This window comes from Ovis aries, chromosome 4 (assembly GCF_016772045.2).
Source record: "Ovis aries strain OAR_USU_Benz2616 breed Rambouillet chromosome 4, ARS-UI_Ramb_v3.0, whole genome shotgun sequence".
Taxonomy (NCBI): Eukaryota; Metazoa; Chordata; class Mammalia; order Artiodactyla; family Bovidae; genus Ovis; species Ovis aries.
This window is the reverse complement of record NC_056057.1, coordinates 16128403-16371116: the sequence shown is the minus strand read 5'-3', so window position 1 is coordinate 16371116 and position 242714 is coordinate 16128403. Positions and strand designations below refer to the sequence as shown.

General features: G+C 41.6%; 1 protein-coding gene and 1 non-coding gene across 3 annotated transcripts; one reads left to right on the top strand and one right to left on the bottom strand.

Moving 5' to 3' along the window:
* The first annotated feature begins 1099 nt into the window (after positions 1-1099).
* COL28A1 (collagen type XXVIII alpha 1 chain) lies at positions 1100-183494 on the top strand. Of its 2 annotated transcripts, XM_027968477.3 has the most exons (35): positions 1100-1249; positions 4727-4884; positions 5706-6262; positions 12686-12706; positions 14325-14381; positions 16794-16847; positions 18843-18884; positions 22942-22968; positions 28277-28321; positions 30848-30892; positions 31891-31944; positions 48151-48219; positions 49644-49712; positions 56380-56448; positions 59216-59284; positions 63715-63783; positions 67971-68039; positions 70824-70892; positions 81064-81135; positions 81887-81955; positions 84861-84932; positions 90397-90465; positions 91081-91149; positions 94900-94968; positions 95176-95244; positions 107138-107206; positions 109606-109674; positions 154985-155053; positions 155857-155937; positions 156027-156062; positions 161352-161388; positions 163231-163785; positions 165528-165685; positions 178859-179060; positions 183035-183494. In XM_027968477.3, the coding sequence occupies exons 2-35, from the start codon at positions 4764-4766 to the stop codon at positions 183205-183207; spliced, it is 3444 nt and encodes a 1147-aa protein (XP_027824278.2). In that variant the 5' UTR covers positions 1100-1249; positions 4727-4763; the 3' UTR covers positions 183208-183494. The 2 variants fall into 2 exon arrangements, with proteins under 2 accessions (XP_027824278.2, XP_042104332.1); XM_042248398.2 differs by lacking the exon at positions 155857-155937.
* Positions 137832-137903, bottom strand: TRNAC-GCA (transfer RNA cysteine (anticodon GCA)). The gene has a single exon. It is a non-coding gene; the product is annotated as a tRNA-Cys (tRNA).
* Positions 183495-242714: the final 59220 nt, after the last annotated feature.

Genomic DNA, 242714 nt, shown 5'->3' with positions numbered 1-242714 from the left:
GGGTCGAGCGGCTTCTTGGCAATATGTTTTGCAGTGACAAATATTGATTTATTAATAATATAGGCTGTAACCACAGGTAGAAAATAGGACAAAAGGAGAATGGAATGACTACAGTAATCATCTTTCCTGGACAGAGACCTCAGAATATTGACCTTGTCATGTAACTCTCCTCGTCATGTTACAGTTTAACAGAATCTTGATAAATAATCAAATTCCCTCCTTCACTTCATAAGTAGGAAACTGAGGTCCCCATGTGAGAGACAGAACCAGGACTAAATTCTATATAATAGTCTATATATTTGATTATGAAACTTTTAAAAAATCACAAATGTAGAAAGACTAGAATCACAAATTTTTATGCTCATCACCTATCTTCAATAATTATCAACCCATTGCCTCTGTTGAAAAGCCAGATTTCCATCTGAGTCTGGGTTGGGAAGATCCCCTGGACAAAGAAATGGAAACTCACTGCAGTATTCTTGCCTGGGAAATCCCATGGACAGAGGAGCTTGGCGGGCTACAGTCCATGGGGTCACAAACATTTGGGACAACTTAATGACTAAACATCAACAACAAGACCTTATTTTCTTTGGAATCCTAACTCTATAATTATAGTCACTAAAATCCCCCTGCAACGCAGGAGATGCAGGTTTGACCCCTGGATTGGGAAGATCCCCTGGAGAAGTAAGTGGGAACCCACTTCAGTGCTCTTGCCTGGAAATCCCATGGACAGAGGAGCATGGTGGGCTACAGTCCACGGGGTCACAATGAGTCAGACACGATTGACATGACTTAGCATGCACACTCAAGCTGGTATGATTTATCCTCCTTCACAGAGCTCTTCAGCAACAGTATCTTACCGAGCAACTCCCGGGCAAAGGACCAGAAAGAGGACATGGCCTGACAGACAAAGGCAGGCTGTCAATAAATGTCTAAACTGTAGAAAATCTGCCCAGGTTATTTTCACAACAGCCTGGAAAACACAGACTTATTATGAAAGGCACTGCTCCTTTAAATTACTCACTGATCCCACCCAGATCTTGCACCCTGGCTAAGTGCCTAGCCACTCTTGCTTTAATTTAGTCTAAAAAACATGAGTAAAGAATTACAAAAGATCTAAAGGGAAAGACAATTCTTATTTCCCACCGAACAGAACAATATCAAATAGTCAGCTCCATCCTCAGCAATGGTCCTTGCTGTTGGCACTTGCTTAACCAGTCTCTAATTCCTGGTTGATAAACTTTATAAGGTAAGACATGACTGTTTTGTTTTAATCACTCGAAACGAGTTCAGACATCTAAGAACTGTGGAAGACTAAACAGTTAACGTATTTTTTATGTGAAGAAAGCTTATCAGATTTTTTTATCCTTTGTTATTACTTTAATTATATTATCAGGGAAATAATAATTGTTAACATGTAGAAAAATGTAAATTTTAAAGCTATTTTAAAATTGATTTTTAATTTATAGCCTACTGTGTAGCATTGTTATACTGTTAATATCTTTTGGGACATCTTTTTCTTAATTTGGACACGTTTTTATAATTCAGTCGTCATTGCAGAATGCTTTATAACATGGTAAGTTTAGCGATTTGGATAAAGTATCCGATCACTTTATCTTCATGGCAAAACAAATGAGATGCAAACATTGTGAATAAAATTAGTAAACTTTGCTGAAAGATAATGTTATTTCCAAAAAGTCATAAAATATAAGTTCTCTTGGGTTTATTGATCCTGATATTTACCCCAAATAAATTTCACACAAAAAAGCCAAAACTATGGCATTTGATTAAAGGTAACAGTTGTTTCTGCATTTATGAAATGCAAACTGTAGTAAGCACAGAGGTTTATATTTCCTTTATTTAACTAATGACTCTTTTCCCCTGAAACCTATTTTGCTTGTATATAACATCTAAATGAAAGAAAGGTGGGAAGTATTAAAAACCGAGGCAAAATAAAGCATGACAAAAGGGATCCAAAATGAGTGGGCTCTTAAGATATTAAACTAATAAGAGATTTCAGGATGATAGCAGAACTGAGAAACTAGAGAAAGTGTAAGGGTGTCCTCTGGCTAATATCGGAAAGAAACAGCATGACTTTGGTTTCAGAGAACTAGATAAAAAATGTTAGAACAAATAGTAGTAAAGTATGAGATATTGTGATTATTGCTAACGAATCAGGTGTGTTAGGGAACATTATATATATAAGGCTTCAGTTATGAATTCATAATTACACGTCAACAAACTGTCTGAGCAAGTGCCTAGTGTAGGGGAAAGATATCTATTTAAAGCCAGCATTTCCGAAGCCCAAAATGAGGCCTGCAAATAAGAGAAATAGTGGTTTTCATCTCAGGATCCTGCATGGGAATCTCCTTCTTTAGGTTTTTGAAGAGCTGTCTTGATCTATAAGCTACAAGCTTGTAAAATCTCTCTTGTTCTCAATGAAATTAAATTTTCAGTCTCTTGTTTCCAGAACTTCTGAGAACTTCTTTAAGTACAAGGGTCAACAAAAGAAAGAAGTCATATGTGATACCAGGGACATGATGTTATACATCTTCCCCCTCTGAAAATTTAACAGCAGCTGCGTTTTGCTACACAGCTTTGAATGTGAAAATGTGAAAGTGTTAGTCGCTCAGTCATGTCTGACTCTGCGATCCCATGGACTGTAGCTCACCAGGCTCCGCTGTCTGTGGGATTCTCCGGGCAAGAATGCAGACGTGGGTAGCCATTCTCTTCTCCAGGTGATCTTCCCGATGCACGGATTGAACCGGGGTCTCCTGCATTGCAGGCAGATTCTTTACCATTTGAGCTGCCAGGGAAGTCCCTTTTAATACCTGCTACTGCCAAGTCACTTCAGTCGTGTCCGACTCTGTGCAACTCCATAAAAGGCAGCCCACCAGGCTCCCCCGTCCCTGGGATTCTCCAGGCAAGAACACTGGAGTGGGTTGCCATTTCCTTCTCCAATGCATGAAAGTGAAAAGTGAAAGTGAAGTCGCTGAGTCGTATCCAACTCTTAGCGACTCCATGGACTGCAGCCTTCCAGGCTCCTCTGTCCATAGGATTTTCCAGGCAAGAGTACTGGAGTGGGGTGCCATTAGTACCTAGTTGTCTCCAAATCTTAGCATACCGGGTCTGAAGAGCAGTTAACATTTAGTCAATTGCATTTGAGGCAAATGCCAAGAGATATGGGGCTTCCCTGGTGGCTCAGACAGTACAGAATCTGCCTGCAATACAGGACACATGATTTTGACCCCTGGGTTAGGAAGATCCCCTGGAGAAGGGAATGTCGACCCACTCCAATATTCTTGCCTGGAGAATTCCATGGGCAGAGGAGCCTGGTGGGCTACAGTCCATGAGGTCACAAAGAGCTGGACATGACTGAGCGACTCAGCACACACAGCACACACACTTGGTCATACTGATACAAAGTCAGCTTAGGAAGCTTCCTGCTAATCGAGGCTATTTGAGAAGCAGACTATGGCATGGAGCTCTCCACTGATTCATCCCCAGTCCGATAGCTTTGCTTCTCACTGGGGCTTCTCCATCTGGCATGTATGAAGAAATCAGTCTCCCATCTCATTCCTTACTGCCTTAGCATGTATTTCTGACTCCCCCCCCCCCCAACACCCCCACCCCGTTGAGAGTCTGGAAAAAATCATGCTCATGGTTTCCCAGATTATCATTCCCTGAAGGCAAGGTGCCAAAGAAGGAAAGCATGATTCTTTTCCCAGAACTTCTAAAGTCTATACACTTCAAGCTGGCAAGCATTTCCAAACCATGCAAAAGATGGGGTTCAAAATAAGCTTTCTTACTTCCATTCTCAGGTACATTGAGCTAGCCACATGTGAGTCTTCTTTTGCCAGGGAAGTCTGTGGCTTTTAAAGGCATTTGGTACATAGCTGGGCTTACTGAGCACTGAAAATTGCTGAGGATTTAAATACAGGATCATATTTTAATCTACCCAGGAAAATAGTTTTACAGGGCCTTTCAGAGGGGATTGCTTCCTGATTTCAAGTCCTATATCTGTCCACTAGTTCTTCCAGCTAACACTTGGCAAATTTGTTTCCCTTTTTTTTTTTTTTTTTCGCTCTTATACTCTTTTGACTGACTGGATATGCAGCTGTAGGACAGCTTGAAACTCCAGCGGAGATGAAGTTAACAAAGTAAATGTAGAAAATGGGGTTCTGTGGAAACAGAAGGGCAATTCAATTTTTGACGACCTCCGAACTCACTGAAATCGTGCATGTAATATTAAGACTGAAATCGTGGTGGCTCTCTGCAACCCTGCAAAAATATTGGCATGGTCGGGAGTTATGATGAAAATGGGTAAAACAACCTTGCAGCAATCTGATACTACCTTGGAGAATGTGGATATGTCAAACAGACCCTGTGATTGAAACACAGTCATCATATAGAGTGGGACTGAAATGTTTTTAAATAGCTCTCCCTATAATAAAGCTGCTCCCCATAATATAATGGGAAATTCAGACTACTTGGATGTAATTCTTTGAATATACAAAAATATTCATTGCTAGAAATTTGGTTGTGTCGCCATGGTTTATTTCGATTAGAAACTTTAAAAATCTCCATGTGGATAATTCTCCATAAATACGAACGAAAAACCCTTTTCTCTTTCCACATGCTAGCTTTCAATTTTACGGGCTTGAAATTAAAAATAGCAAACTCTATATCTTATTAAAGTATTTATAACTGATTTTTTAAATTAAAGGTGCTACACGGCGGATGAATTTTCACCATCTATCATAATGTGGAACAAACATTTTGTCCTCTGTCTCCTGCTTTTGCCAGCTTTTATGAGTCAAACGATATATGGACAAAGAAAGAAAGGCTCAAAGGCCAATTTACTTGCAAGGAAAAATCTCCAGGGTAAAAAAAATGTTTTATCTTTGTTAGTTTTAGTTTCTTAAAACCCTAATATGAATTTTTCCAAATAGCACTTGGTATAAACACCAAACCACATATTTATGTATATGTGTGATATTCTATTTTGATATGATCATAAGGCACCTTACATACTTACAGAGCATACTTCTATGGGTACTTACAGAGCATACTTGAATGGGCACAACAGAGAATGCCACTCGCATAGATAAAGAAACTGAGCCCCAGAAGGCGAAGTGGCATGCTTGAGGCTGCAGGCAAATTAACTGGCAAGTCACAGAGCTAGGATTCAACCTTCAGTTCTATTAGGTTTCTTTGTCCCTCAGCACTGCTGCAATGCGATGCGTCCAGTCATTTTCTCCCTTGATTTAAAAAATATCAAAAAAAAAAAAAAATTTGTACCCAAACAAGATGAGGCCTCACCAATATGTTACACAATCTGACAGTGAGGCAGAGTATTATTTACTTCTAGACAACCTTGCCTAGTGTTTGTTGAATTTTTAACTACCATGTACTTTCTTTTCCTCTCACTTTAAGTAAGTTTTACCCTGGGAAGATGCTCAGAATATATGGTATTTTCTTTGCTTTTGATTTGCATTATTTTAGAAGAGGAAAAGAATTTGAAGACTTGGAAAAAGATTTAGTTATTTACTATGTCAGCCCAATCTCTAAGGTGCCTCTCTTTTTCACTTCCTTCTCCTCTTGGAAATCAGCTATTCAGACCACATGCCTCAGGGCTTTCTTTATGCAAAGCTGTTTTACAAGTGGTGACAAGGACGCTGCCTAACCTATTTCCTCTATTTCAGACTCCATGTGCTTCATAGATCTTGTCTTTATCGTGGACAGCTCTGAAAGTTCCAAAATTTTTCTCTTTGACAAACAAAAAGATTTTGTGGGTAGCTTGAGTGACAAGATATTTCAGTTGACCCCAGTTGGCTCCTTGAAATATGACATCAAATTGGCAGCCCTTCAGTTCAGCAGCTCTGTCCAAACTGATCCACCTTTTTCCTCCTGGAAGGATCTACAGACTTTTAAACAGAGGGTTAAGTCTATGAATTTCATTGGGCAAGGTACTTTCTCTTATTACGCCATTGCCAATGCAACGAGGCTACTTAAGAGAGAAGGGCGTAAGGATGGCGTGAAAGTGGCTGTGCTAATGACTGATGGCATTGACCATCCAAAGAATCCAGATGTTCAAAGTATTTCTGAAGATGCCAGAACTGCAGGAATATTATTTATCACCATTGGACTTTCTACTGTAGTCAACGAAACCAAACTGCGCTTGATATCTGGGGATTTACCCAGTGTACCCATCCTCCTGTTGAATGATTCAACCCTTGTCGACAAAATTCAGGATCGCCTGGTAGGTACCTAATGTGTTGATTTTATATATATTTCTTATTATAATGCTGATAATTTGTTCACAAATTCTGAAAGGATAATAGGTCAAAAAGATGAAAGGGAAAAAAATCTACCTTTGAAATGGAAAGAAGAATCTTTCTGATGTGTCTCTATATTCTTGACAGTTTGCACCACGTAAACTGGGGAGGTACCAGGCTAATTTTCTGTAAATGCATTCCTAACTTTTCTATCAGCCGATGCTGAAGATTTTGGAAGGATTCACTTCCCGTCATCCATCTGGGACTCCTGTTTGTGCATCGTGGGCTCAGGGAACACTGCTGACTTGCATTCGACTTGTGGTCAAATTGCAATCTGCCATATTTGTCTTAAGTTCTTTTTTTCCTGTTCCACTTGTGCAGATATTTTTTGACCCTTTGTCTCACCATTTGCCATATTATGCTCAAGTGCTTCCATTTTGAAAATTTATCTCCTTGCTTCTTAGGTGTTAACAAGGTCATCTAATTTTAAGTCACAATTGGCGGTATCACTGCGTTTCTTTATTGGTTGTAAGAACCCTTCCTCGATGCTAGGGAAAACATAAGCCAAAGCAATCAAAACAAAATTCCTCTTCACCACATTTCTCAAGGAGGAACTCCTGGAGATGAGGCCATTGCTTTGTTAAGAGTCAAAAATTAATTTTCTTAAAAATGCTGATTTAAAAAAAATTCTTGATAGGAGGGCTAGGCTCATGCGTCCTTTAGGTCCTGAGTACTTCATATGGCTCTTTGCTATCGGTTGAAAAAACCTCAGGCCCTCTTTCAGAGATTGTCTTGCTCCTTTTGTCCCTTCTCTCAATTCTTTTTCCCAACATTACTTTGATTTTGTTACTCTCAGGTGCTTTTAGCACGAGAAGCTGAGTTTTTCGTGCCTAAATCACAGTGATTATGTCTTGAGTGCTGTGTATTAGGCATTGCTCTGAGTGCTTTATAGATTTTATTTTATTCAATGTTTACAACAACCTTATGATGTAGGTACTTTTATTATCTCCATTTTATAGTTGAAAATTTAAGGCCAGGCAAAGACCCCAGAGTCTGCGTGCTTGACCCTTTAAAGTTACACTGGGAGAGAAGAGAGTAATTTTTTTTTAAGGTTTTCTCAAGCAAAAATTCCTTGAAACAGTTAAGAAACATCCCTCCTCCAAAATCTACTGCTGTTTTTGGCCTTTTGAAACTCGGGCATTAAGGGAAGACGAGGGGGCAGTTCTGCCTAGACCTCGGACTATGGGCTCAGTCCCAGGTACCTGGGGTGAATGCTTACGTGAGCATCTCTTCTGCAGGAAAATGAACGTGCAGGGGGGTCAGGCTAACTGCCTAGCCCTGCCTCCACCTAATTTGAGTCCTCACCACTGAATGGGACAGAAGTTCCCAGCATGTGCAGGAAAGAACCCTGGGGTTGTGATAATGAGTCACCTGCTGCTGCCTGGGGAAGACCCAGGACAGGCAGCTCCTTGTTTGGCCAGCTGTGACAGCTCAGGAGGTTCCTACTCCCTCCAGACATGCCCTGGCTAAGAACTCCTGCCCAGCTGAGAGCGCAGGCTCTTGGCAGTACATCCTAAGCCAAACTGTTTCTGGGGAAACCGAAAAATGACCAGCCATCCTAACGACTCTGCTCTTCCGTAGCATCCTCTGGTTTCGGCTTGTTTGTTCAGATGGAAGCTCTGAGAACAAGCCATTTCTTAGAAGGAGGTGCTGCTTTCCAAACAAATTGCAGGATCCAAACAGCTCATGGGGGTTTTTAAAGAGATATATACTAAGTATCAATGTTTCAAATGGCCACTGTCTAGGAAGCAAAACTGGACTTTTGCTCAGACTATTCGAAAAAGTCCTTACCTAATCTGTTTCTATTACATCTGTAGTTCAATTTTTTAAACTTTATATTTTGAAATAATCATGAACTTGACTTAAAAAAATGTTACTTATATATTAAGTGCAAAACTTCATCTACTTTAAGTGCAAAATTCCGTGAGTTTTTCTAGATGTATTCGCCCATGAAACCACCAACACAAATAGGATACGGAACGTTTCCATCATCTCTAAAAGTTTCCTTATGCCTCTGCAATACATGCATCCCTTGTTCCTGGGGTACTACTGACCTGACTTGTCAACCCAAATTAGTGTCCATCTTCTAGAATCTTATATAAACAAGCTCACATCATGTGTCAGGTTCATACTCCCAGTGTAATGATTCTGAAATTCATCTGGGTGGTTTTTTGTATTGTCAGTTTATTCTTTCCATTGCAGAGTAGACTTTAGCTGAATTTATGGGCAGGAGTATACACAGTGAATAGATTTTGCAGGAGCCCAGACAAATCAAGGAATCACTGCATGTTCCTTGGCGCCTCTATCAGGGAGTACCATGTAAGAACCCCTGAAAACAATGGTTCTAAATTACCCAAGAGAGACCTGATGACTCCAAGAAGAAAATATTCATGTTTCTGTTTTATTATGATTTACAGAACAGTACTGAACCCTAGAGAAACACATTCAAACCAACCTTCTGGATATATTACTTGGTTCTTTAAAACAGCATGAGGGAGTATGTGGATATTAAAAAAATTGTTTATTACCTCTGACATTAAACTTTTAAAAAAGTCTTTATGGGAATAACAGTTGTAACAAATTGGTCTCTTTATTTGGAGAGTACTAAGAAAAACATTAATTTAGTGCATCTTCTCCCTCACAGAGCAAGAAGGGATCAACTTCAGCATTTCTGTATCATCTTTAGAATCCTAGGCTTCACTGATTTATTAGGATGGTCCACTTCCTGGTTTTCCAAGGCCTCCTCTGTTTAGAGCCTTATTTCTGTTCTCCGAGATTTGATAATGGCTCTTCTTCTGCTATATCAAGTTGCAAATATTACTTTTGCTGTGGGATTTGTAATCATTGCCTACTAAGTTCTGTATTCTCACCCCACTTGCTGTCATGCTGGTAACTTTGGCAGCTTCCTCACATTTCCTCTGTTCCCTTCTGAGAGCATTGACCTCATGGTCACTCACAAAATTGGCAATTCCAGTCTAGATTTCTTTTTCCCCAAGTATCTACCATCATAAAACTCTGACTCTGTTAGTAAAATGCCCCTCCTTCTTGCTCGGATGAGGTCCTTTCTCTATTTATACTATTTCATTTAAAGCACAGTATCCACCTAGACTTTCACTGAACACGCCCTTCCCTCTGGCTTTGACCACGTTTTCCCAACTGTTCTCCACATGGCCTGCCTCTCTGCTTAAGCAAAATGCCTTACTACTCTCCAAGCCTCCAGCTCTGTCCACTTTTTAAAAATGTCCCTCCTCAGTGCTTCCTTTGTCTGATTGCCCACATTGGTCTTTATGCCTTTTATCCTTATCAACTTTGACATATAGAACAACATTCCACTAATGAGTTGGTCCTTTGCATTCCTTTATTCAAAATCATCCAGAAGGCCAACCATTTCCAAACAACCATCCTATTCCTCTTTCTCTGCCCGCCAAGTCTAGGCTCTCCTTCCCACGCAGCTTGCTGTGCGGTATTCTCTATCACTGGGGTTTATGGACTACAAGTGTCCTTAGGCAATGCAGCTTTGTTCTTGCTTGAAACAGTCTTATTTATTGTGCGGTTTGGATCCATTTTTGTTTCCACGGAAATATAAATTCAAGCAAACAGAAAAGCCAGTGGGTTCCAAAAATAATTCGTTGCATTGTTATGGCTTTTAAGGCTCATGGCACATACATTTAAAGGTAATGTGGCAAAACAGAAATTGAATTTTCAAAGGAAAAGCTAAAAAAGTGTAAAATTACACATCTGCCGCACTAACGGCTAAATTCATGAGTTGAAAATCTATAAGGACATTGCTTAGTATAAAAAGGTGATAAAGGGACACAACTTTGAATTTTTCTTTATTTCAGTAGCTATTTTACAATCTGACTGGAATTATTACTTGCTTTACTGCCTCTCTTTCAGAATTCTTTTCCTTCTCTTCCTCTCAGAGAAAACCAAGTTTCTGGTGTATATTTTCAATATTTTCACAATTTGGATCCTGTTCTAGGCATTCATCTTCAACCAACTTTTTAGGAAATTTATCTGTTAAAATATATAAATTCAATACATTGATTTTCCATTATTGATGGATATTTTATTTCAAATTTTTCACTATTAAAAAACAATGAGTGCTGAACTATATAAGAATTTCTCTAGGGTGTGTCTGGAAAGTATGTCAGGATCACAGGTGGAAGCCAGGACTTGTCCTGGGCAGCCTAGAGATAAAGTATATAAATTTCAACTTTTTAGGCACAGCCAAATATTCTGGAGAGGGTAATGCTGTTTTACACTAAAATTGTCAGTTTAGCTGAGTTTCCATTGTCCACATCACCTACTAGTTCTGAAAGACACAAGTATCCCATCTGCTTTTAGCCTGGGTTTACTTTGCCTAGTAATTTAAAATCACTGGGGTAGGGCAAGAGAACAAGAGCATAGTTGAGATGCTGATTTTGGTAGATACGGAATGTGGCCAGAGTTGGACCGCTCCCGAGACCACGGGGTCAAGCGTCTTAGTTTTACAGGCATGGAAAATGAACTGCAGGGATTATATGACTTGCCCACGGTCAGGGGCCTAGACAATGGTGGAAACAGGATGAAAATCCTAGATGACACTTAATTCCTAGTCTAAATTTTTCTCTGATTAAATCACCAGAACTACTTAAAGCATGTTGCTATATCTTCTCTAAACAATTCATCTGTATCAAAACAAACATAGAGTAAAAACAAAACTAAAAGGATGCAGAGTCTTCTGTAAGGGTACAGCTCTGACTTATCTTTAGCTTCCTCATTACATTCTTTATTTTTAACAACTTACAACAAATATTCTAATGCTTTTTGCTTCCATTTTCTATTTTATCATGTGTGATCTACCCCTCAGATTCAGTCATAAGGCGTTAATTTGACACATAAATTCTACCTTCAGAGAGTAATAATTCTATCTGCAAACATAGCTTGTGTCCACTGACTCAGACATGATCTTCAGTATACTTTTCGGGTAATAATACCCCGCTGAACTGGAGTGGAGTAGTGAGGCCTAAAGGTCTGACAAAAACCACGTTGCGAATTTCTCTAAACTTATGAATTGAAAGTAGTTTTGAAAAATATTCTGGCTAATTCAACTCTGTGTGGTTAAGTAGGAAATAGTGCTGAGCTTGGTCGGGTAGCTCAGCCCAAGAGTGTGACCTTGGGCAAGTCACAGCACTGTGTCTCAAATTTCTTTATGACAGAAGGAGCCACTGGACGACACTGACTTCTAAGGTTCATTAATAGTTCATGAAGTTATCACCCTAAAATTAATGTTCTAATGCTAAACAAGAAATGCACATCTGTATAGGGATAAAATAGCTTCCCTGATAGCTCAGATGGTAAAGAATCCACCTGCAATGCAGGACAACCCCATTCAACTCCTGGGTCGGGAAGATCCCTGGAGAAGGGATAGGCTACACACTCCAGTATTCTCAGTCTTCCCTCGTGGCTTAGATGTTAAAGAATCCTATCCGCTTGCAATGCGGGAGACCTGGATTCGATCCCTGGGTTGGGAAGATCCCCTGGAGGAGGGCATGGCAACCTACTCCAGTATTCTTACCTGGAGAAACCCCATGTACAGAGGAGCCTGGTGGGCTACAGTCCTTGGGGGTTGTAAGGAGTTGGACACGACTAAACGACTAAGCATAGCACAGCACATAGGGATAGAAAAATAGAGAAGAGAAAATACACAATTACATGCTGCTGCTGCTGCTGCTAAGTCGATCAGTCGTGTCCAACTCTGTGCAACCCCATAGACGACAGCCCACCAGGCTCCGCCGTCCCTGGGATTCTCCAGGCAAGAACATTGGAGTGGGTTGCCATTTCTTTCTCCAATGCATGAAAATGAAAAGTGAAAGTGAGGTCGCTCAGTCGTGTCTGACTCTTCTCGACCCCATGGACTGTAGCCTACCAGGCTTTTCCGTCGATGGGATATTCCAGGCAAGAGTACTGGAGTGGGATGCCATTGCCTTCTCCAACACAATTACATAAGTCTTTGTAAATAAAAGAAAGAAAATTCTCATTATGGCTGATTGAGCTTGTAGCCAAACTATGGAGATTTTAGAGCTGATAAAAAGGAACAAGAGAGAAAACATGGGATGCAATAGGATGAAGTTTCCAGAAAAAAATATTTTTAATGTTAGTATCTTTCATGTCTTCTATTAGTATATGGCTCAGAGTGCTCCTTGGGTGGTTGGCTGGGACTTTACTGCTTTTATAAGATTAAAAAGGCTGACTTGCTATTCTTCTTGGAAATTGCATATCCCATTGGGAATAATTAAGGCTAATAAGAAGCTGGAAGCAGAATCATGAATTGAGTTAATGTTTCATTCTTTTTTCCCTCCTAGGATATCTTATTTGAAAAGAAGGTAAGCACCACATGCTTTGATTACTATGAATTACTCTAAAACGCTCACATAATCAAATCAGCATTATCATTCACATTAGAAGGTAAGGTGTGACTAAATAAAAACCCTTACTTTTAAAAAATGAGCTGCTCTATTTTGAGGCAGCCACTTAATTTCTTTTATGTTGCCATATTCATTGCAGGTTGGAAATTTTAGAAAAAGTAGGAAATATTTAAATGATTTTAGAGAGTGGTTTTAGGAATCAGTGATAATGCACATGAAACAGTTTTGCTTCCTTTGATATTGCTTCCTTCATCCTAACTGGGTCTCAATACCCACTGCTCATGTGGGTCCTCCACTCTAGTATGCCTTGAGTTGGCCAGGATGAAGTAGTGTTCCTGGCTAATGGACAGGGCTCAGAGTCACCCCTGCTGCCTGATGACTGACTAAGCTCATTCTCCTCCCTGATGGTGCCCACCAGATCAATTGGTGAAGGAAGCTGGCCAATATTGGTTGGACAGTACTCAGCACAATTGATGACCATCAGCTTGCTGAGGACTGCTGTACTGGACGTATGTTTCTGGGTAGAGGGTTTAGAACATCTGAACTTCGTTCAAGAAATTGCTTCTTTAACATGAGGACACTTATAAGTAGTATCACATAAAATACTTCGGAGCCAACCAAAGCTTGTAGAGAACCATGCTTCACTGAATCATACATGGTCAGATACATCACTATTTTATGTGCCATTTAGAGAGATTTTTAAAAAGCTCTCTGCCACTTAAAATATGATACAGTGCCTTCTTGTGAGTCACAACTTTTAATTTTGTACTTGAGGCAAGAGTCCTTTTAGATATACTTAGATATAGATTTTTAAACCCTGTATCACTTTTGTGCATACTTAAGAGAGAAAATATAAGCAAACAAAATTGGTTATTTCTGCAACTTCTTTGCATTCAAAGTCGAAATCTTCTGAATCACTTTCTGTCTCAGAGTCATTGCTGCCCTGGCTTTTGCACACAATACCGGCCCCTGCGCCACACAAAGTATAGACGACACAGCATTTCTTCAAGTGCTCTGGTTGTGCCTTTGGAGTTTTCTTCCATCTCATTCTGGAAGAGTGGGAGGGCATGTGCAGAAAACACCCGTTTCATCCTGGTCAAGCCTGACTCATAGAATACTTCTTCTGATTTCAAAGATGTGAAAATAAGAAAAAAGATGCATTTCAGAATTGATAAACTATGGTTTAAATAAAAAAATTTCCTTTGTTGAGTAAAGCAGTATTTAATATTTGTATATTACTGAACCTGGATGTGTTATATAGAAGAAAAACAGCAGAAATTCCAAGTCCACCGAAAATGTTTGTTTTCTCGTTTTAACTGACAAGTAGATGTTATATTAATACACCCATTTTTAATGGAGGTCTATTTTATTTAACCATGCCAACATTTAATACTTTATTAGCTGGCTCATCCTAGCTCAGAGTTTTCTTAGAAGAATTTAACAGAGAGAGCAAAAGCTCCATAAATTTTCAAGGTAAAGTTTCTTCAAGGGAGTGCTCCATTTCGTTATATGTTGAATGAGATTTAATATGCTGTATTTCACTGTATGTTAACGTTGTGTTTCATTGTTGATTTAGTGTGAACGCAAGATTTGTGAATGTGAGAAGGGGGATCCCGGCGATCCAGGGCCTCCTGTGAGTATATTTCTGCTTTGAACTTAGGGTCAGCTCAGGAAGTCCTAGCCATGATACTCTATCCTGAAAACACTGGGCTACTTTGTGCTGTTGAAAAGCAAATTGCAGCAAAAACGGAAATGTTGTGTCTTTCTATTATTCCTAAAGGGATACATTCTGTCCTAAGAAATAAGCTTGGGATTTTACTGACCTGAACTGAGGGCAGATTTGCCTTAAAATCAGATGTTCTTCCCACAAAGGATATTTCAGCACCTCTTCTGATGCGACAATTTGAGCCAGAGTTTCTCAATACTGAAGCAAAAATATAGAGAAAGGCTTCATATAGGTCCTTAGTGAGCTAGGCAAAGCTTCATCCTACTTCTAACTACAAGCAAGTGACTGCTCCAGAAGTTAACTGTGTCTTCACAGTTAACCAAGAGCAACCCCAAAAATGCCTAGTGGGGAGGAAGCTTCTTAGGGAGCTCTAGATGTTAGTGAATTGTGTGAAATGGAAGACACCACTTGGCAACTGGAGATAAATGGCAGGATTTGCTAACATGGTTCAGTACTTGAAATGATAATCCCCAAAGACATGCGCGCTTCCCTTATATTCTGCCCTAATACCTGGTAGGTGCCATGTCTATTCTGGGTAGGTGTTGGAAACGACATCACAATGACTGGAGATGCTAGATATTCCTCTAATACATGCTTTTAGACACGAGAGTGAAAAAGTTGGCTTAAAGCTCAACATTCAGAAAACAAAGATCATGGCATCTGGTCCCATCACTTCATGGCAAATAGATGGGGAAACAGTGGAAACAGTGTCAGACTTTGTTTTTTTGGGGGCTCCAAAATCGCTGCAGATGGTGACTGCAGCCATGAAATTAAAAGACGCTTACTCCTTGGAAGAAAAGTTATGACCAACCTAGATAGTACATTCAAAAGCTGAGACATTACTTTGCCGACTAAGGTCTGTCTATTCAAGGCTATGGTTTTTCCTGTGTTCATGTACGGATGTGAGAGTTGGACTGTGAAGAAGTCTGAGCGCCGAAGAATTGATGCTTTTGAACTGTGGTGTTGGAGAAGACTCTTGAGGGTCCCTTGGACTGCAAGGAGATCCAACCAGTCCATTCTGAAGGAGATACAGCCCTGGGATTTCTTTGGAGGGAATGATGCTGAAGCTGAAGCTCCAGTACTTTGGCCACCTCATGGGAAGAGTTGACTCATTGGAAAAGACTCTGATGCTGGGAGGGATTGGGGGCAGGAGGAGAAGGGGACGACCGAGGATGAGATGGCTGGATGGCATCACGGACTCGATGGACGTGAGTCTGAGTGACCTCCGGGAGATGGTGATGGACAGGGAGGCCTGGCGTGCTGTGATTCATGGGGTCGCAAAGAGTCAGACATGACTGAGAGACGGAACTGAACTGATGATGCTCCTTCAGTTTTTCATTTTCTTCTGTGATTTCAAACCTTAGCGGTCAAGAGCCCAGAGGAGACATTTCACAAAAATGCATGAATCATGGTTTTGAACTGATGCTTGCATTTGGGGGCAAGGAGGGAAATGTGCACAGCGAATTTCTTAGACTCGGACACATTTTCTTCTGAGTCTTGGGTCTAAAACCTATACGTTTTCAAATCATTCTACCAATCAAGGCATCAGAAAGAGAGAATGTTTGTCTTAATTTTTTTCTTCAAAATACACACTAGATACATCACATGAAAATGTGGCAGTCAGTAGAATCTGATTTTGGTCAGAGTAGAGGTTTAACTTCTTCCTATGCAGTCTTAGTTTATACTTGTTACACCAAGAAATGGGCAGGAAACGTTTGCTTGGGATATTCAATCATGTTTTAGAATAAACAGAAAACTTACGATTGCTAAGCTAATCTGACAATTTCAGTCACTCAATATTGTTAGAAGAGATTACTGTACCATGTTTTTATAGGGATAGCCATATGTGTACATGTGTGCATAGTCACTCAGCTGTGTCTGACTCTTTGGAACCCTCTAGACTGTGGCCTGTCAGTCCACAGTCATAGAACTATGTCATTTGGCATTTATTGAGTGTTCCCAAAACCGGTTCACAGAAGAGTGAGATTTTTGGTGATTTGAGAACAGGAAAATAAAATGCCTTTCTGGAACAAATCTGAAGGACTCTCTTATCCTATCTTTCGAAACCCTCCCTTGGATATCAGGGAGAGAGAGACATTATCTTTTTTAGAGCAAATCTAGAGAATCTGCCTGTTCAAGACTGCCATCTTCCTGGTGTGTAGTAAGGGAAAGCAGAGTTGAATCTTTGCTTGGTAGGCAATGTTTTGTTTTCATAATCATCTCTCATTTTATGGAATGAAGCTGATAAGAAATTACTGTAAGGTGTAGGAAACGAATAGAATGGCGGTTCCATATAATCTTTTTCCCCTTTGCCTTCAGGGTACACATGGAAACCCAGGTATCAAAGGTGAGCGAGGACCAAAAGGAAACACGGTAAATGACTAAACAGCTTTTCTTTAAAGCAATGTACTCCTTCTAGTTCTACTTAAAGAACAAAAATTAAGAAAACAAAGCATTGTACTTTATGCCAATGCCAAAAAAAATCTGATGATTCCTGTGAAGAATACAGGCTGTTTGCCTCCTGCATTATCTGTCTGGCTTGTATAAGCTTATATTTACAAATTCAGAGAAGCATATGGCCATTTCAGTCAATAGATTCAGGAAACCTAGGGAGCTGAATAAAGAGAAACTCATTCTTAAATAATGGTGGCCTAAACTCAGTACTACAACGTTTCATGAATCATTAATACATATTCCAAAACACACTGTGGTTGGCACTTGAGTTTTAAGAATTAAAACTCCTTTATGAATTCCTTAATTCTTTTCTTTGTGTGCCATCCAAAAAAGCAAATCTTTGATTTAAAAAATTATATCAAATTATATATCCCAGGAGACAGATTAACAAGTGTAACCATGTGAAAATTTAAAGAAAAATTGTATTCAATGAAAAACAATAATTAAAATAAAGAGGAAGACATATATGGAAATGTTTATGTAAAATACAATGGACATTGAGGTAATTGCTATAACGCATCCGTCTGATGTCCTAAGTCACTTCAGGTGTGTCTGACTCTTTGTGACCCTATGAACTGTAGCCTACCAGGCTCCTCTGTTCATGGGATTCTCCAGGCAAGAATACTGGAGTGGGTTGCCATTTCCTTCTCTAGGGGATCTTCCTGACCCAGGAATTGAACCCGTGTCTCTTAGTCTCCTGCATTGGCAGGAGGATTCTTTACCACAAGCATCACCTGGGAAGCCCTGCCATAATGCATAACAACTTTATAAAAATAGGTGAGAAATGAATAATTAAATGGTCAAAAGACACAAACAGTTTTCAAGAGAGGAAAAAACTCCAGTGAATAAAGAAATAGAAAAATGTCTAATTTCACTGGATAATGGATGAAATTTAAAGACTGACAATGAGGTGCCCTTTAATACTAATTATTCACATTTTAGAAACTTTGGACTCCAAGGCTCCTGGGGCGTTTTGGAGGGGGCGGTGGAGGGAAGTTCACATAGTTCATATCTAGTTCACACTGTTTTTTCTGTATTTTAAATTTTAAAAAGTTTCTTAAAGTAACTAACATAGCAATATTAAAACAATAATAACTAGCAATATGGTGGTGAAACTTTCTTTTTCATTGCAAGGGTAACTTGGCACAAACACAAACATTTTGGGAAGCAATTAGGCACTACATAAGAAGCATTCAAATATTCAAATTTTTAATCCCAATAACTCCATTCCTGAGAATAGGTTTAGGGAGTTAATGAAAAATATAAGTTAGAAGCATGAAAGCATTTTGCAAATTGCCTGCTTGCCAAAGAGAGGGAACGTAAAGTATTCTTGGGTGGCTTTACAACACACACAAAGTCACACTCACACCCCTACACTCACCCACTTTCTACGGATCTGAACTAATGCCATCACGTCTTCTTTTTGCTTTGTTAAATACCTGTTGTAAGTCTTTGTGACCATTTCATTTATTTGGCTTGTAATTGTGTGCCACATAATATATTTTCCTAAGTCTTGCTGAAATCAAGCAATCACTCTTAAGGACATTTTGGAAAACATTCCAAAGCCCCTTGGAGAAAAGCCAGAGTGGCTGGCTCTGAGAGAGGCCACAATGGTCTATTTGAGAACAACGGCCGTGTTGTTAAACTAGCACGCAAGTCTCGGCCTGAGCTGTGAAAACATACCTGTATTCTGCACCCTATACATCTGGCTTCACTTCAAAGGGCAAAGGCTATCTGAACTGCTGGCTTCGTCCTTAGACTGCATGGTGAGAATTGTCAGTCAGTGGTCAAGGTCAAAGATACTTTTCCCATCGGGTTGACCTATTAATCTGGGAATTCTGAGGAGTGCATTTTATTGAGCAATCACTTGCTCTGCAGGGCTGTGGAATTTTGACTGAATTTTTCTTGTCACAGGGTGATGCTCAAAAAGGGGAACCTGGAGAAAGAGGCCCAGGGGTATGTACTTGACTGAAATGCCTTCCTAAGAAAGTAATCCCAGGATGCTAAGATTCGGTAATGGATCATTTTGACCCCTGCAGTGCAAGTGCAAAAATGATTTATGTCTACCTGTGCTCTGGACGGCTCAGACAGGCAATCAGACAGATTATGATCTCAGAAGCTGAAATGTGAGGAGAAAATACTCTGTCCAAAAGGAGTGAGGACGCCCCTTGATGCTCAAGTTGAGATTTGTGAAAGGCTCAAGTGAGAAAAATATTTTGCTCTGCTTCTTGTGCTTTTTATAAAAAATAAAAAGATTAATTTAAAGATCTGGGGCGCCTAAGAATGACATCATCTCAACTATAGTTTTGTAAATCCAATTCTACAGGCAAAAGAAGAGATCATTCTGGTTGATTTACCATACCTAAAATTAGATGATGTCAGAGACTGAACGACTGAGAAATAATTGCAATACATTTCTTCTTTTGCATTTTCCTGGAGAACTGCAGTGGTGTAGCAAATAGCAGAGAGGTATACAGGAACTTAAAAGGAAGCTGTATTATGTTTCTCTCTCAGCTTATCCCCTTGGATGAAAAAGCCCAGGACTCAGACCCAGAGGCTTAAAAAACACTTCTCTTGGCGTTTGTAATCAATGTCATGGAAAATCTGATAGAAAGCTTGATAAGCTCAATGGAAATTCCTTCAGAAATTTGTGTTATTCATTCAGGAAAGACTTCATTTTAGGTATGTTCTATGTATAAAGCATACTGTTAGTGAAAATAAAATTAAGACAAAGTACTTATTTTCAGGAACATCCATTATCTCAGAGGAGAGCTAAAACAGCTATAATATGAGGCAGAATGTCAAAACAGTATAAAAATTTCATGCATCAAATATTATGTATAAAGGGCATTCAGAGAAGACTAGAGCTGTCAGAGTGGGTTCTATGGGATGAGCCCTCACGAGTGAAGAGTGAAGGGGCAGGTCAGATCAAGACGGACTGGAAGGTGGAGGGGCAGGCATTGCGGCTGGAGAGCGCTGTGAGCAGCAACCAGGGGGAGGACAGAGAGTGAGGAATCGTGAAATGGGGCCTCGGGAGGAGTGCTGGCAGACACAGCCTGAGGGGCCGAGTGGCTGGCCCCTGATGCCTGGAAGGCTGGGCTTTGCTGGGTGATGGACTCCCCTTGAGATTTTAGATGAGGCGCATGGCCCCAGAGCTGTGGTTTTGGATTAATTGGGCCTGGCTCTGAAAGCAAAACCGAAGTGGGGATAAGCAGAGAGTGTACTTTGAAGAGGTCTGTTGCTACAGGCTGCATGAGAAGTAACAGGGACATTAATTAGCCAGAGCTGCTCTGGCCAATGTGAGCCTCTGGCCACGTCTGCTCAACCGGCGGTCAGGACAGGCAGGCCGGAGGGGCAGCGTGCTGGCGGAACGGACTGCACACTGGATTTTGATGAAGTGAAACGAAGTGAAGTTGCTCAGTTGTGTCCGACTCTTTGCAACCCCATGGACTGCAGATGACTCAGTATCAAAAAAAAAAAAAGAAAATATCTCACTGATAATTTTTTAATATTGATCATGTGTTAAAATGACAGAATTTTGACCTGTTAGGAGACATAAAACATATCATTAAAAATTAATTTCACCTGTTAATTCTTACATTTTTTAAGTGGCTATGAAGGAATTGAAAATGACATACGTGGCTCACGTTATATTGGACAGAACTGAGCTACGGTGATGACAAAACAGAAAGGAGGGGAACACTGTGAGAACCACAAAGGTGCAGAAATGCAGGGATGTGGTGACTCACTCTGCCTCAGCTGGTCAGCAGGATTTACTGAGCACTTGCTATGTGCTGGGCCCTATATTGCGTGCCGGGGAAATGGAGGTGAGCAAGGTAGAGAGACCATGTTTCACGAAGTGTTCACGCAGCAGGAGGCAATCAGTAGGTGAATCAGTGAATAAGAATTCCAGTCAGTGAGAAGGTTCCGTTCAGTCACTTAGTCACGTCTGACTCTTTGTGACCGCATGGACTGCAGCACACCAGGCCTCCCTGTCCATCACCAACTCCTGCAGCGTGCTCAAACTCATGTCCATTGAGTTGGTGATGAAAATACAAAACAAGGTCACATGGGCTCCTAGGCAGAAAGAGCAGTAGGTACAAAGGCACCAAGGCAGAAGAAGCTTGGTGGGCCCAGGAAATGGGAAGAGAGCCAGAGCTTGAGGAAGAGTGGGGGTAGGAGATGAGGCTGGGAGGTAGGCAGGGGCTGGATCGCATGGGCCTTGATTTGTAACTAAGGGCCCTGGGACCTACATGCAGGTCCCGTGGTGGAGACTCTGTGCTTCCATTGCATGAGGCATGCGTTCGATCCCTGGCCAAGAAAAGTTCCTGTGGTGTGGCCAAAAAAAAAAAACCAACATTGATTATACACATAGGTGTAATTACCAAAAAACAAGCAGCTCTGTATGAAACCAAGTGCCCTGGAAGCTGTTGGAGAATTTTAATTCGTTGGATTAAAAGAATGGAAGGGGTAAGTAGAGAGAAAAGATGATTATAAACTTCTGATTTCTGTATGATTTGAAATATGATGGTACCGTTAATAGAAATAGGAAAGTCAGAAACAAATTTTGCAGAGACCAATGAGCACACTGTTGACTGTCTTAAATCTGAGTATTTTAAAACTAGTAAGTAAAACCAGAGATCTCAGGGAAAAAACTAAAAAGAAAACAAACAAACAAACAAGCAAGAAAATAAAACAGGAAAAAATTATGCTATAAAAAATAACATTCCTTTATTTTTGTAAACTGTATTGGCTCCTTCCTAAATATAATCTCACATCTCTGAACATAAAATAATGACAGGATTTTAAATATGATGGTGGGTTACAGGGAATGCAGATCACCCAAGATTCCTGAGATAGGAAGTCCAGCTTTTTTTTTAGTGCTGAAAACATGAATTGTTTTTATAAAGAACACCAGTTTACCTATGGCCTTCAACTTTAAGCACTATACTAAACCTTAAACCATTCACGTGGATAAGTGTTTCCAACATGGATTAAATTGTACCGTAACATTTCCTTCTTTTCACTAGTTTCACTCTTCAATTTCTCAGTGACTGCACATTTGGAGAGAAGTGTTATTTGTTTCCTAAAGTTTTCCTTTTTATCTTTTGTAAAAAAAGTCCTACACAACAAAATTTTGTACTCTGATTCACACGTAACTACACTCACTTCTTGTTTATTCCACTGGTTTCTCCAGCTCACTTAGAAATATATCTTACAATTCTATTTTTACACTTGGAAACTATAGTTGTATGAAAAAGACACTCGATCCAGTTAAAGACTTGGTGTTGCTTAAAGCTGGTAATTTCCCAATCAGGTTAAAATTCAGTATCGTGCTACTTAAAGGACTGTGGGCAGTGACACAGGGGAGAAGGCTGTGCAGCATTCCAAAGAGTGACACACAAGAGCTGCAGAATCGCCGGCCCCTTATTTAGCGTGGGATAAAATATAGTAACTTAAAGGTCACTGTCTTACCAGGGTTGACAAAGGAACCATTCATTTCCTTGATGCTCTATATTCGAGACCGAATTTGAAAGGAGGACCTGAATGGATATAAGTATTTACGGGCATTTTAAAGGTCATTCTCTCAGCTCGTTTTCAAAGCCACTTTCTCTAACAGTCTCCATGGAACATCCTCAGCTGTGAGAGTTCATAGTTTAAAAGTCAATATAACAATTTTGAAAGGAGTGTTATAGGTTGTCACTGCTACAGTGAGTTTCAGTGTATATAGTCTCTCCTTTAGCTTTGGGCCAAAGGGTAAGAAATTGGGTTTGAAAAAAAAATATGTGGAACTAAGAATAGAATATAATAAAAGGGAACATGGGTTCTTTTCTTCCCTCTACTATATGCACATTCTCTAAGAGCAAAGATAAGTGAACGAGCTTATCTTTACATGGTCTTACTTTCCAAGACTGTACAAATGTGCTTTGTTATACTTTGTAAATGAAAAACATCAGATACTTCCTCCAACTATGCCTTCTAATATCGTATTCTACTTTTCTTTTTTAATTAGGGAATCCCTGGGTACAAGGGTGAGAAGGTAAGTTGGTAACAACACACAGAATTTTATAAAGAAAAATAGAAATGTAACTATTTATATACTCATGTAAATGTGTTAGTCACTTAGTCATGTTGGACTCTTTGTAACTCCATGAACTGTAGCCCACCAGGCTCCTCCATCCATGGGATTCTCCAGGCAAGAATACTGGAGTGGGTTGCCATTTCCTTCTCCAGGGGATCTTCCAAACCCAGGGAGTGAACCCAGGACTCCTGTATTGCAGGCAGATACTGTCTGTGCTACTAGGGAAGCCCGTTTATATACTTAATAAAAGTTATTTTACCTTATTTTTGGAAGTCTGGATTCTCAAATTCCTAAGTACATTTTAAACTGTTAACATAAAATAATAATAGAACTTAAGATATGGGTATGTGCTATAAAGAATAGAAGGTGACCCAAGATTCCTGAGATCAGAATTTAGTCTCTCTTAGTCCTGCAAATATGAATTGTTTTTAATACAGAATCCTGACTTTTATAGCCATGCATCACAAGGATCCAGCCCAAAAGTTTCTATATACAAAAGAATACAGCAATACTGCAATTAGGCTAGTCCCCTGGCACTTAGCTTCCCATGAAATGTAGACATAAGACCGTCTACTGGGGGAAAGAGGATGGGTCATCCTGCTTAAGCAGTAAAGAACTACTTATTTCATTTAGTCAATCATCTAGGTAGAACTTGCAGGAGAAGTGAATTTGACAAACAAAGGTTATGAGTTGTTATTTTATGATTATTTGAAAATTACAAATTATGACATCAAACTGATTCAAAAGAAATAATGTGTTAGACTGGAGTTCAGGAATCTTTGAGAGTGTTCAGTTGTTCATTCCTAAGTTTATGCTGCTATTATTATCTGCTCTCTATGGTCAGATAAGCTATTTAAAATCAGAACATGTCGCTATCATTCATTCTGTCCTAAAACCCTCAGACCTGGGCAAGTAAAAGTGTTAGTTGCTCAGTCGTGTCTGACTCTCTGCGACCCCATGACTATTGCCCAGCAGGCTCCTTTGTTCAAGGAATTCTCCAGGCAAGGATACTAGAGTGGGTAGCCAGGGGATGTTCTGTAGCCAGGGGATCTTGCCGATCCAAGGATTGAACCTGGGTTGCCCACATTGCAGGTAGGTTCTTGACCATCTGAGTCACCAGGGAAGTCCAAGGCTTGCGTTACAGGGTCCTGTTCTGGGTCCCCTCCGACCTCCTCACTCATGATGGAGCCAGGAGTCTGCAGGGTGAGAGGCCCATGGCCCCTTCTCCCGGATCATCCTTTGGGTACTAACACCCTAGAAGCCCCTGCCAAATGGCCTGAGCCCGCGTCAAAGGCTCACACAAACCTCTTTCCCATGTCCATCGTCTTCCTAGCCCTGAGGGAAACCAAATGGAAGCTTTGCTGGGGCAGGAGGTGCCATGGAGGGGGCTTTGTTATGCTGCTTGGGGCACCTTCACAGACACACACCCATAGCTTCTTTTGCTGTGGAAGGAGCTGGAGATGGGAAGTGAGGTGGGAGCTGGGCTGTAGGTCGGTTGCAAAGGTCCGCCACAGGACCTCTGAGGAATTCCAAAACTCCTTTAACTTTTTACTCCTTTTGTAGGTTCATTTGTCAAGAAAGGAAGTTAGAACAGTACTAGTTTATTAGCTTGACTTGTAACTTTCAGCTACTTAGATATATGGTATGTGGGCCTCTGCTTGCACTCTTGCCCCAGGGCTCTTGTAAACATTAGAGTTAAACCTACATACAAGCAAATAAATATATTCCTAAACTGGAAATGTTAGGTCTTAAAGGGGAAGAGTGCAAGAAATGCCATGATTCTGTACTTGGCCATAAGAACATGGACAACTCAATATCTTAGAATGTCTGTTTTTTCATCTGTATAGAACTGGATCAATGCAGGCCTCCTTAATTTATCAGGCTTTCTCCGTGGTTCAGTGGTAAAAAAAAATCCACCTGCCAATGCAGGGGATGTGGGTTCAATTCCTGAGTCAGGAAGAACTCCTGGAGAAGGACATGGCAAGCCGCTCCACTATTATTGCCTGGGAAATCCCATGGACAGAGGAGTCTGGTCGGCTACAGTCCATGGGGTCTCAAAAGAGTCAGGCATGGCTTATGACTAAACAAACAATTTACAGGGTGGTTGGAAAGTGAGATAGAATAATGGATGTGAAAATGTACTGTAAATTATTAGCTGGTCTATAAATATATGGTTCTATTATAAAGAGACAGGGAACAGATGAAAGTATGGGAAAGTTAAGAAAGTTTCATGATTGTAAATAATTGTGCTAAATGGGCTTCCCTGGTGGCTCAGATGATAAAGAACCTGTCTGCCAATGCAGGAGGTGCAAGAAATGTGGGTTGGATACCTAGGTTGGGAAGAGCCCCTGGAAGAGGAACTGGCAACCCACTCCAGTATTCTCGCCTGGAGAATCCCAAGGACAGAGGAACCTGGCAGGTGACAGTTCATGGGGTCAGAAAGAGTCAGATATGACTGAGTGAGCAACACTATCTAAATTGTCCCAAATACATAGAGCCGAAGAAAATTCTCCATGGTGCCATTTTGATTTATACAATATGTTAATTATCAACACCAGGAAACTCTCTGTATATATATATTTAAGAGATTCACTTAAACTTCTGGAGAATAATAAGTTTACTGGAGGGGCCCTTGTTTGGAAAACACAAGATATCAGAGTGAAAGGACCCTGAACTATCCACATTCAAGCCAGAATTTCACCAGAAGTGGCATCAGAAATTGGAGGCTGGGAACAGAGCTAATCTGTTCAGAGTTTTCTGAAGTGCTTGCTCTCAGGAACTTTGTAACTGTGACCATTCCACAGGGATTACTGAGCCCACCAAAGAAGAAAATGCCTTTGCAGAGGCAAATAACACGAGTACAGCATTTTCATTGACGGCAATCACCCTCAAACCAATGCTGCCTCTCAGGACCCTATAGCTAACAAATCTGTCTGGACAAATGGAAAGTGAGTTTTTAGCCAAAAGAATTTGGAGCATATTTACAGTACTTTTCTGTTTTATATTTTGGTGGTTGGCTCATTTTATTTCCACTCATATTTATTTCCATTCATTTTACTCCACAACAATAAATTAATTGCTTTCTAATTGATTCTTCAAGAGTGATTTTCCATTTGCATTGAGAAATAAAGGTTCAGCTTGTTTTCAGGGAAAGCTCAGTTTTTCCTGGGTCAGGCTGACTCACAATATGATGGGGAGGGAGGACAGATTGCTTCTGAATAGAGGCATAGTTGGATCTAAAAATTGTACCTCCCTCTTGCCTGCTGCAGATGCCAGCAATATCCCAGGCAGGGCCCCAGGCAGAATGTCAGGTTAGTGAAGAGTAACTTGCAGACCATGCCCTGTTCAGCTCCGGGTGGTTAAGGAAGAACACAGACTTGGCGTCTAACAGACTCAAGATTGTGGTCATGAACAAGCTGCTTAATCGGTCTGAGCCTCATTTTCCTTGTGATGAATGGAGACATATATGCCTTGCAAGGCTGTTGTGGGGATCAGCAATAACATCAAGACGTTTTGGCACACACTCTGCATCCATAATTGGTGGTCACAATGATCATTTCCCTTCTTAGAGCAAAGTGTGGTCGGCAGGTTGGCTGTCAGTCTGCAAACTGTTGCTATTTTGTGTGGAGCTGAAGCTTGCAGCAGAGTATAAATCCACTGTATCATTGAACGTCCTGTTTAGCTTAGCTGACATTTTTCATAGCAAGATTTCCTTAATGAAGGAAGCAGGGCAGTGACGTTCGTGCTAGCATAAGTTACTTACGTCATTGTGTATTAGTGGTTCAAGACGCACGGTCTAGAGCAGCACAGAGATAATAAAACAGCAGCAGAAATAGAAACTCATAGTGACGGCACTGGATTAAGAGTCACTGGCTGGCATGGACATTGATGTAAATCATCTACCCTCCCCAACAGAACTGCCTTCTCTTAAAAATATGAATTGCTTGGAGGCTCAGAACAAACAAATATATATGTGAACACACTTTGAAAATTCGAACTTTAGTTGTTTTTCTAATTGACTTTGTTACTTTGAAATTCTAATTATTAAAAGTCTTAGAAGTCTGATAAAATGGATTAGTATTCAGAGGCCCCAGTTCTCATTCTATCTGAGCAAGTCACATTTAAATCACAAATTTTCATTCTGTGAGACTGAGCTAATACTATCTACCTCAGACGTGATTTACATTATTAAATGATTAAAGATTTACATCAGTGACTTAAATGATTTACATCGATGTCAGATTAACTGAGATAATGTCTATAAAATAACACTAATAATAAACAGTAAAGCATCATTTAAATGTTAATTTTTTCCCCATTAATATTCCAGGAGAGGCAGGACCATAGGCTGAGGTGATGGAAAATACACAGCACGCTTGCCGCCACGCCTGACCCTCTCTCTCACTGCAGACCTTGCTCATTCATCGTGGCTCCCTTCTCTGTCAAGTCAGAACATGCTCTTAGAACCTTTTCCTCACGGATTTCTAGGCAAACGCTACTAACTGATCAAAGTTGGTGCTCAGGCCAGAGCATGCGGTGTTGTGGAAAGAACAAGGTCTCTGACTCTGAGTAGATCTGGTTTCAGACCTTGACTGCTCTTTACTAGCTCAATGATGGAGTGAAGTTATCTTATTGAGCTTCAGTTTCCTCATGTATAAAATAAGATGAAAGTGAAGGGGATTAGGAGGTACAAACTGCCAGTTATAAAATAAATAAGTCACATGGATGTAATATCCAGCACAGGGAATATAGTCAATATTTTAGAATAACTTTGGATGGTGTGTAATCTATAAAAATGTTGAGTCACTATCTTGTACACTTGAAACTAATCTAATATTGCAAGTCTACTATATGTCAATAAAAAAAGACATCTAAGGACCAAACTGCAAAAAAAAAAAAAAAAAAGGAATGGCAAAACTGATCTCACTGGGCTGTAATGTGGATTCAATTAAATCACATATACGCGAAGGGCATATAATATATCGTAGATGCTTATTAAGCCTTAGTTTCTTCCCTCTTAATTTCATCCATGTCTCAAAAATGGGAAGCCTCATTAGGTGGTATTACTAATTTGATTCTGTTAAGTTAGGAATGACTCAAGGATAAAATTTTTCAGAGTTCCATGTGCAAACAACCCACAGTATTGAGGATAAAATTGTGTTTAATTCATCAGACTGCTAATGTCATAAGATTCTGCTGGGAATCTTATAAAAAGAATCCTAACACTGAATGACCGTCTTCTTTATCTTGTGTATTTATTTTTCAGGGTGAACGTGGAGAATGTGGTAAACCCGGCATAAAGGGTGACAAAGTAAGGAACATGCTTTTTAAAATGCTAACAGCTGTGATCTCTTTGGGGCTGAGTTTCCTTAAGAGGAAATCCTGGGAAGCATAATGTTGCTCTCACTACTGGAATTAGAGAGTCACCGTTTAATTTTCACATCCGTGAAACATGAAGCCGAAAACAAAGCCACCCCTAACTTTAGTTAATGGAGCCCTCACACGCTTCTGCAGCCCCCTAACCTTTGGGACCAGGCCCACTAAATGTTAATGGTGAAAGAGTAACTTAACTGGCAAAGTCAGTTTAAGATCCAACTGGATCAAAGCGGAATAGTTTTCCAGATGTAAATTAAACCCTGAGAACAAGCACCTTCCAAAACAGAATGAAGAACTCTATGAAATACGTTAATGAGCTACTTGTCAATAATAGGGAAGAACTAGACATAGATAGGGGTTTGAAACTGAAAATGCAGCCAACCACAGATAACTGAGTAGTTATTTACCTTTCATTAGAAAATAAATATGAATAAAATATGTAAACTGGAGTCATATTAAAATGTTAAGGAGTTCCTTAATGGACCAGAAATACACAGAGAGTGTATTTGAAACACGATAAAGGATCCAAAATAGTACAGAGTGAAAGTAGATAGTTTTGTTAACTGTTAACAGCATGCCACCAACATAATAAAGTGTTTCAGTGTCCATCTTTTAATTATGGGAAGAGTCCAGGAGAGAAAATGAGGCAGAAGGTAAGAAGAAAAGGAGAAAATAGTGACCCTGGCCTGTTAGCTAAACGCTTTAAATAGCTTGAGACTTTCTGAACGCTTTTAAACTACTGTAGAGTTAAAGGACAGGTGACTCTGAAAAATGTAGGCTTGGTAATTATCTCTGGGAAAAACGAAAGGTGTGATAATGAATGGGTTCTTCCCAGAGAATAATTGAAAACGGGAGATGGACATGGACTTGAAAACAACTGAAGAAGGGACACACAGAACAGAAATGAAAGTCAAACAATAACTGGAAAAACTGTGAAATAAAAATGGCTGACAAAGATTTAAAGTAGCTCATTGACTAAGATGCCAGGGATTGCTAAGTGCCCTATTATTTTCAGTGCTAGAAAGAAAGAAAAGAACTGACCATTATAAATGTAAGATGGGGTTGATTGTGTAATGTATTCCGATATCAGAGATGTAAAAATCTGAAAAAAGGCATGTCTAAAGTCAAAGAAATGTAGTGTCCTTGACATGATGAGTTCAGGTAAGTTTACATGTAAAATGTACAAAGAACAGGAAAATACATAAAACAGAAAATATAAATGGATAATAAATGAACATATAAGCAGTCAGAGAAGTAAAATTTAAAACATTAAAGTATTTTAGCAATAAAATATTAAAAATATAAAGCAATACATAATACTCAGTATTGATGGGGGTTCAAAAAAAAATGAAGATGTATTCTCTCTGCTTAGGTAGTGAGAATGGAGATCGGAGCACATTTATGGAGGAGATGTTCCTTTATCTTTCCATATGGAAGGATAAGAGAGACAAGAGAGAGTGAGAGAGAGCCTTAAATGTGCTGACAGGCTCTTTGCCAATCATCATCTTCTAGGAAATTATCCTTAGGGATCAATAAGAAGTTGAACAAAGATTTATACACACAGATATTCACTATAATATCGCTAACAATAGAAATCATAGCAAACAACTTAAACGTCAAAACTAGGGAAATGAGTAATTATAATTATGATAGATTCTCATTCTTACATATTATTCCATGTACTAAGAGTTTTTAATGACATGCAAAATATTTTTGATCAAATGGAAGACCAGATAAGTAGGACATAAAATTGGATATACATTTTGATCAAATTATTTAAAGAAAAAAATCTACTGGGAACAATATTGCATGAAAATATGCCTAAAATGTTAACAGCAGTTGCCTCTGTGTGATTGTTGTCCATTAATTTAGTTTTTTCTATAATTGTCACAGTATAAATATTATAAATAGGTTACATTTTGGTAATAAAAAAAGTAGAAATTTGAGAAAAGAGAGACTAGATTATACTCTTATAAAAAGAAACTTTAAAGGGCTTCCTAGTTAACAGACATATTGAAATATTTTGTTAGAAGAGTATTGAGTATAACCTGTGTTTTGCCAAGTTCCATGTCCTGAAGATAGGGAAAAGAGTGATGTATACATTGTGGAAACTCACTTAATTTAACTGATATTACTTTGTTGGAAGAATACAGTATTCCACAAAGTATACTGCTTTCTAAGAATTCTTAAGAAATACATTTTTAAAATTCTGATCAAAATGTCAAATATATATAGGCAAAGAATTAATCAAAAATTGTAGTTTCATGGATTTTCTTACTAAAGAAAAGTTGGAACCCAAGGTGGCTTGTTAATAAGGGTCATTTTGTTAACAATGAATCTGATGTTTGGATGAGCTGGGAAGACTGGCCATTACTGAGAATAAAGTCCCTTCTGTGCCACCTAAGATCACTGCAAACTAAATCGATATTTAGAGTATCTTACTACTAATTTTATTTCACAGGGATCCCCAGGGCCAAATGGACCAAAGGGACCCAGAGGAATTCAGGTAAGGGAGTGAAAACCAAATCTAAGTCTGTATTAGAATCATCTAGGAAGCTTTTTAAATCCCTTTGCCCACTTGTACCCTCTACCAATTCAGTCAGAAGATTCCCAGGTAATTACAGTGTGAAACAAAGCTTGAAAACTGATGCTCTAATATTTTGAATAACGAATCCAGGCTCCCTCAAGATAGTTACCAGCAGGTGAGTCTACTTAGAGAGTAGCTAAAGAGTAAAAGTTAGGAAAAAAAAATAGAGTCTAGGAAGATAAAAGCATAATGTCAAAGCAATTGAAAACAAAATGTACCTATGTTTGCACTGCTGCTGGGAAAGCTATGCATTTTATCTAAATTACAGCATTTGTATTGTTCCATCATAAGTAGTCACTGCTCAATAACATGCAATGATTCTTCCGGAAGATGATTTGAATCAGTTTTTTCCAGTCTGGGGACTTGCCTTGTCTAAACTTGTACTGGGAGGAGTGTGTGTATGCGTGAAGTGCTAATTTCAGCATTTCAAAAAGTCTGCTGAAAATTATACCTTTACCCCAATTTCCTAGATGGCATCTTGTCAACCATCATCTTCTTTGTTCTGGTCTGGAATTGTGTCAGGGCAGGGCAGTAACTGATTATTATCAAAGGGTCATTGGACACTCCAATTTTCAGTTATATGCCTTAGATATTAATACATATTTTTAAAAGCTGTTTAATCAAAATCTTTCCAGAAAGTGGTCCTGCACAGGAATAATGGTGGAAGCACAGGTTTAGGAAATAAACAGCTCATCAATAAATATTCGCTCCCAGCTTTAGGTACTATTTTAGAAGCTGTGTGTTTGACACAGGGAATTTTGTCTCATCCCATTTCTCCATGTGTGTAACCTTCACTTAACTCTGAGTCAGACAGTCTTGACTTCCAACTCCAGGATCTCTAGGGACCCTTATGAATGATTCATTCCTCATTGGCCTTTTGTACGCAGAACTAATTCTTTGTTTTCATCCTGGAGCAGGGCATTGCTGGACCTCCTGGGGATCCAGGCCCGAAGGGATTTCAAGGCAATAAGGTAATCATACTCACCAGTTATAGACAGGCAGAGTGCCTTTCCCCTATTGACCTATGGTGATACATGTTTTTATTAAGCAGGAGTCCGTGGATTCTTTGGGGATGAATCTTTGGGAAAACGTAATAATCTCCAGGTGTCACACACAGAATCATGTTTAAGTCTATGTAGGAAGCTAGTATCATAGTTTTTCATTTATTATTATTATATTACTCAAAGGGGCATTATTAAATGTAACCATTATCCAGAATTTCTGCAGAGTTTCCGTCTTACTCCTGTGAGTTAGTCATTTTGTGACTCACTAGAAATTGAAAAGCAGTAATAAATAACACAACTGAAATCACTCTATTGCCCACAGGTAATGTCAGCTCAGTATACAATTGATAAGTGAAAGGGATTTATAACTTTCATATTGACAAAAATTAAGCTTTTTAATTGAAAGAGTGTAACCCTGTGGCTCAGATAGTAAAGAATCTGCCTGCAGTGTAGGAGACCAGGGTTTAATCCCTGGGTTGGGATTGAAGGGAATGACTACCCACTCCTTCATGGACAGAGGAGCCTGGTGGGCTCCATGGGGTTGCAAAGAGTCGGACATGGCTGAGCAACTAACACTTTCAATCTCAACTCTCAGTATCAGCCTTGTAATGTCATTCCACAGATAATCAGGCAAGACAGCCAGGGTGCAGTTGAATAAGTCAGACAGAACCAAAAGATGAGATAGAAGGGATCTTTAAAAGACCAGTTTATAAGATCCTGTTTTCCAATGAGAGTTACCATTAATTTGCAGAAAACAGGTGTTTTAGCGCCTTTTTTAACTCTTCTAAATGCTTAGAAAATTTCAGATACAGTAAATACCCAGTAAACATTTTGAGTTAGTGATTGGAGTTCCATAGAATTTATGGTAGTAATAAGAGGAGACGATGCTGTCCCCAGAGGACCCTAGGTAAAGCCAGTCTTTTAAGGGTGCTTTAAATTTAAGTTGTGGGGAGCCGGTGGGCTATTTGAATGTTCTTTTTTCAGAGAGAGGTAAGGGAAGGACACACATAGCATTTTTAATGAGATAATGACAATGTGTGATTTCCCAGGGCAGTTTTAATTGGCAAATTAAAACAGAATGAGCTTCTCAGCAGGTATGTGCTTAAGCTTCCTCTGGGGAAACTGTCTTTTCCAGTCCTTGCTGCTGCTGCTAAGTCGCTTCAGTCGTGTCCGACTCTGTGCGACCCCATAGATGGCAGCCCACCAGGCTCCCCCGTCCCTGGGATTTGCCAGGCAAGAGTACTGGAGTGGGGTGCCATTAGGGAAAGAAATGGCTCTTTTGAATACTGAGTAGACGTTTTTTACAAAATTGCTTTAGCCATAGGTAAAAATCCTGCAGCCAGAAAAAAAAATATATATATTTTTTGACATCCATAATTATTTCTTGGATTCTATAGTCACCTAAGATGATAATTTTCACCTGTTCATGAAAAAGAGGCTTAAAATCGGGTATCAGATTTGAAGTTTGCAACAGTGATATAATTATAGATATTTTGAGTCACGAGGCATATTAGAAATCATACCAGCCCAAAGTTGTCATTTTGGAAAATGAGAAATGAAGTCTGGAAGTCAGGGCATCTGTGGAGATGCTGGGCTGGGAGCTGGACATGCAGCTTCAGGAGATGGCTGATGGCAGCTCATGTAAGAACGTGATTGCTTGATCATGTCTCTTCATGTCTCATACAATTACTACTTAGAGTTTTCTTTTAAAATGAGTTTATTTCCACAGAATTTAGCTTTTAATTCTAACAAGGCATTAATTCTTAGAAAGAAAATATAATGAGTCAATTATTTTGAGGCAGGCTGTAGTTTTCTAACATAATAACACTTCATTCTTGACTTTCACAACTTTGCCATAAGAGGAGTCATTTTTCCAAAAGTAGCTGAGGACTTCAACTTTTCAAGAGCCCCTCTTTTAAAAATGTCCTTTCCCCCCCCCAAAAAAAACTGTGGTGAAGACATTTAATGTAAAATTATCACAGGTTTAAAATCACAAACTTCACTGCCAATTGAAAAGATGTCAATATCTAGAGAACACTGAGGGTTGTTGGAAGACAGAGAGATGGGAGTGAGTTTCTCGTTTTTCTCCTAGTTATATTTTTGGCTTAGGGTCACAGATATAATGGTTTCTTGACTATTACTTGGAGACTATTAGTAATTTGTACTCCTCTTTCGATCTGCCAACCAGAGATGCATGCATATTCATTAACTGTCTTAGGTTTTATACATTTATTCTTGCCTTAAAAGTCAGATTTCAGGGAGTGATTTCATCTTGCATCCCAGAATGTACTTCTAAATCTTAAAAACTTGATAAACTATGTTTTCCCCAATTTGGAAACAAAGGTTTATAGTGACATTTCTTTTCATTCATTACCATTTTATTACAAAATGGTTTTATGAAATTGCTATTGCAATTTGTGCCCCCACAAAATCTCTAAAATGCAGTAAATCTGTATCTTCCAGTGGACACAGGGATGACCATTACTGTGAAGTTTCTATAATTATAGCATTATGGAGTATATATTTACTATGTGCAGATGCCGTTCTAAATATCCATTTAACACCACCTTCTGAGGCATGACCTAGTCTTACCCCTATAGTACAGAGTAGGGCTACTATGGCACAGAGAGTAAGCAGTGAATTCAAGCCTGCACAGCAATGAAGGGACAGAACCAGGATAGCAACCCAGTCAATCTGCTCTTTACCCCCATATTTTATATTTATTATATCTCCTTAGGAAAACTGCTGAATTTCCTAGATAGCCAACCTGAGATAAATCTTTCTTTTGGACAGCATGGAAACTGCATGTCTCCCCTTCTAGCATACTCTGGCTAGAAACAATCCTCTGTTGGGGCTTCCCTAGTAGCTCAGTCAGTAAAGAATCTGCCTGCAGTCCAGGTGACCTGGGTTTGACCCCTGGGTCGGGAAGATCCCCTGGAGCCGGAAATGGCAACCCACTCCAGTATACTTGCCTGAAAAATCCCATGGACAGAGGAGCCTGGCGGGCTACAGTCGGACATGACTTGGTGACTAAACCACCACACCACAATAGTCTGTTGAGTTATAGTCTACTTGGTTATAATGTTCATCTGAAAATGCAAGGAAAGAAGGAGAGGACTCTCATGGGAAAAAGAAGGCAGTAATGTGCGTCTTCAAATATTTTGTCTCCTATGAGACCTTAAAATAGAAACCTCTGGACTTGTAACATTGCAAATATTCCATGGGAGTTTCTAGACGAGGCCTGTCTATGAATGTAAAATTATGAATAGTCTCTCTCATGAATGACAATCCCGTTCTGTTGCTCCAGTGGGTGGGTTTCTTCATCAAAGGCTCTGCAGAAAAGGTGGCCAAAGAATAAAAGGAAAAAATAGCATGTGTGAAATCAAAGAAAAATGTGATTCTTGCCCTGTTTCATACATCATTTCTGTCACTAATAGTTTCCATATGTAAAGTACCTCCTATTCTGCCCTAAATGACCTTGTTACCTTAGAAACAAAACATAGATCTTTCTCAGAATGAAGCCTTTGAGGCCACCTCAGCCTCTCCCAGACATGAGATGAGGGTCAAGAGTGGTATTCATAAGAAGATCATCCCATTGGTCTCTAAAATCAATTAGAACTATCATCACACAAGAGTCTGAGAAGCCATAGCCTTAGGCCCAAACACACCACGTTCTTTCTCTGTAAAAACTGAAGGCCTCCAAACCCTACGCCACCTCTCAAGGGCTGTTGTGGGTCAGCCAGCCACTCCATCTGGTCATAGAGTGGGCCTTCCAATAACTAGAAAGAATGGCTCAAGACTGGCAGGCCTTTCAAATCACAGGGAACAAGTAACCAAAATTAGTTTGGAACAAATAAACATAGTAGAATGCTGGGTGTGCCAAGCCCACACTGGGTAATTTTTGCCATTTCTTGATGTCCTTCTGAGGTTATTTCTGAAGGATGTTTTCATCTCCAGTCTCACCCAAATCTGCTCCTTCCAAGAAGACCCTCTTTGTGCTCTGGGAGGAGGGACTGCTCACTGTGGTCTGAGCAGGAAATAGCCTGTGACTTGCTGAAATATCCTAGCATGAGAGCTCAGTGCTAGGGCCAAAAGGGCTTTAGGAATTATCCCTGATGTATTCCCTTGTGTCAAAGTAGCACAGGCTAATCCTCAAACAATATAAAACTGCTGTGATATTTATATTATATATTGATTTCTTTCAATAGATGAATTGCCTCCCTTCTTTTAACTTCTTCCATTGTTCTACTTGAGGCTGTTCATACATTTTTCTTTATGGATCCACTCCCCCGCCCCGCCCCTCACCACACTCCCACACAAGTGTCTTCTTGTGTGGTACTCAAGTGTAAGAAACTCAAAGTTCTCTTACTTTATGTTCAGTTTAGCTTCTGAGATGTTACAAAAACTCAGAGGCAGCGCCAGTCTGCTCCAGTTTAATAAATGGATATGGTCAGAGTAAATAATCTCTGGTGAATCACACATCCATCACGCACCCAAAATAAACAACGGACCTAGTATTAATGAATAAGTGAGACTTAGGTTTTAGTGGGATTGGGGGCAAATGAAGCATTTAGCCCACTGTACATGATTCTTGGACAGCCTGCTCCTCCTTATTTACCTCTGTCATGGTTCCATCTCATTTTTTTGAGGTTCCCAAGCACAACAGATACTTCTTTAAGTCGCTGATGTTCTTATAAGGAAATTAAGTAAATGAAAGCTAAATGTACAGATCTTGAAATTAAAATTGTAAGGCTAGTAAACATCCCTACACAACAACCCGTTTTCTGCAAAATGCTCTATGAAAAGAGGTTAGTTTTTAAAACAGGAGTGGTTATCTTGACACAGCTACTAGGAATGCGTATGCACGTTGTAGCTGGAAGTTTAGTTAAAGACACTAATCAAGTTTCTTTATAGCTTTCATGCACTATACCTTTAAACATGGTCAGTCCTCTTTCAGATATGAACCACTGGCAGAAGAATTTGACAGATGTGTACAGGTCCACTACGGTTTTGAAAAAATCCAAAGCAGAAAATCTAGAGACAACAGTTCAGGAGTACCACTATCATATTTGAGAGAGAAAAAAATTATGATATCTACACTCATGTTTAAGATAAGCAGAAAATAAGCATTTGTTGAATGAGAGAATGAGGAAGTGGTCTTACATGGAATGAGCCGTCAACAGTATCGTACTGCAGACAGGTCAAACAGGTAGGACCTATGGAATCACTTGGACTGTCAAGTGGTCAATCGACAACTAAAGGTCGAGGGTTTTGGAGGGTTTTGGAAATGTTTGGGAGATTGGGGGAAGGGCGGTGACAAGGGATTGTAGAGGAATCAGAGAGAAGGGTGCAAAACTCAGGAATTCTGACCATTCTTCAGGATATTAGGATAATATATAGAAACCGGACAGTGTTAACATAACCCATCAAAAGCTTCTTGTGCATTCAATGACCTGATATCTTATTTATAATTCCACTTACTTCTGAGTCAGGCATGGAACTTAATTGTTTTTTTCCCCACAGTTTCAGATATATAAACTTAGAATCTTATGTTTTTTATGTCACTATTTTCACTAGAATATATATATCATAAATGATGATTTGTTGTTGTTGTTTAGTTGTTAAGTAGTGTCCGACTCTTTGTGACCCCATGGACTGCAGCATACCAGGCTCCTCTGTCCATGGGATTTCCCAGGCAAGAGTACCAGAATGGGTTGCCATTTCATTCTCTAGGGGATCTTGCCAACCTAGGGACTGAACTCGTGTCTCCTGCATTAGCAGGTGGATTCTTTACCACTGAGCCGCCAGGGAAGCCCTGTGAAGATTTAGTAATTTTAAAAATACATTCTGGGACTTCCCTGGGGGATCCAGTGGTTAAGACTCTACACTCCCACTGCAGGGGTGAAGGTCTGATTCCTAGTCAGGGAAGTAGGATCCCTCATGCCCTGTGGCAAGACCAAAACTAAAAATTCTTAGTTTTGCTGCTGGAGAGGGTGTGGAGAAAAGGGAACCCTCTTACACTGTTGTTGGGAATGCAAACTAGTACAGCCACTATGGAGAACAGTGTGGAGATTCCTTAAAAAACTGGAAATAGAACTGCCATATGACCCAGCAATCCCACTGCTGGGTATACACACCAAGGAACCAGAATTGAAAGAGACACGTGTACCCCAGTGTTCATCACAGCACTGTTTATAATAGCCAGGACATGGAAGCAACCTAGATGTCCATCAGCAGATGAATGGATAAGAAAGCTGTGGTAATATACACAATGGAGTATTACTCAACCATTAAAAAGAATACATTTGAATCAGTTCTAATGAGGTGGATGAAACTGGAGCAGATTATACAGAGTGAAATAAGCCAGAAAGAAAAACACCAATACAGTATACTAATGCATATATATAGAATTTAGAAAGATGGTAATGATAACCCTGTATGCGAGACAGCAAAAGAGACACAGATGTATAGAACAGTCTTTTGGACTCTGTGGGAGAGGGCATGGGTGGGATGATTTGGGAGAATGGCATTGAAACATGTATAATATCATATAAGAAATGAATCACCAGTCTAGGTTCGATGCAGGGTGCAGGATGCTTGGGGCTGGTGCACTCGGATGACCCAGAGGGATGGTGTTGGCAGGGAGGTGGGAAGGGAGTTTGGGATTGGGAACACGTGTACACCCGTGGCGGATTCATGTTGATGTGTGGCAAAACCAATATAATATTGTAAAATAAAATAATAATAATAAATTAAAATATTAAAAATATTAAATAAATAAATGTATAGTATTAATATTTAAATACTTGTTTTGACTTAAAGTTAGCTTAATAGCTTTAGTAGATCGACCTACTGAACATCACTAATATTTCAGCTATGGTTTGGAAATAGTTCAAATACCACATATATGTACAACTATGAAGAAAGCTGAAACTTTCCCCTTAAACTAGAACTTTGGATAGTTTTATTTCAGCTCTCACACAACTCAAAGGCCTAAAAATACCCTAACATCATGATATTGCTTTCAACCACTGAAAAATGCTGATTTCTAATAGGATATAATTCTTTATAACTTGATGGGAAGGAAATCAGGTGAAACATGTAGACCTCAACAGTTGCCAGTACAGAATAATTAACCGAACAGAAAATGTTTTTTTAAGTCCACAGATCTCTTAATAACAGAATGACTACATTTTTGGCTTCATGTAAATAAAGTATTTTAGGTCCAAGGTACTCAAACATGTCAGCTTTTCCAGTTGTCCAAAACCAATAATAGGCCTTCTGGTTCTCCTGGCAGGCTCACACCTTTGAACAAAGTTGTGACTGCTTGGTGCACAGCAGTGTAAAGAGAAGAATCACTTTACAATTTTAATGACAAGTATCTGTCTAATGGATAATCAGAGCCGAGCTGCCAAACTGTGTGACTGTCTTTTTCTTCAGGGATGTCAAACTCTAAATACTATTGCTGTCCGGGCCTGGGAAAGAATCCTTAGTAATCCAGCGATACTTGTGGAAAGGGCTTTGACCTCCATGCCTATGTGCCCACCAGGATTCTAAATGAACATGTTAACTCATTTGATGTGAGACAACTGATATTGACAACTTCAAGTGGCTGCCAGAACATGCGGTGTGTCAGCCATTGGCTTCAAGACATGATTTTCCTCCCCAAATATCTGACGCATATGGTCCTCAGCAGATGGGGCGTGCCGTGTGCACGTGTGAATGAACGCATGCGTGTGCCGAGGCTGCCAAGATGAAAGCTCTGATGGGTCAGGGAAGCCAAATGCTGCCCGTGTTTCCCATAAAAGGGTGCTGAGTCTAACCCACATGCCCAGTCAGGTGGGGCACTAATGTGGGACAGAGTCAGTTACTGCAATGTCTTCAGAAGGATGTCAGAGGTTTTTATTTTTATTTTTTAATTGTATCAGTGTTCTTAATTAATTCAAGTAAGTTTGAATTACCAGCAACATTGCAGCAGGGAAAATCAAGTTTATTCTAAGAGTGAGTTTTTTTTAAAATTATGGTAAAATATATATACTATTTATCATTTTAACCATTCGTAAGCATACAATTCAGCGGTATGAAATACATTTACAGTCTTGTGTAATCGTCATCACTTTACAACACTTTTTCATCATTTTAATATAAACTTTGTACTCTTTCAACAATAACTCTTGTCACTTTCCTCTGCCCCCAGTCTCCAAGAGTAAGTTTTTAGGAAACATATCACACTGTTATGAACCTGTCATCTCTCTGTAAATGGACGTCCTTCTCGGATTTATGGAGAGGGTTCACCCTGAGTAGTTTCTAGCAACTCCTTTTGTGCTGGAGGAGTCCTAAGAGTGTCCACCAAAGCTGAGTTTCTCAAAAGCTCTACTGATGGACTGTGGAGCAGTCCCTCCTTTTAGGGAAAATGACACACAATCCCTTAGATTTTACCATATATAATGAAATATGACTTTCCTAATAGATTGAAACATATGAATCATCCTTTGGTAAGTCAAACATAGTTGAATATTGACAGTGCCATGTGATTTAACCTAGTAGCAATTAAGAAAAGGAGCTGAGTTACTAAAATCTGCTACAGCGCTACAGTTTTCATCACATTCTCCACCATTTCTTCATTGCTATGGGTTTTTTGCTTGTTTGAAAAGCATAAGTAGGTGGAGAATATGGACAGTGGTCTTTTTTCTTATCCAACTAGATATTATTCAAAAAAGATTGCAACTGGAGATTTTAAATAATCATGGTCCAAATTCAGTGCAGTTGGTTAACAATTGCTTTATATGTAGAGTTACACTGTGTGATCATAGTATTGCCAAATATAATTTAGATGGACTTTACCACTGACTCAGTGACAACACTAATCCAAGTCAACTTTATGTGCCTGAAGTGGCATATATGTTAGCTTGCAAAACTATACTTTCTCTTGGCTTATTTTTATGTTAGATTCTTTGTCTTCATATGATGACTCTTCAGCTATGGGGAGATTGTCACTATCTGACTTGTGTGTTTTTCATACTAAAATAAAGATATAAATTTAGTCTGCAAGCAAATGATTTTTTAATTACTTTAAGAACTGAGAAGCCCTAAGAGGCACTTTTGCATGGTGGTTATTAGCACTGGCTCTAAAGCTAGACTGCTGGGGTTCAGATCCAGCCTTATACTGTGTTAGCTCTGTGATCTGGGGAACTTACTTTTCCTTCTCATGCCTTAGTTTTGTCATCCACGTAATGGGTCAATAGTAGAGTTGTTCTGAGTATCACATGAGTTAATACATGAAAAGCACTTAGAACAGCACCTGTTACATAGTAAGTGCCATATGTGTTGGCAATAATTAGGCAGCTAAGTATTTTGACAACCTTTTTTTTCATTAATGTAGAACAGAGCTGGCCTGATACATTTTCTAAAAATAAGCCCCTTATTAAATAACACTTCTCTGAAAGAAAAATTAGGAACTAAAAATAGAGCTTGACTTAACAAGAGCTGATAAATGTTAGTTTCCTGTCTCCACCATTCCCCTGCTTTTTTCATTCCTTTCTAAAAAAGGGCTTTTTTTTTTTTTTCCCAAGCCTTTTAATATAGTAATCACATCATTGAGTTTCAGGTAAGACTGAATTTTGTGTATGCGTGCATGCTAAGTGCCTCAGTCGTATCCAACTCTTTGTGATCCTATGGACTGTAGCCTGCCAGGCTCCTCTGTCCATGGGATTCTCCAGGCAAGAATACTGGAGTAGGTTGCCATGCCCTCCTCCAGGGATCTTCCTGACCCAGGGATCGAATCCACGTCTCTTACATTTCCTCCATTAGCAAGCAGGTTCTTTACCACCAGCGCCACTGGGAAGCCCATTCTGTGCATACTTGAGCTATTTTTGCACCTTACAAAATACTCATTCATCGTTTCCTTCCACTGGGAAAGTATGAGCATACTTGTCACAAGACTTAAAGTATTAAAGTTGGTGTTATCCATATCTGGGAAATGATAAAAGGAAGTTGCTAAATATCTGCCTAATGTTAAGAGTTCAAGGTATGACTAAATGATCCATAATTGTATTGTTTTAGAAAAGGTAAAGTTCTGCTCTCAAACAATCCAGTCTTGGACAACCACTCATTATTTATTATTTTAGGGATACGAAAGATATTGACTTTGGTTAGAGCCAGTTCCAGGAATGAGGAGTGCTGGGATTTCTGAACTGAACTTTCCATACAGTGTAACCTTATACCATCTATTTGGGTTTCATTATGACTTCAACTGAAAAAAATGATTAACTGTGTCTGGGTAAGTTTGCAGGAGAAAATGTGATAAGGACTTGATATCACTATGTAATGTATGCACAGTTGCTCTCAGCTGAAAATCTAAGTAAACCAGTGGGAATGCCAGAGGAACAATTCCAACCCCCGAACTCCCCCTGCCTAGACCACATTTCTTGTTTTGTTCACCCCTAGCAGCTGGCACAATACCTGCTCTTTAGTTGCTGTTCAGTAAATGTTTGAGGCCTGGATGGTTGAGTAGATAATATCAATTAGGCAAATACTGAGAATGGAAAGCTGAGCAGAATCATGACACCCTCCTCACAGTCTATGGGAAGACATATTAACACATGTAAAAATGCAAAGCTGCAACTGTAACAAATGCTCAGAAAACGGAGAAATGCTGCTATCGGTGTCTCTAGAAGAGGGATTTCACCTGACCAGAGAGGGCCTCCCTGAAGCCAAGCTGCTTAAAATGATATCTGAGGGATTAATAAAGACTAACTAGGAAAAGAGAGAGGTAACCACATCCCAGAAGAGACCATAGCACATGCAGAGGTCCTGGGGCGGGGGAGGGGAGCATGGCAAGTACAGGGACCTGAACAAAGGCCAGTGATGCTAGGGTGGCTAGTGAAGAGTTTTGCACACCACAGCGCCACACCATGCAGGGGCTCACAAGCCTTGGAAGGAACTCTGTCCTTACCCTAAGAGCAAAGGGAAAGGACCTGAAGGGTTTTACTCAGATTACTAGCAGAAGATTGCTCTGGCAGCAATGGGTGGGTGGGAGAATAAATTAGAGTGTGCTAGAATGGATGCATGTAGAGTATTAACGTTGTTGTAATCTGAGCAGGAGATGGTATTACTTTGGAGTAGACTACGGAGGCATGGTAAAGGACACAGAGGTGGAGGACTTGAGAGTTAGGAGAATATTGCTAGGTGTTGATGATGCATTGCATTCGATGGGTAAGGAAGTGAGAGATGTTAAGAATGACTTGTAGGCTCTCACTTGGCATATGGGAGGGGCCCTTCCCTGAGATAATGCTGAAAGATGATCAGCTTTGCAAGTGGAAGATTATCATTTTATCTTTGGAAACAATGAGTGCCTTTTGGAATTCTCTTTTCCCTGACTTCTTTTAGACTGGCTTTGTCAGCAAACACAGCCCCCACCCAATTTTTCTTGACCTCTGTCTTCCGCAGATCCCAAGACACTGTCTTCTTTCACTCCCACCTGACTTAAGTGTCGGTACTCTCCATGGTTCTGACCTGAGCCTCCAGCCTCTTTAATCACTCTAAATCTGTGCTGTTCAGGAAAGGAGAGGTGGGATGAATAGAGAGAGTAGTACTGAAACATATATATTGCCACATGTAAAACTGATAGCTGGTACAAATCTTCTGTATGATGTAGGGAGCTCAAACCCGATGCTCTGTGAATACCTAGAGGGGTGGGATGAGGTGCGAGGTGGGAGGAAGTTTCAAGAGGGAGGGGACACATATATGCCTATGGCTGATTCGTGTTGATGTATGGCAGAAACCAACACAATACTGTAAAGCAATTATCCTCCAGGCAGGCAGGCTAAGTCACTTCAATTGTGTCTGACTCTGTGAGACCCTATGGACTGTAGTTCTCTGTCCATGGGATTCTCCAGGCAAGAATACTGGAGGGGGGTGCCATGCCCCCTCCTCCAGGGGAATCTTCCTCCAATTAAAAATAAATTAAAAATATAGAGTAGCCACACATGACTTCTGAGCACTTGAAATGTCGCTAGTCCGAACTGAGATGTGCCATAAGTATTAAATACGCATAGGATTTTGAAGACGTCACATTAAAAATAATGAAAAATAAAATTATTATTAAGAGTTTTATATTGCTTATGCTGAAATGATAACATTTTAGATACACTGGGTTAAGTAAAATCTATTATTACTTTCTGGAAAATTAAAAGTTTTAAATGTGTTTCTTCATATATTTCTCATGGGCAGTGCGGCTCCACACAGTGACCCTACCGTCACCTTCATTCCTGTCTGTGTGAGCCCACAGAGCTGCTCACTGTGCCCAGAACATTTCACATCATACTCGCTCCTTTTCCTGGAACTTTGTCCCCTTTTCCTACCAGATGAGATATGATTCATACTTTTTTTTGTTGTTGTTCAGAGCAAATATCTTCACTACTGTATAAAACTTTCCCAATTCCTTAAGGTAGAATTAAATATTTCTGCCTTAGAGTCTTGTGCGCTGCGCTAATGCCTTTGTTATAGCTAATTCACATGCTTGTATTTTGTTTTATATTCATTTATCTCTCCAGCCAGATTGTAAGTGTCTGCAAAGTACAGGTGCAACCTGATTCACGTCTATAATTATGTAAGGAGGTTCTGGGTACCAGGCTGGTGCTCAGTGAAAGTCTAGTGAGCAAAAATTGCTCTACAAATGTTATACAGCCAACCACGTGACTGGTTACGACTCAGACATTTTAAGATGGTATTTAGAATCCTTTCAACAATGCTGCAGGGTAAATATAATGACCCTCATTTTGCATATGGGGATCTTGCAAAAGCTCAAACTGGTTATAAATTATAGAACCAGAATTCAGCTAGACTGACTGAAAGAAAAAGCCATGTTTTTCCCCCTGTGATACCATGCATACTTAAAAATGAATTTAAAAATAGAGATGATATGCCTACAGCATAAAATGGGAAAAAAATACCAATTTCCTAAGATGGTTAGAAGATTAAGTGAGATAATCTATATAAAGTTAGGGCAGTTCTACTTGAAAATAGTAGGTTTTATTAAACACTGACTTTCTTCCATCTTGAGGCCCACGGTATCAGTGCAGTTCATTTCAGTCGCTCAGTCATGTCCAGCTCTTTGTGATCTCATGGACTGCAGCACGCCAGGCCTCCCTGTCCATCACCAACTCCCGGAGCTTACTCAGATTCATGTCCATTGAGTCGGTGATGCCATCCAGCCATCTCATCCTCTATTGTCCCCTTCTCCCCATCCTCAATCTTGCCCAGAATCACGGTCTTTTCCAGTGAGTCAGCTCTTCACATCAGGTGGCCAAAGTATTGGAGTTTCAGCTTCAGCATCAGTCTTTCCAATGAATATCAGGACTGATTTCCTTTAGAATGGACTGGTTGGATCTCCTTACAGTCCAAGGGACTCTCAAGAGTCTTCTCCAACACCACAGTTCAAAAGCATCAATTCTTCGGTGCTCAGCTTTGTTTATGGTCCAGCTCTCACATCCATACATGACTACTGGAAAAACCATAGCTTTGACTAGATGGACCTTTGCTGGTAAAGTAATGTCTCTGCTTTTTAACCAGACTATGCTGTCTAGGTTGGTTATAATTTTTCTTCCAAGAAGCAAGCGTCTTTAATTTCATGGCTACAGTCACCATCTGCAGTGATTTTGGAGCCCCCCAAAATAAAGTTTCTCACTGTTTTTATTGTTTTTATTGAAGTGATGGGACCTGATGCCATGATCTTAATTTCATGAATGTTGAGTTTTAAGTCAACTTTTTCATTCTCCTCTTTCACTTTCATCAAGCGGCTCTTTAGTTCTTTGCTTTCTGTAATAATTGTGGTATTATCTGCATATCTGAGGTTATTGATATTTCTCTTGGCAATCTTGATTCCAGCTTGTGCTTCATCCAGCCCAGCATTTCACATGATGTACTCTGCATATCCTGGAGAAGGAAATGGCAACCCACTCCAGTACTCATGCCTGGAAAATTCCATGGATGGAGAAGCCTGGTGGGCTACAGTCCATGGGGTCTCAAAGAGTCAGATACGACTGAGCAACTTCACTCTGCATATAAGTTAAATAAGCAGGGTGACAATATACAGCCTTGACTCTACTCCTTTTCCTATTTGGAACCAGTCTGTTGTTCCATGTCCAGTTCTAACTGTTGCTTCCTGACCTGCATACAGATTTGTCAGGAGACAGGTCAGGTGGTTTGGTATTCCCAACTCTTTAAGAATTTTCCACAGTTTGTTGGGATCCACATGGGGATTACAGGCTTTGGTCAAAGGCTTTGGCATAGTTAAGAAAGCAAAAGTAGATGTTTGGTTTTTTTTTAAACTCTTTTGCTTTTTCAACGATCCACTGGATGTTGGCAATTTGATCTCTGGTTCCTCTACCTTTTCTAAATCCAGCTTGAACATCTGGAAGTTCACGGTTCACGTACTATTGAAGCCTGGCTTGGAGAATTTTGAGCATTACTTTGCTATAGTGTGAGATGAGTGCAATTGTGCAGTAGTTTGAGCATTCTTTGGCATTGCCTTATTTTGGGATTGGAATGAAAACTGACCTTTTCCAGTCTTCTGGCCACTGCTAAGTTTTCCAAAATTTGCTGGCATATTGAGTGCAGCACTTTCACAGCATAATCTTTTAGGATTTGATATAGCTCAGCTGGAATTCCATCATCTCCACTAGCTTTGTTTGTAGTGATGCTTCCTAAGGTCCACTTGACTTTGCGTTCCAGGATGTCTGGTTCTAGGTGAGGTATCACACCATGATGGTTATCTGGGTCATGAAGATCTTTTTGTATAGTTCTTCTATGTATTCTTGCTACCTCTTCTTAATATCTTCAGCTTATTTTGACAGCAAGATCAAGTATTGTGAATTTTGAGTATCAGTTGACCACCTTGTTTCTTGCAGCTGGTATAAAATTTAAAATTGATCTCATGAAATGTCTAGGAGTCAGATTTTCATAAGCGACCACAGATCTCCCCACTGTGCTCTCTGGCTGGCATCTGAACATATGAACTCCCTGAGTGTGAGAATAAGACTTGTGGGTGATACCGAGGTGTGAGTTTGTGCAGGCCAGATAATCCCTCCGGGACTCTGCTTCCTCACCGGTGAAACGCAGGAGTTTGAGTGCCGTGGTCACGTTCAGTTGTATAGCGCCCGAGCTCCATGATGGGCCTGCCACCTCGTAGACTGTATTTACTGAACTGCTTCTGCTATCTAGTAACAAATATCTTGACTAACAGCAGCTCAAATTGTAAGAATGCTTCTTGTTGAGTGAACTGAGTGTTTGAAGGTGGGTAGTCAGGACCGGATCAGGAGCTCAGAGAGGCTGTCCAGCAGCAAGGCTCTTCTAAACTTTTTCTGCCTCACCCTCATCAACTGTTGACATTCATCTGGGAGACTGGTGCCTCATGGTTATAAGATGAGCTATTACCTCTCCAAGGAACAAAAGCAGCAGAAGCAAAATTCCCCTTTGCATCCCATAAGATCCCCACATCTCATCTCTCGGAACTGAGCCAAAGGATTAACGTAGACTCATCAGTGGCAATGAGAAAGAAGAGTCTCCCCTTATTTTAGACTGATTTTCATTCATCTTATGCCTCCAAGGGTGAAGAATACCTGCCCACTGACCTGAACAGATCAGATTCATAACAGCAGGGAAGAGAGAAGGGAGAGGATGATCACTGGGTAGGAAACAAATGTGTCTGCCAGAAGCACTTAATAAAGATGTTCTGAACAAATGAATGAAGGCCGAATTATGACTTTTCATGGATCCTAAAAACTTTTGTGCTTCTGGGGAATTTTCCTCCATAAAAATGTTTAAAATTACAGATTTTAACTGAGTTGGTATGGAGAAAATGTGGTCCAGACTGGATTCACTATTATAATCAATATTCAGGTTTTTTTAAAAAAAAAATTCTGATTTTAAAAATTTAAATGGAGACATTTTTATGAACCCTAGAATCTGGGTCTGCTGTGTCTCATGGCTAATTCCACCCTGGGTCTGTGTTGTCTGTCCAATTGGATGGTAAACACTTGAGGGTGGAGACCGTGAGACTGTGTGTTAGGTTGTATTGATGCCCTCAAAGCCCCTATCACAGCACTGTACATCTAAGAACTGCCCAACAAATATGGTGGAGTTGACTTAACATCTCACTGTTTCTTCCTCCAGGGTGAACCTGGCCCTCCTGGTCCCTATGGTCCTCCAGGAGCCCCTGGTATTGGACAGCAAGGTGTTAAGGTAACGATACTTGCCTCTCTGCCCACTGATGATTTCTGAATTTATTGTAAGGCTGGGAGGACTGTGACTTGTGCTCAGTCTTACCCTCAGAGACACAAGGAGTCTGCCTGTAGATGAGTTACTTACAGTCTGGATGCTTGAACACTCACAATGTCCTAGTTGGGGCCAGTTACCCCAAGAATAATCTATGTATTTTTTGATTGTTTGGAATGAAAATTACTCTTGGCTCCAAATACCCACCCTCTCGCCAGTGTACATCTGGTTCTATTGAGTCTTCATGGACTCTAAATGTTATCACGCAAAAATGTCATTAGGGTGTGAAATACCTTAACACATCAACTATCACCTGCTCACATCAAATAAGCATACGGGGCAGAAGTTGGAAGAACCCTGACAGTGAATAAGTAAAAGCTGACAGGTTTGCTGGAAACTAGGAAGGGCTGAATCTTCCCAATCCAAGGATTGAATCCGTGTCTCTTACGCTTCCTGCATTGGCAGGTGGGTTCTTTACCACTAGCACCACCTGGGAAGCCCAGAAAGGACTGGAACACCCTATACTTGGATGCTCTGCATCAGGCAGGGTGTACTAGAGCAGTGCTCATTTTAAATGGCTTTTCTATGTCACTGGGACAATAAGACTTCAACGTGGGGCTTAAACAGAGAGCAGTACAGAAAAGTGCACTTCGAACGTAACCAGGTGTCCCCATGGATGGCATTTAGACAATAAGCACATTGAGACTCCAGGGAATGTGGAGTTTATACTGGCGGAGTTACTGGAGAAGGGTTCTGAGGGAGATGAAAGGTGAAGCACGAATGGCGAGCTGAAATGGAACAGGACAGGGCGGGGAGGGGAGGGGACGGGCGGCGTCCCAGGACAGTGGCGGCCGGCAGGGAACAGCACAAGCACTGTCGGGTGGTCTCCTCAGTAATCAGGACGAGTTGCACACAGTCTGTTCTGCCAATTGCTAATCATTTCTGAAAACTAAAATTGTATTTACATAGGAAGGAATGAGGAACATTTGGGAGTAATTTGTTCACTTAAATTCACGGCGTTTTTCAGGCTCTGTTGTTTAGTCACTGAGTCGTGTCTGACTCTGCGACCCCATGGATGGTAGCCCACCAGGTTCTTCTGTCCATGGAATTCTCCAGGCAAGAATATTGGAGTGGGTTGCCATTTCCTTCTCCAGGGGATCTTCCTGACTCAGGGATCTAACCCATGTCTCCTGTATTGGCAGGTGGATTCTTTACCTCTGAGCCACCAGGGAAGCCCTTTCCTCCTTTAGATTTTTTTTTTTAATCTTTAGGAATTTGAAAAGTTTGACATTTTTGCTATCTATCTTTGTTGAAATCTCCAGAGTACTTTGTGCTACGTGTGTTCTGTATTTAAAATCTCAAGCTTGCATTCAATTATTTCTTCCTCATAGGGGCAAAGAGGCCAGGAAGGAAGAACTGGGCCTCCAGGACCTACTGGTGTTGGTGAACCAGGCCAGACAGTGAGTAGCAAAAAATTTTAGGTGGAATTAAAAGGATAAATTCTTATGTGCTCCTTTGGATTAGACTATGGTTAAACTAAGCTATCTCTATCTTTTTAAACAACAAAAGTCAATAAATATATAAAGGTCAGATCCAAGTCTTAGTCTTCATAATATCTGAAAAATGGATAATTATATATAGGATATATACATAGTCTCTCTCTTAGTATAATCCCTTATGAAATTAATCAGCTTGTCCATGAAGAAAAGCGTTCTCATATGTCAAAATTTCTTAGGAGATAGGAGATCTAGGTTCAGACTTAATATCTATAATTTGTACTTGACTTTCCTTTAGTCATAAGAAAAATCACTAAGAATAATCTCCCAATCCTGAGTATACTCTAAAGTTAGAATTAATAATGGTAGATGGGTAATACATGTGCTATTTGCAGCTTCTACCTTATGTAGCTTTGATATTCACTGTTGTTGGAAAGGAAAAAAAAGAGAGCTGGAGAGGAAATGAATAAAACATGACTTCTGGAATAAGAAGGTTTTAAACTTTTCAAGTAATCATTATCCTTCTAGAAAAGAACAGTAGCTGACTTGCTGGGCTACAAATAAAAACAACCGACTGAATAGTTGGTCTCTCAATTGGGTTTTGTAGTTTCTCACACGTAAATATTAAGACAAATGTGTGCTTCCTTGCTATACTCTGGGAATGAAATGGCAGCATGCTATTTGAGGGTTAGACTTTTCACCAATGTCTGAATACACAGATTAAAAAAACAGAACATCAAATAGAGGGAAAATATACTGGTTTACAGAGAAGGCAATGGCAACCCACTCCAGTACTCTTGCCTGGAAAATTCCATGGGCAGAGGAGCCTGATAAGGCTACAGTCCATGGGGTCGCGAAGAGTTGGACATGACTGAGCGACTCCACTTTCACGTTTCACTTTCTTGCACTGGAGAAGGAAATGGCAACCCACTGCAGTGTTCTTGCCTGGAGAATCCCAGGGATGGGGGAGCCTGGGGGGCTGCCATCTATGGGGTCGCACAGAGTCAGACACGACTGAAGTGACTTAGCAGCAGCAGCAGCAGCAGCAGCAGCATACTGGTTTAATTATCTGCTGTTTCCACTAACTAGATAGTACTCTTAAAACTTAACTACTGAGAAAGAATATGAGTTCTCTGCAGACACTGCTCATTCTACACTTCAGCTAGAAGGACGCAGGCCCACACATGCTGCCATGTGTAGAGGGAGTACAGCAGAGAACTTGGGAAGTTTTTGACAGAAATGAAAAAATCTTCTCACAATGTTCTGAATAAGTGGGAATAAAAATGAGGTTCGTGTTTCAACGTCATATCTTTATGAGCTGTCCAAAAGAAACCTAGATTTTTGAAACAAACATAAGACTTCTTCTTTTTCTCCCACATGCCTACTTTTAAAAAATTAATTTATTTTTAACTGAAGGATAATTGATTTACAGTATTGTGTTGGTTTCTACCAAACATCAACATGAATCAGCCATAGGCTTACCACCTACTTTTAACTTAATAAACAGCTCTGCCTTGCCGTGCTGAATCCTAAAAGAGACTGCATGGCTAACCAAGGGACAATCCGTGACCATACATGTTGAATTACTCATCATGAACTGGGTGTTACGTAAGACGTCTAGGCTGCATGCAGTGGAAGTCCAGCGTCAATTCTTGAAGATGCAAATAGTTTCATGAGTAATTGACTTGGAGACTCTGATGGCATCTTCTCCATTGTTACTCTTCCCACAAGCTATACCTATAGCCTCATATGAACAGACAAGGAGAACAAAACTGAGCATGTTAGGCTGGCCTAGCTGGAAGTGGACTCCTGTTCTCTTCATGAGCACAGAGTATGAAAATATTTGTGTCCTAGGTGAATGCTCCCCAAACCACATCCATTTCAAAGACGGTTCTAAATAAGCAAATAGACAGAATGTCAATCAGTCTCATTTCCTAGCTCTACTACTATCCACGCAGTTTTACTGAGTGGCTGGGAGGGAGACTATATCCAGGAGCAACATCAACTTCCTTTTAACAAAGCTAACTTGGATGTTGCCACTGCTGACTATGCCCAATCTGCAAAAGGTACATGGAAGCCTGATGTCACCTTTCTCTGGAAAGGGACAGTTACATTTCTGATAGTATGTTGACTGCCATGGAGCTCTTTCATAATGGAGGGGGCCATGATGATGGCCATAATTGGTGGGGGGTAGGGGCAAGCAATTAATCAATAATCAAGTGAGGATTTGCCATTACTATCCACCATTAAAGGTCTTACTGTCTCCATAGATTTACTATGATGCAAACACATAAGGATATATTTTCATTTATATTGCTTCAAATTCATGAGTTTCCTATCTCTGAGAAATCAACAATTTTGCAAGTTATTAGTTATGATCTCTTCAGATATTTTCTTTTTTACATTCTTTATTTAAGAATTCTATTATTTAGTTGCATTTTGCGGTGGTTTCCTAAAATCTAACATAATGCACAAATTTATTTTTCTCTACTTAGAAAATGTCCTTAAATCATCCCTTGTGTTTTTAACTTAATAAGTATTTTTTAAAGTTCTTGAAGTTATTTTTAAAAATCTACCTCTTTTTATTAATATATTTTTGCTACACTGTCCTCTTTGCTTCTTGTATTTCTATTCTTAGGACCATTAATCATTTAAAGTCTATCTTCCCTTTTTTTGGTATCTATTGGTTCACTTTTACTCACTGAGAATTCATTTCTTGTATGTTTTGTACCCTGGCATCTGAATTTATTGTCAGCCAGGTTTAACTGTGAAATCCCAAGTGTTCTATGTCGGAGCATGTTTGAGAGAATGTGCATTTATTTGCATCTCTTATGTATTCCAGGCACATACTTGATGTTAATGCCTTGACTAAGGTGCCCCAGGACCACCAACGTGGTGTCGCTTGAAACTACAAACCCGTAGGCAGCGTAAGACCCGGTTAGGAGTTGTCAGGTCCATTTAGAGCCCAAGTGAAGTAGACACAATTCTTGTCATTCATAACACTGTGTTGATGGGAACATTGTGTTCACCCCGCCCTTTCATTGAAGATACATAACTTAGAAGGTCCTAGTTTTATGGGGGGATTTCAGTTCTAATTTCCTCCTCGTCTTCCACTGATTGAGCCTGTCTTTGTTCCCATTTCTTCCTCCTAGACTCCTAGACTTTGCCCTAGTATACAGCCACACTTTTCACCCAGAGCAGTTACAGTGTTAGCTTATAGGCATACCTCTAGTGTTCAGCTCTCTTTTTGTTTTGAAACCCTGTAACTTCCCTTAATTATTGATTTTGGGGGGCCTTCATTTTCAAGAAAATTTTGTATTATTTGCTTTTCTCTTTGTAGCTAGAGGGTTTTCACAGTATTGGCAGAACATGAAATTCTTGTTTGTTTTCTTGAGATCTAAGCCACAATTACACAAATTAGAGTGACACCGTGTAGTCTGTGAAATAATTGGGAACTGAAATCATAACAAAGAGAGGATAAATCTCAAGAAATACATGAAAATACTGTCTCAAAATATCATAATAAAAATCAATAATGAGCTTTTGAATTATTTCAAAGTAACATAAGGGCTTAGGACTGACAAAGCTTCTGCTGAAAGTTCTTTACATTTGTTTCTTTGCCTGAATCATTTCAAGCGGTTTCTAGTTTAGTACTAACTACTCTTTTTACACAATAATAATATAAATCTGATCAAATGAATTAATATTCCAGCACCGTGACTGAACTATTAACTGACAGCTACCATCTTTAATTATATGATTATCACTAGTTGTGTGTTGGTCTGACAGATGACTGATTGAAGAATAATAAATTGGTTCTATACTCTTAGGGTGCTTAGTTTGGTTTTTTGGGAACACTTTCAGTAAGAAAAATCCCCTGAAGTAAAACTAATTATTTTGAAGTTAAAAATAAATTTCACTGAATATTAAGGATAATTTTTAATATTATTTAGCATATTTATCTTTAATGTTTACAATGTATATTGAAACCACTTTTATTGATTATCCACAGTATTGAGATTATTAAGGAAGATAATGATAATGGACAATTATACTTTATCTTGTTAATGTCTCATATAAAGCATTTCTGGTCAGACTCTGTTAATTGATAATTAGTTTCTCCCACTAGATATTTGGACACCTTAATTAAAGGTGTTCATTAGAAGCCAAATAAGAATGTCAGAGTTATAACTAGATCTGATAGCCTTTGAAAAAGATACTTTTTTACTGAGCATTTTTGTCTTTTAAAAAATAATCTGTTGGTACCATCTTAATAAATTGAAAGTATAGTTCATCTAATCCAAGTACCTGCTCTTTCTCTTCTCTGGTTAGCAGCCATCATTCACCTTGACTGTTTAACTAGAAAACTTGAGAATATACTGATGGAGCAGAATATTACTCTGACAGTTTCCAGGTTTCCAGTAATTAAACCTTGAATCACTGTTTTTTTCTTAATGCCCCCTAAGTGATTGTTCACAAGCATTAACTCTCTATTCTCAGCAGCTTGGAAAATGTGACTCCTCAAAGTCTTCCTTATTCTCACTTTCACCTTGGCTAATGCCTTCCAGAAATACAGAGATGGACGCAAGTGTCAGTGCTTACTCTATGTGGCATGCGTCTCTCCACATTGCTTAACATAGACCATACTCTGGGACTACTTCATTTGTAAAAACTTCATAAAAGGGCTTTCTTAGCAATTGAAGGATCCAGGGAAAACACTTTTGATAGTGATAGCAAGCAGATATTTATGGAGTGCTTAATATGTAAGAGCTTTACATCTCTCTGAGCTAGTCCTTATATTAACACATGTGGTTGAGGTAGGTACTATTGTTACCACTATTCTGATGAGAATGCTGAACTTAGAGAGATGGAATTATTTAAGATCACACTCCTGATATGTAGCGAGAGGTGGCTTGACCATCAGTCCAAATGACTCCCAAACATGCTTTTAGTGTATCATGCAAGACTGTAAACTCTATGAGACAAGGAGTGGGGCTGTCTGCTGTGTTCAGATGCTAGCACAGTGACTTGCACCTACCAGGCATTTGGTAAACATTTGTTGAATGAATGGGGAAAAAAAATTGAATGTGCTAGAAAAAGACTCCTTTGCATTCCAAGAAAATTGAGTTATTTTCATTTGAGGAAGAGGAATGACTTGTTAATATTTTTTTGTACAGTGTGTAATATTAGCTAGGGCTTCTCTGTCTAGTTTGCAATCTAGTTTTCACACCATATTTCTTTTGCTCCTAGTTAATTGCTCTAACATTAGATTATACTCTGTCATGGATATGAGGAATTTGATTAAGCCCTTGGATGGTTAAAAGCTAGTTTTCCCATAGGCACAGCAATTTAAATTGAATTAAATGCTAGTTTTTTACTTTAATTAAAGCCTTTACTAAATTGGCTATGCATAAATACTAAAGAAGGCTGTCTTTTAAAATATACGATTTTAAGGAAAGCCCCCCAAAATTAGATATGGGGTACAATTAGCTTTCTCTCTCACAAATCTGTGGTTGTGATCGGCCACTGATGCGCATAATGCTGTATCCTAGTTCTGCTCCCAGGCTTGAGTAGAAAACATCTCTTAAATCACCCTAGATTACTACAGACTAAGCTCCAAGATCACTAGGAGTGTCTACAGCGGGGGACTTCCTTTGGGGCTCTGGGCAACTCAGTCTTGTTCCATCATAGATTTACTTCCCTGCTGAGAGAGTCCTAATTATCTTTCTATGTCCACTAGAGGAAAAGCTCCAGTTCATGCATCTACCATTCTTGTTATTAGTCCCCTTTCTACCTTTTTTTTTTTTTTTGGCTTCTGGTCAAGAAGAAAGAGAGAACAAATTTATAACCTTTAAAAATTCCTGGTTTAAGTGAATATTTTGTTGTTGTCTTTTTCAACTAGCATGCTGCCTATTCATCCATTTCAAAACCTGAGACTGTACTGTTTTTCTTTCCTTAGGTGAGAAGTCCTCACCTTACTGAGAGCCTTTCTGAGCAAGAGTCACGCGGACTTCTTAATTTTAATCATTGAGATCAAAAGTCTTGTTACCTCTTAAAAGATTCTAGCAGGATTTCTATTTGCACATAAACCTCCAGGGGATTAAACCAGTTCCAGAAAGAATTCAAGTCTGAATCCAAATTTATCAGGATGGAAATTAAAACAGCATGTAAACAGAATTCAGTGCTTTAAAACAGCTGTGTGGTGATTTCTTCCCCTGGTGCCTAATTAAATTATTTCATCACTTTGCATCCTTTTTCGGGCCACACAGTCCTAGATTTTTAGCCTTTCCTCATAGGATTGATTTCCTCCTCCTTATTCCGAAGTATCACTTCACTTCCATTTTCTGCCAATTTGAGAACATCAGAATAGAACACCTCATGCTAATCAAATAGAACAAGTATTTAATACAATGAGAATATTATTCTTCACAACCATATGATTCTACTTATCAGCATGGTATGTACTAGGAGGATCGATTCTCATTAATCATGTGAATAGGACTATATCATTGCATGCCCCTGTGAACTGAAACGTGACCGTTATCTTTCTTCCTCTCTCCTCCCTTCCCTCTCCTGTCTCCTATTTTCTCTCTCCCTTCTTTTGCTCCTCACTCTCTTGTATCCTAACCAGGGTCCCCGTGGGCCTGAGGGGCCACCAGGAGAGAGAGGCTTACCAGGAGAAGGACTTCCAGGACCAAAGGTAACAGCACCTTCTACATGGAAGAGAAATGCATTCTATTGCATGATCATGAATTATAAATTCAAAAACTGTGTCCTAGCCAATTATCCCAGGTCAAGTATTTTCCTGATCATCTTCACCCTATTAAATGAATTTGTATGTAAATTTTCCCTTAACATGAAGCTGTAGTGACATTTGCAATTATAAATAAGTAATTGCAAGGCTGCAGCTTCATACAATTACTGCATATGAAATTAGAAAATCTCTTAAAGTCATTCATAGTCATTAAAACCACAGGGATAAATAGCATCTTTATGCCCCAAAATTAAGTTATTGAGCATAGATATATACCAAGTTTTGGAGAAGGAAATGGCAACCCACTGCAGTATTCTTGCCTCGAGAATTTCATGGACAGAGGAGCCTGGTGGGCTGTGGTCCATGGGGTCTCAAAGAGTCGGACACGACTGAGTGACTAACACACGCACACAAGACATACCAAGTTTTACCCACAGCTTTGTTCTGTGAAACAGACAAGAAACAATCTAATAAACCAATTTATCATACTATTGCCATTACTATAAGAAAGGTAACATGGGTGGATGGAGGGAATCGAATTTGCCTTACTTCCAGAAGGAGCAAAATGTTACGCAAGACCTACCTCTCACCTGGCAGTTGAGATGTTAAATGTTTCCACCACCTCCCACATGTAATTCTTATAGTTCAAGTTCCTCTAGACCAGGGCTTGGCAAACTTTCTGTAAAGAACCAGACAGTAACTATTTCAGAGTTTGTGAGCCATGTGGTTTCTGTTGCAACTACTTAAATTCTGTTGCTAAAGCATGAAGGCAACCCTAAACAATGGGTGATCTTGGCTGGGCCTCAGTAAAGCTGTATTTACAAAAAGCATGCAGTGGGCTGGGATTGGCCAGTGGGTTGCTGATCCCTGGTCTAGACTCTTGACCCATAATACATGGCTCACTTGATAAAGGCCACACAGGAAATGATTTTCTGAGACACTGTGCAGCAACAACAGAATTTCAGGGTAGGTAAGTTCCCTGGGTTGGGAAGATCCCCCAGAGAAGGGAACGGCTACCCACTCCAGTATTCTGGCCTGGAGAATTCCATACAATCCATGGGGGTCACAAAGAGTCAGACACGACTGGGCGACTTTCAACAGACTGAAAGTGAACGTTCACAAGGATAAATTGGGGGTCCTTTTTCCTTCTTTCCTAAAATGTTTCCCCCAGACATACACGCATGCACACATACTACCCAGAGAAGCATGTGCTGTTTTCTAAGTGTTGAAGACCTTCCACTTCATTCAGCTGAGTCACTGAGATCTGACCTTCTCAGTACGGCCTTACACTCTAAAATTGCTTCTCATTTTCAGCCTCTTCCACCATGATCAATATTCAATTATCTATGAGAAACCTAAATCTCAACTGAAGGGAAATCACTTAGGTAAAACAAATATATCACACCAAGTTGTGAGTGACTGCTGGGTTAAATTTTAAAAGAAGCCCTTGTTAACCAACAAATTTTAATTTGTTATAGTAAATGGAAATAATATGTTGGAAAAGGGGATATTACTAATGCCCTCGCCTAACTGAAATATCATCACAAGAAGGCAGAGGTCAGCAATTTGGCACATTTCAGAAAGTTTTATCATACATAATTTAATTTTTTTGGCACATAGTAAATTTCTAATTATGTACAGCCCAAACAACCTGGAAAATTCAAACAGCCAGAATTATTTCTCCTTATAATCTGTGGGGTTTAAAGAAATAAATAAATGAGAACAGAGTAAATAAAACACTGAGAAGCATATTTCAGGGCACGTTTTACTGGCAGTTTCAACGGCATGGTATAACGTTACATTCCTTCATAATAACCCATAGCATTGCATTGCCCTCTGACTCATCAAAGAAAGAACTCTTTGTATTCAGTGTTGTTTTAGGATTGACTATACACAGATGTACTCTGTGGTAGCAATCAGAACCCATTAGACAGAATTCTTCACTCCTCAACTAGCAAGACCAATGGGAGTTCTCTGTATGTACTTCTTGGGGCTACTCTGCAATGACGTGGGGCTTAAGTGGATAAATAATGACTACAGAAAGACATAAAGGTATATTTTCCTAGGTTTCTTGCAAATGTTCTTTGATTTTACTCTTGGTTCGAATGAATTTATGAAATATGTGCTATTTCTGGTCAATTCTGTGGTTTGTTTTTCATACAAATGAAAAAAGTGTTACGACTTCATTGACATGACCTTACAACCAGAGTGATTCACAGAGGCCGAGTGACTCTAGAAGCATACCCCAAAAGATTTTCCATAAATTCTTTCAAAACTAAGTTTTCCATAAATGTTTATAAATTTTGGTATAAAACACTTACTAAATAATTCCATCTTAGCAAATGTTATTCCACATACTGAGAGACAGATTTTCATTATGTAATGGATACAGTTACAGAAATGGTGAGGAAACAGAAGACTGATTCAGTCGGTTGTAGTACATGATTGATTAGCTCTCCCACTCTCAGATATTTCTGATTATATTAGGAATGGGGCTCTTTTCCCACTTCAGTGATGCTGTGTAAATTTTCTGCTTGAACAGATTCCTTTATATTTATGAAATGTTGATGCTATTTTTTTTTTCAATTCACAAATCTTAGAGTTAGAATTACCCATTTGTAGTTAGCAGTGAATTTTGATGTTTTGAATGCTTTACCTGTTTTAAAATCCTGAGTTTTATTACTGCATTGATAGCTCTCCCATATACTTTCAGGGTGAAAAAGGTTCTCAAGGACCAACTGGCCCACAAGGAGAAGCGGGCCCATCAATAAAAGGGGACAAGGTACTGCATGTAGGGTGGATAACAGAAAATATGCCAATAAAATGACTTTTCATTGTTCTTTATGTATGCACATTTATGAACTATGTACAACCTGACAACCATACCACACAGGTATCCAGTTAACTATAAACGTTTTAAAGACCAGTAGGAAGGGAAAGCTGCCAGAGAGGGAAGGGATATAAGAAATGTGTGAAAAACCCAGATGCCAATTAGTTTGGAGTCATACATATATGTCAATATCTAAACACATCATTATATTAGAATAACAATTGACATGGATGCTTATCTTGGGTGTTCTATATCCACTTGAATTACTTATTTCTTTTGTTTACTATTCACTGGTAGCTGTCTCTTCTGGGTGTCTGTATTTAAGTAGCAGAGACAGTAGTAAATGGTGAACTATACAAATTTCAGACATCATACAATTCTTGGTTCAAATAGCTGAGCTCTGTGGTGTAACTCCAGTTCCAAAACACTCTAAAAATGCATAAGATGCTCCTTCTTCCTTTGGAGTAGTGACTACTGAGTACCACACAAATGCTGTGTTATAAGTTCAGTGAATTAACTTTTCCAGGTGTTGTTGACATGGCATTTGTGGTTTCATATCTGGAGCTCATGCAGAGAAGTCACTGAAATATCAGGACAAAGCTTTTATCTGATTTTCATTCCCTTTCCTGTCTCCTTTCTTCTTTCCCTGCTCTTTTATATTCTTGGATTCAAGTGATTAAACATTTCTGTGATAAAGACTCTCAAAAATACACTATTTTACAGAACAAGGAAGTAGCTTTAATACAGATATTTAAATGTAATGTAATTCCCCAAAGAGGTCTGTTATATGAGTTGTTGAATATTTGCAGAACAGTGATTATGATTTGGGTTTAGAGTTGGAGGGAGAGGACTTGAATCTATCTTGTGTGACTGGGATTTGAAAGTAGTAAAGCGTTATTAGCTGCTCAGTCACGTCTGACTCTTTGTGACCCCAGAGACTGCAGCCAGGCTCCTCTGTCCACGGAATTCTCCAGACAAGACTACCGCAGTGGGTAGCCATTTCCTTCTCCACGGGGGCCTTCCTAACTTAACTTCATCTGGAAAATGGGGGTGCTTACTTTCAGAGGGTTTCTGTGAGGATTAAATGAGATAAAGCATGAAAAGCATTTGGCACAATGAATGCCTCATGATAAGCAATCAAGTTCTGAATCCGAATAACCCAGCTTTGAATTAGAACTTGAGTCCATTACCTGTTTCCTTCTATGGACATTTATTTAGACTTGCGGGTGACACATAGTGAACCACCAAGAGGCATATGCCAGGTTCAGGTTTTTAATATTATATAAACTATGATCTAATCATGCGCTTTTGTTCACAAAAGCATATTTATTTAGCCCTGCTGCTGCTAAGTCGCTTCAGTCGTGTCCAACTCTGTGCGACGCCATAGATGGCAGCCCACCAGGCTCGTCCGTCCCTGGGATTCTCCAGACACCCCAGGCATTGGCAAACTATAGGGTGGGCTGCCTGTTCTTGTAAATAAAGTATTAAACAGACACACCTATTGATTTAACTACTGTCTGGTTGCTTTCATACTACTGAAGCAGCATTCACTGGTTTTGCAAGAGACCTTATTATGACTCTCAGGCATCAAATATTTCCTATCCAACTGTTCAAGAACAAGTTTGCAGATCCTGATGTAGTCTAAATACAACTGGCATTAAAATAAGTGTATTGGGCTTCCCTGGTGGCTCAGTGGTAAAGAATTCACCTGTCAATGCGGGAGACACAGGTTCGATTCCTGAGCTGGGAAGATCCCACGTGCTGCAGAGCAACTAAGCCTGTGTGCCACAACTATTGAGCCTGTGCTCTAGGCCCAGGAACTGCAACCACAAGAGAAGCCACTGCGGTGAGAAGCCCATGCTCCGCAGCGAAGAGTAGCCCCTGCCTGTGGCAACTAGAGAAAACCCATACAAAGCAATGAAGACCCAGCACAGTATAGATAAATAAACAAAGCATATTTACCCATACCCACCACGTAGTCCAGTGGTCAACTCTTGGTTGTCAATTTACTGGGCCTATCAGTAGCATCATCTGCTAGGATCCTCAGCTTCTTGAAAGAATATCTTCACCTGATCTCTCTGGCTGTATACTTTTCGGCCTCCACTGCTGGTTCTTCTTTATCTCTCTGACCTCTAATACTTGCAGCACCCAAAGGGCTCAATACTTGAACCTTCTCTCTTCTCTTCCTACTTGAAAACTCACCGAGTCTCGGCTTCAAATACCATCTATATCATGAGAGCTCCCAAATTGACATCTCCAGCTCACACCCCTTTCATCTACTTGATATCTCTGTTTGGATGTTTATTTTAGGTATCTCAAACTTAACATATCCAAAACTGAGCTACTGGTGTTACACCCTTCCCCAGCCTTGCTTCATCTCAGTCTTTTCCCTGTCAATAAGTGACAAGTATGTTTTCCCAAGTATGTTATCTGGTCCCATCACTTCATGGGAAATAGATGGGGAAACAGTGAGAGACTTTATTTTGGGGGGCTCCAAAAATCACTGCGGATGGTGATTGCAGCCATGAAATTAAAAGACGCTTACTCCTTGGAAGAAAAGTTATGACCAACCTAGATAGCATATTGAAAAGCAGAGACATTACTTTGTCAACAAAGGTCCATCTAGTCAGGGCTATGGTTTTTTCAGTGGTCATGTACGGATGTGAGAGTTGGACTGTGAAGAAAGCTGAGTGCCGAAGAATTGATGCTTTTGAACTGTGGTGTTGGAGAAGATTCTTGAGAGTCCCTTGGACTGCAAGGAAATCCAACCAGTCCATTCTAAAGGAGATCAGTCCTGGGTGTTCATTGGAAGGAATGATGCTAAAGGTGAAAACCCAATACTCTGGCCACCTCAAGGGAAGAGCTGACTCATTTGAAGAGACCCTGATGTTGGGAAAGATTGAAGGCAGGAGGAGAAGGGGACGACAGAGGATGAGATGGTTAGATGGCATCACTGACTCAATGGACATGAGTTTGGGTGAACTCTGGGATTTGGTGATGGACAGGGAGGCCTGGCGTGCGGCAGTTCATGGGGTCACAGAGTCAGACATGACTGAGTGACTGAACTGAACTGTTGTTTTCCCACAAACCTCAAAGATATCCTCAATCTGTAGCAAATCCTGATGGCTTTACTTGCAAAATCTATCTAGGATTGAGCACTCCCCACCACCTTCACTCAACAGCCTGGTCCAGGCCACAATCATTGCTCATACGAACATCTCTTTCATTTGTTCTTAATGTGGCTTGCAGAGTGAACATCTGAAGACTAAGCCAGATGTTTTACTTCTCCGCTCAAAATCCTCTAGTGGCTTCTCAGCTCACTTAGAGAACAGGCAAAGCCCTCACAATGGCCTAAAAGGCCTTATCAATTGCTCTGCCTGAGCCCACTGACACACATCCCTGACTACATCTTCCAGCACTTTCCCTCATGCTCACTAGCTCCAGCCACATTGTCTCCCTGCTGTTTCTGGAATGTTCTAGGAATCTTCCTTGCATGGATGGTTGCTTTGCCTGGAATGCTTTTTCTCCAAGTTTCTACTTGGTTTATCCCTCTCATCCATGAGACCATCCTGAATCACCTTTCCCCAGATTGCAGCTATCTCTCCATTCCTCCATTTATTTTTCTCCTTAGCACTTATCATCATTCAGCATACTATTATTTATTCCATCTTGTTTATTATCTTCTGTGTTCCCCAAGAAAATGAAAGATCTATGAGGAAAGAGAGTTTTGTCTGTTTTGGTCACTGCTATTTCCCCATGTTTGGAGCAATTCCTGGCACATAATAAACACTCAACAAATATTTGTGGAAATACACAGAGAAAGGATGAATGATATTGTTCTCACTGATAACTCTCACTTTATTTCTCAAAATTATTCATGGAATAAGAAGGTGAAGTTCTTTCATTTTGCTGCACTTAACTTAGATAATTTCTTAAGTTTTAAAATGCATTTTCATTAAGATTTGGAGGAAAAAGGTATTTAGAAATTAAAAAAATATTATTCTTTAATTTCCTTCTCAAATACTGATCTTCTTGCATCCTATGAATATTATGTTTTTACATATTTCTATGATCCTAACAAGAAGTATTTGAGTCATTATAAAAACCATTAAAAATTTTTTGGTTTCTCTATGGAAAAATGATTGATGAATATAAGCTGGTGCAAACATACACCATTTTTGACCAAATAGTGAAAACATTATTTGCTGTTTTGGCAAATTTGAACCACACACTATTTAAAAGCAATGGTGTTTTGTAACTTTCCATGTTGAACTTCTTCATGGTTTAAAAGATAGATTTTAATCCATCATATTGCAAGATTAGCAAAGTGTGAAAGAATGAGGTTAGCTGTATTGTTATATTTCTGACTTATTTCTACACAGGGGGATATGGGACCTGTGGGACCCCAAGGACTGATGGGCATCCCTGGAATTGGGAGTCAAGGGGAACAGGTAATTGATGCTTTCTCTCTTTCCCTTTCATACAGAACATTCTGGCCTAAACTTGGTGTTCACTGAAGGCCAGTCCTGCAAACAGCTATGAGTACATTTGATAGTGGAACTGCAATGGTATATCCAAATGGGTATGTAGGAAGGGATAAGATGGTTCCACAAGATTCTAGTTTTGAGAACTTACAGACTTAAAAAATAAATCGTGTGTTTCTTGGTGCTGTGACTGTTAACATTAAAGCCTAATTTACAGGATAAGGGTTTTGCAGTTTTTAGTTTCCCAAAGGAAACTAAATATTTTATTTACCTGGTGGGTTGTGTTTGTTTTTCCCCTTGAATCTTTATGACTGATGAAATCCCATTCTGTTCTGATACCAGGAAGTAGTGCTTCCCATTTTCTAGTCACATAGCAATCTAGGAAAAAAAAAAAAAAAACCTAAACAAGGACCAGCATTAGAGGCACTCACTTTACTGAAGGGGCACCGTTCCTGAATAGAAGCAAACTACAGAGCAGGTTTATAAATGACTCTTGGTCCCTCTTGGTCAGAAGAAAGGAAAGATCTGTAAGGCTGTCTCTACATTCATGGCTGGAACTTCTTCCAAATTCTTCTCATCATAACTTTTCAAAGAGCGAAGCAATTTTGTTTAACTGAAGGAATATGAATTAACATTACTGTCTACCTATATAATCTCATTTAATCAAAGTGACCAACAAATCCAAATTTATTTTGAATGTCCTCTTGTGTAGAAAGTGGCAAAGAGTTTAAAATTTATGATTATGGTTTGAATTATTCCATTGCCTCGTGAACAAATAGTACTTCCTTTATCTAGAATGGGTGGCTCAAACGGTAAAGAATCCGCCTGCAATGTGGGAGACCTGGGTTTTATCCCTGGATTGGGAAGATCTGGAGAACAGAATGGCTACCCACTCCAGTATTCTTGCCTGGAGAATTTCATGGATAGAGGAACCTGGTGGGCTATAGTCCATGGGGTCGCTGAGTTGGACACAACTGAACAACTAACACTTATCTAGAATAGGGAGAGAAGGATAAAACAAACAGATAATTGAGAATCTCATTGTTGACATAAACTCTTGAGTTTATTTTTAATTATATGCTAATTAATCAGTATTTTTTGTTGTTAATTCAAGCAACAGCCAAGTTGGATATTACTCCTTTTTCTATTTCCTTCCCCTTGGTACCGGTCCTAGTAATCAGGAGGATTAAGGTGCAGGAGAAGCCAAGATAAATCTGTGTATAAATATTTAGATAATAATTAAGAGCTGTTGTTTTTGGACTACACAAGGATCATGGTTTGACTATGCCACCAGGCATTCTCCAGCTTTGTAGTTTTCTTCGCTAGTTTCAGCAAAGTAGTTTCAGCTAGTTCCTGATCTTGGAAGTGACAGTGCTGTCAAATCCTGGGTTTTGTGCTGTTCCTGGCGCTGAGTCACCATTGTGGGGCTGAAAATGAGGTTCAAAGAAAGCCAAGCCTTTTCAGATGCTGTTTCTCAGGGAAGTTGTTCTACAGCTTGAAAAGAAAAAAAAAAACAAAAACAAAAACCCAACACACCTCTTTGACTTCTTTTGCTTTCTCACCCTCTTTTTTTTTTCAAGAGTAAAAACCTTTCAAGGTGTATGTGACCATGTGGAGCTGACTCCTACTGGGTAGGAAATTGAATGCAATATGTCATTTGCAAACTGAACAAGAAAAAAACTTGTTTACCCTTTTAATACAAAGGATTTATATTCTATTTAAATGTAACCTCTGCACAGGCAGTTACCCATTTTTCTTCTTATCCCTACTATAACATGCTTACCCGTTGAGTTACTGCTATTGTTAAATCTTCTCATTTCTCTTATAGACATTAATTTTCCCATTCATCTGTTTCTGGGGGAACTTCTGTTTCCAGCAACATGTTTACAATCTCTCTCAAGTGGCCTCTGCAGATATTCATTAAATATCTGGAGTCTTGACTACTTCAAATATCTTATAAAATAAAGTGAAATATAAGTAACCACATATACATGTGTACACGCCTATATGTGCATATCTTTTTAATTTCTTGGATCCTCACGTGGTACTTGTAGACTGTTGTAAAAGTCAGGAAGGATTCCCTTCTTATAATGGTTCAATAGAAATACTGAACCTTAGCTTCCTTAAATTGTTCAAAATGCTTCATCTTCATCAACCTGAGAAAAAGGGAATGGTATCTGCACTTTAAAAATGAACAAGCAGCTGTATCATCTAGCTGGAGAAAATAGTATCACATTTGTAATAAAATTATCATGTATTTGCAACCATTATTTGCATAATCATGACCTGTGGGGGATAAATAAAACAAAGTCTTAGTTTTTCTTTCATCATCCCTTTAAATTTTTTATCAGTGGGGAAAGCTTTTTCTTTTTCCTACCACAGAAAAAAAATTACCATCAGGCTACAGACTTTCCTATCACTTTTAGGTAACAGTAAGTTATAGGATCACCTCCAGGGGCTTCCATGGTGGTTCAGGGGTAAAAGAATCCGCCTCCAGTGAAGGAGACGTGGCAGGAGCTGTGGGTTTGACCCCTGGGTCGGGAAGATTCCCTGAAGCAGGAAATGACTAACCAGTATTCTTGCCTGGAAAATCCCATGGACAGAGGAGCCTGGTGGGCTACAGTCCTTGGGGTCCCAAAAGAGTCAGACACGACTGAGTGACTGAACATACATAGGATTACCTCTAAATTTCAAGTCACTTTTAATTGTGTAATACAAACTATTTAGTCAATGTAGGAATTTTCCTTTTAATCTTCATTCATTTCGTGTGAGCTTGTGGTCCATGGGGTAGAATGTACTTCTGATCCCTCCCTGGCTGAATCAAGGATGGGAGGATGGGAGCAGGCGGGAAGGGCATGGAGGTTCTTTCTTGGCTGGTCTATTGTCAAACGGCTTTGGGTCTTCTGGTCTTGACAGATGTTTGATGCTGACATTCTTGCTGGTGGGGTTCCTGCACTGCCCCTCCTGGGACACTGACAAAGGACTCTCTTCCTCCAGCTGTTTCTCCCCAACAGCCTCTGCTTTTCCAGGAATATACTTACTCTATATGGACTCTCTCAGCGGGAGTTCCATTATTCTTCCAGGTCCTCTTGGACAGAAATCAAAGCAGTTCCAGGCCAACTCCAGGAATCTAGAGTACATCTGGTCCACAGGGAAAAAAAACTTGCACGGCCTTTCCCCTGACAAACTCTGGATGCACAGGCTTACCCCAGCCCAGCCCTCTCTTGGCTTATCACAGCATGGTTTAGCTTTCTTCAGAATGAGTCAGACACTGGTCCATTGTGTTCCCAAAACAAAAATCAAGGTCTCCCAGTGGTTTTACTGATGTTCCCTTTCTATAACGTGGCAAACTTCTCCCCATTTGCTTCAGAGAAAACACTTTAGGAGATTGTGTTCTCTGGAGAAGACCTCAGTAAATCCCGTATCTTCTCCTTTTTTATACCCACAGTGTGAATGAGAGGCAAGTATTAGAACATTCTTCAGTTTGGTGTTTGCAGGCTTTTGCTTCTTAGAGCCTAGGTCAAATTCTCAATTTCGCATCCTGACAGATATCCCTTGGTAAAGCTAGGATACAGGTTTGCCTGTATGTGACTGAGAGGTGAAACAGGTTGATAAGATGAAACTGTATTTCTCCTGTTTAAAACTCCAAGCTGGTGTGTTGCCTTGTTCATTAGGGTCTTCAGAGATTCTGGCTTCTTCATTCTTGTTAGTCTGACATTCCAAAAGTGCTTTCCCCATCCACCTGATCCAGAATAGGCAGGCTCCGTGTCTTCACTTCAGCAAGGGGGAGGCGAACAGGGATGGAGCGATATACCCTTCCTTTAGCGTGAACCAGAAATCGCACAAATCCCCTCATTCACATCCCAATGGACAGAATCCAAGCAATACCCGCTGCAACAGGGATTAGGAAAGGTGGTTTTTACTCTAAGCAGAAATGCAGGCCTGTTAAAATTACTCTTACTATGGAAAAATGGTAGAATTGCACATTATGGTTCCACTAGCAGCCTCGGCCACCCATTCAATAAGTATTAATTGAGTACAAGTAATCAACTATGGGATGCAAACTGAACTTTTACTTTAGAGGATTTGAAACTTCTCTTGTTTAAATTCCTTCTTAATTTTGCTAATATTATTCTTCAAATTTTATTTTAAAGGGAATCCAGGGTCCCATTGGCCCACCTGGTCCACAAGGGCCCCCAGGACAAGGCTTACCTGGTCCCAAGGTAACTTTCTAAATGAGAGAAGAGTTTAATCTATTTTCTAACTGTTGTTTTCTGGTCAGCGGCCAATGCATTTGGAAGGCAGCAGAGGGGATGAACTTCAAAATCAGAGCTCTCTATTTAATGCAAAATGCTACTGATATTCCTGATGGTTTAGAAAATGTAATGCGCATTCTCTATGCCCTTAGCAGCTTCCGCATCCGTCCCTTGGCATCTGCTGGAAGGTTGACGCTAGGATTCCCACTCCCTTCTCCATACCAGAATCTTAGGATGCTCTAGTTCCTTAATTTAGTTCTGCTGCTGCTGCTGCTGCTGAGTCGTTTCAGTCGTGTCCAACTCTGTGCGACCCCAGAGACGGCAGCCCACCAGGCTCCCCCATCCCCAGGATTCTCCAGGCAAGAACATTGGAGTGGGTTGCCATTTCCTTCTCCAATGTATGCAAGTGAAAAGTGAAAGTGAAGTCACTCAGTCGTGTCCAACTCCTAGTGACCCCATGGACTGCAGCCTACCAGGCTCCTCCGTCCATGGGATTCTCCAGGCAAGAGTACTGGAGTGGGGTGCCATTGCCTTCACCAATTTAGTCCTATCTCCCTGTATTTTAAAAATCATCTCTAGATAACTTCTAATACCAAATACATTGTAAACGTTACAAAGCATTTAGTTGGTGGCACGTGGCAAATTCAGGTTTTGCTTTTGGAAATTTTTGGAATTTCTTTCCTGAGTATTTTCCAACCAAGGTTGGTTAAACTGTAGCAGAGTCCAAGCTCATACCACTTGCTGCATGAAGGGGCAGTAAGTTGAGATGCATGGTGTTGGGGAGAGGAAAACCAACTTTTTTCAGAAAGCCAACAAACTGAGAAGATGGTGTGCTAATACTCTAAAGAACCATCCTAATTTGGGATAGAATTCAAGCTTCTTTATTGCTAGGGAAGGAGGAAGCTGGAAGGGGTTAAGATCAAGAAGAGAGGGACGACCACAGTGAGGGTCCGAGGAGGGTTGTGATAACATTTTGTTCTTGGTCAGTTGACCTGAGTCTAGTCCTGATGTTTCAATAAATCTTGACAAGACAATCATTATTTTTGTTCAAACTTTCTTATCTCCTCATGTGAGGTAAGTTTGCATAACCTGTAATCTGCAAGCAGAACCCCTTTAGTGATTAACAAGTCTATATGCAGACCTAAGCAGAGGCTCATGACTCAGCAGTTAAAGCAGCAGAACGGATAAGTACAATATGGAGTCAGAGATGCTAAGCTTCTACAAACAAGAGGCAGGCGGTGGAGGGGGATCTTAGTTCTTAAAGAACAACTCAGAGATATCCATCAGCTTGTTATGTAGGTCCCTAAGACCTAAAGTTCCTAAAGAGAAGGAACTGCTTTGTCACTGAACTTTCGTCCCTACTTTTCTTGTTTCACTGGTTTTGCTTTGTTTCTGCATTCCTTCACTTCCCTAATTAGTAACTGCCTGTGGCTACTCTTTGGAACTCCGGCCCAGGAGACTCAAGTCTTTATCTACAAACAAGAAGTAGGGGAAATGGAGGAGCTTTTGAACCCAGGCGGGGTCCACAGGGTCCTGCTCAGTTTCAATCCCCCCTTTTCTTAGATACTTCTTAATCCTAATGGGAACAGGGCAGACAAGAAAGGGAATAATAAAGTTTTGAATGGAGAGGTTAATCACAAACTCAGCAGAGGGACTTAATTTTATGGGGACTCTTTCAAATCCACAAATGTGGAACCGGTGGCTACCAAGGAGGCAGATTATACTTACACATCTTAATTTATTGTTTTTATTACTTTTACTTGTGAGACCCTATTCGAGCAACTCAAGCAGTAATATCAGTAGAGGTTACTGTGGGTTGGCTAGTTTTTATTTTCACCAATGATCCCACAGTAGGTCCAACAGCCAAAATGTTTAAAGATACAGAGTCGGAAATAACCTAGCCAATAAAAGTTTTCTATGAACTTGGAGGTAATTTATGTTCTAATTTAGAAGATAAATTATTTATCCTTATTTATCCTTTGGGGAGAAGCATGACACTGTTTAACCAGCTGTCCTCAATGTTGCTCCAAAGAATCACTAAGCATTATTAAATAAACTGAGTGTTTCCCTTGTGGCTTCCCTGTGGCTCAGCTGGTAAAGAATCTGCCTGCAATGCAGACCCGAGTTCAATCCCTGGGTTGGGAAGATCCCCTGGAGAAGGGAAAGGCTACCCACTCCAGTATTCTGGCCTGGAGAACCCATGGACTGTATAGTCCATGGAGTCGCCAACAGTCGGACACGACTGAGCGACTTTCACTTCACTTCTCTGAGAGTACCTTCCTTTCAGTAGATTCCTTTGAGAGTCGCCTGTGAGAAGTAGCTCAATAGAATACAGTTACTGTCCTTGAAATTTCTGCTTTGAGCTCAATGGTGAAAGCTCAGGTTGTTCTCTCTGGTTACGATACTGCTTTGGATCAGCTGTAATCTTGGTGTCTCATGTGTCAATTATAGTTGCTGTGGATTGTAACTGCTGATCTTTTCCACGTGCCCTTCTTGGGGACTCAAAGTCAATTCTGAGTATTACACACAGCCTTTCTTTTAAATCAGCCCATATATACATAGATTTGCCTGAAATATATCTATATTTGAATAGATAAATGCATAGACACACATATGTGAATGGAGCATGTGAAACTCAGTTTTATCTTATTTTGCTGATATGTTTTGCTCTTAGGAGATCAAAGGTAGGTATATGTTATTTTTATTTTGGTGCTAGAGTCAAATACTCTTCAAATACTCTTTCCTCACTAGGGAGAAGTTGGCCAGATGGGCCCTACAGGCCCTAGAGGACCAGTGGGACTCGGAGTACAAGGTCCAAAGGTGAGTTGTCTAAGCTGCTGCTGCTGCTGGTAAGTCGCTTCAGTTGTGTCCAACTCTGTGCGACCCCATAGACAGCAGCCTGCCAGGCTCCCCCGTCCCTGGGATTCTCCAGGCAAGAACACTGGAGTGGGCTGCCATTTCCTTCTCCAATGCATGAAAGCGAAAAGTGAAAGTGAAGGCGCTCAGTTGTGTCCGACTCTTAGCGACTCCATGGACTGTAGCCTATCAGGCTCCTCCACCCATGGGATTTTCCAGACAAGAGTACTGGAGTGGGGTGCCATTGCCTTCTCCTGTCTAAGCTCGTTGGAGGCATTTATGTCATATTATGTAAAGCTTCATTTATATCCAGAGGAGAATGTTTATTCAGAGGAGAGTCTGATGCTTAACTGATATGGTTTAAGAAGAACCAAAATACTAGTTTATTTTAATGATGCCTGTGTTTCTGTTATTGATTTATTAGCATTAGAGGTCCTCTTTCACCTCTTTCCGAGTGATTCTTTAAGAACATTGTTGCCTGCCATATTATAAAAGTTTAGTAGAATTTCAGTAAAGCTTACTTCCCTTTTATTATTTTGCGGCTGGCTCCTTCTCATCCTTAGGTCTCAGCTCAAAAGATACTTCCTCAAAATTCATTTACTAAACCTAAAATATGTCCACCCCAGTATTGCTACCCAGTTATTTAAAAGCACACTGTTTGTTCCCCTTGATTTTACCACTTAACTTGCCTGTTTTTTGAATTACTCTTCATTGTACTACACCCTCTAGAAATGCACTGCCCTCTAGAAACGGCAGGCACTGGCCACATGGCGTTACTGAATACTTGACATGTGGCTGGTATGAACTAAGGGGTGCTATAAAGGTACTATACACTCTGAATTACAAAGCTTGGTACAAAAAATGAGTGTAAACTACATGATTAATATATTTGTATATGGTGTGCATGTTGAAATGACAAAGTTTCAGATGTATTAAGTAAAATATATTATTAGAATTGTCTTTATCTGTTTCTTTTAAAGTTGTAAGCGTGGCTATTAATAAAATTATAATCGCACATATGGCTTGCTTTATATCTCCACTGAACAGTGCTACTCCACTGGGGCAGGCAGAATAACAGAGAACACCCATGTATTCCACAGCCCAGCTTCATCAGATGTCAACATTTTTTCACATGTGTTCTAAAATGTTTTAAAGAAGTATTGCGGATATAGCTGAAGGTCTCTGTCTGTGCTCCCCAATTCTGCTGTCTCCCCTTCCCTTCCCAGACATAATCATGAATTTAGTGTTTATCATTCTTTCAAAGTTTATGTGATTTTCCCACAATTTTACTCATAAGCCATATATTGCTTGTTTGTATTCTTGAACTTTACATAATATATCATTCAGCAATATATTTATACTCAGCCTTAGGTCTTGTGTTTTTATATGCCTTTGACTCAGTTTAATTGCTTTATGATACTACACTGTATGAGAATACTTCATTACTGATGGACATTTAAATTGCTTTCTATTTTGTGCATTTGCCGATAACACTGCCATAAACATTCTCTGGGTTTCGTCTTGTGTAAGGATATAAATTTCTCCTATCAGTAGATGACAGATTGCTGTGAATTGGAAGATCACAGAGTATACAAGTTTTCAATTTTCATATTGTGAAAATTCTGCCCCAAATAATCAATGGGTACAGTGTTTGGACCAGTTTACCCTCCTTCCAGCAACAGATAGCAATGCCCTTTTCACTATATTCTTGCCAGTGTGAAATGTGTAAAAAAAAGACATCTCATTGGTTCAGTTCTTATTCCCTGATAACTAACTGAACAGTTTTTGACTGCTTAATGGACCTCGGTTTTTTCTTTTTTATAAATTCCTGTGCTGCTAAGTCGCTTCAGTCGTGTCCGACTCTATGTGACCCCATAGACAGCAGCCCACCAGGCTCCCCCGTCCCTGGGATTCCCCAGGCAAGAACACTGGAGTGGGTTGCCATTTCCTTCTCTAATGCATGAAAGTGAAAAGAGAAAGTGAAGTCGCTCAGTCGTATCTGACTCTTAGTGACCCCATGGACTGCAGCCTACCAGGCTCCTCCATCCATGGGATTTTCCAGGCAAGAGTGCTGGAGTGGGGTGCCATTGCCTTCTCCATAAATTCCTGTAGATACTCATTTTTTTTGATACTGAGTATTCCTCTCCAAGCTTAAGATACAGCTTGTCTTTTTCACTTAGAGTGCTTTTCAGTGCATAGAAGTTTTCGATTTTGAGGTATTTCTATCCCTTTATGGTTTGAGTTTTTGGAATATTATTTTAAAACATTTCTTGACCCCAAAGTCATAATATATTTTTACATATTTTCTTTTGAAAATGGTGGTGTTTTACTTTTAAAAAATTTACATCTTTAATACACTTGGAATTTATTTTTGTGGCTGGGGCAAGGTAGGGAATCTATTTTTCCCTATATGATAATCAAATATCCTCGCGTTAATTATTAAATTGTCACACTGACTCGTAATACCTCCAGTGTTATGTATCAAGTTTCTGTATGTGTGAATATCAGTGCCTGAGCTCTTTATGCCACTCCATTTGCCTATTAATATCTCTCAGTGCTACTATCTTTCTGTCTGGATTAGGATAGATTTATAATGTTTTATCATCCATAGGGAAAATACTATCATCTTCTTCCCTGGCTATTCTTGGTTCTAACATATACATTTTAGAAATGGCTTACCAAATTTGACAAAATATTCCATTGGAGTTTTTGAAATTGCACTGAATCTTTAGATTTAACATTGAGTCTTTCAAACCACAGAGTAAAACTCTCTACTTTTTCACAAAAATAGTTTTCATTTTATCCATAAACATCTACTTTTTTTAGTTAAAAAGGTCCCTTGGGTACATTTTTATGATTGTGAATTGTTTCCTTTTTTTTTGTGCTTTTCAATTAACTATAATGTGTCTATAGGGAAAGTACTGTCTTATTATTATTGTCTTATTTTGCTATATTGATTTTGGTATCCACCCACCTGATATAACCTTTTATTTCTAATTGTAAAGTCTCTTGCGTCTTTAATTCTTGTGAACATAGGCATATTGTCTAAAAATAAAAACAATTATGCCTATTTCTTTTCAGTTCTTTTTCTTATTCACTTTTTACCATTTTATGCTGCTAGGATCCCCAGAGCAATATTTAAAGGAAGTGGATGTGCTCCTAAAATTTCACTTTTAAATGTGACATTTGCATAGCTTTTTGACAGATACTATTAGGTTAAGGCGATTCTCTATTTCAATTATACCAAAATTTGCTTATTAATCATAAGTGAGTATTGGATTTTACCAGATTTTACATCTACTAAGATAATCATATTACTTTTCTCTTTTAATTTGTTAATACTACATTTCCAGATATTTGAGATGTTGAAACATCCTGACATTCTTTGAGATAAACTCAACTGATTGTGATATATATTTTTAATAACAATAATTCAATTAATTAATCTTTTATTCAGGATTTGTGCATCCACTTTAAATAATTCTATTTATTGCATGACTGACATACAATAAAAGCACACGACTAAAGTGTACAATTTGGTAAGTTTTGACGTGTGTGTGTGTGTGTGTGTGTGTATACACATGTTCTTGAGAATTATAAAAGTATCTATTGCCCTCCAAATTATCATGTATTTCTTTGTAATATCATCCTTTCATCTCTCCCTAATTTCTCCTATCTTTATTGATCTGTTTTCTGTAGATTTGCTTTCCTATCATCTGGTAATCACTGATTTCTGCTTTTTGTTATCAGAGATTAGTTTACATTTCCTAGAATTTCCTATAAGTAGCATAATTTACTATATACTTTTTTCCAATCTTTTTTCACTCAGGAAGTTATTTTGAAATCTATGTTTAACAATTTAATAATTTGTTGTTATTTATTGCTGAATAGAACTCCAGTGTATTCATATAGTGAAGTTTGGTCATCCATTCACCTCTTAGTGGCAATTTGGTTTTCTCCAGCTTTTTAATATTATAGATAAAGCTCTTATGAATATTATGTACATGTCTTTGTATAGACATATGTTTTCCTTTTTTAGGGGTACAAACCTAGGAGTGAAATAGCTGGGTCATATGATAAGTATCTGTTTAGCTTTTCAAGCAATTGTTAAATTGGTTTCCAAAAGAGTCTGCATTCTGTCTATATTTTCACTGGGTAAAGACTTTTATATTGATGACTTTTACTTCTTAAAAAAAATTATATATTGATTTATTTTATTTGGCTTTACCAGGTCTTAGTTGCAGCGTGTGGGATCTAGTTTCCTGACCAGGAGTTAAGCCCAGGTCTTTGCCACTGGACCACCAGGAAAGTCTCTCTTTCCTTCCCCTCAGTACTTTCATAATGTTGGTCCACTGTCTTCTCACTCACAGTATTTCTGATGAGAAATCTGTTGTATACATCTTTTTCACTACATACTGTCTATTTTCTCTGGTTACTTTTGGGATTTTCTCTGTATCACTGGCTTTGAGCCATGCGATTCTAATGTGCCTTAATTCAATTTTCTTTATATTTCTTCTGTTTGAATTCCATTGTTCTTCTTGGATCTATGAGTTATTGACTTCATCAAATTTGGAAAATATTAGGTTAACATTTCTTGAAATATTTCCCACCATCAGCCTTTAGCCAGGAAACTCCCACTTAATTTAAAGGCTTGAAGTTTTCTCACAGTTCTCTGATGTTCTGCTTATTCTTATTGAGTCCATTTTCTTTGTATTTCTTCTTGTCTTTGTTTTTCTAATTAATTAATTTATTTTACTTGGAGGCTAATTACAGTATTGTGGTGGTTTTTATTGTACGTTGACAGGAATCAGCCGTGGGTGTACATGTGTCCCCCTGCCCCGTACCTGCTGGCCACCATTTCATTTTGAGTAGAGTTTATTGCTATATCTTTCTATCTGTTAATCTTTTCTTCTGAGATGTCTAATCTGGTTTTAATTCTATCCAGTGTATATTTATCTCATGTGTGCAATTTTCAACTCTAGAAGTTCAAGATGTATCCTTCAATATCTTTCATGTCTATTCAGTTCAGTTGCTCAGTCGCGTCCGACTGTTTGTGACCCCATGAATCGCAACACGCCAAGCCTCCCTGTCCATCACCAACTCCTGTACTTTACACAAACTCATGTCCATCGAGTCAGTGATGCCATCCAGCCATCTCATTCTGTTGTCCCCTTCTCCTCCATCCCCAATCCCTCCCAACATCAGAGTCTTTCCAATGAGTCAACTCTTCACATAAGGTGGGCAAAGTATTGGAGTTTCAGCTTCAGCAACAATCCTTCCAATGAATATTCAGGACTGATTTCCTTTAGGATGGAATGGTTGGATCTCCTTGCAATCCAAGGGACTCTCAAGAGTCTTCTCCAGAACCACAGTTCAAAAGCATCAATTCTTCAGTGCTCAGCCTTCTTCACAGTCCAACTCTCACATCCATACATGACCACTGGAAAAACCATAGCCTTGACTAGATGGACCTTAGTCGTCAAAGTAATGTCTCTGTTTTTGAATATGCTATCTAGGTTGGCCACAACTTTTCCTCCAAGGAGTAACCATCTTTTAATTTCATAGCTGCAATTACCATCTGCAGTGATTTTGGAGCCCCAAAAAATAAAGTCTGACACTGTTTCCACTATTTCCCCATCTATTTCCCATGAACTGATGGGACCAGATGCCATGATCTTTGTTTTCTGAATGTTGAGCTTTAACCCAACTTTTTCACTCTCCTCTTTCACTTTCATCAGGAGGCTTTTTAGTTCCTCTTCACTTTCTGCCAGAAGGGTGGTGTCATCTGCATATGAGGTTATTGATATTTCTCCCTGCAATCTTGATTCCAGCTTGTGCTTCTTCCAGCCTAGCGTTTCTCATGATGTACTCTGCATATAAGTAAAATAAGCAGGGTGACAATATACAGCCTTGACGTACTCCTTTTCCTATTTGGAACCAGTCTGTTGTTCCACATCCAGTTCTAACTGTTGCTTCCTAACCTGCATATAGGTTTCTCAAAAGGCAGGTCAGGTGGTCTGGTATGCCCATCTCTTTCAGAATTTTCCACAGTTTATTGTGATCCACACAGTCAAAGGCTTTGGCATAGTCAATAAAGCAGAAATAGACGTTTTTTCTGGAACTCTCTTGCCTTTTCCATGATCCAGTAGTTGTTGGCAATTTGATCTCTGGTTCCTCTGCCTTTTCTTAAAACCAGCTTGAACATCGGGAAGTTAACGGTTCACGTATTGCTGAAGCCTGGCTTGGAGAATTTTGAGCATTACTTTACTAGCATGAGAGATGAGTGCAATTGTGCAGTAATTTGAGCATTCTTTGGCATTGCCTTTCTTTGGGATTGGAATGAAAACTGACCTTTTCCAGTCCTGTGGCCACTGCTGAGTTTTTCAAATTTGCTGGCATATTGAGTGCAGCACTTTCACAGCACCATCTTTCAGGATTTGAAATAGCTCAATTGGAATTCCATTACCTCCACTAGCTTTGTTCATAGTGATGCTTTCTAAGCATCAGATTGATTATATTCTTTGCAGCCAAAGATGGAGAAGCTCTAGACAGTCAGCAAAAACAAGACCAGGAGCTGACTGTGGCTCATATCATGAACTCCTTATTGCCAAATTCAGACTTAAATTGAAGAAAGTAGGGGAAACCACTAGACCATTCAGGTATGACCTAAATCAATCTCTTATGATTATACAGTAGAAGTGAGAAATAGATTTAAGGGACTAGATCTGATAGACAGAGTGCCCAATGAACTATGGACGAAGGTTCATGACATTGTACAGAAGACAGGTATCAAGACCATTCCCATGGAAAAGAAATGCAAAAAGGCAAAATGGCTGTCTGAGGAGGCCTTACAAATAGCTGTGAAAAGAAGAGAAGTGAAAAGCAAAGGAGAAAAGGAAAGATATAAGCATCTGAATGCAGAGTTTCAAAGAATAGCAAGGAGAAATAAGAAAGCCTTCTTCAGTGATCAATGCAAAGAAATAGAGGAAAAGAATGGAATGGGAAAGACTAGAGATCTCTTCAAGAAAATGAGAGACACCAAGGGAACATTTCATGCAAAGATGGGCTCGATAAAGGACAGAAATGGTATGGACCTAACAGAAGCAGAAGATATTAAGAAGAGATGGCAAGAATACATGGAAGAACTGTACAAAAACGATCTTCACGACCCAGATAATCATGATGGTGTGATCACTCACCTAGAGCCAGACATCCTGGAATGTGAAGGCAAGTGGGCCTTAGAAAGCATCATGTCTGTTAACAAGTTTTAATTTTCCTTTGGTTTCTTGAACATACGGAGCGCAGTGTAATAACTGTCCTAATGTTATTCATAAATTCTATCCCCTGTGTCACGTTTCTGCAGCTTTTCTGAATCCTCAATAGCTTTTGATTAGCTGCCAAACATTGTGAATTTTACCTTTCTAGGTGCTAGATATTTTTTGTATTTCTATAAATATTTTTGAGTTTTTTTTCTTAGATGCTTCTACATTACTTGAAAACAGTTTGAGCATTCTGATCTTGCTTTTAAGATTTGTTAGGTAGGACAGGAACAGTATCCAGTCTGGCGCTATTTTCCCCCCACTACTAAGGCAATACTCTTTTAAGCTCTCATCTATGCCCTTAGCACTGTGAAGTTTTTTCCTGCCACTGGGAGCAGGCACCGTACCTCTCCTGCCTCAGTTCTCTGATCCTTTCAAGGCGTTGTTTTCATGGCCTGGGGTAATTTCTTCACTCTGTGCTGAACAGTATTCACCTAAATACTCAAGGGGGATGCTCAGTAGGTCTTCATAGTTCTCTTCACGTTGCGCCTTCCTCTCTGGTAATCTATTTTGTGAATTTTTGATATCTTGGCTTACCCAGACTCTCACCTTTGTCACCTTAAATTAGAGAGACTTCTGGACTTGCCCTGGATTCTCTCTCCCTGAACAATGGCCTGGAAGCTTTATCCAGATAGTAAACTTGGGAACCTGTAGCATGAAAGTCATTGTTTCCTATATTTTGTCTGCTTTTTTCGTTGCATCAGGTGGGAAGTTAAATCTAGTTCCTATTCCTCCAAGGCTTCCCTGGTGGCTTAGATGGTAAAGTATACGCCGGCAATGCAGGAGACCTGGGTTCAACCCCTGAGTCGGAAAGATTCCCTGGAGAAGAGAATGGCAACCCACTCCAGTGTTCTTGCCTGGAGAATCCATGGACAGAGGAGCCTGGGAGGCTACCATCCATGGGGTCACAAACAGATGGACATGACTGAGCAACTAAAACACACACACACACACACACATACACACACACACATTCTTCCTTTAACGTGAGAACTTTGAGTTGGAATCTTTTTCTTAGGTAGGGTCTATAATTTAGTTTTTTTTAACTTGTATGGTTTTTAAAATCAAAGTTTTACTAGCCTCATAAAATAAATTGGATAGAGTTCCCTCTTTTTCTATGTTTTAGAAACAAGAGAGGGGGTATCTGTTGTTCAGATGTTTAAAAATTTGTTAAGGTTTGACTGGAAAGTCAACTAAGCCTGTGATCCTGGAGGGAGAGGAAGTTCCAGACTTGCAGTTACTGCCTGAATTTATTTAATTGCATTGGTTTAATTACTTTTCCATTCCTTCTTATGTCATTTATGTAATTTATATTTTTCTTGAAGATTATCCATGTATTAATGTTTCCAATATATTTGTTTGAGATTATCACAGAAATTGTCTATAATCAAAAATTTTTACTATGTATATAGATTTACCTTTCATTCCTAATACAGTTTTTTTAATGCCTTTTATTTTATAAATATTTATCATTACAGTTAGATGTTTATTTATTTTCTTAGTATTTTTAAGTTTTTATTACCTTTTAATTTTGTTATTCTTGATTTTTGCTAGCAAGTTTATGATTTTCTCTCATTTTTATTATATCCTACTATTTACTTTCGGAGAAGGAAATGGCCACCCACTTCAGTATCCTTGCCTGAAGAACTCCATGGCAGACGGGCCTGGTAGGCTACAAGGAGTTGCAAAGAGCTGGAGATGACTGAGCGACTAATACTACTATCACTACTACTTACTTTTAGGTTCACTGTGCTTTTGTCACTAGTTTTTAAAGTTGAGTTTAGTTGAAATGATTTTCCATTTTTTCAATATTTTTTGCTGTTAATAAATGCAGTAAGGACACATTTCCCTGGAGGAGGAAATGGCAACCCACTCCAATGTTCTTGCCTGGAGAATCCCATGGACAGAGGAGCCTGGTGGGCTAAAGTCCACGGGGTCGCTAAGAACAGAACACGACTGAGTGATTAGCACATACATAAACTCCAGTTGCAAAAGAGTCAGACACGACTAAACAACAACAAAGGACAGCGTTATACTGCTTGCTAATAGCGTGCGTTTTCTCGGAACATTTTAAAGGACTTAAATTACAAATTGACTTCAAAGAGGGTATAATACTGGAATTTTACAATTGGAAGCAATGTTTAGGTCCCAATTGTTCTATCTCATTTTTATATTAGTTTTTTTAGGGTTGCTGTCACAAATTACCGCAAACTCTGTGGCTTAACATAACAGAAATTTATTTTCTCACAGTTCTAAAGGCTAAAAGTAAAAAATCAAGGTGTCTGCAGGGCCACACTTCCTCCAAAACCTATCAGGGACAGTTTTCCTCTGCCTCTTAGCTTCCGGTGGTGGCCAATCCCTGGCATTCCTTGGCTTGTAGCCACGTTACTCTAATCTTGGTTCTCTTGCCTCATGGGGTTCTCCCTACGTGTCTGTCTTCACATTATATTTTCCTCTTATAAGGACACCAGTCACACTGGATTAGGACCCACAACAATGACTTCATCTCAACTTTGTTACCAAATAAGGTTCATTCACTGGTGCCAAGGTTTAGGACTTCAACACATCTTTTGTGGGAGGGAGCTGGTCACAGTTCAACCGATAATAAACAACATAATCCAAAACTGAGATCCAGAGATGTTAAGTAACTCGCCCAAGGTCAAGCAGCTTAATGACTGTTAATTACTATTCAGATTTCCCTGCTCCTAGACTTTTCTCAGATATTATAATAAGATGCATCCCACTGAAGTACCTTAAAGTGAAGTTCAGGATAAATGTGAGCTTCTGGGAAATAAAAATTTCTCCTCATCCACCAGGGGGAGCCAGGCTCAATAGGCCTCCCAGGACAGCCAGGAGTACCAGGAGAAGACGGAGCTGCAGGGAAGAAGGTAACACTGTTTTCCATATTATTGGAATAAAACTATTAAACCACATATATCTTGGTCCTGCAAGAGCTCAAATGAAACCATTCAAGACAAACTTAGTCTGTTTAAGAAAATAAAATCCCACAACTCTAAATTTCCTTTTTCACTTAGTCCGGATAAAGAGCACCAATTCAAAGTCCAAGTATCTTACGAACTCTGCCTTCTCTCTGGTGTTTTGGCCACAGTGTTCCAGTGACCTACTCCCTTTGGGATTCCTAGAAAGCACTGTTGTTTAAACTTTGAGAAAAAGGCTTTCTTCCTCCCCTCCAAAAAGGAAAAGTCTGTAAATGTATTCAGGAAGTAAGGCCATTATAAAGATTTCCTGAAATATTTTGAGTTGACATTTGAAATACTCATTTTTCAATATAAGTAGAGAAAAACAGCAGATGGTAAGGCTGAAGGTCTTTCTTGTTTTTTCAAAAAACAAACCACCAAATGTGAATGAAGAGCCAAAAGAAAGTGAGCTTATTGCTTTGGCAACTGGCTGGGAAATTGGGCTTTTTCACGATATTTCAGCTGCTCTGAGCTAAACTGAAGTTTGATATTAATTTATTCATGTTGGTGAACTTCCAAATGAATTTTGAGACTAGAGTGAAGGTCTTTTCTGTACTGGAGGATCCAAGCAGAGACTCTGTTGGCTGTAAGATGAGACAAGGTGGGTGTATTCGTATTGGCTATGCAGGGTCAACTAAGACCTTGGTGTCATTTTCTCTAGGGAGAAGCAGGGCTTCCGGGGGCAAGAGGCCCTGAAGGACCACCTGGGAAAGGACAGCCTGGCCTCAAGGTATGGAATCCACAGTGGTAGGGCAAGGGAAGCAGACTGCTGAGTTCTGGTCTTGATAATAAGAAGCCAACTTAGAAGAAACTTGATGTTACTCTTGCTATGTCAAAGATGTTTACTTCTAGCTTAAAATTATGGACTCTAGCTTTTGAGCTTTGGTAGACAGCAAGCATGTATTATTTATTTCCATTTTCCTAACATCTGTCACAAAACCAAGCTTATAGGAAGAGTTCAACACATGTTTTCTTAATAAACAGCCAAGTTGACATTTAAAAAACAAATACACAGTGAGGGAAAAGAAGACTTGAGATACATCCTGAGACATCAAAGTCCATAATTTTTTTTCAAATATTTATACAATCTCATAGAGTAGTAAGAAATATAGCCTTATGAAGTGGCACTTTTACAACATGGCATAGATTTATTCAACACATTTTAGAAACGCTTGTTGAATAATATATTTATATGTCAAGAGGAAAATACCCAAATTCATCAATAAGACCATAACCTACAACCTCTAAGGTGTCAGATATTACTACAGTTCTTAGGTGCAGTCATCAATGCCTATATAAATATTCTGAAGAATTATATATGAGCAAAGTAAAAATAAAATCCATATACTTACTAGTGTTCTATTTTTAATTCTATTAAAATAGTAATTGATAGCTTACATGTCTATGTATTATAAAAAACATTGGCTAAAATTGAGTCATCAGCCTTAAATGTGAGAAGTTGAAATATAAATGTATTTGTAGCATTTAAAACATTTTAAATGTTTAAAATTTAAAACTGACTAACCAGACTATGAGATCTGGTTGGTTTTTTTTTTTTTGCAGGGGGGTGGTGGGGGGGCACGGTGGGCAGCAGGGAGTAGAAACATGTACAGAGAATTCCTTTTTAACATCAGGCAAAAAGTACTTTTAGAGATGATTGCCTATTAACATTCAGGAGAACTAATGTTTCCCTGAATATCCTTTTGGAAAATAGCCCCTCTGAGTTAATAATTGAAGCTGTGGGGATGAAAGACAGCTCTGAGAAAGAGAGCTAAGGTTGGAGTCCTGCATTTTACAGCAGCTGGAGAGAGAGAGCATTCCGTACAGCAGGAAGACAGGCTGAATACAGAGTACCATGTTAGAGGAACCAAGGAGAAAGGGCTTCAAGGAGAAAGCAATGGGTGGTGTCAAATACACCAGCAGAGCAAGGAAAATGTGCGCGAACTGGATTTCTGGCGTCGAGGGGATATGGGGCTTGCAGAAGAGTGGTAGGTAGGAATAAGTTATATATCAAAGTAGTCAGTGTGCGGTGCTGGCACTTTACTACATTTAGGTGGATCTGGGCTTCCCTGGTGGCTAAGATGGTCAAGAATCCGCCTGCAATGTGGGAGACCTGGGTTTGATCCCTGGGTTGGGAAGATCCCCTGGAGGAGGGCATGGTAACCCACTCCAGGATCCTGGCCTGGAGAATCTGCATGGACGGAGGAGCCTGGCTATATAGTCCATGAGGTCGCAAAGAGTCAGACATGACTGAGTGACTAAACACACACATACTGCTGTTGGTTTCTGGGATCATTTAGGTCAGTAAGTTAAACATGGTCCTGAAGAGGAGAACACAAACAGTTGGGGTAGATTTCGATGCTACTGGCAGATGATAATGACATGGTAAGTGATATCTGGATATTCAACGGTTTTTTAAATTAGCTGCCAACACTGCCCTCCATTAGTACGGGTACTAGGGAGTTGTCTGCATGTCTGTGGATTCTATAAGTCTCTCTTCTTTTTAGTGGAGTGTCTGCACTGCTGATGACCTCGGTATAGGCCAGTGGTTCTCAGGGCACAGTCCCTGGAACAGCAGTGTCAGCGTCCGCTGGGAATGTGTCAGAATGTAAATTATTGGGCTCTACTACAGACCTAGTAAATAAGAAACTCTGGATGGGGGGCCCAGAAATCTCCAGGTGATTTTTATGCATGTTTAGGTTTGAAAACGGTGGTTTAGTCACTTATGTCATAAATATTGGACAGCCTCATGGTAAAGAATCTGCCGGCAATGCAGAAGACCCAGTTCAATTCCTGTGTCCAGAAGATTCCTTGGAGATGGGAATAGCTACCCGCTCCAGTATTCTTGCCTGAAAAATCCCTTGGATAGAGGAACCTGGTGGGCTACAGCCCATGGGTTCACAAAGAGTCAGACACAATTGAGTGACTAACACTTTCAGCTACACACCCCAAGAATTCTTTTGTTGAGCTGGGCACATGCTTAGCTATGGTGCCTTGGAGTTGAACCCTAGGATAAGGATAGTTCTGGGATGGTCTGAGGCTTCTGGTTGAAGGTAACAAAGTTCTTCAGTGGGGAGCACTGGTGTACACAACCCTGCTGGGGAACACGAGGCAATTTGCAGCTCTGCGCCAGGTTAATGCTCACTCATCTTTCTACCAATTGAATTACTGGCCTCCCTGGGGAGAAAGAATTAAACTCCACGGAGGAAGAACCAGGGCTGATTTTTAAAATGTCTCGTTTTATGTTTCAAAACTGAAATAGCACAGAACCTGAAAAACAGCATGGAAAAGCATAGATGGCTTTCTTCTTTGAAACTGTGACTGTCTCAGAGCCACTACTTAAATAGACCAAGAGGGCAAAAGAACTGTAAACTCAAATCAAAGCATCCAAGGAAAGATGCTGAACACAGAGTTTAGGAAGTGTTAAATCATACTGAGTAAACGGTGTAGTCTGGACGGTTTTGAAGTCATGTAATCTGCTCAAGAACATTGACAGACCCTGTGCAACTGAGCTGGGCTTGGGGAACATGACTGTGAAGTTGGTATGCACTGAGAGTCTGGCCATGATGTAGTTGCTATAAGATGCAGGTGGATATATTATAAAACAACTGTATTTTTATAATTCTTTTTGTCAGGGAGATGAAGGAAAGAAAGGCAGCAAAGGAAATCAAGGGCAGAAGGGGTCTCAGGGGCCCGGAGGGCCAAAGGTATGTACCTTAAGTTCTCATTTATGCTTTGGGGAGATTGTTCTTGTGTCGAGTTTTAATGGAATCTTAGATCTCCACTGTTTCCTTCTTAAGAAATACAAAACCAAAGTCTCCAAAATGAAAAAGGCTTTAGAAAACATACTACTCCAGACCATTACAAAATGGGATAGAGATTGCATAAAATGTGTGATCTGCATTGGAATATTGATGCTGCTAGGAGAGAATCTGTGTGTTAGTGCTCTTTATTAACAAAGAAATATTCCATAGTTGGGATACATTGAGACTATCAGTTCAGTTCAGTTCAGTCGCTCAGTCGTGCTCGACTCTTTGCAACCCCATGAATCGCAGCACGCCAGGCCTCCCTGTCCATCACCAACTCCCGGAGTTCACTCAGACTCATGTCCATCGAGTCAGTGATGCCATCCAGCCATCTCATCCTCGGTCGTCCCCTTCTCCTCCTGCCCCCAATCCCTCCCACCATCAGAGTCTTTTCCAAAAAGTCAACTCTTCGCATCAGGTGACCAAAGTACTGGAGTTTCAGCTTTAGCATCAGTCCTTCCAAAGAAATCCCAGGGCTGATCTCCTTCAGATTGGCCTGGTTGGATCTCTTTTTGCAGTCCAAGGGACTCTCAAGAGTCTTCTCCAACACCACAGTTCAAAAGCATCAATTCTTTGGCACTCAGCCTTCTTCACAGTCCAACTCTCACATCCATACATGACCACTGGAAAAACCATAGCCCTGACTAGATGCACATAGGAATTGATATTTCCTATGACTAGAAGGGCATAGGAGATATCAATTCTCTATCATCTTGCTTTGCTGAACAAGAACAAAAAAGTCCCAGACTGAGAGGCAATACGGGGAGGATGTAGAGTGGGGCTTCAGAACACATGAGAGGGGGATTCTCACCCTGCTGCACCCCAAAACTTTTGGAGGTCAGTCACTTTAATCATGGAAATAATCATGGTAATAGTGTCTATTTCACAGGGTTGTTGTGATGACTTTAACGAGTGACTAAAGCACTTATCATGGCTCCAGGTACATTGTTGGTGTTCAACGCATGGAGTTATTCAGAGAGGAAAAACATCAGTACAATGAAATGGAAAGTAGGCCATATATTTCCTGATAAACTGCCTGAGACAGGGTGCTGAGGGAAAAGGAAGGAAAATGCGAAGCAAGCAAATAGGCACGTGTCCTGACTTAGCAGGAGAGAATATTGAGGTCATCTGGATGTGTCAGGAAACAAAAATCGCACACCTGAGCGAGTTCAGGGCTCCAGGAAGATGCTAATTGTAGGAAAGAAACAAGGACCAGAGGATTAAAGATCAACTTTAAAACAAACAGGCCCCCAAAAAGATACATGCAGATACAAAGCAAAGGATCGCCCACCTGCCAGTGATTCTTAAACTTCCATGTCATCATTATTGCCTGGGAGCTTGTTACAAAGTCATATTTCATGGAACCATGACAAGAAATCTGGATTGAGTATGTAGGTGGGACCCAAGAATCTGCATTTCCTAAATAACTACCTCCTGCTGCAGGAAGTTCAAGGAGCACACAATGAGAAAAGCCATTACATAGGAAATGTATTGTATTAACAACAGTGATTAATTCTTCATATCTTAGTTATACTGATTCAACATGAATATTTTCTTGCATTTTGAAATAAGGCTTTGCCGGATAAAGAATTGCCATATTGTAAAACATACTCACACTTTAATAAGGGTCTTTTAAAAAATTTGTATACTTCCTATGTATACAATTTTATATTTAAAAGTACTTGGCTTCTTTAGACATATTAGATGACTAGCAGGCACTTGAAAAGATGCTCAACATTACTAATTATTAGAGATATGCAAATCAAAACTATACTGAGGTACCACATCACACCAGTCAGAATGGTCATCATAAAAAGTCTACAAATAACAAATGCTGGAGAGGGTGAAGAAAAGGGAACCTCCATACACTCTCAGTGGAAACAGAAGTTGCTGTAGTCACTACGGAAAACAGGGCGGAAGTTCCTCAGAAAACTAAAAACAGAACTGCCATATGATCCAGCAATCCCATTTCTGGGCATATACCTGAACAAAACTATGATTCAAAAAGATACAGGCACCCCTCTGTTCATAGCGCCACTATTCACAATAGACCAGACATGGAAATAGTCTAAATGTCCATCAACAGACTGATGGAAGAAGAAGAAGTGGTATAAATATACAATGGAATACTACTCAGCCATAAAAAACAATGAAATAATGCCATTTGCAGCAACATGGATGGATCTATAGATTATCATACTAAAGGAAGTAACTCAGAACGATAAATACCATATATCACTTATATGCTAAATCTAAAATATGGCACAAATGAACCTATCTATAAAACAGAAACAGACTCACAGACTAGAGGACAGGCATGGTTGCTAAGGGGGAGAGGGGTGGTGAGGGATAGACTGAGAGTTTGGGATTAGCAGATGAAAACTATTACATATACAATGGATAAACAACAAGGTCCTACTTTATAGTTCAGGGAGCTATTAATATATTCAATATCCTGTGATAAACCACAATGGAAAAGAATATAAGAAAAGAACATCTATATGGGTGTAAGTGAGTCACTTTGCTGTATGGCAGAGATTGGCACAACGTTGTAAATCAAGTATACTTCAATAAAAAATTAAACAAATTTAAAAGTAATTGGCTTTTTATTAAAAAAAATAGAATAAATTAAATCTAGACACATAATTTCACTTAACCTGGTTTCAGCAAAAATTTTAACAGGTTAATGCTTTATCCCTTTGCTACGGGACTGAATAGGGTGGTTATCTGTTGCCAGAATCCTGGCCATGTCCTGTGCCACTGACATACAGGTTTGGATTAGGGACTGGCCTTGGCATCATCTGGCCCCAGCAGACCAGTGTGTTCAGCCCATTGGTCATATGGGTAACCAGAACACCAGGAGGCCTCAGCTGTGAAGATGGACCTGGCTCAGGGCAGGAGTCCCTACCAGTGAGTCCAAGTGATGGGGTCCTTCCTGGAGGCAGGAGGATTACATAGTTCATTCTCTAAGACATGCTATGGACTATAGCCTGCCAGGCCCCTCTGTCCATGGGATTCTCCAGGCATGAATACTGGAGTGGCTTGCCATGCCCTCCTCCAGGGGACCTGCCCAACCCAGGGGTCAAATCCATGTCTCTTATGTCTTCTGCATTGGCGGGTGAGTTCTTTACCACTAGCACCACCTAGGCGGAGAAGGCAGTGGCACCCTACTCCAGTACTCTTGCCTGGAAAATCCCATGGACGGAGGAGCCTGGTGGGCTGCAGTCCACGGGGTCGCGAAGAGTCAGACATGACTGAGCGACTTCACTTTCACTTTTCACTTTCATGCATTGGAGCAGGAAATGGCAACCCACTCCAGTGTTCTTGCCTGGAGAATCCCAGGGACGGGGGAGCCTGGTGGGCTGCCGACTATGGGGTCGCACAGAGTGGGACATGACTGAAGCGACTTAGCAGCAGCAGCACCACCACCACGTAGGAAGCCCTCTCTAAAGGAAAGAGGAGGCGAATTTTTTGGTAAAGGTACAGGGAGTAAATCTTTTAGGCTTTTTGGTTCAAGAAGCAAATTGAGGATATTATGGAGGCACCTATATAGCAATCATTTAAAAACATGAAAGCTATTTTTAGTCCTGCGGGTACAAAAGCAGGCAACAGGCAGGATCTGGCACCTACTCTAGATCAGTAGTTTCTAAACTGCTTGATTACAAATCCTTACTAATTAAAAAAAATTTGAACATGTTGCAATCTATGTTTGCTTATTGGGTTTTCAATAGTAATTTTTATTCAAAAACTATTATATGAACATACATTATGAGATTTACACAAATGATTGAAATTTTCAAAGATGAAATAAAAGTACAGAGTGTAGCCCTGATAAATTTTTCTAATATCCCAAATGTGTTATTTTGAACACCTCACGGGGTGTGTGACCCTCTTTTAAAGATAATCGCTTTACCAGAGATTATCAGACTAAGAGAAGCCAGAAAGGGAAAGACAAATACCGCGTGATATCACTTACATGTGAAAGTGAAAGTGAAAGTGAAGGCGCTCAGTCGTGTCCGACTCTTTGCGGCCCCATGGACTGCAGCCTACCAGGCTCCTCCGTCCATGGGATTCTCCAGGCAAGAGTGCTGGACTGGATTGCCATTTCCTTCTCCAGGGGATCTTCCCGACCCAGGAATCGAACCCGGGTCTCCCACATTGCAGGCAGACGCTTTACCATCTGAGCCACCAGGACTCTCTGTCGAATCTAAAATATGACACAGATGAACCTCTCTACAAAAAGAAACAGACTGACAGACATAAACAGACTTGTAGCTGCCAGTGGGGAGTGAGCTAGAGGAGGAGTGGTCTGGGAGTTGGGGATTAGCCGATGCAAACCGTTATCTTTAGAATGGATAAACAGCAAGGTCCTACTATAAAGTGAAAGTCAAAGTCGCTCAGTCGTGTCTAACTCTTTGAGACCCCATGGACTGTAGCCTGCCAGGCTCCTCTGTCCATGGCATTCTCCAGGCCAGAATACTGGAGTGGGTAGCCATTCCCTTCTCCAGGGGATCTTCCCAACCCAGGGACTGAACCCAGGTCTCCCACATTGCAGGCGGATTCTTAACCCTCTGAGCCACCAAAGCACAGGGAACTATATCCAATATCCTGTGATAAACCATAATGGAAAAGAACATGAACATTTATATATGGTATACATGAATCATATATACATGTTATACATGGTTCAGCTATACATGAATCACTTCTCTGTATAGTAAAAATTAACACATTAAAATATACCTCAATAAAATAAGTTAAAAAGACAGACAATTGCTTTGCATAGTGTTTCAAAGTACAGTAGTAGTACCTATATCAGAATCACCAGAGGTGCCTTATAAAAATTCATATTACATTTTTTTTAACCATAAACTAATTACTTCTAAAAAGGGACATGAGATACCATACAATGGAAGACTGATATACTGTGGAACATAAAATAACAAAGGAAAAGGTTGTAAACTAGAAAGAACATTATTTGCCTATCACATGTACCTTAAAACTTACACTAAAGGTATTTGCTATAACTGAATAAATATTTCCCTCTGAGCTTCCTGGCATACAAACACAAAACTGAATCACCATGCATTGCATGATTTTTGTTACCTAATAAAAGGATGCACAAGAGAGAGAAATTTCCTATTACTAAGGAATTAATTTAATTTATGTATTATAGGGAGTGAAATCTTAATTATTAATAACTTTAGTAGTGGTTTAATAAAGATGCTCAAATGTTTTCATGTGGTTTGTGAAACAGGTTACAATACTTTAAAATGCTGGAAATATATTTCTATATTTTTCATAATATAATTCCATATATCATTTCCTTGTTTGAAATGTAATGAGTATTTTGTTCTGTTTTTAGGGTGATCCGGGAATTATGGGCCCTGTTGGGATGCCTGGAATATCAATTCCTGGACCACCTGGACCAAAAGTATGCATTCCTGGGAATATTTTTTTCTTTTACTTGGATTTTTTGGAAGTTGGAGTGGGGAAAAGATTCATAAAATCAGTGAAAGAATTTTAGCTTTGGAAAAACCTAAAGATATTATATAGCTCAACTCTGCCATTTCATGATTAAGCAGATGGAGGGCCAGCAGCAAATTTAAAACTAGAAACCAGGTTTTCTGCTCCTGGTCTTGACCTTATCACTCTACTTTGAACTACCTTCCTTAAATGCTAGCCTTAATGCATGTAAGAATTTATTGCATTTGTTCAGAATAATCTGCTAATCAGAAAGTCTGGCAGAAAAGAAATCTACTCAGATGTAAGAGCATTCCCAGACATTTTCACAGTCTAAATATTTGTGTCTAGAGAGCCACTTATTATTTCAGCTATTCTCCGAAAAGCTTAGTAGTCTTTACTGACAGTTTTTATTTGCTTAAGATTTGAAACTCTTCTCAAATATATTAGAAGGATGTACTCTCTCTGAATCTGATTCTAAGAGATTAAGCTCTTTATAATTGGCCAATGGCTTTTTATGCCCTGTGCCGTGATGGTTTCTCATAAAATCTAAAGCCTGAAACTGAAAATTATTTAACATGTGCAGGGAGACAGAGGGGGACCTGGGATGCCTGGATTTAAAGGAGAACCTGGAATTGCTATTCGAGGGCCAAAGGTATTCTTTATTCATCTTCTTTAATTTATTGAAATAAAAAATGAAAGTAGATTTAATGCATCATAAGTTATGACTGAGATTGTTCTACTTAGAGTCTCTACACTGATGAACGGAGATATAAGAATATATTATTCCCCTTTTAAAAAATCAAGCCAGCAGATCATTTATTTTTCATAAATGTGGAGGATGATAGCTCCTCTGGTAAAATGTTTGCTGACTAAACAGCTGATTGAAAATGCTGTTTTTCTTTTTGTAATGTCTGTAATATGATATTATATGGCCTCTGGCCTCCTTCATTTACATATTAATGGCCAATGCATCTCTTCTGCGAAACACTGTCCAAAGAGTTCATGTTTAGAAACTTTATTGAATTAGATTTCCCTGCTTGTTGTCCATCTTTCAGAGTTATTTTAAATGAAAATGCAAATAATGATGGGAGAAGACAGTTTTAAGTAATCATCACTATTTTTCCCATGACAACATAGTACCATTTCCCTCCTCACATAAAACTAGCCTTACAGAGAAATGCTACTTTCCAAATGTCGACAAGCACATCCCTGTTTATGAGGACAGGCTTCAGGGCTCCATAATCAGCGCTCATTAAATTAGTAGCATGTTGTTATGTAGCTTTGAAGCTGGCTTATTTTATCAAATTGTCTGTGCTCAATGAAAGGGTTCAAGTACTGACACCAGTGACTTTCAAACTTCAAAAAAGATAACTTAGAACCGTCTTTGCGTATAATTCAAAGCCTATTATATACTAACATAACTTGCAGTGATTCCTCTTAAAGCAAGAGGTAGGATCCTGACCTCTGCTGTTCTTAATCACTTTGAGAGTTGTCCTTGCTAGAGTGCTATCTTCTGGCTTACTGGGGACAGAAGACGTTTCTGGGCTATTTCCAAGCTAAAACTGAGAATGTCCTGGGAAAATCATAACAAGATGGTCACCCTACTGCCCAGACTCTGAGGCACATAGGAACCCAAGCTATGTAAAAGACTCTACAGAAATCCAAGTTATGCATGACTCAAGGAGAAAATTCCAAACTTCCGAATGCTAAAACTACAGGCATGGCCTTAGTCAAGAACATTTGGGTGACAATTTTCGTATTGTTTGATAGCTTCCTGAATCTATGCATCCCTAGGTCCATGATGCAAGGTTATTTCTCTCTACTTACACTGTTCTTTACAAGAGAACCACCATCTAAATGTATAGTTGATGTTTATAAGCTGACTGTTTTCTACTGATTGTTATTGGTGATGGTATTTAGAGTTATTTGCCTTTTCACTCCAGTCATTTTTCTAATCCCTTGGTCTCTGATGATTACTCGTTTTGCCATTTTTCCCTAAAGGATTGTTTTTAAGTTCATGGAGTGTTAGTTGATAAACATTTTGGCACATTAATTCAGTTTTATGCATTTCTTCAGGGACCTCCCAGATTTTTTTTTTTTAAAGCTCATTTTGAAACACCTGATTAAGATTTCTACCCTAATTTCTGTTGAATGAGAGAGACACTTCAAAGAGAATCACTCTGCAAAAGATTTTCTTGAATCCAGTGCAGAAAAGCCAAGTTGCAGAATTCCATCCATGAAACTATCAAGAGGCATCCAAAATTAAAATCTGAGCAAGAACACTAGCCTTTCCCTACCCCCTATTAGCATAAGAAGTAACAAGTTAACTGAAATTTCTGCAGGAGACAGGACACAGATCTCTAGGAAAAAAATGTTCCTAAACTATGGATGTTTCAATGGCTTTTCCTGCAGTGTGGGGGCCAGAAGATAAACAATAACAGCTGCTGATAATTTGTTACAGGCTTGGAATTTAGGAATGAAAATGGAAAGTGAATTTTGATTCCAATTTCTTTTTAAATTTCAACTTAACCAGGGGGGAGTTACTGCTTTGTTTTGTGGCTGGCCTGCTCCTTGTGTAAGCACGCAGAGAAATAGGCATCTTACTTGGGGACCTGTCCCCATAGGAAATGCTTAGCACTTCAACCTTGCACATAATTGGAATAGTATAATAAACTACTTCTCAGACATGACCAGTTCCTTAGTGGGGGATCCACCAGAATTCAGTGCTCCAGAATAATTTGTTTTTTGCTTTGTCATACATCTTTAAGAGATCATCTTGGATTTCTGTTGATGTATATTAAGTACATAGTGCATTCTAAATAGTGCATTAATAGTGCATTTTTATAAGTGGCCACATGTTTTCTGAAGACCATTCTTAAGATGGTTAACCATACAAGGCCAGTCTCTTTGTCTTAATAGGAAATGACAGCTGTTGTATTCATGATTTTCAAAATCAATTTAATTTTCTTATGGCATAAAAAGTTTTTTCCCCAGTTATTTATTTATAGGAGTAAAATCAGAAACCGTTTTTGGGAATTAGGTTCAGGGCAACACTTTGGCTTGGAATAACGCAGCTTGATTTCAGCGTTTGCTTACATATAAGACAAATATTAAGAATCTGGCTACTTTTTCCAATCTTGGAAAACACATGTCTATTATTAGCGTTTCTTCTAATGATGTAGAAAACATAAATATTTTATTTTTATTTTTTAAAATTATTTTTTAAAATTTATTTATTGTAATTGGAGGCTATTACTTTACAATATTGTAGTGGTTTTTGCCACACATTGGCGTGAATCAGCCATGGGTATACATGTGTTCCCCATCCTGAACCCCCTTCCCACCTCCCTCCTGGTCCCATCCCTCAGGGTCATCCCAGTGCACCAGCCCTGAGCACCCTGTCTCATGCATCGAACCTGGACTGGTGATCTATTTCACATATGACAATATACAAAACATAAATATTTTAAATCATGAACAGCTCTTTATCAAAATAATTGATGTGTATTGACAAAGGCCACTGTAAGAGTTATCACAGCAACAGAATGGGATGTGGGATGTAAAGAAATGTTTTAAATATAAGTGCAATAGGCTTACAATGAGTAAATCTTCTTTGGTAAGAGTCTTCTTCATTTTTCCTTCTTTCCATTTTATTCTGGCCAGAAATTTCTCTGAGTTTCACTGGTACAGAGAGCTCTTGTTTGAAGGGCATATTTCCTCCTTGATTCCTTATCCTCTATATAAGAGGCCAGTATTACTACTAAGTTTCTGATGCCCAAAGTCATCATGGTAAAGCAATGCCTATCACTTTTTCCTAGTTCTCAGGATATGAACCACTAACTCTGTGTCCTATTCTTTTATAAAGTGTTTTTAAAAAATTAATGTTTTTAATTTTTATTTGAGCTTTTTTTCCTCACTTAATTTGGGCCTCACTGAGGAAGATAATAGATGTAACATAATAATACATAACACACACTATCTTATTTTATACATAAAATTTTGTTCATATTCTTCTCTACTCTTCTCACATGGTGCTTACTAAATTTTCTCATTTTATACTTCCCCTTATTTTAAGATGCACTAAAGTTTTGTAATTTTTAAAATTAAAATATCAGCAACTAGCTCTTTTCTAACCCCCATGAAGTGTTTCCTGTGGAGGACTTTGCAGTAGTTCATATATACTCCTTACACTCATTCCACTCATCATTTGCTTCCCATAACAGAAATGGGAAAGACTTACAAGGAGACAAGAAGTTTCCATATTTCCTCCTAAAAATTCTCAGACCATTTCTCTGCCCTTATCAAATCTGCCTTTGGTGTGCTGAGTTGGTACTGATCTTAAGTTTTGCCAGCTGTTTCATAGTTTAGGCTTATGAGATCTCCTGTGTTGGAATTCACCCAGGGTGCCCAAGGCCCTCAGGGACCAGTGGGCGCTCCAGGACTCAAAGGTGACGGCTATCCTGGTGTGCCCGTAAGTGTGGATGCTGCTGTTATCTCCTCCCTCCCTCCCTCTCTTCCTCCGGTCTCTTTCCTTTCCTTCCTCTCATCCCTCCCTCCTTTTCTTCCTTTCTCCTCCCTCCCTTCCCTTCTTTTCCTTTCTCTTTTCTCCTCCCTGTCTCTCTTCTCGCTTCCCTTCCTGAACCCTGCACACAGCAAGGTTGCTCCCTCTCCTTTTCAGGGCCCTCGAGGAATCCCAGGACCTCCTGGATCAAGGGGATTACCTGGAGTTGGAGACACTGGAGCAAAGGTAGGCGACAGTAGCTTTTAAAAATGTACCTGTAATTAAGAGGTTTGGTAAAAGTGAACATCTTTACCGGACCTGAGAGAAGAGAAGAAGTGTCTAAAGAACTGATTAAGTTATTTATCCTCATCTATGGACTCTCCAGAGCCTTGCACTCACTTGAACATGCAGATCAACCTTATGGTTTTTGTCTTCTGTTTCCTTGCTAGCAACCCTTGCATTCGTTTGCTGCTTTGTCTTCTGGTCGCAAGAATAGACTTCGGTTCAGGCCCCTGCCCTCTCTGGTCACGCTCCTGCCTAGGTGCTCTCATACCAACCCATGGCACTAACCAGCGTCCACGCACTGATGGCCTCCAAATGTCTATCTTTCCTCCTGGAAGCCCTGGTCTCACACACCTAATTTCTTACCAGACGTCTCCTCTTAGGTCTCTCACAGACATCTCTAACCTAATATCCCAAATAAAGCCTTTGATTTTCCCTCCATCAGCCTGGAAGTGGTGCTACCCGCACTCCTTGCTAATGCCACGATACCTAAATAGTTCTTGGTCCTCCTTCCCCTCCCTTCTCTCCACATCTAGTCCTGTGGCAGACCTGCCAGTTCTACCTTCAAAATTATCTCGCCTCTGGCTACTTGTCTCCTGCTGCATCTCCCAAGGAGATCACCACTATCTCTCACCCGGGCTGTGAAAACAACTTCTCCATTGGCCTTCTCTCCTCCACCTCTGCCCTTCTATTACCTAGCAGGCAAGTTGATCTTTTAGAGCCAGAGATCAGATCACACCCTTTTCCTTCTGAAGAAAATGCTCTGCTGGCTTCTCTTTGTACAGAGAGCAAGCTGCACCCACTTCCCACGTTATCTGGGACCCTTTGTAACCTGGGCCGCAGCTCCTGTCCTTTGCGCCCTTGCTGCCTGCCTCCCGCCACACTGACCTGGCCTCCTTCAGCTCACTCCTGCTTCCAGACCTTGACTTTATCAGGCTGGCTCATTCTTAAGGTCTCAAGTCTGACTTCCTTCTCCACCTATACAAAAGGCAATTCTCTCCTCTCCCTCCCTCCCCTACCACTATCATATCCCCTGGTGTATTTCCTCCAAGGCAGGCATCATTCCTGAAATCAACTTCCTTATCTCCTGCTCTGCATATTTTCACAAGGGTTTCAATTTTCCTGAAGGCCGGCTCTTTGTTGTACTAAATTCTTGATTCCAGAACTAGGCTTGCCACCCAAAAGGAACTCTTTAATGTGTTGAATGAATGAAAAAATGAGTGAATGATCAATATTATCCCACAGAGAGAAATTCTCCTTAGAAATAGATCTACACGTTTAGTTTTTCAGATGCTGCCAGGTCATTAAAGAAAGAGGTTTTAAGTGCCTAATGTCAACTTTTTGTCTTGAGTTTTTGGTCTCTGCCATGGTGCCTGTGAGTGCCGCCACCTTGATGCTGTTTCTGTACTGTGGGGCAAGTGCCCTTTCATCCTCTCCCTTGTAGAATGAAAGACTGGAGGCCCAAGGCATTCAATTCACCCCTAAAGGAGCTCTTGAGTCCTGCCCGTCCCTGTCTCTCAGGGTAATTAGGAAAGTCAGGGAGATGTGTCTGAAAGCGCTCAGGAGACTGTGCAGGGAAGAGACACCCTAGGTGCTTTTGTCAAGGTTCTGACTCAGCACTGAATCTGATCTTTATTTGAACTGGGGCATTGAAATATTCTTTTTTTCTTTAAGACAAAGTACCTGTTAAAATTTAAAAATACAGGAACTTTAATATGTAAACCTTGTTATTTTCTGCTGAGTGAAACATTGGTAAGAACTTTTGTTTTTACACTGAATATTCCTTTAGTTAGGGAACTAGGAGCTTATTCCTATTTAAAATATGGTATGTGTGAAATAAAATGTGTTAAATATACTAGACTGTTTGTATTCCAATGGAAACACATAACCATTTACATTTCCATAGAGTAGATTATTATAAATATTTTATATAAGTATACATTGTGTTATATTGAATTATACTATTGTATTACTGCTTCACATTTAGCAGTAATAATAAAGGTGGACACTTATGCACAGATAGCACTTAAAAATTTTTATTCTTGTGAATGTTCCACCATGTCAGATTATTTAACATATAGACTAAAACATTCACTAATTGGTTTCATTGATCATTTCTCTCTCAAAGTCCCTTGTGTTTTTTCATATACATTTTAAGGGGGGAAAAAAGGTGTTCTTTCAAAAGTTTATCCTGCCTATTTTTGGTTGTTATTAATAGTCAGCATGTTGCCGAAAGATGTGTCTCAAGTGAAACTCATATTCATTTATGTGTGTGCATGCTCAGTCATGTCCAACTCTGTGCGACCCCAAGGACTGTAGCCCGCCAGGCTCCTCTGTCCATGAGATTCTCCAGGCAAGAATACTGGAATGGGTTGCCGTTTCCTTCTCCAGGGGATCTTCCTACCTCAGGGACTGAACCCAGGTCTCCTGTGTCTTCTACACTGCAGGCGAATGCTCTACTGCTGAGCCACCAGGGAAGCCCAAAACTCATATTGTGTCTATTAATTCACACAGGAAGCCGAACAGAGGCGGTATCCTCCAGCTCACTTCTACCGAGGGGAGGAGGGAATGTTGGTCAGGACCTGCCTCTGTCCACACCTCCCTCCCAGCTGCGTTTTCCTTCTTCCTGTCTCCACAAAAGAGACACATCTTTTGTGGATGTTGGGGAGGTGTATTATCCTGCCCACCTTTAGCCCTGGAAGGAAATATCAGGAGTGCACGCTCTTCTTAGAATCAAAGAACTTGGATCATGAATTTCAAAATCAAGGACATTCAAAAAGCAAATAGCAGCTTCTAATAACTTCCAAAATTACCTCTCTTCTTTTATAGATGCCTTAGAGTCTTTATGTGTCTTTTTTATTTCCTAAAGAAAACTTTTGGCTACCCACACAGCCCAACAGAAGCTGGTAAAGAAAAGGACATTTTTTGAAAGGTCTAATTCCACTTAATTTTGCCCTTTTGGTTTAGTAAGGTGGAGTTGAGACTCTCAAAACACCTAAGGTTGCCAATGGTAGCAAAAGCACAGGACTCAAATGTCTGCAAAATTCCTCTCCTTCTATTTTGTCTTAAAATGGCAGAGAAATTGTGTGTGGAAATGTGTGGGTTTGTGTGCATGGACGCACAAGTGTATATAATTGTATAGACATATATATTGGATATGTTTTTTACTTAAATTCTGTGTTGTCACCTTAAAATATTGGCCTTAGGGCATTAACTTACAAAAGAAATGTGTTTTGAAATGAGGAAGCCATTAAGGTTGACGATTAATTTATGGTGGGCTTTGCGATATTTAGTTAAGGTCACATGTGTTTAGCATATGACACAGACATTAGAATCAAAGTGCCTATGTTTCAAAACGTATAAAAAGCAGTCCCTGACATCTTGCAGCCTTGTGGTGCTCCGTGGCTTTTTCCCAAGTGAAGGAATTCCATCTGACATCAGTGGTTATAGTACTTCTCCATACACTTCCCTTGAAGGTACTCCAAATTTTGACAAGGGCTTCTGAGAGATTTCTAAAATTCTTATAAAAACTACAAGTTTCCTAGGAGATAGTAGATATGGTTTTAAAATCTACTTTGGAACATGCCATAAAGAGGAACTGACAATTGGATTTTGCCCAGTAGGAAGCGCTCATCCAGTGCCCTGGTCCCTGGACCCAAACTGTCAGCTCACTGATAGGGAGGGCAAATGCAAAGATCCTGCATGACACTGCTTGAATTTCTTGACTGGACCCCAAGAGACTAGGCTTCCCTCGTGGCTCAGTGGTAAAGAATGTGCCTGCCAATCCAAGAGATGTGGGTTCAAACTCTGGGTCAGGAAGACCCCCTGGAGAAGGGAATGGCAACCTACTCCAGTATTCTTGCCTGGAAAATCCCATGGATGGGCTACAGTCAATGGGGTCATAAAGAGTTGGACATGACTAAGCATGCACACAGGGCTTCCCTTGTAGCTCAGCTAGTAAAGAATCCGCCTGCAATACAGGAGACCCTGGTTTGATTCCTGGGTGGGGAAGATCCACTGGAGAAGGGATAGGCTACCCATTCCAGTATTCCTGGGCTTTCCTGGTGGCTTAACCGGTAAAGAATCCACCTGCAATGTGGGAGACCTGGGTTCGATCCCTGGGTTGAGAAGATCCCCTGGAGAAGGGAAAGGCTACCCACTCCAGTATTCTGGCCTGGAGAATTCCATGAACTGTATAATCATGGGGTCACAAAGAGTCAGACACCACTGAGTGACTTTTCACTCACTCCTCAAGCATGCACACCAGAGACAAAGAGGACCCTTTGTGATTTGGGGACTATCAGTCTATAAACTGTATTACCTTTTGAGAAGCCCAGATAATTCTTTGCTTTTGTATGTTTCACCCCCGTAGGCTGGTGAATCACCCAGGGCTGAGGCTGAGGCTTCAGATGTCAATCTCTGAGAGTGGGAGTTTGTTCTTGGCCACCTGGAAGAAAACCATGAGGAGTGGCTCTCCGGGGGTCAGAAGGGCAGGGACATCCCACCAGGCACCTCTCTCAGCCCCCATCACTATGCCAGTTCATCACAGAGAAAGCCGTGGCCTTCCCCAAAGCTTCAGGGGCCGTGGAACTGAGGCCACTTCTTGCAAAGAGAACCTTTAACCTGGTTTGGGGGGTTCTTAAGGATTCCCTGGTAGCTCAGATGGTAAAGTGTCTGCCTGCAATGCGGGAGACCCGGGTTCAATCCCTGGGTTGGGAAGATCCCCTGGAGAAGGAAATGGCAATCCACTCCAGTACTCATGCCTGGAAAATTCCATGGATGGAGAAGCCTGGTGGGCTATGGTTCATGGGGTCGCAAAGAGTCGGACACGACTGAGTGACTTCACTTTCACTTTAAGGAACCTTTTAACCATTAAGTGGTTGGAATCAAGTCTGGGCAGAAAAAACTTGTTGGGTGGTTGTTGTTATAACTGTATACTACCTAAATATTATGTGTGACCTAAATATTTCCAGACTATCACGGAATTTGAAAGAACTCTCTCATTTTATAGGAAAGGAAATCAAGAGCCAAAGAGGTTGGATGACTTGCCCCTTTACAATCTGAACAGTGTTGATGCTATCTTGTTTGAGTGTCAGAGGGAGACTATAAATATGGATGAATGAATGGAGAACTAGGTGAATTAATAAGTCAGAGCCGGTGGAATGACTTGTCCCAATCTACAGATGCTCAGTCTTCAATACTGTCCATTTTCCGACGACCTCAGCACTGTTTAGGGTACAGTTAGGTGGTCTCTCTTTCCATTCTAGCTTTTCCATGGTCAAAACATAAATCATGTAAACATTCAGCAGAGGCATAAGCCCAAACCCCAGAGTTCAACGTTTTCCAGAGCTTTAAATGTTTGAATATTGTAAACACATGCTTTCTTTGACAAAAGTGACCCATACTCATAAATTAAAGTGCAAGTCTATGTGGAATCCCTCTGAGTATCATTATTCTGAAAACGCTCCCAGCATCTGAATCGCCTCTCTGTTCTCTGCAATGGCTCACATATGCGCATGCCAGCAGTAGGCAGAGGTGGAACAGAGGAGTGATTTACAGAGATGCATGAGGAATTTGCGGATTCTGTCAGTGGACGTGGGCTGGACAAGGAGCTCCACGTTGAACCTTGTCTGTCAAGGAGGACTGACCTGGGATACAGACTTAATGATAGTGATATTAAGGGTCCATGATTCCAAATTGGAGTGGAAGACACCCACCGTTTTTAATATGACTGCAAAATTGCTACAGGCAGGGCAATCAGCTTAAAAACGGGACTAATTAAAGCCAGAGCCATATCAAGTTTAAATACTAGGCAGTTTGACCTCTAGATGTCAGAAAAGGTCGCTTGACTAGGTGACTTTTGAAGGTTACTCCTCGATGCAGTTCTATGCATGATCTCTGCAATCAGAGCCATAATCGCGTCTACCTTATCATTTTCAGTATAACTTTCATTTTCCCTCACTCTTTCCCTCACTCTCCATCTCTCTTCCCAGGAGTGCATACATACTTTCCCTTCAGCCTCAAGGACGCACATTTTATCCTCTTAACATTCAACACCCATGTCACCATCAACACATTTTTTATTTTGAATCATGCGGGGATTTCCCCCCAGTGGAAAATTATATTGAATATCAACATGAGACAGCCTTCTCTCTGACATTAAAGGCACCGTCAACATTTCTATTTTTAAGGTTTCGAACTTAACTAAATCAGAAGGCTCTCCCTCTCCAGTGAGATTCTTGGCACAGGGAAATAATTTGCTCATCTTTGATGAGTTGATTTTGAGAAAACGAAGAAACCATCAACAACAAATCCCCACTAAATCCTACAGCAAGTTTTTAAGTTATCACGGACTTTACAATGCTGTTGCTTTGTGGGGAATACTGAAATTCTAGGGGTGGGGGAGTGGGAGGAAGGCTGGAGAGGGAGGGGTGTGTGTATACATACAGTTGATTCACTTTGTTGTACAGCAGAAACTGACATAACATTGTAAACCAATTATACCGTAATGAAAGAAAGTTCTAGGAGAGAAACTGATTTGAGAGAATTGAAATTATTTTAAATGCTTTGAAACGTAAAGCTGGGAAAGGACACTAAAGGAAACGTTATAGTGACTTGAATCTCGTTTTCTAACACCTTCTTGTTTCCCCATCCACTTGAGAATTGTGCCGGTCATTGTTACTGTCTCCCTTTTCATCACTAAAGGGTGTCAGGGAAAAGTGATTGAGTTGTATGACAATGGCCCAGTCAATAATCAATATACATTATCAATAACTGGGTTGTCTGTCCATAAACTTAGAAGAACGCCTCTAAAACTTCCATTGACATCCTGGCCGCCGTAAGTGAGGTACTTAGGAGTCACAAACTCATTACGTAATTCGTTCCAGAGTGTTGCTTATGTTTGTGGTAATTGGAGCCTTAGTAGGTATATCTTGATTTTCTTTAAAAGCCGTACAAAAAGAAACAGTAAGCCACTGCTAATCATCACTTTGATTCCTGCCTTATTTTAAAACTCAATCATTCCTTGTTTTCATCATATAGTGGACTCTTCAGAGGATCACTTTGGCGGGAAAAATCCTTGAGAGGCTAATTCTTTTCATAGTGAATTCAATTTTCTTTTTATTGCCCCCAAAGTAAAAAAGCATGAAATCACTTTAAGAACAACCTTAATCTACTTCCACAGCCTCTCAAAGAGTGACAGAGAATTAAATCGGCACAAACAATTTAGATTAGAGCTTTATTAATATGTGAAGGTGGAGACAGTCTAATGGACTGTTTTGTCTCTAAGATTGTCTCTAAGTCTCAGATATTGTACTTAAATCCTATGGAACATAAAAGATAAAGCCGATGTCTCCTTATCACTCTTCCACATGAAATCCTTGACACTTATGAACTCTGTGACCTCAGCAAGTCATTTAATCTCCCTCAGACTTAGCTTCCTCATCTATCACTTGGGAATATAAGCCTACTTCACAGGGTTATTCTGCAAAGTGAATGGAATCATGTCTATAAGATGTTTTTATGAATTCTAACACACTAAAGTATTCATAGAAATAGTAGTCGTCAGAGTACACATTACTCTGCCAAATGAAGTGTATTGCAGTATAGATAAACAGAGAGTAAGCGTTTGTGTAAGTAGGGGATCTGGAAAGAGACCAACTGAAATACTGAGGAAAACCACAAAACTAAGGAATGGCAAAGAGGGCGAAGGAAAGGGAAGCCTGAGACAACAGGGTGCTTGTGTGGCCTGTAATCTTAAAATCAAGATTTTTTTTTTCTTCTTTTTGAGAGAGTATGATTGACTCAGTATAGGCAAAGCACTTTCACAGCCACACAGCCATGACCTTTGCACTAAATGCCAGCTGGAAACAAGTCTGGGGAGAAGTCAGCACCTTGCCTCTGGCTCTAGTCACCATCGTTTAGGAGATGGACTCTGGAGTCAGACCTGGGTTGGAATTGCTTCCAGCTGCATGGTTTTTAGCAAATCTATATTCTCTTTAGCCTCAGTTTCCTTATGTGTAAAATACAGCAATGATGTTCAGATAAGATTGAATAAAAAGTACATGACACATGAGAAAAACTAAACTTTAATTATTATTGATTTTATTTAAAAGTAATTATAATTGTTTGAATATTAACCAAAGAAAATATTTGCCAAAGAGAAAATGCATGTGATAGTGCCTTCGCTTTCTTTTTCTTCTTTTTCTTTCTTTTAAAATGTAAAAGGTTTAATGAATGACTACTAGGACCATCATAAAATTATGCATGATTTTAAAGAGGCTGAAATTAACCACTCTGCAAGGTTATGGTCTAGGTGAAACCTTTACTAAATCATTTGCTAAGTTCACACTTGGAAGCACCGCAGAAAGTCCTAAATTTGACCATTTTCTATGAAATTGAAAGGAGTATCTCCCATCTAGAATCCTTTTGTGGGCCAAGATGAAGCTGAAGACATTCTAAATAGTTATTCTTCTTTGAGGGAATGGAGATGAAAGGGGAGGGGTAGGACTTGTAAGACTTATGAAATTGATGGCTGTAGTCACAAATGGCAACTCCAGGATTAGCTTTCAGGTCTGTTCATTATCTCCTAATGCAAGGGCTCCCTCTGCAGGCTCCAATAACCTCTGCTCCCACGTGGGAAGCTAAATCTGGCTCTGCAAGTACCTGTTGTTAAGTCTTCTTACTTGTGGATATCAGCCTATCCACTGACAATAAAACTGCATATCTAAAAACATCATAGTAAATGCACCTCTTGGGTACCTCTGGGGCTCTCCAGGAGTGAAATGGGTCCTGACCACAGTCCTCTTAGGCCCTTTCACCTGGTGTTGTAGGCTAGCATGGACAGATGCTGTGGAACAAAAGACAGGATACATTTTTAAGACCCCACCAGAGTGGAGAGACATGGTCTATGTGGATTTACACAGCTCGTTAAGGGCTTGTTATTCCCATCTACTGAAAAGTTTGGTCCATGAACATCAAGGAACTACCCTAAAACATGTTATTGACCAACGCTAATACCTGCAGAATGTGTTAAGACTTGATTTAAAGTCTATCACATTCATAAAGACATAGATCAAGTATACTTACATAGATTGAGAGATTACAAAAGACTACTTTGATAGATAAAACATAGCTATATGTAAACAGCTATACAGAAAAGAAGACTGACAGCTTGTTTGAGGTAAACACTGGAGCGCCACAGATGACATGGGTCCCACTGTTACAGTTCACTGGCTAAGGCTCAGACATACAGAGGGCAGGAAGGTGTCCTCAGGGCAGCTGTCCTATTGCATTTCACCCTCAGACATTTCTAAAGGGTGAAGGTCATGGGAACTGAATAAAAGAGAACATGGAGCAAGTGTGTGAATTGGTCAGGTATAACTGGAGACCCTTATGGGTGAATTTACAGATATCCCTTTTAAAGGTATTTCAGAGGTACACAAGAAAAAAGATAATAGAAGTGTGTATAATACAGGACAGGGTCATGTTCTCTACTTGGAGCTCTTGATGACAGGCACGATCATTTAAGTTGGGAGAAACTCCAGGTCATTAAAAGCTGGGAATCAGAAGTAGAGAGGTGTCAAAGACAGAATTAGTATCTGTGGTCTCAAAAGCAGCTAAGGACTAAGTGGAAGAGATGGAGGTAGAAGACAAGAATCACAAAAGTTGCCGGCAAGCAAAAGGGAAATATGTAATTAAGAAGTAGGGAATAAAAGAACGAACTCAGTAATAAAGTTTAAAGGTTTTCCCCATTTTTTAGGCCTTGTTTTCTATAGAAGTATTTTAAGGTTTGTAAGTCGAAAGTGAAGCTAAATAAAAGATGGGATGTTTTTCTAGATAAACAATGTAATCATTTCTTATAATCTATGATTTTTGAATTGTTGAAAAGCTAGTTATTTAGCTCCTAATTAGGATGTGGACAAAACAGAACCTAGGGCAAAGAGCTTGGGAGTCTAGGTTCAAAGATTGGTTCTAGGCTTTCTTTCTTTATAACTTTATTGATGCATATTTTATATGTCATAGGATTCACCTACTTTAAGTGTATGATTTAGTGATTTTTTTAAGTATATTTACCAAGTTATATAGACATCATCACAAATCAGTTTTAGGACATCTTCATCCCCCAATAAGATCTCTCATGTCCATTTATAGTTAATCCTCCTTACGTGCTCCTATTCTTGGCCCCAGGAAACCACTGACTCACTTTCTGTCTCTATAGATATGCCTTTTCTGGACATTTCATATACATGGACTCAAACAATATGTAGTCTCACGTATTTGATTTCTTTCATTAGGAATAGTTTTTGAGGCTCATCTACTGTTGTGTGCAGCTAGCGTTCACTCCTTTTAACTGCCGATTCTATCACATTTTGTCTATCCATTTACCAGTTGATGGACATTCTGGTTGTTCCCAGTTTGGGGCTATTATGAATAATTCTGCTAAGAGCATTCATATGTTAAGCCTCTGTGTAGACATATGTTTTCACTTTCTTTGGGTATATACCCTATACCTAGGAGTGAGATTACTAGATCAAATGGTACAATTATGTTGAACTTTTAAAGAAACTGCCAAACTATTTTCCAAAGCAGCTGTACCAGCAACAAACACGGAATCTGTTTCTCCACATCCTCCCAGCCCTGCCTCTCAATAGCTGTGCAGCTTTGGGCAACCTTTAGTTTCTTCTTCTTCAAAAAAACAGGTGGGGTGGGGAGTTATCAATTACCAAGTGCCTGCTGTGTGCTAGACAAGATGATAGAAGCACGGCATTCTGTGTCTGCCTTCACCGTCATTTCCATGAAAGGTAGACACGATTTTCTATGTGTCTGATGGATTTACAAAGGTTCAGAGACGTGAGGGAAGTTAGTCGTCAAAAAGATTTTTGTGAATACGAAGTTATACCAAGTATCATATAAAAACGTGCAGAACATACTACTGGGGACACTGACAGTGATTAACGAAGAGATTTTAATTTCTCCTCTTCTTCCATTGTTCAAGTCTCAAATAGACCTAACCACAGGGCCTGCCCACCCCAATCAGACCCCACCACCTTTCTGGTGATTGTTGTTGCTGTTTAGTCACTCAGCTGTGTCTGACTCTTTGTGAACCCCATGGACTGTAGCCCGCCAGGCTCCTCTCTCTATGGGATTTCCCAGGCAAGAATACTGGAGTGGGTTGCCATGCCCTCCTCCAGGGCATCTTCCCGACCCAGAGACTGAACCCAGGTCTGCTGCACTGGTGGGCAGATTCTTTACCACTGAGCCACCAGGGAAGCCTGTTTTTGGTGGTGGTTGCCTATTATGAAACTGTGATGCTTTGATGAATCTGTAACCTTGAGAGAACCCACTGTACACTCACAATCCCTCTAGAGGCAGGAGTAGCCTAAATCCAATCTCGAGCCCAAGTAGCATAATCACTGTCGCATAAAAATGTAAGAGCAGCTCATTCAGAAAGGTTATATCTTTTAATGCTTTTTTAAAAAATTATTATTCTTGTCTCTTCTTTCTCCCTGTCTTCACAATGGCAGTAATTACTTCTCCAAAGTCCCAAGAAGTGAGCTCCATAAAGTATATATTAAGGTTTCCAAGAAGCTAATTAACTTGATTGCTTTGAAATGAACCCATATCAGTTGGTTTGATAAATGGCAATAAGAAATGAAAACAGAGATAATACTGTTGATCAAATATAGAAAAATGATCTGGAAAAAAAGATTATCTTAGTCAAATTCAAGGGCTTGGGATTTTAAAGTATATTTCTGAATATGAAAATTCATAGGAAATATTATATGAAATTTTATGTAAAATATGATACACAGCACTTTCTTAAATCAACAACTTGCCATTCATTGTGTTTCTGCAGGGAGATCCTGGCATCAGAGGCCCTCCAGGCCCCCCTGGGCCTCGGGGTGTCGGAACCCCAGGGCCAAAGGTGAGTTCTCAGGTCCGTGCTCTGGGTGAGGGTCAGGTGGCATCCAGACGACCAGGGGAACATTCAATGCACAGGAAGTGCTCATATCACGTTGACTTATTTTTTCTTGATACGGATGAAGAGCCTTTCATTTTCATTATCATGTGAACTTTCAGTAAAATAGACCATTTAAGTGTATAAAGTCATTTGCTTCCTCCCAAAGAAATTAGAAAGTAAACGCCTCTTTGAAAAGTGATTGCAGAGTGCTCAAAATATTCCCAGGTTCCTTAGAGGCTGCGCTCACATCAAGAAGCCCGTGCTTACTCTGCCCAGAGGTGCCTCAGGCCACCTGGCAACAGGTGATGGGTCTGCTGTGTCCCGGTGCACAGTCTACTCTGTCAGGGCCCCAGTGCGAGAGTCTAGTTTATCGTCCCCGTAGAAGCCGAGAGGAACTTCCTTTGGCTCCCTTTGCTCTCATTCTACTTCTCTTCCTTTTGTCACCTCCAATTTGGTGATCATTTATCCTTCTATTCTTTCAATCCACTGTTTTTCAATGCAGGAGATTTTGTCCTCCCCTCTCCACCCAGGGGGACCTTTGGCAGTGCCCGGAATCATTCTGGGCATCAAGTCCCACTGGGGAAGGAGGGCTACTGGCATCTAGTGGGTTGATGGCTGGGAGGCACAGGACATCCATCCGTAGTGAAGAATCATCGCAGCTCAAAATGTTAATTATGCTAGGGCCAACTGCTCATTCATTTGCTCAATAAATATTCCTTTGATTTGTTCAAAGAGGCGGGTAAGGAAATACCACTTCCCAGGTGGCTCAGCAGTAAAGAATCCGCCTGCCAATGCAGGAGACACGGGTTTGATCCCTCAGTCAGAAAGATCCCCTGGAGAAGAGAATGGCAACCCACTCTAGTATTCTTGCCTGGGAAATCCCATGGACAGAGGAGCCTGGCAGGCTACAGTCCACGGGGTTGCAAGGAGTTGGATATGACTTAATAACTTAACAACAACAAAGAAATATCAGGCATATTCATAGGGAAAACAGGTTTCAGTGAACCACCCATCACAAATTCAAACTACAGACAGGTATATTCATAGCCCAAATGCACAGAAGTGAATTAGAATCCTATTATCAGAGAGGAAAGAGAGAGAGCTTTGTGAATCAAAGATTTCACTAAGGATCCTACAATTACCAAGGTTCTTCGTTTATCCTTTTTTTGTCCATCAACTCCATTGTGACGGGGGGCTATTTCTTAACCATACAGATCCCTTTAAATGGATGGAGATCCCTCTGAGATGTTAGTAGTTGTTATCACTGGGTGATGGAATGATGGGTTGATTTTTTTTTCATTGTAATTTTCACTTCTATTTTTACTTTTTTTCCAATAAATTCTTCTTGTAATCAGAAAAAAGTAAAGTTTTTCCCCATAGTGGAAAGGAAAAGACTGACCTACACAGTAACTTTGATTAACTCAGGATTCCTGAAAGTTTGTTTCATCAAAATGTTAATTAGAGAACTTCTGGGATAAGCAAAATTAAACTAACCTTTCTATTGTGGGATTTCTTAGAGGCTTTAATATATTCACCTGCCCCAGGGATCTATAAGGAGAGGCATATCCATGGTGTAAACATTTCCCAATCTTACTTGACCACAGAAGTCTTTCCTCAAGAAACACGGGGTCACATTATGCTGTAGGAACATATACTGGGAACTACATACTTTTTGCTTCATTGACATATTTTCTTAACAATTCAACTCTGATCCATGTCAATAGGTGCTGAGTCTTTAACTGCAAACTCTGTGAATTAAGGTGCTATATTGAAATTGTGTGACATAGTAAAGTGAAAGTGATAGTCAGTCAGTCGTGTCCAACCTTTTGTGACCTCATGGACTGTATAGCCCGCCAGGCTCCTCTGTCCATGGGATTCTCCAGGCAAGAATACTGGAGGGGGTTGCCATCCCCTTTTCCAGGGGTTCTTCCTGACCCAGGGATCTTCCTGCATTGGCAGGCAGACTCCACCCCTGAGCCAGCAAGGAAACCTGCTGACTCTTTAACTTCAACCCCCATGAATTAATATGCTGTATTAAAATGGTGCAACATAGTAAAGGCTACCTAGACTTATGTGTGAGCTGTGTTTGAACGCCTGGTGTTTAGGGCATCAAGAGGAGCCCAAGCGGGCAAGGCTATGGGGCCAACACTTCTGCTTACATCCAGCAGTTCCCCCTTATCGCTTTACAGCTGGATTACATGCAAAAATGTTTGAAAGGATTGTGTGGTTTAAAACTTTTGGAAAAACCCTGCTTTATATCACTATGGAAAGACTGAAGTGAGAATGCAGCTAAGAGCAGTAATCTGTTGCTCATTTCTAAATCTCCTTACCCTTCTCTCCGACTTCTCTGTGTCTTCTAATAGGGTGACATCGGGCAGAAAGGCTTGCCTGGCCCTCCTGGCTCCCCTGGCTATGGATTACAAGGCATCAAAGTAAGTGAATGGAATTGTGCTTAGGGTCGCCTCTCAACGCACTAGGGCGAGGGGGAGAAGAGGCTGTGGATAATACAAAATACGGCTATTAAGAAATGGACTTAATGTAAGCTTAGCAGTTAAAATCGCCTCTGGTATTCAGAGGCATCGTCCAAAAGTGGAAACATGCTCTAAGTATACTTGCTTCACAAATGCTTGACGTTCCGTAAGTAGCTTGGAGAGCAACTGAACGGTTACGGCGGTTGGCAGTTCTGTCGGTTTCTGAGCTAAACAGGGAGTCTGTGCCCCCAACTGCATGCGCTCCCTTCACCTTCCTCACCTGCAGCCTCCATTCTTAGCCCAGGGATGCCCGAGTTTCCAGTTTTAGCTCACAGTGGCATCACCCGGGGAAGCTTTTGAATAATGCTGCTGTCTTACCCCAGAAGAAGGACATCTGAATCTCTGGGGGGCAGAGTTTGAGTCCTGTGGGTTTAAGAGCCGCCCATGTGATTCTCCTGAGCATCCAGGTGAGAAGCCCGACTCTGTGCAACTAGAAGCAACCACTGCATTCTGCTTGATTTCTGTCTCAGCCACAACAGGCCTATCTCGTGAGATGGGACTCCCAGGGTCTCCCTGCCTCAGTAGACAGAGTTTGGCATCCACAGGCTACTGTGTAATTTAAACAGTTCCCTCTTCTAATGTGATGATTTATGTATTTATTTTTTACTGGCTCACTCTCATTCTATTTGTTTTCCCCCAAATAAACTACAGTGGTTATGCTTCAAAACAGAGTAATTCCCTCGTGGGTAACTGACATTGACTCTAAAAAAGTGGAAGCATTCAAAATAAACTCATTTTCAGATGGCAGAATTTCTTAGTAAGTGGGAGACAGTAGGAGATGAAGATAATACATGTGAAAAATCCTGTGTTGAAATTAAGCCACCTACTCCTGTGTTAAGAGTGAGTTCTGTCAAGAGCAAAACTCATTTGAATCTGTGTTAAACCTTCCAATCTATCAGGCAACATCTAGGGCTTCCACTGAAGGTCTTTTAAGTAATAGTTGTTCATCTGTAGGGCTGAGTACCCAAGCAAAGGCCAGCTAACATCAGCGTGGCCAGCTAACATCAGCGTGGCCAGCTAACATCAGCGTGCAAGCACTGGGAAACCCAGCAGAAACCTACTTCCTTGTAAATAGCTTCTCTCACACTTTATCTTTTAAGCTCTACAGTTAAAAGATGGTTTTGAATTTATGAGTTTGCTTGAGCAATGAACCCATGATTGGCTCAGTTCACGTGTGCTATTAATTCGCTATCACTGCCGTGTTAAATTCTCTGCCAGCTTTTCCCTTTTGTTATCTGGGAATTATTTCCTTATTAACAAAGGGGCCTCTTGAGTTGTGCTTAACTAATCCTCATCAGTTCTGAGTCACCTGGTATCCTGCCCGTCCTTGCACCCTCCCGGTTAGGCCATGGTCAAAGTCCCTCCTGAGTGAAACTATGGTGGGAAAACTACCATCATAAGGAAAGAACCAAAATGAACACTGCCACGCATCTGGTCCTATCAGAAGCGAGGGAAGTTTTTCCTCCACTGAGGGTTGGGGCCTGATGCTGTTGGCAGTGAGCCTGGACCAAGGCTGCCTCACAAGCCTCCTCTAGACATACTGCAGTCCTGCTGGCAGCAGGGCAGACATTTCTCTCAGGATGCCCACCCCATTTTTCTGACCCTGGCTCACCATCCCTCCAAAAGGGAGAGAACTAAGAAATCAAATTGGTGGTCATTTAAAATGACTTCCTCCAAGTCATTTTAAAGCTTAGCGAAATTTCATTTCTTATGTTCATTTGTTGAATCTATTTTATACCCCTTTCTAAAAAACTATTTGAATCAGTAAAATCTGCTTTAGCCTGTCTGTTCATGAGACTCTGATGGAAGCCCTTGTTTTTATTTTATTTATTATTATTATTTTTTTAGTTTTTTATTTTTTAAATTTTAAAATCTTTAATTCTTACATGCGTTCCCAAACATGAACCCCCCTCCCACCTCCCTCCCCATAACATCTCTCTGGGTCATCCCCATGCACCAGCCCCAAGCATGCTGTATCCTGCGTCAGACATAGACTGGCGATTCAATTCTTACACGATAGTATACATGTTAGAATGCCATTCTCCCAAATCATCCCACCCTCTCCCTCTCCCTCTGAGTCGAAAAGTCCATTATACACATCTGTGTCTTTTTTCCTGTCTTGCATACAGGGTCGTCATTGCCATCTTCCTAAATTCCATATATATGTGTTAGTATACTGTATTGGTGTTTTTCTTTCTGGTTTACTTCACTCTGTATAATCGGCTCCAGTTTCATCCATCTCATCAGAACTGATTCAAATGAATTCTTTTTAACAGCTGAGTAATACTCCATTGTGTATATGTACCACAGCTTTCTTATCCATTCATCTGCTGATGGACATCTAGGTTGTTTCCATGTCCTGGCTATTATAAACAGTGCTGGAAGCCCTTGTTTTTAAATTTTCATGTCAGGGCCCAATTTGTACCCTGTCTCTCGATGTCATCCCAACCATGGGGAAAATAGGGGCTCAGGCTGCAATCATAGGAGTGATTTGCTCCACCTTAGTTCCTAGGATATTGGATTTACATTCAATTATTCAACCAATCTGAGGCTCCCCGCTGCCGTGAGTGGCAAAGAACTCATCTGCCAGTGAAGGAGACGTAGGAGACGTGGGTTTGATCCCTGGGTTGGGAAGATCCCTTGGAGGAGGACGCGCACGGCAACCGACTCCAGTATTGTTGCCTGGAGAATCCCATGGACAGAGGAGTCTGGCTGGCTGCAGTCCATGGGGAAACACAGAGTTGGACACAACTGAGCAACTGAGTGCACTTGCACCAACCAACCAACACTGCTTGAGCACCATCTATGTCACGCCAGTAGGCTAAATGCAGTATAAAACGATGAGTGAAAAGATGTGAACTTTGTCCTCATGGGGTTTAGAGACATCAGACGATCACTTTTTGAGCTGCAGAGAGTCTAGAGGGGATGGCACAGTGAAGTGAAGGGGTTTACAGGTTAGGCAAGAGTCCTGGAGGCCACAGTAATGAGTCTGGTCAGTCAAGTCTGACATGATCACGTATGAATCTACAGAGAATGACGAGTTCCTCAGTGGCCTCTGGGCCTGTCAGGTAGGCCTTCATTCTGCACTGGCATGAGGTGTGCTGTCCCACCGTGAGCCCCCAGCACTGATCATTTTTTCCCATTATGTCAGTAGCAGTAGTAGTCCTCAGATTAAGTCAGGAGGGAGAAAGGATGGGGCTTGATCTTGAGGAACGGCTTGATGTGTTAACCAGCCCTGGAGGGACCGAGAGAGAGATTGAGAGGGTGGGTCATCAAGGTTAAAACACCAAGTATGAGGACACACAGAAATGACCGACTTCCACTCTGCATTTCTACATAGGAGTCATGCCCTCTCTCCACCTTTGTTCAAGTCAGTTCTTGTGTCCCAATCAGCCTTGACATTCCCAGAGTATTCTTTTCTCAGAAGATCAGGAGGTCTTTGTAAAAATAGGATTCCTGGTGGCCCTCTATGACTTTAGGAATTTCCAAGACAGAGGTGTGGACTAGACTATGACTCCAGCTGTGCATAAACCCTTTATTCATTAAATGAATGGGCCTCCATCCCACCAGTTTCCATTTTCTGCTGAGGCCTGAACATGACTGATCTCTCACTGACTGAGGAAATACTCCCTGTAGTTAGGCTGTGGCCAAGGATGGGCTGACTAATATTTCAGGCCTCGCCAGTTTGTTATCAGTGTGAGCAAACAGTCTTGATGACGTGCTGGGGGAATCTGGTGAACACTACGGGATGGAAATCCCAGTATCTCCAAAGCGGACAACGCGTGATGACTTGGTCACAGAGCTAACAGATCTGAAGTGGAGGGAAACTGAGTCCCAGTGACCTCACCACTCTATCTAGATTCTGACCTTAAGGGTCTGACAGAAAGAGAATGAGCTTGAGAGCCAAATAAGACCTTGGCCTGAATCTGTCTAGTTGTATAAGGTATTTATGTTTGAGGAACTTTAAAGCTTCCTCATCTTTAAAATGGGGATAATAAAGCTATTTTGCAAGGTGTTGTGAAGAAAAAATTATACTAAATGCCTAGTATGCAGTAGTGGTTACTCAATCAGAGCCTGGGCTATGGAATCTACTGATCTGAATCGTGGTTTCCTAAGTACTACACCTCTTGCCTCAGTTTCCACATCTGAATAATGGGGATAATAATAGTACTGTTTTCTAAAGTTGTTACAGGAAATAAATGAGACAGTATGTGTAATGTGTTTAAAACAAGGTTCAATGCATGGTTACATATGCAGTAAATGGTTGGAGTTATTCACATTATCACAGAAAATTAGTCAATCTAATCACACTAGGACCACAGCTAGGTCTAACTCAATGAAACTAAGCCATGCCCATGGAGCCACCCAAGATGGGTGGGTCATGGTGGAGAGGTCTGACAGAATGTGGTCCACTGGAGAAGGGAATGGCAAGCCACTTCAGTATTCTTGCCTTGAGAACCCCATGAACAGTATGAAAAGGCAAAATGATAGGATACTGAAAGAGGAACTCCCCAGGTCAGTGGGTGCCCAATATGCTACTGGAGATCAGTGGAGAAATAACTCCAGAAAGAATGACGGGATGGAGCCAAAGCAAAAACAATACCCAGTTGTGGATGTGACTGGTGATAGAAGCAAGGTCCAATGCTGTAAAGAGCAATATTGCATAGAAACCTGGAATGTCAGGTCCATGAATCAAGGCAAATTGGAAGTGGTCAAACAAGAGATGGCAAGAGTGAATGTCGACATTCTAGGAATCAGCGAACTAAAATGGACTGGAATGGGTGAATTTAACTCATATGACCATTATATCTACTACTGTGGGCAGGAATCCCTTAGAAGAAATGGAGTAGCCATCATGGTCAACAAAAGAGTCCAAAATGCAGTACTTGGATGCAATCTCAAAAAGGACAGAATGAACTCTGTTCGTTTCCAAGGCAAACTCTGTGCGTTTCCAAGGCATTCAATATCACAGTAATCCAAGTCTATGCCCCAACCAGTAACTCTGAAGAAGCTGAAGTTGAACGGTTCTATGAAGACCTATAAGACCTTTTAGAACTAACACCCAAAAAAGATGTCCTTTTCATTATAGGAGACTGGAATGCAAAAGTAGGACGTCAAGAAACACCTGGAGTAACAGGCAAGTTTGGCAGTGGAATACGGAATGAAGCAGGGCAAAGACTAAAAGAGTTTTGCCAAGAGAACGCACTGGTCATAGCAAACACCCTCTTCCAACAACACAAGAGAAGACTCTACACATGGACATCACCAGATGGTCAACACTGAAATCAGATTGATTATATTCTTTGCAGTCAAAGATGGAGAAGCTCTATACAGTCAACAAAAACAAGACCAGGAGCTGACTGTGGCTCAGATCATGAACTCCTTATTGCCAAATTCAGACTTAAATTGAAGAAAGTAGGGAAAACCACTAAACCATTCAGGTATGACCTAAATCAAATCTCTGACTATAGAGTGGAAGTGAGAAATAGATTTAAGGGACAGATCTGACAGAGTGCCTGATGAACTATGGATGGAGGTTTGTGACATTGTTCAGGAGACAGGGATCAAGACCATCCCCATGGAAAAGAAATGCAAAAAAAGCAAAATGGCTGTCTGGGGAGGCCTTACAAATAGCTGTGAAAAGAAGAGAAGTGAAAAGCAAAGGAGAAAAGGAAAGATATAAGCATCTGAATGCAGAGTTCCAAAGAATAGCAAGAAGAGATAAGAAAGCCTTCCTCAGCAATCAATGCAAAGAAATAGAGGAAAACAACAGAATGGGAAAGACTAGAGATCTCTTCAAGAAAGTTAGAGATACCAAGGGAACATCTCATGCAAAGATGATCTTGATAAAGGACAGAAATGGTATGGACCTAACAGAAACAGAAGATATTAAGAAGAGGTGGCAAGAATACACAGAGGAACTGTACAAAATAGATCTTCACCAACAAGATAATCACAATGGTGTGATCACTCACCTAGAGCCAGACATCCTGGAATGTGAAGTCAAGTGGGCCTTAGAAAGCATCACTATAAACAAAGCCAGTGGAGGTGATGGAATTCCAGCTGAGCTATTTCAAATCCTAAAAGATGATGCTGTGAAAGTTCTGCACTCAATATGCCAGCAAATTTGGAAAACTCAGCAGTGGCCACAGGACTGGAAAAGGTCAGTTTTCATTCCAATCCCAAAGAAAGGCAATGCCAAGGAATGCTCAAAGTACTGCACAATTGCACTCATCTCACATGCTAGTAAAGTAACGCTCAAAATTCTCCAAGCCAGGCTTCAGCAGTACGTGAACCATGAACTTCCAGATGTTCAAGCTGATTTTAGAAAAGGCAGAGGAACCAAGATCAAATTGCCAACATCCACTGGATCATGGAAAAAGCAAGAGAGTGCCAGTAAAACATCTATTTCTGCTTTATGGACTATGCCAAAGCCTTTGACTGTGTGGATCACAAGAAACTGTGGAAAATTCTGAAAGAGATGGGAATACCAGACCACCTGACCTGCCTCTTGAGAAATCTGTATGCAGGTCAGGAAGCAACAGTTAGAACTGGACATGGAACAACAGACTGCTTCCAAATAGGAAAAGGAGTAGGTCAAGGCTGTATATTGTCACCCTGCTTATTTAACTTCTATGCAGAGTACATCATGAGAAACGCTGGGCTCAAAGGAGCACAAGCTGGAATCAAGATTGCTGGGAGAAATATCAATAACCTCAGAGATGCAGATGACACCACCCTTATGGGCAGAAAGTGAAGAGGAACTAAAAGCCTCTTGATGAAAGTGAAAGTGGAGAGTGAAAAATTGGGGTTAAAGCTCAACATTCAGAAAACGAAGATCATGGCATCTGGTCCCATCACTTCATGGGAAATAGATGGGAAACAGTGGAAACAGTGTCAGACTTTATTTTCTTGGGTTCCAAAATCACTGCAGATGGTGACTGCAGCCATGAAATAAAAAGACACTTACTCCTTGGAAGGAAAGTTATGACCAACCTAGATAGCATATTCAAAGGCAGAGACATTACTTTGCCAAAAAGGTTCATCAAGTCAAGGCTATGGTTTTTCCATTGGTCATGTATGGATGTGAGAGTTGGACTGTGAAGAAAGCTGAGCGCTGAAGAATTAATGCTTTTGAACTGTGGTGTTGGAGAAGACTCTTGAGAGTCCCTTGGACTGCAAGAAGATCCAACCAGTCCATTCTGAAGGAGATCAGCCCTAGGATTTCTTTGGAAGGAATGATGCTAAAGCTGAAACTCCAGTACTTTGGCCACCTCATGGGAAGTGTTGACTCATTGGAAAAGACTCTGATGCTGGGAGGGCTTGGGGGCAGGAGAAGGGGATGACAGAGGATGAGATGGCTGGATGGCATCACTGACTTGATGGACGCAAGTCTGAGTGAACTCCGGGAGTTGGTGATGGACAGGGAGGCCTGGCGTGCTGCGATTCATGGGGTCGCAAAGAGTCGGACATGACTGAGCGACTGAACTGAACTGAACTGAATTCACATTGTAATTTCTTCTTGCTTTCCCTCCCTTTCGACCAGTCCTTCTTGTATTTTCCAGGATGAAGGCCCAGAGTCTGACATTCATATGATTTAATATTCTTAAACCTGAAATATTGATTGCATTAATTAGTGTAGGCCTGACATGTGTAACAAAAAGACTGCCACAAACATATAATGGCTGAATCACAACAGAGGTTTTCATTCACGTGGCACGCCAGAGGGAGTCTTCCTCGTTGGTGGACAATTTCCTTCCGCATAGAATTTCAGAGAATCTCCACTTCCATGTATGTTTTCTCCATCGTAGGGGTCTCTTTATCACTTACACTCAGCAAGCAGAAAGGGGAGGGTATGGAAGAGGCACACCCGCTTCCTGAAAGTCTGGGCCAAGAGGCGACACACAGCACCTCTGCCCACGTTTCATCAGCAAGAGCTAATCTCATGAAGAGGTGGTGTAAACTGTGTGCCCAGGAAGAAGAGGAACCCAGGGTTCATTAAAGAGCTGGCAACTGCTGCCAGGCAAAATGTAACCAGCTTCTAGGAAAGATGGAAAATGTAAAGTTACACGTTATTCTGAAGTATGCTGGTGCTTCAGGAAGAAAACAGAAAGCAAGCACGGTCTCCATGGCAACTTCCAGAATGCCTGTCACTCTCCTGATACTGTGGGGCGCAGTCACCTGGCTTACAAGGACTGGGTTCAGCTTTATCATTCCTTTTATCCTATGTTCCCCCCGCCCTCTCGCACATAAAAACCAAAGCAAAACCCTCAGAGTCTTGCTGTCTTCTCACTCATTTCAAGCAGCAGCAGAAGTACATGTGGATAGTTTAGAAACTGCCTTGAGTAGACGTGCTGAGAACTAGCCAAAGAGCTGGAGGAGGCTCGGGGGTGTAGTGGGACCAGGGAACAAACAGGAAATGCTCGTTCCCATCTTTGGCAGAGCCAGGGACAAAGTATGAGGGCTGCCTGAAACCCGGCAGGAGAGCTGTGGTTCCAAGGCTGGAGAGAGATGGGGATGGCAACAGAGGCAGGAAGCAGAGCTGGTGCAATGAGCCCCACGCTGGGAGATGGAGGAGCCGGTGGGTGATCAGGCTCGCGTGGAGAATAAGGGAAGGGCTAGAGTCCCAGGGCATTAAATGGGAAGCCAGCAGTGATGGAAATCAGCAGGGGTGTGATGGTGGGTGAGTCAGCCCAGCTTGCACAGGAACAGCCAGAAAGAAAACAGCCTTCTCCCACCAAAGCTTTCTGATTAGCAATTCAAAGTAGAACCCAGAACTTTGTAAGGTTCTTGGCTTAGTGTTTAAGCTTAATGTCATTTCTCAGGTAGATTTTTTTTTGGTTAGTCTTTCCAACTATATTGAAGCAACTGTGGTTCTGTAAATTCCATGCATCAGGTATGTGGGCCACCTTCTGGTGTCCATTCACCAGAAAGGCTAAAGCTCGACAGATGTCAGCGTGCTGTGGTGGGAATCTCACAGGGAACCTGCCAGCTTTCCATTTGCCTCCCCCCTGCCTGCCCCTGTGACCCTGATCACATTGAAAGTGCCTCCAGAATCCACTTGACTAGATATTTTATTAGAGTGGACTTGTTACAGCATGGGAAATTGCCCTCTTTAAAGGTGAAATAGAAATGATTCATTCATTGAAATGAAACAGACTTAAGGGGGAAAAATTCTCACTTATAAGAAGTCAGGGATAGGTTCAATGTACACTAAGTTGCAAATACCTGGGACATCGCCCACAGCTCAGTGGTAAAGAGTGGACTTGCAATGCAGGAGATGCAGGAGACATGAGTTCTATCCCTGGGTCCAGAATATCCCTGGAGTGGGGCATGGCAACCCACTCCAGTATTCTTGCCTGGAGAATCCCATGGACAGAGGAGCCTGGTGGGCTACAGTCCATGGGGTCACAAAGAGTTGGACACTTAGACTGAAGCGATGAAGCACGCACACCCACAAAGAAAGGCTAAGGTATGCTGACACACAGAAGTTGTTCTAGTCTTGTAAGCTCAGAACCTCAGAACTGTGCGTCTGATGGTGTTAATATTACTAAGGGAGCAACTCACACACTCACACATATTTTAACATGATAACTTTCTGGTATTTCAGTTTAATTTTTTCTTTCCTCCTCCTGACCACAATCTAACAACAGCATCAAAAATAGAACACAAAACCAACCGTGGTAACAGTATGCTGACTGTATTCAACCTGAGCACAACTTAGAAATTAAACTGAAACAATAAGGGATATAGTTGACAGCATAACTTAGGGTATTTTTATGCCAGAAACCATCTCTGAAATAACATCTAATGCTTTCCTGTATTGCAATTTTCAAATTCCTATAATGATTCCTCTATGTAGAAAGGAGAGATTGGAGCTACCTGAGAGTTTAAACCTTAAAACAGTTTATTGTTTTGGGATGACACCTGCCAAAGTGCCTGTGGCAGAGGGGAGGGCTGTGGCTCAAAATTGAGTCTGGTCATCAAAGTCCACAAATCTATTTTCAGACACTGAAGTCATCCTCATACCTTTAAACTTTTTTTTTTAATTATTACTTTTTAAAATCAAATTAAAAACAATTGCATGGTTAGAAACCAAAGCCTAAAGAACAGATCCTATAATACTCTCTACACTGTAGGTTGCTTAGGTCAGGGGCAGTTTGCATTTATTAACTGGGGGGGTTGGCTCTGAGCTTAGCTGTATATCTCATTTATTGGTTTCCCTCCTGGGCCAAGTGGCTCTCATTTCTTCAAACCAATTAAGATACAGCATAGCATCTTTTTTTTTTTTTTAATTCCCGAATCTGAATCTGAGCATGTGGTATGACATTGGGGTCAACCAAAAAGTTCATTCAGGATTTTCTATAACATCTTATGGAGACATTCAAATGAACTTTGTGGCCAACCCAATATTTTCCTATGTTAATCGCATTATTGAAATTTCCTCTTTAAATAGCCTATTTCCCAAATCAGACTTTGAATAAAAATATTAAGCTCTCAATTTAGTGGGGCTTGAATCATCATTACCAGTTTCTTTTTACTGTCTAGTTACCATGAACAAGGCCCTGTGCAGTGACTAGTGACCATCACAGAAGACTGTTTTATATCTACCAGCTTCCTTGCACTACTATGAACCTAAAGGAAACACTAATTTCCAAGTCATTTTTTCCAAAGTATGTACTGTATCCTGCCCCAAGATTTACTATAGTTTCCCTAATTCCAAAAGAAAAGTCAAAAGGACTAAAATCTTGGTAATAACGATAGTATCCAATGCCATATTTTGGTGATGAATATTAAAAAAAAATTTTAATTAGCACCAAAAGTTGAAAAATTATATGAAAGATTTCATTCGAGCAGTTATATACTAAAGCTACTACATAATTCATAATTATACATGCTGCCATTTCGTGTGCATGCTATAGTCAGGCATGTCTGACTTTTGCAACCCCACAGACTGCAGCCCACCAGGCTCCCCCGTCCATGGGATTCTCCAGGCAAGAACACTGGAGTGGGTTGCCATTTCCTTCTCCAATGCATGAAAGGAAAAGTGAAAGTGAAGTTGCTCAGTCGTGTCTGACTCTTCGTGACCCCACGGACTGTAGCCCACCAGGCTCCTCCGTCCATGGGATTCTCCAGGCAAGAACACTGGAGTGGGGTGCCATTGCCTTCTCCATGCTGCCATTTTAGATTGTTCTTTTTCTTTCTCCTCCCGCCCTCTGTGCCTCTGGCCCATCCAATCTTATTTATCCAATATACAAAGATATAAATACTATATATGTATCCCTTTTCATTCTTGTAACAGATTGTCTGTATAAAACCAAGCTGAGTAAAGGACATGGAGAGACTACCCTTAGGTGCTGCTACCATCTTGATAGCCCATGAATTTCACTGTTGAAAATTAATAAAATATATTTTATCTTTTTCCCACCTTTCAATGCTTGGTTAGAAGTAAGATACTAGTATATATGTTTCCCCTTTTCTGTTCAGTGAGGTCAGAGGCACCTTTACTACTCAGAGCTTGGAGGGGCAATCTAGAGCCATACTCTAATCTCTAAATTTCACATGTTATCTTATTCCGGCTTCACCAGCCTGTGACATAGGCTTTCAGAAACCTAGGCACACGTATGTTAAGTCATGTTCCAAGGACACTCACAGCTCTAGATGGCTTTCCTGAAATAACTATGTGTTGGGTAGTAATCAAAGTCAAGGTAGATGTCAGAGAGAGGAAAAAGTCCATTTAAGACTTTCAAAATTGCAATTTCTTAAGGAATCTCCACACTGTTCTCCATAGTGACTGTACTAGTTTGCATTCCCATCAACAGTGTAAGAGGGTTCCCTTTTCTCCACATCCTCTCCAGCATTTATTGCTTACAGACTTTTGGATTGCAGCCATTCTGACTGGTGTGAAATGGTACCTCATTGTGGTCTTGATTTGCATTTCTCTGATAATGAGTGATGTTGAGCATCTTTTCATGTGTTTGTTAGCCATCCGTATGTCTTCTTTGGAGAAATGTCTATTTAGTTCTTTGGCCCATTTTTTGATTGGGTTGTTTATTTTTCTGGAATTGAGCTGCAGGAGTTGCTTGTATATTTTTGAGATGAGTTGTTTGTCAGTTGCTTCATTTGCTATTATTTTCTCCCATTCCGAAGGCTGTCTTTTCACCTTGCTTATAGTTTCCTTTGTTGTGCAGAAGCTTTTAAGTTTAATTAGCTCCCATTTGTTTATTTTTGCTTTTATTTCCAATATTCTGGGAGGTGGGTCATAGAGGATCCTGCTGTGATGTATGTCGGAGACTGTTTTGCCTATGTTCTCCTCTAGGAGTTTTATAGTTTCTGGTCTTACGTTTAGATCTTTAATCCATTTTTTTTAAAAAATCCATTTTGAGTTTATTTTTGTGTGTGGTGTTAGAAAGTGATCTAGTTTCATTCTTTTACAAGTGGTTGACCAGTTTTCCCAGCACCACTTGTTAAAGAGATTGTCTTTAATCCATTGTATATTCTTGCCTCCTTCGTCAAAGATAAGGTGTCCATATGTGTGTGGATTTATCTCTGGGCTTTCTATTTTGTTCCATTGATCTATATTTCTGTCTTTGTGCCAGTACCATACTGTTTTGATGACTGTGGCTTTGTAGTAGAGCCTGAAGTCAGGCAAGTTGATTCCTCCAGTTCCATTCTTCTTTTCAAGATTGCTTTGGCTATTCGAGGTTTTTGTATTTCCATACAAATCTTGAAATTATTTGTTCTAGTTCTGTGAAAAATACCACTGGTAGCTTGATAGGGATTGCATTGAATCTGTAGATTGCTTTGGGTAGTATACTCATTTTCAGTATATTGGTTCTTCTGATATTCCTTAAAAAATTGCAAATAGAACTGCCTTATGACCCAGCAATCCCACTGCTGGGCATACACACCGAGGAAACCAGAGTTGAAAGAGACACATGTACCCCAATGTTCATCACAGCACTGTTTATAATAGCCAGGACATGGAAACAACCGAGATGTCCATCAGCAGACAAATGGATAAGAAAGCTGTGGTACATATACACAATGGTGTATTTCTCAGCCATTAAAAAGAATACATTTGAATCAGTTCTAATGAGATGGATGAAACTGGAGCCGATTATACAGAATGAAGTAAGCCAGAAAGAAAAACACCAATACAGTATACTAACACATATATATGGAATTTAGAAAGATGGTAATGATGATCCTGTATGCAAGACAGCAAAAGAGACACAGATGTGTAGAACAGACTTTTGGACTCTGAGGGAGAGGGAGAGAGAGAGGGTGGGATGATTTGGGAGAATGGCATTGAAACATGTATACTATCATGTAAGAAATGAATTGCCAGTCTATGTTCGATACAGGATACAGGATGCTTGGGGCTGGTGCATGGGGATGATCCAGAGAGATGATATGGGGTGGGAGGTGGGTGGGGGGTTCATGATTGGGAACTCATGTACATCCGTGGCAGATTCAAGTCAATGTATGGCAAAACCAATACAGTATTGTAAAGTAAGATAAAGTAAAAATAAAAATAAAAAAAAAAAGACTTTCAAAATTAAATTTGGAAAAGTCAAAAATGTTTTTGTACCTGGTGATGTAAACTTGGCCCTTGGAGATGTGAGATATATTAATACACAGTGAGGTTTCTTTTTTCTTGATAATAGAAATTTTTAAAAAGAAAGTAGCATAAAAGTACTACTTTTTCCCCAAGCACAGTTGTGTCCCAACCAGGAGCTTTGTTATCTTTTAAATCTATCACCAGCCACAAGGCTAGGAATTACAGCAAGATTTAGTCTGATGTGTGTAGCTGCCTTGCAGTGAGGCTATTATAACCAAGAAACTAGTCACACATTCCAAAGCTTATCAAGTCCTTTCTGATTTGGGTGGTAGAAGGACTCTTTTGTACTGCAAACCTCTATGACAAGTCAGTGGTAGCCAACCAGTCTGTAATCTAAACTTTTTATTGCCTTTATAGATATCTTTACTTTACAGTGATTGGCTTTTTGTTATCAGCATCTCTGCTTATCTAGTTGACTTCTTATTTTAAATATAACAAGCAAAGGGAAAGGAAGTTACCTTCCCTGTTCAAGGTCACTCACAAATCCCTCACAAAGCAAAGATTGTGGAGTTTTACGGGTATCAGTGGTTCAAACTGACAGCTAACCTCAGGATAATCTCCCTTTCATCCTATGAAAGATTCTTCAAGCAATAATTCTTTTGAATTATTAGGAACTGCTTCTCACATGATCACGACGAGACTCAGAGGTCCACGGGGTATGGACTCTGCCCTGGGAGACCAAGTGAGAAGAGCAAAGAATATGGAAATGGAGAAAAACAGGCAACAAAACTGTCTGCTTCTAAGTCAGAGATGGGGGATCAGGAGGAAGAAGGAGAAAGGGAAAGAAAGAAAATAGGAAACTGGTCATGCTGACTTTAGGATTCTATGCTTAACAATGCTTTTGACCTTAAAGTTTCAACTACCCGAGATTAATGGAGTTACTATCTTTTGGTTAAACTTCCTGGTATTCTACTGTCATCCTTTTACTTCTGCCTTTTTGTACCCTCTTACTTTACACGTTTCTTTTCAGCAACAAATATGTGGATTTTTAAAACACCAATCTGACAATGTATGTATTTTGCATGAATTCATTTACATTTAATGCAGTTAGTGAACTTTTAAAGTTTATTTTTACCTTCTAATTTTGAACTATTTGTCCCACTTACTCCATTTCTTTTTTTAAAAAAATATTTTCTTTCCCTTTTAAAGATGTATTAATTTTTAACTGTTGCATTTTTTCCTTTACTAGTTAGGAATTTACACATTTTTGTTCCTCTTTTTTCAATACTTATTCTTAATTACCCTGTTGTGGAATCTGGAGTCGCAGAAAACACCTCAGAGGACACTCAAGATAGTGGAGTGCAGTTTATTACCACTCTCCCTCCCCACCCCCGCCAGGTGACTGGTTACATGTTAGCGACCTCTTTGTTGTATATGACTGAGTTTTACAATAAGCAGGTGCTAGGAGAACAAACAAGGTTAAACTGTTGGGGGGCAACAATGATTACACATCAAGGGGGGATGTCTCCATGGTTAATCCAACAAGGGCAGCCTGACCTCAACTACAATCTCCGGTTGCCATCTGTAGGGAGGGAAGTCTCCAGGAGACCTGGTTCTCATTAGCAATGGTTTCCTCACTTGGGCAGGGCTCAGGCCCAGTTTACATCCAGTCTTCAAGATGGATGACAGGCCACAAAATGGAGTCTCTCCTGCTTCCCTCACACTGGCCCCAACAACCCCTACCCTAATATTATTCTTGTGCTCTTACATTTTAACTTATTTTAAATCCCTCAACATATTTTTATATGATCCTTATTTAGATTTATTCACATACTAGTGTGTTTCTCTTTAATCCATCTTGCATCTCATCCTGGAACCAGTCTCCTTCTGCCTGACTTGGATTTTTCAGAATATCCTTTAGAGGAAATTTTTACTGGCACAACCTCTCTGTTTTTGCTTGAGTGAAACTGTATTTATTTTCTGTAACGTCATCTTACAACATACTTTTCTGAGTATAGAACTCTAGGCACACAGTTTTTCCTCTCAGTGCACAGGAGATTCTCCCGTCATTTGGCCTCCATTATTGCTCTTGAAAAGTTGCCTGGTGGGCTAGCTTTTCTTTTGATGGTAATTTGTCCTTTTCTCTGTGATTTTTAAAGGATTTCTGTCTCTTTTTATGTGGTCTTGGGTCTATGATGTACTTAGATGTAGATTTCTTTTTATTTATTTTGCTTAAGAGTTGTTAGAATTCCTGATTTTTGTGAACAAACATTTTAAAAATTATTTCTGGAATTCTCTGCCTTATCTTTCATTGCTGAAGTAATCCAATCCAGTCTTCCCATCCCCACACTGTCTCCATCTTTCTGGAACTATAATTAGTTAAATCTTTTCATTCCTTCTTCCTCTGTATCTGTCCTTCTATGTTCTCAATCTTGTCTTTCTGAGATACATTATGGCTGATATTTTTCTAGTCTATTTTCCAGTTCACTAAATCTTTCTTTCTGTGCTGAATTTGTTGTTTAAACAGTTCATTGAGTTTTTAGCTTGAGTTGTAGCTTCAATTATTTCTAGATGTTCCACACAGTCATGCTATAAAGACATTCTTTTAGAAAAAAAAATTAGACTATATACCTTTCTTGCTTAGAAAGTCTTTAAAGTCTTCCTACAATATTTTAAAAGTTGAAAGGAAGAAGAAAAGAAAGGCAAGAAGAGAAAGAAAGGAAAGAAGACTCTCTCCAAGGCTGAATATGATCTGGATGATGCCCGTCTCTCTGATTTTATCTTGCATCTTCCTTTATTTCACTCAATACAATCAAGGCCCTCTGGTTTCCTTTCTGTTTTCCAAAAGCAAAGTTCCTTCCTTCTGCACTTTTGTTTCTCCTATGTTGGCCTTTGACATGGGTGAATCCTTCCCTTCATGCAATCTCCTTAGTGAGACCATGTCTGACCACACCATCTGATCCCTACTCCATTCTCAATCGCTCTATATTCTCCCATTTTGTTTTCATAACACTATTACCATCTGAAAATGTTTGTTTCTTGGTTTACTTATTATCTGTCTTCTCTTGGGAAAAAGAAACTCTTTGAGAGCAAGGATTTTGTTTCTTTCATTCATCTCTAATTGCCACCTAGCAGAGTGTCCGGCATATAGTAATCACTTAATAAATGTTTATTTAATTAATCAACAAAGTAGTGAATAATTAAATGTATGTATTAAGGTTGTACAGTAGATGATGGTAAAGTTACACCTGTAACCACATTGTCAACACAGAAAACACTTCATTTGCATATACTTTAGTTCAATAAACCATTCTTGAATTCCATCACTAAGAGAACTCTGAACTTGTGAAATGATAAATACTTTTCTAAATCTTAGAGCTTAATAGTGGAAGTATTGCTCTTACAGATTGTGTACTTGGTGTATTTGGTTGGCAGAACAGGTAGAAGTTTAGTCAGAAAATGCTGGATTCCACTTTCTTCAAAGTATATCTTTGTGATCCAAGTATCTATTACTGCAATGCAACATGGAGAAGGCAATGGCACCACACTCCAGTACTCTTGCCTGGAAAATCCCATGGATGGAGGAGCCTGGTAGGCTGCAGTCCATGGGGTCACTAAGAGTCGGGCACAACTGAGTGACTTCACTTTCACTTTTCACTTTCATGCACTGGAGAAGGAAATGACAACCCACTCCAGTGTTCTTGCCTGGAGAATCCCAGGGACGGAGGAGCCTGGTGGGCTGCCGTCTATGGGGTCGCAGAGTCAGACATGACTGAAGCAACTTAGCAGCAGCAGCAGCAATGCAACAGGACCAAAATGAATGCCATAAAAGTAAAGGTACTTGTTTTATATGAATAAACCTGAGAGCATTGTATCTGGTGGTTCTTTTGTATTCATACTGGGTTCTACCCACAATAACTAAAGTGTAAAGTGAAAGTGAAGTCGCCCAGTCGTGTCCGACTCTTTGCGACCCCATGGGCTGTAGTCTACCAGGCTCCTCTATCCACGGGATTTTTCCAGGAAAGAGTACTGGAGTGGGGTGCTATTTCCTTCTCCTGGGGATCTTCCCCACCCAGGGATTGAACCCAGGTCTCCCGCATTGCAGACAGACGCTTTAACATCTGAGCCACCAGGGAAGCTATATTCAGTAAATTCTTGATTGTTGGATCTAAATCTAATACTTTCAAAGACCAATGCTAATAAATTAAAGAGCTAAGGAGCAGAAACTTTACCTGCCATTTCCTGTCATCAGACAGGCCAACTATTATGCAATATCATTACATTTTCCATGTTCCTCTTAAGTTAATAATTAAGTTAGAAATAAAAGAGAGACCCAGTGCTATTTAGTTGTTAGATTTTCACAACTTTTTAGCTTTTGTCAGGAAGTATAAGACTTGGATATGGACAGATTTTCCTGTGAGTTCATATTTGTAGAGATGACATTTAAAGAGTAGTACCAAAGCATTCATTATTGATTCCTATTCATTGGTGTAAAGACAGTAAGCTTTTACAAGACTTCTTTTTGGCGTATGCAATTGTGCTTTTAAATAGTGGTTCTTAAATTTCAAAGGAGAAAATAAATTTTTAATCTATTAGAATACTAGTCTTCTGAAAGTTCTCCAGCTGGCTCCTGTTGGTTTTAAGTCAATAGTTCCTATTATTATTACGCTATTTTAGAAAGAAATAAGTCTTCCACAATCTGCCCTTCCCTTTTACATTACCTTACTGTGATGATTCTGTAAAGCAAACACATTTGCTCTGTTTTCTTGCTAAGTATATACTTAAATAATAGTGCACGTATACTCTCTGCCAGGATTGTGAAATGAATAACACTAATATGCCTTTCAAATGCATGCACTGTGGCTCAGATGGTAAAGAATCTGCCTGCCATGCGGGAGACATGGGTTGGATCCCTGGGGCAGGAAGATGCCCTGGAGAAAAAGGAATGGCAACCCACTCTAGTATTCTTGTCTGGAGAATTCCATGGACAGAGGAGCATGGTGGGCTACAGTCTATGGGGTCACAAAGAGTCAGACATGACTGAGTGACTAACACACACAATATGCCCTCCAAAATAGAATGCTTTTGTTCTGCATATAAGGAAAATAAGTTTATATACCAATTTTAAAATCAGATCATCTTCCTGCTCAAAATTAAGGACACTGACTCTAATACTCAGTCTTGGCTAATTGTACAAAATTTTTATTCCAGTGACTCATTCAATAAGTATTTATTGAGTATATGTAAATATGTAGGCTCTGTTGTAGGTGCTTGGGATATACTATGAGCAAAAGAGACAAAGATTCCTGCCTTTATAGAAACTGTATTCTATTGACAATACATATAAATAAGTTATATATGTACCACAGCTTTCTTATCCATTCATCTGCTGATGGACATCTAGGTTGCTTCCATGTCCTGGCTATTATAAACAGTGCTTTGATGAACATTGGGGTACACGTGTCTCTTTCAATTCTGGTTTCCTCGGTGTGTATGCCCAGCAGTGGGATTGCTGGGTCATAAGGCAGTTCTATTTCCAGTTTTTTAAGGAATCTCCACACTGTTCTCCATACTGGCTGTACTAGTTTGCATTCCCATCAATAGTGTAAGAGGGTTCCCTTTTCTCCACATCCTCTCCAGCATTTATTGCTTGTAGACTTTTGGATTGCAGCCATTCTGACTGGCGTGAAATGGTACCTCATTGTGGTTTTGATTTGCATTTCTCTGATAATGAGTGACGTTGAGCATCTTTTCATGTGTTTGTTAGCCATTTGTATCTCTTCTTTGAAGAAATGTCTGTTTAGTTCTTTGGCCCATTTTTTGATTGGGTTGTTTATTTTTCTGGAATTGAGCTGCAGGAGTTGCTTGTATATTTTTGAGATTAGTTGTTTGTCAGTTGCTTCATTTGCTATTATTTTCTCCCATTCCGAAGGCTGTCTTTTCACCTTGCTTATAGTTTCCTTTGTTGTGCAGAAGCTTTTAAGTTTAATTAGCTCCCATTTGTTTATTTTTGCTTTTATTTCCAATATTCTGGGAGGTGGGTCATAGAGGATCCTGCTGTGATGTATGTCTGAGAGTGTTTTGCCTATGTTCTCCTCTAGGAGTTTTATAGTTTCTGGTCTTACATTTAGATCTTTAATCCATTTTGAGTTTATTTTTGTGTAGAAAGTGTTCTAGTTTCATTCTTTTACAAGTGGTTGACCAGTTTTCCCAGCACCACTTGTTAAAGAGATTGTCTTTAATCCATTGTGTTTTTCTTGCCTCCTTTGTCAAAGATAAGGTGTCCATATGTGTGCGGATTTATCTCTGGGCTTTCTATTTTGTTCCATTGATCTATATTTCTGTCTTTGATGAGGTGGATGAAACTGGAGCCTATTATACAGAGTGAAGTAAGCCAGAAAGAAAAACACCAATACAGTATACTAACGCATATATGTGGAATTTAGAAAGATGGTAATGATAACCCTGTATGCGAGACAGCAAAAGAGACACAGATGTATAGAACAGTCTTTTGGACTCTGTGGGAGAGGGTGAGGGTGGGATGACTTGGGAAAATGGCACTGAAACATGTATAATATCATATATGAAGTGAATAGCCAGTCCAGGTTCGATGCATGATACTGGATGCTTGGGGCTCACTGAGATGACCCAGAGGGATGGTATGGGGAGGGAGGAGGGAGTGGGTTCAGGATGGGGAACACGTGTATACCTGTGGCAGATTCATGTTGATGTACGGCAAAACCAATACAATATTGTAAAGTAATTAACCTCCAATTAAAATAAATAAATTGATATTAAAAAATAAACCAATATTTTCAATTAAAAAATAAGTTATATAGTATACTTGAAGATTTAAACTATTATGCTATAAAGGAGAGAGCAAGGTAAGGAGGATAGAGAGCTTTGATGATGTTTTAAGTGTATGGCCTCATGAGAAGATAACATTTGAGCAGAGACCTGAAGGAGATGAGGGAGGCAGGCTTGTGGATTTCTGAGAAAAGCACACCCCAGGCAGAGAGAGTTCATGGAAAGGCTCTGTGGTAGCAGGAAGGCTCCTGGCTTGTTTAAAGAAGAGCAGAGACAGTTGTGTGGCTGGAGATGAGGTCAGAAAAGTAACATCAGTGAAGTTAAAGGTGGGTCTGATCACATATAGCCATACAGGCCCTTGTAAGGACTTTGGGTAATACCCAGAATGAAGTGAGTAGCAATTTTCTGGGTTTTGACCCACAGCATGATATGACTTTCAAAAAGAATAATGGTGACTGCTGGTCTGAGAATAGACGTAGTAGGACAAGGATTAAACTAAGAAGGTTATTTAGGAATTGAGGCAATTATGAATGGCACTTGAAAATCTAAGTTTTATAATCTAGTTTACATAAATTTAATTCTCTAGGAAAGGATTTATACCTAGTGGCCTGTCTGACAAAATTGATGCCAAATAGATAAATCTGACTGCAAATCTACCAACTGAATCTTGAACTATTGAACCATATTGAACTATATTTTATATCTGGACTGTGGCACAAAAATAAAACATCCTAACCCTAGACATATGGTCTCATCATGCATCTGAAGAGAACAAAGGTGGAATTTTCCCCTCTGCATTATTGGCCTGTTTCCCTTTCAGCCCTTTCTCTCTCCGCAATCTGTGATAATTATATGCTCATACACATAGGTGAAATTGTTAGGTTTATCACATAACATGTGACAGAAGTACCATTTGTTTTGACCTGACTTCTCTGCCAAAGTCCAGTAAAAGAGGTATCTGTCTTCTATTGACCATTAGAAAGCATATGATCTTTTTAATAAACTAAACCTTCATCCATGGTCAAGATATGGATGCAAATATATTATCCAAAATCTATTTTATAATTTTTAAAACCTGTATGTATTTATATATCAAGAAAATAAATCTAAAGCATTTTTAACAGGTACCCAAAGAGATAAGGCTTCTCAGTTGGCTCAGGCAGTAAAGAATCTACCTGCAGTGAGGAGACCCAGGTTCGATCCCTGGATCAGAAAGATCTCCTGGAGAAGAGAATGGCAACCCACTCCAGTATTCTTGCCTGGAGAATTCCATGGAGAGAGGAGCCTGGTGGGCTACAGTCTACGGGGTCACAAAGAGTCAGACATGACTGAGCAGCTAACACACATATGCAAAGAGATCAGTTAAAAAAATTAGCCATAGTCTGTATGATCTAGACACCCAATCTTAAGTCTTCTCAACCCCTTAGCTTCCAAAGATCTAATCACATTTAAAGCCTTTTCGTTTCCAGTGAAAGCTGTGTTCCTTGGCCCCAGGGCTTTTGCATATACTGCTCCCTTTTCTTGGGGAGATCCCTTTTGCCCCTTACTTCAGCAGGCTCTCTCTTACTCATTTGTCAGGGCGCACGCTAGACAGCACTGCCAGCAGAAGCTCTCCCTGTCATCTTAATCCTGCGCATCCCTGGTCCACTGGATAACCCCCATCACAGTGCTTTTCACATTCTACCAAAGGTGCTTGTTTTCTTACCTAACCATCAGACCATGAGCTTTGCGAGATGGCAGATATCTTGTATTTTTGTTTTCATATCCTGAGCAGCTAACACATGCCTGGCACATCAGTTCAGTTATTCAGTCGTGTCCTACTCTTTGTGACTCCATGGACTGCAGCACGCCAGGCTTCCCTGTCCATCACCAACTCGTGGAGCTTGCTCAAGCTTATGTCCATTGAGTTGGTGATACCATCTAACCAACTCATCTGGTACATATAGGTATCTAATAAAAAGTGTGCCCTGTCTATAGCTTTCCTCAATATTTATCATCTTGCCTATTTCCAGAGCATTCATTCAACAAATATCAGTCAGCGTCTGCCATGTGGTGGGCACTGACCTGAATGTAGGGGACAGCAGTGACTGTGAGGTTCAGTAAAACACCTATACGTGGAGATTAGACGCTACAGGGTTTCCATATACCAAAAAAATGTTTTAATTAAAAAAGTGATCAAGGCTTCCCTGGTGGCTAAGGGTGGCTAATGCAGGAGACACGGGTCTGAGCCCTGATCTGGGAAGATCCCATATGCCAGGAAATAACAAAGCCCGTGGGCCACAACTCCTGAACCAGCGCTCCAGAGCCCATGAGCCACAACTACTGAGCCCACGTGCAGCAACTGCTGAAGCCCACGCACCCTAGAGCTTGTGCTCTGCAACAACAGAAGCCAACACAGCGAGAAGCCCGCACGCCTCAACCAGACAGCAGCCCCTGCTCTCTGCCACTAGCGAAAAGCCGGGGCAGCGGTGAAGACGCAGCGCAGACAAAAAATAAAATCAATTACTTTTTCAGAAGGTCATGCCATGCAGTGGAGAAGAAAATAGGGAGGGTTTGCGGGCTCTTTACCTTACAAAAGATTAGGTGATTCTGTTTAAGATTTTGACTTGATATTTATTTCACCCACAGTGAAAACCACAAGTCTACAGAGTCTGATTCTATAAACATCTTTATAAAGCAAATTTCTTTCCATCTGAGACATCTGCTACATGCATTCTCTCACATGCTGAGTAAAGACTGGTGTAGGAGACGGGACTGGGAACTCGTGAGACCGAAGCGTAGTCCGCACGTCTAGAAGAGTCCGTGTTTTCTGAGCCATAAAATACTTGTATTTATGATTTACCGCTTCTCATTGCATAAAATGGTGGCATTGTGAACAGCCTTGACAAGAAGCAAAATGTCCTCAAATTTAACCCTGGTTGCTGTGCTGATGAATCATGAACTGGAACTAAATCCTAATAACATCAGCCAATGTGGGTAACAAACAGCCTCCCAGAGTTTACAGCTGTACTGATAGTGGAGGCGAAAGTGTGAATTAAAGGAACAAAAGACTCAGCGCAACGCTGCTCCGGTTGGGAGGGAGATTCCGTTTACCACCTGCTTTTGCTTCTTTTGCCAGAACGCTTCCTTGTTGGCCATTTCCTTTGTCCTTCTTTGTTCTGCATCCCTGGCCCTTGACATTCCGGGTTGCATGTTGAAAAACGGGCAGAAGCTCAAGTAGTGGGTAGGAAGAATTCTGAGGCTGCTTAAAGAGGGATTTGGGATAAGAACCCATGCCTGGCAGCACTTGAAGAGCATCAGGACAGGCTGAGCGGCATGCAAGGAGTCATGAGGTGTGATGAGAAACCAGTGGGGAGCTTTGGTAGAGGAGTGACCTGACATCCATCATGTCCTGGCAGCATGTGGGAAGTAGAAAGTTAAATTCAAAGTTATGGTAGGAAGATACTGCCAAAGTGCAGGGAAGAGATGGTGGTGGTTTAGCCCAGGGTGGTAGTGGTGGAAGCAGGGAGGGGTTCCACCCCTGGAACTGGTCAGCTGGATTCTGGGTTGTATGTGGGGGATATAAGATAAAGGAGTTAAGGATGGCAAAGATTTGTGGCCCAAACAATGGGAAGGACGGAGTTGCCACTTTCCCAGATGGGAGAAACTACAGGAAAATGGGGATGGGTTAATAGGGAAAAAATAGCTCACAAAGTCTAAAATTTTGATTTGGACACAAAAAGCTAAACCTCCATTAGAGCTATTAAGTAGGTATTTGGGGACAGGAATCTAGAGTGTGGAGGAGAGATCAAGACAGGAGATACACATTTGATTTAACAATATACAGATAATATTTAATGTCTTGAGAGTGGATGAGAACATGCAGGGAGTGAATACACATTGGAAAAAGAAGTGAGCCCTGGGTCCTTAGCATCAGGAGGCTTTTATAGTGAAAAGGACACAGCAAAGGAAACTGAGAAATAGCCAGTAGTAGAGAACCAAGAGGAGGTGGTTCCCGGAAGCCAGGTGATGTGTTTTAAGGAGGATATTGTCAACTATACACACACGTTCATGCATGAACACACACACACAGAATAAAACACAGGGGAAAATCTGAACAACTGTTGATAAATCTGGTTGAACATGGGAAATATCTGTGTTATTGTTGTAATTTTTCTGTAAGTTTGAAATTATTTTAAAATAAAAAGTTGTAAAAAGAGATCATGGTGGGAAAGGAAGTGAAGACAGCGCATACAGGCAACACTTTTGAAAAGGGAAACACAGGAATGGCCTGATACAGGGAGTGAAATGTGTGAGTAAGGAAGGTTTTGATTTTTTTTAAGGTGGGAGATAAGGTATGCTGTGGGCTTCCCTGATGGCTCAGTGGTAAAGAATCTGCCTACAATGCAGGAGACCCAAGTTCGATTCCTAAGTTGGGAAGATCCCCTGGATAAGGGCATGGCTACCCACTCCAGTACTCTTGCCTGGAGAATCCCATGGACAGAGGAGCCTGGTGGGCTACAGTCCCTGGGGTCACACAAAATTGGACACGACTGAAGCAACTAAGCAGCAGCAGCAGCAAGGTACGCTGTATGCTGATGGCAAAGCTCGAGTGAACAAGGAAATATTCATGATGCCAGAGAGAAGGAAGTTGCTAGAGGCCTGCCCTTGATCTTCTGAATTATAAGGGCATCTCCTCATCCACTTCTCATCCATCACAAGAATATTCTATGACATTCTCAAGGGTATCTAGCCTTCCAGACCCTGGGTATGCTAGGGAATAGAAGCTTCTCTCCTTTCTTGCATGTTTCCCAAAGATCTTGTAACAAATTAAAAAAAGCTCTGTTACCTCTTAAAATGAAAATTATGCATACTTGTATCAAATGCAAATACCTCATAATCACACAAAGTTGTCAAAGTTTCTCTTTTATCCCTTTAGTCCTAGCCTGTAAAGCGTGCCTCTGTTCGCAGTCAGGTGTGTGGCTTCATATGTTCCACTGGACGCATAAACACACACATATACGGCACCTTTAAAAATCATTTCATACATAATTCCCCCAACTGCCTCACCCTACCCACCTCCCCGTTATCTGAGCAAGAATGGCCCTTCAAATCAATGCATAAAGATTTACTATATTTTTTAAATATCTACATAGTAATCAGTACATGGATATAATTTATTCATATGTTTCTCTTAAGATCATTCTTGTATTTTCCCATACTTGTATGTTCATTTCATTGTATTTCTAAAGGCTTATGCTATATCTACCATTGGTAGACTTTCTTTCCTTATATTGAACTGAGATCTGCCTACTTGTGAATTTTTCTGCTGCTGCTAATCCTTTGATGTGGTTTTCAACTTCACTGAGACCATGAGTATAGGCTTACAAAAATCTGAGTCTAATTTCATTATCCTTATACCTGTCTCTTCTACTGTTAAACTGTGACTCAGGGGTTTTCTTGCTTTATCCTTTAAGCAAGCATGCTGTGATTAAAGCCTGAGTTAACTTTGTTAATAACAGAATTTTCTTAAAAGATACACTTTTATAGGAAGCTGTGACTTTGTTGTCAAATTGTTTCATTTGCCTTCATTGTTTCTGGGCCTCAGATATGCCACCCACATCTGTGTGTTCTGTGGTATAGCAAGGGCACCTCGTAGGTTGTCATTAAGCAGCTTTTGCAGACAGTCTAGAAATTTTTGCAGGGAAAAATTATAAGAAAACTTTTCATGTGAGTAAGTTCTGCTCCTCTGAAACTGGTATTCGGATTGTCAGGAATAGTTACTATCACAAGTTAAAAGCAACGAGAAAGGAAAACAGGGCATATAAATGAATGGGGTTGGGGAGAGCCTAAAGGAAGCATGCATTAACCATAAGCTTCCAGTGTACTTTTTCTTTTTCAACTTTTAACAATTAATATAATTGTCTTTATTTAATAAAAGCAGATGAATATATTTATCATTTCCATTCTTAAAAAAATTCATTATTTTTTGATGAAAAAAATTTTTCAATGAAAAATTCATTGAAAATAATGAATTTTCAGCTATTTCAGTTTTAAATTTTTTGGTGAGAACACTCAATATGAGATCTATTCAGATTTTTCAGTGTATGACAGCATGCAGTATAGGAGATCTCTAGAGCTTATTCATCTTGCATAACTGAGACTTTTACCCATTATCTCATTTCCCCGAGCCTTTGGCAACTACCCTTCTACCCTGCTTCTGTGAGTTTGACTGTTTTAGTTGCTTCATACAAGTGCATGCTGTCACCTCAGTCGTGTCCGACTCTTTGCAGCCCCATGAACGGTAGCTCGCCGGGCTCCTCTGTCCATGGGATTTCCCAGGCAGGAATACTGGAGAGGGTTGCCATTTCCTCCTCCAGGGATCTTCCTGGCCCGGGGATCACACTCCCGTCTCCTGCATTGGCAGGCGGGTCCTTTACCGCTAGTGCTGCCTCAGAAGCCCACATAAGTACAGTCATGCAGCATTTGTCCTTCTGTGACTAGCTGATCTCTGTCTTCCTATGTTCACTGCAGCACTATTTGCAATAACCAAAATACGGAAAGAACCTAAATGCCCAATGAGCGATGAATGAAGATGCATAAACACACCATAGGTTACTATCCACCGCCCCTGCAAAAGAAGGAAATTCTGCATGTGTGACAACAAGGATCAACCTGGAGGACATTATGCTAAATGAAATAAGCCTCTAACACTCTTGTTTAAGGGCCTCATTAGGACTTTATGACTATTACGTGTTTAATTCCCATACGGTATCCAGAAAGAGACACATAGAAGAGCTAATACTTTGAATGCTCTGGTGAAAGACATATTCTCAGAGGGCAGCTACGTATTAACCTTTCCTGTACTTTTAATTCCTGGTACAGAGTAACCAGCTTATAGAACGCGACTGTCTTTCAGTAACTGGCATGCTTGGTGACAGGCAATAAAACTAGGAGAACAAGGCAGAGGCATCTGTCCCATAACCTGCATCTCAGATACAAGCGTTTGAAAGCGATGCATTTCCATGGTGGCTTTTCAATGCCACTGTCAACAGTGCCTCCAGAATTTCTAGGTGGGAAGGGCAGCGATTTAAGTATCAGGATGGCCAGGGGCCTGATCTGGGAGAGTGTTGACAAGGCAGGCATTCTGCTTCCATGGGAGGTCATCAAATTGGCTGACGGAGGTCCTGGGGTGATGTGTGGCTGTAATCCACCCCGGCTCTGTTTTTTCCGATGCACCCCACAAGTTATTAGGTCTCAGCAAACCTACTGACAGGAAGTAACTTTGACCTAATGGAAGGTCTGGCTTGATGTCACATTGGCATATTCTTTTTTTATGTATTTACTGTTGGCTGTGCTGGGTCCTCATCGCTGTACAGACTTGTGCTAGTTGCAGAAAGCAGGGGCTACTCAAGTTGCAGTGTGTGGGCATTTCGTCGGGGTGGCTTCTCTTGTTGCTGAGCACGGGCTGTAGGGTGCACAGGCTTCACTAGTTGCGACTCCCGGGCTCTAGAGCACGGGCTCAGGGGTTACAGTGCTTGGGCTTAGTTGCTCCATGGCATGGGGGGTCTTCCTGGTCAAGTGAAGTGGCTCAATCGTCCCCAATTCTTTGCGACCCCAAGGACTGTAGCCTACCAGGCTCCTCAGTCCATGGAATTTTCCAGGAAAGAATACTGGAATGGGTTGCCTTTTCCTTTCCAGGGGGATCTTCCCAACCCAGGGATCGAACCCGGGTCTCCTGCATTGCAGGCAGACGCTTTACCATCTGAGCCACCAGGGAAGCCACTGGGATCTTCCTGGATCAGGGCTCAAACCCGTGTCTCCTGCATTGGCAGGTGGATTCTTATCCACTGAGCCACCAGGGAAGCCCACTATATTCTTTTCAATACAATCAAACATGTAATATATAGTCTAAACACATTTCCCTCTCCCCAGACTCATCTGGTGAGGATGCAGAGATCACTTTTCACCAGGTTTCACACCTGGAAGCACAACAGTGCAGACACATTCACTGTGATCCTGGAGCTGCTGCCTTCTGCTCGTGTATAAAGCTGCCTGCTGTACTTTTCTGTTCAACAGAAAAGACTCTCACCACACATTTCCTTTTGATGTTTCTGAAGTCTGTGCACACTGAGCTTCAGTTCAGTTCAGTCCAGTCGCTCAGTCACCCGACTCTTTGCAACCTCATGAATCGCAGCACACCAGGCCTCCCTGTCCATCACCAACTCAGCGGAGTTCACCCAAACTCATGTGCATTGAGTCAGTGATGCCATCCAGCCATCTCATCCTCTGTCGTCCCCTTCTCCTCCTGCCCCCAATCCCTCTAATCATCAGAGTCTTTTCCAATGAGCCAACTCTTCACATGAGGGGGGAAAAGTATGGGAGTTTCAGCCTCAGCATCAGTCCTTCCAATGAACACCCAGGACTGGCTTCCTTTAGGATGGACTAGTTGGATCTCCTTGCAGTCCAAGGGACTCTCAAGAGTCTTCTCCAACACCACAGTTCAAAAGCATCAATTCTTTGGTGCTCAGCTTTCTTCACAGTCCAACTCTCACATCCATAGATAACCACTGGAAAAACCATAGCCTTGACTAGATGGACCTTTGTTGGCAAAGTAATGTCTCTGCTTTTCAATATGCTGTCTAGGTTGGTCACAACTTTCCTTTCAAGGAGTAAACGTCTTTTAATTTCATGGCTGCAGTCACCATCTGCAGTGATTTTGGAGCCCCCCAAAATAAAATCTGACACTGTTTCCCCATCTATTTCCCTTGAAGTGATGGGACCAGATGCCATGATCTTCGTTTTCTGAATGTTGAGCTTTAAGCCAACTTTTTCACTCTCCTCTTTTACTTTCATCAAGAGGCTTTTTAGTTCCTCTTCACTTTCTGCCATAAGGGTGGTGTCATCTGCATATCTGAGGTTACTGATATTTCTCCCAGCAATCTTGATTCCAGCTTGTGCTTCCTCTAGCCCAGCGTTTCTCATGATGTACTCTGCATAGAAGTTAAATAAGCAGGGTGACAATATACAGCCTTTGGAACCAGTCTGTTGTTCCATGTCCAGTTCTAACTGCTGCTTCCTGACCTGCATATTAGTTTTCTCAAGAGGCAGGTCAGGTGGTCTGTATTCCCATCTCTTTCAGAACTTTCCACAGTTTATTGTGATCCACACAGTCAAAGCTTAGGTGACTCTAATTAGAATCTTCTCTCTGGCTATACACTCAAGGATGCATGGCCTTATACAGTTTGGTAAACCTGGAATTTCTAGGTTTATGCTTCATGAAGACTGGTTGGCTCTTTCATTCCCTTTTCTTGAAGGCCCCTATCCCAGGGGATTGGGACAAGTGGCTAGTACCAGCTCTAAGGAGGCAGTAGTTACCTGTTGGTGTGAGATTTAGAGTGCTGGGGTGATCTGGGTACAATCAATGGTCCAAACACATTAACTGAGTATCTGCTTTGCACCACAGCAGACACAAGGGGTGTAAAATGACATCCAACATAAGGCCAGAAAATATGAGGGAACCAGAAACAGACCTGAATTAATCAAGGCTGAGCTGAAGCTTGTGAAAAAAAAAAAACAAAACAAAAAAAACCAAAAAAACAGTTAACAAACAGTGGGGCCCAGACTGTGAAGGGCCTTCATGGCCAAGCTGAAGAGCTTTAGTTAGCACCTGTGAATCAGTGACCCTCAAATCATGGCCATCAACCAGCTCGGTCAGCATCGCCTAGGAACCTATTAGAAACGCAAGTTCTCGGGCTTCATCTAGACCTATGGCACCAGCAACTCTGAGGACAGAGCCCAGTAGCCCCTGTGTTATGCTCAGCATGTATTTCTGATACACCAAATTTTGAGAACCACTGCTCTGATGATAGAAAGGCCTGGTGCTTGTGCTTAGTCATGTCCCACTCCTTGCAATCCTTTGGACTGTAGCCCGCAGTGTACTCTGTCCCTGGTATTTTTCAGGCAAGAACACTAGAGTGGGTTGCCATTTCTTTCTCTAAGAAAGGCCAGGTAGGGTTTATTTTTTAAAAAAACTTTTATGGTGATATAATTCACATGCTATGCAAGTCACTTGCTTAAAATATACAATTTAATGATTTTTACTATTTTCACAGGATTGGGCATCTAGCAATGCAGCCTAATGTTAGGACATTGTCATCATCCCCAAAAGAAAGCCCATCCTTCACAGCGGTCACTCTTCATTCCCTTCCCACTCAACCTCTAGCCTCAGGCAACCACTACGCTACTCTCTGTCTCTGTGGATTTGCCTGTTGCAGACATCTCACATAAATGGAATCACACAGTTCAGTCTTTTGTGGCTGGCTTCTTCTACTCAGCATAATAGGTCACCCATGCTGTATCAGAACTTCCTTTTTCATGGCCAAATAATACTCCATTGTATAGATATGTCACATTTTGTTTATCCATTTGTCCACTGGGGAACATCTGTGTTGTTCCTACTCTTTGGCTATTCTAAGTAATGCTGTTGTGAAATCTGTGGGCACATTTTTATGTTTTCATTTCTCTTGGGTATATAATCTGGAAGAGCTTTAAGAACAGGAGTGACACAGCCGGGCTCCCCAGGTGACACTGGTGGTAAAGAACCTGCCTGCCAACGCAGGAGGCATAAGAGATGTGGGATCCATCCCTGGGTCGGGAAGATCCCCTGGAGAGGGCATGGCCACCCACTCCAGTGTTCTTGTCTGCAGAATCCCATGGACAGAGGAGTCTGACAAGACTGAAGTGGCTTAGCACGTGGCGTGGCCAGCTGAGTGTTTTCATGCATTTGTTTTCTAGTTTGGGACAATGTTCCTCATTCTTTTGTTTCCATACCATTATAGAGCACTCCGTCAGCCACTCTTTTCACTTTTCCCTTTTTAGGTAGTGGTGTTGGGATAGAAGATGGGAAATACTGGAAATATTCTCCTCCCCTTGTATCCTGAGGGTCTCCTGAGCCATCCTCTTCCTCCTGCCTACAGTTGAGAATCCCTGGCATAGAGGCATATGAGCGGAAGGAAAGACACGGATTAAGAAGCTATTGTAACAAATTAGCTCACAGATGATGTATACTGGAGCCAGGGCAAGTTTAGAAGGGATGGACTTGTTGATTCTGAGCCATTATGCTTAGTGACTCAGAGCCTTCTTTGGCCAGTTTCCAACTAGGCTGCAAAGGCAAAGTCATATATATTGCATAGCCTTCCCTTTGGAGTGAAATATTTTTCAGCACTGCTTTCTCTCCTGGAGGGAGAACAGCACCACTTCTCAGGGAACTGTCTTTGCCTGCAGGACCCAAAGTCACCTTGGGCACTGCTCACAGTCTCTGTGTGTTAATGTTAGAATTTTCCCTTGATGATACTTGAAATACAAATGATTTCTGAGCCATATTAGTTTTTGGTAATTTGTTGCAAAATGCTCTGTGTTGTGAACTGATCTGTTAAAGGTGGGAAAAACTATATAACACGTTAGTCTCATATGATTGCTGTAACAAATGACTAGAAATGCAGTGATTTAATACAGTACCAATTTATTCTTTTGCAGTTCTGGAACACAGAAGTCTAAAATGAATCTTATGGGGCCACAGTTAAGACATTGACAGGGAGTCCAGAGGCTCGGTGATGTGGGGGCAGGGAATTCTATCACTTTGGCTATTCCAGAATCTGGAGCCACCTTCTTTGTATTCCTTGTTTTATGGCCCCTTTCTCTATTTCCAGAACCAGTGGCTTACATCTTTTCTCTCCATCTCTGTTTTGCTGTTTCAATCACAAGGACTTCTTTTATGCCAGCTAAGTCTCTTCTTGCATTTCTTTTATAAGACTATTTGCGATGGCATTTAGGACTCACCCAGGTAGTCCAGGGACTCCCCTGGTGGCTCAGACGGTGAAGCGTCTGTCTACAATGTGGGAGACTGGGGCTCAGTCCCTGGGCTGGCAAGATCCCCTGGAGAAGGCACTGGCGACCCACTCCAGTACTCTTGCCTGGAAAATCCCATGGAGGGAGGAGCCTGGTAGGTTACAGTCCATGGGGTTGCAAAGAGTCGGACACGACTGAGCGACTTCACTTTCACTTTCAGGTAATCCAAGACAATCTCCCCACCCAAAACCCTTAACTTAATCACACCTGCCAAAATCCCTTTTTCCCTGCATAGGGCAATACTCACAGGTTCCAGGCATCACAATCCACATATCTTTGGGGGCCCTTATTCAGCCTACCTGAGCATTAAATCAGCACAGTGCTGCTTCTGGGTCTGTTCTTACCTGTTAATGAAGTGATATATTGAAAAAAGAAGAGTAATTTGAAAGCATATAACATTTCCTGGAATCCTTTCACTCAGCAAGCTTATTCACAGGGACTGAACACTGGGCTGGGGGCCCCAAAGCGGAGGCCCCATTTCCTCCTGCTGTGGTGGCCTTTGTGGTTTCCCAGGTCAGCAGCTCCCACCGAGCTCGCACCCTGGTGGCACGGCTGCAGTGGCCTGTGCAGTCAGCAGAATGGCTCTGAAATGAGTCACTGTGCCTTTTCTGACTGGTGGCAAACTCCTCACCTGCTTTGTTCAGCTGTCTCCAAGGCCAGTGCCACAGGAGCTATTAATAAAGTCAGCCTACTTATAGACACGTCCTTAGGTTGACCCCCATCAGGAAATCTCTGCTGGCACATTTCCATGCATCTCAATTTTGTTATCTCTTTTCCACATGGATCCCTTAATGCCTATCATGAATTTTACCGAGATATCAATGGGAGTTTGTGAGGCTCAGTAAGACAGTGTTCAGGATGCATGGTTTCTAGGCAACTTCTACCAAAAAGATGGTTCGTCCCTACACCCACTGTCTCTAGCTTGGGGCAATATGCAGGGCCCTGGAATAGGTACCTCAAAGGGCAGAAAGATAAATAAGATGAGGTGCTTCAATTGTGGGAGTTTAAGATAGGTGGGGGTTTCCCAGGTGGCACTAGTGATAAAGAACCTGCCTGCCAATTTCAGAGACATAAGAGATGCGAATTTGATTCCTGGGTTGCAAAGATCCCCTGGAGGAGGGCATGGCAACCCACTCCAGTATTCTTGCCTGGAGAATCCCATGGACAGAAGAGCCTGGTGGGCTACAGTCCATGGGGTCTTAAAGAGTCAGACATGAGTGAGCAACCAAGCACACACATGCACGCAAGACAGGTAGGGCAGAAAGGATGTGAGCAGCTAAAGATGTTCGGAGACAGGCTACAGGACAGGTGTGGGTAGACCAGGGGGAGCTACTTTTTGACTGGGGCTGGGGACGGTGAATCAGGGAAGACTCCTTGGATGTGTTTGATGGACTAGAATCTACCCAGTGATCCAGTGATGGGATGAGTGTATTCAGGGATCATAGATAAGGTCAGAACATAAAAAGAATTGCAAGCCTGGAAGACTGAGAGATGAGCAAAAGAGAGAAGCCAGGAAGGAAGCAGGTATCATGTTATTCCTGGAGCTTAGAGATGGGAGTAAGACTGAGGATGAGAGAATTGGGGGTTAGCCCCAGAGGGTCACCATGTAAGGATTAAGGGTCCAAGGCAGACCTTGAGGGCACAGAGAGGACTGAGAGAGACATCAGAGTTCTCAACACAAAGTGATCATAAGAAACTCAGAAGGGAAACCAGGAGGCTGAACCATGCAGATGGCCAACAAAGGGAACAATTAGAGTCCCCCAGAGTACCTAGCCAAGGAACTGCAATAAAGCTGACCTTGTCATTTTGTGTTTATCATCTGTGGTGCAAGACAAGACATTCATGAAATCTGGCAGGCTTTACAGAAGGCTATTTAGTTGGGAGAGCAGGATAAGTCAATTTATGCAACTGAATTTGGCCAATAAAACCCGTCAAAGCTATGATGCTCTGTGCCAGGGGTCCCGATGATAATGCCTGATGATCTGAGGTGGAGCTGATGTAATAATAATAGAATTAAAGGGCACAGTAAATGTAATGTGCTTGAATCATTCCAAACCCACCACCACCACCTGCCCCCCCCCCCCGCCACCATTGGAAAAATTTTCTTCCATGAAACCACTCTCTGGTGCCAAAAAGTTTGGGGACTGCTTCTCTATGCACTGTGACCTATTAATGTACTTAATTCTAGATTTTATACTAAGAACCATTTTATTCATGGAAAATATGAACTGGATAGAAGATTCTAACAGTGAACTCATGTGTCTATAAAGCAATAAAGAGTCCATGCAGCGGTCTGGCTATCGCAGAGAGTATTTTCAGATATTCATGTGCTGCTTGTTCAGGTACTTCATCACCTGCTAGTAGAGAAAAGGGCTTCACTGGTGGCCCAGACAGTCAAGAATCTGCCTGCAATGCAGGAGAGCCAGGTTCGATACCTGAGTCAGAAAGATACCCTGGAGAAGGGAATGACAACCCACTCCAGTATTCTTGCCTGGAAAATTCCATGGACAGGGGAGCCTAATGGGCCATAGTCTGTGGGGTCACAAAGAGTCAGGCATGACTGAGTGACTAACACTTTCACTTTCAGTATATATAAACAGAAAAATGGAAGCAGGGACTAAAAGTTTAACAAAAATGATCAGGGGGAAATACAGCCAAGTTGAGCACATTTGGCTATGACTGTTGTGAGCTGCACTGGGCCAATTTCAGTTCAGTTCAGTTCAGTTCAGTCTCTCAGTCGTGTCCGACTCTTTGCGACCCCATGAATCGCAGCACGCCAGGCCTCCCTGTCCATCACCAACTCCCGGAGTTCACTCAGACTCACATCCATTGAGTCGGTGATGCCATCCAGCCATCTCATCCTCTGTCATCCCCTTCTCCTCTTGCCCCCAATGCCTCCCAGCATCAGAGTCTTTTCCAACGAGTCAACTCTTCGCATGAGGTGGCCAAAGTACGGAGTTTCAGCTTCAGCATCATTCCCTCCAAAGAAATCCAAATTTAGGGAGTCACAATTTGTCAGACTCTTTTTGATGACTGCCGGCAGCAGCCTCTGGAGATTAGAAGTTGGCAGGCGTGATCTGGCCTCTAGACAACCTTGCTATTGGGTGCTATGTTTCAATTAAAGCAAGTTTCAGACAGAATTCTACCCTATGTTCAGCTACGTATTAACAGGTAGGCATATAAACATGTATTGGGTCCAAATTCCAGTTCTGTCTCTTTAAGTACTTTGACAAGTACTTTGCATAAAATGATCATTCTGAGGCAAACACAACAATATTCTTGTGATGGGCCCAACTAACTTCTTAATAAGATTCCTTATTAAAGGGATTCCTTATGAGGGGATGAGGGTAAGAGTGAAAATTTCAGGTGAATAGTGAAAGGACTCAGCTACTCACCTGTCTTTGAAGTATGGACTACTGACTATGGTATTTCAAGGGTTAATTCAGCACCCATCAAGGTAAGTAACTTACACGTACACATATTTGTGTTACTGTTTAAACTGAAGTATCTTAAGGTGAATTACAAAAAAATATATAATAATTATCTTTCTTTTTGCATGAATATAGAAAAAGACACTGTGGTGGGTTTAGTGATGACCCCTAAAAATGTTCATGTTCTAATCCTTATAATTTGTGAATATTACCCTATATGATAGAAGGGACAGGTGTGATTTAGTTAGGCATTTTGAATTGGGACAGTTATCCTGGATAATCTGTAGGCCCAACATGTAATCATGAGTGTCTTGATAAGAGGGAAGCAGAGGGAGAATAGACCACGGAACAGGTGATGTGATGATGGAATCACAGATGATGAAGTGGAGGAAGATGGAGGAAGAGGCCACTGGCCGAAGAACTCAGGGGACCCCCAGGAGCTGAGAAAGTCAGGAAAACAACTGCTCCCCCAGAACATCCAAGGAAAGCCAGCCCAACCAACATCTTGTGCAGTGAAACTGATTTTGGACTTCTAACTTTCAGAACTGTCAGAGAACACATTTACATAGTCTGAAGCCACTAAATTTGTGGCCATTCATTACAGTGGCAATAGGAAATGACCATAGTCATCAAGATTAATGTTAGCAGCATCTCGGTCCAGCTCATGGAAATTTCCAGAGGAGCTGTTTTGAAAACCCTTGCTATACATGGCTGACAGTTCTTGGGTTATTAAAACAAAGGCTGCACTGAGGGCCATAAAGGAGAGGAACAAACGGTGAGTTTTAAACTGTTGGTGGAAAAAAAAAAAAATGTTTGGTGGGCTGCCGTCTGTGGCGTCCCACAGAGTCGGACATGACTGAAGTGACTTAGCAGCAGCAGCAGGAACAAAATCAAAATCAGCCCCGGGATCTGTGAAAAGTAAACTATTTCACTGCCTCTCACCAGGCACAGTGGGTCTAGGTCAACATTTGAATGAAAATCAAATGCAAGGAAGCCATGATGTTTCATTAAATTCATTATGACTGTTTTCCTGGCCAGGTACCAGGTAAGCCAGGGCCACACTCCAGCCAAAGGGTCCCTGATGACAAGTAACTCACTCATTCATTCAATACTCAAATGGGCTGCTTTACAGACTGTGCATTAGGCCATCTTCGTCCCACTAGAGAAGATTAACACAGCAAAATAACATATCAAAGTGAAGTCAGAGGAAGCCAACCAGACAAAGGAAAGAGTTTTAGGAAACAGGATGCTCTTGATTTTCAGGTTAGAGACCGAGAAATGGCCTGGTTCCTACTTTATGCCAGGATAGAACTGAGGGATTGAAAATCAGAACTTTTTGTTTGAAGGAACGGTCAGCTGTGCATTGGGGAGAGAGAATTCCCGTTCAAAGCGTTGCTGTGAAAGTAGGTTCAATCTGAGGTGACATGGAAGAACTGGAAAAGCCTTGGTGGCATCATTTATAGACTTGCTCCCACGTTATTACGGAGATTAAGTGAGACCCTGCCTAAGTCTGTCATTACCTAGCTCAGTCTTTGCACATTGCCACACAGTCAATGGCAGCTGTTAGTTACAACAGCAGGTTGCTATGATCACAACTTCAGGGAGACGGAGAGAAATGCCAGTGTGCTAGACCCTGAGTTGTTCTAGGGGCCTCTGGATAAGTGCCTTCTATATACACGGGCGATTATATGCTCCATAAGTAACATTATCTAAACTGAACCAGCAGTTATATTCAAAATGGATAACCAACAAGGATCTACTGTATAGCACAGGGAACTCTGCTCAACGTCCTGTGGCAGCCTGGATGGAAAGGAAGCTTGAGGGTGAATGGATCCATGTATATGCATGACTGAGTCTTTTCGCTGTTCACCTGAAACTATCACAACATTTTATTTGGCTGTTCCCCAGCACCAAATAAAAAGTTAAAAAAAAAAAAAAAGTAAAGTGAACCAGCAGTAACCACAAAGGATGAGAAAACAACCCCTTTCAATAGAATGGTTCCTGGATTCCAGGCCAAATACTAGATGACTATTTGGGCAGGTCACTACATTTTGCTAACCATACAAGTTACCCACTAAGTCAACATCTTAATACAATACTGGCTTCTTTCTTCAAGTTGGCAGAAGGACTGCTGAATAACAAGCTTTTGCTCCCCGCTTTCAAAATTTACAATTCCCCTGGTTCCTAATTAGCAAGACTCTAATCACCACCAAAAAGAAGGAAAGGCAAACAGAAGGGGAGGCTGAGGGAAGAATGACAAGTTGACTTTCTCTAGGATCTTTGGGGGCCATTTCAGAACGATGGGGATGGGTTTAGGCTTGTAAGAGGGTTGCATGACTACGTCCTGGCAAAGAACATTCAGTACAAAAGGAGAACGCCTTCTCTTCCTGCAGCGTCTACAGCAAGGGCTCTTCTCCACCTAGAATGTTCCAGTTGGCCTCGACTGAAGGCTAGCCAGAGGTTTTTCTTCCTCTCAGTATGTAACGAGGCCTCTGCGATTTCTCAGACAGGACTGCAGATCTTGGTGGAGGAGAAACCCAAGCCTCTGACTGAACTGGATATATTACGGATTGGATAACTTGTAATCGGTGATTTTGGCCCTTTCCCTTTGAGCAAGAAATAGAAAGGGAGGAGGAAGAAAGCAGCGCACCAGTAAAATGAAAAGGATGTAAAGGGCAAAAATAAAGTGGTGAAGTGCTTCAAATGAAGTGAGCCTGCGTTGGGCCGAAATTCCATTCGGGTATATTGTAGCTAGGTTTTAGTCTGAGGTGATGGGCAAGTGCTAAAATTCTGGAACAACGAAAACACTTTTCCCCAGCCTTGGGCTTCCTAATACGCTTCTGTAAATGTGAACAAGCGTCTCTAAGTCATTATCTTCATTACTGGTTACAAGACTTTAATAAAGGACTTTATCCTTTATTGGGGTATTAAATCCATCAGGAAGGGGACATGGTAACTGCAGGCTCCCTTTCTTGCAGTGCAGGGCTGAGTTCCACCTTCTCTAGCAGCATTTACATCATTCCTATGCAGGAGCTGGGGTGGAGGAGGGGGTTGGTTCACAGCATGGTGGAGAGAATGAGCATCAGGCTTATAAACTGTCCAAGTGGGACAGCGGTATGGTTGGTTTAAAAGGCTGAACAGAGCTGGTATGGATGTAAATCCTGAGGAAACAAGTTTCTGGTAACCAGGTAGGCCTCCTGAATGCAAAGAGCATCAGTCGTCTCTGGAGGGAGGCGTCCACAGTGCTGGCTTTGCTTTAAGCCTTTCAAGTGTTCTTTTTACCTTGTGGGCCTGCACACTTTGGGTAATGTATCCTCATATGCTTCTGCGCCTATGGGAAGACAGAAGCATTCAGTGTCTTCATTCATTTGTTCTATATATTAATTTTTAACTTTTGAAGTAATTTCAGACTTAGGAAAAAGTTGCCAAGATACAGGAATTATGGGTAATGAGATATTAATTCCCACTGCCCTTTACCCAGACACCCTAAACATTTCCTTTATCGACGCTGTGTGTGTGACCCATACATTACTCATTTTCTGAAACATTTGAGCGTAAGTTGCAGATATGCTATTCCTTTACCCATAATATATCAGTATCTTTCATACAAAAAACAAACAACTTTCTCTTATATAATACAGGAAAATTATAAACATTAAAAAATTATCACTGATAGAGTATGATTTACTCTGTGTTGTTGTTTGAGTTGCTAGGTTGTGTCTGACTCTTTCAGACCCCATGGACTGTAACCGGCCTGGCTCCTCTGTCCATGGGATTTCCCGGGCAAGAATACTGGAGTGGGTTACCATTTCCTTCTCCAGGGGATCTTCCCGACCCAGGGATCAAACCCACATCTCCTGCATTGGCAGCTGGATTCTTTACCACTGAACTACCAGGGAAGCCCAACAACAATAGTATTACTTACTCTATAGACCTAAGTTATTCTGCCAAGTGTTCCATTAATTCTTTTTAATTCACCCTTTAAAGCATATGGCTCTATGTGGTCCAGTCAACACCCAGGAGGCCTCCAATGGTCTGGGCTGAGGATGGCTCCCTCACCCTCCCCAAGCAGTGGGGTCTCCCTAAAGGTCTGCACAGGATTCATTCCTGCAGACTCGAGTCTGTTGCTTTCCCTGAGCTGCCACAGTTCCATCGTCTGTGCTCTAAAGGTGACAGTGTTTGCTGCACTTCCGCCTGCAGTTAAGGTTTCTGTCCCCGGGGGCTTCATGCCTTTTCCTGCTGCCTCCCTTCCCTAGGTCTGCCTCCTCAGGCAAACTCTGGGACTTAGCCTGTCCCCAGTCTCTCTCTTGAGCCCTGGTGAGGCCCCAGCAGAGTCTGTGGGTGGGTGGCTATGAATCTCCTTCGCGCCTGAAGCTCCCCAGGGTTCTGCCTCCTCACACTGGCCCACACTCAGTCTTGAACAGTGTTAAGAACTGTAGCTGAATTCTTCTTACTGGTGGCTATGAGGTCTGTCATCTCCAGCAGGTGAGTATCCATGCCTTCTCTCTCCCTGGAGGAGCCTGTGTTTCCTCGGGTTTTGTATAAGCTGGTTGTTCTGCAACCAGGGCTCTGTGATAAATTCAAGGAAAGCTGTGACTTCAAAGATTAGCTTAGCATCTTTGGTGAGGTTTTAAGAATAAAAGCTGTCTTTTCTAGTTTTCTGCATCCTAGGAGGAAGCCAGACATCCATTTTATATTTTTTGCTCATCTATGAATGGGATTTTTTCCCTTTTAGCACCTGAGAAAACATTTGGAAAGAAAACCTGTTGTTTACTGACATACCAGTAACAGACCCTTTCCCTCAATCTATTAAGATATTCACATGTTGTTGCTGTTTAGTTGCTAAGTTGTGTCTGTTTGTGACCTAATGGACTGTAGCCCACCAGACTCCTCTGTCCGTGGAATTCTCCAGGCAAGAACACGGGAGTGGCTTGCCATTTCCTTTTCCAGGGGATCTTCCCGACCCAGGGATTGAACCTGTATCTCCTGTACTGGCAGGCAGATTCTTTGCCACTGATTTACCAAAAATATTCAGATAGTTGTACATTATCCTTAGAAACTCTTAGAGCATACAACTCTTAGAACGCTCTCTCCCAGAGAATAAGCAGTCATCTGAAAAGTTAAAAAGATCACGTCTTTAGCACAAAGGATCTAAGACTGAGATACAGTGGTTAAGAAGTTGGGTTTGAAATGTGGACTTAATTATACCTTCAGAGAGACAGGTTCTTTCTTGCAGGATGGCTTCGGACCCATCCTAAAAATCACTGCCTGTCATTTTCCTGAGCCTTTTAAGGGGGAAAAAGTCTGATTGGGAAACATTCACCTCCTCCAAGCTAAGGCATGGACTTATTTGCTAAAGACTTTCAGCCAGATAGTCTAATCTGAAAGTTAAAAGGAGCCTTCAAGTATTTTGAAGGGAAACTGGTGATTAAAAAGGAAAAACAAAAAAAACCCTGCCTTTATTATAAGAAACCCAGCTGCCTGGAATAAGTACAATGTTAACAATGACATATAAAATGTCTATGTTAGGAAGTAATGCAAAATAAATTCCTGAAAGTGGAGCTGATTCTAACATGATAATCGGCTAGTCTGAGGCTTTTCCCCCAGGGCATGGCAAAGAAGCCACAGTAGCTTTTAACTTCGCAAGGAAATGGTGTCATTTCTTAACAGCGGCTGGTCAGTCATAAACATCTATTGGACATGTTCTAGATTAGCTGCTGTAGGAATCTAAGAGTTTGTAAAATAATTATTCTGAATAATTGTCAGAAAGGTATCAAGTTCTTTCTGAACCTTCATGTTCTAAATATATAATCCCCAGTAATAATTCACCCTCACACCATAGTCCCAGCCCCTCTTTTCCCCACACTATTCTGTCTTTTGCCCTGTCTGGGGAATCCTATGGACAGAGAAGCCTGGAGAGCTACAGGGCATGGGGTCGCAAAGAGTGAGACACGACTGAGTGACTGAGCACGCACGCTGTCCCTTGGGGTTGGAACAAAGCTAGTTACAGATTTCTCCCATGAACCTTTCATCTCCCCTACACCTGGTTAGGAACCCAACTGACTCCCCAGATCAGCTCCCTGTGCTGTCAGGCATGTCCTTGACAACCCCAAACTACCTTGCAACCAAGGATCTGGTTGAATTAAAAATGTCCTCATTCCCTGCTCCCCCGAAATCTGAGAAAGCTAATTTATGCCAAAGTGTCATTTACTGATACATCTTTCTTCAGAGGATACCTTTCTTGTCCTTTTTGCTTGTAATTTTCTTTTTGATGAGAACAGAGAGCGGCAGCATCTCAGACAGGAATCTCCCCACTGTCCTTCACCTCACTCTAAGGGCTGGTCACTTAGTCTGCATAACAGACTAGCCTATACGCAGACAGACCTTCTGTCCTTCACAGTAAAGATGATGCTGTAGCCCACTCTTGGTAGAGCATGTTTTCCAGTTTGTGTAATGACGTTGGGTTGTGTGATATATTCCTGCCTATACCTCTTCATCCACAACTGGGTGTTGTTTTCCACATCGGGAAAGGAGTACATCAAGGCTGCATATTGTCACCCTGCTTATTTAACTTATATGCAGAGTACATCATGAGAAACACTGGGCTGGATGAAGCACAAGCTGGAATCAAGATTGCCGGGAGAAATATCAATAACCTCAGATATGCAGATGACACCACCCTTATGGCAGAAAGTGAAGAGGAACTAAAAGCCTCTTGATGAAAGTGAAAGAGGAGAGTGAAAAAGTTGGCTTAAAGCTCAACATTCAGAAAACGAAGATCATGGCATCTGGTCCCATCACTTCATGGGAAATAGATGGAGAAACAGTGGAAACAGTGTCAGACTTTATTTTGGGGGGCTCCAAAATCACTGCAGATGGTGACTGCAGCCATGAAATTAAAAGACGCTTACTCCTTGGAAGAAAAGTTATGACCAATCTAGACAGCATATTCAAAAGCAGAGACATTACTTTGCCAACTAAGGTCCGTCTAGTCAAGGCTATGGTTTTTCCAGTAGTCATGTATGGATGTGAGAGTTGGACTTTGAAGAAGGCTGAGCGCCGAAGAATTGATGCTTTTGAACTGTGGTGTTGGAGAAGACTCTTGAGAGTCCCTTGGACTGCAAGGAGATCCAACCAGTCCATTCTGAAGGAGATCAACCTGGGGATTTCTTTGGAAGGAATGATGCTAAAGCTGAAACTCCAGTACTTTGGCCACCTCATGCAAAGAGTTGACTCATTGGAGAAGACTCTGATGCTGGGAGGGATTGGGGGCAGGAGGAGAAGGGGACGACCCAGGATGAGATGGCTGGATGGCATCACGGACTCTATGGATGCGAGTCTGAGTGAACTCCGGGAGTTGGTGATGGACAGGGAGGCCTGGCGTGCTGCGATTCACGGGGTCGCAAAGAGTCCGACACAACTGAGCGACTGAACTGAACTGAACTTAGAGCATACACGTGTGTAGTTAAAGTATAAAAGCAGAGATATGAGTGATGCATATCAATTCAGAGACAAATTTCCTCTCTCCTTCAGAGAACAGGATTGGGTACCTTGGGGGTTTCGATCCTATCTGCACGATTTCATCTTTTAATATGGTGGTATAATCGGAGTTTGTGTTTCTTCATATAAAATGTTGTATCTGAAATATTTCATTACGACACTTGTAAAAAGAAAGGGTTCTGTGAATCTGAGTCAGGTGTAGTGAGGTGGATAAACCTAGAGCTTGTTATACAGTGAAAAGTCAGAAAGAGAAATGAACAAATATATATCGATGCCTATATGTGAAATAGAGAAAATCAGTACTGATGACCTTATTTGTAGGGAAGGAATGGAGACACAGAGAACAAACTTGGACATAGCAGGGAAAGAACAAGGTGGGAGAAACCGAGAGAGTAGCGTGGACATATATACTCTATCGTGTGGAAAATAAGTGCTAGGAGGAAGCCTCTGTAGAGCACAGGGGGCCCAGCGGCGCCCCGTGACGACCTAGAGGCGTAGGGTCGGAGGGAGGCTCGCGAGGGAGGGGAGATACATATAATTCTGGCTGATCTGCCTTGTTGTCTGGCAGAAATCAATACAACATTGTAAAGCAATTATCCTCCAATTGAAAAATAAAACTAATTAGTGACCACATCCAAAAAAGAAAAAAAAAAAACAACGGGGCTGGGGGCGGTGGTTCAGCGTTTAAAAAGCTTGAAAGTCAATGAGCTAGGACAGGGGGCTCTGAAATGCTGATGATTCAAAGTTAGGGAAAATGGTCCCCAAGCAACCCTCTGTGGCCCCTTCCGGGACTGACCTCCTAAAGCCCATCCTGCCTTCTGGAGCCATGGCTCTCAAGCCTTCCTATGGCAAAAATGCATATTTTATCCCTACCCCCCTCTTGATTCTCGTTTAGTTGGTCTGAGGTTTTTATTGAGCATACCAGTGATTCTACCGATCATGGTCAGGATATCTTTGAGATAGATGCTGATGGTAAGCAAACCAAGTTCTGGGAGCCTGTGGTCTTTCAAACCTTTGCCACAGGCTTACAATGATCTAGAGTGAGGCAGCGGTTGCTGCAGTGTCCAAGCAGCATCAGTGCTACGACTTGGTAGACTTGTTGGTGGTAACTCCTGGTTCCTGTACAGCATCATGAAAATCTTGTAAACTTGTATGGTTTTGAAGATGGGGGTACAGGAACAGCGGACAATGGGAAGATATGATGGGGGAAGCTAACAAGTGTTGAAAGGAAAAGATGATTTTCTCTAAATTCAATTCCAAATTTAGGAGGTATTCAATTTAGATGAACAGATTTATGTTACTACAAATGATCAGGGATGGAACAAACAGTGTATGGTGAATTATATAAACACCCCTTGGCATTAACTGGGGAGAGATGCTGTTAAACCCTCTTGTATTCCATTATGAAGATAATACACAATTTCAACATATCAAAAATATATAAATTATAAAGAAGATTATAAAAATCACCAATAATATCACCACTGGAATAACAGTTGCTTATTACTTGTGATGCCAAGTTCATAGTTTGAAATTGGCAAAGGTGGGAGGGAGTATTTACACCACAGAAACAGACAAGTGCCATAAGTCAACTCCTTTACTTATATCCCAAAAAAGTAGATAAATTTTTACTACATTGATCCCATTGAGCTCATCTTACTTACATGTGTATTTCCTCCAAAACATTTAATGTTATAATGCAGATAATGCTATAATGCAGATTTAAAAAAATTATTTTTGATGTAGACTATTTTTAAAGTCTTTACTAAATTTGCTACAATATTGCTTTAGTTTTATGTTTTGGTTTTTTGACCTTGAGACATGTGGGATCTCACCTCCCCGACCAGGGATCAAACCCACACCCCCTGCACTGGAGGGCGAAGTCTTAACCCTGGACCACCAGGGTGGTCTCCATGTCTCCATAATGCGGTTTTGAAAGTACAAATGTGTATCTGACTAAAAAGTATATTCTGAGCTATTTTGGGAAACTAACAGGACCATCCATCTCTATTTTGTGCAGGGGGAACAAGGACCTCAGGGCTTCCCAGGGCCAAAGGGCATGACAGGCCATGGCCCCCCTGGCCAGAAGGTAAGTATTTCAGGACTGAAGGGAAATGCTCAGCTTTAGGATCTCAGCGGCTTAACCTGAACCCTGGAAGGGCTCTCATGAACTCCTCACTCCTCTCCTTTCAACGCCTGGAGAAAAAAACCCGCTTCAGAGTGAATCTTTATGCATTTCTTTTCCTAACTACAAACATGTTTACTTCGTGAAACCTCCTTTTCTTTAAACTCAAAAGCCAGCTGATGAGGAATAAATCCTTACAACCTATCCACGTGGAAGATACCAGATAATTCAGGTGTTAAGCTGTGTAGTAGCTGAAGTTCCTAAAGTCAGTGAATGGATCAGATGGCCTCTCAGGGTCTCCTCACCTTGGGGTCTCTAGTTCATCATGAATTAGACAATGGTGCCTGTGCACGTGCGTCTCAGTCGCTTCAGTCATGACCGACTCCGTGCGACCCTTTGGACGGTAGCCCACCAGGCCCCTCTGTCCATGCAATTTTCCAGGCAACAATACTGGAGTGGGTTGCCATGCCCTCCTCCAGGGGATCTTCCCCACCCAGGGACTGAACCCATGTCTCCTGCGGCTCCTGCACTGCAGCAGGATTCTTTACCAGCTGAGCCACGGGGGGAAGCCCCTTTGGGACCTGGGAGGATGTAAATAAAATGCCCCCTATTTTTTCATATAGTATATTCATACCAATAAGAACCAAGAGTCTTCAAGAGGTACCTCAGTTGCAAAGAAATGAAACTTCAGAGTTTTCCTTACTTGGCTTTGATTTTCACACTCTAATTTTCACACTCTAAACCTATCTTTTCATTGCATTGTGAAGGGAGAGCATGGAGAACGGGGCGATGTGGGAAAGAAAGGTGATAAAGGGGAAATTGGAGATCCCGGACCCCAAGGAGAGCAGGCAAGAAGTGATTTCTAACACCTTACTGTCCCTGTGCACATTAACCGGTTGCAGCCTCCACTGACTGTTGCTCTTCTTTCACCAAGTAGGGGTTACCAGGACCAAAAGGAGACCAAGGACTTACAGTGAGTATCCATCCTAGAGGGCAACTGAGGGGTTTGTGCTCACATTTGTGTTTTCACCTTAGAAGCAGGACTTCCTTTGACACAGAATTACTGCTGGCTTCAATGCAGCGGTGACTGAATCTGAACGTGAGGGGGACTTTACCCCGGCAGCCCTTATCCAGCCTCACTGTAGACACGTAACTATCTACCCTGACCCCTGGTAGAAATGATAACAAAGAGCTGAGCCATTTAAAAGAAACCAAATGAACAAGGCACTTTTTATTTTTTCAGAATAGGGGCCCCTTTTTTTCGGAACTAGTCCCTTTAAGTGCTCTGAGAAGAACAACAATCGCAACATTGGGATTTCTTTCATGTACTGACTCACTTATTCAACAAACAGTCGTGATGATGCGCAAACGTTCCCCTTTTGTTCTCTTTGCTCCATCGCAAACACAAGGCTGACCCCTGAAAGCCCCACAAGATGGGAAGGTTCTAGCATTTCTATAGCAAAGTCTAATTCTTCCTTTCTAGTATCTACCTTTCCTGGAGTTGAGGAGAGAACAGGGAACTTCTCTTGTTCCCTTTTCGGTGGGTCACGGTCTGGGGATGTTGACCTTATATGTGCAGCGTCAGGAAGCCCAGAGGTGAGAGTTCACGTGACGAAGGCGAGAGCTGGCATGTGACACACAGCACTGTGCTGGTCTTCATGGCCCACCTGCCTTGTTCTCTTTGCTGTTCCACACCATAGGTCAGACCCTCCCCAGATACCTGTGGAGGATAACGCAGCTACATAAGCAGCAATCTCTCCCTACATGTAGCAGAGGAGGGTGTAGGTTAAATGCCCAGAGGAATGTTCCCCGTAGGTTTATACCCTCCCTCCCATCGCTCTGTGGAGAGGGGAACTGTCTTCTTCATCCATGCACTTGCTCATTCATTTCACCAACAATTATCGGGCACATGCCCTGGGTCAGGGTCTGAGACAGGCATGGCAGTAAGAGTTGAGAAAAAGAGCCCGCATCTCTGGACTCAAGGAGCTCACAGTCTAACAGGAGAGAAAGGCAGGCAGAGGATGTTCACCTATAGTTTGATAAAGGCTGTGACAGAGGTGATGTGTGGGTCCAGAGCAGACAAAATGAGGTGTGATTTGATGCAAATTCTCTTTTCCTTCACTCTTCCCTTTGTCTAGCATTTAGAAAGCCATGGTCAGCATTAAATGAGACTCTAGTATGTGACAGGCTCCTTCATATCAGTACCACCCTGACCCAGTACTGCAGGGTGCCTGGGGGACGCAGGCAGAGTACGGCCCCGACTCTGGACTCCTGGACTTCTAGTCCTTCTCCTGGTACACCCTTTCCTCCAGGTGAGGAGCGACCACCCTGAGTACATACCGCCCTGCCCCTGCTCCACACTCTGGATACTCAGGTCTCAGAATTGCCCCCAAATGGCCTCAAGTTTGGAAGTGGACAGCACTGGCCTGTATGCATGAGGTAGCCAAGGGGCAGGCGTTTGGGGGGTATTTGACAGAGCTTGGGTTCACCTCGCAAGTGCTGGCTAAGACCCGGTGCAGCATAGGACTGGTGAAGACAGGGGGGTGGCAGGGAGAAGGGGACAGGCAAGAGACTGCAGCCCTCTCTTGCTCAGGACACACATTAATGCACATAACAGCCCACGAGGCAGGGAGGAGTGTCTCCCTTTCAGATAAAGACCGGCCAAGTCTTGCAGAAAGCTTGAGCAACACGCCCCGAGTCACCTCGCTAACAAGGGGCAGAGCCCTTAGAGCTGGAGCTGGCTTGTTGGAAGCCAGAACCAGCCTGCTCCCTCATGGAGGCTGTTCTCGAAAGGCCTCCTTTTTCTCCCCACCCCTACTCTCTCCTATCCTCATACACTCTCTGGGGCAGATTTAGTCCAGACTAACAGACTCCTCCTCTAAAAAAAGAATTTATCTTTAATTGGAGGATAATTGGTTCACAACGCTGTGCTGGTTTCTGCCATACATCAACATGGATCATCGCTAGGTATATATCCATCCCCTCCCTCTTGAACTTCCCTCCCATCTCTCACACCCAACCCCGCCCCTCTGGGTTGTCACAGAGCACCAGGCTGAACTCCTTGTCAAACTCCCCTTTCAAGAGGCAAATACTATTGATGGGAGTTCAAGTTTTTAATCATTCTCACCCAAACTCCTTCAAAAAGACTTTCTCCAACTATGTCTGAAATGCTAGGGTTCTCAGCATCTTCCCGCAATTGTTTCTTCTGTGTCCTCAAATTCTCAAGGAGGGACAGCTATTAAAGGTGCACAGTTCAAAAAGGTGGATTTAATATTACAGTAAAGTTGTATGGAGGATGGGAAAGCATTTTAGATTTAAACACAGAAAAACTATGCTTGCCAAAAGTGGGCATGGAGGGGTCTCCCAGGTTACACTCAAGCTCTGCTCCACACCATCTCGCCTGCTACCCCTCTTTCAACAGCCAACTGTACACTGGCCTTAACTCTGCCTCCAGCTTGAGCCCCTCTCCCAAGCATCAGACCTTACCTCCTATTGCCTTTCCAGCTGGGTGTCCCATAGGTGCCTCGAACTCAGCCAGAATCAAGCTGAGCCCAGTTTACTCTTCATTAGCTCCACCCTGCCCCGTCCCTTCCCTCCCTCCCTCCAAGAGTGGCACTGCTATCGTTTACCTCCTAGACGCCTCCGTCCCCTCATCCTCTCTTCCAGTTACTCACCACCCCCTTCATCTCCTTCTGCAATATCCCTCCAGGCCATCCCTTCCCATCCATCACTCCCACCACGGTTTTCTGGTGTTAATTTTCTTTGCCCGCACTATTTAGGAATCTCAGGCTGCTCTACTGGCCGCCCAAGTCAGTTTTCTTAAATAAAGGTGCACCCAATTCTCTTCTCTGCCAGGGACCACGGCTGTCCTCACTGCTCAGGCTAAGGCCACACTCTTCAACAAGACACAAAGGCGATCTAGAGCCTGTCTGTGTTCACGGGTTTTCTGTGGTTCTTCCTGTCACATGCCCTGAGTCATAAGTTTACTCAAGTACTGTAATACACTGCGCTTTGTGTGTTTTGTCCCCTGCCTGGAAGGTTCTTCCTCTTCCTCTCTTCACCCCATTCCACCCTGGTCAGAGTCTACCCACCTCCCTGGACCACAGCACCAACTCCACGCTCCCACCCCTGGTATTCCGGCAGAGCAACATGGTTCCTTGGCTCTGATCCAACAGCATAGCACGTATAAAAAGTATTTGTTTCTTTGCCTACTTGCTACTAGACTCATGTTAACATGAGTCCTTTGAAGGATATAAATTTGAGGCATTCATCATTGGCACTGAGAAACCAAGGTTACTTAGCAATCTTAGCAGAAAGAGTGAAACCATTCATTCTGGTGACTTTAAAGCATAGATTACATGGAAAATGTTGATCATATATAAATATGACTACATAAAGCATATTAGACCTGGTTATGCCATACAGCACGGTGAAAGGAATTAAATGCAACCTTGATATACAAATAGCTCTTACAAGTCAATAAAAGACAAAGATTCTAATAGGAATATTGGACCAAGGATACACAAAGACCACGCATAAGAGAATACAACTGGAAGCACACATTTAAAATTTAGCCTCACAACCAGTGGATTAAGTGTAATTTAAAACTGAGATATTTTTCTCTATCAAATGGCAAAGATTATATAGTAATAATAACCAGTACTGTGTCTCTAAAACAAAACAGGTTTTCTTATATACTACGGTTAGAGCTGTCAGTTACCACAACTTTTCTGGAGGATAGTTAGGCAGTCTGCATCAAGAACCATAAAATGGCCATGCCTCTGACTCCAGAAATCAAGTTTTTCAGAACACTTGGTAAGATGGGAAATTAATTTGATATATAATGTTAAGTGAAAACCTATAATCATAAAACTTGCAGTATTTTCTCCACTGGTAAAAATTAAAAATAACTATATTATATATGTAACATTTCCCCTGCCAGGATATACAATATAAATATATTAATATAGAAAGTTTCCTTTTTAGACATACTCTAGTTTCAGATTTATTAAATGTCTCTCTAAATGTGGAAAAAGTATGACAAAACCTGAAAAAAAAAAAGATAACTGTTGATTCCTTTATTTCATATAATTTAAAGTATCTCGTACTGGGAGTAATTTTTGTATAGCCACTTGAAATCACTGGCTTTTACTCAATTTACAGTTTAAAAAAAATCTGAATTAAGATGCCGTGAATATTCTCCATACCTGCTTCTGTTAAGCCAGGCCACTGGCTGTCACCTGTGCCCTTGTTCTGTCATTATAGATCTTTTTATTTAAAGCTTAACTTTTGCAGCTGTTACATTTTATCTTCTGAGAAAAGGCCCGCTGCTTTTCCCCGCTGAGGTTTTCTGGGCTTCTGCTTCTCGCCTCTGTTAATCACCCCGGTCAGCGTCCCGTCTTTGGCAGATGCAGAATCCTGACTTCGCCAGTTCCCATCCGAGTCATCTGTAAACATGCCATGCGGCACAGGCCACTGGCAGACTGGCCCCCGGTATTCAGCTCATCTCAGGCCCCTCTGATGGAGCTAGTGAGGAGCGGGGCCCGGAAGGAGCACCCAGGAGCCCAGGGACCTTTCATGGAGAAACCCAAGTGAGAGTATTAGGAAGCTAGGGAGGAGACTCGCACATGTGGGGGCTGGTTCGGAAAGAGGGGAGGGAATACAGTATAGAATGAATTCTCTTTCAAACCAGGTGCTTGTCCTGGTTGGCTAGCACATGTGCTTTAAATCATGTAACTAAAGCGTGCGTTGCCCGTGGCATTGTCGTCCTGGGTATCTGCAGGGGATTGGTTCCAGCACACGCCCCTCCACCCAGGAGGTACTGAAGCCCGTGGAGGCTCAAGTCCCTCATATATAATGGCACAGTACTATCAGCCCTCTGTATCCATGGATGCACACCTGTAGGGAGTACATCCTTTGGGGGCCATACCCTGAGCTAAGAGCTGTGTGTGTTACCTCGTTTAATCTCACCACAGCCCTGAGACACAGACCACTGACAGGTCACTTCATGCCCAAGGTCACACAGCTGGCAAACACCAAAGCTGCAATTTGAACTTCCAGTCTCAGCTATTACATCTTACAGCTCAGACACATTTCAATTATAATATATCGTAGCCAACTTTTAACCTCTGTACTATGTATCTTATTTGCAGCAGAAGGATTACTCAAATAGCCCAATGCTGACTGTAGTAAGATAGTCCTTTTTATGTAGGGAAAGAATATTATGGTCACACAATTAATACATTTTCCTCTTTCCCTCCAGAAAGAAGAAATCATCAAGCTTATTTTTGAAATATGTGGTAAGATTTGATGATCAAGAAAACAACCATCACTTTAAAGTACCAGTCCCACTATGTTCAAGATATTTGCATTTACTCAGAAGATGTATACTGTAGAGCTCATGGGAAAGTTTCACTTCATTTGCAAAGTTGATGGGAAACCAAAAGGAAGCAGTGTGAGGGGCTGTGGGAATCCTGATTTAAGGAAAGAAAATCATTGTCCCAGAGTGGTTAAGAAGCATGAAGACAGACACCAGAGTCTGTGCAGCCAGGCCTTTTGTTAGCACTGAGCTCATTTGTATTCGGTGACATTTACCTGAGCCTGGGAAGGAAAGAACCACCAAGGAAACATGACTACAGGGGCCTCACTGGTGTTTGAGTCCAGCCCAGCTGGTGATAGTAATGTCTCTGTTCTTCCTGAAGCAAAAGGTCTTTCTAAATTGAGTTTTGAGATCTAGAGTGCCTGCCAGTTCAAAAGCAAGAGGACAGAGTTCAGAGGTCACCTAGTGTCGCAACTTGGTCTAAATGCTTCCGTGGTGAAATGTGTGTGAGCTCAGTCGCTCAGTTGTGTCTGACTCTTTTGTGACCCCGTGGACTGTAGCCCGCCAGGCTCCTCTATTCATGGGCTTTTCCAGGCAAGGACCCTGGAGTGGGTTGCCATTTCCTACTCCAGGGGATCTTCCCCACCCAGGGATCGAACCCGCATCTCTTGTGCCTCCTGCATTGGCAGGTGGGTTCTTTACCGCTGAGACCCCTGGGAAGCCCCTATGGCAAAACAGGCTTAAAACAGAGTTATTAGAACAAGGAAGTAAAGCAAAAAGATTAGCCAAAAAGCAAGCAATTAATGGATTATGAAGATAAGAGAACCTTCTGTGTTTAAAATGGACAGAGGAAGGAATATCATTATCCTCCCACATAGGGAACCCCAGAACTGTCTTGTCCCCCAAAAGACTTCTGGACCTTAAGAAGCAGCCTGGGACTCTCTGTGGTGACAGGCTAATTTAGACGTTGCTTCTGAGTGCTAGACACCCTGTAAAAATAGCAGCCAGTTTCCTGATGATTTATTGTGGGAGTGTTATTGGGCAACATAAGGATACGAATACACCAATGGAGCCCTGATACTTTTTGCTTAGGGACTCTGGCAACTGCTTCGAATGATAAACCATAAATAGAAGTTGTTTATTGACCAGTGTTCCTAGATCACTCCCCTTGAACAGTTTCACAGGGTAAATGTTCTCCAGGCCTCCGTGATAAGATGGGGGCCACTGTAGGGTCACTGTGGGTGACTGGGGACATAAGCCAGATTAGCGGGGGGCTACTACGCTTATGCCCAGTTAAAGATCTAAATCTTTCCCTGAGAATTAAAAAGTTTCATCCCATTACTTTACTCACTGGCCACTCCAATGAGCAAGTGTTCATTTTCACATAAGGATATGGTTGAAGACTGAAATATTAGCGTTCAGATTAAATACATGTGGGTGGGATGATAAAGGGCAAATTTAGGATGGTGGTTATCTCTTACAGACAAGGAGGGGGATGGGATCAGGAAGGCATGCAAAGGGATGCTGAATCTTTTAAAAAGACTTTTATATTTTAATCTGAGAAATTGGCTAGCTGTTTATTATGTTATCCTCTACAGCATTTTGATTTTTTGTGTGGGAGGTTCCCCCCCCCCCCCAATGTATCATTTTGAAAAGAGTCAGGCATAGAAGCTAGAAGGGAGACAACTGTCAGCTGTGTTCAAGGTCACAGAAAAGGAAGGCTACAATCCAGGTCTCTCGTTCATCCCCGCCCCCTCCCCTCTCCCTGGGATGTTTTCATTTCCATTCTTGCTGTGTTTCTGTGTCCACATCCGTGTTTCAGGCTGTGGGCGTAAATGCAAAGAGACTCCGCTGGAGCTGCTGTTTGTGATTGACAGCTCAGAAAGCGTGGGGCTCAAGAACTTCCAAATCATCAAGAATTTTGTGAAGACCCTGACGGACCGGGTCGCCCTGGACCTGGCCACAACCCGCATAGGCATAATCAACTACAGCCATAAGGTGGAGGAGGTGGCGCACCTGACCGAGTTCTCCAGCAAGGACGACCTCAAGCGGGCTGTGGACAACATGCAGTATCTGGGGGAAGGCACGTACACGGCCACAGCGCTCCATGCCGCCAACAGCATGTTCGAAGCCGCCAAGCCCGGCGTGAAGAAGGTGGCCTTGGTCATCACTGATGGGCAGACAGATACCCGAGATGAGAAGAATCTCACTGAGGTGGTGAGGAACGCCAGGGACATCAGCGTGGAGATATTTGTGATCGGGGTAGTGAAGAGAAATGACCCCAACTTCCACATTTTCCACCAAGAAATGAATCTGATTGCTACTGACCCAGATAGTGAGCACGTTTATCTATTTGATGACTTCATTACTCTTGAAGGTAAGGCAGTTCCAGGGGAAAAGAGTTTATATTGCCTTTCCAAGAACCACATCGCTGGATGATCCTGACCAAAAATGGAAATCAGAAGGCTACTGAGGTTTACACCAGCATTAAATTGTAACACAAACTCTGAAGGAAAAGAGGTTTAGTATCATTCAGTTCACAGAGGACAGTCCTTATCTTTATTCATTTGTAGTAAGTGCTGAGTTGGCCATGGAATTGTTTACCTGGGGTGTATCTACAACTGAAGGGCTGAAAAGAAAGGATAGGATTTGAGGGCATTGCTCAGATTAGCTTATGTTCTAAAAGTTACCTAACTCGGGTAAGAGATGGAACAAGCCCACAGCAAGGCAGAAACTAACCATGGAATCAAAATGAATTAATAAGTCCGAGATGAGTGGGAAAAAGTTATGGTAATCTGAAGAGATAAGACACATAGCAACTAGAATTATTCTCCTCTATTCCCTTTTCTCTGTTTTTATGAAAACAGATAATGAAGAGTGAACAAGCTGACATCAGGAGTTTATCTGAAAGAACATTTTGAATATACCTCACACACTCAGGGCTGATCTGATGGGTTTTCCTAGGCTGCTTTACCCTTTCACAAGAACTGATATTTCCTAGTGAGGCATGCTAAGACACTGACTCACCTGTGATTCAAGTGTGATCAGTATCACTTTGCAATGAAACATTCCAGGTCACTGGAAACTCATAACACATTCTGGCAGAGCCCACACCCAGAAAGCTTAGGAAATAAGTAAAACTTATACTTACTGTATTTGCAGGCCTCAGTTTGACCCAATCCTTCCTTCTCCACTTATCAGGAAGCAGGGCCTGACGTGGCTTGGCATGGGTCCTCCTGGACTCATTCTGCTCCTGGGGCTCCGGGTACCCACACAGCTGGCCCTAAGGAGAGCAGATCACACTCAGAACCATCCCACTTTCCCTCATACTTCAGACCTCCCTAACCTGGGGTCTGGCTTCCTTACACTGGATGACTGGAGGGTTTATCTGGTACCTTCAGTCTCACTGGGCAGTTAAGGTGTTAGAAATGGCCAGAAATATTATGTATTTCAGAGACAAGTTATATTTTAATAACTGAAGAGCTTTGTCATCTTAACCAAAGAAGTTATTAATGTGAGGGGTATATTTTTGGACTGGTTTGTCTTTTGCAATCTCCAAAATCAGAGCAAACTGCCTGGTAAACTTATTATGGGTGAGACTCGGTCCTTCCACAGAGTAGTTCCCTCTGGATAAAATGAATTTAAGTCATCTGTTTGCCTATTTGGACCATTTGTTGTTGTACAGTCACTAAGTCATGTCTGACTCTTTGCAACCCCGTGGACTGCAGCACACCAGGTGTCCCTGTCCTTCACAATCTCCTGGACTTTGTTCAAACTCATGTCCATTGAGTCAGTGATACCATCCAACCTTTTGATCCTCTGTTGTCCGCTTCTCCTCCTGCCTTCAATCTTTCCCAGCATCAGGGTTTTTCCCAAAGACCCAGTTCTTCATATCAGGTAGTCAAAGTATTGGAGCTTCAGCTTCAGTTTGGGCCATTCCATATTATTACATTAAATTATTTTAGATGGCCTTTTACAGATGATGTAAAAATGCTTTAAAAACTTGGCTCCCCTAGTGGTTGACTTCAAGTGGAGAGTGCAAAAGATCTTTATAATAAACAGATTTGAGTAATGTTTCATTGCTCCTCAAAATCCTTTTCTACTTCTATTTTTTAAAAGATACCCTGAAGCAAAAACTATTTACAAAAAGTTGTGAGGATTTCGAAGCCTACCTCTTTCATATTTTGGGTTCATCACCGCTTCAACCTGGATTTGGGATATCGGGGGAAGAACGCCATGAATCCACTCCAGAGCCCCAGAAAGAAATTTCTGAGTCTGTAAGTAACCATCTTGCTCAATTTGTGAGCCTACAACGGTATATTCTGTCTGCTCTACACTGAAGACCATCTTGTCCTGAGCTGTCAAGAATCAACTGAGGTATGGATAGTTTCAGGTCCTTGGCTCTAAATAGTAGCCTTTTGTTTCTAGATTTCTACTTCTGAAATAGCTCTGGGGCTTATGAGCATGAATATGAGACTGATAAACATTTCCATGTTTTATAATTATTTATTAAGTGCTACAAATAATATTTTTATATTATACCCTGCCAGTGTCAAAAGTAATCATGTCCACTAGAACAGATCAATACGACACTATCCGAATCATGTTTCTGTACCGGGTTGCAAATCTCCCTGTCCATCTGCGTACCCACTGCACACTTGGTACCCTTTCAAGTTTCTGGCAAGTGCACACATGCTCCGTCTGCTCTCTCCCTCCCTCTCGCCCACCCTCTTGCTCACTTAGCTTCCCCCGCGTGCACCCAGGGCAGGGACAGGGAGGGAGGCTATGCATGCAGATGGCGCAAGGCGGAGGCTTCGTTTCAGAGCTCCCCAGTCATGTGTGTACAAGAGAACTACCCCCTGAATGTGTTGAGACAAAGGGGATGTCCTTAGAGCAAGCCTCTGAGCACTGACCTCAGCCAATCAGGTCACAAGCAACTCTTAGACAGGTGAGAACTGGAGAGCTTCTCATAATTGCCGATGAGTGAGTGATGTAGTCTCTGTCCCACCAAGTCACAACTAAAGCTGGTGTGAACCTATATCTATTACATGCACAGATGTGGTCTGGCAAGCAAGTACACAGCAGTGTCCATATTTTATAAGCTCAATGAACTCCCCCTGTGGGAAGTCTTCAAAGACATGCAAGATTTATTTTGAGCCAGTGCAACAATGTTCAAGTATTAGAGTTCCACTAACTGACTAAGAGCTGAAGACTTGAGAAACCCCCCAGACCAACAGGTGAATGCAGGACCATTCAGGAGTCAGGCCTAGGATGCTATTCCTGTTGTTGTTGTTTAGTCATTAAGTCATGTCTGACTCTTTGCCACCCCACAGCCTGTAGCACACTAGGTTTCTCTGCCCTCCACTATCTCCAGGAGTTTGCTCAAACTCATGTCCATTGAGTCGGTGATGCCATCCAACCACCTCATCCTTTGTTGTTGCCTTCTCCTCCTGCCCTCAATCTTTCCCAGAATCAGCCAACTTATTGAAAAAGACCCTGATGCTAAGAAAGACCCTAATGCCATTCTTATGGGGACAAATTACAGGACTCACAAGGTTTTTATATTATATCTCAAAAAGGACAGAAAAGTCTGCAATCTATTTGATTAAATACTAACCAACTTCAATACGGGTAATTCTGATTAGCACAATAGACTGCCCCTGGATTGCAGATTGAAATTAACACACACTTATACCACATGGTCTAGATCAGGGGGTCAATAAACCCTTTTGTGAAGGGCTATATGGACGTGAGTTTGGGTAGACTCCGAGAGTTGGTGATGGACAGGGGGGCTTGGCATGCTGCAGTTCATGGGGTCGCAAAGAATCGGACACACCTGAGTGACTGAACTGAAATAGGAAAGATCTGGGATTTTGCAGACCACTTCATCTCTGTTGCAGTGACTCAACTCTGCCTTAGAAATGCAAAAGGAGCCATAGTCAGCACTCAATGAATGAACATGGCGATGTTCAGATAAAACTTATTTCCCAAAACAGGTGAAGATTCACATTCAGCCCATAGGGATTTGCCAACCCTGGTCTTTACTAAGCATTTGAAAGTAAATTATAGACAATAATGTACACAGTCCATCTTCTCCTTCTCCTGTGATTTATCTCTTTGTCCTGGCCCTAATCAATCCATGTTCCTTTCTAAAAACTACCTATACAAGAACAAACTCAGGCTACATCCAGCAAGCAGTGTCTAAACAGACCTCTCCTCAAAATCACTGAGTTCCAGTGAGATGTACTGATCATTTACTGCGGTGCTCAAGGGTGGTCTTAAGGCACAGTTCCTGCCCAACAGAAGTCCATGGTCTCTCAGAGAATGGATGAGTGCAGGGAGCATTAAGAACTTTAGCAGAGCTATGGAGGAAGCTCAAGAGATGCTGCAGATTAATTTCAGGGCAGAGTAATGTAAGGCTTTACAGAGGAGCTGGTGTTGAGCTAAGTTTTAAGACTATGTAAGAGTTCTTCAAGGAAGGGTACTTCCAAGAAGACGGAACATGTGGGGGCAAAAGGGGAATCCATAGGAAATGGCATTTTAAGAAATTAGGACAAGTTCAGTCTAACTGGATCCAAAGGTGTACCTGCAGAAGGGTGAGAGTTAAAACTGGACAAATAATTTGAGGGCTAATTATAAATGCGTCAAACTAAGGAGCTTGAACTTCCTCCATAGCCCAGGCAAACAGAAGAAAGCAGTTTTACAAACAAGGGTCATACAGTCACATTTGGTTGCAGGGTGAAAGATAAATAGAAGGATGAGGAAGAGAGGAGATTGGAGGTTGGGATGTGAGGAGTAATGGTCCAGGTGAGAGATAATGAAGCCTTAAACTAAGACGGGGGCCACCAGACTAAAAGGAAGCATGGATTGGAAAGCCATTTCTGGAACAGGAATTGGAGAGTGAATGGAGGTTAGGGAGAGGGCTTGGGGATGATGATTGGATTCTAGCTTGGAGATGGGGTGGACTGAAACATCCACTGAGATGGAGAATATAGCAGGCAGGGTAGGGTTCCCTGAAGGAAAATAATGGGCTTACTCTGTACCAAAGTGGAGATGGCAGAGGGACATTCAAGGCAATGGCACAGAATGAGGGACAGCAAGAAGACCCTGTGACTCTGGTGTTGTGACCCAGGAGGTCAGATGCCCTGAGAGACAAGTGACGTTAATAGATTATGGCAGAGGAAACATTCTAGAAGCTGGGGAGGGGAAGGCATGAGAAGAGTACATCCAAAATAGTTTAGATTTACAGCACCAAGAGTTACATGGTGGGCATCAGTTGGATCTCCCTATGGGGCTTCTTACTGAGAGTGGGAGCTTGTAATGAACTCCTAATGGGAGTTTGTAATGACCTTGAACTTGGATAGTCTGTCTTGAATCTACTACGCCTTCTCACCCTGGCTCTCTTTGCAGAAGCACTGAAGAAAGACTGAATTTTTAAAAATGAATGATCCTAATAGATATTTAGTCTGAACAAACATACATGCATTTATGTTCACACTTAGATCTGTCATGTGTGTATATAACGTATGTTCTTAGTTGCTCGGTCAAGTCTGGCTCTTTGCAACCCCAGGGACTGTAGCCTACCAGGCTCCTCTGTCCATGGGAATTCTCCAAGCAACAGTACTATAGTGGGTTGCCATTCCCTTCTCCAGGGGATCTTCCCAATCCAGGCATCAAACCCAGGTCTCCCGCATTGCAGGCAGATTCTTTACCATCTGAGCCACCAGGGAACACTCATAAATACAAAAACTTATTTATATATCCATGCATGCACACGCTTTATCTAAAAGTATAATTATAGTATAGAAACCTCCAAAGTAAAATGAATTGGTCAAAACTTTCCAATCTTCAGTTTGTTCCTAAGCCTACCCTAGGCAATATTGCAAAATAAATAATGTCAGAAGTCCTATTTCCCTTTTTGTGTTTCTAATTTCTTTCTCTGTTGTCTTCCTTTTATCAGTCCTTAAGATACCAAGCTCAGTATTCCTTCTTCCTCTCCTTTCTAGCAAAAATCTATTTTTTAGAGGGAAATCTGTTATCACTTTTTTAGTCTTTTGTGAGTGGTGTAAGCCAATGGGTTGAATCAAGTCAAGAAAGATGTGCATTTGAACTATTTTATCTAATTGTGTAATGAACATGATGTATACTAAATACCTACAAACAGATGCGCTGTGAAATATAGAAAGCAGAGGGACTTCCAAGGTTCTGCTAAGTGCATAAAGCTTTGGCAGTTCCTGCTCTGCTGACCTTTTGGGCCAGTCTTAGGAAACGAGACATGTACATCATCCGTTCTATTCTGCCTCTCTCCTGAAATCTCAGGAAAGCTTATACTTTCTTCTGAAATCTATCACATTTTACATCGCTAATAATTATTTTTGTAGGTACCCTAACTTTCCTGATGGCTTTGAATTCCTTGAGGACATTTGTATCTAATTAAACTTTGTGTCTCTTGGGACCTAGACTTGTGCTTCATCTTGTACACAGTAGATGCTCAATAAATACGTAAGGACCAAATGAAGGCTATACCAACTATTAGGCTAAAAAAGAAATCTGAAGATTTTCTTCAGGGAAAGTCATCAATTACACTGCAATTCAAAAGACTGTATACATAAGAAATCCTTATCTTTTATGGGACTAACAATGTTGGCACTTCATGTTCCTTCCTTGTTTCAGGGTGTGGCCAGCTGGAAAAAGATTTCCTGGATATAAACTGGAGCAGGGCAATCAAATCAAGTAAACATCATTTAATCAGACCAAGTGGCCATAAGCAGTAATGGCTCACTAGGCAAATAAGTATATGAATTTCCTGCATGAAGTCACTTTTTGTTATTCTAAATGTATTAATAAATAATGTCAATGCACAGGGCCAATTTGCTGGAGCCAGTTTCTTGTAACAAGATTTCAGATTTTCTTTTCCCCTTGAAAGAGTAGAAAGGAAAGAAGCCCTGTCTACGCTTTCCACAAAACTCCTTTTTTGTAAGATGAAAAACTGTTCCCAGATTGCAAACAACTTAGGTAACTGGCAGCAAAGTTTTTTTTTTTTCTCTCTGTAGAAAGGAGCCTGTGGGATTCCTATGAAGAATGACTGATTCCATAGCAACCCAGGGAAGTCAGTCAAGCTGGTGTGGGAAGAGTCCCTCTGAGTAGCTCCTGCATGGGGTGGACAGGGGGTGGAGGCAGAGGGGGAGCCCCAAGTCCTCTCCTTTTATATGATATGGTCCTGATGTATAGTCCAGGGCCAGCCTTAAGCTGAGCATACAGCTTCCTCATTTCCGTGGAAGTAATGGATGCTCTGTACTGAAGTCAATTACAAAAAGCTAATACAGCAGGCTGACTACAGCAGGCTGACTCCGCTAGCTGCCCACCCTCTCTGTGCATCCTGTTAGTGAGACCCTATCGCTCGTCCCCATGCCACTGGCCTCCCCTTCTGTCATGATCACGTACCCTGCTCAAAGATCTTCATCTCTATTTTCAGTCTGCCTCTCTGATCTCTTACTCTCCTTTCTGCACAACCCTTACTTGTTCTAACTCCATCTCAAGATCCATTATAAAGAGGGCCACTTCTGTAAAGGGGAACGAAACTGGGTCATCCGTGGAAACGTGGATGGACCTAGAGACTGTCATTCAGAGCTAAGTTGGGAAGAGAAAAATAAATATCATATATCAACGCATATATGTGGAATCTAAAAATATGGTATAGATGACCCTACGTGCAAAGCTGAAATAGAAACCCGGACGTAGAGAACAAATGTATGAGTACCAATGGGGAAAGGGTGGATGTGAGGAATTGGGAGATTGGGATTGATAGATATATTCTATTGATACTATGTATAAAAATAGATAACTAATGATAAATACTATATAGCACAGGGAACTCTACTAAATGCACTGTCGTGACCTGAATGGGAAGGAAATCCAAAAGGGAGTGGATATATGTCTTATGGATGATTCACTGTACTGTTCAGTAGAAACCAACACTGTGAAGCAGCTGCTGCTGCTAAGTTGCTTCAGTCGTGTCCAACTCTGTGCAACCCCATAGACGGCAGCCCACCAGGCTCCACCGTGCCTGGGATTCTCCAGGCAAGAACACTGGAGTGGGTTGCCATTTCCTTCTCCAGTAAAGCAACTATATGCCAGTAAAAATTAATTAAAAAATAAAGAGGGCCACTCTGAAACCAGGGTTCCACGGATAGTTTTTCTGAGAACCGCAGCCCTAGGCGGCTTCTGCCTTGATATTGGAACTGGATGTGTCCTTTCATTCTCAGACCTGACTGTGGACTCGAGCCTCAACTCTGATGTGACACCCACTTGTCCCCTACTGTGCTCTGGGGCCTATCTATTCCCTTCTGCCTCTTCTGAAACCAGGACCTTCCTTCCCTGTGGTGTCCTTCCCTGGCAACACTTCCAGCTCCTTCCCCAGAAGCAGGAAACAGGCTTGAGACTCTCCCATCCAAAACCTTCCCTAATCCATAGCTCTTATGTCAGCTGTGCTTCTATCCTATCTCTATCTTTATATGATAAAGTTATTCCACAGGCCAATCTCTGCTACTCACATCCCCACCCACACCCTCACTCTCCTCCTCCCCGTCTCCCCCTGGCTTTTGCTCTGTTTCCTCACTTCCATTCACTTCCATTCCTCTGGGAAGCCCTCCAAAGTAAGGTTGCTGCCTCGACTGTGTCGCTGAAGCTCTGCTGCAAAAGTCACCACCAACCCTCTCATTGCTAGATCCTTATCATCCTGTTCTTAACCTGATTTCTCTTTTGCATATATCCGCCTATCACTGCTGATTTTTGATTTTGCAAGTCCTCTTTCTCCCGGTCCTCCTTCTGAGCATTCTTTCTCAATAGCTTTTGGGGTTTTTCTTTCTCTGTATTAAACTCAATTTTTCTGAGACCTGTTCTTGGCCTACTTCTCTTATTCCATATTCTCTAGGTTTCAAAGCCATGTGCGCTAACAGTTCTCAAATCTGCCTCCCCACCCCAGGCCTTTCTCTTGGGTCCCAGATACACATTTTGATTGTCTGTGTACATCATCTTCCGGGTGTCCTGCAGGCACTCAACGTGAACTATGTTCACCATGCTGCTCCTGTAGATTTCATTCTAGAATATGGTCCCTCCAACCAGCCGGGCATCCGGCAAGAAACCTGAGACACACCTGGAGCTCTGCTCTCGCTGTGTCTTTCACACTCATCGGTAGTGTCATCTCTGGTCTGTTCTTATCATCCCTCGACCTACGCTCTCAACTTTTTTCTCCTCACTAACATTTCTACCGCCTAGATCAGGGCCTCATCATTTCTGATCAGGATTTAATAATATGGTCTCAAAACTCTTATCACATCTCTCTTTTCTATATTCAGTTTATCCATTACTTGCTGATAGAGTCATTTTTTTTTTGCCCTTTTAAAAATAACATCATTGAATTGTTAATATTTCTCATACATATGATTCCATTTTGGCTGAATTTTCTTAAAAACCTGTCTGTGATGGCCTATATCTTAACTTGGTACTGAGCATACATAACAGATTAGGAAAAAGACATAAATATTTGCATACATCTATATTTCCTCCTTATGTCCTATTCAAGTAAAATTGTATAGGTTGCTCAATCATACTATACTCACTATTGAATGAAGTAGCCTATTCAGGCATACTCAAAGGCCATAATCAATACTTTCAAAACAGAATAACTTTTTAAACTTTCAAAACACTTGAGACTAAGCCCAATATTAGTTTAGTTTCTCCACTGACATGAAAATTAAGTTGATTTCCTGAAATCAGACCTAATTTTTGTAAGTGGCCTTGATGAAGCCACATATACAGATATGGCTATATTGGTCAATACTATAATTTATTTGTTTATAAAGTAAAATGAATATTCCTGCAATGGCAACCCACTCCAGTACTCTTGCCTGGAAAATCCCATGGATGGAGGAGCCTGGAAGGCTGCAGTCCATGGGGTCACAAACAGTCAGACATGACTGAGCGACTTCACTTTCACTTTTCACTTTGATGCATTGGAGAAGGAAATGGCAACCCACTCCAGTGTTCTTGCCTGGAGAATCCCAGGGATAGGGGAGCCAGGTGGGCTGCTGTCTATGAGGTCGCACAGAGTTGGACACGACTGAAGCGACTTAGCAGCAGCAGCACTGTGGTAGTCAAAAACACTCAAACTGAATAAAATCTAATTATTAGAATTGCCAGGTTATGTGTCTGTGGAAACCTCATATATTGCTTATCATAGACTTATAAGCCTTAGTATGTAAGATGTTTCTCTCCTACAGAGAAGGAAAAAATAACACATTGCAAACCGATCTAGAAAATAATACCCCAGATCTGGAAGTCAGCAAACTCGACTGACTCAAGTTTCAATTCTGAACTTAAAACCTTGTCTCCAAAGTTTATACTTTTCCTACTTTGTTATTTCAGATATTGATATGCATCTACTTAGTAAGTTGTGGTCGTTTTCCAGACTTAAATTTTATAGTGTGTTTCACAATGAATGATATCTTAGAAATGAGATCTGACAGCAGCCTTACACTGCATGAATCACCTATTTCTCAAAGTTTCCTCATTTGTACAATAAGGCATTGTTACCAGAATATTCTTTTGTAAAATATGTCATTAGGAACAGTCAACAACTTTTCCTGAGCAATGCCAGAATGAAGGACATTATACTAATGTATGAGAAGCCTTTAACAGAACAAACCCCTGCAGTTTACCTCTAGGAAAGCTGCAGGCAATCCAGGGAGGCACAGCCCAAACTCAAGGTGCTCCTCACAATCCTCAACAATCTTAAATGCAGACAGAGAGTATTCAGTTTAAGTGCTGGAGTGTTGAGAGACCTGGCTAAGAAGCACTATTTTCTAGGAAGGGCCAGTCAAGGCCAGAACCTAGAAGCCAGATACCTTGAAGGCATGGGCAGCGGAGCCAGCTGGCAGGTGTAGGAGCCCCACAGCTCCCTGGGAGCAACGTGGTTCTGCGCTGCTGGGAAAACCTAAGTCTGAGCACATGAACCAACGTACTTGATCATCGGCATTTGTCCAGGGGAGATAGGAGCTCAGGTTCAAAGAGCTTGTCTATAATACAAGCAAGGTTCAGGGTAATGAATTCCCAGGAAAATGTCTGGAAGTCAGAAACCAAAGGACGCTCTGGAATTGTGTGGCGCCTGGTTAGTAATCGTTTAGGTCACCCGTTCACGTTCTTGCATGCAGCTCGAAATCTGTTTTCTCCCCTTAAAGATCTGCACTGAGGCTGGAAGGGACTGATCGTACACATCTGCCTGTCCAGCTGCACGGAGCAGGCCCAGTGTCCAGGTGTCAGCCCTCACAGGCCACAGATCCTCCACTGTGTTTTACTGTGTGTGCCCAGCTTGGTGCTGAGAACATTTGTCTCCTCCAAGGCAGGCTGGTATGTGGCAGGAGCAGAAATGTGTAGAGCTGAGAGGCAGTTTGTTGTGTTTAGGGTTAAGATTTTTTTTAAAAAGAATATAATAACAGAGAAGGCAAACACTGGCAAGCCCACCACCCAGATATAACTGGTGTTTCCCTTTGTTCATCACTCTTGCTTCAGATAAAGTCCTTGCTATCTTTCTTTAGAGTCTCTTTCTCCTCTTCTCTCCAGAAGCAGCCATTATCATGAGTTGGGTGTGTATTCTACCAGTAAAGTTTTGGGCTGCTCAGATCTCACTTTCAGAGTTGGAAGGTACTGTTGTTGTTTAGTTGCTCACTTGTATCTGACTGTTTGCAACCCCATGAACTGCAGCATGCCAGGCTTCCCTGTCCTTCACTATCCCAGAGTTTGCTCAAACTCATGTCCACTGAGTGGATGATAACCATCTCATCCTCTGTCGCCCCTTTCTCCTCCTGCCCTCAATCTTTCCCAGCATCAGGGTCTTTTTCAATGAGTTGGCTCTTCACTCCAGGTGGCCAAAGTATTGGAGCTTTATGTTAGGGTCTAATCTTTCCCTATTTTAAAATGATGACATTAAAGCCTAGAGGAGGGAATTCCTGGGTTGTCCAGTGGTTAGGACTCTGCTCTGCTTCCACTACAGGGGCCACAAGTTTAATCCCTAATCTTGGAACTAAGATTTCACACACCACACAGCACGCAGCCAAAAATAAAATAAACAGTAAAGCCTGGAGGAATTGAATAATGAATCTAAAGTGTCCCCCAATCCCAGCTCTCTCCCTTTTTGTCTCTCTCTCTTACCCATTCTGAACTTACCCAGTGGCAAATATTTACTCTTCCATGCTATGAAGATTTTAAATAAAGAAGCAAAAGCAGGAAGGAAGGAAAAAAAAGAGAGAGAGAGAGAAATGTGGTTTGGCTTATCAGGGAAGTGATATTTACACATGCGAAATAAGAAATGATCGAGAGGACAGGATTAAAGGTTAACTTCTGCATGATCAGGGCCCAGTGTGGAGCCCTGGAAGGCACCATGCACCTTCTGGACAGGGCGACTTTGTGCTGCCTGGCTTTTGCTGCTGGGGACAAACATGTCCTGCTGGGGCAGGCGGGCTGACTTTGAGAGCTTGAGGCAGAATGAGGAGGAGGGAGTGGAAGGTCAGAGCCAGATGTATTGGGGGCAGTGGGAGGCAGGGCCAACAGCTGTGTACAGGCCGGCAGGGCTATGTAGATCAGTTGAAGGACCCATCAAGCTTTATCTCTTTTTCCAATCAGAATGTCTCATAAATGGTGATAGTTTAAGGAAAGACACTTACTAGTGAGAGTACAAATTGGTAAAACTTTTTTGGAGGGAACTTTGTCTCAGAAGGCTCAAATATGTGTGTTCTTTGATCAGAATGAGCCATGTAGCTTCTAACAGAAAAACAAAAAAAAGCAAATTAAATACTAAAAATTACCACTGTAGTTATGTATATTCTGTATTTAAAATGGTGTTATGGAGCCACGGTAAAATATATGGAAGCATAATATATTAAAAAAAAAAAAAAGAAAACCAAACATACAGTATATATTTTGTTAAAAAATACACACGCATATCAAAAAAAAAAAAAAAAAGATGGGGTGGGGGATAAACCATCTGCCTGGCAACAACAATTATTTCTGGGACGTAGAATCACTTGTGATTTCTAGTTTTTTCCTGTTGCTTGTCCAGATTTTGCAAATTCCCTTCAATGAACACATTTGCTTTTGTAATAGGAAAATTATAAAAATGGCAAACAATTATATATTTATTTAAATAAACTGAAATCCCCTGGAGCCAAAATATAAAATTATTCTCATTTATGAAAAAAAAATTCACTTGTTCTAGAACCTGAGGTATAATGCTCTAGTAGTCAAAATTCCCAAATGATGATGTATCTGAGAAAGAAGCATACACTCCTAGACTTCCAAGAGGCAAAGAATAACTTATGAGGCCGTAAGACTTGAACAAGATGGCTATTTGGGCTGAGTTATTCCATTAAGAAAACTGAGCTGTCTAGTGAACTTCTTCAAAGGAACATTCTCATGCGACAGACAGTTTATCTCAAGTGTAGCCTTAAAGTGTGTTGTCTTCTTTATGTTCAATAAACTACTCCTCAGTCAAAGATTTTAACTTAGTTTGGCTTAACATGAAATATATGCAAGTTAAAAAAAAAAAACACAAAAACCCACAAGCCTCAGTATTTCTTTCCTGAAAAAGGCATTTCTAATTTTGCCACTAGCTTTCCAATAATTTGGGGGAAGTTTTAGATCATTAATTATTAATTATTTGGTGCTTTAGATTCCCCCGTAGAAAATGAAGTACTGATAAAGGTTTCCCCTAATCTTAAAATTCTCTAGTTCTACGAATATAACCAAGTTCATATTCAAATTGTCATTGATATATACAAGATCATTCTGAAAGAAAGAGGAACACCAAGTGACCCACAGTTTTACCTCTTTTTGTACCAAAAGATGTGTCTGTGGTTAGTGAAATGCCACTACTGCATTTGAATTGAGTGCCCTTTACCTACACTGATGACCAGATCAGTCCTAATGGAAATATTTGCTCTGATAATCACTTAATTGCCATAAAAATATACATACATGAGTAATGAAGTTAACTAGCCCGTCCCCACTGTATGTAAGAGTGTGTGTGTGTGTGTGTGTGTTGTTGTTGTTGTTGTTCAGTCGCCAAGTCACGTCCAGCTCTTTGTGACCCCCATGGACAGCAGTACGCCAGGGTTCCCTGTCTCTCACCATCTCCCAGAGTTTGCCAAAGTTCATGTCCATTGAACCGGTGGTACCATCCAACCAATTTCATCCTCTGTTGCCCTCTTCTTCTGCCTTCAATCTTTCTCAGCATCAGGGTCCTTTCCCATGAGCTGGCTGTTCACATCAGGTGGCCAAAGTATCGTATGTGTACACAGACTCGAAAGCAGTGGAACATCTTAGATGGCAGAGAGCAGCTAATGATGGCAGCTGGCTCTGGCCACAAGATGACAGGAGCCACAGGTGAGAAAGCAGCAAAAACGACTTTACCTAGCTCACAGGTTTGCTTATTTAAATAAACAAATAAACACAAACAAACAAGAGAGGGCCTTGCAAGGATAAATGACAACACTGTGCTAGGACTGAAATAAATGATCCATTCAATTCCGTGTAGCTGGGGTCCAAGAGAAAAATAACTTAATTAGACCCATAGAAGATTGTTCTAGCTGCTGGCAACTGTAGTCAGGAATAACTGGCGTGACTGTTTTTTTTTTTTTAAACTAAAACATATTTTCTTTCTTGTTTCATTGCATATCATAAATTTAGATGAAACTTAGAACTCTTAGTTCAGAAAACTTGCTTTTGAAATTATAATCCTTCATTCTTTAGCTAGCATACATTTCCCAGAACTTCATAGAAGCTAAGCATCCTGCAGCATTTGGCATTTGCTGGGGTCCAGATAATAGGATGAGATGAGAACTGATTGCTCTTGTTTTTATTTTAGCTGTATTATTGCCCTCTGTCACTCCAATTCCCAATCTCAACATTGGTTGAGTTTGTGGTAGAGATTTTGGAATATATTGTTAAGCTCTCTAGTGTTAGAAAACAGAGAGGAAAAGGTCATTAAAAAAAAACGTTAAAGAAATAGTGCTTATTTTCCCTCTTCATACAACTGACTAAGAAAAGGATGAAGATGAAACTCCTCTCAAACTCTCATGCTTCATGCCCTGCAGGTAGATCTCTCTGAAAGGCCCAGAAGAAAAGCATTTGTGCCTAGCAGCGGGACATGTGTGTGTGTGTGTGCGCGGGTGTGCGTACACACACTTACACCTGCATGAGGTGGTCAGAAAATCCATAACTCAGGTATTTGGGGATGCCTGACATAGAGGAGAGGCATCACTTCCTGAGCTTTTATTGAAATAACTAACATTGAAAAATGAGAGAAGCAGCAGTGCTGGACTTTAAATCTTCCCCAGAGCAAACTAGCTTTCTTGACTTGATATCACCAGGTTCGAAACTCTGGATTCTTTGTGCAGGTACGTATCTCCGGGGCCCAGGATAGAGAGAACGAGCCTTCAGAGAGGACCTGGGCTGCCAGCCCGGCCACCACTCCTTCACCTGCGGCTGCCACCATCCCGGGGCCACTGCTCAGGCCTCCTGAGGATCAGACAAAGGGCCTGGAAACCAGAGCTCCGAGTTCCACTTTGAACTTAGAGCCAGAAAGTTTTGTGCACAAAGGTGAGAGAGTTCTGCCCATCAGCTGCTGTATCCATAATAATAATAAGGCACAGAAAGGATGGTCTCTAAAATCTCACCCAGAAGCAGAGGGAGCATGTTCTGATTCTAAACAGGGAGGACAGAAGAAGCTTTTCATTCTATTATATATAGAATTGGAGAACAGGCTGGTTGTGGAACAAATTTGATCAAAAATTTTAAAGGTCTTATAGTGTTTTTTGTTATTGTTAAAATGTGAATGCCTTTAGAGAGGATGCTGGTCTGATGTTCACCATTGCTCCTACCATCCCCTAGTGTCTTACTTGGAACCTTTGCAACTGTAGACATTTGAAGCTTTGACCCCTGGGTGGAAGAAAGAGAAAGAAGCTAGAATCTAGGTTCCGATTCACCAACATATTGTCCATGGTGTTAATGTCCATAAAAATTAATCACTACATATGTAGTTTCTAAAGAACAAGCAAGAGAGATAATTTTCTTGTCCCAAAGCAGCTTAGATTGGCTTGGAACAGATATTATTTAGTTCTTGTTTTTTAAGAGTGGAGGGAGATAGAATCCACTGCTCATTTCCATTTGGTCAAAGAGGCAAAGTTAGTGGTCAGTTTTAGAAAACAAATTAGCTGAGATATACTTCAAATCTGGGGAAATGACTATGCCAGATAGAGAAAGGGCTTGTTTTGCTATTGAGAAATGAAGTTTACGGCATGTAAACTATTGCACAAAACACAAGTGTCAGGCAGCAAGCATCTGTTTGGCCTTTTTGGGGAATTTTCCCACCTTGGCATTACTTTCTCAGTAAGAAATACTAACCAAGGGACTAAGGACAACCATGAAATAAAAAAGGGGATTTAACAAATGGCTTTCTTATTGTAGCTCTACTTAGCTTAATTTTTTATATTTTTTGGAGAAGGGGAAGTGTTTCCAAAACTTGTCAACTGACATTAGAAGGTCATGTTTTTATTGTTCTGTAAAAGCTGATCTTTTTAAAAGAAAATTGTGATATCAAGAGAGCAGCCATTGTTGGCGCGTATTCAAGCAGCCCCCCAGAAGCAGCCCAGATTCTGACTGCAGCACAGCTGCTGGAATTCCCAGGAGTACCTTGCTGCATGCCCCAGCCCAAGAAGAGGGAGCATCCCAGCCCCACTCACTCCATGCTACAGCCGAGCACTAGATCTCGGGTGGCCACAGCAGCAGAAAAGACGAGATTGTGGCATGCCTTTGAGCCAAACTACAGACGCTTGAATGGTCAGAGTACACGAGCCCCACTCGCTTCAGTAATCTCTTCCTTTGAAACAAAAATCCCCGAGTAGGGAGAAGGAAAAACACACACTTCAAAGGGCGAAGAGTCAGCTCAAGCCTGACCCTCAGGGCTTCTACTCCAGCAACTGGGGAGCAGGCCCTGCCCCTGGCAGGGCGGTGACAGCCACTGAGCAGAGAAGTACTCACAGCCGGCTCCAGTTCCAGCTTCTCCATCTCCAGCCCCGCTCCCTTACCAAAGTGGCAGCTGCCAGCACACCCTGAGGAGAGACAAGGCTACATCCACATCAAACCCAGCTCTCCCACAAAAGGCCCTGGGCACATGGAGATCACACAGGGACACTCCCACATAGGAAAACCTCTTCAAAGCCAAAACAGGTAATGGTCTCATCCAGATTGACAGAGACAGGGAAAGTTAGGTAAAATGAAAAGGCAGAGGAACTACTCTCCATTGAAAGAACAAAAAAGCAAACCCCTGGAAAAAAAACCAACAACAACAATGAAACATAAATAAGCAACTTATGACATAAAGAATTCAAATCATTGGTAATAAAAATGCTAATTAGGGCAGAGAAATGATCTGAATACAAGTCATTTTAATAAGGAACTAGAAAACATAAAGAAGACACAGTAAAACAGATAATTCAATATCTGAGATAAATAGTACTCTAGAAGGAGTGAAGAACAGAATAAATGGCACAGAAGAACATGTAAGTGATCTGGAAAATAGAATAATGGAAATTCCAATCAGAACAACAGATAGAAAGACAAAAACAAAAAAACAAACGCAACATATGAGACCTCTGGGGGTAACATCAAACATACCTACATTTGCATCAAAAGGGACTCCAGAAGGAAAAGAGACACAGAAGAGGATCAAAAATGCATTTGCTGAGATTACTGCTGAAAACTTCACAAATCTGAAGAAAGAAACAGATCCAGGTACAGGAAGCACAGGGGGTCCCAAACAAGGCGAACCCAACAGACCCACACCAAGACATACTATAGTTAAATTAGCAAAAGTTAAAGAGAGAAATCTAAAGGTAGCAAGAGGAAAAAAAAAAAAAAAAGAATCATATACAAGGGAATCCCCACAAGGCTATCAGCTGATTTCTCTGCAGAAAGTTTGCAGGCCAGAGGGAGTGGCATGATGTATTCAGAGGGCTGAAAGGGAAAACCCACAACCTAGGATACTCTACGCAGCAATATCATCACTTAGAATAGAAGGAGAGATACAGAATTTCTCAGACAAGCAAAAACTAAAAGAATTAAGCAATACTGAAAGTGAAAGAGGAGAGTGAAAAAGTTGGCTTAAAGCTCAACATTCAAAAAACGAAGATCACGGCATCTGGTCCCATCACTTCATGGGAAATAGATGGGAAAACAGTGGAAACAATGTCAGACTTTATCTTTTGGAGCTCCAAAATCACTGCAGATGGTGATTGCAGCCATGAAATTAAAAGACGCTTACTCCTTGGAAGGAAAGTTATGCTAGACAGCATATTAAAAAGCAGAGATATTACTTTGCCAACAAAGGTCCATCTAGTCAAGACTATAATTTTTCCAGTGGTCATGTATGGCTGTGAGAGGTGGACTGTAAAGAAAGCTGAGCGTTGAAGAATTGATGCGTTTGAACTGTGGTGCTGGAGAAGACTCTTGAGAGTCCCTTGGACTGCAAGGAGATCCAACCAGTCCATCCTAAAGGAGACCAGTCCTGGGTGTTCATTGGAAGGACTGATGCTGAGGCTGAAACTCTAATACTTGGGCCACCTCATGCAAAGAGTTGACTCATTGGAAAAGACCCTGTTGCTGGGAGGGATTGGGGGAAGGAGGAGAAGGGGATGACCAAGGATGAGATGGCTGGATGGCATCACTGACTTGATGGACGGGAGTTTGAGTGAACTCCGGGAGTTGGTGATGGACAGGAAGGCCTGGTGTGCTGCGATTCATGGGGTCGCAAATAGTCGGACGTGACTGAGCGACTGAACTGAACTGAACTGAAATCTACCCTAAAAGAAATGTTGAGATAAAGGAATCCAGGCATACTACAAAAGAAAGTCATCAAACCACAATGAGAGAAGCAAAAATAAGATGAAATGATCAGAGAAGAACTACAAGCACAACTGGGGAAAAAAAGGAGAAAATGGCCATTGATGCAAACTTGCATACTCAGTGGTGAACATCTGAGAGCCTTTCCACTAAATTCAGGAACAAACTAGGATGCCTATTCTCATAGCTTCTATTAACATATTTAACATACTACAGGAAGTCCCAGTCTCAGCAGTCAGGCAAGAAAAAGAAATAAAGCATATCCAATTGGAAGGGAAGAAATAAAACTATCACTCTTGGCAGATGACACGATACTCTGCACAGAGAACCCTAAAATCTCCACACAAAAACTATCAAAACTAATAAATAATTTCAAAGTTACTCACAAGAGTATAAGCTAAAGAAGGCTCACAGTATTATGCTTTCAGGGAAATAAGCATTTAATGGGATTTCATGAAGACCAAAAACTTCAATGTTTTCAAGGGAATGTTTATTTAATGGTGAAATTTCAGGCTGTAGAGGAAATATTTTGGGTATTTGGGAATGCGTTCTTAACTTAGAATCACACTTTCTTAGTTGGTGTGTTAGTGTGCATAGAGAATAAGCTTCATAAAGCTTTTACTTTTCAATGAAAGAAAAACCTATAATAACTGGCTGTTTTTTTCTCACTCTAGATCCTAGATGTCTGGAACCCCTACAACCAGGGAACTGTAGTGAATATGTGGTTCGATGGTATTATGACAAACAGGTCAATTCCTGCGCTCGCTTTTGGTTCAGTGGCTGTAAAGGCTCGGGAAATAGATTCAACAGTGAAAAGGAGTGTGAAGAAATCTGCATTCAAGGATGAGCAAGTAAATCACCCCACACTGAGTCAAAGCTTCGTCTCTATCAACAAGCCTAGAAAGAATCTCTGTAATTTCAATATTCATCCAATGCAAATAAAACACTGCATCTGAGTGTATACTGAGCATTGACAGTTTGTAAACATAGTCAAATCCTACAACCATGCTAGGATGTAACTATTTTTACAGATGAAGAGGCTGAGACTCTCAGAAGTTTAGGAACTCAACTGTCACCCTGACCCCAGGCTATGTAACCTCAATACACATGTTCTATCTACTTCAAAACCTGCAATGTGGTTCTGATTGTCATTAATTCCTTTGCACGTCTTATGTCACACGAAACTCCCACCCCAGACCACCCTACTCCTGCTGGCTCCCCCCGTTCCTTAGCACCTGCCTCAGTCCCCTGAACCCATCAAAGCCCTGCCTGCTGCAAAATGTAGCTGGTGGGGAAGAACTTGGGTTTGGGCATTAGAAGGGATGAGAGTATGTTTGTGCAGAGATGGTGGTAATGTAAGAAAGATACCCTGTCTGGGGGAAACCCAGCAAGATGGAGTGGTTCTGGAAGATGAGTGACCCCAGGGGTGGAGAAGGTAGTTAGATGTTTGCTTTATTTGCCCTGAATATGATTAAGAAATCAATCTGAATTAAAATGACTTCAATTTATTAACAACTGTTATTTCCCATTCCAACATATTTGGAAGAAAAGCCTTTGTTGTATGCTTAAGCTATATATTTAACAGTTGTAATTAAGATAAAGGAACTTTTTCTACTCTTCCTTTAAAATGTGTAAAAGCAACTTTCAATTTTAGCAGGGTGGAACGGGAAGGCACTCGGCAGCCAAGGACTGCTTGAAGCCCACGTGAACTTGAGCAGGGCATTTTAAAGACAGGGCAGAGGCTGAAAAATGAGCCCCCATACTGAAACATGACCCAGCAGAGGAGTGGAGGATCAGCTCCCTCATTTTACAACACCTGATCTGGGAAGATCCCTAGTTCTGAGCTGAAATCAAATGGCATTTGCATGTCTTATTTCACAACACACTTTGCTCTTCCTTCAGGCCTGTGGCCCTGATTCGAGTTTGAGGGTACACGGAAGAGCACCCAAGGAAGAAGAGCTGGGAGCACAGTCACTTGAGCAAAACCGGTGCTGTGTAGCCTCAGTTTCCATTATGCAGCATATGATGCTACGAAATAATATACACGATACACTTGTAAATTAAAAAACATGACACCAAGATAGACACCAGTGAGCACATCACACAAAGAATAAGCCAAACGTAAGCAATTCTGTCCAGACTTCCTGTGTGCTCCCTCATCAACCCAACCACCTGCTTTCTGCAGGAATATCGCATCCTGAATTTTGTGCTTACCATTTCAGTTGATCATTGGCTTTTTATGTAATTTTACATGTAAAACCACATAAATCTATGTATCTCTAAATAATACATAGTCTCACTTATTTTAGAGCTTTATAAAAATGGTGTCATACTCTGATCTTCTGAGACTCACTACTTTCATTCAATACTGTAATTAACCCCTGTATTACCATATCTAAGTATATTCGTAAATAATTTTTTAGGTTTTTTGAGCTAGAAAAAATTGGTTTCATAATAAGTAATTCTTTGTCATTTAGTATGTGGTTACATTATAATTCACACATGTTCCCTATCACAGTTTTATAATATTGGTATGACTACATCACAACATATTCAGCCACTGCCTTGTCTATGTTAAACTGTTTCTAGTTACTATTTTTCACTATCCCAACAGCACTGCAATGAATGCTCTGACACGTGGCTCTGGGTGCCTGTGTACCAGTGCTTCTCCAGGCTATATACCCAAAAGGGGAACTGGGTTCCCTGGCGGCTCAGACGGTAAAGAATCTGCCTGCAATGCAGGAGACCCAGGTTCGACCCCTAGGCTGGGAAGGGAATGGCTACCCACGTCAATATTCTTGCCTGGAGAATCCCATGGACAGAGGTGTCTGGTGGGCTACAGTTCCTGGGGTCACAAAGAGTCAGACATGACTGAGAAACTAACACTTTCAAGATATATAAAAATTCAAATACAGTGTGTCATACCAAATGTTCTCCCAAACTGTTTAAACCAGTTCATTGTAAATTTCCACCAGTTGTGTGTAAGTGTCCCCATTGCTTGATATTCTTTTTAGCACAATATTGTCAGACTTATTCATTTTGCTAATACTGGATGTAAAATGGTATCTTGTTTTAATTTGCCTGTCTCTGGTAACAGCTTACCATATTTATTCACCATCTGTGCTGTTGCTTCCGTGAAATGTCTCTATAACTGGGGGAGATATTTCCATTGGATTGTCTGTCTTTGCTTATTGAATTTCTGGAACCCCTGATATATCCTGAAATTGAATTCTTTGCTCATTATTTGTGTTGCTAATATCTTTGTGACTTGCCTTTATTATACTTTACTCTTTTTTTTTTTTTTTTTTTTGATGAACAGAAGTTCTCAGTTTCAATGCAGACTGACCCATCTTTTCATTCACAACTAGCACTCTTCCCCTTGTTTATGCTGTTTAGCCTCTCAGCCACCTATCTTGGGCAGGAAACTCACCGGGTACAAAATCTGCCCTGGGTTCTGGGTACATCTCTCTGGATTCCCATTGTCACACCTAGTAACTCCTTACGAGTCTATTATAATGCACGCTGGTCACTTCCAGGTGACTGCTTTTAATTCTTTTTTTTAGTTTTTAGTTTTCAGTGTGAGAGAGGGTCTGAGCTACAGGAGGCCACTAATTCATTTTTGGTGCTGTTGTGGGTGGAAGACTGGGTATTTTCTTACCTCCTGGAGGCCCAGCAATGCACTGAAAAGCTCATATTAGTCACCACTATGGTTGTTGGAAAGTAGAAAGACCCTTCAGAGTATCTAGCCTGCCATTTTGCCAAGAGCAGAAGTTACTTATGTTCATTTTTCCAGCTCCTCCAACTTTTCCTATACAGGAAATTGATATGCAAACACGCTGGAGCATTAACTTGGGTGTTCATCTCCTTGTCTGAAATGTCTTCCTCTTCCTTCGTGTGACTGGCCACATCCTAATACTCTGAGGACAACTTGCAGGCCTCCTCCTGGGTGGTACTTCCTCATCGCTCTCACTCGGGCCACGCTCAACTCTGAGGACCTACAGTACCTGCCGATGCCTCCAGTCAACCCTGAGCACAGTCTGAGCTGCCTTACACCCAGTGGAGAGCACCCGCATTAGTTCTGTTTCACTGCTTTAATGGAGAAGGCGATGGCACCCCACTCCAGTACTCTTGCCTGGAAAATTCCATGGGCGGAGGAGCCTGGTAGGCTGCAGTCCATGGGGTCGCAGAGAGTCAGACACGACTGAAGTGACTTAGCAGCAGCAGCAGCTCCTTTAACGAATTTACCACAAGTTTGGCAGCTTAAGCAACACAAATGTCATTTCAGTTCTGGAGGTCAGAAGTCTGATGCAGGTCCCACTGGGTTAAAATCAAGATGTCAGTGGGGCAGCGTTTCTTCTGGAGCATCAAGGGAAGAATCTATTTCCTTGTGAAAGTATTAGTCGCTCAGTCATGTCTGACTCTTTGTGACCCCATGGATTGTACCTTTCCCAATTTCTAGAGAGTCCTACACTCATCCTTCAGGGCGTGGTCTCTTTCTCTGTCTTCAAAGCCAGTAACAATTGACTGGCTTCTTCTCATACTACCATCTCTCTCTGGTGCTCTGAATACAGCTGGGAAAGGCTCTCTGCTTTTAAGGACTAGTGTAATCTGATATGCACCACCCCCACCCCTGGATAATCCAGACTAATCTCCCCATCTCAAGGCCCTTAACCTTAATCACATCTACAAAGCCCTTTTGCATGGCAGGTTCTGGGGATCAGAGAATAGATATGGCCACGCCCATTATTCTGTTGATCACAGCATCTGCACCATTTCTCTGTTCTCTGAGCTTAGGAGCAAAGATGTGCCTTGTTTATCTCTGTGTCCCCAGTTCCTGGCACATACGAAGAACTCAATACATTAAGAAATATTATAACTCACTTTATTAAAGTCATACAGAAATAATTAACTCCTTGAAAGAGAGGAATAGAAGAAGTTGGGGAAAATCACACCAGTTTAAAAGAAGAAGAGAAAAGTCATAAGTCAACAAGTAAAAACTACTACTCTCTCATGCACTTTGAGATTCAGAATATTCCTCCCCTCTCCCCCAACCATGATTAGCAAAATGAAGGAAGAAGTCAGAGGGAATGTTGTCTGGTTAAAGAATCAAAGAGGCTGAACTGAACCACCTGAGAATTAACTGTGGAAAAGAGAAGATGATTCATGTTTTCATTTTATTCTAGTTACAGTGCTAATATGGAAATAACCCAAGTCCCCATGAACAGATGAATGGATAAGGAAGATGTGATACACACATACACACACACACACACACACACACACACACACACACACACACACACAGAGGAATATTATTAAGCCATGAAAAGGATGAAATATTGCCATTTGCAGCAACATGGATACACCTGGAGAATATTATGCTTAGTGAAATAAGACAGAGGAAGACAAATACTGTGTGAGGTCACTTATATGCGGAATATAAAAAATAATACAAGTGAATCAATATATAGACTCACCAAGATAGAAAACAAACTTATGGTTACCAAAGAGGAGAGGGAGGAGGGACAGACAGGTTAGGAGTCTGGGACTAACGGATACAAATTACAATACATAAAATAGATAAACAATAAGGATTTAATGTTTAGCACAGGGAATTATACCCAAATATCCTGTAAAAAATTATAATGGGATATAATCTGGAAAAAAAAAAAACTGAATCACTGCTCTACACCTGAAACTAACACAATATTGTAAATCAATTTTACTTTTATTTTTAAAAAGACAATAGAGATGAGGGAGATATATGACATTTTGTTTCTCCATTTTCAAGTGAAAAAAGGACATACTATGTACACAAAGTGCTGAAACCAACATGCGTATCAAAAGAAGTCTCCACTTTAAGATGTTGAGAAATTTTTATCAAGTAGCAATGACAATCAAGAACTGTAACGATGACAAACCTCCACTGAAATGTTAAAATATCCTAGGCTATCATTTCTATCAGTTTCATTTAGTTGAAATCTCAGTTTCGCTGACTGTAAGAACTGATTTCATCAGGTAGCTAACGAGCATGCTAAATCTATAAAACGACAAGTAAAAGGCTGGTGATTTTGGTCTCAATGTTCATGCTAAGCACACGAAAGAATGAGAGAACGCGTGTTTGCATGTTTCACGTCGCTAAGAAACCAGAAGATCCTACAAATAGAGAAGAGTGAGAATGAAAAAGTAGGAGAATGATAGGGGCTGGCAAATCAACCAAGACGGCCCATACACCTCCGAAGCGACACTTGGCTTCCTTAACTGTCAGAGAAATGCATGCTAAGCAGGTCTGGGATGAGGCTGGGCACCCATGGGTGATTCTGAGGAGCTACCCTGGTTGAGAACCAGCGAGTGGACATCTGAATTATGCCAGTCTCAGGAAAGAGTCTACCATTTGATTTGAAATTTTAGATGTTCAATGAATTACGCCTTTTTTTCTCTAAGCTATAATTCAATATCTCTCATGAACAGCAGAGCAAAGATGGATTAATGCTGTTGAAGTGTCCAAAAGCTTCCCCTCCTTATAATGTCTTTTAGTGAGACACCACTAAAACATGTTTTGAATACGTGTCTGAGTGTTAAAACATGAGCCCCCAAAATCACATTTCACACATATGAATGGCATTTCTGATTTATATGTATATATAGGACTGACTTGATTTCTAAAAGCATTCATTATTTCATATTATTTTTCACAAATTAGTGTGAAAAATCATTCTAATTCATTAAAAGTCACATCAAACTCTGAAAGTTAGAAAATTTTAAGTACTGCTGTAGCCAAGCTGAGAAAATATGGACTCTTAAACTTGCCAAGGATCCTAAGAAGCTTCTAATCCTGCGTCTGCTCTATTCCGTACACCCTTTAGACAAACACTCCTGGTGACTGGGCATTCTTGGGGTGAGCATTTCTGCCAGGACAATGATCTCCTCCCCAGCCAGCCCATTCTTTAGGTAACACTGACTCCCACTGCTCCAGGTGAACTGGACATCCCCTGTGGCTTTCATCCTAACAAACTCCTAACCTGACCTTGTGGAGCCTTTCAGAATGCTGTGATATTATTTCAGGATAGCCAGTATGACCTCATTCATTTTGAGCTGCTTTAGAGCTTCTCCTATTTCCATGGGTCTTTTAGCATGTACCCTCTTAATTCAGAGCATGCCCTCCAGCCTGCAATTGGTGTTCTGGGTACCTAGAGGAGGGGGGAGGTGCAAACATGGTAACACAACCCTGGTTCTAAACAGTATTATGTTCCTGTGGAATAAAATAGACCTAAGGTAACTACCACATCAATAGAAGGCATGGGAAGCTAAGAAAAACAAGAATTACACAGGAGGAATTCTAAATAATAAATCAGGACTTGTGGACTGCAAAGACAGCAAAATAGAGACTTCCTTTCCTAGTTCCCTCTGAAATTAACTGAAGCTTACAATTTTACTTACTATCCTTCAAATTTGCCCTTTAACTCTGCATTCACAGTTTCTTGAAATTATTTTAAGTACTGCTGGAATACTCCAGTTATCTTCTCCTTTGTATATTAGCTGGTGTTACCTTAAATTCATCACTTGGCTGTTATCCCTCTCTTGCATCTTAATGAAGAGTGCTGTGGTTTTGCCAGTTTCTGCAATTTGGGATTTTTCTCAAATTGATTTTGTTATGAATAAATCACTGCTCAGGCTTGATTTCGACTCTTCAAAACAAAACATAACATGTCCCTGATGGGAAAAAAAAATCAAAAACAAAACCTCAACAATCCTTGTTCTTATGTAATCGTCTCATCTCTAGTGTTCCAAGAAACAAATATTGGAATTTGTGCAGACTTTCTTTGAAGTATATTACATACTTGGTTGTTAGAAAAATATAGATACAGTGAAATTGACTAAAATTGTGCCTATTCACATTCTTAAGAGTTTCTTGAGCTTTTCCCATAGTGAACATTGAAGGCCAAGCCTATTACATTTGCTCTGTGCCACCCTCTGCCTTCACCACAAACCAGCAGTCCCTCTGGGTCCCATTTCTCTGAATGGCGTAACCACTCAGCTGGTGACCTGGTTTGGCCCCTAAGAACATCCCAGATTCTCTCCTCTTCCTTACTCCCCATATCCAGTTGCTCACTGCATCTGGTCCATCGTGTTTCTCGCTGATCTCTCCAGCCCGAGTATGTCACTGCTTCCAAACCTCCATCTGATCCCTCACCTCTGATCTCTATCCCCAGTGCTGCTGAGTGACAGTAATGTGACCCAACCACTCCCCTCTGTAAAATGCTTCACAGGCTGTCCATCTTCTCCAAGACACAGAACAAACCTTTCAGCACGGTATTGCAGGTCCTCACTCCTACTTAAATTGCTCATTTGCCTCCTTCCAGGTCCTAATACCTGATCTTCAATTCAGCTCTACTCAACCAGTCACTGCTTTTTGACAGCACCTTTCACTTCCCTTTGGCATTTTCCCTCTTCGGGCTCTCTCTTCCCTTTTTTCCCCCCTTCCCTCCCTCCTCCTCTCTCTTCCTTACTTCTTCACCCAGCATTATGGAGTTCATTCTGTGTCAGTAGGTGAAAAGCAGTGTTAGACTTAAGAGCTTCACAGCAGTTCATTTCACTTATTCAGTCTGTCTTTGCTGGGCCTTTCAATGTGGCCAGTCCTTTGTTAATATGACTAAAGCTTCACTGAACAGTCTCATACACATTAGTCTTTGTGTAGGTATATCAATACAATATATTCATAAAGTGAAATTTTAAGAACAAAGAGGATGCCCTTTTGATAGGTATATTAAAGGACTTTCCTTAAAGATTGTGACAATTTATATTCCCCCCACTTATGAGTTTATCTGCTTTTTCTCTTTTTCACCATTATTGAGTCTTCAGTTCAGTTCAGTCCCTCAGTTGTGTCTGATTCTTTGTGACCCCATGAACTGCAGCAAGCCAGGCCTCCCTGTCCATCACCAGCTCCCGGAGTTCACTCAAACTCACGTCTACTGAGTCAGTGATGCCATCCAGCCATCTCATTCTCTGTCGTCCCCTTTTCCTCCTGCCCCCAAACCCTCCCAGCATCAGAGTCTTTTCCAATGAGTCAACTCTTCCCATGAGGTAGCCAAAGTACTGGAGTTTCAGCTTTAGTATCATTCCTTCCAAAGAAATCCCAGGGCTGATCTCCTTCAGAATGGACTGGTTAGATCTCCTTGCAGTCCAAGGGACTCTCAAGAGTCTTCTCCAACACCACAGTTCAAAAACATCAATTCTTTGGCTTATTGAGTCTTAGCAGTTACTTAATCTTTGTGGTCATCTGATGACTGAAAATGGAATCTCACTTTAGTTTTAATGTTATTTTTTTCTTGTTTTTTCATTTCCTTATCCTTTGAGATATTTGATATATTCAGAGGAACATATATGTTATATATAAGTAGGTTTTAAATAAAATAATTATGTAAAATCCTGTGTATCTACCACCCAGCTAAAGAAATGGATCATTACTAATATCACTGAAGCCACCTCTAAGTTTGCACCAAACTGGACAAACTTAACTTGAAAACAAGTGGTCAATGGTGATTTGAGGAGCTCAAGAACATGCTTTATGAGTCTCCAGATATTACCATGGCCAACAGTGTACCATACCAATCCTGAGACTATTATGACAAGAGATACTCTATGCAGATCCCAGAGGTTACTGTGTCCAAGGACACAGCATGAATCTTCAGAGATCATTCTTGAATGAAGCTTAAGACAGGATAACCTGGGAGAGAGGCCATCCAGCCCTAACCCCAAATACCTGGTACAAATAATCCGAAGGCTGTGAGCTCTGTGGGAAGCTAACCCAGCCCATGTGGCTCAGAGGGATGCAACGCCAAGTTCTAAATGCCACCAGAAGCCTCACCCAGCTTTGATCTTCTCACCTGATATTCTGCTTCCCGGCAGCCTGCCGCTCAGTAAGCCAAGTGTTAAAACTGGGTGTAGCCATGGTGGATTCATGTTGATGTATGGCAAAACCAATACAATATTGTAAAGTAATTAGCCTGCAATTAAGTTAAATAAATTTATATTTTTTTTAAAAAGAGAAAGAAAGTGGGAGGTTATCTGCAAAAAGAGACATGCATGGTGGTGAAGAGAAGGCCCTTGAGAAAGAAAGACCTGGTTATAAATCTTAGTGCTCACTAAGATGAAGTGACAGAATAGGGAATAATGTTGATATAAGTTATATTATTATATTTCCCTCATTCTAGGGTATCCTGTTCCTGAGATATAAACACATATTTCAAGTTTTATTGTAATTATATTACAATAATGGGGTAAAAGAAGCAGGCCGATAACAGATTTCTACCTTCCTGTGACTGTTAGAATAATAAGAATAGTTATTGTACCTATCTCCCAGTCAATCAATCAATAAGTTAATTAAACATTTTAGAGAAGTACCAGCAATCTCTATATTTGAAAATAACTCCAAGAATTTTTTCTTCAGACAGAATCAGAAATTATTCTGTTTTAATATTAATGACTTTATTTCTTAATGGGATCTATATAAAAATAATTATATTTTAAAAGATAAAACAAAGGTAATGATTTAAATTCTTCATCTTTTAGTGTGCACTGCTATGCTCTATTATAGGCACAGAGAAAATTCTTTCAATAAAGAATTACACTAAATGACAAAAAAAAAAAACAACAAAAAAACTGGGTGCAGTTATGGAGGTTATTCATTTGGGATTATGCCAAGAATCCGGGAATGCTTGAGTGTTGCTCCAAACCCTAGCTCCCCACATCCACAAGAATACGTACAGAGAAGAGTAGCAAGGGAAAGCAAGTCTCCTCGTCGAGCGCCAGGGCTGAGCCGTCTGGCAAGTATGACTGAATCATGTAGCATCTCTTGGTCCTAGGCTCATGCTCAACAGCTCAGCCACTTCAGTTGTGTCTGACTCTTTGTGACCCCGTGGACTGCAGACTGCCAGGTTCCTCTGTCCATGGGATTCTCCAGGCAAGAATACTGGAGTAGGTTGCCATTTCCTTCTCCAGGGGATATTCCCAATCCAGGGATTGAACCTGCGTCTCTTATGTCTCCTGCACTGGCAGGCAGGTTCTTTACCACTAGCGGCCACCTGGGAAGCCCTGGTCCTGGGCTAGTGCATCCTAAATAGTTTCTAACCAAATGCCATCTAGCGCATTCCTTAGTACCTTGGGAAAATAAGCAGAGAGAGAGATTCATTCACTGACTCACTCACTCACTCATTCATCCATATATCAGTTACTATCTGCTACTACTACTATATGCCAGGCACTATCTCTGTATTTATGAAGCTTATTTTCTGGTAGAGGACAGACAAAAGAGTCATATAAACGTCGAACTGAGATTAATCTGTGAAATATATGATGTGCTAAGTACTATGAGAAAGGTCCTCTGTGCCGGCAGAGCACATAGTAGAGAAATACAGGAGGAAAGTGCAAGTCACCAATTCTATGGAAGATCATAATTGCTTATAATTAGTTTTTCCTTCTCTGTCTTTATCATGCTTGCTGTAGGTAGGGTGTGCTTTCCCATACATTTGACTCTGGACTTGGTTACTGATTTGCTTTGGCCAGTGGAATGGGCCCACACATCAGGTATGCCACGACTGAGCAGAAGCTTTAAATGCGGTTGTGTGCTTCGACCTGTGCCTCTCCCTCTGAACCTTCGCCAAGAAACTAGCATGCCTTCTTCACCTCTGGTGCCAGAAGAAGCAGCTACACAGAGCTGAAATGAGTCCAGGAAAGCCTAGCTGAAAAAAAGCTAAGCTTGCTGAGTCCAGCAGAGCAGGAGCCAACGATAGCCTTCAAGTCATGCAGGCAAGAAATAAATGTGGATACCAGCAGCTCAGATTTGGGATGGCGTGTTACCACTATAAAAGCTGACAAACAAAAATTCCTACTCTCAGACTTGCCTTAGCTGTCTATGGGAGGCTGTAGCCTCTGGCCTGGCTGACAAGGGAGAGAAGAGAGAGGCTGTGGAAGACGGATGGGGCTCTTTCCACGTGGGAAGAAGCTCTGATATACCGACTGTTGCAGCCTCTTAGAAGAGCAAAGAGAGAGATGGACAGTTTTCCTTCCAACTAAGATGGACTAATATGGACCAGATTTATTCTCATTCTGGAAACAATGAAAAACAGACCACGTTTAGGCAATGACAGTTTGTGAAACAAGTAAACCCATCAGGCAAGGACAGTGATCCCTGATAGGTGGGAAGAAAATGAGGTGAGTCCTGCAACTGCCCCAGTCTACCGTTTTGGCAGCATTTCCAGGTCACAGTACAGAGACAGGGAATCACGCCAGAACCTGGCAGATCCCCTGGGATGGATGAGGACTAGGAGCTGAGAGCCTAGAAAGACCAAGGCGGCTAGAATTCTGAGGATGAGGGCAGAGAGCTGGAAAGAAGTTCATAGGATGCGAACTTGGGAGGTCTGTGGAGGGCTCCCCGTGAGTATTCAGCTGAGTACTGATGAGTGAATGTACGCGCGGAAATTGCCCAAAGCTAGGAACTGAACCAACTGAGAGGATTAGAGGTTAACAGTCCCAGGTGCTAACACTGGGCCAGGAGCAATACCCGCCACACCAGCCAACTGGAAAACCTCCAGATTCACCCAGTGTTGGGTAAAGTACAGATCCTAGACCATGAAATCAGTGCTGATAAATGTAAAAGAATTCAATTCATATAAACTATGTTCTCCTTACAATGAAATTCAACATAAGCCAATAGCAAAACTATATTTGGAAAAACCTCAATTGTTTTCAAACTCTATAAGATACTTCTAGATCCTCAGGTCAATAAAGAAACTAAAGAGGAAAATTAGAAAGTATTCTGACCTGAATGAAAATTAAGTATACAATGGATCACAATTTGTGGGATGCTACTAAAGCAGTATGAGGGGAAAATGTTTTAACACTGAATGAGAAGAGGGTGTCAGAGGATGAAGTGGCTGGATGCCACTGAAAGGTTGTTGTTGAATCACGACGCCGGGATTCTTGGCCCCCTGAGGAGAAGAATTCAATCTGGGGCCAGAGACGAAGCTTGATCGCTCAGAGCTTTTGTGAAATAAAATTTTATTAAAGTATAAAGGAGATAGAGAAAGCTTCTGACATAGGCATCAGAAGGGGGCAGAAAGAGTACCAGCTTATTAGTATCAGCAATGAAGTTATATACTCTCCAATGAATCCAAAGAATGTCTGGACAAGACCTCACCAGACCTACTCCCATAATTTACATTTTAAGATAACAGAATTAGCCAGAAGGTTTAATCCAGAGACTGTCCTCAGGCAGAATACATTGTTGTTCTATAATCCTAAGGAATGTAGAGAAAAAAGTTTGTCCTTTCCTCCTCCTTGAGAATTCCAGACCCCTCTCTCCTTGGGGACCCCTAGACTTCCTATCAACCTGTCTAGGAAATGACTCTTAGCATCACCGATGCAATGGACATGAACTTGCGCAAACTTCGGGAGATGGTGGCCTGGTGTGCTGCAGTCCATGGGGTCACAAAGAGTCGGACGTGACTGGGCAACCGAACGGCAGCGATGACTACCAGAGAAGTCCCAAATCAATGACTTAAGCAGAGGGGTGGGATGGGGCCTGGGCTGGGAGGGAGGCTCAGGAGGAAGGGGATATATGTATACTTATGGCTGATTCATGTTGTTGTACCGCAGAAACCCACGCAACATAGTAAAGCAATTTTCCTCCAATTAAAAAAAAAGAAGAAATTAGAAAGGAAGAACAAATTAAACCTAAAGCAAGTAGAGAAAATAATAATGAGCAGAGCAGAAACTAATGCAATAGAACGCAGAAAATAAATGGGTATATACGTATTTCAAAACTTAACAAACTGCAGACTTCAAATAGATGCAGTTTATTCCACGTCAGTGGTGGCTCAGACAGTAAAGAATCTGCCTGCAACGCAGGAGACCTGGGTTCGATTCCTGGGTCAGGAAGATCCCCTGGAGAAGGGAATGGCAAGCCACTACAGTACTCTTGCCTGGGGAATTCCATGGACAGAGGAACCTGGCAGGCTACAAACTGCAGTTCATAGGGTTCAAGAAACTCCAGTTCAAGAAACATGACAACTAACTGTAACCTGGTTCATGGACTTGTCTCCTACATTAGTGTGGGCTGCAGAAGTCACAGAAATGACAGTGTAAAGAGGAAGTGGCAGGAAGAGAGAGGGACTGCTTACATCGGAGGTTACAGTACCACCTTTCTTGGAGCCACTTAAAGACTAAAAACATAAGAACATTAAATTAGAATATTTTCAGAAATATAGCCTCCCCGAAACCACACAAAAAAACCAACTCTTTCTCATAGAGTAGACATTAGTAGAAAAAAAGAGCTGTGTTTTGGGAATTTAGATGCCTGCCATTTTCGGCTCTACCCACCTAGGAAAGAAATAATTAGCTTACTGATAGAGGGACTTGTGTCGTTGCAATGGAGACGAGAGCCAAGGCTCATGCCCCAGGGACAAGAACGAAACTGGTCACTTCCTTTCACAGGCCAGCGTAGCCAAAAGCTAATCAAAAGCCCACGTACATTCTTTTTCGTCAGTGTAGACATTACAATTCACTGAAATAAACATCCATCACTGTGGCAGAAGCAACCTGGAATAGAAGCCAAAACCAGGAAACAAGTTTTCTAATTCAGCTCTGCTAAAAATATTTGCAACTGATTTATCTGGTTTGTTTGATAAAGACAAACAGTTTAAAATATCTTAAAATAATGATGCTTTTAAACTTAACACTATAGATAATATTTATGTTTCCATTATCAAAAGGCTCTGGCAACTAATTTTTACTGGAATTTTGGCACAAAGAGGTGGAAAGCTTTCCCATGAAATATCTGCCATCTATACTTTCCTAGAACTGTTAGTTTCAAATTAATGAGTATCTCTCTTAAACCTCTTTTCCCAGTACAAATCCTGTCCTTTCTCAAGTCATTTGCTTTACATAAAGCTTAAATGAGCTTCTGAAAGGAATTAACTTTCTATTATTTTGTTTTGAGAAAAGCCTTACTATAGCATATTGGATAGTGTCAATTGATTTCCTGAAACATCAAATATAAAATAGTTACGAACATGTTAAAAGCCTTGAGTAGGTTTCTGGTTACTTTCTGTAAGCTTTCATTAGTTTCCTCTTCCACAATGGAAAATCTTCCTTTTTTTCCTAATTAAAACATTGTACAGCTTTGTACAATGGGAGGATTTTTTGATTCTCATCATTTTAGAAAGAACGTATACCTTTTTGGAAGAGTTCTTTAGTAAATATATACTCTTATTAAAAAAAATTAAAACTATTTAAAATTAGAGACTTCTTTTCCTACTAATAGGCAAGACTACATTAGCTGGACAAACCTCCCTGCTGGAAACAATGAACTTGTTGAAAAAAGTAGAATAAATTTCTTAAAAGCACCAAACTGCCAGTGAGATATTGAGGAATAACAAAGCTAAAATCTGGAGAAGGAAATGGCAACCCACTCCAGTATTCTTGCCTGGAGAATTTCACGGGCAGAGAAACCCGGAGGACTATAGTTCACGGGATCGCAGAGCTAAAATCAAAGGGGAAATGGGAAATTAGAGATGTTAGTGCAATACTGGAGCTGGTTTTGTCATGCAACACTTAGGATTTCAGAGTGTCTTTAGCTTTAGTAGCTTCTGAGGATGAAAGGGACAAAATTTAAAGCTCTGACCTACATGCTATGGGGTGTTTAATGGGAAGGGGATAATGACTGCAAAAGGAATGAAATAGTTTTAAGGGTGATGAAAATATTCTATATTTGAAGATGTAGTGGTAATCTCAAGTGAAAAAAATTAACTCACAGATGCAAGAAGCTAATGGATTCCAAGCAGGATGAATACCGGAAAGAAAAAAACAAAAGCCACCCAGCCACAATACAGTCAAATAACTAAAAGCCAAAAATGAAAGGAAAATCTTGAAAGCAACAAAGAAAAATGTGACATTACACACAAGGGAACAACAATACGATTAACGACCAACTTCTCAATAAAAACAATGTAGATCAGGAGACTTTGTCACACTTTCAATGTGCTAAAAGAAAACATCTGTGAATATGCACATAACAGAAACAATCTACAAGGTTAAAAATGTACCTAACTTCAACAAACCAAGAAAATCTCATTTTTCTGATGTCTTCTTATATCATCTGCGCTGCTCCTTAACCACCTATAGAACGGCTAAATTTGGTCAACAAAATAGCACAGTAATTCTCATGTGGTAATTAAATAATGTACCTTTGTCCTTTTTTAACAGAAATCAAATGATAAGAGAAATAGTAGTTTTCTGAAAGAAAACAAGTGCGTGAAATTCCCCAGGAAGGATTTTCAGCTCGGAAGAGTAGAGCTCTAGGACGTGTTTCCCAAGTAATAGCAACGTAAGAGGGTTGGAAATTAAAAGGCGGCTGCCCAGGATCTCCACAGGGAGAGAACTCTGGCATCTAAGCCCAAAAACCCAAAAGGAGGGGGATTCCCTAGGTGCCCAATGATGAGGAAGCTGCCTTGCCATACAAGGGCTGCCAGCTTGATCCCTGGTCTGGAAGGATCCCACATGCTCCAAGGCCACTAAGCCTGTGGGCCCCAACCACTGAGCCTGTGCTCCAGAGCCTGACAGCCGCATCTGCTGAATCAGTCCACGCACTGCAACTGGTAAAGCTTGCGTGCCTCGAGCCTGTGCTTAGCAACAAGAGGAGCCACTGCAATGAGAAGCCCAGACACCCCAACTAGAGAGCAGTCCCCGCTCGCTGCAACGAGAGAAAGCCCATGTGCAGTAACCACCACAGCCAAAAACTAACTGAAGTGAAGTGAAGTCGCTCAGTCGTGTCCGATTCTTTGCGACCCCGTGGACTGTAGCCGAACAGGCTCCTCCATTCATGGGATTCTCCAGGCAAGAGTACTGGAGTGGGTTGCCATTTCCTTCTCCAGGAGATCTTCCCAACCCAGGGATTGAACCCGGGTCTCCCGCATTGTAGGCAGATGCTTTACCATCTGAGCCATCTGGGAATAAATAATATTTTTTAAAAGCCAAAGCAGGACAGTCAATGGTGATAAACGCCACTGAGAAGTTTGGCAAGATTTACACCAAAATAAACCCAATGAATTTAACAGGATAGTTTTGGAAATCTTGGCAAAACACTCCTAGAAGAGTGAACATTAGCACTGGAGCAAGACTGAGATGCCTGAAGGAGAGAATGGGAAGTAAGGATGTGAAGACAAGAAATGTGGTGTGGTCTTTCAAGCAATACCGTGGGAATTGAGAAGAAAAAGCTAGACAATAGCTGAAAGGAATATGGGGTGTATCAGTCGGTCATTGCTGTTTAACAAACAACCCTAAAACTCAGTGTCTTAAAATAAGAAACATCCCAGAAATAAACCCACACACCTACGGCCAATTAGGTTTTGACAAAGGAGGTAAGAACATGCAATGGAGAAAAAGTCTCTTTTAGCAAGTGGTGTTGGGAAAGCTGGATATCTGCATGGAAATCAACAAAATTAGCACACACTCTCACACCACACACAAAAGTACACTCAAAATGGCTTAAAGACTTCAATGGAAGACATGACACCATGAAACTCCTAGAAGAGAACTTAAGCAAAGCATTCTCTCACACAAACTGTACCAATGTTTTCTTAGGTCAGTCTCTCAAGGTAATACAAATAAAAACAAAAATAAACAAATGGAACTTAGCCAAACTTACAAGCTTTGGCACAGCATAGGAAACCATAAATAAAAGGAAAAGACAACCGACTGGGAGAAAATATTTCCAAATGATGTGGCCAACGAGGGTTTAATTTTCAAAATATATTGATACAAACAGCTCATACAACTCAACAACAACAACGAAAAGAAACAACGCAATCAAAAAATGAGCAGAAACCTAAATAGACATTTCTTCAAAGAAGACATACAGATGGCCAATAGGTACACGAAAAGGTGCTCAACATTAATTATTCAGTTCAGTTCAGTCGCTCAGTCGTATCCGACTCTTTGCGACCCCATGAACTGCGGCACGCCAGGGCTCCCTGTCTATCACCATCTCCCGGAGTTCACACAGACTCACGTCCATCAAGTCCATGATGCCATCCAGCCATCTCATCCTCTGTCGTCCCCTTCTCCTCCTGCCCTCAGTCCCTCCCAGCATCAGAGTCTTTTCCAATGAGTCAACTCTTCCCATGAGGTGGCCCAAGTACTGGAGTTCAGCTTTAGCATCATTCCTTCCAAAGAAATCCCAGGGCTGATCTCCTTCAGAATGGACTGGTTGGATCTCCTTGCAGTCCAAGGGACTCTCAAGAGTCTTCTCCAACATCACAGTTCAAAAGCATCAATTCTTCGGCGCTCAGCCTTCTTCACAGTCCAACTCTCACATCCATACATGACCACAGGAAAAACCATAGCCTTGACTAGATGGACCTTGGTCGGCAAAGTAATATCTCTGCTTTTGAATATGCTATCTAGGTTGGTCATAACTTTTCTTCCAAGGAGTAAGCATCTTTTAATTTCATGGCCGCAGTCACCATCTGCAGTGATTTTGGAGCCCCCCCCCAAGGAAAGTCTGACACTGTTTCTACTGTTTCCCCATCTATTTCCCATGAAGTGATGGGACCAGATGCCATGCTCTTCGTTTTCTGAATGTTGAGCTTTAAGCCAACTTTTTCACTCTCCTCTTTCACTTTCATCAAGAGGCTTTTAGTTCCTCTCCACTTTCTGCCATAAGGGTGGTGTCATCTGCATATCTGAGGTTATTGATCTTTCTCCCTGCAATCTTGATTCCAGCTTGTGTTTCTTCCAGTCCAGTGTTTCTCATGATGTACTCTGCATATAAGTTAAATAAGCAGGGTGACAACATACAGCCTTGATGTACTCCTTTTCCTATTTGGAACCAGTCTGTTAAAGAAAATCAATGAGGTATCACCTCATACCAGTCACAATGGCCATCATTAAAAAGTCTATAAATAACAAATGCTGAGAGGGTGTGGAGAAAAGGGAACTCTCCTACACCATTAATAGGAAAGTAAATTAGTGCAGCCATTATGGAAAACAGTTTGGAGTGTCCTTAAAAAGCTAACAGAGAAGGCGATGGCACCCCACTCCAGTACTCTTATCTGGAGAATCCCATGGATGGAGGAGCCTGGTGGGCTGCAGTCCATGGGGTCGTGAGGAGTCAGACACGACTAAGCGACTTCACTTTCACTTTTCACTTTCATGTACTGGAGAAGGACACGGCAACCCACTCCAGTGTTCTTGCCTGGAGAATCCCAGGGACGGGGGAGCCTGGTGGGCAGCCGTCTATGGGGTCGCACAGAGTCGGACACGACTGAAGCGACTTAGCAGCAGCAGCAGTAAAAAGCTAAAAATAGAGTTGCCAGATGATCTAACAATCCCATTCCTGGGCATATATCCAAAAGACAAAAAATCTAATTTGAAAAGTGCATGCACCCCAGCACTCACACCTGCACTATTTAAAACAGCCAAGACATGGAAGCAACCTAAATGTCCATCAGCAGAAGAATAAAGAATATGTGGTATACATGTGCAACGAAATATTACTCAGTCACCAAAAAAAATGAAATAATGACATCTGCAGCAGAAGCGATGGTCCTAGAAATTACCATACGAAGTAAAGTAAGCCAAAAAGAGAAAGACAAATACCACACAATATCACTCATATGTGGACTCTAAAATATGACACAAACTTATTTTCAAAACAGAACCAGACTCACAGGCATAGAAAACAAACTTACGGTTACCAAAGGGGAAAAGGTGGGGGATGACAAATTAGGAGTTTGGGATTAGCGGATACTAAGTACTATATATAAGATAAATAAACAACAAAATCCTACTATATAGCACAGGGAATTATATTCAGTATTCTGTAATAAACCATAATGGGAGAGACTATAAAAAATAATGTGTATGTATATATATGTACACACACACACACACACACACATATAATATTTTGGGCTCCAAAATCAACGCGGACAGTGACTGCAGCCACGAAATGAAAAGACACTTGCTCCTTGGAAGAATAGCTATGTCAAACCTAGACAGTGTTTTAAAGAGCAGAGACATCACTTTGCCAACAAAAGTCCATCTGGTCAAAGCTATGGTTTCTCCAGTAGTCATGTCTGGATGTGAAAGATGTACCATAAAGAAGGCTGAGTGCCAAAGAAGTGACACTTTCGAACCGTGGTGCTGGAGAAGACTCTTGCAAGTCCAGTCAATCCTAAAGGAAATCAACCTGAATATTCATTAGAAGCACTGATGCTGGAGCTGAAGCTCCAATACTTGGGCCACTTGATACGAACAGCTGACTCCTTGGAAAAGACTCTGATGCTGGGAAAAATTGAGGGCAGGAGGAGAAGGGGGCAACAGAGGATGAAATGTCTGGATGGCATCACTGACCCAAGACTCAGTGGATATGAGTCTGAGGAAATCCAGGGAGATAGTGATGGACAGGGAAGCTGGGCAGCCTGCAGCCTGCCGTGCTGCAGTTCATGGGGTCACAAAGAATGGGACATGACTTAGCAACTGAACAACAACAACATGTATATATATAAACTGAATCACTTTGCTGTACACCAGAAACTAACATAACACTGTAAATCCACTATACTCCAATAATAAGGAGATGCACTTATTTATCACTCCTGTGTCTAAGGGTGAGTTGCATGCTTCTGCTGATCTGGGAGCTGGCTTATCTAGGATGGGCTTATGGTTTTAAAATTTGTTTTTTTCTAGACCGGGGTGATGGAGGTGACTGGGCCACGGTTCTCTCATCATCCAGCATGCTAGCTCACTTAGTGTAGCAGGGTTCTAAGAGACAGCAAAAGTGTGTGAGATTTCTTGAGGTCGAGTTATGAGTTGGCACACCATTCTGCCACATCCTACTGCCCAAAGTGAGTGACAAACTCAGAAAAGATTCAAGGTATAGGGAGAGACACGTACCACTTAGTGGGAGGAGGGACTAAGTCTTGCTGTAAAGCAGGCTGATAAGGATGAAGAATTTTTGCAATGAATCCCCCTTCATGAGATGAAGGCTGGTTTTTATATTTACTTTGTTATTAACATTTACTCAGATGGTAAGGAACCTGCCTGCAATGCAGAAGACCTCAGTTTGATCCCTGGGTCAGGAAGATCCCCTGGAGAAGCACATGGCAACCTACTCCAGTATTCTTGTCTGGGAAATCCATGGATAGAGGAGCCTACTAGGGCTACAGTCCATGGGGTCCAGACACGATTGAGCGACTAACGCTTTGTTTTTAATGGAACGGACTTTATTGACATAGGTCCGTGAGGATGACAGAGAATGAGATGGTTGGATGGCATCATCAGCTGGATGGACATGAGTTTGAGTCAACACTGGGAGTTGGTGAAGGACAGGGAAGCTAGTGTGCTACAGTCCATGGAGTCACAAAGAGTTTGACACAACTGAGCAACTGAACTGAACTGATGTTCCTCTTTCCATACATCCGTTGGAAAGGAGGTACATGGAGGGAGAGGTTTTAAAATGTGAGACGAGATCACTGAAGAAATGAAGTTCCTAGGGCTGAGGGAGAGCATCCGATCTAGCACAAGTGAAAGGACCAGCCAAGATGAAAGTTCCGTTATGACAGGAGGGAGGGAGGAAAAGATTAGCGCAGCCAGAGCATGGCGTTGAGCTGGTGCTAGGAAGCAGAGTGAATTGGTTGTCTGATGGCTCCTTTTCTCTGAGCAAAAGGATGCAAAAATAATTTGTCAAGAGAGGAGAGGTGGAAAGCTTGCATGTCTATGGAAAAGGGCACAACTAGGGTTAATAGTACCCCACTCCAGTACTCTTGCCTGGAAAATCCCACGGACGGAGGAGCCTGGCAGGCTGCAGTCCATGGGGTCGCTAAGAGTCGGACACGACTGAGCGACTTCACTTTCACTTTTCACTTTCATGCATCGGAGAAGGAAATGGCAACCCACTCCAATGTTCCTGCCTGGAGAATCCCAGGGACGGGGGAGCCTGGTGGGCTGCAGTCTCTGGGGTTGCACAGAGTCAGACACAACTGAAGCGACACAGCAGCAGCAGCAGCAGCAGCAGCAGCAGCAGCAGCAGCAGGGTTAATAGTAGGCCAGGTTGAGATTTGAGATCACAACTATAAAGTTTCACCCACTTAGCATGGTGTTGTGGTCCTTCTCCAACCACATTAAGGTGGCTAGGTGCAGGCAGGGAGGAGACAGACTGTTAAGCTCATTCAGGGTTTCGACTTGGCTAGACCAATGACTGGAAGGACAGTGGAGCAGGGGCACGGACAGAGAGTGGTGGATGGCTCAGGGAATACAAGCCAGATAGAGGCAGATATGAAGGTAGCCAGATTTGTTTGCTAGTGCTGCCATAACAATACCACAGTCTGGGTGGTGTAAACAGCAGAAAGTGTATTTTCTCACAGTTCTGGAAGCTAGAAGTCCGTGATCAAAGTGTCAGCAGATTTGTTTTCTTCTGAGGTCTGTCTCTTTGGCTTGCAGCCGGCCGCCTTCTCCCCACGTCCTCATCTGGTCTTCCCTCTGGTGCTGCTGCTGCTAAGTCGCGTCAGTCGTGTCCGACTCTGTGTGACCCCATAGACGGCAGCCTACCAGGCTCCCCCGTCCCTGGGATTCTCCAGGCAAGAATACTGGAGTGGGTTGCCATTTCCTTCTTCAATGCGCGAAAGTGAAAAGTGAAAGTGAAGTCACTCAGTTGTGTCCACTCTTAGCAACCCCATGGACTGCAGCCTACCAGGCTCCTCCGTCCATGGGATTTTCCAGACAAGAGTACTGGAGTGGGGTGCCATCACCTTCTCCTGGTCTTCCCTCTAGGCACACACAAATCTGCATCCCAGGCCCCTCTGCTTATAAGGTCACCAGTCACGTGGGGCTAGAGTACACCCAGATGACCTTACTTTACCTTAATGTATCTGTTTAAAGGCCCTGTCTCCAAACACAGTTACATTCTAAAATACTGGAGATTAGGACTTCAACATATGAATTTTGGAGGAACATAACTCAGCTGAAAACAGCGGCAATAATTGGGAAGTAAAGGGATTTGGTGACCAGTGGCTTTGCTGATGTCAAAGAACAAATGGAAGAACACAATTTTGTGATTAAAGAGTGAAATGCCCGGGGGAGGGGAGGGATAAACTGGGAGACTGGGATTGACATGCACGCACTGCTATAGATAAAACAGGTAACTACTAAGAACCTGCCGTATAGCACAGGGAACTCTCTACTCAATACTCTGTAACGGCCTACGTGGGAAAAGAATTTTAGAAAGAATGGATTTGCGTACCCGTGCAGCTGATTCACTCTGCTGTACACCTGAAACTAACACCACACCGTAAATCAACTATACTCCAGTAAACATCTTTATAAGGGTTGGGCTGCCTGACTGTATTACTTCCGAGATATCGTGTTATGACACAATTAAACACAAGGCCATGAGGGTGGGTAGCTGAAGAGCAAAGAGTGGTCATGAACTCAGGAGGCCAGGATTCTGGAGGGTTTTACACACGGAGACGCAAGTCAGTTAGGGTGAGGCAGGGCTTGCGGTGGAGGGCGCTGGTAACTGGGGTACAACATAGGGGGGCCGTAAGACTGGAGAGAATTTGCCCTTGAGCCCTTTGGTGGGTGTAGGGACACCGAGGCGCTCCTTCCAGAGGGTGAGATACAGACTGGACAAGGAGACCCTGGTCCCTCTGCAACGTCAGACCGACTGGCTCAAGTATGAGGACTCCAGGATGGAGGGGAGGTATTCCAGCGTGCGGAGTCTGAGACGCTGCGATGGCTGGACGGGACGGTGGAGCAGGCATGAGGCCCTCGTGCTTTGCTCCTTGAGCTGCATTTAGAGTGTAACATCACTCCTGACTTTCCTATCAGCACACAGCAGCAGAAAACACAAATAAATGCTGAAATATTGGGAGAATGAATGCTACTCTCCACATTCCTGCGTCATGTATTTTGAATCTTATTCCATGGATTTAACCTTTCTAGCACCTATTGTTATGGCTAGCGTGCTTTCCAAACCAAAACCTGACATGCAGGCTGGCTATAGAACAGAAATTCAAAATGGGAGAATCCTGGACCTGTTTTGATTAGTAATAATAATAATAGCATATATGAAGGGAATGCATAGTATGTCAAATCCTGTTCTAAAACTGTATTATTTAATATTCATAAAAACCTGCCTTTTAAAATTGACTCTTGGACACTCTACATTTTATATTTGAGTAAGCCCTCACAGCTCAGGTGGTAAAGAATCTGCCTGCAATGCAGGAGACCCCGGTTCAATTCCTGGGTCGGGAAGATCCACTGGAGAAGGGATAGGCTACCCACTCTAGTGTTCTTGGGCTTCTCTTGTAGCTCAGCTTGTAGCTCCTGCAATGCGAGAGACCTGGGTTTGATCCTTGGGTTGGAAAGATCCCCTGAGGAAGGTAAAGGCTACCCACTCCAGTATTCTGGCCTGGAGAATTCCATGGACTTTTACTTCATGGGGTTGCAAAGAGAGGACACAACTGAGCGACTTTCAATTCAAGCCATATATATTGTGAAGCATTTCTTCTGTTCTGTGGACTTCCTGCTCACTCTCTTAATAGTGGCTTTTGTGTTCTCAATCTGACAGTCCTACTCATTAGGACTATAGTGAGTCGTTTTTCCCTTGTTTGTAACAGCCTTCCTGTTCTGCTTAAGAAATTTTTGCTTATTTTGAGGTAAGCAAGATGTTCTATAATGTTCTATAACCACGATGGAAGATGTTCTATATAGGAAGATGTTCTATGACCAAGCAGACATGGGTGACATGTTTCTGGATTCTCTATTCTATAAGTGTTCTAAAAGTGTTATTGCTTAACATTTCACACTTAACACTCTAATCCATTTTGAACTGACTTTGAGTCAAAGGTGTAAGGTAGATATCTACCGTACGGTAGATAATGGTGTAAGGTACATATCTATCCTTACCTTATGGGAAAAATTTGTCCCAATACTTCTATCCAGTTAACTAAGTCCCCTGTATTGAAGTGACCATCCTTTCCCCACTGCCCCGCAGAATCATCTTTGTCATAAACTAGGCAAGCAGACATGGGTGGCATGTTTCTGGATTCTCTTTTCTGTTCTATTGCTGTTTTTATTGTTGTCTTGTTACCATCATTAACCTAATTTTACACAGGAGGAAACTTAAGCACAGGAAGGTCCCTAGTTCACATAACTTATGAGTCCACCCTGTTAATCACATGTGTATCTTCAGAGCAAGTTTGACTTGTTCTGTGATGGCAACGAGATGGACTGTATTACTTCCTCTTGCTTTTTCCATAAAGCTCAGGGCTACAAGCATATCGGGAGACATGCGAGCAGCGCAAGGTGCCTTTCCCGCCAGTTCCCATCACCCCAAGCCACAGCCCACGGCCAAGATTCCAAGCTTTGGAATCTTGATATGAACCCTTCCCTTCTTTATCCTCACGTGCATCGTTCACTGCCTACAAGGCTACTAGTGTGGCGCCTTCACTATTCGAAAATTCATGACATATGGACTGGATGTTGATTCTGGGTCTCAGAAATTTTACTATTTAAAATAAAAGGGAAATTACCCTGGAAATAACTTGTAAATACATTTCAAGTCTTTCTTTTAGTTGAAAAAAATGAAGTGTATTTTTCTTTCCTTGTCTGGTCGCAGTCAGATCATATACAGAATAAATATAGCAAAGGAAGAAAAGAAGAGAGAGAGAGAAAAAAAGCAAGTTTACCAGAAGTTACTATGTCTTTCTAAGGAGGTCTCTGAATTGATTTTTTTCAGACTATTCCCCCACACTGGGAATTGGTGTTAGGAATTAACAGAGGAAGGTTCACATAAGAGAAACATGGATTTGGATCATCATTCCAATGTTCATTAGCAGCAACTGCTGTGTTTTGCTGTCTAGTCACTCAGTCATGTCTGTGTCTGACTCTTTGTGACCCCATGGACACAGGCTCCTCTGTCCATGGAATTCTCCAGGCAAGAATATTGGAGTGGGTTGCCATACCCTCCTCCAGGGGATCTTCCTGACTCAGGAATTGAACCCCCATCTCCTGCTTGGCAGGTGGATTCTTTACCAGTGAGTCACCAGAGAAGCCCCCACTAGCAGGAAGAACATAGACAATTAAGCTCTCTGCGATGTTTCTTTATCTGTTGCAATGTTTCTTTATCTGTAAAATGAGAAGAGTAATACCTCTGTAGGAAGTTTGGACAAAACACAGTAAGTACCATGTGTATATCATCTAACACATAGTGCTGAATAATGTTATTTTCTCTCCTAATCCCTTGACAAAAATGCTTAGACCCAAAGAAATTTAAAGTTGATCTTTCTGGCATACTACATTCTGAGCAATGGAGGTGTGTTTAGTGTGTTATTAATTGGTTGTTTGGGAGGTGTCTCTCATCTGAGTCTCACTAAGGAAAGAAAATAGACGACTAATGTTAGTACCTAAGGGCAGAGGAAAAGGAGAAAGAAGGTTAGAGCTGAGAACAAAACAACTGGGAGTTCCGGCTGATTCCCATCACGGCTAGTCATGCTCTGTCTTTATTTTCATTCTACTTTGCAAATATTAGTTGTCTAGCGATTTTGGATGAGAAAGACACAGAAAGGTAGCAACTTGCCAAGGGCATTATTGTTAGATCAATCAAGGATTAGGAACGGCCCATTCCTCAGCTCAGATGCTCATGTATCCAACTGCCGAGGGAAACCTCTGATCATTGAAGCGGTTTCTGGAAGCAATTTAAACCTCCAACAAAACGGGTCCTCTTAAACAGTTTTTCTTCCCTTTCCTGTCTCTCTCTTACCTCTTCTAATTCTGTTTCCCATGTCAATTTTTCCCACTTCAGCTTTGTCTTCTCCCTATGGTTTAGACCCACCTGTACACGATACCCCTTCGGCATCTCCTCCCAGCCTATGGAAATGCTGCCTCTCCCATCAGTATGAAGTGGCACTTGGGAAATGAACTGATCTGGGACCAGTGAGAAGTACTTGTACAGCAACTATTAATTCTACTTGCTGTGTCTCTGTGAAATTATCTCTATTCGAGAGACAGTTCACAATTCTCAACATATCTGCAAAACAAAATTATTTTAAATGTATCTTAAAACTCCATGTGGCTGGCACACAGCCTGTCCCTGCAGAGGAAGAGGGGGCATACCAGTTCAGGGCCCTGCCTGGTGCCCAAATTCCTTCCTGCTGTGGACAGACGCGCTCGGCTGGCACGGACTGATGCTGGCAGACATGTGCCTTATCCCACCAAGGCCCCCTGCTCTGATTCCAGGCTCCCGAAGCATCTTTCTTATTATGATTCCCATGAGATACACCTTTGTGGAGAGACAGTACTACAGTCGTGCATTTCTTATTCGCCAAGTACAGAAAAGGAGAGACTGAAATTTCTTAATTTCAGTAATATTTTTAAGAGATGCAAGCTACTGTCATTTCTCTGAAGAACTGGAAGAACAAACCACAGGGAAAGAAGCACCAAGGATTTGCTCTGGAGTCACATTTCAGACTGACGGTTAGTGGGCAGAAGTCATCTAAATGGAATCAAACACTGAATTTCAGACTATATAAAGAATGTGGGAAGACTTACTTAAAAAGCTAGGGTATAAGTCTTATACTAACGATGTTCTCCTGCTGGCAGAATCTGAAGTTGCTTTGTAGCTCTATTAAGCAGTGTATGCCTCGGGCTCTGTTCTTTACTAATTCCATTTTCCCTGGAATTCTCACTCTGAACCATTCTAGGATCTAATGATACACCAGAATCTGAAGAATGTGATGAGGATGACTGAGAAACTTAGGTTCTGTTTGCTTCCCTCAGTACTTCAGAAAGCAATCCCAGACATGAGTGGCACCATGTAAAATGCAGGCTTTCTTAACCTACGTGTCCTGGCCGGAGACAGCGAACTGGGCTTTTCCCTTGGAGCAAAGAAAAACATAAATAAAAAGAGAGATGATGAGAGGCTTTTGAGTTGGAACAGGGAAGAACCTTCCCAGCTCTAGAAGGGGTGAAACCGATGTCTCTATTCCCTTGACAGGGTCTGGAACTCAGGATGAGAGAACAAAAGGTGCCTTCTGGGGTCTGGAAGCCGGACATCTCCAAAAGCCCCTAGTCTCTGTTGATAAGCCCATCTGTCCCTTCCCTGCCACTAAAATCAATAAGGGGACCCTCACTGGTCACTGACAGAGCCATGGTCAAACGCTCACTAACTCCAGGAGGTATGCTTGCTGGCAATGCCAGTTCCTCAAATTCACTTCCTATTGGCAGGGGTTTCTTAGCAGTGCCTGGAGGATAAAGGCTCAGATGAATGTTTGGGCTTGTTTAACAATTTGCTGGCTCTAGGGAGCCAGTGCCAGAGTGGCATGACAAATCCCAGCATCACCACGAAGGAGGTTTGCCTTAGCCTTGGTGACACGAGCTGCCATGTCACCCACTCCATCACCAGACAAAGCGCCATCAGCGATGCTTGCAGCTATGAAATCTATTTAGAAATCTGGAACTAATTCTAGTCACAGAAAGACAAATACAGTAGGAGTCTACTTACCTGATCTACTTAAGAGTGGTCGAAAGCACAAAGACAGAAAGCATAATGGCAGTTGCCAGGGGCTGGGAGGGGGCGAGACATTGTCTCAAGGGTACAGAGTTTCAGATTTTTACAAGAGGAAAAGTTATAGGGACGGGTGGTGGTGGTGGCTGCACAGCATGAAAATACTATCACTGAATCATACACTTCAAAATGGTGAAGGTGGTAAATTCTGCGTCATGCGTATTTTAACACAATAAAAAAAAAAAAGGAAAAAAGTCCCTGAAGTTTAATTAACACACATTTGAAAGCGAGATGTAAATTTGCAAGAGGAAGTTAAGAGAAACTGCCTTCAAGGTGGTTTCATCTTCTCAGGCAGCAAGTTTTACTGGGACAATACATTTATTTAGTTGAATCAGTGCTGGGGAGGTAGGGGTGGATGATGAGTTTATAAATCTTTTTAGCTCATGCACCCACAGACTCAGCTCCAGGGGACATCGAATTTCTAACCATTTTACCAAGAGGACGTGTGTACCACAGAGACTTGTGTTATGCAAGTGCCACCAATAAGCTAAGTTACTTTATTAAATATTTACTTCCTGTTGTATTTGTGCAACTTAGAAAGGCAAGCATGAAGCCTGGTAATAGTCTGCACACTCTTCCCTTCCCACACTGAAGCCGTATGGCTTCTGGTGGCTCAGATGATAAAGAATTTGCCTGCAGTGTGGCAGACCTGGGTTCAATCCCTGGAGAAGGGAATGGCAACTCACTCCAATATTCGTGCCTGGAGAATTCTATGGACAGAGGAGCCTGGTGGGCTGCAGTCCATGGGGTCACAAAGAGCTGGACACAGCTGAGCCACTTTTGCTTCGCTTCATCCTGAGTATAGAGATACACTCTAATAGTTATACAGGGAATGAACTCCATTAGAAGCAGGATTCAATGGAAAGGGCCAAGTGAGAGACCTGAAAAAATGTTTTTCTCTCTGAAATTAGAAAAACCAGCGATATAAGAATTTATTTGCTATCTGCAAGATATTTTAAGTGGTGAAATAACTTAGAGAACTTTTAGAAGATAACTCTATTGGGTCAAAATCCTTTTTTTCTGCTTTGATATGTGTGATGACTAATTTTATATATTAACTTGGCTGGGCTTTGGTGCCCAGATGTATGGTCAAACACCATATGCTATTGTGAAGGTATTTTTTGAGATGCGATTAATATTTACATTAATAGACTTTGAGCAAAGTAGAATACTCTCCAGAGTGTGGGTGGGCCTCATCCGATCAGCTGAAGACCTTAAGAGAAAAGACTGAGGATCCCTGAAGAGAAAGGAATTTGCCTCTAGACTTGACCTGTAACATCAACTCTTTCCTGGGTTGGCTGGTCTGCCCTGCATATTTTGAACTTACCAGCAACCCCCGCAGTCAGTGAGCCAGTCCCAGACCTAAATTTGTTTGTGTGTGTCTGTGCGTGTGCGTGCGTGTGTGCGTGCGTGTGTGCGTGTGTGTGTGTGTGTGTGTGTATCTCCTATTGGTTTTGTCTCTCTGGAGGACCCTGACTGATCTAACAGTTACCTTTGGAGTTATACCTGCAAATTAAAACGAGGGTGCTGGCACTGCTTTTGAAAGGCTGAGACTCTCAGAACAAGTTCTGTGGGGAAATGTGGGTGGTACTCGGCCATTATGCTCTCTCAGGGACTATACATGAGAACCCTTCTAATGTGATCAGGCTGGATCTCATTTTCAGCCACCGACCTTCTTTTAGGTCAAATGTGCACCATGGTTGGTTTACTGACTGATTAGCTAGAAAGGCAAAAGTGTCATTTAATCAGAGGAGCATGTCCAAACAAGAATCAATGTCCCTTTTCTCCTGGCAGCCTCAATTCGGTTAATGATTAAATTTTTGTTGAATGCTAACTATACTTAGAGTACTGAACTAGATGCTGTTGAGAGTGAAAAAGAAGTTAAAAAACTGTACCTGTGTTGAGCCTACACATTGACGGAGCACATTTAAGTCCACGTGTTGACAGCAAATCAAGTATAATGATATTTCAGAAAACCATCTTGTTAGGGAATGACAGGTGCTACCCAAAGCATTCTTCTTCTAACCAAAGAGCAAATTCATTTCCATGAATTTTTTCATTCCATACCAAAAATGTATGGTAAAGCGAAAGAGATGTTAAGTGTAAATGTAAAGAGAAAAACAACACTGGAGGTTTCTATAAAGTGTCCATATTATCCATTAGTAAGGAAATCCAAAAACGCTGCTATCCTAGTTGAGAATCTTTATTTATAACTCCAAGGTTGACTTAACTGAATCATTTGGGAAATGCCTTTGGAGTTCTGGACAAACCAGATCTATACTCTTCCTCTTAAACCATCCTAATTGACACAAAGTTCATGTTTCTTGTCGTAAATCTTAGTAGATCTTAGTTTATCTTTAAGACATTCATTTTACAAATGCCGGCCTCAGTTCCTGGAGTTGGAGTGATCTGCTCTATCCCTTAGCTAGTTACTTTAGCTAGTTCACCTGGTTAGTCCTACAGCTAGTTATATAGCAATGTCACTACTCGAAACCAGTTCTTCTAACCCCAAGGAATGTGTTGCTCTTGTTTTCCTGTCCCCAACTGCCTAGAAACAGGGTAACTGGTCTGTGGGGAGCCTGTCACACATGGCCCACTCCCAAAGGCTAGGCCAGTTCTGGTCCAGACTCAGGCCACTGTCCAGCCTGTGGCTGGTTAAGACCTCAGAGTCAGATACTGAAGAAATGGTCATTTCCAGCCTTCCTGGCTCCAGGTCATTTCTGGGTTACGTGTATCCAGGAGGGGGATGAGTTATGAGTTAGACATGTAGGTTTGGTTGAAACTGGGAAGCCCAGCTACTGTCACAGAAACTCAGCTTTTATTCTTTTCTGCACAAGGAACTGCTTTAGAAACATGATTCAGAGAGCAGCAGCTCTTGCCAAACTGCTGTGGACTATTCATAGAGTGTCTCTTCAAGCTGAGCTGAAATTGAAGAGCTGTTCAAGGAATTCAAAACCCACAGCGCTTTAATTTTACATCCACACTTAATCAAAATCCTACCTCCCTTCCTCACAGTATCAGGACCAAAGAGGCCCTGTTCAGTCCTCTGTGCTCTGGAAGCAGACTATAATTTAAGGGGGATCTAATTTCACTGGGATTAATACTTAATTCCATACATGATGCTGTGGTGGTGGTGGTTCACTTGCCAAGTTGTGTCTGACTCTTTGTGACCCCAGGCTCCTCTGTCCATGGGATTTCCCAGGCAAGAATACTGGAGTGGTTTGCCATTTCCTTCTCCAGGGGATCTTCCTGACCCAGAGATCAAACCTGCATCTCCTGCTTGGCAGGTAGGTTCTTTACCACTGAGCTTCCTGGTAAGCCCACATGATGCTGTAGGTAATGTTTCACCATTACCACTGACTATCATTCATAAACACTGATTCCTCTTCACATTGATACCAAATTTCCTCTGCAGTTTCCACAATACAATGTCTTCTATTCAGCAGTCACTCCAGACCCCTTAACCATCTGCCTTGAGGTTCTCACTCCAACTCTAGGGAGGGAAACTGACACATCTCAGATGGGAGCCCAAGGGTGTCAGTAGACATGAATACAGTTGGTGAGGGTGGGCATGGGTGGTCCCACCATGCTACAGAATGAGGGGCCAAGAGCTTGCCTTGTGCAGGGCTAGGGTGGATGGCTCCAAGAAGACATGTCGTATAAGAGGCAAGGGGTTACATACAATAGACCAGGTTTAGTTCCCTGTGCACCAAATCCATGACCAGCGCTCATGCCTACTGGGAGTGCAGCTGGTCTTTAAGGGATTCCAGCCCTAATTGCACTCATTAACTCACTGCTCAGGGCCTGACCAGCCCCTGGGTCTTCATCACACACAGAATAATGCTGGCCTTCTGTTCTCACATGATAAGGAACCCCGTTCTCCCTGCTCTCAGCCTAGCGCCCTGTCCACACTGCCTCTCCACACCACGCTGCCATGCACAGTTACTTCAGTGACCCCCACGAGAATAAAGTGACTCCTAACAGATGTTAGAAAGTCTGTTCATCATATACAGGCAATACACCGAAACGCTTATTACATCCACCTTCTCGTGGGAAAAGGACATTTATGTTTCTAGAATGGATTCTGATTTAAAAAATTTTTATCCATGAGCCTTTCAATTGATTCCCTCACATCTCCTTCAATTATATACATGAGCATAAACTTAAGCATTCTTCAACCCTTCTCAGAAAACCAAAAACCCCACCAGCCTGGAATCCCTGCTTCCTCTATCTTTTTTTTGCTGTTGTTTAGTCGCTAAGTCATGTCCGACTCTTTTGTGACCTCCTGCACTATAGCCTGCCAGGCTCCTGTGTCCATGGGATTCTCCAGGCAACAATACTGGAGTGGGTTGTCACTTCCTCCTGCAGGGGATCTTCCTAATCCAGGGATCAAACCTTCATCTCTTGCATCTCCTGCTTGGCCGGTGGACTCTTTACCACTGAGCCAATGGGAAGCCCCTCATATGCTTTAGGAAAGAATTAACCTCTTTGAGTGATACTTTCCTTCCTCTCTCCATATATACACAGAAATGATTGATCAGCAATTGGGTGGCTTGGTTCCCAGCCTCCTAAAGGGCAACACAGTCATGCTTGTTTCCGCTGAAATCTCTTCCTTTTAATCATGTTAGTAGTGAGACTCTTTCAGAGAGCAGGGAAGCAGCTCATCGATGTCATTTAGTAGATGGCATCCACAGGGAGGGCAGATGCTGAGAAAGCCACCTCTCCATGCAGAGTCTGCTCCCATTTCAGGGCTTCTGAGACACGGATGTCCAGAGAGCCAGAGGGAGAACAGAAACCTTGCCAATCAGGATTCAGAAGCAGCGCTGGTGATTCAGATGTGTGGCACCATCTACTCATCTGTTTCAGTGACTGTCTGAGTCATGTTCTTTCTTCAAGATCAAGAAAGCATAAAGCAATTAGTGGTTTGGAGGAAATGATTATGAAGAAAGGAGGTTGTTTTCACAATCCACAGGTACTCACATTCTTTTGTACATGTGTCATGCAGGTCCCAACTTAGATCTAATTTCCATGCATGCCTTGGAAATTCTGGAATATCAGGACCAGCTGTGAGTCCAATTTGCACAGGGACATATTCATACTCCTGGGAGAAAAGGCAAAAGCTATCTCAGATCTGATGGCTGTATTCCTCAGATGGGATAACTTGACTGAGCAGAAGATGTGTCCAAAAAGGCCCAAGTCTTCCTCACCTGATGGCTCAGACAGTAAAGAATCCACTTGCAGTGCAGGAGACCCAGTTTTGATCCCTGGGTCAGGAAGATCCCCTAGAGAAGGGAATGGCAACCCACTCCAGTATTCTTGCCTGGAGAATTCCATGGACAGAGGAGCCTGGTGGGCTACATACAGTCCATGGGGTCCCAAAGAGTTGGACATGCCTGAGCAACTAACACTTGGACTCTGAAGCAACCGGGGCTGCCTGTGGTTCAGCAGTGGTGAAGATAGGGAAGAACAAACCTAGTCCGAGGTCATTAGGAAAAGCTGAGGGTTGCAAGCTGGAAATACCATCCATGATGGTCATTATGAAGGATAATATATCCACAGAGTCTAGGGTTAGAGTCACACTAGATCAGATTGAGAGCAGGACAGGAATAAGTAAGGGAAACAAGATAGATGCTGACTCCAGGTGTTGGTTGGCAGCTGGAGAGAATGGGGCTTGTTAGAGTCGCTCAAGGGATTCCTGCCCACAGCGGTAGAGATGGAGCAACCATCAGAGTCAATAAGAGTCCCAAATGCAGTACTTGGACGCAGTCTCAAAAACGACAGAATGATTGCTGTTCGTCTCAAAGGCAAACCATCAGTGTCACAGTAATCCAACTCTATGTCCCGACCAGTAACGCTGAAGAAGCTGAAAGTGAATGGTTCTATGAAGACCTACAAGACGTTCTAGAGCTAACACCCCCAAAAGATGCCCTTTTCATTATAGGGGACTGGAATGCAAAAGTAGGAAGTCAAGAGCTACCTGGAGTACCAGGCAAATTTGGCCTTGGAGTACAAAATGAAGCAGGGGAAAGACTAAGAGTTTTGCCAACAGAATGCACTGGTCATAGCAAACAGCCTCTTCCAACAACACAAGAGAAGGCTCTACACATGAACATCACCAGATGGTCAGCACCAAAATCAGATTGATTATATTCTTTGCAGCCAAAAATGGACAAGCTCTATACAGCCAGCAAAAACAAGACTGGGAGCTGACTGTGGCTCAGATCATGAACTCCTTATTGCCAAATTCAGATTTAAATTGAAGAAAGTAGGGAAAACTGTTAGACCATTCAGGTATGACCTAAATCAAATATCTTACAATTATAGAGTGGAAGTGACAAATAGATTCAAGGAATTCGATCTGATAGACAGAGTGCCTGAAGAACTATGGATGGAGGTTCATGACACTGTACAGGAGGCAGTGATCAAGACCATCTCCAAGAAAAAGAAATGTAAACTGGCAAAATGGCTGTCTGACGAGGCCTTACAAATAACTGAGAAGAGAAGCTAAAGGCAAAGGAGAAAAGGAAAGATATACTCACTTGAATGCAGAGTTCCAAAGAATAGCAAGGTGAGATCAGAAAGCCTTCGTCAGTGATCAACGCAAAGAAATAGAGGAAAACAATAGAATGCAAAAGACTTGAGGTCTCTTCAAGAAAATTAGAGATAACAAGGGAATATTTCATGCAAGATGAGCACAATAAAGGATAGAAATGGTATGGACTTAACAGAAGCAGAAGATACTAAGAAGAGGCGGCAAGAATACACAGAAGCACTATACAAAAAAGATCTTCATAACACAAATAACCATGATGGTGTGATCACTCACTAGAGCCAGACATCCTGGAATGTGAAGTCAAGTGGGCCCTAGAAAGCATCACTACAAACAAAGCTAGTGGAGGTGATGGAATCCCAGTTGAGCTATTTCAAATCCTGAAAGATGATGCTGTGAAAGTGCTGCACTCAATATGCCAGCAAATTTGGACAACTCAGCAGTGGCCACAGGACTGGAAAAGATCAGTTTTCATTCCAATCCCAAAGAAAGACAATGCCAAAGAATGCTCAAACTACCACACAATCACACTCATCTCACATGCTAGCAAAGTATTACTCAAAATTCTCCAAGTCAGGCTTCAATAGTATGTGAACCATGAACTTCCAGATGTTCAAGCTGGATTTAGAAAAGGCAGAGGAACCAGAGATCAAATTGCCAACATCCACTGGATCATCAAAAAAGCAAGAGAGTTCCAGAAAAACATCTACGTTTGCTTTATTGACTATGCCAAAGCCTTTGACTGTGTGGATCACAATAAACTGTGGAAAATTCTGAAAGAGATGGGAATACCAGACCACCTGACCTGCCTCCTGAGAGATCTGTGTGTAGGTCAAGAAGCAACAGTTAGAACTGAACATGGAACAACAAACTGATTCCAGATCAGGAGAGGAGTACGTCAAGGCTGTATATTGTCACCCTGCTTATATGCAGAGTACATCACAAGAAATGTCAGGCTGGATGAAGCACAAGCTGGAATCAAGATTGCCAGGAGAAATATCAATCATCTCAGATATGCAGATGACACCACCCTTATGGCAGAAAGTGAAGAGGAGCTAAAAAGCCTCTTGATGAAAGTGAAAGAGGAGAATGAAAACTTTGACTTAAAACTCAAAATTCAGAAAACTAAGATCATGGCATCTTGTACCATCACTTCATGGCAAATAGATAGGAAACAAAGGAAACAGTGGCAGACTTTATTTTGGGGGGCTCCAAAATCACTGCAGATGGTGACTGCAGCCATGAAATTAAAAGATGCTTGCTTCTTGGAAGAAAAGCTATGACAACCTAGACAGCATATTAAAAAGCAGAGACATTACTTTGCCAACAAAGGTCCGTCTAGTCAAGACTATGGTTTTTCCAGGGGTCATGTATGGATGTGAGAGGTGGATTGTGAAGAAAGCTGAGCACCAAAGAATTGATGCTTTTGAACTGTGGTGTTGGAGAAGACTCTTGAGAGTCCCTTAGACTGCAAGAAGATCCAACCTGTCCATCCTAAAGGAAATCAGTCCTGAACATCCACTGGAAGGACTGATGCTGAAGCTGAAACTCCAATACTTTGGCCACCTGATGCGAAGAACTAACTCATTGGAAAAGTCCCTGATGCTGGGAAAGGTTGAAGGCAGGAGGAGAAGGGGATGACAGAAGATGAGATGGTTGGATGGCATCACCGACACAATGGACATGTGTTTGAGTAGGTTCCAGGAGTTGGTGATGGACAGGGAAGCCTGGCTTGCTGTAGTTCATGGGGTTGCTAAGAGTCGGACACGACTGAACTGAACAGAACTGAACTAGAGCCACTCAAAGAACCAGAGGTAGGACAGCCCCGTAGCACCAACAGTGAAATGTCTGTTCTATGCTGCACTGGTAATAACCTTTAAATGTCCTCTGGCCTAATTTCTAGGACATTCTTGCCAAGTGGCATGTGTCTAATCATGAGGCAAAGTCCCCAGCACTCCCAGTGCCTAGATAGTCTTTGGAGCACCTGGACAGAAGTGGCAGCCACAGAGGAGAGGCTATATGAGTATATGGATGGCAGTGGGTGTTGGGAGGTGGTCTACAGACAGACAGGCATGTGGCTACCTGCCGCTAGATACAACAGCTCCTAAAACTGTAAGTGACTCTTTGCCAGAAGCTGCTCTCAGTAGGATGCCCCTTTGCTCAACACTGTAGCAAAGCTCTGTTTTAAGTAACTCCTAATGAGTCACCCCCATGCTCTACTCATCTCCTGCTCAAGCACACCTTTCAAGTCTTAATCACACAACAACTTGCCTAACTTGGTAGTTCTTTCACAGATCAAAGAAGTAGAAATGAAGAATAGGTAATTAACAGATGAACAGATCTCTTCCCTAGCGTCAATAATCTCCCAAACTGCGTGAACAAGATAGCATTGTCGACCACAAATTGGTACTTGTGGTGGACACCTGCCATCTACTTCTATAAGGATCAAACCATGTCCTGCTGCAGCTGCTGACCTCCAACACCTCCTGAAGGAGCTCAGAATGGAGAGCAGAAATTAGGCACTCTGTGCACTGGGAAAACTGGCAAGACAGGTCTTCAGATAGTTAGATATTCTTAGGAGTTGATCTTAGGAGTCTAATTCGTACATCTATCTTAAATCTATAAAATCACTAAAATCCTTCATGGTGACAACTGTTTCTCGCGACTAGCAGAAGTTTCACAAGAACAGCAGAAACTTTCTTTAAAAAAAAAAAATAGCAAGCAGTGGGACAGATTCAGGAACAAGATGACACGCTGGGGAGCAGGGTGGGATAAAGGCAATACCTGCTTCTCCAGGCGGCAGTCCTGGAGCAGAGGCTCGGAAAGAATCCCAGTCTCCACAGTCACTCTCCACTCTCTCCCTTCCAGCTCCAACATGCAATACCTTCTCCCACAGCTGTCTCTGCGGCCCTTGTTCATATAAATTCTGCTGAGCCACTCTCCTGCAAGGAATTACTCAGTGGGTTCTCACAACCCAGACTGCAGGGTCCAGCCTTCACCGGCTCCTGTCCGCCTGGTGGAGTCATTCACATTTCTTCCTGCTCATTTCTCTTGCCCTGCAGCCACCTGGCAGCCTTTCTGTCCCTCCATGGACAGAGTTCTTTCCCATCCCAGAGTAACTTTCCTTTCTGTTCCCTCAATCGGGAAGGTTCTTCCTCCAGCCCTTTCCATGGCTAGCTGTGCCTCCATCTCCCAGGGCTCAGCTCATGTGACCTCCCTACATAGCCGACCTCTAATCAGTGCCTTTTCATTACATTCATCCACCTCCTCACAAGGTTCATTCTGTTTTTAACTCTAAGGGCAAGGATCTTGCATGTCTCGCTTATGATGTCTCAGTGAATACATAACCGGCACTCTGATAAGTTTGTTTCATGCTAAGTTCAATGAATGAAAGAATTCTCACTTAGGAGGTGGGGCTAGCACAGGAGAGGAATGAGCAGGACAATGCTGTGTTGAAGGCATTCTGAACCATTACCCCATCACTCTTCATCCCTGGGATGGGGGCCTTCCCTCTGTCTCTCTGGTTGGCTCCAGGCCCCTTTCCTGTTATCTTATCCAGAACAGGCAGCAGCAGCCAGTGCAGACTTCAAGCATAGATGGAGCAGGTTCCAAGGTGCCACAGCATGAAGAGATTGGCCACAGCTCTCCGGCTCTAACATATCCATCCCACCTACTTGCCGTGCCATCTTTTGTTTTTTTTTTTTTTTAAATTTATTTTTTATTTATTTAATTTATTTTTTTAAATTTTTTTTAAATTTTTAATTCTTCTATTAGCATTACAAGTTTGCCTATCTGCTAAGACATTGCCTCCTGGGTTCCCCCCCCTCTCCCCGCCCCAATGTAAACTAGGCAGAGTAACACAAAAAGTCGTCCCAGATCGCTGCCATTAAACTCACAGAGGCAGATCCTCCCTGGGACTGAAGCAGAACCAGATGGCTTCCCTTTGCCAGATACAGAAAGTCCCAGGAGGCCATCACTTCTACTCTGACAAGGTAAAAAATCATCTTTTTAAAAAAAATAATAGTTATTAACAAATAAAACAAATTGATTAATATATTATTCTAATATCATTCCCTTTCCAAGTAATTTATAGCAATTAGCTCTTGTTTATAGAACCCTTTTCTTTATCTTGGCGACACCAGGGTCAGGTGGGATCTAGTTCCCCCACCAGGGTTCGAATCAGTGGTCCCTGAAGAGGAGGCATGGCGTCCTTACCACTGGACCAACAAGTAAGTCCCACAAACTCAGCTTTACAAACAGAACGTCTGGAGCAAGTGGTGAAGAGAAACCAACTGAAGCCCAGGGCCCTCTCAGCTTCCCATGAGCCTGGCCTGCCACACTGCTCCGCTCCCCTCACACACCAGCCAGCCGCAGGCCTGGAGGGTTTAGCCTCATCTAACTTCTACTGGAGGGAGGCCTCCTCCTCCACAAACTGAAGAATAACAGGACTGGATCAGATAATAGCCCTGAACCTGTCCAACTTGCCTCACAGGGCAATTATGGAGATGGAATGTGATGAACGCTGTCATCTGCTCTGAGTTGTGCAAATATAAGCACTGACAAGGACTTGGGGGAGCTCAGCCCCGGGCCATTCCTCTCCCTACCTCTCGAATTATTCAGGAGTTTCCAACAAGAGAAAAACTCACACCCCGGCGGACACAGCTCAGAACCAGCACAATGTATGCTGACGTTTTAGGTCTAACTACCCGGGCTTGAAGATGACGCTCTGAAAATCACTCTCTTTGAGTGGGAACACGATTCCCCGGCCTGCTCTTGGGCTTCTCAGTTCTCCTTGCCCCACCCCGACTCCCACACAGGCACAACCCATACGCTCTTCTTCCTCTGAGAGAGAGGGTCCAAAATCAGTCCTGCTGACCTGAAGAAGCATCAGTCTTGAGCAGGAAGCCAGTTTCCATCGAGGTCGACCTACGACCCTGGGGTACACCGAGGTTCAGGCAGCATCTCTAGCTTCCGAGTACTGCGGCAGTCTGCAGCAAACCGCGTTGGCGCTTGCGCAAATCACCCAGCTCGCTAACACAGGTGTTTTGACTTGGTAATGCAAATCCAGACCGTTAAACTCATCAAGTGTTTTCACTTAAACCTGAAATTTTTGCTATTGGTTTTCTTGCTACCTTGGGCTTGGCTTTCAAGCCCCTAAAATACTAAGGGGGCTTCCTAGATGGCTCAGTGGTAAAGAATCCGCCAGCAATGCAGGAGACACGAATTCGATCCCTGGGTGGGGAAGACCCCTTGGTGAAGGAAATGGCAACCCACTCCAGTATCCTTGCTGGGAAATCCATGGACAGAGGAGTTTGGCTACAGTCCACCAGTTCGCAAAGAGTCGGACATGACTGGGCAACTGAGCATGCACACACGCAAAAGACTTTCTATTTATTAGCTAAAGCTCTGTAAGAGTTGGTTTCTATTTTGGCCCATGAATTCTCTCCACACTTGACCTAATCCAGGTCCCAGAGGTGTACTGCATTCACGTTTACTACAAGAAACATAGCCAAAGCAGCTCACTGATCACTAAGAAAAAATTAATGCTGAAGAAAAAATATCAGGTCATAAAAGAAGAACAGGAGTAGGCCCTTTTTACAGATGGAAAAAGCAGTTTAAAGACAGCTCCAGAGATTTGGCCAAAACCCCACCACTATATATAAAACTAGCAGAAATGGTCCTAGAGCCTGTGCCTCCCAGCCCCACTTATTCTTATTTTCACGGTACGGAGTGAGAAGGACTGTTTGGCAAGATGACCCAAGGTGAAGACTGCACAGCAAGTGTACCACTTAGGATTAGGTTCAGTTGACAAATAACAGGAAAAAAAAAAATATATATATATATATATATACACACATATAATATGGGTTTCCCTGGTGGCTCAGCTAGTAAAGAGTTTGCCTGCAATGCAGGAGACCCGGGTTCGATACCCAGGTGGCAAAGATCCCCTGGAGAAGGGAATGGCAACCCACTCCAGTATTCCTGCCTGGACAACCCCATGGACAGAAGAGCCTGCTAGGCTACATTCCATGGGGTTGCAAAGAGTTGGACATGACTGAGTGACTAACACACACATACCTCTACAAAAATAGAAATAAAAAGTCCAAGCCTAGCATGGAGACTCAATAATATCACTGGGCCATCCAGGCTCCTTCCAGCTTCCCTACCCACCTTCCTCAGGGAGCATCCCCTGTCCTCTTATTGTCACAATGACTTCCAGATTTTCGGCCATTATATCTATGTATCAGGCAAGAAGGGATGAACTAAAAGAAATAGGCACTCAAGCCAGCTTAGTTAGTCCACTCTAAAGAACTTTCCCCCAAATCCCCATTCCATGCCTTCTGTTTGCCCTTAATTGACTAGAACTGGGCTATAAGTATCTCTAGCTTCAGAGGAGGTAGATATATTACTGCTCTGGATAAAACTCGGGTTCCGTGAGTAAGCAAGGAAAAAACATTTTCATCAATCAACTAGCAGTCTCCCTGATGGCAAGGGTGGGCTCTGGGTGCCACCAGGGGCCAATCCTATTCTATCACGCAGGAAAAAAATACAGAGGAAGCAGTCAAATCCCATGGAAAACCCTCAGGAAACCCTCAGGAAAACCCTCAGTGATTAAGTTTTACTTAATCACTTTCAGCCTTTCAAACACTGATCCCTCCCTCCTTACTGAGCCCCTACTTTTCCTTTGGCTTCCAGAAACCATATCCTAATTTCTTCTCAATGTCCTTGGCTAGGTTCTCTTTCCCTCCTGACCTCTCACACTGGGCAGACCCAGGCTTCGGGTGGCTTCTCAATCTAGTCCTCTCCGTGAAGGCCTCATCCAGCCCCTGACTTTATATAACCTTTATATAATAAAGACTCCCCGGTTTTGATCTCTAGTTCTGCCCTTTACCTTCTAGTCTCTCTATCTATGCCTGCAATCTCCCCTTAGGTTTCACAGGCCTCTCAATACTAACAGGTCAAAAGCCGAAGTCTGTATGCAGGCCCCTAAACTGATTTCTCCCCAGTGTTCTCCACCTGTAGAATCACACCACCATTCACATGCTCAAGCCCAAAGCTCAGTGTCATTCTTAACTTCTCCCACCCGAAAGCCAGACCTTCCAAGTGCATCTAGCAATCTCTCACCAAGTTCAGAGCTACATTCCTGGTCCAAACCACCATCACACCATCTCTCAGCAGTGTACACAACTGCCTCTTCACTGGTTTCCCCATGTGTTAGTCAATTTTTTTGTGTCCACTTGACTAGGTCATGGGGTGTCCGCATCTTTGGTTACACAAGTTTCTGGGTGTGACTGTGAGGTTATTTCTGGGTGAGACTAACATTTGAGTCAGTAGGCTGAACACGGCATATCTCCCTCCTCATTGTGAGTGGGCCTCATACAATTCACTGGAGACATAAATAGAAGGACAAACCTGAGCAGGAGAGAATCTGCTCTCTCAGCCTGTTTTCAGCCTGGGTCTTTTGTCTTCTCTCAACTTTGGACTCGGACTTGGGATCTCCAGCTTGTGACTACAGATCATGGGACTTCTCAGCTTCTGTAACAACATGACCCAGTTCCAAACAAACAGACAAATAAATTCAGTTATTCATTCACTCCTTCTATTGGTTCTTTTTCCCTGAAGAACCCAGACTCCTTCACTTTGCTTCATTCCTTCTCTCCTATAGTCAGTTTTTCACACTGTAGCCAGAGTGAGATTTTTTTAAATGTAAATCAGGTTCTGCCCTTTTGCTCAAAAGTAGCCAGTGGTTTATGGGATGTTCATTATCTTCTCCAGCTGCATCTCTGTTCTTCCCTCACCCATGCTCCTACAGTTGCGCTGATCTGCTTGCTGTTTCTTACACACACCAAGCATATTCCTGCCACAAAGCCTTTATCCCTGCTGTTCCCCATTCCTGCAGCGCTCTGCCCTCAGATCTTCACATTGCTCGTCCCCCCAGGTGACTCAGGTCCCTGCTCCTAAGCTGTCTCTTCCAGGAAGTCTTTCCTGCTGGCTGATCTTTTCTTGCTTCATCCTCTTACTCTACCTTATTTTATTTTCATAACACATATCACTACATAATATGATGGTATCTATCGATTTACTTATTTGTCTTCTCCATGAGAATGTTTACTCCATGAAAGCAGGGATTTTGGTTTGTTCAGCACCACTTTATCCCCAGTGCCTGGTTATGCAGTCAGTTGCAATGGATTGAATATTAATGTCTCCCCTGCCAGATTCACATGGGAAAGCCCTAATGCCCAATGTAATGGTATTAGGAGGCGAGACCTTTCAGAAGTAGAGGGGAGTAAAATTTGCTACCTTAAAATAACTCTTTGGCCTGTGGATTATTTTGAGCTAAAAACAATGAAAGCCCAAAAGACTTAGGAAGAAACTTTGACCTTCTTCCTAACGCCATCACCTGTAGATAGAGGACTGGTTCTAGGGAAGCAGCTACCACCATAGGTAACTGTAGTATGAACTAAGTGTGTAGACAGGGAAGAACCTAGCAAAGTCTGTATGTCAAAATTCCTCTCTGGTCCTGTTGTCTCTGCAGGGCTCAGCAAATACCTGTTTACCAAATAGTTGCTTTTCCATCTCCATGTGTATTGCTTTCCTCCACTTTGAGTTCCTAGACCACTACTCACAACACCTTCTTTTGTCTTTAGCTGAAGGTTGTACTTAAGGTGAGGGCTTCAACTATATTGGCACACTTCTTAGTTTTCCTGGACCTCACCTGTGTATACATGTTATTAAACTTTGATTTTCTCCTGTTAATCTGTCTCATGTCATTTAATTCTAAGACCAGCCAGAAGAACCTAGAAGGGTAGAAGAAACTTTCTTCTTCTCTGACAGAATTAGGTCATGAGGGGGAAGGTCTTGTGAATGACACTGGTGCCCTTAATGAAGGGACTGCAGAGAGCTCTCTCACCCTCTTTCTGCCAGGCAAGGATATAACAAGAATGCAGCAGTCTATGAACCAGAGCAGGCTTTCACTAGAACCTCATCACATTTATACCCTGATCTCAGACTACTAGCCTCCAAGGCTGTGAGAAATAAATGTTTGTTGTTTAAATACCCAGTTGATGGTAATTTGTTATAGAATTCCAAACTAAGTCATAGCACTCAATAAAAATTTGTTGATTGAGAGAGTGAATTCATAAGAGGGGGAAAAAAAAAAAAAGCTTTAAGAGACACTAACCATGATAGGAATGTAAGTTTTTCCTACAGAGGCTTATACAGGGCTTCAGAACTTTATTCTTTAGCCTACACTGAAATCCCAAGAGACAGGTGTATCAAGCCGGCCATAATCTAAAAGGAATCCTCTGATGAAAGACATAATATGCTCTATTTATGTTAATACTAATTCCTTCCGTCTTACAATAAGCCCTGCTAACTTTCAACAATATAATCCCTATCTAGCAGGCGATGGAAATTCTAGAAAGTGGGATGGAAAGTTTTGCTTTCTCTTCCAAATGGCATTGAAAATACAACCCAAGTATAAGCTCAAGAAACATGAGACAAAGTGTTATATTCTAATCTACGTAGGCTGTTCCTAACCTTGAATTTTAGGAACTGACTGGGTTCCTGACATCAAACTCTCTGTAGCAGGAGGGGTAAGGAAAGCATGGGCTTTCTGACCAAGCTGTGCTTTTTAAACAGAGTTTCAAGGTATGTGTAAGAAGGGCACAAATGTAGAGTAGGGGTCAGCACACATGTGGCCAAGTGAGAAGTAAGAGCAATTAGCGTGATGGTAATGGTTCCAGAAAAGTCAGTGACCATAACAAGGCAGGACCTCAGTGATAAGGAAAAAAATACCCCATCAGGAGTGGAAAAGTGCTGGAAGAGAAAGTTACAAAAGATTCATTGCTGTTAAAGCAATAGTAGATACTTTTCCTTAAACGCTAGTTCACATTTCTTGAGCTCGTGTGTATAAACATGAAAGAAAGCACTAGAAAACACTATGAACAATTTTTTTTTTTGCTAGTTTTTACAGTGAGGAATATATCTTAGTAGACACTAACCCCAGAATCAACAAAAGAGAATGACTAATTATGTAAAAAATGCTACAGAAAAAACTTATAAAAAATTAGATCGTAGGTAACAAACTGGGAAAAATATTTGTCTAATGTATGACCAAGTGTGAATTTCCTTGGTATATAAAAACCCGCAATTAATCAATAAAGTGAATAGCCCAATGACAAGAAGTAATTAGACTGCTTATAAGCATAATCATTTTGAATAAGCAAGCTGAACTCACTGGGCATAAGCAAAAATATAATTTTTCTTTTTCCAAAAGCTGCTGTGAACTGTACTTTCTTTTTTTTAAAATTGAAGTATAGTTGATTTACAATATTGTGTTAGTTTCTGGTATACAGCAAAGTGATTCAGTTTTTGATAGATAGATAGATAGGGCTTTCCTGGTGGCTTAATCAGGAAAGAATCTGCCTGCAATGAGGAGATCACCTGCAATGCAGGAGGTACAAGTTCAATTCCTCAGTCAGAAAGATCCCCTGGTGAAGGAAATGGCAACCCACTCCATTATTCTTGCTTGGAGAATCCCATGGACAGAGGAGCCTGGCAGGCCACAGACCGTGAGGTCGCAAAAGAGTAGGACATGACTTAGTGACTAGACAACAGGATATATAAATATACACTTTTTTTCAGATTATTTTCCTGAACTGTGTGGTCCTGAGTCACATCCCCCACTTCCCTTGTCCCCTATGCACACTGGTTAATAGAAAAACTTAGCAACATCTCAACCAAACTCTGAGAGTTTTCAGTCATTCAATCTCATTCTACTTCTTTCATTCTAGTTCTTTTATTCTTAGTCATGTTCACTTGTAAAGTTTCAGCCTCCTAAGCAACGGAAATCTTAATTTGTAAAACTTCAGTATCATATGCAGTCCACCCAGCCCCCTCCAGCACAGGCTGAATGGTAACTGGAAATAGTGGGGGTGATCAGCCCTCTCACACACCCCCGCTCCATGATCTCTGCTCCCTGACTGCTAAGGAGGTAGGAAGGAATGTTTCTGCTCAGGCCAAGCTTGTCCCTTCCTGTTGGTTGTTGCCACCTCCTTCTCTAACACTGGTTGGCCTTGGTTTCCATAAATGAGGTGAAGACCAGAGTCAGCTCTCCATTGGATATGTGTCATTCGATTTTTCTACCAAGACCCCTATCTGGGGCTTCGTCTAGAGAGCCATCACTCTGCGAGGCCTAGGTAAGGCCTGACCCCTTCCTTAATGCCCCCGTCACCACCACATCAGCCTCAGGGACAGGAGGTCCACCTCTGAACCCTTCTGGATGAGGCTTCCTGATCCTCCCTTTCCAAGGAAACCTCCTCTCAGTGAAACAGGAGGTTGGAAAATCCTACCCACTATGGTGAAGATCTTTTAAGTGATTTTTCTTTTGAAACTTAGATCTTAAAAGCATAAAATTAGGGGGTGGGATGAATTGGGAAAGTGGGAGTGACTTATATACACTCCTACGTGTAAAATAGATAATTATAAAATAGATGACTATTGAGAACCTGATGCAGAGCACAAGGAACTCTACTCAGTGCTCTGTGCTGACCTAAATGGGAAGGAAATTCCCCAAAGAGGGGGTGTATGTATATGTTGGATTCACTTTACCATATAGAGGAACTAACACATTATAAAGCAGCCATACCCCAAGAAAAATAAAAAATAAACAACCAGACAAAAAAAGAGAACGAAATGTACGAACTACTTCCTAGCAGCCAGGAGGTGGTAGAGATATGCTCCCACCCTCGCAGGCAAGGCTCCCTCCAAGTCTCTTTCCAGCCACAGCTGCAGGGCTGCTACCCACCTAACAATGAAGTTCCTCAGTTGCTCAGTCCCATCTGACTCTTTGTGACCCCATGGACTGTAGCCCGCCAGGCTCGTCTGTCCACGGAATTCTCCAGGCAAGAATACTGGAGTGGGTTGCCATCTCTTCCTCCAGGGGGTCTTCCCGACTCAGGGATCAAATCTGTGTGCCCCATGTCTCCTGTATTAGCAGGTGGATTCTTTTTCACTGAGCCACCAGGGAACACGCTCCCCCACCCCGCACCCTGCCCTTATAATGAAACTTCTCTTTTAAAAGACTGGTCAGTAGCCTCAAAAGTAATACTCTGATTGTAATCTGCTTCCTCTTCCTTGCCTCGATCAAAAACTGTTCTAGTAAGAAACTCACTACACTCTCAAAGCCTCAAGCTTTCAGTTTGCATTGAAAGAAGAATATACCTGTACACTGACATCAACCTCTGTTCCCAAAGGCAAGTATGTGAGAAATCTCATCTCTGTTTTCAAAATATGTTAAAATACATTAGCTTGTTCTTTTTGTACCTTCTCTTTACTTCCATTCTGCTTTTAGGTCACAGAAATCTTTCGGAGCTAAGGCTTAAATCACGAGGACTATGACTTCTTTGACCAAGGCCTGGTAACAGACACATCCTCGCACCCCAAGCACCTCCTAAGTACACAGCCCTGAAGCAGAACCATGGCCCTGCTCCTTCACACCACAGCTCTCTCCTCTCCTCAAGCCAAGGGGCAGAATCTCAGTCATCACCTCGTCCTGACCCTTCCTCTCAAGTCCTAAGCTCCTCAGTTGATAAAAATATCTAGGAAAAAGTACAAATCAGAGAAGTCTCCAGTCTTCCACAGGCCTCAGCTGTTCACCCATCTCCATGCCCCATTAGAGACAGTGGAGCACATAGCCTGTTACAAGCAAGCATGGGGGTGGAGAGGGGAAATTATGGTAAGAATATGAATTATACAATTAATTCACCAAAATATTTCCAACCAGGTCCTGTCCTTGTGCTCTGTTTTCTTAGTGCTCAACTCACCTGGACTTTAAGGTGGCCCCTCACAATGTGACTTCAGGGCACATTTCCGAGGAAGTAAGACATGCTGGCGTGTGATTTCATAACAGGGGCCTTAGATGTCAGTCCCTATGAATCAGACTCCAAGAAAGGTGATGAAAAGTAGGGAGACTCCATTTCACATAATCTATCTTTACTCCTGAAAGAAAGGCAAGGCCAAAGAATGCTCAAACTACCGCACAATTGCACTCATCTTAGTCGGACACGACTGATGCGACTTAGCAGCAGCAGCAGCGCACGCTAGCAAAGTAATACTCAAAATTCTCCAAGCCAGGCTTCAGCAATACGTGACCATGAACTTCCAGGTGTTCAAGATGGTTTTATTTTCAAGGCAGAGGAACCAGAGATCAAATTGCCAACATCTGCTGGATCATGGAAAAAGCAAGAGAGTTCCAGAAAAACATCTATTTCTGTTTTATTGACTATGCCAAAGCCTTTGACTGTGTGGATCACAATCAACTGTGGAAAATTCTGAAAGAGATGGGAAAACCGGACCACCTGACCTGCCTCTTGAGAAACCTATATGCAGATCAGGAAGCAACAGTTAGAACTGGACATGGAACAACAGACTGGTTCCAAATAGGGAAAGGAGTACGTCAAGGCTGTATATCGTCACCCTGCTTATTTAACTTCTATGCAGAGTACATCATGAGAAACGCTGGGCTGGAAGAAGCACAAGCTGGAATCAAGATTGCCGGGAGAAATATCAATAACCTCAGATATGCAGATGACACCACCCTTATGGCAGAAAGTGAAGAGGAACTAAAAAGCCTCTTGATGAAAGTGAAAGTGGAGAGTGAAAAAGTTGGCTTAAAGCTCAACATTCAGAAAACAAAGATCATAGCATCTGGTCCCATCACTTCATGGCAAATAGATGGGGAAACAGTGTCAGACTTTATTTTGGGGGGCTCCAAAGTCACTGCAGATGGTGATTGCAGCCATGCAATTAAGATGCTTACTCCTTGGAAGGAAAGTTATGACCAACCTAGATAGCATGTTAAAAAGCAGAGACCTTTGTCAGCAAAGGTCTGTCTAGTCAAGGCTATGGTTTTTCCAGTGTCATATATGAATGTGAGAGTTGGACTATAAAGAAGGCTGAGCGCTGAAGAATTGATGCTTTTGAACTGTGGTGTTGGAGAAGACTCTTGAGAGTCCCTTGGTGCCGGGGTCCAGCCCTGGTGGATCCAGGGAATTTGAAGGGTGGACGGAGTAGGCGAGGAAAAATTTATTTAGAAATATAAAGAGAGATTAGGAAACAATAGTATAGTAGGAAAATTTAGTGAAGAAAAGAGGCTGAATAACTTGGTTTACACGGAGAGCTAATAAAACTTCGAGACAAGAGGTTTGCACCATCTACGTTAGGCCACCGGCGCCCATTTGAATAGCGGAGGCTGCCCTGCCTTGGGCTCCCTCTCACATGGGTCTTAGAAGCCAGGGCAAGTAAGTAGACATGATAAGCCTCCATGCCCCAGATGGGAATTCAGCCTGAAAAGGAGAGGGAGAAAAGACCACATGGGGGAAACCAGTCTTTCCAGTGACTGGCTCGTCCTTTATTGTCCGGAAAAGCTTTTTATACTTTTGGTTGTACATAGAGATCAATGGATAATACAAAATTATGCAGTGTCAGCAGCCCTGACTCTTATCAAGACCAGGCTTTCTCTCCACATACCTAGCTGTGTACACAAGTCTCAGGAGATTTACATCATCTTCTGGCCAGAAGGCCAATTAACATTTTATGGCCCTTTTCTGATAAGGGTCTGTCAACCAGAAAACTTATTTGCCTTAATAGTGTTGTTCTTCTCAAAGTCTGGTGCCACTTTCAGAAAGCACTAAATAAAGTTACATTCTTACGTAGCAAGGACGCAACAATTTATGACAAGGAAAGAGGAGTACAGTGATTTATAACAAAGAGAAACTTCATTAAGTCAAAAGTCTAGTATTGCTAACATCAAAACTACTATATTCCTATTTCTGCATCCTGTTTACATTGATTAATATCCTCCCAGGTGCCTAAAAGATAAAGAATATGGAGGCCTGGCAGCAATCATTGACTCAACAGTGAAACCCATCACCAATATAATTTTTAGCTTTTTAGAAAAGGCTCTATATCTTTAAGATGTTTTAAGCTTCGTGCCTCTCACGGTTGGGGGGCTGTAAACAATCACAAGTTGTAAAAGTCTCCAACTGTCAGGCAAGTTAGAGAGCCATCAGAGGGATTTGAGCTGAAACATTCCTTTCATATGCAGGAGACCAGTTGGAGCTCTAAGTTAACTTTTTCCAGAGAAAGGTGGTCGGGGATAGCCCCCTGTTATGTCAGAAGAGTACAGTATAGCAGACAGTAAACAGACAGATTTTGGTTTCAGGGTAGATGCTCAGACAGAGGACCCCTTGAGACTTGACTCGCCTTGCATGTCAGGTCTCTCTGCATGACCTTGTCATGGGTGGGATCTCCTGTGCTGGCTCCCGGCACCTTGGACTGCAAGGAGATCCAACCAGTCCATCCTAAAGGAGATCAGTCCTGGGTGTTCATTGGAAGGACTGATGTTGAAGTTGAAACTCCAATACTTTGGCCACCTGATGGGAAGAGTTAACTCATTTGAAAAGACTCTGATGCTGGGAAAGATTGAGGGCAGAAGGAGAAGGGGACAACAGAGGATGAGATGGTTGGATGGCATCACCAACTCAATGGACATGGGTTTGGGTGGACTCTGGCAGTTGGTGATGGACAGGGAGGCCTGGTGTGCTGTGATTCATGGGGTCGCAAAGAGTCAGACACGACTGAGCAACTGAACTCAACTGAACTTACTCCTGAAGTCTGTGAAATAATCTACTAATTTGTCTACTTTGAAGCTTTCACTTGGGTTGAATTCATAGACATTTAGTAGTAAAATAATTGGACAAGAGTAGATGGTTCAAATGCACAGCTAATGGGGTTTCAATCCTCTTTCTACATCTTCTTTTTTGCTTACCTGATTAGCTGCCATTCCTGTTCAGGATAAGACTTGTACTATTTATGAATAGGCAAGTTATCATATGTCTGTGCAATCTAAGGGGTTCAAAAATTTCACCCCATGAACAGAGCCATCTCTATCAACCTGTCATTGCTGTCTGAAATTTTACTCATTAACCATTTACTTCTTTGTAATAAGTAATATCTCTAGGATAGCTCAAGTATTCTTTTAAAAATGCAATTATTTTTAAAAGTGCAATTATTAACTTTGGGAAAAAGAACACTTTATTTGATGTGAATTTATCTGATTGCTTTTAATTTGAAATGAGCAACAGATACCCTGACTCCACTGATGTTCTTGGGAATATAGACCATGATTACTGGGAAAATGGGCTGGAACTAATACATCCCCAGGCTTGACATGACTGCTACAATCAATAAGGCCACCTTTTAAAAAGCATCCATAATTCAAAGACACAGAATCTTCACCCTTTAGATTCTAGGGACTCTACATTTTTTTCAACCTTAACCCAGAGGGAGGGTGACTTGAGTGAGAGCCCTCCCACCAACTCACAGTGAAAATGTAGTGTGAGTCAAAAAGTATCTCTGTGGCCTTAAGCCACTGAAAGTGTTGGATTTATTTGTTACTGACACACTCTAACCTTTCCCTTTGTCCGCCCCACCCCCGCCGAGTTTGCCTCCCTAATGCAATCTCTGGAAATCAATGAGGAATGTCTTCACGGTCCCCAGATCCCCTCTGGCTGTTGTTTGTCCCTTCCACTGTACTTTGATTTGTTGCTGCTACTGTGCCAGACTCAGAAGTTATCTCTTGACATTTTGTAGGTTCTGCTGTTCTGCTTCTGGGGGCAGCTCTCCTCCTCTGACTCCTCATCTTCCTTCTCCTCTCCTCCTTTTCTCCCCCTTCTTCTTCACCACTTCCTTCCTTGCCCCTTTGCCAACGCCAAATTATATAATTATATAATATAATTATATCAATAGGAGAAAGGAGAAAAAATATGATCATCTCAATGAAACAGAAAAAAGCATTTAACAAATTCCAATACTCATTTATGATTAAAAACTTTTAACACACTAAAAGGAAATTTCCTAAATCTGTAAAAGGGCTTCGATAAAAACTCTACAGTTAATATCATCTTTAATTTGAAAGACTGAGTTCCTTTCCTCTGAGATGAGGAATGAGACAGAGATTTCCACTCCAACCAGTTTTCACGGTTAATTGTCAACACACACACACACATAAATCTGTTTCTCTGGAGTTCAGTTTAGTCGCTCAGTCATGTCCGACTCTTTGCGACTCCATGAATCGCAGCATGCCTGGCCTCCCTGTCCATCACCAACTCCCGGAGTCCACTCAGACTCACGTCCATCGAGTCCGTGATGCCATCCAGCCATCTCATCCTGGGTCATCCCCTTCTCCTCCTGACCCCAATCCCTCCCAGCATCAGAGTCTTTTCCAATGAGTCAACTCTTCTCATGAGGTGGCCAAAGTATTGGAGTTTCAGCTTCAGCATCATTCCTTCCAAAGAAATCCCAGGGCTGATCTCCTTCAGAATGGACTGGTTGGATCTCCTTGCAGTCCAAGGGACTCTCAAGAGTCTTCTCCAATACCACAGTTCAAAAGCATCAGTTCTTCGGTGCTCAGCCTTCTTCACAGTCCAACTCTCACATCCATACGTGACCACTGGAAAAACCATAGCCTTGACTAGACGAACCTTAGCTGGCAAAGTAATGTCTCTGCTTTTCAATATGCTATCTAGGTTGGTCATAACTTTTCTTCCAAGGAGTAAGCGTCTTTTCCCTGGCTAATACATCACTCTATTCACCAGTGTACTAGAGATCTAGCCAGTGCAACAAGGCAATCAAAATAATGTAAAGGCATATACGTTGGAATGTAAAAGCATACAGATTGTCAAAAAAAAAAAAAAAGAGGTACAATTGTATGTATTTACAGATGATACAATCTTCTGTGTAGAAAAGCCCAAGGAACCTATGAAATCTATTAGAACCACTGAGTTTAGCAGTACCACAGGATGAAAAATTAGTGTATACAAATCAATTGTATTTCTGTACACTAGCAACCAACAACCTGAAAATGAAGTTAAGAAAACAAATATAGTCATAATAGCATCAAAAGGAATCAAATAGTTAGGAATAAATTTAACAAAAGAAATATAAAACCTATACAATGAAAACAATATAGCATTGCTGAAAAAAATGTGAAAGATCTACATAGATGGGAAAATAGAGTACACTCACAGAACAGAAGACGTCATATTGTTAAGATTGCAGTTCTTCCCAAAATGGTCTATAGATTCAACACAACCCCAGTTGAAACCCCATTTTTTTGGAGAAATTGACAAGGTCACCCTACAATATGTAATGCAAAGGATCTAGATTAACCAAAATGTTTTTTAAAAAGAACAAGTTTCACACTGTCAAGCTGCAATAATAAGACAGTGTGATATTGGCATAAAGACAGACATATTAGGTTAAAGACAGATAATAGAGACTGTGTAGGCAATTAGATAGACGAAAGACATGTCATAGAGCTCAGAAATAATCCTGCACATTTACGGTAAACTGACAGCTGACAACGGTGGTAGGCAATTCAGTGTTGAAAGGGTAATAAAGCTCTCTGTGCTACTCACTTGGATACACATATGCAGAGAATTCAAACCTTAGATCCTTATGACACGCCATACACAGAAATCAACTCACCATGCATCATAGATCTAAATTTTGAGAGCTAAAAAATTCCTAGAAAATTTCTAAATGATAACAGAGAAAAACCTTTATGATCTTATGATCTTGGCATAGGCAAAGATTTCTTAGAAACTGAAAACATGATCTGTAAAAGATAAAAACTGATACACTGGATTACATTAAAGTGGAAAACTTTTGCTTTTTAAATGAGAATATGAAGAGAATGAAATGATAGCCACAGACTGGGAGAAGTATATATAAACTATATATAATAAAGCAATTTCGGATAAAGGAATTGTTTCTACTATAAAGAGTGTTATAACTCAATAATAGGAAGACAATCTAATTTTTTAAATTAGCAGAACATTGGAAAAGACATTTCACCAAAGAAAACACGCATAAGGACAATAAGCACGTGAAGATATTCTCAACACTGTTAGTCATTAGCTAATGCAAATTAAATCAGGAAATGCCACTTCACAGCTATTAGATTTGCCATAGCGAAAATGGCTTTCAATACCAAATGTGGCTGAAGATGTTGAGAAAGTGTAACTGGCTAGAATATACAACAGTATAGTCACTTTAGGAAATAGTCTAACAGTTTCTTAAAAAGTTAAACAGACATACTTGATGACTCTGCAGTTCCATTCTTAGCCTTGACTCAAGGGAAATGAAAATATATGCTTACACAAAAACTTGTACATGAAGGTTGATAATAGCATTTTTCATAGTAGCCTCAAATTGGAAGCAACCAAATGTCCTAGCATCTGATGAATAAATAAAGAAAGAAACTATGGCCTGTGCTTACATGGGACACAACCCACTCTAGTATTCTTGCCTGGAAAATTCCATGGATAGAGGAGCCTGGTGTGCTACAGTCCATGGGGCCACAAAAGAGTCAAAACATGACTGAGAACTCATACACGCTTAGAGTAACATGCGTGAAGCTTAAAAACACTATGCTAAGGAAAAGCAGCCAGACACAAGCAACTACAAATTGTGAATGATTCCATTTACCTGAAATGGAAGGTGAGAAAGGAGCTAGATCAGAGGACCGGCAGTATCGTGGGCAGCGGTCTTAGAGGGCTTCAGAGCAGACCACTGCAGAGCTCCCTAGGGCTCACTGACACCGGGTGCTGAGCCTGCGGAGGGTGTGGGGTGAATTCCCTGGGTGTAGTGGCAGAAGACATCCAGGAAAAGAACACCTGCCCTACCTCCCAGCCTGGAGGCAGAATCGCAGTAAGAACACTGATGGGCAGGAGCCTGGCTGTGGGCTCCCACAAGCGGCTCAAGGCCAAGGGCCAGCGATGGATTTTCATGATCCCAAGAGCCGCACTTGTCCTGCCCCAGCCATGCCTCTGTGGGTGTAATCAAGTGATCACTGACATCGACGCGGGAGGTAAAAGTTGGAGCAAAAAAAAAAGCTGCAGCCTTTCCTATCACCAGGGCTGTGTTAAGACAAATCTCACATGAGGCACTGTAGACAGTTCTCCCTGTTCTTAAAATGAAAATATTAAAAGGAAGCAAACATCATTTCTAACGAAGAGGGACTTTTGACAGGATATTTGCAGACATGGCATGTCCCATGTTTTGTAGCAATGCAGGTGTCTCTGATGAGCTGCACTGATCTCTCTGTACCTTGCTTACCAAGCACAGACAATAATCAGAGTTGGCTGATGCCGTCTACTTCCCAGAAAATAGGAAGCCCTGCTGACAGTGGGAGGCAAGGAGTCTCCAGCTCCACACAAGGATCTGACCCAAGGTTTTCCTAAGAGTGCGCTGCAGGCAATGTCAGATATTCTTGTAAGTTGACACATTGTACACACAGTTGTCTAAATCGGGGAATCAGGCAGAGTGAAAACAATGCTTCCCTGGAAATGCGACAATTATAAGGTTAGAACACAGTTAGAGTTTCAGGGACTGGGAAGAAAGAAATGGACTAAGGGGGACAGACCTTAAGCACAGGTCTGATTGAAAGAACCATTTACAAAACTACCATTGGTGGTTGTTGCTGTTCAGTAGCTAAGTCATGTCTGATTCTCTGTGACCCCACGGACTACAGCCATTGGTATCAGACCCTAAAAAATTTTTAGAACAAGTTTCTTTCCTAAACCTCTACGGTGATCAGATATAACTTTTATATTCATGCAAACAAATTTAAAACATGCAAGAAAGCTGAGTATGTCTAGAGAAGTGGCAAAGCTAAACCCTTACTAAGCCAAGCCTGCCAGTAACTTACAGCCTCTGATTTTTGTTCCTAAATTAAGAAACAGATTTTGAACAAATGTTCACGGCTATCATCATAAATACCAAGTGCTAATATATCCAAGTGGTTTGTTCATTAAGACAAAGTTAATCCCCGCATCCCCCCCTCCACCCAAAAAAACCTCATAAAAGCCTGGGTTTGGAACAGGAAGTCCCTAGACTGTCTGCCCTATGCGAATGCCATCACCACCTTAGAAGCCTGCACAATTTGGACAGGAAAGAGAAGATCCTATACACTCATTATTCATGGTCTTGGTTTTAAACTGTTCTCTTCCTAACATTCTCATCACCTTGGTCCATCATGCTTTCAAGCACTTTGGCCATGAACATTGCTTCTTTTTTCCCTTTATCTTACTTGACATCACTGTTAACTCTGTTCATTTCCTGTATGAGATCATTAGTTCTCCTTAAGAGGATGCTGGGTTAACATGCCTTCAAGGTTGGCCCAAAGCTGGTCTACCTCGGCGCTGGCCAGTGTGAGTGGCACCACCACAGGGCTCCCCCGTGAACAAGAGCTGGTCTGGACAGCAACCAACATAACTTCCCTTTGAAGAAACTGTTCTTCAGGAATGGCAGATAGGAAAATAACTTATAATAGAAAAAATACTGCTTTGGCAAATTAAAACAGTAACAAAAATCTTCCTTGGGCCGGAATACAGCCAAAGGTGCCCTGCAATCCTAGGCAATGTATGTCTTTAGAAAGTTTATTTAAAAGCCCACTAGTTAGTAATGATAGTTTGGACAAACCTAGACAGCATGTTAACAAGCAGAGACACCACTTTGCCAACAAAGGTCCTCAGAGTCAACCTATGGTTTTTCCATTAGTCATATGTGGATGTGAGAGTAGGACCATAAAGAAGGCTGAGCATTGAAGAATTGATGCTTTCAAACTGTGGTGCTGGTGAAGACTCTTGAGAGTCCTTGAACTGCAGGGAGATCAAACCAGTCAATCCTCTAAAGGAAATCAACCCTGAGTATTCATTGGAAGGACTGTGGCTGAAGCTCCAATACTTTAGCCATCTGAGGCAAAAAGCCAACTCATTGGACAAAAACTCTGATGCTGGGAAAGATCGAAGGCAAAAGGAGAAGGGGCGGCAGAGGATGAGATGGTTAGAAAACATCACTGACTCAATGGACATGAGTTTGAGCAAATTTCAGGCTTTCCTGGTGGCTCAAACAGTAAAGAATCTGCATGCAATGCAAGAAACCCCTGTTCGATCCCTGGGTCGGGAAGATGCCCTGGAGAAGGGAATGGCTACCTACTTTAGTATTCTTGCCTGGAGAATTCCACGGACACAGGAGCCTGGCAGGCTATGGTCTAAGGGGTTGCAAAGCATCAGATACGACTTAACAACTGAACAACAACAAAATCAGTAATGGAGAGGTCACACTGAAAACCCTTTTCCACGCTCATGCCTCCTTCTACAGAAAATTGCTCTGCCTCCTGCCTTGCTGTCTAAGTGGCCACAGTTGGATGACATTGCCCTGACACTCTTGGCCTCAGCAGACTAGGAAAGAAGTGAATATCCCACCCAAAGCAGCCACATTCCAAGGCTGGCCTGGCACCAAAAGATAAGCTGAGCGTATTTGTTTCCTAGGCGGTTGTAACGAATGACCACACACTGGGTGGCTTAAAATGGCAGGCATGTATTATCTTACTGTTCTAAGGCTGGAGGTCTGCAATCAAGCTCCAGAGGGTCTAGGGAAGATGCCTTCTTGCAGTTGCTGGTGGTTGCCAACAATCCTGCTTTCTCTTTGGCCTCTAGGTGTAATCGTCTCTGTTGTTACATGCCGTTTTCTCTGTGAGCTTTTTCTTTTTTTCTGTGTTCTAAGTTGACCTCTTCTTTTAAGGACATCCATCATATTGGACTCAGGACCTACTCAAGTACAGGCTGATTTCATCTGAACTTGATTACATCTGAAAGATGTCATTTCCAAATAAGGTCACATTCACGGGTCCTGGGGCTGGAGATGAGGGTGGGCTAGGACTTGGACTTGAATATGTCCTTTCGGGGGACCCACTTCAACCTTCAAATACTGGATCATTCAAAGATTTTCTCTTTGGAATGTGAACTAAGAGAGGCACAGAAAGAATGAGTTGAGAGTGAAGTTCAAAGAGGAGTGATGTGGTGAGCTTGAATCAGGGCCGTGGCAGCTGAAACTCATGTGTAAACTGAAGAGCCTTGGGGCAGAGGCCAGGGAGCTGAAGGCAGAGGGAGGAGACAGGAAGAGCCACAGAGGGGCCCCAGGATGCTCAGGATGGCTCTGAGGCTGCCCAGTAAGCTTGACTGTCACCTCCAAGCCCCCGCTAACACTATATTCATTGGAAGGACTGATGCTGAAGCTAAAGCTCCAATACTTTGGCCATGTGATGCGACGAGCCAACTCACTGGAACAGACCCTAAGGATGGGAAAGCTTGAGGGCAGGAGGAGAAGGGGGTGACAGAGACTCCAGGAGATCGTGAAGGACAGGGAAGCCTGGTGTGCTGTGGTCCATGGGGTCACAAAAAGTCATATACAACTGAGCGACTGAACAACAGTGCTATATTAATCCTCTCCACTTAAGGCAACTGCTTTAACAGTTTGTTCCTCACAACTGCAGGAGCTAAGATGAAAGTGTCCCAGGAGATCTCCTTTTAGAGAGGACAGAGGCTGGAGAGCTGTGGTGACTCCAGTTCAGGGTTCTGCCTCCCAGTATCTGTCCCTCTGGATGCGCTGGACTCTCAAGTGGAATCCAGCCTCCGGCAGTGGGAAGACTCTCCTTCTGCACCTCTCTGAAAGAATGATATTTACCCACAGGAGGCCAGGAACAAGTCAGTTGTCTTCTAAGGTGACCCAGGCCTGGCTATCCTGGAGTCCTGGATACGAAGCCACTCCCTGGGTGGACATGCGGCTAGGCTTAGACACAGTGATTGCTGGTTACCTATTCCATCAAACTCACAAAGGCATGAAAGGGAAGCTGGTACAGGGCCTGGAATAGGCCAGAATGACTTGGTCAAGGACTGTACTTCTCACGTTCAACCTGGGTCTCCCCATCCTTGTCTCTCCCACAGCTGCCACAGAAGAGGCCACTACAAACTTTCCTGCCGCAAGTGTGTCTGTGTCTTAGTCGCTTCAGTTGAGTCTGGTTCTTTGAGACTCCATGGACTGTAGCCTGCCAGGCTCCTCTGTCCATGAGATTCTCCAGGCAAGAATACTGGAGTGAGTTGCCATGCCCTCCTCCAGGGGCTCTTCCTGACTCCGATATTGAACCATGTGTCTTAGGTCTCCTGCGATGGCAGGCAGGTTCTTTACCACTAGTGCCACCTGGGAAGCCCATTTTAATGGCTGGTAAACTCATTTTATTTTAAATTTAAACGCCAAGGGAAAAATTTGGAAGTCAGCAAAGTAGATTCTGGTGCCGTGGCTCTCCTATGCCCTGGAGCTCTGAATAGGGCTTTGACTGGACAAGTGAGAATGTGGACCTAAGTGATCTTGGGGTGGGGGGGTCCCTCGTTTAACCACTGACCTACGACTCCTTGAGACTACCTGGTTCTTGGTCTTAAATACAGAGGTTCTAGAGAAGGGGGGGGGGTACCTACCGAATTTGAGACCAACTGTCTGCAGAAATATGTAGGAATTTACTACAGATTATTTTATTTAATCCTCAAAACCATGTTAAGAAATAGATTTCACAGTTTAGGAATGAGAGGATCAGAAACATGATGGAAATTTCCAGTATTTGAATTTCTAGTTGAGCAGAATATACTGGGAGATCAATATCATTTGGAACTTTTTATTTTCATCAGTTTTTTTTTTTCTTTAGAAGAGAAAGAGAAGTTACAGAAATTAAAAAATAAAAAAAGGTAGTGCAGTCTTGGGATCAGTCACTCAGTTCAGTCACTCAGTCGTGTCCGACTCTTTGCGATCCCATGGACTGCAGCACGCCAGGCTTCTCTGTCCATCACCAACTCCCGGAGTTTACCCAAACTCATGTCCATCGAGTCGGTGATGCCATCCAACCATCTCATCCTCTGTTGTCTCCTCTCCTCCCTCCTTCAGTTTCCCAGCATCAGGGTCTTTTCCAATGAGTCTGTTCTTTGCATCAAGTGGCCAAAGTATTGAAGTTTCAGCTTCAGCATCAGTCCTTCCAATGAACACCCAGGACTGATATCCTTTAGGATGGACTGGTTGGATCTCCTTGCAGTCCAAGGGACTCTCAGGAGTCTTCTCCAACACCACACTTCAAAAGCATCAATTCTTCCGTACTCTCTTTATAGTCCAACTCTCATATCCATACATGACCACTGGGAAAACAATAGCTTTGACTAGACACACCTTTGTTGGCAAAGTAATGTCTCTGCTTTTTAATATGCTGTCTTGGTTGGTCATAACTTTC

Bases quoted from the DNA above. Each gene is read 5' to 3' on its own strand.
- COL28A1 (XM_027968477.3), top strand. From the start codon at position 4,764: ATGTGGAACAAACATTTTGTCCTCTGTCTCCTGCTTTTGCCAGCTTTT. The intron at 84,933-90,396 runs GTATGTACCTTA...TTCTGTTTTTAG, and splicing joins AGGGGCCCGGAGGGCCAAAG to GGTGATCCGGGAATTATGGG. The intron at 109,675-154,984 runs GTAAGTGAATGG...TATTTTGTGCAG, and splicing joins ATGGATTACAAGGCATCAAA to GGGGAACAAGGACCTCAGGG.